The following is a 230107-nucleotide window of genomic DNA, read 5'->3' as shown; positions in this document are numbered from 1 at the left end:
GATGGGACCCTCCCAGGTGATGGAGACTGCCCCATTAATAGGGACCCTCCCAGGTGATGAGGACCCCCCTGGGTGTAAATGGGGACCCCCCCTGGGTGTAAATGGGGGACCCCCCTGGCTGATGGGGACCCCCCTGGGTGACGGGGAGCCACTGGCCCCGCCCCCCCCGGTGATGGGGACCCCCCAGTAATGGGGACCCTCCCCGGGTGATGGACAACCCCCGGCCCCGCACCCCCCGGCTGATGGGGCCCCCCTGGGTTGACGGGGATCCCACCAGTACTGGGCCACCCCCCAATCCCCGCCCCCCCCGGCTGACAGGGACCCTCTGAGTGATGGAGAGTGTCCCTCGGGCGATGGGGACCCCCCGAGTAATGGGGACCCCCCCAGGCGATGGGGACCCCCCGGGCAGTGGGGAGCCCCGGGTGCCAGGCACCCGCCCCCGCGATGGGGACCCCCCGGTGCTGGGACCCCCCCGGTGACGGGGGTTCCCCTGTCCCACCCCCGGGGTGATTGCGACCCCCCCCACACTGACGGGGACCCCCTGACCCGGCCCTCCCCGGTGTTTGGGGTTCCCCCGGCTGATGGAGCACCCCCTGGATTCTGCCCTCCCCCCCCCGAGTGACAGGGACCCTCCCGGGTGAGGGGCACCGCCCTGTGTGCTGAGGATCCCCCCTGTCCTGGCGACACCCCTGGTGCTGGGGAGCCCCCCCGGGCGCTGGGGAGCCCCCCCGGGCGCTGGGTTCCCCCTCGCTGACGATCCCCCCGTCCCGCAGCCACGACTTCATCGGGGAGTTCCGCACGAGCCTGCGGGAGCTGGCGCGGGGCCGGAGCCCCCCCAACATCTACGAGGTGAGAGGGGATCCCGGGGGTGTCACTGCCCCCCCCTCCGCCCCCGGGGTGTCACACCCCCCCAGGGTCTCCCTCTGCCCCCCCCGGGGGTGTCACACCCCCCCCCGCGCTGTTCCCCAGGGGCTTCTGTGTCCCCCGAGCTGTGACACCCCTCAGGGTGCCCCCCCTTTTCTCTCGGGATGTGACACCCCCCAGGGCGCCCCGTCCCGTCCCTCAGGGTATCCTGTGCCCACCCCATCCCTCAGGGGTGTGACACCCCCCCAGGGTGCCCCCCCTGCTGCCCCCCGAGGTGTGACACCCCCCCACGCTGCCCCCGGGGTGTCCCGTGCCCCCCCATCCCCCGGGATGTGACCCCTCCCCAGGGTCCCCCCCGCGCCGCGGGGTCCCCGGAGTGGGTGGTCGCAGCCCCCCCGTGCCCCCCCCCAGGTCGTGAACCCCCGCAAGAAGCTGAAGAAGAAAAAATACCTGAACTCGGGCACGGTGGGCACGGGGGGATCGGGGGGTTTGGGGGGATCGGGGGGCACGGGGGGATTAGAGGGGATTGGGGGGTACGGGGGGATCGGGGGGTTTTGGGGGATCGGGGGGGCACGGGGGGATTGGAGGGGATCGGGGGGTTTGGGGGGGATCGGGGGGGCACGGGGGGATTGGAGGGGATCGGGGGGTACGGGGGGATCGGGGGCTTTGGGGGGATCGGGGGGGCACGGGGGGATTGGAGGGGATTGGGGGGGCACGGGGGGATTGGAGGGGATCGGGGGGGCACGGGGGGATCGGGGGGTTTGGGGGGATCAGGGGGGCACGGGGGGATCGGGGGGTTTGGGGGGATCGGGGGGGCACGGGGAGATTGGGGGGTTTGGGGGGATCGGGGGGGCACGGGGAGATTGGAGGGGATCAGGGGGGCATGGTGAGCACGGGGGGGCTCAGGGAGATCAGAGGGGATTGGAAGGGACTGGGGGGCTTGGGGGGCTCGGGGGGGATTGGGGAGCTGACGGGGGCTCGAGGGGATCAGAGTGCTCAGGAGGGGGATCGGGGGGATCGGAAGAGATCAGGGGGCTTGGGGGTATCGGGAGGGCTCAGGGGGGGCTCAGAGGGGGCTCGGGGGAATCAGGGAGCTGGGGAGGGGCCCAGGGGGTGGGGGACACATGGGAGGTGTGGGTGTGACCCCCCTCCGAGCCCCCCGTGCCCCCCCCAGGTGACACTGCTGTCCTTCGCCGTGGAGGCCGAGCCCACCTTCCTCGACTACATCAGGGGCGGGTGAGGGGGGGTCCCAGCACCCCCAACTGCTCCTTTGAGGGTCCCAACACCCCCAGCTGCTCCTTTGGGGGTCCCAACACCCCCAGCTGCTCCTCTGGGGGTCCCTATTACCCGCTGCTGGTCCTTGGGGGTCCCCAACACCACAGATCGTCCTTGGGGGTCCTTTCAGTGTTGGTCCATTGGTCCTTTAGGGGTCCCCACCCCCCCAGCTCCTCCAGCTGTCCCCTGGAGGGTGGGGGGTCCCTGGCACCCTGGGCCCTCCCTTGGGGGCCCCTGGCACTCCCAACTCCTCCTTTGGGGTCCCCACCCCCCAGCCCCCTCAGGTACCACCTCACCACAGGGGGTCTGAATTGGGGAAGGGGGGAAGGGACCCATCCTGTGACACCCCCAAGGAGGGGGTGGTGGCCCCAAACCCCTGTGCCCCCCAAACACCGTCATGTGCCCCCCAAACCCCACCTGTGTCCCCGTGCCCCCCCGTGCCCCCGAAACCCCACCTGTGTCCCCTGTGCCCCTCTGTGCCCCCCAAACCCCACCTGTGTCCCCTGTGCCCCCCCCGTGCCCCCCAAACCCCACCTGTGTCCCCTGTGCCCCCCCGTGCCCCCCAAACCCCACCTGTGTCCCCTGTGCCCCTCTGTGCCCCCCAAACCCCACCTGTGTCCCCTGTGCCCCCCCGTGCCCCCCAAACCCCACCTGTGTCCCCTGTGCCCCCCCGTGCCCCCCAGGACGCAGCTGAACTTCACGGTGGCCATCGACTTCACGGCGTCCAACGGTGGGACCCCAAAACGGGTCTGGGGGGTTGGGGGCACATGGGGGGGTTGGGGACACACACAGGGTGACGGGGGGATACAGGGGGTTTGGGGGGGCACAGTGGTTGTTTTGGGGTGACACGAGGAGGTTTGGGGGAACGGGGGGGTTGGGGGCACACGGGGGGGTTTGAAGTGACACAGCAGGGGGGTTGTTTTGGGGCACACTGCGGGATTTGGGGGCACACGGGAGGGTTTGGGGGCACAGAGGTTGTTTTGAGGGCACACAGCGGGGTTTGAGGTGACACAGCGGGTTTTGGGAGCACACGGGGGGGGTTTGGTGACACAGATTGTTTTGGGGGCACACAGGGGTTGTTCTGGGGGCACAGAGGAAGATTTGGGGGCACGGGGGGGTCCAGGGGGCACAGGGGGGTCCTGACGCCCCCCCCGCAGGGAACCCCTCTCAGCCCACGTCGCTGCACTACCTGAGCCCGTTCCAGCCCAACGCGTACTCGCTGGCCCTGCGCGCCGTCGGGGACATCCTGCAGGACTACGACAGCGACAAACTCGTGCCCGCCCTCGGCTTCGGCGCCAAGGTCCCCCCGGACGGGCGCGTGTCCCACGAGTTCCCGCTGGTGAGGGGACAAAGGGGACAAAGGGGCGGGGGCGCGGGGAGGGGTTGGGGGGGGGCAGTGGGGGTGTCACCTTTGTCATTGGGGGTGGGGATGGGGGGGTGTCACCCTGGTCACTGGGGGGATGGGGGGTGTCACCTTTGTCATTGGGGTGGGGATGGGGGGGTGTCACCCTGGTCACCAGGTTGGGGATGGGGGTGTCACCTTTGTCACTGGGGGGGATGGGGGGTGCACCGTTGTCATTGTGGTGGGGGGGTCACCCTGGTCACTGGGGGGGATGGGGGGTGTCACCGTTGTCATTGGGGTGGGGGGGGTCACCTTTGTCACTGGGGGGGATGGGGGGTGTCACCGTTGTCATTGGGGTGGGGGTGTCACCCTGGTCACCAGGTTGGGGCCATGCTGGTGTCACCCTGGTCACTGGGTTGGGGGCGAAGTGGGAGTGTCTTGTCACCAGGTTGGGGATGGGGTGGTGGCCTTGTCACTGGGGTGGAGATGGGGGCTGTCACCTTTGTCACTGGGGTGGGGCCATGGCGGTGTCACCCTGGCCACTGGGGGCGATGTGGGGGTGTCGCCTTTGTCACTGGGGTGGGAGGGGTGGTGACCTTGTCACCAGTCTGGGGACATGGCAGTGCCATCCTTGTCACCGGGGTGGGGACAGGTTGGTGTCAGCTTTTTCGCCGGGTCGGGGATGTGGTGGCATCATCCCTGTCACTGCTCTGGGGGCTGTGGCAGTGTCACCCTTGTCACTGGGGTTCCCTGGTGTCCCCCCGTCCCCGGGTGAGGGCTGTGGTGTCACCTTGTCCCCCACTGGACTCCGTGGTGTCTCTGTGACCCCAGGTGGGGGTCCATGGTGTCCCACTTGTCCCTGGGTGGGCTCCGTGGTGTCCCCCCGTGCCCGGGTGGGTTCCCTGGTGTCACCGCGGTGTCCCCGTGTCCCGGTGGCAGAACGGGGACGCCGCCAACCCGGCGTGCCAGGGCATTTCGGGGGTGCTGGAGGCGTACCAGCGCAGCCTGCGCCGGGTGCAGCTCTACGGCCCCACCAACTTCGCCCCCGTCGTCAACCACGTGGCCCGGTAAGGGGGGGGGGCCCTGCGCGCCCCCCGTGTCATACAGAGCACCCCCCCAGCTCGGCGGCCCCACCCATCACCCCAGAGCGCCCCCAGGGACCCCAGACCCCCTCCAGCACCCAGGGGTCCCAGACACCCCCCCAAAATCCCAGCCCCCCTCCCCAGGGGTCCCAAACCCCCCCTGGAATCCCAGTCCCCCTCCCCAGGGGTCCCAAACCCCCCCTGGAATCCCAGTCCCCCTCCCCAGGGGTCCCAACTTCCCCCTGGAATCCCAGCCCCCCTCCCCAGGGGTCCCAAACCCTCCCCGGAATCCCAGCCCCCCTCCCCACGGGTCCCAGACACCCCTCGGAATCCCAACCCCCCTCCCCAGGGGTCCCAGACACCCCCCCCAGAATCCCAGCCCCCCTCCCCAGGGGTCCCACTCCACTTCCCCAGGGCTCCCAGACCCTCCCAGCCCCCAGAACATCCCCCAGCACCCGGCGGTCCCCATGCCCCGGGGGGGTCCCAATGGCCCGGGGAGGTCCCAGTGGCCGGGGGGGATCCCAGTGGCCGGGGGGGGTGTCCCTGCGCCCCCCCCCCCGTGTGACGAGACCCCCCCAGGGCGGCGGCGGGCGGTGCTGGACGGGTCTCAGTACTTCGTGCTCCTCATCATCACCGACGGCGTCATCTCCGACATGGCCCAGACCAAGGAGGCCATCGTGAACGTGAGACCCCCGGGGGGGCACGGGGGGCATCGTGAACGTGAGACCCCGGGGGGGCACGGGGGGCATCGTGAGACCCCCGGGGGGGCACGGGGGGCATCGTGAACGTGAGACCCCCGGGGGGGCACGGGGGGTATCGTGAACGTGAGACCCCCGGGGGGGCACGGGGGGCATCGTGAACGTGAGACCCCGGGGGGGCACGGGGGGTATCGTGAACGTGAGACCCCGGGGGGGCACGGGAGGGTATCGTGAACGTGAGACCCCCGGGGGGGCACGGGAAGGTATCGTGAACGTGAGACCCCCGGGGGGGCACGGGGGGGCATCGTGAACGTGAGACCCCCGGGGGGGCACGGGGGGCATCGTGAGACCCCCGGGGGGGCACGGGGGGCTATCATGAACGTGAGACCCCCGGGGGGGCACAGCGGGGCGGGGACCCTGAAGGTGGGAGGGGGAGGGTGGATTGGGACCCCTGGGGGGGGTCTGGGACCCCTGGGTGCTGGGGAGGGGGAAGGGGGACTCATTTAGTGCCCCCCCCCCATTTCCCCCCCCGACCCCCCCAGGCTGCCAAGCTGCCCATGTCCATCATCATCGTGGGGGTCGGCCAGGCTGAGTTCGACGGTGAGATTGGGGGTCCTGGGGGGGTCCGAGGGGGTTTGAGGGGCCCGGGGGGGTCTGGGGGGGGGATGGGGGAGCCCCCCCAGCTCCCGGGAACTGTGAGTTGAGCGTGTCAGGGCTCAGCTTTGCCTTGGGGGGGCTGGGAGGGTTTAGGGGTGTAACGGGGTTCCACCCTGGTGGGGAGGGGGCACTTGGGGGGGTGGTTTCTGAGCCCCCCCCGCGCCCCCCCAGCCATGGTGGAGCTGGACGGGGACGACATCAGGATCTCGTCCGCGGGAAGGGTGGCCGAGAGGGACATCGTGCAGGTACCGACCCCCGGGGGGAGCGGGACCCCCGGGATCCCCCTGGGAGGGGGCTGGGGGGGGGCTGGGACATAAAGGAGGGGGCACTGGGGATATTGGGAGGGCACCGGGATTTGGGGGAGCACTGGGACATTGGGGGGACAGTGGAATATGGGGAGCACTGGGATTAGGGGGAGGGGACACACGGGGGCCGGGAGGAGACACAGTGGGACGGGGGGGGCATAAATGGGGCCGGGGGGGGACAAACGGGGCCAGGGAGGGACACAGAGGGACGGGAGGGGACACTGAGGGACGGGGGGACACAAATGGGGCCGGGGGGGGACAAACGGGGCCAGGGAGGGGACACTGAGGGACGGGGGGACACAAATGGGGCCGGGGGGGGACAAACGGGGCCGGGGGGGTGGTTTCCCAGCCTCGGGCACCCCCCCAACCCCTTTGCCCCCCCCGCGCCCCCCCAGTTCGTGCCGTTCCGGGACTTCATGTCGGGGGGTCCCGGCGCGGGGCTGAGCATGGCGGGGCTGGCGCGGGAGGTCCTGGCCGAGATCCCGGACCAGCTCCTGTCCTACATGAAGGCGCGGGGCATCAAACCCCCCCCCGGCCCCCCCCCGACCCTCCCCAGGACCCCCCCGAGACCCCCCCGCCCTGACCGGCCCCGCCCACCATCCCCCGTGTCCCCCCCCGGGACTCTCTGTCCAGGCAGACCCGGGACCATCCTGACCCCCCCCCCCAATAGAGTCCCCAACACCCCCCGGCCCCCCCGAAATCCCCCCCCCGGACCCTCGAGACCCCCCCGCCCTCCCCAAACCCCCATCCCTCCTCCCACCCCGGGACCCTCTGCCCAGGTCGAACCGGGACTGGGGGGGTCCGTGTCCCCCCCCCCGCAACCTGGAGGGTCCCCCCCAACCCAGGGGTCCCCCCCCCAACCCCTGTTCCCCCCCATCCCCCATAAACGACCCCCTGGGGTTCCCAGGGAGGTTGGGATGACCCCCCCTCAATATCCATTTGGGACCAAACCCCCTCCCCCAAAAGGGTTCCCGACGTCCCCCCGAGCCCCCCGGACCCCCCCCCCCGCGCTCACCGCGCCCCCCACAAACCCCTGTGCCCCCCACCCCCGCCCCGGGACTCCCTGACGGGTCCCCCCACTCTGAGGGTGCCCCCCAACCCTTGTTTCCCCCCCATAAATCACCTTTTGGGGGTCCCGGGGGGGTTGGGATGGACCCCCCCCCGAGCATCCCCGGCCGTGACCCCCCCGGACTATCCATTTGGGACCATCCTGCCCCCTCCTCTCCAAAAAGGGGGTCCCCAGCCCCCCTCAGGGTGAACAGACACCCCCCGCCCAGTGACCGACACCCCCCCGGGTGCCCGTGCCCCCCCCGGGGGTCCCGCGGTGTCTTTGTGCCCCCCCCGTGTCGTGTCCGTGGGTTTGTATCGAGTTGCCTTAAACTGCAATAAATTATCGTGGGTTCAGCGCGACCCCCCCGGACCCCCCCGGGACCCCCCGGCATCGACCCCGAACGGGGGAGGAACCCCCCAGTTCTGTGTGACCCCCCCAGCTCTGTGTGACCCCCCCTCACTGTTACCCCCCAACTGTGTGTGACCCCCCCCATGACTCCCCCAAGACTGTGTGACCTCCCCCAGCTCTGTGTGACCCCCCCCAAACTGTGTGACCCCCCCCGTGTGACCCCCCCAGCTCTGACTCCCCTCTGTGCCCCCCAATTGTGTGCCCCCCCCACTGTGTGTGACCCCCCAGATGTGACTCCCCCAACACTCGGGGACCCCCTCCATGTTTGTGACCCCCCTCATCTGCTCCCCCCCCAGTGTGTGATCCCCCCACGGTGTCTGACCCCCCCCCGTACCCCCCAGTTGTGTGACCCCCCTCATCTGACCCCCCCCCACTGTGTGTGATCCCCCCGTGTGACCCCCCCCCGTGCCCCCCATGTTTGTGACCCCCCATCCCTGCCCCCCCGCCCCCCCCCCCGGCCGCTCCGTCTCCCTTTTCCTTTTATTTATTTATTTCTACGAACCCCAAAAATCCCAAATATACACAAACCGCGGGGGGGGCGGGGGGGGGGCCTTATTTACAGGACCCTCCCCCCCCTCAGCCCCCCCCGCACCCCAAACCCCCCGGGGGGGCCGGGGGGTGTCCTGGGCTATGGCTTTTCCTTTGGGGGTCCCACATGCAAGGGGGGGCTCGGCCGCGGCCCCCCCGCTTTGGGGGCGGGGCTTTGTCGTGACAGCGGGACGATATCGCGATAGCGGTGGGGGAGGGGAGCACGGGGGGCCTGCAGCAACGCCCCCCCCGTCTTGTTGAAACCCCCCCCGCTGTTGCAGCTGGGGGAGGGACAGAGACCCCACACCCCAATTTGGGGGGATCATAAAGACCCCACACCCCAAAATGGGGGGTCACAAAGACCCCAAATGGGGGGGGTGTGTCATAAAACCTCTGAACCCCAATTTGAGGGGGTCATGAAGACCCCAAAACCCCCTGGGGGGGCACAGAGACCCCACCCCCCAAAATGGGGGGGTCATAAATCCTCTGAACCCCAATGGGGGGGGCACAGAGACCCCAAATGGGGGGGGGGGGGTGTCATAAAACCTCTGCACCCCAATTTGGGGGGGTCATAAAGACCCCACACCCCCAATTGGGGGGGTCATAAAGACCCCAAAACCCACTGGGGGGCTCATAAAGACACCCCCCCCAGGCGGGGGGGTATTTTGGGGTACAACACCCCCCCCATAAAAGGGTCTTTCCAGTGTACGGAGACTGAACCAGTGCCGGGACCAACCCTGGGGGGGGCACACACCCCAAACTGGGGGGGCTGCTCCTCTCCCCCCCTCCTTCCTGCCCCCCCCTCCCCGGCCCCCCCAAATGGCTTCTGTGTCCTTATTGCTGCGAGTCCCTCGGCCGGGGGGGCACAGAGACCCCCGGGGGGGCACAGAGACCTCGGGGGGGGCACAGACCCCCCCACCCCCTCAAGCATGGGGGTCCCTGTTGTTTGTTGGGGGGTCTCTGTTTATTTGGGGAGGTCCCTTTTTTTATAGGGGGGGTCCCAGTTTGTTTTGGGGCTTCCCCATTTTTTTGAGGGTACCTGTTTATTTTGGGGGTCCCCATTTTTTGGGGGGGATCCCCATTTGTTCAGGGGGCCCCTGTTTGTTTGGGGGGGGATTATTTGGGGGGTCCCCATTTATTTGGGGGGTCCCCGTTTGTTCAGGGGGTCCCCGTTTTTTTTTGAGGGTCCCCATTTGTTAGGGGGGTCCCCATTTATCTGGGGGGTCCCCACTTATTTGGGGGTTCCCCTTTTTTTTTTTGGGGTCCCCATTTATTTGGGGGCTCCCCATTCATTCAGGGGGTCCCTGCTCGTTTTGGGGGGGTCCTGCCGGTTCGGGGGGGCCCCTGCTGGTTGGGGGGGGTTCCCTGCCTGTTTCTGGGGGGGTCCCTCCCTGCCTGGGGGGGCCCCTCGCCGGGGGGGTCCAGCGTGGGAACTCTCAGCTACTCCAGGAGATCCTGTGGAAAGACAGGAGTGTCACCCCGGGGACCCTCCCAGGATGGGGTTTGGGGGCTTGGGGGGGGATGGGGGGGCCGGGGGGTGTCCCCCCCCCACTGACCTCGTCGGAGTCGTCGTGGAAGCCCCCCTTGGTGGGGGCAGGGGGGGCCTCCAGCCCCTCGATGCCGTCGGCTCCGGAGGCCTCGGCGTGTTGGCGGAGCACGGAATAGCGATGGACCAGGAACCTGGGGGTCGGGGGGTCAGGGGGGCACGGGGGGGTCAGGGGGGTCAGGGGGGCACGGGGGACACGGGGGGGCATGGGGTCAGGGGGGTGTCGGGGTGATCGGGGGATTGAGGGGTATGGGGGGGTCAGGATGTCAACGGGAGGGTCAGGAGGTCAGTGGGGCAGTCGAGGGGGTCAGGGGTTTTGGGGGGGCTCAGGGGGTCAATGGGGGCATCAGGGAGGGATGGAGGGGAGATGAGGGGGACAGGAGGTCAATGGGGGGGGTCAGAGGGTCAGGGGGGCAATTTGGGGGCACAGGGGTGTTTGGGAGTCGGGATGAGTTTGGGGGGTCAGGGGGTTCAGGGAGGGTTTGGGGGTTCAGGGGGGGATTGAGGTGGTCAGGGGGTCAATTGGGGGGTCAGGGTGGGATTGGGGGGGTCAGGGAGGGGTTTGGGGGATCAGGGTGGGATTGGGATGGGAAGTGGGATATGGGATGGGGTGGGATGGGATGGTTTTGGATGGGGTGGATGGGATGGTTTGGGATGGGATGGGGTGAACGGGATGCTTTGGGATGCTTTGGGATGGGGTGGATGGGATCTGTGCCCTCACCTGCCCCCACAGACGTATCTCTTGACCAGCATAGCCCCGGCCACGGCCGCCACCACGAGCGCGGCCACCACGGCCAGGGCCACGGGCACAGAGCTGCCTGAGGATCCCTGCTGGAAAACCGGGACAGCACGGAGCTGGGGGGGCAGGGACACCCCAAAACACTCCTTTCCCCCCCCCCAGACACCCCAAACCCCCCCCAAACACCCCCATCCCCCCAAACACAGCTGCCCTCCCGCCGACTGGGGATTTAACGGCCGCCACAGCTGGCACCACTGGGATGGAGCTGCTGGAAAACCAGGAAAACCCAGAGCTGGGGGGGCAGGGACACCCCAAACACCCCCATCCCCCCAAACACCCCCCTCCTCCTGCCAATCCCGGGGATGAGCAGCCCCAGATACGGGATTGGGGCGGGTTTGGGGAGGGTTATCCCACCCATCCCAGAATTCCCAGCTCCCTGGGGACACCCGGAGCTGTGCCAGCACCACCCAGAGCTGTCCCAGCACCCCCCGGAGCTGTCCCAGCACCCACCAGCTGCCCGGGGCTGAGCAGGTCGCTGGTGCATTTCTTCTTCATGTCCGTCTCCTCCCGGCTCGGGCTCTCCCCTCCGGAACATTTGTCCCCCGGGATTTTCCGGTACCTGGGAGCGGGGAGGGGACGCCCGGTGACCCCGCGGCTCCCAGCACCCTTCCCGGGGATCCCACAGGACTGGGGGCAGCGAGGGGGCAGCGAGGGGGCTCCTGGTACCCGCTGGTGCGGAGCAGCTCCCGGCGGCCGTACAGGCAGAACTCCAGGTCGTGGCCCTTCAGCTCCGGCTGCTCCACACACTCGGACTGGTTCTCCGGGCGGTAGTACCCGAAATCACTGTGGGAACAGGGAATGGGATGGGATCCCGTGGGATGGGATGGGAATGGGGATTGGTTCTCCGGGCAGTAGTACCCGAAATCACTGTGGGAACAGGGAATGGGATGGGATCCATCCTGTGGGAACAGGGAATGGGATGGGATCCCGTGGGATGGGAAGGGAGTTCTCCGGGCGGTAGTACCCGAAATCACTGTGGGAACAGGGAATGGGATGGGATCAATCACTGTGGGAACAGGGAATGGGATGGGATCCATCCTGTGGGAACAGGGAATGGGATGGGATCCCGTGGGATGGGAAGGGAATGGGGATTGGTTCTCCGGGCGGTAGTACCCGAAATCACTGTGGGAACAGGGAATGGGATGGAATCCCATGGGATGGGAAGGGAATGGGGATTGGTTCTCTGGGTGGCAGTACCCGAAATCACTGTGGGAACAGGGAATGGGATGGGATCCATCCTGTGGGAACAGGGAATGGGATGGGATCCCGTGGGATGGGAAGGGAATGGGGATTGGTTCACTGGGTGGTAGTACCTGAAATCACTGTGGGAACAGGGAATGGGATGGAATCCCATGGGATGGGAAGGGAATGGGGATTGGTTCTCTGGGTGGCAGTACCCGAAATCACTGTGGGAACAGGGAATGGGATGGGATCCATCCTGTGGGAACAGGGAATGGGATGGGATCCCGTGGGATGGGAAGGGAATGGGGATTGGTTCTCTGGGCGGTAGTACCCGAAATCACCGGGAACAGGGAACATGCGGCATCCTGTGGGAATGGGAAGGGCATGGGATGGGATAGGAACAGGAATGGGATGGGAATGGGGACTGGTTCTCAGGGTGGTAATACCAAAAACTACTGGGAATAGGGAATGGGAGATGGGATCCCATGGGGTGGGATGGGAATGGGGATTGGTTCTTCAGGCTGTAGTAGCTGAAATCACTGGGAACACAGAATGGGATGGAACCCAATGGGAATGGGATGGGAATGGGGATATGATGGGAATGAGGATGGGATGCGAAAGAGAATGGGATGGGAATGGGAATGGGAATGGGGATAGGATGGGAATGGGGATTGGTTCTCTAGGAGGTCGCACCCAAAATCACTGCAGGAACAAGGAATGGGATGGGATCCCATGGGAATGGGGATGGAATTGGATGGGAATGGGGATTGGTTCTCTGGGTGGTAGTACCTGAAATCACTGGGAACATGGAATGGGATGGAATCCCATGGGAATGGGATTAGGACTGAGAATAGAATGGGAATGGGGATGAGACTGAGAATGGGATGGGAATGGGGATGGGAATGGGGATGGGATGGTTTGGGATGGTTTGGGATCAGTACCACAGGAAGTCCTGCAGGGTGCAGGGGCACATGGAGCACTGGGAGGGGATGGTTTGGGATGGTTTGGGATGGGATCAGTACCACAGGAAGTCCTGCAGGGTGCAGGGGCACACGGAGCGCTGGGAGGGGATGGTTTGGGATGGTTTGGGATGGGATCAGTACCACAGGAAGTCCTGCAGGGTGCAGGGGCACACGGAGCGCTGGGGGCTGGCGCTGAAGCCGCGCCCGTTGCGGCAGAGCGAGGCCTTGCGCAGGCGCCGGAACTGCTCCTTGTAGCCCAGCACGCAGCCGTCACTGGGAGCACTGGGGTCGCTGGAGTGAGCCAGCCAGATGGTGTAGTCCTTGTCCTCGCCTGCTCGGGCACGGGGACACCATGGAGGGGACACGGACACAGACACGGCCCAGCCTGGGCTGCAGAGCCACCACTGTCCCTGTGTCCCCAGCCCGGGTTATCCCAACTCCAGCCTGTCCCCGTGTCCCCAGCCCAGGTTATCCCAACTCCAGCCTGTCCTCAGTCCGGGTTATCCCAACTCCAGCCTGTCCCCAGCCCAGGTTATCCCAACTCCAGCCTGTCCTCAGTCCGGGTTATCCCAACTCCAGCCTGTCCCCAGCCCGGGTTATCCCAACTCCAGCCTGTCCTCAGTCCGGGTTATCCCAACTCCAGCCTGTCCCCAGTCCAGATTATCCCAACTCCAGCCTGTCCCCAGCCCGGGTTATCCCAACTCCAGCCTGTCCCCGTGTCCCCAGCTCAGCTCCCAGTCTGTCCCCATCCCAGTTTATCCCCATCCCAGCTGTCCCCATCCTTGGTTGTTCCCTGCTGTCCCTCTCCATCCCCCCCATCCCCTCCATCCCTCCATCCCCTCATTCCCTCCATCCCCCATATCCTTCCATCCCTGCATCCCCCCCATCCCTCCATCCCCTCCCTGTCCCTGCCCCTCTCACAGGTCCTGCTGAGCAGCTCCCCAAAATCCACGGTATAGGACACCCAGTGCCGGGCGGGGAAGGCCCCCCGGAACCCCCACACGCTGACGGTGCTGGAGCGAGCCCCCGGCTCCGAGGCCAGGCCCGTGAAGAAGAGCGGCTCGGGGGAGAAGGTGTGGCTGTACCAGCACTGCCCCTCGTCTGGGGAGAACCTGGGGGGCACAGGGGACAGTCAGGGACCCCCAGGGACAACCTGGGGCTGTGCCAGCACTGCCCCTCGTCCGGGGAGAACCTGGGGACACAGAGACCACGGGGGTGAGACCACCGGGGTGAACCTGGGGTGTCCCAGCACTGCCCCTCGTCCGGGGAGAACCTGGGGGCAGGGGGGGCACAGTCAGGGACCACCAGGGAGGGGGATGCCATAAAAACAGGGACCACCAGGGAGGGGGACAGCCCAGAAGCAGGGACCACCTTGGAGAACCTGGGGGGCACAGCCAGGGACCCCGGGGAGAACCTGGAGTGTCCCAGCACTGCCTGTCAGCAGGGGAGAACCTGGGGGGCCCCACAGCTCAGGGACCCCCAGGGACAACCTCGGGCTGTACCAGCACTGCCCCTCGGCCAGGGAGAACCTGGGGACACGGGGGGCACAGCCAGGGACCACCAGGGACAACCTGGGGGCACAGGGGGCACAGCCAAGGACCACCAGGGTAAACCTGGGGGGACACAGGAGGCACAGCAAGGGACCACCAGGGACAACCTGGGGGCACAGGGGGCACAGCCAGGGACCACCAGGGTAAACCTGGGGGGCACAGGCAGGGACCACCGGGGAAGGGGCATCTGGGAATGGGGGTACCCCAAAGCCAGGGAGCCCAGAGTCAGGGACCCCCGAGACAGGGACACCCCAAAACCAGGGATAACCCAGAGCCAGGGACCCCGGAGATGAGAGTACCCCAAACCCAAGGATAACCCAGAGCCAGGGGCAGCCCAAAGCCATGGATCCTACAGAGCCAGGGACCCTGGACAGAAGAACACCCCAAACCTGAAGGATGCCCCAAACACAGGAAGTCCCCAAACCCAGGGACACCCCAAACCCCCAGGACCACCCAGACTCACAGGAGGGTGCTGAAGGGCTGGCTGGTGTGCTGGATAGTGTTGAGGACCTCCCCAGACCCCCAGGACTGCTCAGGACCCCCTCAAGACTCACAGCAGGGTGCTGAGGGGCTGGATGGCCACAAGCAGCCCCCTCAGACCTCGAGGACCCCCAGAGCCCCCCCATACTCACAGGAGGGTGTTGAGGGGCTGGCTGGTGTGCTGGATGGTGTTGAGGACCCCCCCAGACCCCCAGGGTCCCCCCAGGCCCCCCATACTCACAGGAGGGTGTTGAGGGGCTGGCTGGTGTGCTGGATGGTGTTGAGGACCCCCCCAGACCCCCAGGGCCCCCCCAGGCCCCCCATACTCACAGGAGGGTGTTGAGGGGCTGGCTGGTGTTGAGGACCCCCCCAGACCCCCAGGGCCCCCCCAGGCCCCCCATACTCACAGGAGGGTGTTGAGGGGCTGGCTGGTGTTGAGGACCCCCCCAGACCCCCAGGGACCCCCAGGCCCCCCATACTCACAGGAGGGTGTTGAGGGGCTGGCTGGTGTGCTGGATGGCCACGAGCAGCCCCCCCGAGTCGAGGATGCCGTAGTGGTGGGGGCCGCGCAGGGTCCGGGCCCAGCTGTAGCCGCCGTCGTCGGACACGAACACGTCGGGGCTCATCACGGACATGGCCCCCCCGACGCTCCCTGGGGGGGCTCACGTCAGTCCGGGGGGCACCGGGGGGGTCCCCGCAGCCCCCCGGCCCCCCCGTACCGTGGGCGAGGACGATGCCCACGGCGTTGGGCTCCGACAGCGGCGCCATGGGCACGTTGAGCTTCTGCGAGATGCTGTACAGGGCGTGGATGTGCAGGCTGCACTGCAGGGGGGGCACTGTCAGCACCCCCGGGGGGGACACGGGACCCCAACGGGGCTCACGGGACCCCAGCAGGGCTCACGGGACACCCACGGGGCACATGGGACACCCACGGGGCATGCAGGACACCCAGGGGGGACATGGGACCCCAACAGGGCTCACGGGACACCCACGGGGCACGTGGGACACCCAGGGGGGACATGGGACCCCCACCAGGCACATGGTAGCCCCACGGCAGCCCCACAGGGCACACGGGACCCCCATGGGGCACACAGGACCCCCATGGTATCCATGGACCCCCACAGGCCTCACGGTACCCCCACGGCATCCATGAACCTACCACAGCACCCACAGGACCCCTGGGGACCCCCATGGCACCCATGGACCCCCCAACCCCACATGGCACCCACAGAACCCCCATGGGACCCACAGGACCCCCAGGGGACCCCCCATGGCACCCACGGACCTCCCATGGCACCCATGGGACCCCCACGGGACCCCCAGGATCCCCATGGACCCCCTATGGCACCCCCTGCAGACCCCTCAGACTCAGGGAGCCCCCAAACTTCCCCCCAGTCCCCCATGAGGGTCCCACCCGGGGGTCCCACCCACACCCCCCTTCCCAGCCCCCAATCTGAGGGTCTCCCCCACCCCTCCCTCACCTCACGAGTTTGGGGGTCCCCTCTGGGGGTCCCACCCCCCTCCTCCCCTCCCCAGCCCCTCAGTCTGGGGGTTCCACCCAGGAGTGGAACCCACCTTCCCCCCAGTTTGGGGGTCCCCACCCAGGGGTGCCACCCCCCTCCTCCCCTCCCCAGCCCCCTGCTCTGGGGGTCCCACCCCCCTCCTCCCCCTTCGGCCCACAGGTTGGGGGTGTTGTCCCCCCCCTCAGTCTGGGGGTCACCGAGGGGGTCCCACCCCCCCATTGGGGGTCTCCCTCCCCCTTTGGAGGTCTCCCCCCTCCTTTGAGGGTCCTGCCTCCCTTTGGGGTCCCCCTGTTGCTGCCTCCCCCTTTGAGGTCTCCCTCCCCCTTTGGGGGTCTCCCCCTCCGTAGGATCTCCCCCCACACTTTGGGGATCTCCCCCTCCCTTTGGGGTTGCCCCCTTTGGTGTCTCCCTCCCCCTTTGGTGTCTCCCTCCCCCTTTGGTGTCTCCCTCCCCCTTTGGGGTCTCCCTCCCCCTTTAGGATCTCTCCCCTGCCTCTGGGGGGTCTCCTCTCCACTTTAGGTTCCCCCCCACTTTGGGGTCTCCCCCGTTGGGAGACCCTCCCCTTTTGGGGGTCTCCCCCTCCCTTTGGGGTTGCCCCCTGTGGTGTCTCCCCCCCCTTTGGGGTCCCTGTGGCCCCACCTGGTCCCCGCTGGGGGCGGTGCCGTCGCAGGGGCTGTTGTGGGGTCTGCGCAGGGGCTCCCACTGCCCCCCCCGGTCGAAGGTGATCACGGAGCGGATGGAATTGTCTGGGATGGGCACAGGGAATGTCCGGGAATGACAGGGAATGGGGGGGGGGGCTCAGCACAGCCCCCGACCCCCCAGCACCCCCAGATCCCACAGCCCCCAGTCCTGGGAAGGAGTTTGGGGGCAGGGTCACACCCCCCTCCCTCCCACCAGGGTCCCATCCCAGGGGAGGATTTGTGGGGTGGGACCCCCTTCCCTCCATCCCCCCAGATCCAAGAGCCCAGATACAAGATCCCAGGGGGGGACTTTTGGGATGGGATCCCTCCTCCCTCCATCTCCCCAGATCCCAAATCCCATCCCTCTGGAAGATTTTTGGGGTGGGATCACCCTCCCCTCCATCCCCCCATCCCAGATCCCAGACCCCAAATCCCATGCCAGGGGAGGATTTAGGGGATGGGATCACCTTCTCCTCCATCCCCCCCATCCCAGATCCCAAGAGAGGATTTGTGGGGTGGGATCCCTCTCCCCTCCATCCCCCCAGATCAGATCCCAGACCCCAAATCTTACCCCTGTGGAAGATTTTTGAGGTGGGATCCCCCTTCCCTCCTCCATCCCCCCAGATCCCAGAGCCCAGATCCCAGGGCAGGATTTCTGGGATGGGATTACTCTCCTCTCCATCCCCGCAGATCCCTGAACCCTGAAGAGGATTTTTGGGATGGGATCACCCTCTTCTCCATCCCCCTTAACCCAGATCCCAGGAGTGGATCCCAGTGGTGGATCCCAAGTATGGATCCCAGGCCCCAGGGATGGATCCTACAGGCAGATCCCAGATCCCAGGGTAGATTCCAGAGGCAGGTCCCAGATCCCAGGGTGGATCCTAGCCGGTGGGAGGGTGTGGATCCCAGGTCCCGGATCCCAGGGTGGATCCCAGAGGTTGATCCCAGATCCCAGGGGTGGGTCTCCGCCCCCATTAATGGATCCCAAGGGTGGGTCCCAGGGGTGGATCCTAGGCCCCAGGGATGGATCCCAGATCCCACAGGCAGATCCCAGATCCCAGGGGTGTATTCCAGATCTCAGGGATTGATCCCAGATCCCTGAATGGATCCCGGGGTGGATCCCAGGGCAGATCCTGGGTGGATCCCGGGGCAGATCCTGGGTGGATCCCGGGGCAGATCCCGGGTGGGTCCCAGGGGTAGATCCCAGGTGGATCCTGGAGCAGATCCCAGGTGGATCCCGGGGCAGATCCCGGGTGGGTTCCAGGGGTGGATCCCGGGTGGGTCCCGGGGCAGATCCTGGTTGGATCCGGGGGCAGATCCCGGGTGGATCCCGGGGCAGATCCCAGGTGGATCCCGGGGCAGATCCCAGGTGGATCCTGGAGCAGATCCCAGGTGGATCCTGGAGCAGATCCCAGGTGGATCCCAGGGGCAGATCCCGGGTGGATCCCGGGGCAGATCCCGGGTGGGTCCCAGGGCAGATCCCAGGTGGATCCCAGGGTAGATCCCGGGTGGGTCCCGGGGCAGATCCCGGGTGGGTCCCAGCGCACCCTCGGCCAGCACGCTGGTGATGAAGGTGCCGCGCAGGGAGGTGACGTTGGTGAAGTCGGTCTCCCCGCCCGTGGTGGTGTACAGGTGCCTCTCCAGGGACTTGGAGTAGAGGATCCCGCGCTCGTCCGACGTGTAGATGGTCCCGAATCCCGTGTCTGCAGCGGGGGGGGGCGGGAAGCACCAAATCCCCGGAAAACACAGCGGGCGGGGGGACGGTCAGCAGAGTCCCACGGGGAAACCCCCCCGTGCTCCTCCCAGAGCTTCCCAGGGCTGTCCCACCATCCCTGCCCATCTCTCAGGGCTGTCCCACCATCCCTGCCCATCTCCCAGAGCTGTCCCACCATCCCATCTCCCAGGGTTGTCCCACCATCCCTGCCCATCTCTCAGGGCTGTCCCACCATCCCTGCCCGTCTCCTGGAGCTGTCCCACCATCTCTTCCCATCTCCCAGGGGTATCCTGCCATCCCTGCCCATCTCCCGGCGCTCCTGATCCCGCTCCCGGATCCCGCTCTCACTCCCAGATCTCGCTCCCACATCCCACTCCTGGATCCCACTCCCAATCCTGCTCCAGATCCCAATCCCAATCCCAATCCTGCTCCCAGATCTGGCTCTCGCTCCCGCTCCTGGATCCTGTTCCCAATCCCGCTTCTGTATCCCGCTCTTGCTCTCGCTCCTGATCCTGGATCCCACTCCTGATCTCACTCACGCTCCCACTCCTGATCCCAATCCTGATCTCAATCCCGCTCCTGATTCTGCTCCCACTCCCAATCTCAATCCCAATCCCAATCCCAGATATCACTCCCGGATCCCGCTCTTAGTCTCACTCCCACTCCCGGATCCCACTCCCGATCCCGCTCCTGATCCCGCTCCTGCTCCCGGATCCTGTTCCCGCTCCCAATCCCACTCCCACTCCCATTCCCCCTCCTGCTCACCCCCGGGCTCGTCCACGTGCATGAACACCAGGTCGTCGTTGGCGGCCAGGATGGAGTAGAACTGCTCGTGTCCCACCGAGGGCAGCTGGGCCATGTTCCAGGAATCCCCCTGGTCCAGGGACACGTGGATGCGCCTCATGGTGCCCTGTGGGAGCAGCAGCGCCGGGATAACCCGGGGGATGGCACGGGGGGACCACGGGACAGCGGGAAAAGCGGGATCGGCACCTGCTCCGTCATGACGGAGGCGAAGAGGAAGCGGCCGCCCATCCCGAAGGAATAGATCCGGGAGCCGATGGTCCGGAAGGATCGTCCCAGGTCGGGGGTTTTCTTCAGCTCCAGGAATCCCAGATCAGCTTCTTAACGCACGGGAGGGGGGGTCAGGGGGCTCCGGAGGGGTTTGGGATGCTCCCAACCCCCCCATCCCGCGGGACTCACTGCAGGAATTGTTCAGGAACGTGGTGAAGAAGATGGTGTCATTCTCGCCCCTGAGGGAAGAGGGAATTTGGGAATTCAGCCCCAGGAAAAGGGCTGGGATGTAATTTGGGGAGGGGAGGAGGGGGGGGTGATTCCCGAAATGCCGTCCCCCTCCCCATTCCAAAATCCAGCAGGGACTCACCACTTGGCCAAGCACACGGATTTGTGGATCTCCCGCCAGTGCTCCCCGAAATCCGTGGAGATCCAGAGCCCGCTCTGGGACAGGGGGGATCGGGATCAGGATGGGCTCCCCCAACAACCCCACCCCGTGTGCCCCCAGCCCGGGGCCCCACCAGTGTCTCCAGCACCCCAAAAGTGTCCCCAAACACCCCAAAAGTGTCCCCAGACACCCCAAAAGTGTCCCCAGGCCACCCCCCAAGGATCCCAGTCACCCCACAGGTGTCCCCAGGTGCCCCACAACTGTGCCCAGACACCCAAAAAGTGTCCCCACCCTCCCTACGTGTATCCCAGTTGCCCCCACAGTGTCCTCAGTTGCCCCCCCAGTGTCCCCAGCTGCCCTTGAATGCCCCCAGCTGCCCCACAAGTGTCCCAAATTACCCAAAAGTATTCCCTGGTCCCCCACCAGTGCCCCCAGTTGCCACTCCCGTGCCCCCAGTGCCCCCAGTTTCCCCCCAAGTTGCCCTCAGTGTCCCCAGTTGCCCTCCCAGTCCCCCCAGTCCCCCCAGTACCTCGGTGCTCAGTGCCAGCAGGCACTCTGCCCCAGTTCCCCCCAGTGTCCCCAGTTGCCCTCCCAGCCCCCCCCATCCCCCCAGTTCCCCCCAGTGTCCCCAGTTGCCCCCCCCCAGTTCCTCCAATGTCCCCAGTACCTCAGTGCTCAGTGCCAGCAGGCACTCTGCCCCAGTTCCCCCCAGTGTCCCCAGTTCCCCCGTGTCCCCAGTTCCCCCCAGTTGCCCCCCCAGTTCCTCCAGTTCCCCCCAGTGTCCCCAGTTGCCCCCCCAGTGTCTCCAGTCCCCCCAGTACCTCGGTGCTCAGTGCCAGCAGGCGCCCTGCCCCAGTTCCCCCCAGTGTCCCCAGCTGCCCCCCCAGTGTCCCCAGTGTCCCCAGTTGCCCCCCCAGTGTCCCCAGTCCCCCCAGTACCTCGGTGCCCCCAGTGCCAGCAGGCGCCCTGCCCCAGTTCCCCCCAGTGTCCCCAGTTGCCCGCCCAGTCCCCCCAGTGTCCCCAGTACCTCGGTGCTCAGTGCCAGCAGGCGCTCTGCCCCAGTTCCCCCCAGTGTCCCCAGTTCCCCCGTGTCCCCAGTTCCCCCCAGTTGCCCCCCCAGTTCCTCCAGTTCCCCCCAGTGTCCCCAGTTGCCCCCCCAGTGTCTCCAGTCCCCCCAGTACCTCGGTGCTCAGTGCCAGCAGGCGCCCTGCCCCAGTTCCCCCCAGTGTCCCCAGCTGCCCCCCCAGTGTCCCCAGTGTCCCCAGTTGCCCCCCCAGTGTCCCCAGTCCCCCCAGTACCTCGGTGCCCCCAGTGCCAGCAGGCGCCCTGCCCCAGTTCCCCCCAGTGTCCCCAGTTGCCCGCCCAGTCCCCCCAGTGTCCCCAGTACCTCGGTGCTCAGTGCCAGCAGGCGCTCTGCTCCAGTTCCCCCCAGTGTCCCCAGTTCCCCCGTGTCCCCAGTTCCCCCCAGTTGCCCCCCCAGTTCCTCCAGTTCCCCCCAGTGTCCCCAGTTGCCCCCCCAGTGCCCCCAGTCCCCCCAGTACCTCGGTGCTCAGTGCCAGCAGGCGCTCTGCCCCAGTTCCCCCCAGTGTCCCCAGTGTCCCCAGCTGCCCCCCCAGTGTCCCCAGTGTCCCCAGTTGCCCCCCCAGTGTCCCCAGTGTCCCCAGTACCTCGGTGCTCAGTGCCAGCAGGCGCTCTGCCCCAGTTCCCCCCAGTTGCCCCCCCAGTCCCCCCAGTGTCCCCAGTTGCCCCCCCAGTCTCCCCAGTTCCCCCTAGTGTCCCCAGTCTCCCCAGTGTCCCCAGTCCCCCCAGTACCTCGGTGCCCCCAGTGCCAGCAGGCGCCCTGCCCCAGTTCCCCCCAGTGTCCCCAGCTGCCCCCCCAGTCCCCCCAGTGTCCCCAGTTGCCCCCCCAGTCTCCCCAGTTCCCCCCAGTGTCCCCAGCTGCCCCCCCAGTCTCCCCAGTGTCCCCAGTACCTCGGTGCTCAGTGCCAGCAGGCGCTCTGCCCGCTGGGGGCTGTAGGAGATCTGGGCCAGGGGGTGGAAGGGCAGCTCCGTGGGCACGAAATTCCGGGCGAAGTCCCAGGAGCGGAAAATCCGCCCGCCACGCCCGCCCCCAGACACGTCCCCCGTCAGGATCACCTGCATTTGGGGGGTGCCAGGGGATCTTGGTGGAACTTCAAGGGATTTGGGAAAGATTTGGGGGGATTTGGGGGGATTTTAGGGGGATTTCAGGGGACTTTGGTAGAATTTCAAATTATCTGGGAAAGACTTTGGGGGATTTGGGGGGATTTTAGGAGGATTTCAGGGGATTTTGGTGGAATTTTGGGGGATTTGGGGAAGATTTGGGGGGGATTTTGGGGATTGTGATGCAGTTTCACCCCATGCAAAACACAAAACACAAAACACCCCACGAGGGAAAGCTGGGGAAATTTGGGGGGGTTCCCAAATTCCCAGATCCCTCCCCTCGTTCCCAGCTCCCTGCCCACCTTCCCGGAGTTCTCGGGCCCGATGGCCATCCCGAATTCCGTGCGGATGAAGGTGTTGTTGATGAGCCCCGTGATGTCCTGGAAGGTTTTCCCGTAATCCTCGCTGGAATTCCAGAGGGGTTAAGGGGGCGGGGTTAAGGGGGGGCAGGGTCAGGAGGGGCGGGGTTAAGGGGCAGGGTTGGGGGAGGGGTTGGGGGTGGGGTTAAAGGGGGAGGGTTAAGAAAGGTGGGGTTAAGGGGGTGGGGTTAAGTGGGGTGTGGTTAAGGAGTGGGGTTAAGGCAGGTGGGGTTAAGGGGTGGGATTAAGGAGGGAGGGGTTAGGGGTGGGGTTAAGGGGGCAGGGTTAAGGGAGGAGGGGTTAAGGGGTGGGGTTAAGGAGGGAGGGGTTAGGGGTGGGGTTAAGGGGGCGGGGTTAAGGGGGCGGGGTTAAGGGGCGGGGTTAAGGGGGCGGGGTTAAGGGAGGTGAGGTTAAGGGGTGGGGTTAAGGGGGTGGGGTTAAGGGGGCAGGGTTAAGGGAGGAGGGGTTAAGGGGGGAGGGGCTAAGGGGCAAGGGGGTCCCATTTTGAGGGGGCCAGGGGGGTCACCTGCGGTAGAGCTTGGACTGCCCGAAGCTCATGATCACCAGGGGCACGTGGAATGTTGTCAGCACCAGGATCACCTGGGAAAGGGGCACCGGGGGGTCACATGGGGGTCCCTGGACATCCCACAGAGGGGGGGGTCCTCCCTGCACCCCCTGCCCTCCAGCATCTCGGGGGTGGGGGGGACAGGGGGGCACAGGGGGACCCCCAACCCCACAGGGCATGGGGGGACAGAGACCTCAGCCCCACAGGACATGAAGGGGACACAGGGACCCCCAACCCACAGGACATGGGGGGACACAGGGACCCCCAACCCACAGGGACATGGGGGGACAGAGAGACCCTCAGCCCCACAGGTCATGGAGGGGACAGAGGGACCCCCAGTCCCACAAGAGATAGCGGGACCAAGGGACCTCCAACCCCACAGCCCCTCAGGGACATGGAGGGGACAAAGGGACCCCAAAAGTCACAGGGACATGGGGACAAGGAGGGGACTGAAAGACCCCCAATCTCACAGCCCCGCAAGGACACTGGAGGGACAAAGGGACCCCCAACGCCACAGGTCACAGGGGGGACCGAGGGACCCCCAACCCCACAGCCCCTCAGGGACAGGGGGGTTCACAGCCCCTCGGGGGGGACACAGGAACCCCGCTGTGCCCCCCCAGTGCTCACCCCGGTGCTGTCGCCCACCCAGGACAGGGACACGGAGCCACTCAGGTCATCAAAGACACACTGCAGGGGGAGAGACATCACAGGGACCCCCAGAGCTGAGGCGGACAGCAGGGGACCCCCCACAGCGACAGAGCCCCCCCACCCCTATAGCAACAGACCCCCCCAAAGGGACAGACCCCCCCTATAGCAACAGACCCTCCCCCACAGGGACAGACCCCTCCACATCAACAGACCCCCCCCGCAGGGACAGACCCCCCCCCACAGGGACAGAGCCCCCTCCACAGGGACAGACCTCCCCACAGGGACAGAACCCCCCCACAAGGACTGAGCCCCCCCCCCCATAGGGACAGACCCCCACACACAGGGACAGAGCCCTTCCCCCCCCCCCCATAGGGACAGGCCCCCACACATAGGGACAGAACCCCCCATAGGGACAGACCCCCCCACAGCACCAGACCCCCCAGGGCAGGGCTGTCCCCTGCCACCCCCCCAGGACAGTGACACCACCCTCTCCCTCCCTCAGCCCCCCCGGGAGGGAGGGGTCCCACCCACGGCCACCCCCGCCAGCCAGGGACCCCCGGGGACACGGGGGGGACTGGAGGGGCTGCGGGGGGGCAGCTGGGGACACTCATGGGGGCCTGTCTGTCTGTCTGTCTGTCTGTCCATCCCAGGTGGCGCAGTGGGGGATGTCTGTCTGTCTGTCTGTCCATCCCAGAGGGTGCAGTGTCTATCTGTCTGTCTGTCCATCCCAAGGGGTGCAGGGGGGGATGTCTATCTGTCTGTCTGTCCGTCTCACCCCCACCTGCCATCACATGCGGGGGGTCGGGCTCTACCAGGGCAGTCTGACTATCTGTCTGTCGGTCTGTCGGTCCACCTATCTGTCTGTTTGTCGGTCTGTCCGTCCGCCTGCCTGTCTATCGGTCTGTCCGTCTGTCACTCTATCGCTCTATCAGTCCGTCTATCGCTCTGTCCCTCTGTTGCTCCGCCTATCGCTCTGTCCGTCTGCGCCTCTGTCTATCGCTTTATCAGTCCGTCTATCGCTCTGTCTTTCCGTCTATCGCTCTGTCCGTCTCTCCGTCTCTCTATCAGTCCGTCTGTCTCTCTGTCTTTCCGTCTACCGCTCTGTCCGTCTGCCCCTCTATCCCTCTGTCAGTCCGCCTGTCCCTCTGTCTCTCCGTCTATCTCCCTGTCCGTCTGTCCGTCTATCCCTCTGTCAGTCCGCCTGTCCCTCTGTCTCTCCGTCTCTCTCCCTGTCCGTCGGTCCGTCCGCCCGTCCCGCAGGGCGGGGGCGGGGCTGGGGGGCGGGAGGTGCGTGTCCCGGCCGGAGGGCGGAGTGTCCCCGCGGTGTCCCCGCCGTCCCCGCGGTGTCCCCGCTCCCCGCACAGCCCCCTCCCCTCTGCCCGTCCGTCCGTCCGTCCGTCCGTCCGCGCTCACCTGGTGCGTGTTGTTGCCGAGCGCGGCCGCCGCCCCGCGCAGGTCGGTGCAGGCCTCGCCGCCGCCGCGGGGGTCCCGGTGCGGCCCGCGGTGCCTCAGCCCCAGCGCGGCCCCCGCGGTCACGGCCAGGCCGAGTCCGAGCGCCAGACCCAGCGCCGGGCCCGGCCCCGCGCCCGCCCCGCGCCGCGGCCCCATCGCGACTCCCGGCCCGGCACAGCCGCGCCCGCCGCGGCCCGCCCCACAGCTCCCATTGGCTGCCGCGCCGCACCCCCGCGCTCTGATTGGCTGTGCGAGGTGTCGCTCAAGGCGCGGCCACGCCTTCTCCTTGCCGTCATCGCTCACCCTGCTCTGATTGGTTTGGTTGTTTGTCAATCATCATCGCCTCCTGTCGTGATTGGTCGGTGGCGCTTGCACGATGGGGACGAGCCCGCCCCCTGCCCGCTGACACCCCCGCGCTAATCTACCTAGCGACAGCGCTCTCATTGGCGGGCGGCGCCGCGGAGATTTTTCTGATTGGTCGGAGGCACAGGTGGCGGGGGGCGCGCCGGGCCCACCTGGCCCGGTCAGAAAGTGAAGGAGCCCACGTGCGCGGGGACCCTCGGGGGGCAGGGGGGTCCCAGAGAGGGGACGGAGGGCCCAGGGTGGGGACAAGGGGTCCCAGGGTGGGGACAAGGGGTCCCAGGGGATCCCGGGCTGGGGACAAGAGGACAAGGGGTGGGGACAGGGGGGCCTGGAGCGGTCCCGGGGCGGGTACAGGGGGGTCTCAGGCTGGGGAGCGGCGAGGGGGGCACATAGGGGTCTGGCGTGGGGACAGAGGGGTCCCAGGGCCAAGAGGGTGGTCCCGGCGTGGGGACAGGGGGTACACGGCCTGGGGGTGGTCAGGGCACGGCAGCGGGACACCCCCCAACCCCCCGCGACCGGCTCCTCCCTCGGTGTCCCGGGAATTTTGGGGCCCCTTCCCGTTGCACAATCGCCCTGAGCAGTTGGTGCCATTCCTGATGCAACGACACCACCCCCCATCCCCACAAAACGGGGGGGCTGCACATGGAAAACCCCCTCGGGATCAGGGACCGGGAGATCCTGGAATTCCCTGCCCGGCAGAGGTGGGACTGACCCTCGTGCTCATTGTCCTGACCCTCATCCTGCATTAAAAAAAAAAAAAAAAAAAAAAAAGGGAATTTTCATTGTGCTGAGGGGAAAATTTCATCTTCCTGCCTCTTTTATTCCCTTTTCCCAGAAAACAGGGAGCAGGGAAAGGGCTCTGGGATGGATCCCACACGGAGCACAAGGGCCCCGGTCCCAGAGGAGCCAAGAATTTGGGGCAACATTTCTGAGGTAAAAAGATGCAGATTTTGGGGTCTGGAGTAGATTTTGGGGTGAAAAAGGCAGATTTTTGGGGGGGGGGGGTAGTGGTGAGGGAGTCCTGAAGGAAAAGGAGCCGATTTTGGGCCCCTCAAAAATTCTGATTTGGGGCTCTGGGGCAGATTTTCAGGTTGAAGAGAAGATTTTGGGGGGTGAGAGGAAATCCTGAGGGAAAGTCAAGTTTTGAGGCAAAATCAAACAAACAAACCAACAAACAAACCAGATTTTGGTGTGGAAAAGGCAGATTTTGATGTGGAAAAGGCAGATTTTGAGGGGGGAAAATGGGAGATTTGAGGGTGATGAGACAAATATTGGGAGTGGGAACATTCCTGAGGTAAAAAAAAAAAAAAAAATGAAGATTTTGGGCTCTGGGGCAGATTTGGGGCTTGAAGAGGCAGATTTTGAGGGGTGGGAGGAAATCCTGAGGGAAAAGAAGCAGGTTTTGAGGCCAGGAAAAAAAAGAGATTTTGGGGTCTGGATCAGATTTAGAGGTAAAAAAAAAAAAGGTAGATTTGGGGGTGATGAGGCAAATATTGGGGGGTGGGGACATTTCTGAGGTAAAAAATTCTGATTTGGGAGGTCTGGGGTAGATTTTGAGGTGGAAGAAGCAGATTTGGGGGGCAGGAGGAAATCCTGAAGGAAAAGCAGTTTTTGAGGCAAAAAAATTACAGATTTTGGGCTCCGGGGCTGATTTTGGGGAGCAAAAGGCAGATTTCAGGGGGTGGGAGGAAATCCTGAGGGAAAAGGAGCAGATTTTGAGGGGGAATATGCAGATTTGGGGGTGATAAGACAAATATTGGGGGGTGGAGACATTCCTGAGGTAAAAAAGTTCTGATTTTGGGCTCTGGAGCAGATTTGGGGTTGAAGAGGCAGATTTTGGGAGGTGGGAGGAAATCCTGAGGGAAAAGAAGCAGGTTTTGAGGCCAGGAAAAAAAAGTAGATTTTGGGGTCTGGATAAGGTTTAGAGGTAAAAAAAAAAAAGGTAGATTTGGGGGTGATGAGGCAAATATTGGGGGGTGGGGACATTTCTGAGGTAAAAAATTCTGATTTGGGGGTCTGGGGTAGATTTTGAATTGGAAGAGGTGAATTTTGGGGTGGAAAGGGCAGGTTCTGGCGTGGAAAAAGCAGATTTTGGGGTGGAAAAGGTAGATTTTGGGCGGTGGGAGGAAATCCTGAGGGGAAAATGTGTGGATTTGGGGGAACAAAAGGTCCCCTGGCAATGCCACCCCAGCCTGGTGACAGGACGGGGCACAAAGGGCCATTTCTGTCCCAAAGGGCCATTTCTGTCCCGGTGGGAACAAAGGGTTTTTGTGTCCCTGGGACACAAACAAATCCAGCTGGAACAGCCCCCAGGACAGCCCTGGGCCTCATTCCCAGAGGGAAGCTGAGCTCTGGGATGATAAAGTGGGATAAAGGGTGAGGGCTCTGCTCCTGCTCCTCTGGATATTCCGGATGGAGCAGCTCCTGTCCCACAGCCCTGCCCCACTTTGGGCTGGGGGGAGGAGTGGCCCAGCATTCCAGAATCCAGATGAATTCCCCACATTCCAGGCTCCAGGGAATGTCTTCCCAAAGGGAAAAAGCCATTAATGGATTCATGCAGGGACAGGGGTTGGATCCAAGCCCACCACAGGGGAGCCAAGGTGTTCCCTTCAGACTCCTCTGGGAGAGGAGAATTCCCAAGAGGAGGGTTCTGGGTTAGGCCTGTTTTTCCAGACCTGGCTTCCCTTCCTGAATCCAGCTGGGAATGGCAAGAGAGGGGAAAATCAACAGGATGGGCATTTTCCTGTCTGGAAAAGGCAGAAGTGGTTTTTGGTGGAAAAGGAAAGGGGGAAAATGGCAAAAAGGGAAAAAGGGAAAAACAAGGGGGGTGGAAGGAGAAGAAGGAAAAGGGGAAAGAAAAGGGGGGAGAAAGGAGGGGGGAAAGGCGGTTTGGAATTTAAACTTGCAATTTCTCCTGGAACTGGGATTTAAAATTGCAATTTATTCAGGAATTGGAATTTAAAATTGTAATTTGCCTTGGAACTGGAAACTGGAATTTCTCCTGGAATTGGAATTTAGAATTGCAATTTATCCTGAAATTGCAATTTAAAATTGTAGTTTCTCCTGGAATTGGGATTTGAAATTGCAATTTAATCAGGAATTGGAATTTAAAATTGGAATTTCTCCTGGAATTTAATTCCCAGGCCTCTCCCCTTCCCAGGCAGAGCTGGTTTTCCACACAACCACGATTGTACAGGAAAATACTCTCATAATCTCAGTTTATTCCCTTATCAGACTGATCCTTGATTCCCAGACTCTTTTTGGAGGACAGGGATAGAGATTCTCACTGGAGAATGAGAAACTAAGGGAAGAAAATTGGGATAAGCAGGAATTGTTTGGTCAAAAATGGGGTTAAACCCATAAAATCCGATGGTACCTGCAGGATTTTAGAGGTTTGGAGGATTTTTATCCATAATAAAATCCTCTATCCATGTTCCTGCTTGGTGGGCTCTGTTTTATGACTTTTTAGGGATTTTTCCAAGCTTTTCTGGAAGGAAACCCGAGGTTATAGGAAGGAGTCAGAGCTCCTGGGACATTTGTGGATAAAAACCACCAGAAAAGGGAGTGGGGGGAATGCACCAAAGAGGTCCAAAAAGCCCTAATTTTTTAAAGAGAACTGTGGGATTCCACCTGGAATTCCCCATGGATTCACCACGAGAGGGAGACTCTGCCCCAGCAGAGCCCCCTGGCCCCGCTCCCGTCCTGCTCCACCCCCAATCCCTGCTCCAAACCCCCTCTTCCCACCTTCTCCCCCCTCTCCCAGGGCCCCAAAGGGAATAACAAAATCATTTATTTCATTCCCTCCTCGGTTCTGTCCACAAAGAGTAAAAAACACCTCCGGATCTGGCGGGATAAAGGAGGGGAAATCCCAGGAACTGGGTGCACCGGGAGAGTTCCTTCGATCGGGAGTGGGAAATTGGAGCTTCTGGGGGGGGTTTCCTTGTTTTTCAGATATCCTTGATAACCTCTTCCAGCTCCTCCTTGGTGTACATGTGGAATTTCATCCCGGGCTCCACCGTGGCCAGCTGGAAAACAAGGAACAAGGGGTTAAGGGGCTGAGGAAAGCAGGGAGCAGCTGTTCCCCGAGCTGCCAGCCCTCATTCCCTAAAATAGCTGCTGGCTGCACAAATAGCTTTGGATTGACTCAGGCTCCTCCGGGAGCAGGGAACTGCAGTGGGAGCAGGAAGGTGGGGGGGAGGAAAGGCATCAAAAAAACCCAGGAATAAGGGAATTCCTGCCTCTTCTCCTCCAAGAGGATAAATCCCAGCCTGTCTGGGAGCTGGGGGAGGGCCAAACACCACATGAGGCCAGGCCTAAGTGCATCCTGCAGGGAGATCTCCAAGGAAAAGCCCGAGGGACGAGGCTGGGGACAGCACAGGGCCAGGGCAGGCAGCCCAGGCATTCCAGAGGCAGGACAAGGGACACTGGGATGGAGGAGGAATGTGAGCGGGATGACGGGTCACACCTGGCTCAGGGATGAGCCCAACACAGGGAAAGCTGGGCCAGAGGGACAGCCAAGGCTCCAGGAGAGAGCTGGGATGGGCTGGAGGGAGATGGGATGGGGCTGGAGAGAGCTGGGATGGGGCTGGAGAGAGCTGGGATGGGGCTGGAGAGAGCTGGGATGGGGCTGGAGAGAGCTGGGATGGGGCTGGAGAGAGCTGGGATGGGGCTGGAGAGAGCTGGGATGGGGCTGGAGAGAGCTGGGATGGGGCTGGAGAGAGCTGGGATGGGGCTGGAGAGAGCTGGGATGGGGCTGGAGAGAGCTGGGATGGGGCTGGAGAGAGCTGGGATGGGGCTGGAGAGAGCTGGGATGGGGCTGGAGAGAGCTGGGATGGGCTGGAGAGAGATGGGATGGGCTGGAGAGAGATGGGATGGGGCTGGAGAGAGCTGGGATGGGGCAGGAATGGCCTGGGATGGGGCAGGAATGGCCTAGGATGGGGCTGGAGGGAGCTGGGATGGGGCTGGAGGGAGCTGGGATGCTCCTGAACTGGGAACACAGTTTGACTCCTTAGGGATCAGATTATCTGGGATGCACTCAAGGAAAGCTGTGGAGCATCCCAGCGAATCCCAGAGCTCTCCCGAGGTGACTCTGCTCCCAGAATCCCCCCTGGAGCAGCACAAGGGGAGGGGCAGGATTTGGGGGAAGGGAGGGAGCCCAGGAGGTGTTTCCCACGAGCAACATCCCAACACTCAGCCTGGGAGCTCAGGGTTTACCTGGAATTCTGAGACACCTGGAGATGCCCCTTAGACCCTTTAAATCCTGGAATGGTTTGGGTGGGAAGGGCCCTTAAATCCCATCCAATCCCACCCCTGCCAGGGGCACCTTCTGCTATCCCAGGCTGCTCCGAGCTCTGGCCAACCTCACCTTGAGCACTTCCAGGGATGGAGCATCCAGAGCTTCTCTGGGCACCAAACCTGGATTGATCCTGGACCCAACCAGCCAGAAACACCCCAAACCATCCCTAAATTCCCCAAAAACGTGCACAAACAGCCAAACTCAGCCCTCGGAGACACCGATCCCGTCGCTTTTCCAGCTCTCCTCAAACCTTCTCCCTGCAAACCTTCACTCCCCCATTCCCAAGCAGCTTTGACAGGGAAGTCATTCATCTGAAAATCCATAAAAACCCTTCCAGGCTCCCAGACTTTGCCACCAACGGATTTAACTCTTCCACAGCCTCGCTTTTGTTCCTGGATGGAAAACCCCCAGGATCCATGGGAGCAGCACCTCCTTCCAGGAAGCAAAGGGCCCTGGGGGTGAGTGGAGTTGAGGGGAACCTTTGGATCCCTCAGCACATTCCTGCCCCCCTGGCACCATTCCCATTCCTCCCCACTCCAGGGCCATGCCAGGCACAGTTAAGCCCCTGTTAAATTGGGATATGACATCAGGATACTGTACACATTCCAGGGCCCTCACTGTACCCGGGATGGGAGAGCACCTGGGAAGGAGATTCCAGCTGGGTGGCACCGCTTTGGGACACGAGGATCCAAGTTTTCACATGCTCTTGGCTTCCCCCTCCCAAAGGAAGCTGGTTAATCCCACTGGGAATCCCACCAGCAGGAATGCTGAAGGTAAAAATGGGGTGCAATGGGGAAAGGGCTCCCAGCAGCCAGAGGGAAGGGATGGGAGGAGAGAGGGGCTGGAATGCCGTGGTTTGGAAAGGTCTGGTGTCTCATAACCTGCCAGAAATAGAAGCAAACCCTATCCAGGGGCCTGGCTCCTCATCTCCCACTGATCCCACCCAATCCAGAGGGGGCTCCTGCCTTTCCCACCCTAAAAGGAGCCCACAAGGAGCAGGTTTGGGGGGCCAGGCACCCCCAGGCCCTGGGTTCTCCCGGGGTTCCAGGGGCACAGCCATTCCTGCAGGATCCTGCTCTGTCCCTCCAGGGCATTCCTGGCACTGCCCCAGGCCTGATTTAGCAGCCCAGGAGCTGGAGAATTTCCATTCCTTCTAATGTTACCGGGAATGGCTGAATCCAGGGGGACAGCGAGCCACCCAGGGGGGCAACCCAGGTCCCTGCTGACTCGGGAAGGACAGAGAACACCTTCCAAACCATGGATTAGCTGGGAAAACACACCAGGAAGGCTCCTCTGGAAGGCAAAACACTCCAGCTTCCCATGCTGGAAGGGGCAGGAACATCAGCTGTTGGCTTGGGAAGCCTTGAGCTGCTCCATCACTTCATTCCCAGCTCCAGGAAGCTTTGAGCTGCTCATTCCCAGCTCCAGGAAGCCTTGAGCTGCTCATTCCCAGCTCCAGGAAGCCTTGAGCTGCTCATTCCCAGCTCCAGGAAGCCTTGAGCTGCTCATTCCCAGCTCCAGGAAGCCTTGAGCTGCTCATTCCCAGCTCCAGGATGCCCTGGACTGCTTTATTCCCTGCTCCGGGAAACCCTGGGCTGCTCATTCCCAGCTCCAGGAAGCCCTGGGCTGCTCATTCCTGGCTCCAGGAAGCCCTGGGCTGCTCATTCCTGGCTCCAGGAAGCCCTGGGCTGCTCATTCCTGGCTCCAGGAAGCCCTGGGCTGCTCATTCCCGGCTCCAGGCAGCCCTGGGCTGCTCATTCCCAGCTGCAGGCAGCCCTGGGCTGCTCATTCCCAGCTGCAGGAAGCCCTGGGCTGCTCATTCCCGGCTCCAGGAAGCCCTGGGCTGCTCATTCCAGGCTCCAGGAAGCCCTGGGCTGCTCATTCCCAGCTCCAGGAAGCCCTGGGCTGCTCATTCCCAGCTCCAGGAAGCCCTGGGCTGCTCATTCCCGGTTCCAGGCAGCCCTGGGCTGCTCATTCCCAGCTCCAGGAAGCCCTGGGCTGCTCATTCCGGGCTCCAGGAAGCCCTGGGCTGCTCATTCCCGGCTCCAGGCAGCCCTGGGCTGCTCATTCCCGGCTCCAGGCAGCCCTGGGCTGCTCCCTTCCCAGCTCCAGGCACATTCCCATTTCCAGGAGGACTCACCTCGATGTTGGTGGCGTTGAGTTTCTCCTCCATGACCTGTTTCAGGATCACCAGGGAGGATTTGATGGCTTCCTTCAGCGTCATGGACTGGAAAACACACAGCTCCTGGATCCCTCGGCCCGGGATGGGGCCCCTCTCCCCCCTCCCCTTCCCCAAATCCCGTCAGCCGGGATGGAGCAGCTTATCCAGGGATCTGCAGCAGGGCAGGGACATCCCCAGGGATGGTGAAATCCTGCTTTTTTTTGGCTTAAAAACTGGCACTTTGGGCACAGAAATCCCACTGGTGGGACTGGGACACGAGGGGCTGGGGTTTGGCACCCACTTCCCACAAAAAAAGCCAAATTCCCTCTTGGAAGAAGCCTCTGTGTTTAATCCCACAAATCCCTGCAGGAAGCCCCAGAGCCAGAACTGGGATAATGCCAGTGGATAAATGACTCTTCCCAGCCATCTCCACAGGGAAGAGGGGTGGGAATCAAGGGAATCCAGAATCAGGAGAATTCCAGGGGATAAATGGCTCTTCCCAGCCATCAAAACTTGGAAAAGGGTTGGGAATGAAGGGAGCCCAGAATTGGGATAATTCCAGTGGAGAAGTGAGTTTTCCCAGCTGTCACCACATGGAAAAGGGTTGGGAATCAGGGAATCCAGAACTGGGACAATTCTTGTGGAAAAATGACTCTTCCCACCCATCACTCACCACTTGGAAAAGGGCTGATAATCCAAGGCATCAAGAATTAGGATAATTCTAGGGGATAAATGAGTTTTCCCAGCCTTTTGCACTTGGAAAAGGGTTGGCAACCCTGGGAATGCAGGACTGGGATAATCCTAGCAGACAAATCGCTCTTCCCACTAATTGTGCTTTTCATTAAGGTTTGGATTCCCACCTCCCTCCCTGTCGTGGAGGGGCAGGAAGTTCCTGTTGAATACCCCAAACGAGCAGGAATTCCAGCAGAAGATTCCCTGGTTTCCCAAGCCTGGCCCCCCGGGGAGCCTGATGCCAATGGCAGTGCTCAGAGCTCAGGGTTATTTATAAGGAACTTCCTGCCAAGGCTTGGATTATCCCATAGGCACAGCAGGTGCTGGAAGCAGCTCTGCTCCGGGCTGTAAAGATCCTCAGGATCCACAGGATCCTCACGGGATGCCCTGCCAAGGGATGACCTGCCCCGAGCGGCTCTGGCACCTCCTCCTCCTCACCCCACTCCTAAATCCTCCCTGGGAAGGGAATTCAGGGATGCCAGGAGGTGCTGGGGTTCCCCAAATCCCTGGGATGCGCTTCCCAATCCCAGAGCCTTCCTTACCTTGTGATAAACCTCCTGCAGGGAGCTCTGGGCGCCCTCGGAGGCCGAGCCGATGGCTCTGGCGTCGCACTGCACGAACGTTCCCGAGGGATCCATGTGGAACCTGCAGGCACAGCGGGGCCAGCTGCATCCCAGGGACCCTCCCACCACCCCCCTGGAGCTCCCGGAGCACCTGCAGTTGGGATTCATCCCCAGGGACCCTCCTACCACCCCCCCGGAGCTCCCGGAGTGCCTGCACTTGGGATTCATCCCAGGGACCCTCCCACCACCACCCCGGAGTGCCTGCAGTTGGGATTCATCCCCAGGGAATCCCAGGGGTTTATATCCCAAGGAGGTACCCCCTGGGAGGTTGGGAAGCTGTGCTCTGGGAGGAGCCCTCCCTGAGAGGGGCAGGAAAACTGGGAATGGGGGGCCCTGCAGCCACCTGGGACCCCCCCCAGGGGCTGGATTTGGGATGGTCCTGGACACAGAGAACAGGGATTGTCACAGAACACGTCCCATTCCAGGCTGGGAGCCTCTGCAACCCCAGTGGTGCTCCAGGAGCCCCTGGAATTCTGGAATCCCACATCCCATTCCAGGCTGGGAGCCTCTGGAATCTCAAATGGTGCCCCAGGGGCCCCTGGAATTTTGGAATCCCACATCCCCAGGTGCCACATCCAGGTGTTTTCTGGACAGTTCCAGGGATGGAGGCTCCAAACCCCCCTGGGCACTCCAACACTGCCTTTGTTGCCTGGGGAACAATTTCCCTTTGGATTTTCCCCCTTTCTCCACATTTTTTTGAGTAAATCCAGCTGGTTTTTCCTGCTGGGAGCTGAGCCTTGCTGGGCTGGCTCTGCCGAGCCCTTCCCACCTCCAGCAGGGCCCTTTGAATCCCGGAGTTCAGGTTACAGCCACCACCCCAAGGAATGTCCCAGGGATTGGGTTACCGGCCTCCTTTAGGGAAAGGGAGGAATAAACTCAGCCCAGGGAGAGCTGGAACGCTTCCCCCTTTCCCAGGAAAGCACGGCTTTAACCCAGAAAACAAGGATTTGGGGGAGATCAGGGGGTGTTTCCCATGGGAACAGGCAGGGAGGGCTCAGGGAAGGGATCCATAACGGGACAGACACACAGCGGGATGAACCCTTCGGGAAAATCCCTGAATGCGCCCGGCGGGGAGTTCCCAGGGGAGGTTTGGATCTTCCCAAAGGATTGCAGGAGCAGCACTCACAGCTGGGGGCCCTTCTCATCCACTCCTCCGAAGAGCAGCGCGACGCCAAAGGGGCGGGACTGCGGGAGACAGGAGGGGACAGTGGGACACGGAGCGGGACAGGGGGGATCAACCCCCCCGGAGCCCCCCGGCATTCCCAAATCCCTGCTGGCGCCCACCATGGCTCTGGGATTGGCGTCCTCCTGATCAACCCCCCCCAGAGCCCCCCCAGCATTCCCAAATCCCTGTCAGTGCCCACCATGGCTCCGGGATCGGCGTCCTCCTGATCAATCCCCCCGGAGCCCCCCAGCATTCCCAAATCCCTGCCAGCACCCACCATGGCTCCAAGATCAGCATCCTCCTGATCAACCCCCCCCGGAGCCCCCCCGGCATTCCCAAATCCCTGCCGGCGCCCACCATGGCTCCGGGATCAGCGTCCTCCTGATCAACCCCCCCCGGAGCCCCCCCGGCATTCCCAAATCCCTGCCAGTGCCCACCATGGCTCCGGGATCAGCGTCCTCCTGATCAACCCCCCCCGGAGCCCCCCCAGCATTCCCAAATCCCTGCCAGTGCCCACCATGGCTCCGGGATCGGCGTCCTCCTCCCCGAACTGCAGGGCCAGGTTGGACACGGCCTGGGTGACGCTCTCCACCGTCATCGTCTCGTTGTAGGTGAACCAGTGGTTCTGCAGGGAAAGGGGGACAAACATTCCTGCTGTCCCTGTGCTCCCGGGAAACACGGCATTCCCGGGGGGCTGCTGGGGCGGGGAGGAGCGTCAATCCCACAGGGATTATCTCCCTGGGGGACTCAGTGCTCCCGTGGAAGAGCCGGGAAGGGCAGAAATCCCCAGAAAGCCTCGGGATAACCGAAACTTGGGATAACAGCAGGGAAAGACAAGGCTGGAATGCCTTATCCCAGCATCTGTTCTGGAAGCAATGGGTTATCCAGCTCTCCAGAGCTGGGGAATATGTAGGAAATATGTAGGATAATATGTAAGGAAAAGCCTCGGGAAAAGCCTTTACTCCAGCAGGGATTTGCCCCTGGGACCTTGGAGCATCCAGGAAATTTAGGGGGATAAAAACACATCCAATATATCCAGTGTTTTGCCAAAACAGAGGCAGGCACAGCCCTTGTGCTCCCAGCAAACCTCCCACTCCACACCTTTCCCATTCCAGCTCCTTTACTGGAATGATCTTCCCTTTCCCCGGACTCCCAAGGCATTCCCGGGATTTGTGGGATCTCACCTGAGTCTCCACTCGGGCCTTGTCAATCAAAGTCTTGGCATCAGCGATTAGGCCACTCATGGCACAGCCTGGAATGGGAGAGGAGTCATTCCACACTTTCCTCGGGATGAGTTTTCCCCCCAAACTGCCCCAAAACCCACGTGAGACACAAAGTTTCCCAAGCGGGAATGTGGGAACAGGAGAGGGTGGGATTTGCCCCCCCTGTGCTGGGCACTGGAATTCCACACCTGGAATTCTGGGGGCAGCTTTGGGTCCCTCGGGACAAGAAGGACATTGAGGCATCCAGGGATGGAAGGGGCTGGAAAACCAGGAGCTCATCCTGAAAAAAAGAAGGCTCAGGGGGGACCTTCTCCCTCTCCAGAATTCCCAGACAGGAGGGGGAGCTGGGGGGGGTCGGGCTCTGCTGCCAGGGAACAAGGGACAGGAGGAGAGGGAACGGCCTCAGGCTGGGCCAGGGAGGGTCAGGTTGGATACTGGGGAAATTCCTGCCTGGAAAGGGCTGTAAAGCACGGGAAGGGGCTGCCTGGGGGGGTTGGAATCCCCATCCCTGGGAGCGTCCAAAAGACACCCGGATGTGGCCCTTGGGAATGGCTGCACTCCATGACCCCAGAGGGCTTTTCCAACTTTGAGGATTCCATGGAAACGACCTGCTGGGAAGGGGCCCTGCCTGGCTGACCCACAGCAGGAGCCCCTGGAACAGCCCCTAGGGAGAGGGAATGGATCTCCTGGAGCTCTTCCCATGCCCCCAGAGCAGGAATATGGGAATCTGGGAGCTCTCCTGCCCTCCAGGAGGCCATGAGGGGCCCTCAGGGCGGAGGTGGCTCCGGTTCTTCCAGAAAAACTGGCCTGGAGTCAAATCCCTGCAATTCCCTGCCCTTCCAGAGCTAAATTTGGGATGAGGGAGGTCACTGAAGCAGGGGCAACGCTTCAGCTGCCTCTTCCTGGCTCCTGGAGCTGGCCTGGAGCCTGGAAAACCAGTGCCCAGGGGCACCGGGAGGGCCCATCCCAAAGCACAGCTTCCCAAACTCCTGGGGGAGAGCCTTGGGATATAAACTCCTGGGATTCCAGAGGTGCTCCCAGGGCTGTTCCCAGAGGGAGGTCTGGCCCTGGGAGGGGCTGCCCAGAGGGGTTTGGAGCCTCCATCCCTGGAGCTGTCCAGAAAACACCTGGATGTGGCACCTGGGGACATGGGATTCCAGAATTCCAGGGGTCCCCGGGCACCATTTAGGATTCCAGAGGCTCCCAGCCTGGAATGGGATGTGTTCTGTGACACTCCCTGTTCCCTGTGTCCAGGAACACTCCAAATCCAACCCCTGGGGGGTCCCAGGTGGCTGCAGGGCCCCCCATTCCCAGTTTTCCTGCCCCTCTCAGGGAGGGCTCCTCCCAAAGCACAGCTTCCCAACCTCCCAGGGGGTGGTCCCCTGGGATATAAACCCCCAGGATTGCAGGGGTGCTCCCAGGGCTGTGTCCCTGTTCCCAGGCTGTTCCCAGGGCTGTATCCCAGGGCTGTATCCCAGGGCTGTATCCCAGGGCTGTATCCCAGGGCTGTATCCCAGGGCTGTATCCCAGGCTGTTCCCAGGGCTGTATCCCTGTTCCCAGCCTGTTCCCAGGTTGTTCCCAGGGCTGTATCGCTGTTCCCAGGCTGTTCCCAGGCTGTTCCCAGGCTGTTCCCAGGCTGTTCCCAGGCTGTTCCCAGGCTGTTCCCAGGGCTGTATCCCTGTTCCCAGGGCTGTTCCCATGGCTGTATCCCCGTTCCCAGGCTGTTCCCAGGGCTGCTCCCAGGGCTGTATCCCAGATTCTCACCGATGTGGGAGTCGATCTCCACGATCTTCTCGATGCTGCTGGGCTCCATGAGGGGGGAGGTGATCCTCTTCTCCACGGCCAGGCACACTCCCTCCGACGTCTGGATCCCAATGGCCGTGGAGCCCAACTGGAAAACACACCCCAGGCTCCAAAGCTCCAACAGAAACTCCCAAATCTGCCTTATTTGGGGCTGGGATTTCCTGGGATTCATCCTGTCACACACCCCCTCCCCGGACAAACCCGCTCGGGGTTTCCAAGGTTATTCCCTGAACTGGGAAGTGGGGAAGGTGGAATCCACGGCATTCCCAGCTGGCTGGGCCAGCAGATCCCTCACCTCCCGGGCAACAGCAGCTGGAGAGGCCTGAGGAGTGGGAAAGGCCCTGGGAATCCCCCTCTGCCAGAGGGAAGGAAGTTTAAAGGGAGAGAGGATTTCCCAGATGGGCCCAAATCCCAAATCCCAAATCCCAGCCCGAAACCTGGGCACTTTGCTTTCCAAGAGTTCCTGCTCTGCCCAGTGTCCCGGGAGCTCCAGGACACCCCAGGGTCACTGCGGTGTCCCCACAGGCACAGGGAACATCCCAGGAGCTCCTGGAAACCTCTGCTTGGATCCCATCAGCCCCTGCCTTGATCCCACCTTGATCCCACCAATCCCTGCCTGGATCCGACTTGATCCTACCTTGATCCTAATAATCCTTCCCTTGATCTCACCAACCCCTACCTTGATCTCACCTTGGTCCCACCAGCCCCTACTTTAAAGCCCACCCTGATTCCACCTTAATCCCACCAGTCCCTGCCTGGATCCAACCTGGATCCCACCAACTCTAACCTTGAGCCCATCAATCCTCATCTTGATCCCACCCTGATCCTACCAAGGCTTACCTGGATCCCACCAGCCCCTGACCTTGATCCCATCAGTGCCTGCCTTGATCCCACCTATCCCTGTCTTGATCCCATACTGATCCCATGTTGATCCCAAGAATCCTTACTTTGATCCCATATTGATCCCACCACTCCTTACCTTGATCCCATATTGATCCCACCACTCCTTACCTTGATCCCATATTGATCCCACCAATCCTTACCTTGATCCCATATTGATCCCACCAATCCTTACCTTGATCCCATGTTGATCCCACCAATCCTTACCTTGATCCCACCAATCCTTACCTTGATCCCACCAATCCTTACCTTGATCCCACCAATCCTTACCTTGATCCCACCAATCCTTACCTTGATCCCATGTTGATCCCACCAGCCCCTTTGTTGATCCCCCCTCGATCCCATGAACAACCTCCCTGATCCCCCATCCCAGGAGCTTTAATTCCCAATTCCTTGCAGATTTTATCACTTCCATCACCTTTCCCCCCCCTTTTTTCCCCCATTATCCCTTTATCACTCATTTTAGTGCTCGCAGGAACTGAAGGCAGGACCCTCCTCTTCCCCAACCCAAACCCCCCAGGGCTCCTTCCCTTCATCCCTCAACCAGTTTATCCCAAATTTAACCTTATTCCCAATCCTATAAATACCACATAATAAACAGGAACATTTTCCAATTAAGGACATTTAACCCCAAAAGGCCCCTTGGGGCTTCCTGCTCTTAAATCTAAGCTTTTAGGGCTGATCTAAGGAGAAACATCTTGGGACTGGGGTTGGTTTGGGGACATGGGAAGGGACCATCCCCCTGAACTGGGGGGAAAACGCTGGGATTTGGTCCTTTGTGACCCTCAGGAGAGCAGAGGGTGGGAAGTTTGGGAGGGAACAGCCCCGGGATTTGTCCCAACCAACCCAGTTTGGGGTTTGGAGGAGCCCCAGGAGCCCCAAAAGCTTGGAAAGGGGGTGGAGGTGACAGTACCTTTATGGCCTCGATGGCATATTCCACCTGGAAGAGCCTCCCCTCGGGAGAGAAGGTGTTCACACCCCTGCAGGGACAACAGGGACACTCAGAGGGGCAGGAAAACCAGGAATGGGGGCCCTGGAGCCACCTGGGACCCTCCTGGGGACTGGACTTGGGATAGTCCTGGACACAGGGAACAGGGAGCGTCACAGAACACGTCCCATTCCAGGCTGGGAGCCTCTGGAATCCCAGTGGTGCCCTGGGAGCCCCTGGAATTCTGGAGTCCCACGTCCCCAGGTGCCACATCCAGGTGTTTTCTGGACAGCTCCAGGGATGGAGGCTCCAAACCCCCCTGGGCATCCCCTCCCAGAGCCAGACCACCTTTTCCACGCAGGAATTCCCCCAGTATCCAACCTGACCCTGCCAGGAGAGGTTTGTTTTCCCCTGAGAAATCCTTGAGGCTGGAAAAGCCCTCTGGGATCATCGAGTCCAACCACCCCAAGCCCTGCCAAGGCCACCCCTGCCCATGTCCCCAGGGGCCACATCCACGGGTTTTGAGGACACCTCCAGGGATGGGGGCTCCAGACCCCCCTGGGCAGCCCCTTCCCGTGCTTTACAACCCTTTCCGGGCAGGAATTTCCCCAGTATCCAACCTGACCATCCCTGGCTCAGCCTGAGGCCATTCCCTCTCCTCCTGTCCCTTGTTCCCTGGGAGCAGAGCCCGACCCCCCCCGGCTCCCCCCTCCTGTCAGGGAGTTACAGAGCCAGAAGGTCCCCCCTGAGCCTCCTTTTCTCCAGGCTGAGCCCCCCCAGCTCCCTCACTTCTCCTGCTGCTCCAGCCCCTTCCCCAGCTCCCTCAGTTCTCCCGGTGCTCCCGCCCCTTCCCCAGACCCCCCCATCCCACCCTCACACTCCCCGTCGGGGCTCCCGCCACCCGCGGTGCGACCCCGGCCCGGGAGGCCCCGCTCGGCGCACGGGCCCCGTGACTCAGCGGGGGCGGCCGCACACTCACCGGTCATACTCGGAGCGCGTGAGGAACATTGCGGCGGCGCGGGGCTGGGACTCGGGGGGCTCCGGGGACTTTTCGGGGCTCCCGGGGGGTCTCCGGGGGGTCTCGCGGGCTCCGCTCGGTCTCGACCCTCACCCGGCGCTCCGGCGCCGCTTCCGGTCCTCCCAGCGCCGCTTCCGCCCGCGCCGCGCGCTCATTGGGCAGCGCCGCGCCCCGGCGGCCAATGCGAAGGTGGGGGAGGGATTAGCGGAGGGGGCGGGTCTACGGAGCGCGTGGGAGACATGGCTGAGGGGGCGTGGTCATAGGACCGGGGGCGGGGCCAGGATTCCGTCGATACTCAGGTATAGGAGGCGAGGTGGGGGCGTGGTCTTGAGGGTGGGGCGGGGCCACACTGGGGGCGGGGCCACAGCGCGATGGGACATTTTATTGGGGCGTGGTTAATGGGGCGTGGTTATAGGAGCAGGGGCGGGGTTAGATGAGCAGGGGCGGGGTTAGATGAGCAGGGGCGGAGTTAGAGGAGCAGGGGGCGGGGTTAGAGGGAGAGCACGGCGCGGTACCGGGACGGGGTCCCTGGGACGGGGGTACCGGGGAGGGGGCACCGGGAAGGGGCATTGAGGGGGGTACTGGGGAGGGGATACCGAGACAGGGCACTGGGGAGGGGCACAAGGAAGGGGGTCCCGGGAGGAGGTACCGGGAAAGGGCGTACCGGGGAGGGAGCTGGGGAGGGTGTCCCGGGGAGTGGGACAGGGAAAGGGCTACGGGAGGGGGCCACGGGTGCCAGGGCAGAGCCGCCAGGGTGTCCCCAGGCCGTACCGGGACCCCAAAGCCCGGCACCCCGTGCGGCCCCGGCGGGACCCTCGTGCCGTCCCAGCGTCCCTGACTGACGGGGGCTCGGAGGAGCCGATGGACGGACAGACGGACACACGGACTCCCCTGCACTGGGCGGGGGGTACAGGGGCGGCCCGGGGTGGGGGCTGGCCCGGGGGAGGGGTGTGAGCCGGGGGGGCTGCTCCGGGGGGCGGCCCGGGGGGGCGAGGGGGCGGGGCCGCCCGGCCCGGGGGCGGGGGGTGCCCGGCGGCGGCTCCGGCAGCGGAGCGGTCCCAGCGGGCGGCGGAGGCAGCACCGACCGCCCCCGGCCCGGCCATGGCCGAGCCCGGAGCCCCCGCGGCCGGTGACAAAGCGACCCGGCTCCAGGTAGGGCTCCGGGGCCACCGGGCGGTCTCCCGGCGCGGCCCCTCGATGGCAGCGCACAGACCCCCAGGGCAACCCCCAGTGTCCCCCCAGGGGCCGGTACCAACCCCCGGAGAAGCCCCACAGTGTCCCGGTGCAGCCGCCCCGGGCGAGCCCCGGTGCAGCCCCCGGTCCCCCGGAGCAGCTCCAGCCCGGGGCAATCCCACTGCAGCCCCCCGGTCCCTCGGGACACCCCCGGGGGCGTCCCCCCAACCCCCTGAGCAGCCCCCCCGGTCCCCCGGTGTGGTACCCTCAATTCCCCTGGCCGGGACAATCCCGTTGCAGCCCCCCCGGTCCCCCCGAGCAGCCTCTCGGTCCCTCGGGGCGCTCCCCCCGCTCCCTCGGAGCAGTCCCCAGCCCACCGAGGTACCCCCAGCCCAGGGCCGGCCCCGCTGCCGCCCCCTCGGTCCCGCCTTGCAGCTCCCCCTGCCCCCCGTTCCAGCCTCCCGGGGCACCCCCCGGCCCGTTGGCCCCCCGGTGCGGTCCTCACGGTTCCCCGGCGAGGCCCCCCAGCCCCTCCGTTACAGCCCCCCGGTGCAGCCCCCCTGCCCCTGGAGCTGCCCCCCGGTGCCCCGCTGTGACCCCTCCTCCCGGAGCAGCTCCCGGTCGCTGCCCCCCCTGCCCGGGGCCATCCCGTGGTGGCCCCGCCGGTTCCTCGGGAGCAGCTTCCCAGCCCCCCGGAGCAGCCCCCGCTGCAGCCCCCCCGTCACCCGGGTCTCCCTCCGCTCCCCCGGGGGTGCAGCCCCCCCTGTTCCCTGGAGCGCTTCCCGGTCCCCCAGGGCACCTCGCGGTGCCGTCCCGGTGTTCCCGATGTTCCCTGTATTCCCGGTCCCCCGGTGTTCCCAGTGCTCCCGGTGTCCAAGGCGTTCCCTGTATTCCCAGTGCTCCCTGTGTTCCCGGTGATCCCTCTTTTCCCTGTATTCCCCGTGTTCTCTGTATTCCCGGTGCTCCCGGTGATCCCTCTAATCTCCGTGCTCCCAGTGTTCCCTGTATTCTCGATGATCCCTGTAGTATTCCCAGTGACCCCTCTATTCCCTGTATTCCCGGTGTTCCCGGTGATCCTTGTATTCCCTGCATTCCCGATGATCCCTGTATTCCCTGTATCCCCCGTATTCCCGGTGTTCCTGGTGATCCCTATATCCCCTGTATTCCCAGTATTCCCGGTGACCCCTTTATTCCCCGTATCCCCTATACCCTGTGTTCCCGGTGATCCCTGTGTTCCCGGTGAGCCCTGTATCCCCTGTCTCCCCGGTGTTCGTGGTGATCCCGGTGTTCCCGGTGATCCCTGTATTCCCCATATTCCCTGTATTCCCGGTGATCCCTGTCTCCCCTGTATTCCCTGTCTCCCCGGTGTTCCCGGCTCTCTCCCCCCGCAGGACCGTGTCCTGGCTGGGCTGCGCTGGGGCCGCCTGCAGGAGCCGCTGGGCTTCATCAAGGTGCTCGAGTGGGTGAGTGACCCCCGCCCCCTCCCCTGGAGCCCCCCCGGCACGAGGGGACCCCGGAGCCCCCCCCGCCCCTCCGGAGCCCCCCCCGGCCCCGTTCGGGGGTTGGGGTGCAGGGCCTCGTGTGTCCCCCCCCGGTGACCTTGAGCGAGTGGCCGTGCCCGGCCGGGCCGGGGGGGCCGGGGACACGGGGGGTTTACCGGGGACACGGGGGGCGGGTCCCCCCATGGGCTCGGGAGGCGCTGGGTGGGGTGAGGAGGGGTCCGGGGGTCGGCGGGGCCTGGACTGGGGAACCTCGGGGGGGCTGAGCCGAGTGCCCGCGGGCCCGGCCCGGCCGTGCCAGGGCAGATCCGGCGGGATTGGGTTTCAGGGCGGCATTTCCGCACCTCGGCCTCGCCAGGGCCGGGGGCTCCCGGGGGAAACTGAGGCACGGGGGCGGCTTCCAGCCCGATTTGGGCATCTCCCACCCGCAGCAACCCGACTGGGGGCTTTGCCCCCGACCCCACGGCTCTATGGGTTGGATAATCCCACCCAGGGAGGCCCCCGGGTGTGCGAAGAGACCCCGAAAGCAAAACCGAGAGGGAAAAATCCCAGGAGGAGCCACCGGAATTCCCGGCTTCGCCCCTCGGTGCCGCACGTGGGGCTGCCCACGCCCGGGCCGGGAGGCTCGGAATCCCCACTTGGTGGGAAGGCGGGAGCTCGACTGGGGAGAGCTGCGGGAAAACACTCCGGGAATGGGGTTTTCCCGGCGCCCCCATCCCGGAGATAAGGGCGGTGCGGCACCGAGGGTCGGGACGACCCCGGGGGTCCCATCACGGCCAACTGGAAACCCCCCAGGCACTCGGCTGCCGCCGAAAATTAAGGGAGGAGGGGAGTGGGCTCGGCCTTGGTGCCCCCCCGAACATCACCCCCGTCCTCGAATCCCGGTGCCAGCGGAATCCCGGTGCCAGCAGCTGCCACCCGGGGCCGACAGCTGCGGGGTGGCACTTTGCCCGGGACTGAGTCCCGGGGAGTGCAAACCCCCTCTGGGATGAGGGGGGGTCCCCGCGGGGTCTCCCCCCGACCCGTCCCCTGTCCCGCAGCTCTTTGCCATCTTCGCCTTCGGCTCCTGCGGCTCCTTCAGCGGCGAGACGGGGGCCACGGTGCGCTGTGAGAGCGGGGCCATGACGGCCATCTCCGTCCAGTTCGGCTACCCCTTCAGGTGAGGGGGGGCTGAGCCCCGGAACCCCCCCGGGGTCCCTCCCCGAGGGGGCTGCGCTGGGGTGAGACACCCCCCCCCCATTGCCAGGACCCCCCTGGGACACGGGCGTGGCCCTGAGGCTGTGTCCTGATGGGGACCCATCACACCCCGACACCATGGGGACATCATGGGACATCCCGGGGGGCACGGGGCATCCCAGGGGTCATGGGACATCCCAGGGGTCATGGGACATCCCTGGGATCAATGGACATTCCTGGGATAAAAGGGCATCCCTGGGGTCATGGGATGTCCCTGGGGTCACAGGGGATCCCTGTGGCTCCAGCTCCCACCACCATCCGGCGGGATTGTCGTTCATCAGGGAACACCGGGGGAATCCCGGTTTATCTGGGAATGTGCTGATGGAGCCAGGCCAGCCCTGAGCCACCGGCTCTGCCCCCTCCCTGTGCCACCGGCCCTGTGCCAGGGCACTGCACCCTGGAAAAGCATCCAGGCTCGGGCCTGGCAGCAGATCCGTGCCCTCCTCCCGGGGTACCACCCCAGCCTGGTCATTCCCTCTATCCCCATCCTTCCCCTATTCCCGGGAGACCACTCCAGCCTGGTTATTCCTTCCATCCCCATCCCTCACCCCAGCCTGGTTATTCCAGCCCTTTCCATTATTCCCTCCATCCCAGGAGACCACCCCAGCCTGGTTATTCCCTCCATCCCCATTATCCTCCACCCCAGCCCAGTTATTCCCTCCATCCCCACTCCCAAGGAACCACCCCAGCCTGGTTATTCCAACCCTTTCCATTATTCCCTCCATCCCAGGGAACCCCCCCAGCCCGGTTGTTCCCCCCCCCATCCCCTGACGCTCCCTCCCTCCCTCCCAGGTTGTACCAGATTCCCTTTGGGATGCCAGACTGCCAGGACGAGTCCGAGGCCCGCATCCTGTACCTGGTGGGCGACTTCTCGGCCCCCGCCGAGTTCTTCGTGACCCTGGGGGTCTTCTGCTTCCTGTACTCCATGGCAGCCCTGGGGATCTACCTCCGCTTCCATTCCCTCTACTCCCAGAACACCAAGCTCCCCTTCGGGGTAAGATGGGAACGACCCCCCGGCACCCCCCGATCCAGCGGGGGGGTCCTGGGCCGTGGGGGAGGGGGGGGGTGTGCGTGGGAATATTCGTGTTGAAGGAGGGATGAGTTTTCCGGGGAAAAGCGTCAACCCCGGCAGTTCCCGCAGGGACGAGCTCGTGTCTCCCACCCAGGGAGCGGTGCCAGGGTGGCCGTGCCACCCCTGGGGGGTTCGATGGGCTCTGCTGGTTCCATCCATCCCTATTCCCAGGGGACCACCCCAGCCTGGCTATTCCAGCCATTTCCATTACTCCTTCCATTCCAGGGGATCACCCCACCCTGGCTATTCCCTCCATCCCCATCATCCCTCACCCCAGCCTGGTTATTCCAGCAATTTCCATTATTCCCTCCAGTCCCAAGGAGCCACCTCAGCCTGATTATTTCCATTATTCCCTGAATCCCAGGGGATCACCCCAGCCCAGTTATTCCATCCATCCCCATTCCCAAGGAACCACCCCAGCCTGGTTATTCCAGCAATTTCCATTATTCCCTCCATTCCCAAAGAGACCATCCCAGCCTGGTTATTCCATCCGTCCTCCCCATTCCCAAGGACCTACCCCCGCCTGGTTATTCCCTGCATCCCAGGGGACCGGAATCATTGATAATCCCAGAACAGAATCATGGGATCATCAACGCTGGGAGAGACCTTTAAGCTCTTTGGGTCCAACCCCCGCCCCAGCAGTGCCGGCACCCCACGAGCCCCCAAATCCTGTCCCCTGGACCCCTTCCCACCCCCCACCCCCTGGGCAGCCCCTCCCGGTGCCTGACCCCCCTTCCATGTCCAGGGAAGGGCAACGAGGCTGGAGAAGGGTCTGGAGCACAGTTCCCATGAGGAGAGGCTGAGGGAGCTGGGGGGGCTCAGCCTGGAGAAGAGGAGGCTCAGGGGAGACCTCCTCACTCTCTGCAACTCCCTGACAGGAGGGGGGAGCCAGGGGGAATTCGGGCTCTGCTCCCAGGAACCAGCAGTAGGACAAGAGGGCCTTGAGCTGTGCCGGGGGAGGGTTAGGTTGGATATTGGGAAGAGGTTCTTTCCCGAGAGAGTGATCAGCCCTTGGAATGGGCTGCCCAGGGTCTTTCCCAACCTGGCTGATTCTGTGACTCTCTGATTCCATGACCTCCAAGATCATCCACTCCAACCCTTGCTCCAGCCCCACCATGGTTCCCAGCCCATGGCACTGATGCCACATCCAGTCTGTCCTTAAACACCTCCAGGGATGGAGAATCCACCCCCTCCCTGGGCAGCCCATTCCAAGGGCTGAGCACCCTCTCGGGAAAGAACCTCTTCCCAATATCCAACCTAAACCTCCCCTGGCACAGCTCAAGTTTTGGCTTTCCCAGCCCAGCTGAGTCTTTCGTTCTCTGATTCCATGACTCCGTGATTCCATGACTCCGTGATTCCACGCTCCCGCTCCCGCAGGATTTCTGTGTCACCGTGTGCTTCGCCTTCTTCTGGCTGGTGGCGGCGGCGGCCTGGGGGAAGGGGCTGAGCGACGTGAAGGCGGCCACGCGCCCCAGGGCCCTGCTGGGCGCCATGGCCGTGTGCCAGGACGAGGGCGTGCGCTGCAGCCCCGGCACCACGCCCGCCATGGGGCTGGCCAACATCTCCGTGGTGAGTGAGGATGGGGTCTGGGGGGTTTATGGGGTTTGTTCTGGCCAACATCTCCGTGGTGAGTGAGAATGGGGTCTGGGGGGTTTATGGGGTTTGTTCTGGCCAGCATCTCCTTGGTGAGTGAGGATGGGGTCTGGGGGGTTTATGGGGTTTGTTCTGGCCAACATCTCTGTGGTGAGTGAGGATGGGGTCTGGGGGGTTTGTGGGGTTTGTTCTGGCCAACATCTCCATGGTGAGCGTCTGGGGGGTTTATGGGGTTTGTGGGGTTTGTTCTGGCCAACATCTCCATGGTGAGCGTCTGGGGGGTTTATGGGGTTTATGGCCAACATCTTCGTGGTGAGTGAGAGCGGGGTTATGGCCAACATCACCGTGGTGAGGGTTTGTGGGCTTTATGGGGTTTATGGCCAACATCTCCATGGTGAGTATGGGGCTTTATGGGGTTTCTGGCCAACATCTCCATGGTGAGTGAGTATGGGGTTTCTGGGGTTTCTGACCAACATCTCCATGGTGAGTATGGGGTTTCTGGGGTTTGTGGCCGACATCTCCATGGTGAGTATGGGGGTTATGGGGTTTATGGCCAATATCTCCACAGTGAGTTTGGGGGTTTATGGGATTTATGGGGTTCCCGACCAACGTTTCCATGGTGAGTATGGGGTTTATGGGGTTTATGGGACTTCTGGCCAACATCTCCAGGATGAGTATTTATGGGGTTTATGGGACTTCTGGCCAACATCTCCAGGGTATTTATGGGGTTTATGGGGTTTATGGCCAGCATCTCCAGGGTGAGTATTTATGGGGTTTATGGGACTTCTGGCCAACATCTCCAGGGTGAGTATTTATGGGGTTTATGGGACTTCTGGCCAACATCTCCAGGGTGAGTATTTATGGGGTTTATGGAATTTCTGGCCAACATCTCCAGGGTGAGTATTTATGGGGTTTATGGGACTTCTGGCCAGCATCTCCAGGGTGAGGCATGGCCGGTGGCATCGGTGTGGGCATGGGGGGGGTGGTCACTTGAAGAAGTGGGTTCAGGGGGGTTTGAGTGGAGCTGAGTGACCCCTGGGCCTTGTGGGGCACACATGGGCACAAGGGTGTGATTGTGCCCTTGGGGATGGGGTTTTGGGGCTTTGAGTGGAACTGAGTGCTCCCCACCCCTTACGGGGTACACGTGGGCATATGTGGGCACATGGGTGTCATTGTGCCCTTGGGGAGGGGGCTTGTGGGGTTTCAGGCAGAGCTGGGCATTGCTGGGTTCCCAAGCTTGGCCAGGAGAGGGCAGTGGGAATGGGGGAACACACATGGGAACAGGGAACACATGAGGGAATGGGGTGGCAACACACATGGGAATGGAGGAACATTTGGGAATAGGTGGGAACACAGGTGGGAATGGGGTAGAAACACATGTGGGAATGGGGTGGGAACACACGTGGGAATGGGGGAACATGTGGGAATGGGATGGGAACACAGGTGGAAATGGGGTGGGAACCCCCCACGGCCACAACGTCCACCCCCCTCCCCAAGGCCCCATGGGCTGTGGGACCCACCCTGCACCCCCAGGAAACCCCCCCAGCCATGGGGGACCCTTGGGGTGGGTGTTTGGGGTCCAGGGGGTGTATGGGGTGTATGGATGTATGGGATATAGGGGGTGTATGGGATTTGGGGATGTATGGGATGTGCGGGATTTGGGGATATGTGGAATCTATAAGGTGTGTGGGATTTGAGGATGTATGGGGTGTGTGGGATTTTGGGGATGTGTGGGGTGCATAGGATATGTGGGATGTAGGGGATGTATGGGGTGTGCGGGGTGTATAGGATATATGGGGTGTGTGGGGTGTATAGGATATATGGGATGTAGGGGATGTATGGGGTGTGCGGGGTGTATAGGATATATGGGGTGTGTGGGGTGTATAGGATATATGGGATGTAGGGGATGTATGGGGTGTGGGGGGTGTATAGGATATGTGGGATGTAGGGGATGTATGGGGTGTGTGGGGTCCATGGGGTGCCCAGGGCACACGGGACACACACGGTGCTCGAAGCTCACGGGGTGTGTGGGGTGCCGGGTGCTGTTCTCACCCGTGGGTGCCCCATGCAACCCTCTTCCTTCTCCCTCTCCCTTCTCCACTCTCCTGTCCCCTCTCTCTGTCCCCTATCCCTGTCCCCTCTCCCTCTACCCCTCCCCTCTCCCCATCCCCGTTCCCTCTCCCCTTTCCCTCCCCTCTCCCCATCCCCTCTCCCCATCCCCATCCCCTCTCCCCGTCCCCCGTTCCCGCAGCTTTTCGGGTTCCTGAATTTCCTGCTCTGGGCCGGGAATTGCTGGTTCGTGCTGCGGGAGACGCCGTGGCTGCGGCCCCCCCCGGCGCGGGACAGCGATGCCGAGCAGGGCGCCATCGACAAGCAGTGACCCCCCCCCGGGACCCCCCGGGACCCTCCGGGACCCCCCGGGACCCCCCCGGCCCCGGGTCCTCGCGCCGGCCGCCAGCCTGGGGAGGGGGCGTCGCTGGGTTGGAGCCGCGGAGGGGGGGGGTCGGATGCTCCAGGAGGGGGGGCCGGGCAATGCCGGGGGTCCCGCTCGGGGTCGGGGGGTCTGTGTGTCACCCGGGGGGGGTCTGTGTGTCACCCGGGGGGGGTCCGCGGCTGTGCGGGGGCGCATAAAGTCCTGGGTACCAGCTCTGGGTTGGGGGTCCTGCTGTCTGCCTCGGTGTGGGGGTGCGGCCCCCTTGGGTGGGCTACAGACCCCCTCAGTGGGCTACACACAGCCCTGGGTGGGTGCAAACCCCCCTGGGTGGGCTACAGACCCCTCTAATGGGGTGCACACCCCCCTAATGGGGTACAGAACCCCCTAATGGGGTACACACACCCTTGGGTGGGCTACACCTTCCCCGAGGTGGGGTACACACACCTGGGGGGGGTACAGACCTCCCTAATGAGGGACACATCACCCCGGTGGGCCACACACAGCCCTGGTGGGCTACAGCCCCCCCAGTGGGGTACGCACTCCTTGGGTGGGCTACACACAGCCCTGGGGGGGTACACACACCTGGGGGGGTACACATCCCCCTAATGGGGTACACACCCCTGGTGGGGTACACACACCCCTAATGGGGTACACACCCCCGGGCGGGGTACAGCCCCCCCCCAATGGGGTACACACCCCCAATGGGGGACACCCCCCCAGATAAGGTACAGACACCCCCACTGGGGTGCACCCCCCCCGGGTGCTGGGTCAGAGGAGTGCTGAGGAGGACAGTAGGGTGCTGGGGGGGTCATTGGGGTGCTGGGGGGCAGTGGGATGGGGGTGAACACGGGGCTGGCCTGGGGGGCTGCCCTGAGCCCCCCTCCCAGCACAGCCCCAGGGGTCAGCGGGGCCCTGGGGGCACTGGGGAGTGACCGGGGTGACCCCCCACCGTCCTGTCCCCCCCTTTGCTCCCCTCCCATCCCCCCCGACGGCAGCAGAGCCCCCCCCGACTCTCTCCCCCGGGGGGTCCCCCGGCGCTGTCACTGTGTCCTTGTCCCCCCCCCGCCAAAGGGACCCCCCTTGGAGCCCCCCCAAACCCGGCCGAGGGCAGCACAGACACGGGGGGGGGAGAACAGGTTTATTTTGGCCAAGGCATCAGCGCGGGGGGGGGGCACGGCCGGGGGGGCGAGGGGGGCACACAGGGCACCCTTTGGAGGGCTGGGACCCCCGAGGTCCCCCCCTGCGTGCGGGGGGTGCTCTCCTCGCGCGGGGGTTGCAGGGGGGCTCAGGAGGGTGTTGGGGGGTTTCGGGGTGGGGGCACACCCCTGGTGCCCCCTTCCCAGGGGGGCTCGGGCTCCCCGGGGGGGTCATGCTGGGGGCTCACATGCCGGGGGTGGGGGGCAGTGAAGATTGGGGGGGCTGGGGCTGCGGGGGGGGCACTGCCCTTGCACAGGGAGGCTGCTGCTTCTGGGGGGCCCTGGGGGGGTCCCGGTGCTGTCACTGTCACCAGTGGGGCCCCCCCTGCTCTGCGGTACCCACACTGTCCCCACAGTGCCCTGGGGGGGTCCTGGGGAGGCGATGGGGTGACCCCCAAGCTGGGGACACAGTGTGGGGGGGTCTGGCCACACCTCCGTTCTGGGGACTGTCACAGCAGTGGGGGGGACAGGGGGTGTCCCTGGGGGGTCCTTCTGGTGTCCCCCCACACCCTTGTCCCTCGCGGTCCTACAGTGACCTGGGGCGGTCCTGGGGGGCGATGCTCAGTCCTGGGGGGCGATGGGGTGACCCCCAAGCTGGGGACACAGTGCTGGGGGTCCGGTCACCCCTCTGCCAGGGACAGTCCCAGCAGCAGTGAGGACACACGGGGTGCCTGGGACTGTCCCCACCGTGTCCCCTTACATCCTTGTCCCTCACGGTCCCACGGTGACCTCGGGGGTTTCCCGGGGTGATCTCGGTCCTGGGGGGCGATGCCATGACCCCCCAAGCTGGGGAAACGGTGCTGGGGGTCCGGCCACCCCTCCTGCCTGGGGACTGTCACGGCAGCAGTGGGGACATGGGGTGTTCCTGGGACTGTCCCCATGGTGTCCTGCCGGTGTCCTCGCACAGCCTCGTCCCTGCAGTGCCCTCGGCAGGTCCTGGGGGGCAGTGGGGTCACCCCCAAGCTGGGGACACGGTGGTGCGGATCCGGCCCCCCCTCCTGCCTGGGGACCGTCCCCACCGTGTCCCCTCACACGCTCGTCCCTCGTGGTCCCGCAGTGACAGTGACCTCGGCAGAGGGGGGACGGCGGCAACGCTCAGTCCTGGGGGGCAACGGGGTGACCCCCAAGCCGGGTACGCGGCAGTGGGGTCCGGCCACCCCTCCTTCCCGGGGACAGCTCACGGGACATCCCGGGGCCCGTCCCCGGCGCCGCTCACACCACGATGGGGGTGTCGGAGAACACCGAACTCACCGAGTCAGGGTCAGACACCTTCCTCTGCCCCTTGGGGCCCCGGGGGGCGGCCGGCGGGGGGGTCCCCCCCCCTCCCTTGAACCTGCCGTTCTGCCCGGGGCCGCCCCCCGGGGCGGGCCGGGGCTCGCCGTGCCCCCCGTGCCCCCCGTCGTGGTTGGGGGTGGTGCTGAGCACCGAGGAGTTGATGCTGTCGTCGCGCGGCGCCGGCGCCTTCTCGGCGGCGCGGCAGCAGCAGCAGCGGCACGGGGTCAGGTACAGGTAGATGAGCACCAGCACCACGCTCAGGATGCAGCCCACCAGCGTGGTGTAGGCCGTGTTCAGGGTGTCGTGGGGGCCGTGCAGGGTGAAGTTGTGCACCAGCAGCTCCACGTAGACGGTCTCGTTGAGCAGCGGCCCCGCCACCCAGCACGCGTAGGTGCCCGCGTCCTCGGCCCGCAGCGCCCGCAGCTCCAGGCTGCCGTTGGCCAGCAGGGCCACCGTGCCGTTGCCGCCGCCGTCCCCCGGCATCACCCTGTCCCCCGCCGGCGTCACCCAGTGGCGGCTGCCGTCCTGCCAGCGGCTGTCGCAGCCCAGGGTGACGCTGTCGCCGAGGTGAGCCTCCAGCACGGCCTCGCGCGCCTCGCTGCAGTTGAGGGGCTGCCGCCCCGCCAGCTCCAGGATGGCCACGGAGGCGTGCGGGGAGCCGGGCAGGTGGCACGTCAGCTCCTCCTGGAAGTCCAGCACGGCGCTGAGGCGGCGGCGGCGGCCGCGGGCGAGCAGCTGGAACAGGGCGCAGTCGCAGCCCAGCGGGTTGTCGTGCAGGTAGAGGCGGTCACGCAGCCAGGCGGGCAGCGCCTGCAGCTCCCCGGCGGGCACGGCGCGCAGCCGGTTGGCCGACAGGTCGAGCAGCGCCAGGCGCGGCAGCCGCGAGCCCTCGCGCAGCAGCTCCAGCGGGAAGCGGGCGATGCGGTTGCGGCCCAGGTAGAGCTTGCGCAGCCGGCCCAGGTTCTCGAAGGCCGTGCGGTCCACGCTGGAGATCTCGTTGTTGTAGAGCAGCAGCACCTCCAGCTCGCCCAGGTCGCTGAACAGGTTCTCGTCGAGCGCGCGCAGGCGGTTGTTGGACAGGTCGAGGTGGCGCAGGCGGGGCACGGCCGCGAAGGCCTCGGTGGACACGAAGGCCAGCCCGTTGTGGCTCAGCAGCAGCGTGTGCAGGTGCGGGAGCCGCGCCGGGCTCCAGTCCCCGCGCAGCCGCGACACGTTGTTGTGGCTCAGGTCCAGCACGGAGGCGAAGCGCGGCAGCGGCGACGGCACCAGGCTCAGGTTGGCCTGCGAGCAGCTCAGCAGGTTGGAGGCGCAGATGCAGTGAGCGGGGCAGGACCCGCCCGCCGAGCCCCCCGGGCACAGCAGGGCCAGGGCCAGCAGCAGGGACAGCGGGGACGGCGGGGACGGGGCACCCCCGGGCGTGCCCATGGCTGCGCGAGGGCACGGGGCAGCTGGGGGGACACCCGGGGTGGGGGACGGGGCAGGTTCAGTCCCGTCCCAGGTGGGGTTGGTTGGTCACCCCGTGTCCCCAGGAGGGGTGGGTCAGTCACCCAGAGTCACAGTCCAGGGTGGGTCAGTCACCCAGAGTCACAGTCCAGGGTGGGTTGGTCACCCAGAGTCACAGTCCGGGGTGGGTTGGTCACCCAGAGTCACAGTCTGGGGTGGGTCAGTCACCCAGAGTCACAGTCCAGGGTGGGTCAGTCACCCAGACTCACAGTCCGGGGTGGGTTGGTCACCCAGAGTCACAGTCCGGGGTGGGTTGGTCACCCCGTGTCCCCGGGTGGGGCGAGTTGGTCACCCGGTGGCACAGCACAGGGTGGGTTGGTCACAGCATGTGCCAGGCTGGCTGGTCACCCGGTGTCACGGTCCAGGGTGGCTCGGTCACACGGTGTCACAGCACGTGCTGGGGCCGGGGCTCACCCAGTGTCACCAGCCAGGGGGGTCACCTGGTGCTGCAGAGTGGGGTGGTTGGGTCACCCAGAGTCACGGTCCAGGGTGGCTTCAGTCACCCAGTGTCACAGCCCGGGGTGACTGTCACTGACCAGTCACCGGTCCCCCAGTGGTGCAGGCTGCGGTGGCTGTCACCAGTGTCACACTCTGTGCTCCGGGGTGGCTTCAGTCACCCGCTGTCACAGCCCGGCCGGGCTCAGGGCTCACCCGGTGTCACCGTGCTGGGTGGCTTTGCCACTTGGTGTCACAGTCTGGGGTGGCTCTGTCACTCAGTGTCACGGTGCTGGGTGGCCGTGGTCCCTCAGTGTCACTGAGGGGGTGGCTTTGTCCCCCGGTGTCACGGCATGGAGAGGCTGAGGTCCCCTGGTGTCACACCGTGCAGTGTCTCTGTCCCTCGGTGGTCCCTCAGTGTCACGACATGCGGTGTCTCTGTCCCCGGTGTCACACCATGCAGTGGTTCTGTCCGTCAGTGTCACACCGTGCAGTGTCTCTGTCCCCGGTGGTCCCTCAGTGTCACAGTGGGGGGGAGGGGTCGGTCCCCTTTGTCACGGGTGCCGCGGGGTCACTTCCCACGCGGGTCACAGTGCGGGCTGGCCCTGTCCCCGCTGTCACGACATGTCCCCGCGGTCACGACATGTCCCCGCTGTCACGACATGTCCCCGCTGTCACGGTCCGCCCGGTTCCCCCGCCTCGTCCCTCCCCGGTTCCCCTCCCCCAGTCCCGGGGCCGGAGGAGGATGCTCAGCCCCCCCAACCCCCCCCCGGGCGTTACCACCGGGGCCGGGCCGGGCCTAGAGCGGGGCCGGGCCGGGCTGGTCCGAGCCGGGCCGGTCCGAGCCGAGCGGGGCCGGGCGGGGCCCAAGGAGGCCGAACCGAACCGAGCCGAACGGAGCCGAGCGGAGCCGAACCGGGCCAAGAGGAGCCGAACGGAGCCGAGCGGGGCCGAACCGATACGGGCGGAGCCGAGCGGGCCGGGCCGAACCGGGCCGAGAGCGGCCGAACCGCCCCGATCCTTCCCGATCCTTCCCGAGCGCAGCCGAACCGACCCGAACGGGCCCGGCCCGGCCCGAGCGGTTCCGATGGTCCCCGAGCGGTTCCGATGGTCCCCGAGCGGTTCCGATGGTCCCCGAGCGGTTCCGAGCGGTTCCGATTCTCTCCGATCTTTCCCGACCGTCCCCGAGCGGCGCTGCCCGGACGGCTCTGGGGGCGGGGCCGGCGCGCACGGCGCGTCCCCATTGGCTGCCCCGCGCCGCGCTCGGCCAATGGCGGCAGCGCTCGGGGTTAACCCGCGGAGAGCCGGGACCACCCGGGACCACCCGGGATCACCGGGACCCACCGGGACCACCCGGGACCACCCGGGACCACCCGGACCCACCGGGACCACCCGGGACCCATCGGACCCGGATCTGGCCCCCTCTCCATCCTCAGCCCCGTCTCCATCCTCATCCTTGTCCCTGTCCCATTCCATCCTGACCCCTCTCTCCATCCCCATCCTTATCGACATCTGGCCCCGTCCCCATCCCCATCATCCCCATCCCATCCCTGTCCCTGTCCTCATCCTCATCCCCAACGCTATCCCACATCCCCACCCCCATCATCCCCATCCCATCCCTGTCCTCATCCTCATCCCCATCCCATCCATCTCATCCTTGCCCTCATCCCTGTCCCCATCCCTCTCCCAGTCCTCATCTCCATCCCTGTCACCCATCGCAATCCCCGTTCTTATCCCTGTCCCCATTCCCATCATCCCCATCCTCATCCTAATCCCCATCCCCCTCTTCATCCCCATTCCCCCCCATCCCCTCCAATCCCATCCCTGCCCTGTCCCCCATCCCCATTCCCTCCCATCCTCATTCTCATCCCTGTCCTCTGTTCCCATTTCCATCCCATCTCGTCCCCATTCCATCCAATCCCACCCTGGTTCTCATGCCCATCCCTGTTCCCATCCTCATCCCCATCCCTGTCTCCATCCCCAATCCTCCATCCCATCCCGTTGCATCCTGGCCTTCATCCCCATCCCATCCCATCCCATCCCATCCCATCCCATCCCATCCCATCCCATCCCAGCCCCAGCCCCACAGCCCCCATTCCACCCCAAATCCCCCCTCCCGACCCCATCCCAACCCCCTGGGATGGAGGCCCCCCCCGTTCCCCCCTCGGGTGCCCCCCCGCCCTCCCGGTGCCCCTCCCCCCCCGGCTCTGCCTCCCGGGAGTATTTTTAGCTCCAAACATTTGTGCCGGATTTTGGGTCCAAAATTAGAGGGAAAAGAGCCGGAACAAACCGTGCTGGGATGAGGCAGCTTTTTATGGGAAAGGGGGGGTGGGAATTCCAGGGGACCCCCGGGACACGGGACAGGGGGTCCCCCCTCGCCCTGTTCCCCACACCCCAAACCCCCCGGGCCGGGGGTCCCACAGAACCACCCGGGGAATTCTGTCCTTGGATCGTCCCCGTGTTCCCACTTTAATCCGGGATTAATCCCTGCCCGACCCCTCCGGCCCTGGGCACGGGGGCACCTTGGGGGGCGCGGGGGGGGCCGGGCTGGAGGGGGCACACGCGTGTGGCAGCAGCACCCGCACACGTGTGAGCTCCACGGGACACGTGTGTGCCCCCAAACACGGGTGTGTGCCCTTCTACATGGGTGTGTGTGCCCCCCAACATGGGTGTGTGCCCCCCCAAACACGGGTGTGTGCCCCCCTACATGGGTGTGTGCCCCCCAACATGTGTGTGTGCCCCCCCAACATGGGTGTGTGTGCCCCCCCAACATGGGTGTGTGCCCCCCAAACACGGGTGTGTGCCCCCAACATGGGTGTGTGCCCCCCCAAACACGGGTGTGTGCCCCCGTACATGGGTGTGTGCCCCCCCAACATGGGTGTGTGCCCCCCCAAACACGGGTGTGTGCCCCCCTACATGGGTGTGTGCCCCCCCAACACGGGTGTGTGTGCCCCCCAACACGGGTGTGTGTGCCCCCCAACATAGGTGTGTGCTCCCCCTACACGGGTGTGTGCCCCCAAACGTGTGTGCACACCCCGGGACACGTGTGTGCCCCTAAACATGTGTGTGCCCCCAAACACATGTGTGTGCACCACGGGACACGTGCGTGCCCCCTACACGGGTGTGCACACCCCATGACACGTATGTGCCCACACATGTGTGCCCCCAAACACGTGTGTGCACACCTCAGGACATGCATGTGCCCCCCTTACATGGGGATGCCCCCCCCCATGTGTGTGCCCCCAAACGGGTGTGTGCCCCCACACAGGGGTATCCCGGGGCACTGGGTGCTGGGATAGGGTATCCCGGGGTACAGGGTGCTGGCACAGAGGTATCCCGGGGTGCTGGGTGCTGGGATAGGGTATCCCGGGGTACAGGGTGCTGGGATAGGGGTATCCCGGGGCACTGGGTGCTGGGATAGGGGTATCCCGGGGTACAGGGTGCTGGGATGGGGTATCCCGGGGCACTGGGTGCTGGGTGCTGGCACAGAGGTATCCCGGGGTACAGGGTGCTGGGATAGGGGTATCCCGGGGTGCTGGGTGCTGGGATAGGGGTATCCCGGGGTACAGGGTGCTGGGATAGGGGTATCCCGGGGCACTGGGTGCTGGGTGCTGGGATGGGGTATCCCGGGGCACTGGGTGCTGGGTGTCAGGGTGCTGCAGTCCTGGAGTATCGGGGTGCTGGGGTTCTGGGCTGCCAAGATAATGGGCACTGGGGTACCTGGACACTGGGTACTGGGGCACTGAGTGCCAGGGTGCTGAGTTACTGAGGTACTGGGGTGCTGAGGTATTGGGGTGCCAAGGCACTGGGCCCTGGGGTGCCAGCAGTGCCAGCGTGTGGGGCACTGGGTGCCGGGGTGCTGAGGTTTTGAGGTGCTGGGGCACTGGGGTGTCCTGATATTGGGGTGCCGACAGTTTCAGGGTGGTGGGGTGCTGAGGTACTGGGGTGCCAGGGTGTGCCACCCTTGGGGGCAGGGTGCTGGGGTGCCAGGACACTGAGGTACTGGGGTGCTGGGACAGAGGGGTGCCAAGATGATGGGTGCTGGGGTGCTGGGGTGTTGGTGCCTTGAGACTGGGGGGCAACGGGGTGCCAGGACATTGAGGTACCAGGGTGCTGGGACACTGAGGTGCCCAGATTTTGGGTACTGGGGTGTTGGGATAGAGGGGTGCCCAGATTTTGGGTACTGGGGTGTTGGGATAGAGGGGTGCCCAGATTTTGGGTACTGGGGTGTTGGGATAGAGGGGTGCTTGGGAGCTGGGATCCCGGGGTGTCAGGGTGCTGAGGTCCTGGGGTGCCCAGATTTTGGGCACTGGGGGGGGGGAGGGGGCAGGTTTTGGGGTTCCGTCGGTGCCAAGCTCGGGGGGTACCCTCGGGGTGCCCCCCCCCCAGGGCGGGGTGTCCTCAGGGATTCGCTCCCACACGAATTCCCACCCCGGGGGTGGGGTGGGGGGGTCTCTCCGTGGATCATCCCGAGCAGGATGGATCCCCTTCGACCCCCGCGCCCCTCCGTTCCAACCGTTTATTCCCGCCGTTCCCCGGGGGGGGGGGGGGGGCCTGGAATTTTCCCGGGTTCAGCCGAGGTGCCCCCGCGGGGGTTTTTATTTTTGGGGTGGGGTTATTTTTGGGCGACCCCGTCACGCCGGACCACGAGACGCGCGCGGGGGGGGGGGTGGTGGGCATCGCGTCACCCACACCCCCACCCCAAAAAGGGACCCTCCTCACGAGGGACCCCCCACCCTTTTTGGGGACACAGAGGCGAGCGCGGCAGCCCCGGGGGGGGGGACCCCAATGTGCGCCCCCAGAGCGGGGGGGGGCGTTCGCCCCCCCCGCTCTGGGGGCGCACATTGGGGTCCCCCCCCCCCGGGGCTGCTTGGGGGGGCGGCCGTGAACGAGGGGGGGGTTGTAGGGCGGGCGAACGGGCGGCGCTAGGACCCTGCGGGCGGGCGGAGCGGAGCAGCCCCCGCCGCTGCCGCCGCCGCTGCCGCGGCCCCCGAGCAGCCCCCGCCGCCCCGGGGACCCCCCCTGCACCCCCCCGGCCCCGGGGACACCCCCCCCGCCCTCGGGAAGCCCCCCTCCCCCGGGTAAGTGCGGGGAGGGGGTCGAGCGGGCGATGCCCGGCGAGGGGGAAAAGGGGGGGGGAGTGCGGGGAGGGGGCGATGGGACACCCCCCCTCCCGGGGGTGGGAGGGGGTTTCCGACCCCTCCCCGGGGGTGATGGGGAGGAAGGGGGAGGGGGGGACCCGCGGCTGCGCCCCCCCATTCCATCACCGCCCCCCCATTCCATCACCGCCCCCCATTCCCTCCCCTCGCGGCCCCCGCCCCGCTGGGAACACCCGGGAAAGGGGGGGGTGGTGTGTCTGGGGTGGCCCCCAAATCCCCCCCGCAGTGGTCCCCCCCGTTCCCCGCGCGGGGCTCGGCGTGGGGGGGTCATACAAGGCCCGGGAAGCAGCGAGGGGTGAACCCGCTTGTGGGGGGGGACTGGGGACCCCCCCCCCCATTCTTAGGGTCTCCCCCGTGGGGGGCCCCGCTGGGGTGGTTTGGGTTGAAACGTCGGAATTTGGGGGGTTTACCCCGGAATTGCTCGTTTTTGGGGGGAACGAGGCTTTTGGGTGGGGGAGGGGGCTGGGGGGGGTCGTGTAGAGGGCCTGGGGGTGATGGGGGCTGGGGGGGTTCACGGCTGAGCTGAGACCCCCCCAGGGCTCTCAGGGGTCCCCCAAAGGTACCCCCCTCTGATGGCTCCCCCTCCCCCCCGGGGCCCGGGGCTGTGGGTGGGGGGGTCACAACTGAGCTGAGCCCCCCCCACGGCTCTCAGGGGGCGGCTGTGACCCCCCCCGCGGGTTTTCAGGGGTCCCCCCAGGACCTCCATCCCCCCCCCAACAGCTCCACCTGGGGGCTGCACTTGGGGGTCTCCCCAGAGCTGTGTGTGTCCCCCCCCCCCCCCCAGCTCCACCTCCCCCCAGCTCAGCTGTGACCCCCCCCGGGTTCTCAGGGTGGGCTGAACTCCCCTCGGCACTCGGGGCCCCCCCAGGGTCTCCACCAGCCCCCCTGACAGCCCCAGGTCCTCAGGGGCTGCAGATGGGGGTCCAGCTCAGCTCTTGGGGGTCCCCCCCAGGGTTGTGTCACCCCTCTGTGAGACCCGTCTCTCTCTCACCCCCTCCGAGGGCTCCCCCTCCCCCCAGGTCCCCGGGGCTGTGGGTGGGGGGATCACAGCTGAGCTGAGACCCCCCCCCCGTAGCTCTCAGGGGTCCCCCAGGGTCTCCCCCCCGCCCCCTGACAGCTCCACCTTCCCCCAGCTCAGCTGTGACCCCCCATAGATCTCAAGGGTCCCCCAAAGCTCCCCCCCATGCCTGGAGCTGTGGGTGGGGGTTCACAACTGAGCTGAGCCCCCCCCATGGCTCTAAGGGGTGGGCTGTGACCCCCCAGGCTGTCAGGGGTCCCACCAGGGTTGTGTCCCCACCCAGACACCTCCACCTCCCCCAGGTACCCGGGGGCTGCAGCTGGGGGGTCTCAGCTCAGCTCTCAGGGGTCCCCCAGGGTCTCCCTCAGTCCCCCCCCCCGACAGCTCCACCTTCCCCCCAGCCCAGCTGGGCCCCTCCCATGGCTCTCAGGGGTCCCCCCCGGGTCCCCAAAGGCCCCCGGGGGCTGTAGTTGGGGGGTCTCAGCTCAGCTCTCAGGGGCCCCCCCGGGCTCTCCCCCCTCCTCTGACCGCTCCCCCTCCCCCCAGGTCCCCCCCCTGCGAGGACTCCCCAGATGGCCGTGACCGGGGGGCACCTTTGGGTGCTCTGAGCACCCCCCCCAGCGATGTGAGCCCCCCGTGCGATGCCCAGCGCAGGATGGAGCCCTCCCTGCCCTCCCCGTGGGGCTGGAACGGCTCCCGAGGAGGGGGGGCCCGGCCCCCCAACAACGGCAGCGCCGAGGGCAAGGCCAAGGACGGCGGGGGGGCGGCGCGGGCCGTGGGGCTGCTCTTCATGGTGCTGCTCGACCTGACGGCGCTGGTGGGCAACGCGGCCGTGGTGGGGGTCATCGCCCGCACCCCCGCGCTGCGCAAGTTCGTCTTCGTGCTCCACCTGTGCCTCGTGGACCTGGTGGCCGCGCTGACGCTGATGCCGCTGGAGATGCTGGTGGGCTCGGCGCTGGGGGGCTCGCCGGGGCTGTGCCGCGTCTACCTGTTCCTGCTGGTGTGCCTGAGCTCCGTGTGCATCCTCTCCATCTCCACGCTCAGCCTGGAGCGCTACTACTCGGTGGTGCACCCGCTGCGCTACGAGGCGCACATGACGCCCACGCTGGTGGCCGGGGTGCTGGCGGCCGTGTGGCTCAAGGCCGTGGCCACCTCGGTGGTGCCGGTGCTGGGCTGGCTGTCCCCCCCCGAGCGTCCCCCCGCGCCGGGCTGCTCGCTGCAGTGGAGCCCCGGCGCGCCCTGCCTGGTGTTCGTGGCCTTCCTCGCCGCCTTCTACTTCGCGCTGCCGCTGCTCGTCATCGTGCTCACCTACTGCGCCATGTTCCGCGTGGCCCGCGTGGCCGCCGCCCAGCGCGGCCCCCTCCCCACCTGGCTGGAGACCCCCCCCCCCGGCCCGCCGGCGCTCGGCCTCGCTCAGCAGCCGCTCGCCGATGGTGACCCCCCCGTGCCCGGGGGCAGCCCCCCGCAGCACCCCGCACAGGACGCCGGGCGCGGGGGGGGGCAAGGCGGCCGCGGTGCCGCTGGCCGTGGGGGGCCAGTTCCTGCTCTGCTGGTTGCCCTTCTTCTCCTTCCAGCTCTACGCGGCGCTGGGGGGGGCGCGGGGGGGGCGGCGCGGCCGAGACCGTGGTGACCTGGCTGGGGTTCTGCTGCTTCACCTCCAACCCGTTCTTCTACGGCTGCCTCAACCGGCAGATCCGCGCCGAGCTGGGCCGGCTCGTGGCCACCCTCCTCAAGCAGCCCCCCGAGGAGGGGCTGCGCCTGCCCAGCCGCGAGGGCTCCATCCAGGAGAACTTCCTGCAGTTCCTGCAGAGCACGGGCAGACCCCCCGAGCCCCCCCCGGGCACCCCCAGACGGGACCTGCCCCCGCCGGGAACCCCCAAAACGGGACCCGGTCCCCACCCCAGACGGCCCCAAACGGGACCTGCCCCCCATCCCGGGCACCCCAAAACGGGACCCTGCCCCCCCCGTCCCTGTCACCCCTCTGGGGGGTCGGGGGTCCCAAACGGGACATGCCCCCCCCGTCCCTGTCACCCCTCTGGGGGGGCGGCGGTCCCTCGGCCGTCCCCAAACGGGACGCGCCCCCCCCCTTTCCCCCCCGTGGATTTTCGCATCCCGGGGCAGGTGGGGGAGGACGGGGGGGGAAGGGGGGGAGTGGGGAGGGGGCGATGGCGGGTGGGTGAATCCCCCCGGGGGGTCGGGCAGGGCGGGGCTGTAGCGTTTTTGGGGGGTTTGTCGCGGGTAAATGTGGCTGTGAGGGGAGAGGTGGTCCCGGTCACTCGCTGGGGGGGGGCGGCGCTGACACGAGGGGGGGACACAGAGATCGCGGGGTGGGGGAGGGTCCTCATGGCTGGGGGGGTTGGGGGTCCCACGATGGTCACTGGGGTGGAGGGTCCTCGGTGCTGTGAAGGATTGGGGGGGGTCCCACCGTGCTCCTTGGGGGGTCGTCACGGCTGGGGGTGTTGGGGGATGCCGCGATGCCCCCTGGGGTGGGGGGGTTGTCTTTGTCACCCTGCAGGGCGTTGGGGGGGGTCCCCTGGCACTCACGGGATGGGGGTGCGGGGTCCTCACCCCCACTGGGGGTCCCACAGCGCTCCCTGAGGGGGGGCGGGGTCCTTATCGCTGCCGCCACGGGGGTCTGGGAGAGGGTCTGAGGGGTCTGGGGGGCTCTGAGGGAACTGGGGGAGGGTCTGGGGGGTTCTGAGGGGTCTGGGGGAGGCTCTGAGGGGTCTGGGGCTGCCATGGGCTACCCCGCGCCCCGCGGGGACTACAACTCCCGGCAAGCCTCGGGCACCAGGGCGGAAATGCCCCGTTTCCCATCATGCCCCGCGGTACCGAGGCGGAAGTACCTGTGCCTCCCGTCCCCAGGAACTACATTTCCCGTCGTGCCCCGCGCACGACACCGGAAATCCAGAGCCGCCCGCGCCAAGGCAGCTCCCGCCCCGGTCCTTGATCCCAAATCCCGATCCCTGATCCCGATCCCAGAAGTGGAGCCTTCGTTTCCCCCACGGACCCAGGAGGAAGTGTCTCTCCTTCTCATGCGTGGAACTACGTTTCCCATCATGCCCCGCGCCCGGGACAGGAAATCCGTCATGGCCTCCGGAGCTGCCCGGGCCGAGGCCGCTCCGGCCCCGCCCCCGATCGCGCTCTTGATCGCGATCCCTTTTCCCGATCCCAATCCTTGATCCCAATCCCCGAAGCAAAGCCCTCGTTTTCCCGCGGGACCGAGGCGGGAGTGCCTCTCCCTGCCATCCCGGGAACTCCATTTCCCATCACACCCCGCGGTGCCGCGGCTCGGAACTCCATTTCCCGTCGTGCCCCGCGCCCGGCACAGGAAATCCGGCGCCGCCTGAGGAGCCGCCCGGGCCCTCATCCCAAACCCCGCTCCCCAATCCCCAAATCCCAAATCCCGGCCCCGCTCCCGGCCCGGTGGCCCCGCCGCCGCCATGGGGTGCACGCTGAGCGCCGAGGACAAGGCGGCGGTGGAGCGGAGCAAAATGATCGACAGGAACCTCCGCGAGGACGGCGAGAAAGCGGCCAAGGAGGTGAAACTGCTGCTGCTCGGTGAGCACGGGGGGGGAATGGGGGGTCTGGGGGGGCAGTGGGGGTCTCCAGCCTGAGGAGGGGGTTTGGGGAGGGAGAAACTCGGGTCTCGTGGCCTCAGGAGGGGATTTGGGGGAGAATGGGGGGATTTGGGGGGGAATGGGGAGGTCAGGGAGGGATTTGAGGGGGCATTGGGGGTCTCTGGGGGGGCACTGGGCGTCTTCTGCTCTTAGGGGGGAGTTTTTGGGGGGCACTGGGGGTCTCAAGGTGTTTTTTTGAGGGGGTCTTCTGCTCTTAGGGGGATCCCAAGGGATCCTGGAAGGGCTCAGAAGGGTCCTGAGGGATCCCTGGGATGTTCCAAGGGATTCTGGGAGTTGAGGAGGATCCCGAGGGATCCCTGGTCCCCTTTTCCTGAGATTCTCCTCCCAGGGGGGCTCTGAGTGTCCCGGGATGCCTCTCCTTGGCTTTTCCCCCTGGAACATCCTCCCTGTTCCACGAGATGTTCCCGGTGCTCCTGACCCCATTTCTGCCTGGAAATCTCTCCCAGATCTTTTTCTTGGGTTTCAAGACCAGGGTGGGGATTCCTGGGAATGCCAAGGAGTGCTGGAATCTGGTTGGATCCAGTGGGTTCTTCCCACCTTTCCCGCCTGGCTCAGCCGTGCTGGGAGCAGCTGGAGCAGCACTTTGGGGAGGGATAAATCCACCAGGCACCTCTGGAATTCGGGAATTCCAAGGTTGTCCAGCGGGTGAACTCCTGGCGGCCGGGGAGGACGCGCTGGGAGCTCTTCCAGCGGCAATTCCCGAGGAATCTCCTCCTCCAACCCCCCCCAACCCCACATCCTGCCTTCCCTTGGAATTCCCTGTGTCCAGCGAGATGTTCCTTGTGCTTTCCAGGCGCTGGCGAGTCTGGGAAGAGCACCATCGTGAAGCAGATGAAGTGAGTGATTCCCGGGATTCGGGGGGACGGCGGGATGGGCGGGAATGGCAGTGCTGTGGCTGCAGGATCCTCCCCGAGGACGGATATTCCCAGGAGGATGGAGGGGATGGGCGGGATGGGAGCGGGAATGATGCCCTGTGGTTCCAGGATCATCCACGAGGACGGATATTCCGAGGAGGATGGAGGGGATGGGCGGGATGGGAACGGGAATGATGCCCTGTGGTTCCAGGATCATCCACGAGGACGGATATTCCGAGGAGGAATGCCGGCAGTACCGGGGGGTCGTCTACAGCAACACCATCCAGTCCATCGTGGCCATCGTCCGGGCCATGGGCCGGCTCCGCATTCCCTTCGGGAATCCTGCCAGGGCTGTGAGTGCCCGGGATGCAGGAGCCACCTGGGAATGGGCTCGGGACAGGGGAGCCACTGGGAGTGGGGTTGGGAGCTGGGATCCACCTGGGAATGGGGTTGGGAAAAGGGACTCTCTCAGGGCCGTGAGTGTCCTGGGATTCCACTGGGAATGGGGTTGGGAGCCGGGATCCACCTGGGAATGGGCTCGGGACAAGGAACTAGCCAGGGATCCCTCAGGGCTGAGAGTGTCCAGGATCCTGCTGGGCATGGGTTTGGGAGCCAGGAGCCACCTGGGAATGGGTTTGGGAGCCAGGAGCCACCTGGGAATGGGCTCGGGATGAGAGAGGATCCAGGGATCCCTTGGGATGGGGCACTCAGCCCGGGTTCTCACTCTGGGAATGGGTTTGGGACAGGAGAGGATCCAGGGATCCCTCAGGGCTGGGAGTGTCCCAGGATCCACCTGGGAATGGACTTGGGACAAGAGACTCTCTCAGGGCTGGGAGGGTCCAGGATCCCGCTGGGAATGGGCTCGGGATGAGAGAGGATCCAGGGATTCCTCAGGGCCCTGAGTTCCTGGGATCCCACTGGGAATGAACTCGGGACAAGGGACTAGCCAGGGATCCCTCAGGGCCAGGAGTGGCCAGGATCTGGGATCCACCTGGGAATGGGCTTGGGACAAGAGAGGATCCAGGGATCCCTCAGAGCTGGGAGTATCCAGGGATCCCTCAGGACAGCAGGATTCATCCCAGGATTCTGTTCTGGGAATGGGTTTGGGACAAGAAAAGATCCAGGGATCCCTCAGGGCTGGGAGTGTCCCAGGATCCCTCGGGATGGGGCCCTCAGCCCTGGATTCCCCTCAGCAGCCCCTGGACACTGGGAGCAGGGAGGATTCCCGCTGCTCCCGGGGCTCTCTGGGGCCGTCACTCCCGGTTCACTCCCGGTCCATTCCCGGTTCATTCCCAGTTCATTCCCAGTTCACTCCCGGTTCATTCCCGGTTCCTTCCCGGTTCACTCCCGGTCCATTCCCGGTCCATTCCCGGTCCATTCCCGGTCCATTCCCGGTCCATTCCCGGTTCATTCCCAGTTCATTCCCAGTTCACTCCCGGTTCATTCCCGGTTCCTTCCCGGTTCCTTCCCGGTTCACTCCCGGTTCATTCCCAGTTCTTTCCCGGTCCATTCCCGGTTCACTCCCGGTCCATTCCCGGTCCATTCCCGGTCCATTCCCGGTTCATTCCCGGTCCATTCCCGGTTCATTCCCAGTTCACTCCCGGTCCATTCCCGGTCCATTCCCGGTTCACTCCCGGTCCATTCCCGGTCCATTCCCGGTTCACTCCCGGTCCATTCCCGGTTCATTCCCAGTTCATTCCCGGTCCATTCCCTGTCCATTCCCGGTTCACTCCCAGTTCACTCCCGGTTCATTCCCGGTCCATTCCCGGTTTCCCAGGACGACGCCCGGCAGCTGTTCGTGCTGGCGGGCAGTGCCGAGGAGGGGACGCTGACGGCCGAGCTCTCCGCGCTCATCCAGCGCCTCTGGAGCGATCCCGGCGTGCAGGCCTGCTTCGGCAGATCCCGGGAATACCAGCTCAACGACTCCGCCGCATAGTGAGGGGACGGAGCATTCCCGGGGTTGGGAAGGGCTGGGGCTGGGGCAGAGGGGCCCGGGGGATACCCGGGAGGGGCTGGGCTGCCTGCAGGGAGCACGGGGGAAAGCCTGGGATGGCTGGGAATTTCAGCCTGGAATGGTTTGAGATTTCAGCCTGGAATGGTCTGGAATTTAAGTCTGGAATGGCTTGGAATTTCATCCTGGAATGGCTTGGAATTTAAGCCTGGAATGGCATGGAATTTAAACCTGGAATGGTGTGGAATTTCATCCTGGAATGGTTTGGAATTTCATCCTGGAATGGTTTGGAATTTCATCCTGGAATGGTTTGGAATTTAAGCCTGGAATGGTGTGGAATTTCAGCCTGGAATGGCTTGGGTGGGAAGAGCAATTCCAGATCCATTTCCAGAGATGCCTTCCACTATCCCAGGTTGCTCCAAGTTTATCCAGCTTGTCCTTGGGCACTTCCAGGGATGGGGCATCCCTTGGGAAATCCATTCCCAGATCATGGAATGATCCACAGCAGGCTGGGATTGGGTGGGAGGCACAGGGATCCCAGCCTGGCACAGCTCCACATCCCTCCCCCCAGCTCAGCTCCCCTCCAGATCCATTCCAAATCCTGGCATTCCCAAATCCCAGCGTTCCCAAATCCCGGCATTCCCCCTGGCTGTGTGGGAGGAGGGGCTGGAGCAGCTCCCGTGCAGTTGATCCCAGATTCCCAGCACTGAAACTGATCCCGATCCCAGATTCCCGGCGCTGATGCCGATCCTGATCCCAGATTCCCAGCACTAAATCCCATCCCGATCCCAGATTCCCAGCACTGAAACTGATCCCAATCCCAGATTCCCAGCACTGAGGCCGATCCCAGATTCCCAGCACTGAATCCCCTCCCAATCCCAGATTCCCAGCACTGAATCCCCTCCCAATCCCAGATTCCCAGCACTGAAGCTGATCCCAGATTCCCAGCACTGAATCCCATCCCAATCCCAGATTCCCAGCACTAAATCTCATCCCAATCCCAGATTCCCAGCACTGAAGCTGATCCCAGATTCCCAGCACTAAATCCCATCCCAATCCCAGATTCCCAGCACTGAAGCTGATCCCAGATTCCCGGCACTGAATCCCCTCCCAATCCCAGATTCCCGGCACTGAGCCCATCCCTGTTTTCCCATCCCAGTTACCTGAACGACCTGGAGCGCATCTCCCAGCACAGCTACATCCCCACCCAGCAGGACGTGCTCCGGACCAGGGTGAAAACCACGGGAATCGTGGAGACTCACTTCACCTTCAAGGACCTGTACTTCAAGTGAGTGGCATTCCTTGGATCCCAGAGGGCTGGGAAATCCTGGGAAAATCCCTGATCCTGGTTTAATGTCCTTCCCTGGGCTGAAATCCACGGGAACTGGAGCTGGATTTCCAGGGGGTGACAGTTCCAGCCATTCCCAAAGACAGTCCCGGCCCTTCCCTGTGTCCCAGAGGGCTGGGAAATCCCTGGATAGTCCCTGATCCTGGTTGAACTGTCTTTCCCTGGGGAGAAAACCACGGGAATTGCGGAGACTCGTTTCACCTTCAAGGACCTGGATTTCCAGTGAGAGACAATCCCAGCCCAGCGTGGTGGGAGATCCCTGGATAGTCCCTGATCCTGGTTTCATGTCCTTCCCCGGGGGGAAAACCACGGGAATTGGAGCTGTACTTCCAGGGAGTGACACTCCCAGCCCATCCCTGTGTTCCAGAGGGCCGGGAAATCCCTGGATGGTCCCTGATCCCAGTTCCACTGTCCTTCCCTGGGAAGGGTTGGATTTGATTTCCCTTCTTCTGTTCTTTCCAGCTGCTTTTCTCTCGGGATCACACCCACACAGGTACCTGACTGCTCCTTTTCCAGGCCCCAATCCCAAAAAATCGCACTCAGAGGGCGCTGAGTGTGTCCCCTCCCGTGGTGTGTTCTCTGGGAATTCCAGCCTGGATGGGACTCTCCTGTCCCCTCTTCCTGACCCAGATCCAGGCTCGGGATCCCTCCTGCTCCTTCCTGTGGCGCTAATTCCTTCTAAACCCCGGAGCTGAGGCTCAATCCCTCTTTCCCACTTTCCTGCTGCTTAGGAATTCCTTGCTTGGGATCCTGGGGGATCCTGTGGGAATTCCCATGGTGTTTGTGGATGTAGGACAGCCCAGTTTTCCCTGTTTGTGCCAACAGTTTGGAGCCTTTCCTGCTCACATCCCTAAAAATGTGTCTGGTGGCTTCTGTAGAGCTTGTGTTTGGAAGAGTTGGGTGGAAAATCCCAGGGTTTTCATGGAATTCCAGGCTGGTTTGGGGTGGGAAGGACCTTAAAGCCCATCCAGTGCCGTGGGCAGGGACACCTCCCACTGTCCCAGGTTGCTCCAAGTTTATCCAGCCTGGGCTTGGACACTTCCAGGGATGGGACATCCTCTGGGAATTCCATCCCAGCCCCCTCCCAGGGAGGAGTTCCCTCCCAATATCCCATCCATCCCTCCCTCTGGCAGTGGGAAGCCATTCCCTGTGTCCTGTCCCTCCATCCCTTGTCCCCAACCCCTCTCCAGCTCTCCTGGAGCCCCCTTGGCCCTGGGAGGGGCTCCAAGGTCTCCCTGGAGCCTTCCCTTCTCCAGGGGAACATTCCCAGCTCCAGTGCTTGGATCCCCTGGAGCAGGGACCTTCCATGCAGTTTCCTGGGAGAACAGCAGCGTTTTGCCTTCGGAGTTTCACCCAGAGATGCCCAAACCCTTCCCATCTCCGGGGAGTCTCTGCAGCTCCTGGATTCCATCCAGGGAATCCCGTGGGGATGGATCAGCAGGAGCGTCTCCAGCTGCCACTCCCGGTGCTTCCAAACCCCGCGGGGCTGGAGGCTCCTCCTGCCCTCCTTCGGAAGGGAGGGAAGAGGCTCCTTCCCAATCCCACCCTGGATCACGTGCAGGGCCCCAGGCACGTCCCAGAGGGAGTGTTTTCTGTGGGAAACCCTGGAACTCTGCTTGACATTCCATGAATGAGGGAGCCCAGGGGCTGGAATTCGGATGGGCCGAGTTCTCCTCCGTCACGGATCCTGGAGAATCCCCTGGAATCTCCAAGATTCCCACCTTCCCTCTGGCCCGGGGGGTTTGTGGGACAGGGAAGGTGGGACCTGCCTTGGCATCCTGGGATCCCACCCTGGGCAGCTCCCTATGGAACAAATCCATCGTCAGGACTCCGTAACAACGCTTTCACCTGGATTAATTAATTCCCATTCCAACCTGGGCTCTCCTCAGAATATCTGGGAGAGCAGGGGGTTGGAATCTCCCAGGACACTCATCTTTTAATGAGGAATTAACTCCATTTCTGCCAGAATTCCCGGGGCAGCTCCAGCCTGGAAAGCTCCAGTTGGATTTCCGGGCATGAGCCACTTCTTTAATCCTGGGAATCCCGCCCCAGCTCCCGGCAGGAGCTCCCAGGGACCACATTCCCACTCATTCCAATCCCTGGGAGGAGCTTTGGGGATCCCGGACAAACCAAGGGGTTGTTGCCAAGGAAACAGGAGAGGGAACAAAATCCACGTTCCCTGGGGGATCAGGAGCTCCGGGGGGTGATTCCAGCTTGGAACTGCTCCAGAGGATCTGGGAATGGTTTGGGTGGAAGAGGAATTAAAGCCCATTCAGTGCTGTGGGCAGGGGCACCTCCCACTGTCCCAGGGCACTCCAAGGTTATCCAGCCTGGCCTTGGACACTTCCAGAGATGGGACATCCTCTGGGAATTCCATCCCAGCCCCTCCCCTCCCTCCCAGTGAAGGATTCCTTCCCAATATCCCAATATCCCATCCAACCCTCCGGCAGCGGGAAGCCATTCCCTGCGTCCTGTGGAACAAAACAGGAATTCTGCTTCCACGTCCCCTGTGCTGCAAAGGGAATTTCCCCTCCCCTCTCCCGAGGGAAGCCGGGCCTCGTTGTCCCCGAATTCCCCCCAGGAATGCCCCGGGGGCGGGGGGGCTGAGCTGGTTCTCCCGCCTTTCCCAGGATGTTCGACGTGGGCGGGCAGAGGTCGGAGCGGAAGAAGTGGATCCACTGCTTCGAGGGCGTCACGGCCATCATCTTCTGCGTGGCCCTCAGCGACTACGACCTGGTGCTGGCCGAGGACGAGGAGATGGTACGGGATTGTGGGAGCGTGGGATTGTGGGAGCGTGGGATTGTGGGACTGTGGGAGCACAGGATCGGGGGAGTTGAGAGCACCTGGAATGACCCGCGGCAACTGCTCCGGTTTGGCCCCTTTTCCCATGGGTCAGTCCCTCAGGAACTGCTCCAGGTCCTTCCATGGGATCAGTCCCTCAGGAACTGCTCCAACCTGGATCCCTTTTCATGGGATCAATCCAGGTTCCTTTCCATGGGTCAGTCCTTCAGGAACTGCTCCAGCTCCTTCCATGGGCTCAATCCAGGTCCCTTTCCATGGGGTCAGTCCCTTGGGAGCTGCTCCAAGTCTTTCCATGGTTCAGTCCCTCAGGAACTGCTCCAACCTGGATCCCTTTCCATGGGATCAGTCCCTCAGGAACTGCTCCAGCTCCTTCCATGGGCTCAATCCAGGTTCCTTTCCATGGGTCAGTCCCTCTGGAGTTGCCCCACTGTGGCTCCCTTTCCCTGGGCTCCGCCTTGGCCGGTGGCAGATCCATCCTGGAGCCGCTGCCCTTGGCTCTGCTGGGCATGGAAAACCCTCTGGAGTTTCCCGCAGGAGCCACCCCATGACCCCCCCTGGATTGGGGCCAATTCCTCCCTGGATCCACCTGGGAGTGACAAACATTCCCGGGCCTGGGGGTGTCCCCACAGCCCCTTCCTTGGCCTGGGCTCCTTCCGGGGGGACGGGGCTCCTGGGAAGGAGGTGACACTCCAGTGTCCCTTCCCTGATCCCTCCCGTGTCCGTCCCGCTCCAGAACCGGATGCACGAGAGCATGAAGCTCTTCGACAGCATCTGCAACAACAAGTGGTTCACGGACACCTCCATCATCCTCTTCCTCAACAAGAAGGATCTGTTCGAGGAGAAGATCCGCCGCAGCCCCCTCACCATCTGCTACCCCGAGTATCCAGGTACCGGCATCCCCGGAGCCGGGATGGGCTCTCCCAGCCTTTCCCCCGGTTCCTTCCCTCCGGCTCCCGGAATGCAGGAGGGTTCCCTTGGGAGAGCTTTGGGAGCAGCCTTTGTCCATCCCAGAGATCCCAACCCCAAGGGTTGCCCTCCAGCAGATCGAGGTTGCTCCTCGTTTCCCACATCTTGCTAGGATGGGAATTCCATTGAAATTCCAGTTTAGAGCCTGGGAGACTGATCCGTGTCCTGCTCTGGGCCCTTCTGACCCAAACCATTCCATGATTGTCCCTCTGTTGCTTTAATCCACGATTGCATAATTTGTCCCTCTTTTCCCTTAAGATCCTTCCAACCCAAACCATTCCATGATTGTCCCTCTTTTCCTTTAAGATCCTTCCAACCCAAACCATTCCATGATTGTCCCTCTTTTCCTTTAAGATTCTTCCAACCCAAACCATTCCATGATTCCATGATTTAAAGTCCTTCCAACCCAAACCATTCCAAGATTTGTCCCTCTTTTGCTCAATCCATGATTCCAAGCTTCTTCCCTCTTTTCTTTTAAGATCCTTCCCAACCCAAACCGTGATTCCAAGGTTCTTCCATCTTTTCCCTTAAGATCCTTCCAACCCAAACCATTCCATGATTGTCCCTCTTTTCCTTTAAGATCCTTCCAACCCAAACCATTCCATGATTGTCCCTCTTTTCCTTTGAGATCCTTCCAACCCAAACCGTTCCATGATTCCATGATTTGTCCTTGTTTTCCTTTAAGATCCTTCCAGCCCAAACCATTCCATGATTCCGTGATTTATAAAGTCCTTCCAACCCAAACCATTCCAAGATTTGTCCCTCTTTTCCTTTAAGATCCTCCCAACCCAAACCATTCCACGATTCCATGATTTTAAGGTCCCTTCCCACCCACCCCTCCATCCCACCCTTCATCCCCCCTTCCCTTTCCGTCCCTCCCCACCCCCCGGGCTCTGCCCACCCCCTCCTCCCCTGGCCGTGCCCAAATCCCGGGATTTGTGCCTCGTTCCCAGGCTCCCAGACGTACGAGGAGGCGGCTGCCTACATCCAGAGCCAGTTCGAGGAGCTGAACCGGCGGCGGGACACGAAGGAGATCTACACCCACTTCACCTGCGCCACCGACACGCGCAACGTGCAGTTCGTGTTCGACGCCGTCACCGACGTCATCATCAAGAACAACCTCAAGGAGTGCGGCCTCTACTGAGGGACCCCCGGGAACGCCCCGGGAATGTGCCGGGAATGCGCCGGGAATGTGCTGGGAACGGCCGCGGAGCCGCAGGAACGCCGGGAGGCTCCGGCACAACAACCTTCCTTCCTGGGGACCTCGTGTTGGAGGGGACGTGGATTTGGGGAATGGGGGGTTTGGGAGTGGGGGTGGAGATCAGGGAATGGGGGTGGAGCCTCCCGGCGTCGCTGGATGGAGAGATCTCCGTGGATTCCAGCGGGATTCCAGTGGGATTCCAAGCGGATTGCAGCCCAATTCCAGCCTGATTCCACTGAGATTCCAGCCCTGGGATTCCAGTGGGATACCAGCCTGATTCCAGTGGGAGTCCAGCCAGACTCCAGCCTGATTCCAGCCCTTGGATTCCAGCCTGATTCCAGTGGGATTCCAGTGAGATACCAGCCTGATTCCAGTGGGATTCCAGCCAGACTCCAGCCTGATTCCAGCCCTTGGATTCCAGCTGGATTCCAGCCCAATTCCAGCCTGATTCCAGTGGGATTCCAGTGAGATACCAGCCTGATTCCAGTGGGATTCCAGCCAGACTCCAGCCTGATTCCAGCCCTTGGATTCCAGCTGGATTCCAGCCCAATTCCAGCCTGATTCCAGTGGAATTCCAGCCTGATTCCAGCAGGATTCCAGTGGGATACCAGCCTGATTCCAGTGGGATTCCAGCCAGCTTCCAGCCCTTGGATTCCAGCAGGATTCCAGTAAGATTCCAAGCAGATTGCAGCCTGATTCTGACCAGATTCCACATAGATTCCAGCCCTTGGATTCCAGGTGGATTCCATCCTGATTCCAGTGGGATTCCAACCAGATTCCAGCCCTTGGATTCCAATGGGATTCCAGCCCAATTCCAACCTGATTCCAGCGGGATTCCAGTGGGATTCCAGCCTGATTCTAGTGGGATTCCAACCATCCCAACCATTCCCAACCAATCCAGCCCTTGGATTCCAGCTGGATTGCAGCCCAATTCCAAGCAGATTGCAGCCCAATTCCAGTCTTATTCCAGCTGAATTCCAGCCTCATTCCAGCCCTTGGCTCTGTAGCTCCCTCTTCCTTCGTTACCAGCCCCTGTTATTCCATTTTTAAGGTTATTTTGGGTGTTTTTATTCCAGGCAGGAAACTGTCCCTTCCCTCCCCTTTGTTCCTCTCAGCCTCGGGTTCAAAATAATTAAAATAATAAAAAAAAAAAAAGAGAATAATAAAAACCACACAACTCTCACTCAACTGTGCACGTGGAGATCCTGCGTCCCTCCCGGCAGGAATTCCAGGAGTTCCTGTTCCTGCAGCTCCTGAAGGATCCCGGGAGCTTTTCCCCGTGTGACTCATTCCCGTCCCGCTCCCCCGGGCTGGGAGAGGCTCCTGGGGCAGGAGGAGGAGGGTTGGGCTCCAGGGGGGGGTGGTTATTCCCGGTGTTATGCCCAGCTTGGGGCAGGAGGAGGAGGGTTGGGCTCCGGGGGGAGGTTTATTCCCGGTGTTATGCCCAGCCTGGCATTCCCAGCCGGAGCCGAGGGGGGAACTGCGGCTCCCGAGCTCCCGAGCCATGGATTCCCGGGCGTTTTTGGGGATGGGGAGGGGGGATGGTCCCGTCCTGCCTTTCCCAAGGCCCTCCCAGCCCCGGTTTTCCTGAGCCTGCCTTTCCTTTGTCCGGGTGGTGCCAAATCCCACATTTCCCCGCCCGCCGATCCCTGTCTGCATCCAGCCCCTCTTCCCGGTCCTGTCCGTGTCCAGTCGGATCCCTTGGATTTGTTGGCAGTCATTAAAATGGTGAGTGAAGCCTTTGCTCCGGTTTCTTCTTCCTTTTTCCAGGAGCTCTCCCAGTTTTTGGTGCTTTGCCGGAGAAGGGAGGGAAGAGCTTGGGTGGGAATCGTTGGGATGGGGAGATTCCTTGTGCTCTTCCATGGGAATGAGGTGGAATTCTCGGCACAGGGAGGTTCCCTGTGCTCCATCCCCCCCCACTGCTGGGGTTGTGCTGCTGCCAAAGACTTGGGCTGTGCTGCAGCATTCCAGGAATCCCGTTGTCCGTGGGATTCTTGGCAGGAGGATTTACCTGTTGACAGCCCAAATCTGGCTGCTGGGATCCTGGTGGGAATCCTGCCCTGGATGCTGCTGTGGGATGGAGGCGGCACCTTTCTGGGGACGCTTCCTTAGAATTCCAGGATAAATTCCTTGTGGGAGCTCTCAGCAGCTCCAGGGAGTGTTTCCCTCCTCTGGAATTCTTCCCAAGCTCCCTGGAGCTCTGCCTGCCCCTAAATTCCCTTTGGAATTTTTCCCAAGCTCCCTGGAGCTCTGCCTGCCCCCAGATTCCCTTCCTGGAGCCTTCCCTCCATGGGATAACTCCTCCTTCCTCATTCAACCCTTTCCAGGTGCTCCGACCAGGAATGTTTTGGGTTTGGGACCCCCTTCCCCCCCCATCCAGGAGCACAGCTCCCAACCCCAGGGTGATCCAGGTGGGATCCAGAGATCCAGGTGATCCAGAGAGCCGGGAATGGGTGCAAAGGATGGGAAGCGGCCCTGGATCCAAGCTCTGGGAAGCGGGGAAGGAAGGACACTCCGGCCATGCACATTCCTTTATTGTGTTTTCCTACCAAAGTGAAGCTGGAAGGGGAGATCTGTGCAGGGAGCAGGGAAAGGAGGATCCAGGGATTTCCAGGGATCACCTACGGATTATTTACAAACAGAGAGAGCGAACGCGGCTCTAAAGTAGCAGAACGAAAATGTTTCGAGCAACCATTTCCTCTTTATCCAGCCCATTCCCATTCCCATTCCCGGGCTGGAGTTGGGGTTCCCTCCCCCAGCCCTTCCTGCCCGAGGAATTCCCACCATTCAGGGCCCCAGAGAACTCCAGGAATCCCTGATTTCTCCTGCCAAAGGGTCGATTCCCAGGAAGGGCTGGGGTGGGTTCCCAGGAGCCACTCGGAGGTAACTCAGCTTCCTCCTCCCCCAGAAATTCCAGCTTGGATGAATCCAGCCTCGATCCAAGGGCAGGAAGGGGCTGTGGAGGGATGGCCAGGGGGGAATTCCCGTCCCTGCCTCCCAAATTCCCTCAATATTCCTATTCCTGGCTGTGTCTTGGTGTCAAACCTCCCGTGGAATGCTGAGAACGGGGAGTTCTCCTCGGAAAAAAACAAAAAAAAAAAAAAAAAAGAGGAAATGGCCACGAAAGGGAGCAGGACGTTGAGTTCAGCCCCTTCCTAGTTTGGGGTGAAAAGAGGCAGATTTGGGGCGGTCATAGAAAAAGTGGGAGCGGTGACGTGTGGAGGGGGTGGTTCTTCCTTTGGCTCTGCTCAGCAGAACGGAGAGACGGGAATGTTTCCTGGGAAAGGGAGAGAGAACAGGGAGTTAAACACCCCCAGGGCAGGGACACCTTGGCCTTCATCCCCGTGGGGATGAGGATGGGGAATCCCACATCCCACCCTTTGCCTTGGCCTTCATCCCTGGGATGAGGATGAGGATGGAGCATCTCCCACCCTTTGCCTTGGCCTTCATCCCTGGGATGATGAGGATGGGCCGAATCCAAGGGGATGAGGTCCCACCACTCCACATTCCAGGTCCTGCCCTTTGGCCACAACAACCCCCTGGAGCTCCAGGGGTGGGGACAGAGGGAGGGGACAGGAAGGGACCTGGGGGTTGGATGTGAGTCCAGGGGGTCCTTCTTGGCATCCTGGCATTCCTGGATCAGGAATGATGTGGCAGCAGGACCAGGGCAGGGATTGGGCACTGGGGAGGGGCACCTGCAGGGCTGGGCCCGGGTCTGGACCCCCAGGACAGGAAGGACATGGAGGGGCTGGAGCGTGTCCAGGGAAGGGAACAGAGCTGGGAAGGGTCTGGAGCAGCAGGAGAACTCAGGGAGCTGGGGGGGCTCATCCTGGAGAAAAGGAGGCTCAGGGGGAACCTTCTGGCTCTGCAACCCCCTGACAGGAGGGGGGAGCCAGGGGGGGTCGGGCTCTGCTCCCAGGGAACAAGGGACAGGAGGAGAGGGAACAGCCTCAGGCTGTGCCAGGGGAGGGTCAGGTTGGACAACAGGAGGAATTTCTTCCTGGAAAGGGTGGTCAGACCGTGACAGGGGCTGCCCATGAAGGGGCTGCCCAGGGAGGTTTGGAGTCCCCACCCCTGGAGGTGTCCAGGGAAGGCCTGGCCATGGCCCTCAGTGCTCTGGGCTGGGGGACAAGGGGGGGGACAGGTTCAGGGTGCACTCAGTGGTCTCAGAGGTCTTTTCCACCCTAAACAAGTCCGTGATCCTGTGGGATCCTGTTCATCCTCCTCCTCATCCCTCTCCTCCCTTCCCCAGCCCTTTTTTGGGATGATCCCCCTCATCCCCAGCCCTTTCTCTGGGATCAAGCTGGCTCTGCTCATCCTCATCCTCTTCCCCAATCCCTTTATGGGCTCGAGCCTCCTCTGCTCATCGCCCTCCCCTTCCCTCCCTTTCCCTGGGATTCCTTGCATTCCTGGCATCCCCATTCCCAGTTTTCCAGCCCCACTCCCCCTGTACCTTCCCGGGCTCAGAAGAGGCCGCAGTCCTTGAGGTTCTCTTTGATGATCACGTCCGTGACGGCGTCGAAGACGAACTTGACGTTCTGGGTGTCTGTGGCACAGGTCATGTGGCTGTAGATCTCCTTCACGTCCTTCCTCATGTTCAGGTCCAGGAACTGGGTCTTGATGTAATTCCCGGCGTCCTCGAACGTGTTGGGGCCTGTGCAGGGAGGGAGGGAACATTCTGGAGCCACTCCCGTGGGGAGGAGCTCTGGAGAAGGGCTGGGGGTGACCACGCCCGGGGAAACCTTGACAAACGTGGATTTATCCGGTGTCCAGCCTTCCAAACACCCTCCCGAGGGCACAGCGCTCCCCTGCTCTGCTCCAGCCTCCAGGGAGGGGGATGGAGATGGTTCTGCTCATCCTCATCCTCCCCCTCATCCTCCTCCCCTTCCTCAGCCCTTCTCAGGATGGAACCAACTCTGATCGTCCGTCTGATCCCTTCCCCAGCCCTAATTTTTGGGATGGAACCAGCTCTGCTCATCCTCATCCCCTTCTCCTTCCCTGGCCCCTTTTTGGGGATGGAACCAGCTCTGATCATCCGATCCCTTCCCCAGCCCTAATTTTTGGGATGGAACTGACTCTGCTTATTCCCCTCCCCTTCCCCATCCCATCCCATCCCATCCCATCCCATCCCATCCCATCCCATCCCATCCCATCCCATCCCATCCCATCCCTTCCTCATCCCATCCCATCCCATCCCATCCCACCCCCTCCCCTCCAGGCCCACGTGACCCCCCCTCCCCTGCTCCGGGGGGTCTCCAGGGGGGTGGGAATGCCGGGATTGCTCCGGACTCACCGTCGTACTCCGGGAAGCAGATGCTGAGATGGACCTTCTTGATCTTCTCCTCGAAAAGGTCCTTCTTGTTGAGGAAGAGGATGATGGAGGTGGCTGCGAAGAACTTGTGGTTGCATATACTGTTGAAGAGGTGCAGGGACTCGTGCATCCGGTTCTGCAGGGAATGGTCAGGGATTCACACCCCCTCCGAGCCCCCCATTCCCCAAAAAACCAGCCTTGCCCTGTTTCCCGCGGCAGTGGGTGGTGCTGCTGCCACCCCACTCCCTCCTGCCCACCCGCAATCCCAGATGGATCCTCGGGGGAGGACAATGCCCTGATCCCCCCTGGGATCGTCAGAAAGGAGGGATGGTGGTGGGAATGTGATCCATGGAAACCTCATGGCCTGCAGGGAAAGGGCTCATTCCCTTCAGCCCCGTTCCCCTCATCCAAGGGATGCTCCCGCTGGGCTGTGGCTCCCAAGGCTTTGGGAAGGAGCTGGGAAAAGGAAAAGCTGCAGTCTGGGTGTGGGTGTGACAATCCCGGGGCATCCCGCGGGGATGGGGATCCAGAGCCAAGTCCGACCAGGGGCTTTTCCTGCTGGAAAGGGGGATCCTCGGCCTCGGGGGTTCTCTGGGGCTCACAGGGATGGTTTTCCCTCCTCCAGCTCCCCAGGGCAGCAGCTTTTCCATGCGCAGAGCCCAGACCCTGCCCCGTCCTCCTTGGGAAAGCTCCCAGGGCTCCTGTGGGAAGGATCCTCCCTCCTCCTGTGCGTGGCTGAGCTCCCACCCGGCCGTGGGAGCAGATCCCGACCCTGCCCCAGCTCCCAGAGGTGTTTGGATCCCAGGGAATGCCCAGGGAAGCCGGAGGAGCTGGAGCAGCTCCCGCTCTCCTCATCTGCACCCTCAGCTCCTGTTTCCCCCCGGGAATGCCCCGTTCCAGGGGTTCCACACTCCTGCTCTCCGGATCTCTGCCCTTTGCCGGGGCTCTGCCGGTGAATCCCAGGCGGACACCCCTGGATAATGTCCCTGTGCCACCATTCCCAGCCCTGCCCCTTGTCCCCTCTCTGCTCCCCCGGGGGGCACAGGGAGGCCCCTCCCGGCTGGATTTTCCTCCATCCCACCCATTCCTGGCTCTTCCTGCCCTTCCCTGCTCTGGTGTTTTGGTTCTCCGACGGCTCTTGGGAGCAGGGAACACCAGGAGCTGCTTGGGAGCTTCCCAAGGGGTTTCCTCATGGACAAACCCTGGGATCTGGGATCCAGAGGGAGCCCCAACACCTGCCCTGGGAACAACCCGGCGGGAACCGGCACTTCCCGCACTTCCCGCACTTCCCAGCCTTCCATGGGAGAGGGGACAGGGAGCGGGGTCAGGGAGGGGATCAAGGAGTGGGATCATGGAGGGGAGTTGTGGAAAGAGATCAATGGTGGGGATCAATGGTGGGGATCAGGGAGGGGGATCAATGAGGGGATCAATGGCAGGGATCAGGGAGGGGCGTTGTGGAGGGGGATCAGGGAGGGGGATCAGGGAGGGGGATCAATGGGAAGGATCAATGAGGGGGATCAGGGAGGGGGATCAATGATGGGCTCACAAGGGGGGCTGTGGAAGGGGGCTGACGATCCCACGGGACAGGGGGCTGTTCCCACCCCTCAGAGCCTCCTCGGAGCCCCCCCATCCTGCCCCCCCAGGGCACCCCCACCCACCACTTCGTCGTCCTCCACCAGCACCATGTCGTAGGCGCTCAGGGCCCCGCAGAAGATGATGCAGGTGACGCCCTCGAAGCAGTGGATCCACTTCTTGCGCTCCGAGCGCTGCCCCCCCACGTCGAACATCCTGGGGGGGCACGGGGGTGTCACACGGGGGTGTCACACGGGGGTGTCACACAGGGGTGTCACACACGGGGGTGTCACACAGGGGTGTCACACAGGGGTGTCACACACCCCCCACCCACCCCGGCGTGGTCCCAGGGCCTCGGAACGTGGGATGGGGGGGGCAGGGCCTGGGCACCCCAAAATCCAGTCCTGATGGTGGGGAAACGTGGGGGGGGGCAGGGAGGGGATGATGGGGGGGTCCTGGAGGGGGATCACAGAGGGGGATCCCACGGTGGGGTCTGGGGGTGTTCATGGGGGGGGCACACAGAAGAGGGATCAGGGAGGGGATGATGGGGGGGATGACTGAGGGTGTCCTGGAGGGAGGTCCTGGGGGGGCAGGGCCTTCTCCCCCCACCTGAAGTTGAGGTCCTTGACGGAGAACTTGGTCTCGATGATGCCCGTGGTCTTGACCCGGGAGCGCAGCACGTCCTGCTCGTTGGGGAGGTAGTTGGGGGCTGTGATCCTGTCCAGCTGGTTCAGGTAACTGTGGGCACGGGGGGGCTGTGACCTGGCACCAAGGGGCTGCCCCCGGACCCCCAGCCCCCCCGCTCCCATGATCCCCCTGTCCCCTGTCCCCTCCATGCCCCCTGTCCCCCATGCCCCCCGTGCCCCCCGTGCCCACTCACTATGCGGCCGAGTCGTTGAGCTGGTACTCGGCGGCGCGGTCGAAGCAGGCCTGGACCCCCCCGTCCTTCCAGAGCTTCTTGATGCAGGACACGAGCTCGGGGGGCATCGTGCCCTCCTCGATGGAGTCGGCCAGGTTGAACAGGATCCGGCCCTCGTCCTGGGGGGGACCGTCATCACCCTCCCACCCCCGGGACCCACCCCGGAGCACCCTCAGCCCCCCCGGAGCACACCCGGTGCCCCTTGTCACCCTCCCACCCACAGACAGCCCACAGAGCACCCTCAGCCCCCCTCGCCACCCCCCCACCCACGGGATTCCCCCCAAAGCACCCTCAGCCCTCTCAAAGTGCCCTCAGCCCCCCAAAGCACCCTCACCCCCCCCAAAGCACCCATAACCCATGGGGTGCCCCCTGAAGCACCCTCAGCCCCCTCAAAGTGCTCTCAGCCCCCTGAAAGCACCCTTAGCCCATGGGGTGCCCCCTGAAAGCACCCTTAACCCCCCCAAAGCACCCTTAACCCCCCAAATCAACCTCAGCCCCCCAGGAGCCCTCAGCCCCTCCAGAGTATCCTCAGCCCCCCCTGTCACCCCACCCACCCACAGGATGCCCCCTGGAGCCCCCTCACCCCCCAAAGCACCCTGAGGCCGGGGGGCAGCCCTGCCCCTGCCCCCGGGGGGGGTCGGGGGGTCCCGGGGGGTCCCTGGGGGGTCCCTGGGGGGGCTCGGGGGGCACTGACCGCGCAGGAGGACTCGGCGTAGTCGATGCCCAGCGTGGACATGGCGCGCACGATGGCCAGGATGGACTGCAGGATGTTGCCGTAGATGATGGCCTTGAACTCCATGCACTCCTCCTCCGTGTACCCGTCCTGGTGGATGATCCTGGGGGGCACCGCGGCCTCAGCACCCCCCGGGGGGCACCCCCTGCCCTGCAGGGCACCCCCTGCCCTCCCCGCACCGACAGTCACCGGGTGCCACCGAGGGGGGTGATGGGGGTCCTGCCACCCCGTGCCCGTGGGCTGGGGGGGTCCCCTCTCCCCATCCCACACTCACTTCATCTGCTTCACGATGGTGCTCTTCCCGGACTCTCCGGCCCCTGGAACAGGGTGGGAACGGGCACCTCAGCAGGGCCGCGATGGGCACCCCGAGGGGACCAGAGCCACTGTCCCCCCCCCGCCCGGACTCCTGCCATTGTCCCCGCGCTCCTGTCCCCCCGTGCACTGTGGGACCGCGGCGGGGGGCGGTGGGGACCCCCCTGGAGGGGGTCCCTGGGGTCCCACCCGTCCCACCCACCCCCGGGCAGCGCCGGCGGTGCCTCGTAAGCGGCTTAGGGTGGCCCAGGAAGCCGCTTAGAATTAGGGTGGTAATCGCCTTGACCCCCGGCCCCCCCACCTGGATAAGGCCCCACCGCCGCCCCTGACACGGGGGGTCACCCCCCTGGCCTGTGGGCTCGCCCCTGTACCCCAGGGGGTCACCCCCTTGCCCTGCAGGGTCACTGCTTTGCCCCTTGGGGTCACCCCCTGTCCTGTGGGGTCACCCCCATATGCTGGGGGGGACGCTGGGGGGGTCACCCCTCTGCCCCACGGGGTCAACCCCTGCCTCTTGGGGTGCAGAGGGACCCCCAGGGGATCCCCCAGGGTTTGGGGGTCCTGGTGGCAGGATGTCCCCCGGCTCTCTCTGACCTCTGGGATGTGCCACAGCCCCGCTGTCCCCATCCCCTCCCTGTCCCCTCCCTCTGTCCCTGCCACCCCAAGAGCCGATGGCACCTCCAGCTCTTCCCAGGGACGGCCTTGGGGACACCCAGGGGTGGGACAACCTCTCCTGGCCGGTGGCAGCTCCGAGGGGGAACAGGAGCAGCCAGGGGGTCCCAACCCCCATCCCTCCAGGCCTCCTTGGGGTGGGGACATCAGGACAACCCTTGGGGACATCGGGACAACCCCTGGGGACATCAGAACAACTCTTGGGGATACCCAGGGGTGGGACAAGCTCTGCTGGCTGGTGGAGAGGGGGATCAGGGATGGGGCAGGAGGAGTCCCAATCCCCATCCTCACATCCCCCAACCTCCAACCGGGTGGGGACATCGGGACAACTCTTGGGGACATCCCCCCAGGCTCCGGGGGGTGGGGACATTGGGACAACCCCAAGGACACCCGGTTGGTGGGACAACCTCTCCTGGCTGGTGGCAGCTCCGAGGGGGAACAGGAGGAGCCCAGGGGGTCCCAATCCCACCAATAGTGTGGGGACATTGGGACAACCCTCGGGGACATTGAGACAACCCTTGGGGACACCCCAACCTCCACCAGGGTGGGGACATCAGGACACCCCTCGGGGACCCCCCCAGCCCTCACCAAGCAGCAGCAGCTTGACAGTCTTGGCCTCCTTATCCGCGTCCTCCTGGAGCTTCTTCTCCAGCTCCTTGGACCTCTTGGCCATCTCCTTGTCCTCGGCGCTGGCCCCGCTCCCCATGGCTTCGTCCTCCTCCTCCAGCAACGCCACAACCTCCTCTAGGTCCCCCGGCTTTTCCAGCTCTCCGGGGGCGAGTCAACGCGCACCCCGGGGGCGAGGTGGGCGCTGGGGGGTTGAACCGAGAAACCAGGGAGCCCAAAGGAGGCCCCGAGCGTGGATTTTGGGGTGCCCCAGGCAGAGCCGCTCGGTGGGTGCTCCTGCTCGGCTGCCCCCCGCTCTGGCCCTTAATTCCCCATGGATAACCTGATTTTTTTTGACAGTGGGATTTGGGGACTTTTTATCTCGCCATGTGACCCAGGAAATCCAATTAGCCCAAGATGGCAAAGATTAGGGCTCGGGGGTGGGACACAGGGAGCATCGCGGGGAGGTGGCTTTACATAAGGGGGGTGGCAGGTGACACCCCCCGGCCGTGGGGATGTGGCCCCCCCGTGTCCCCGGGGGGTGACTCGGGCGGGGGGGCCGTTCTGGGGCTGCGACCCCGCGTTTGGGGGGCGCTGGGTGTGTCCCCCAGCCCGGGGCGCTGCAGGTGACAGGGCAGTGGCAGGGACGGGGTGGTGACAGAGGGACAGGGGGTGGTGGCAGGGGGGTGGTGGCACTGGGGGATTCCTCCCGCAGGGAAAAGGGAGCTAATTACGGGGGGGGGTGGGGGGGGAGGATAACGAGCCCCCCTAATCCCGCCCCGCCCGGGGCCGCCCCTCGCCCTCCCGCTGCCTTAAGCTCTTTAATGGGATCGTGGCTCAGCCTTCATCCTCCTCATCCTCCTCCTCCTCATCTTCCTCTTCCTCATCCTCCTCCCCCCCATCAGCCCATCCCCCAGCCCGGTAGGACCGCGGGGCCCCCCCAAAGCCCGGGGCTGGGTGGGTGGCCCCCCCTTTCCTCTTGTGGGGCTGGGTTTGGATGGGCGCTGCAGGGGGGACCCCCCACCCTGGGGGTCGGGTTGGGGCCCCCAAAGGTCCTGCAGGTCCCCCGTGGGGTGTGGGGACCCCTCCAAGGGTCCTGCAGGTCCCCAAGGAGATGTGGGGTCCCACAAATGTCCTGCAGATCCCCGGTGGGGTTTGGGGTCCCCTAAATGTCCTGCAGATCCCCAATGGGATTTGGGGTCCCTTAAATGTCCTGCAGGTCTCCAGTGAGGGTTGGGGCCCCCAAATGTCCTACAAGCCCCGGGGTGGGGTTTGGGGTCCCCCAAATGTCCTGCAGGTGGATTTAAGGTCCCCTAAAGCCCCGCAGCCCCGAGGGGCCCGGGAGGGGGTGTCCGTGTCCCCGCCCTGGTGTCCCCATGTCGCACCTGGCGCGCGGCCCTGCCTTGGGGACACTCTGTCCCCGCTGTCCCCGCTGTCCCCGCGCGCACAAAGCCCCTTCTGAGCCTCTAATGAACCCGGCGTTAATGAGGGGTGTCCAATTAAAATACCAGACCCCCCCGGGCAGCGCCGGGCAGGGGAGCGCAGCCCGGGGGTCCCCAGTGTGCGGTGCCCTCCCCGCCTGGCACGGCGCTGGCCCCGCTGTCCCCTCGCTGTCCCCTCGCTGTCCCCTCGCCGAAGAGTGGGGGGCACCGGGCGGGGGGGGGGGGGGTGACATTCCCGGCGGCCAAAAATCCCCCCCCGCGCCGGGGCGGCTCCGGGGACGCGCGGAGGGGACACGGCCCGACACCCACCCGGAGCCACCGCGACCCCCGCCCAGGTAGGGACCCGCGGGGAGGGGGGGACACACAAAGGGACCCCCCCCGGCCCCCCCAAACCGGGCTCTGCTCCTGGAGGGGTGAGCTGGGGGGTTTAGGGGGGCAGGACCCCATGGGGGGGTGGGGTCCCTCCTTTTGGGGAGTGTCCGTCTGAGGGGGGGTGCTCATGGTGGAGGAGGCGATGCCCCTTTTTGGGGGTACCCGGGAGTTTTGGGGGGTTCTTGGTGGTTTGAGGGCACTCAGTGTTTTGGGTGGTACTAGTTTTGGGGTGTATTCGGTGGTTTTGGGGGGCATTTGGTGGTTGTGGGGTACTCGGTGGTTTTGGGGGATATTCGGTGTTTTGGGGGTACTGGGTGGTTTTTGGGGGTGCTCTGTTTATGGGCAGTACTCGGTGGGTTTGGGGTTCTGGGTGTTTGGGGGGAACTCGGTGTTTTGGGGTTACCCGGTGTTTTTTTGGGGTGCTCGGTGGTTTGGGGGTTAGCCGGTGGTTTTTTGGGGTTACCCAGTGGTTTTTTGGGTGCTCGCTGTTTTTTGGGGGTCCTCTGCTCCCGGGGAGCACTCGGCGTGACGGTGCCTGGCCGGGGGGGCAGTGCCCGTACGGGGGGGGGCACAATGCCCCCCTCGGGGATCTCGGGGGGGGTTACCCTGTCATTGGAGGGGTCACTGTCATTTTGGGGGGGTCCGATATGTCCATAAGGGGGAGGGCAATGCCTGACTGGGGGGGAGGGACACGGCTGTACAGGGGGGGCCACAACTGTCCCCGGGGGGGTACAGGGCTGTCTGGGGGGGTCACGGCTGTTTCGGGGGTTCACGTCTGTCCCTATGGGGGTACACGACTGTCCCCCGGGGGGGCCACAACTGTCCCTCGGGGGGGTCACGACTGTCCCACAGGGATGTCACGGCTGTCTGGGGGGGGGTCACAACTGGCCCCATGGAAGTACACGACTGTCCCCTGGGGGACGGGGGTCACAGTTGTCCCCATGGGGGTGTCACGGCTGTCTGGGGGGGTCACAGTTGTCCCCGCGGGGGTGTCACGGCTGTCTGGGGGGGTCACGTCTGTCCCCATGAGGACACACGCCTGTCCCCCGGGGGGGGGTCGCGCTGTCCGGGGGGGCTCAGCCCCCCACCCCGATATCTCACAGCCCCGTCCGGCTCTCGTCCCCCCCTCTCGCAGCTCCGCAGCCGCAGCCACCTCCTTCCTCCTCCTCCTCCTCCTCCCGCCCCATCCTCCTCCCGCCCCATCCTCTTCCTCGCGCGGGTTTCCGGCCGGGCCCCGCGGGGACTTTGCTCCATCCCCGCTCCCCCATCAATCATCAACCAGCGCCGGCCGCGGCCGCGGACCCCCCGCGCCCCCTCCATCCCCCCATCCTCATCCTCATCCTCCCCCTCCTCCCCCTGCCCCCCCGGCCCGCCATGTCCTCCGCCCCCCCGGCCAAGTGTCCCTTCAAGAAGCGGGGCAGCCTCCAGACCCCCCTCCCCGCAGGTGAGACCCCCCCAGATCACCCCCCAACCTTCCCCCCGACCCCCCTGACCCCCCCGGGGAGGCCGCGGCGGGGGGGACACGGCGCTGCCGGGGGGTTTTTGGGGCGTGGGGGGCAGTTTATTTTTTTGGGAGAAGGAGCGGGGTTGGTGATTTTTTTTTGGGGGGGGGGGTGTCCCTCGCCGCGCGGTCTGGTGGGTTTGGGGGGGTCGCAGCGGCGTTGGGGGGTCCCTGTGTGCCCCCCCCCCCCGGCAGCGCTGCTGTGGCGCAGTGAGAGGGGAGGGGGAGGAGGAGGAGGAGGAGGAGGAAGGGGGGGACCCGAAGGGGGGCGGGGGGATGGGCTGGGGGGGGGGGGGGGGCGGCTTCAGGGGCACCCCCGAGGTGGGCTCGGGGGGGTGATGGCGCTTTGGGGGTGCTCGGGGGTCGCCGCGGCCACCGAGGGTGGCACCCGCGGGCCCGGGTACGTGGCACGGGAGGGGGGAGGTGGCACTTCGGGGGTCTCGGGGTCCCGGCGGGGGGTGACCCGGGGGGGTGGCACGGGGGGGTGAGGGGGCCCCGGGGGTTGTTACTCAGCTATCACCGGTGCCGGGGGGGCTCAGGGGTGACCCACACGTGTCCCGGGGGGTGGCACAGGTGGCACTGCGGGGTTGTCACCGAGCTGGCTCTGCGGCGGGGGGGGGGTCTCAGGTGCCAGCAGGGCCGTCCCCGGCCACATGCCACCCCGCACGTGGGTGGCACGGGGCGTGCCCGGTGGCACGGGGCACCCCGGCTGTCACCTGCGCCCCAGGTGACACCGGGGCCACCCCTGCCCGGGGGGAGGGACAGCAGTGCCATCCCCGGGTGGCACAAACCCCACACTGGGTGACACCGGGGGGAGTCTCCCCAGCCCCCCTCCCGTGGGGGTGATGCCAGGACCCAAACGGGGGGGGCTCATTGGGGGATCCCCCCAGAATGCACTGGGGGGGGCTCCTTTGGTGGCCCCAGTTTAACCAGTAGGGCCTGATTTCCAGTGCCCACCGGGAGGGGGCTGGGGTGGGTTTGAGGGGTGCACAGGGGGGTGTTGGCACACGGGGGGTGGTCCCTGGGCACCCCCCCAGCCCGGTGGGAGCAGGGGGTGCTGGGGGGGGTTGGGGGTGCCCAAAGCAGTTTGGGGGTGCCCCCCCATAGTGGGAAGGGTGGGGAAGGTGAAGGGGGGGGAGGGGGGCAATGGGAGTACCCCAGGGTAGTGCCCCCCCCTCCCGGGGGGCTCCTGCCCCCCAGCCCAAGCCCCTCCCTCACTGCTGCTCCTTCCCACCCCGCAGGGCTCCAGCAGCCCCCCAGTGCCCGGGGAGGGGGGGGCAGAGTGGGGGTCCCTCCTGCCCTGGAACTCCATTTCCCCCGGGGGTTCTCGGGGGGTCCCTCCTGCCCTGGAGCTCCGTTTCCCCTGGGGGGGTCTCAGGGGGGTCCCTCCTGTCCTGGAGCTCCGTTTCCCCCTCCCCTCCTTGGGAAGCACATCCCTGTTCCATGCCGGGGGGGAGGGGCCGAGGAGCCCCCCCAGCCCGGAGGGGGGGTCCTGCCCCCCGGCTGAGCCCCCCCGGCTGAGCCCCCCCTCTCTGCAGAGCTGCGGGGGGGGTCGGCAGCACGGCCCCTGCAGTCGGCCCGGTCCCTGCCCGGGACCCCCCACCTCCTGAAGCACTTCCCGGTGGATCTGAGGACTTCCATGGACGGCAAATACAAGGAGATCGCCGAGGTGGGTCCTGGCGCTGCCCCCCACGGCACGGGGGGTCTCCCCTCCGTCCTTCCCCCTCCCACCCTGCCCCCACCCCTCCCCCCACACCTCCCCCACCCTTCCTGCCTCCCCCTTTCCAGGGAACCTTCCCAGCCTGGCTCTGGGCGCTGAGACTGGACACAACTCATGGCAGGGACGGGCCTGGCAGGGCTGAGACTGGGCACAGGTCATGGCAGGGATGGGCCTGGCAGGGCTGAGACCGGGCACAGCTCATGGCAGGGATGGGCCTGGCACAGCTCATGGCAGGGCTGAGACTGGGCACAGCTCATGGCAGGGACGGGCCTGGCACAGCTCATGGCAGGGGTGTCCCCAGGAGCTGTGCTGGCACTGGCACAGCTCGTGGCAGGGATGGCAGTGACAGCTGGTGACAGGGCTGTCCCCTGGAGCCGTGCTGGCCTTGGCAGGGCTGTCCCTGTCCCCCTTGGTGACAGGGCTGTCCCCAGGAGCTGTTCTGGCCCTGGCAGTGCCCCTAGCCAGGCTGTCCGAGCCCCTGGGTGACATTGGTGTCCCCAAGAGCTCTTCTGGCCCTGGTAGGGCTGTCCCTGTCCCCCTGGTGACAGTGCTGTCCCCAGGAGCTGTGGTGGCCCTGGTGTCCCTGTTGTGTCCCCCTGGTGACAGTGCTGTCCCCAGGGGCTGTGGTGTCCCTGTCCCTGTCCCCGCGGTGACAGTGCCGTCCCCAGGAGCTGTGGTGTCCCTGTCCCTGTGCCCCTGGTGACAGTGCCGTCCCCAGGAGCTGTGGTGGCCCTGGTGTCCCTGTTGTGTCCCCCTGGTGACAGTGCTGTCCCCAGGGGCTGTGGTGTCCCTGTCCCTGTCCCCGCGGTGACAGTGCTGTCCCCAGGAGCTGTGGTGGCCCTGGTGTCCCTGTCCCTGTCCCCGCGGTGACAGTGCCGTCCCCAGGAGCTGTTCTGCCGCTCGCTGGCCGAGAACGAGATGCGGACGGCGCCGTACGAGTTCCCCGAGGAGAGCCCGATCGAGCAGCTGGAGGAGCGGCGGCAGCGCCTGGAGCGCCAGATCAGCCAGGACGTCAAGTGAGCGGGGGGGGGGGGTCCTGCCGGGGGCCGGGGTGATGTCCCGCGGGGTGGGTGCTCCGCTGTGTCCCCTCCCCGTGGGTGTGTCGCTGGTGTCCCCTCCCTCCCCGTGAGCTCCTGGCCGGGTTCCGTGTGTGCTCTCGGGGGGTTTGTGGCATTAACGGGGTGTTTTCTCTCCCCGGCCCCCCCCCCGTCTCTGTGTCCCCCTCCCCTCCCCCGCCAGACTTGAGCCCGACATTTTGCTCAGAGCCAAACAGGACTTCCTGAAAATTGACAGTGCCGCCGACCTACAGTGAGTGTGCGGCCCGGGGACACCCCGGGGACACCCCGGGGACACCCCGGGGACATGGGGGGCTCTGGGGACCCCCCGGCCCCGCCCCTGCCCCGCCCCCCTGCCCAGAGCCCAGGGGTCCGTGTCCCCCCCCCCTTGCTGGCACCGAGGGACCCCCACCCCGGGGAGGGGTCAGGGGGAGCTGGGGCAGCCCCGGCCCCCCGCGCTGGCCTGTCCCCCCCCGGGTCCAGCTGTGTGTCCCCTCCCTCCTGTCTCCGCTTTGGGGTCGCGTCTGTCACGAGTTGGTTTGTCCTCTGTCCCTCTGTCCCCCCCCACTGCTCGTTGTGCTCGGCGGGGCTGGGGGGGGACACGGGGGGACATGGGGGGGGGACAGATGTGGCACTGGACATGGGGACATGGGGTGGGGACAGATGTGGCACTGGACATGGGGACATGGGAAGGGGACACGTGTCACTGGACACAGGGATACTGGGACGGGGACAGATGTGGCACTGGACATGGGGACATCAGGATGGGGACACACGTGTCACTGGACACCAGGACACCAAGATGGGGACACATGTGTGACTGGACATGTGGCCATGGGATGGGGACGTGTGTGACTGGACATGTGGCCATGGGATGGGGACAAACCTGTCACTGGACGTGGGGACATCGGGGTGGGGTCAGACCCTGTCACTGAATACTGGGAGCACTGGGATGGGGACAGACCTGTCACTGGACATTGGGATGGGGACAGACATGTCCCTGGACATTGGGATGGGGACAGATGTGTCACTGGACATGGGATGGGGACAGATGTGTCACTGGACATTGGGTTGGGATAGACCTGTCACTGGACACGGGGACATCGGGATGGGGACACGTGTGTGCCTGGACGTGGGGACAAGGGATGGGGACACGTGTGTCACTGGGCATGGGGACACTGGGGTGAGGACAGATGTGGCACTGGGATGGGGTCAGACCCTGTCACTGGACACTGGGACACTGGGCTGGGGCCAGGCCTGTCCCTGTCCCACGCTGGGGCCAGAGCCATCAGTGTCCCTGCCCCGCAGGCTGTTCCAGGAGCAGGGCTCTGACCTACTGGATCACGTCCCCAAGGAGCGCGAGGCGCTGCTGGAGCGGGAATTCCAGCGGGTCACCATCTCCGGGGAGGAGAAGTGCGGGGTGAGCACCTCCCAGTGACCCCAAACCCCAAACCCAGCCAGGGGGGTCTGTGGGGTGAGCCCCTCCCAGTGACCCCAAACCCAGCCAGGGGGTCTCTGTGGGGTGAGCACCTCCCAGTGACCCCAAACCCCAAAACCAACCAGGGGGGGTCTGTGGGGTGAACCCCTCCCAGTGACCCCAAACCCACCCCAGGGGGATCTGTGGGCTGAGCCCCTCCCAGTGACCCCAAACCCCAAACCCACCTGGGGGGGGGTCTGCGGGGTGAGCCCCTCCCCGTGACCCCAAACCCACCCGAGGGGGGGGCTGTGGGGTGAGCCCCTCCCTGTGACCCCAAACCCCAAACCCACCCCAAGGGGGTCTGTGGGGTGAGCCCCTGTCCCCATGACCCCAAACCCACCCCAAGGGGGTCTGTGGGGTGAGCCCCTCCCTGTGACCCCAAACCCACCCCAAGGGGGTCTGTGGGGTGAGCCCCTGTCCCCATGACCCCAAACCCACCCCAAGGGGGTCTGTGGGGTGAGCCCCTCCCAGTGACCCCAAACCCACCCCAAGGGGATCTGTGGGGTGAGCCCCTGTCCCCGTGACCCCAAACCCACCCGGGGGGGTCTGTGGGGCCACCATCCCAGCCCGGGGTGTGCCCCCTCGCTGTCCCCTCCCAGGTGCCCTTCACGGACCTGCTGGACGCTGCCAAGAGCGTGGTGAAGGCGCTGCTGCTGCGCCAGAAGTACATGGGGCTGTCCCTGCAGAGCTTCTGCCGCACCACGGCCCGGTTCCTGCGGGACTTCTCCGGGAAAAACCCCGACAGCCGCGCCCACGACGACCCCCCTGACACCCCCGTGGCTGCCGGTGAGGGCAGGGAGGGGGGCCTGGGGCTGGCGGGGGGGGCTGGATGAGTTTGGGGGGGTTTGGAGGAGTTTTTGAGGGGTTTGGAGGAATTTTGGGGTTTTGGAGGCGGTTTTGGGGTGCTCTGGGGTGATGTGGAGCTCTCCAAGACCCGCGGCTGTGAGGAGGTACCTGAGACCCCCGTGGCTGCTGCTGAGGGCAGGCAGGGGGTCTTGGGGCTGGGATGGGGGGCTGGACGAGTTCGGGGGGGGTTGGAGGAGTTTTGGGGGTTTTGGAGGAGTTTGGGGGGTTTTGGAGGAGTTTTTGGGGTTTTGAAGAGGTTTTGGGGGTTTGGAGGAGTTTTGGGGGTTTTGGAGGAGTTTTTGAGAGGTTTGGAGGAGTTTGGGGAGTTTGGGAGGAGTTTTTGGGGTTTTGGGGTCTGGAGGAGGTTTTGGGGTGCTCTGGGGTGATGTGGAGCTCCCTGAGAAGCCCCTCGACACCCCCATGGCTGCAGGGAGGGGGTCTTGGTGCTGGGATGGGGGGCTAGAGGAGTTTGTGGGCTTTGGGAGTTTCTGGAGGAGTTTTGGGAGTGTTTGGAGGGGGTTTTGGGAGTGTTTGGAGGAGGTTTTGGGGTTTTGGAGCAGGTTTTGGGGTGCCCTGGGGGGATGTGGGGTGGCTCCTGGCTTTGCCTGTAGGTACCCCCTGGTTTTGTGGGTCCACCTGTTCTTATGAGGGGGCTGTGAGGGTCCCTTGGCTCTCATAGGGGGGGCTTTGGGGGTCCTCCTGCTCTTTTGGGGGGCCATGGGGGTCCCTCTGCCCTTTTGAGGGGGCTGGGAGGGTCCCCTTGATCTTTCTGGGGGATGTTGGGGGGTCTCTGGGTGCAGATGCCTCCGTGCACTGGGGGTCCACCTGGTCATGCAGGGGGGTTGTGGGGGGTCTTTGGGGTTCCTTCTGCTCTTTTAGGGGGGCTCTGAGGGTCCCCTTGGCCTTTTTGGGGTGCTGGGGGGATCCCCCTGCTCTCTGTGTGGTGCTGGCAGGGAGCTGTGGGGTGCCCCTGTGTTTTGGGGTGCTATGGGATGACAGGGGGGTCTGTGGGGTGCCCCTGTGTTTTGGGGTGCTGTGGGATGACAGGGGGGTCTGTGGTGTGCCCTCATGTTTTGGGGTACTATGGGATGACAGGGGGGTCTGTGGGGTGCCCCCGTGTTTTGGGGTGCTGTGGGGGAGCTTTGGGGTGACAGGGGGGGTCTGTGGGGTGCCCCCATGTTTTGGGGTGCTGTGGGATGGTAGGGGGGTCTCTGGTGTGCCCTCATGTTTTGGAGTGCTGTGGGGGAACTGTGGGGTGACGGGGAGGGTCTGTGGGGTGCCCTCATGTTTTGGGGTGCTGTGGGGTGACGGGGGGGTCTGTGGTGTGCCCCCATGTTTTGGGGTGCTGTGGGGTGAGGGGGGGGGTCTGTGGGGTGCCCCCATGTTTTGGGGTGCTGTGGGGTGACGGGGGGGGTCTGTGGGGTGCCCCCATGTTTTGGGGTGCTGTGGGGTGACGGGGGGGGGGGTCTGTGGCCGCAGATGCCCCCGTGCACCCCCCCTTTGCTGAGCGACACCCCTACGAGACGTGGGACCCCCGGGAGATGCCCGAGGACCTGGGCTACGGGCTGCGCATGGTGGACGGGGTCGTGCACGTCTACACCAGCCAGGACCCCACGGACAAGTGAGGCCGGGGGGTTTGGGGGTCCCGCTCGGCCCGGGGGGGGGTCAGGGCTGTGGGACCCCCAGCTGTGTGTGTGTCACCCCCCAGGAGCACCGAGCTGGACCTGCCCTACCCCGACCTGCAGGAGTTCATCGCTGACATGAACTTCCTCATGGCCCTCATCATCAACGGGCCCATGTGAGGGCAGAGGGGGGGCACGGGGGGCAAAGGGGGGCACGGGGGGCATAAATGGGGACAGCAGGGGGGAATAAATGGGGACACCGGGGGGTCAGAGGTGGGACACCAGTGGGGTTGTAAATGGGGACAACAGGGGGACACCAGGGGGGTGTAAATGGGGGCACCAGGGGGTCATAAATGGGGACACCAGGGGGTCACCAGGGGAGCATAAATTGGAACATCGGGGGAGCATAAATGGGGACACCAGGGGGGCATAAAGGGGAACATTAGGGGAGCATAAATGGGGACACAAGGGGGGTGTAAATGGGGACACCAGGGGGGTGTAAATGGGGACACCAGGGGGTCACCAGGGAGGCATAAATGGGAACATTGGGGGAGCATAAATAGGGACACAACGGGGGTGTAAATGGGGACACCAGGGGGGTGTAAATGGGGACACCAGGGGGGTGTAAATGGGGACACCAGGGGGGTATAAATGGGAACAACAGGGGGTCATAAATGGGAACATCGGGAGGTCTGGGCTGGGGACAGGGACGGCAGGGCTTTGGGCATGGGGATACCAGGGTGTTGGGGACGGGGACAGAGAGAGGGACAGAGCCTTGAGTGGGGACAGAACCTCAGGAACAGCCCCGAGGACAGGGGGTGGCCGGTCCATCCCCCACACCCACCCCGGGCACCGTGTCCCCTCACCCCGGTGGGCACCGGCCTTTCTCCCTCCCCATGCCCCAAACTGACCCCTCCCTCCCCTCCCCAAATTAAACCCGGGCAGCAAATCCTTCTGCTACCGGCGGCTGCAGTACCTGAGCAGCAAGTTCCAGATGCACGTGCTGCTCAACGAGATGAAGGAGCTGGCGGCCCAGAAGAAGGTTCCCCACCGCGACTTCTACAACATCCGCAAGGTACCCGTGGGGGGGGGGTTGTTTGGGGTTGGTTTCTTGTCAAGTTTCCCTAGATTACAGCAAAATAGAAATTGAAAGACTTGAAATCAACTGAGTTATAACGAAATATATATATTTACATATATCGCAGTTATATAGGGTTATAATATTGTGTATATACAGAGGAGAATCTTAAATAACCCCTCCCAAAGGGGGAGGGAAAGGAAAAAGGGGCAAAAACGCAAAAGAAATTCGAAGTAGGTGTGTATAATCAATAAAGAATTAGCAAAAGAAAATCTTATTATTCCCCTTGAGACAGTAGAGTTGTGTTAGGTACCCTCGGTACTTTTTGCTTTTTAAGGTTTTCGAGGCCTCACTTCTTCACACGAGCAGGGTTGGCAGTGGAGAACTTGTGTTTTCAGATTCACCAGAGGAGAAGGAGGCAGAGCCTTCTCTTTCCTTCTTATTTGTACCTCTGCTTACGTAGAGAACAGCACGGAATACTGGGAACACAGGGCACTTCCCTGGTTACAGCCTGGTCTCCAGGAAGGCCTAGACTGAAAGTGTCACACTGCAGGGGGGGTCCTGGTTTGTCCCGGGGATCCAGGGGGGCTCCAGGCTGATGATTCCGAACAATCCGGTGTAAAGGACTGCTCAGAGACTTTGGGATCTGTGAGCAGCAAAGGTGTTTGTTGTCAGCACTGGGAGCAGGCTGGGTCACACCACAGAGAACCTGCTCAAAGGGTTCCCACAAGCTCAGGGGGTTCCTACACTCCTCTCACAGGTGATGAAATGCAGAGGTCAATAACTGCCACGAGCCCGGTTTGGGGGCAGGAACTGGAATGGTTTATTGGATTCACAGCTTCATCTATAAGGGGTTCATGGTTTACGTGTTCAACAGGGGGCTTGCATATTCATGGTATGAAAATTGGGGGGTTTCACAGAGATGAGGTGAGGGGAAAACCCAGGTTAACACATCTGGGGTTCTTAGGAATCACCTGGTGGGAAAAACCCCACTTTGGGGGATTTACAGGGGGAACAGGTAACACAGAGGGAGAGATAAAACACCAAGGGGTTTCTGCACAGGTTTGATGAGATCAGGGCATGGTTTCTCCAGGCTTGGGCAGGACGTTCTGAGCTCATGACATCCATGGATCCTTGTCTGGACTTTGGATTGAGGTTTTTCCCCGGTCTCTGTCAGCCCGAGGCTTTGTTTAAACTTAGCAGTTTTTCTCATCTCCAATTTTTGGAATCCAACAATTAAATACATGTTCACGTGATTACAACAGACATCTTTACACATCAATAACAGGAGGAGTGGAGGTGGAGCTTGGGGCAGTGCTTCTCTTTGGCACTCAGTTCTGGGGGTACCTCCTGTCCTTCATCACGGCTCTGGGGTCTCTCCTCTTCATCACCGTGACCCTTTTACCTCTCCTTTGTCCTTAACCAGCTTGGAGAAAGCCCTGGCTCCAGGCCTATTCCTCCTGTTCCAGTGTCCACCTTATCTTCCTGTGTCCTCATTTATCACCCCCAGGCCTGCTGGCAATCCCCTCTAACACTCTTCTAAGTTTTGGTCCAACAAGCAGAACAGAACAAACCCCGTAGATGTCGAGGGGCTCTCTGCAGACCCCAGGCTCTCTCAGTGAACTCTCTGGGGTCTCACTGGGGTGGACACCCCCAGCCACGGCCGCGCCTCGCCCGCAGGTGGACACCCACATCCACGCCTCGTCCTGCATGAACCAGAAGCACCTCCTGCGCTTCATCAAGAGGGCCATGAAGAGGCACCTGGACGAGATCGTGCACGTGGAGCAGGGCAAGGAGCAGACGCTCAAGGAGGTCTTCGAGACCATGAACCTCACGGCCTACGACCTCAGCGTGGACACCCTGGACGTGCACGCGGTACGGGGGCACCCACCGGGGGGAGCGGGGAGGGGGCTTGGCCGGGGGGCTCTGGGGGAGCCCTGCTCTGGGTGGGGGGTTGGGAGGTGGCCTCAGCTCCCACCTCGCACCCGTGTGACCCTTCCAGGACTGGGGGATCTCCAGGGGTGCTGGGGGGCTCTGGGTGTGGTGGGTGGTCTCAGCTCCCACCCCACACCCGTGTGCTCCTTCCAGGACCGGGGGGATCTCCGGGGGTGCTGAGGGGGGGGCTCTGGAGGAGCCCCACTCTGGGTGGGGGGGTAGGGGGTGGTCTCAGCTCCCACCCCACACCCGTGTGCCCCTTCCAGGACTGGGGGGATCTCCAGGGGTGCTGAGGGGGAGATCCCCATTCTGGGTGGGGAGTGGTGGGTGGTCTCAGCTCCCACCCCACACCTGTGTGCCCCTTCCAGGACCAGGGGGATCTTCTCCAAGGGTGTTGAGAGGCTCTGGATGTGGTGGGTGGTCTCAGATCCCACCTCACACCTGTGTGCCCCTTCCAGGACCGGGGGGATCTCCAGGGGTGCTGTGGGGGCTCTGGGTGTGGTGGGTGGTCTCAGATCCCACCCCACACCCGTGTGCCCCTTCCAGGACCGGGGGGATCTCCAGGGGTGCTGAGGGGGCTCTGTGGAAGCCCCGCTGTGGGGGGACGGGGGGTGGTCTCAGCTGTGGGTGGGGGGGTGGGGGGTGGTCTCAGCTGCTCCCCGTGTCCCCCCCACCCCCAGGACCGCAACACCTTCCACCGGTTCGACAAGTTCAACGCCAAGTACAACCCGATCGGGGAGTCCATCCTGCGCGAGATCTTCATCAAGACCGACAACCGCGTGGCCGGGAAGTACTTCGCCCACATCATCAAGGTGACACTGCCACCCTGCCCCTGTGCCGGGCAATGCCACCCGTCCCCTCCCCTGGGCCAAGGGTGACGGTGGCCACGTGTCCCCCCCTGGCAGTGCCACCCGTGTCCCCTCCCTGGTGGCCCAGGGGTGATGGTGGCCCCGTGTCCCCCCTGTGTCCCCTCCCTGGTGGCCCAGGGGTGATGGTGGCCCCGTGTCCCCCCTGTGTCCCCTCTCTGGTGGCCCAGGGGTGATGGTGGCTGTGTCTCCCCTCGGGCAGTGCCACCCATGTCCCCTCCCTGGTGGCTGGGCAGTGACAGTGGCCACATGTGTCCCCCCCTGGCAGTGCCACCCGTGTTCCCTCCTTGGTGGCTGAGGGGTGACAGTGGCCACGTGTCCCCCCCAGCAATGCCACGTGTCCCTGTCCCAGTGGCCAAGGGGTGATGGTGGCCCCGTGTCCCCCCTGTGTCCCCTCTCTGGTGGCTGAGGGGGGACAGTGGACACATTTCCCCCCCAACAACACCACCCATGTCCCTGTCCTGGTGGCTCGGGGGGTGACAGTGCCCATGTCCCTGCCATGTCCTCCCCATGGCCAGGAGGTGACAGTGCCCTTGTCCCCACCATGTCCGGGGTGACAGTGCCCTTGTCCCCACCATGTCCGGGGTGACAGTGCCCGTGTCCTCCAGTGTCCCCACTATGGCCAGGAGGTGACATTACCCTTGTCCCTGCCATGTCTGGGGGTGACAGTGCCCATGTCCCCACCATGCCGTGGGTTAAGGTGCCCGTGTCCCCGATGTCCCCTGCGTGGCCAGGGGGTGACAGTGCCCGTGTCCCGCAGGAGGTGATGGCAGACCTGGAGGAGAGCAAGTACCAGAACGCCGAGCTGCGCCTCTCCATCTACGGGCGCTCTCGGGACGAGTGGGCCAAGCTGGCGCGCTGGGCGGTGCAGCACCGCGTGCACTCCAACAACGTGCGCTGGCTCGTGCAGGTGCCGCGCCTCTTGTGAGTGGGGGGACCCCCGGGGACGGGCACTGCCCCATTCCTGCCCCACTGCCCTGCTCCTGCCCCCCACCCTGCCCCACTGCCCTGCTCCTGCCCCCCACTCTGCCCCAGTCCTGCCCCCCCACTCTGCCCCACTGCCCTACTCCTGCCCCCCACCCTGCCCCACTGCCCCATTCCTGCCCCCCCTACCCCACTGCCCCATTCCTGCCCCACTGCCCTGCTCCTGCCCCCCACCCTGCCCCACTGCCCTGCTCCTGCCTCCCACCCTGCCCCACTGCCCCATTCCTGCCCACTGCCCCATTCCTGCCCCCCATCCTGCCCCCCTGCCCTGCTCCTGCCTCCCACCCTGCCCCACTGCCCCATTCCTGCCCCACTGCCCTGCTCCTGCCCCCCACCCTGCCCCATTCCTGCCCCCCACCCTGCCCCACTGCCCCATTCCTGCCCCACTGCCCCATTCCTGCCCCTCACCCTGCCCCACTGCCCCATTCCTGCCCCACTGCCCTGCTCCTGCCCCACTGCCCCATTCCTGCCCTCCCACCCTGCCCCCTCTGCCCGTTCCCACCCCTGGTTCCCGCCCTCCCGTTCCCTGCTCACCTGATCCCATCCCCAATTCCCATTCAGCCCCATTTGCCCGTTCCAGTCCCCAATTCTCCAGTTCCCCCACCCCCAATTCCCTCCCCAGTTCCCCCATTCCTCCAATCCCATCCCCAATTCCCATATCCCGCCCCATTTACCCGTTCCCATCCCCAGTTCCCTTGTTCCCATTCCCTACTTACCCATTCCCATTCCCTACTTGCCCATTCCCATCCTAAATTCCCACTCTGCCCCCATGTGCTCATTCCCGTCCCCAGTACCCCCAGCCCCAATTCCCTCCCCAGTTCCCCCATTCCTCCAATCCCATCTCCAATTCCCATTCAGCCCCATTTGCCTATTCCAATCCCCACATCCCTCATTCCCATTCCCTACTTGTCTGTTCCCATCCTAAATTCCCACTCTGCCCCCATTTGCTCATTCCCATCCCCAATTCCCCAGTTCCCCCAGCCCCAATTCCCTCCCCAGTTCCCCCATTCCTCCAGTCCCATTCCCAATTCCCTTTCAGCCCATTTGCCCGCTCCCATCCCCTATTTCCCCATTCCCAGCCCCTGTTCCCCCATCCCATCCCAAATCCCTGGCTGGGCCGTGGCCGGGGGTGGTCCCAGCCGTTCCCGTTCCCGTTCCCCCAGTGACGTGTACCGCACCAAGGGGCAGTTGGCCAACTTCCAGGAGATGCTGGAGAACATCTTCCTGCCCCTCTACGAGGCCACGCTGCACCCGGCCCAGCACCCGGAGCTGCACCTCTTCCTGGAGCACGTGAGTCCTGCCCGGGGGGCCAGGGACCCCCAGCCCGGGAGGAGGGAGGGTCACCCCCAGCCCCAGGGGAGGGAGGGTCACCCCAGCCCCAGGGAAGGGTCACCCCAGCCCCAGGGGAGGGAGGGTCACCCCAGCCCCAGGGGAGGGTGTCACCCCCAGCCCCAGGGAAGGGAGGGTCACCCCAGCCCCAGGGAAGGGAGGGTCTCCCCCAGCCCCAGGGGAGGGTGTTACCCCCAGCCCCAGGGGAGGGTCCCCCCCAGCCCCAGGGAAGGGAGGGTCACCCCAGCCCCAGGGGAGGGTGTAACCCCCAGCCCCAGGGGAGGGAGGGTGTCACCCCCAGCCCCAGGGGAGGGTCCCCCCCAGCCCCAGGGAAGGGAGGGTCACCCCAGCCCCAGGGGAGGGTGTCACCCCCAGCCCCAGGGGAGGTGCCCCCCAGCCCCAGGGGAGGTGCCCCCATGCTGGTGCTCGGTGCCCGCAGGTGGACGGGTTCGACAGCGTGGACGACGAGTCCAAGCCGGAGCATCACATCTTCAACCTGGACAGCCCCCTGCCCGGGCAGTGGGTGGAGGAGGACAACCCCCCCTACTCCTACTACCTGTACTACATGTACGCCAACATGACCGTGCTCAACCACCTGCGCAGGTGAGGCACCCCGGGGGGCACCCACTGACACCTGGGGGGCATCCACTGACACCCACTGACACCCACTGACACCTGGGGGGCATCCACTGACACCCACTGACACCCACTGACACCCACCCACTGACACCCACCCACCCACTGACACCTGGGGGGCATCCACTGACACCCACCTACCCACTGACACCTGGGGGGCATCCACTGACACCCACCTACCCACTGACACCCACTGACACCTGGGGGGCATCCACTGACACCCACCTACCCACTGACACCCACTGACACCCACTGACACCTGGGGGGCATCCACTGACACCCACTGACACCCCAGGGGCACCCACTGACACCCACTGACACCCACCCACCCACTGACACCCAGGGGGCACCCACTGACACCCACTGACACCCCAGGGGCACCCACTGACACCCACTGACACCTACCCACCCACTGACACCCACCCACTGACACCCACTGACACCCACTGACACCCACCCACCCACTGACACCCACCCACTGACACCACAGGGGCACCCACTGACACCCACTGACACCCACTGACACCCACTGACATCCACTGACACCCACTGACACCCCAGGGGCACCCACAGACCCCCTGGGGGCACCCCTCAGCACTGACAGACACCCCACAGGCACCCCCGACACCCCATGGACACCCCTCGGCGCCCACATACACCCCACAGACACCCCTCATACCCCACAGACACCCTTCACACTCCACAGACACCCCTCATACCCCACAAACACCCCTCATGTCCCACAGACACCCTTCACACTCCACAGACACCTCTCATGTCCCACAGACACCCCTCATGTCCCACAGACACCCTTCACACTCCACAGACACCCCTCATGTCCCACAAACACCCCTCATGTCCCACAGACACCCCTCAGCACCCACAGACACCCTTCATATCCCACAAACACTGCTCATGTCCCACAGACACCCTTCATATCCCACAAACACTGCTCATGTCCCACAGACACCCTTCACACTCCACAGACACCTCTCATGTCCCACAGACACCCCTCATGTCCCACAAACACTCCTTGGCTCCCCTCCACAGACCCCCTGTTATGGTTTGGGGATCCCTCCATTCCTCCCCCCTCCCCTGCTGTTTTGGGGTCCCTTCATTGCCCCCCCATGGACCTCCCACTGTTTTGGGGTCCCTTCATTCCTCCCATGGCCACCCCACTGTTTTGGGGTCCCTTCATTCCCTGCCTCATCCCTGTTGTTTTGGGGTCCCTTCATTCCCCCACCCCACTGTTTTGGGGTCCCTTCATTCCCTGCCTCATCCCCGTTGCTTTGGGGTCCCTTCATTCCCCCACCCCACTGTTCTGGGGTCCCTTCATTCCCCCCCCGTCCCCTCCTGCTTTGGGGATCCCTTCATTCCCCCCCCGTCCCCTCCTGCTTTGGGGATCCCTTCATTCCCCCCCACTGTTTTGGGGTCCCTCCATTCCCCCCCACTGTTTTGGGGTCCCTCCATTCCCCCCGCTGTTTTGGGGTCCCTTCATTCCCCCCTGCTGCTTTGGAGTCCCTTCATTCCCCCACCCCACTGTTTTGGGGTCCCTTCATTCCCCCCCCGTCCCCTCCTGCTTTGGGGGTCCCTTCATTCCCCCTTGCTGTTTTGGGGTCCCTTCATTCCCCCCCACTGTTTTGGGGTCCCTCCATTCCCCCCCACTGTTTTGGGGTCCCTCCATTCCCCCTGCTGTTCTGGGGTCCCTCCATTCCCCCCCACTGTTCTGGGATCCCTCCATTCCCCCTGCTGTTTTGGGGTCCCTCCATTCCCCCTGCTGTTTTGGGGTCCCTCCATTCCCCCCGCTGTTCTGGGGTCCCTCCATTACCCCCACTGTTCTGGGGTCCCTTCATTCTCCCCGCTGTTTTGGGGTCCCTTCATTCCCCCCGCTGTTTTGGGGTCCCTCCATTCCCTGCATCATCCCCTGCTGTTTTGGCGTCCCTCCATTCCCCCTGCTGTTCTGGGGTCCCTCCATTCCCCCCGCTGTTCTGGGGTGCCGCTGACGCTCCCCCTGTCTCAGGAAGAGGGGTTTCCACACGTTCGTGCTGCGGCCGCACTGCGGCGAGGCCGGGCCCGTCCACCACCTGGTGTCGGGGTTCATGGTGTCCGAGAACATCTCCCACGGGCTCCTGCTGCGCAAGGTGAGCAGGGGGGCACAGGGGTATGGGGGGCACGGGGGGCACGGGGGGCATGGGGGGCACGGGGGGCATGGGGGGCACGGGGGCTTGGAGCTCTGTGTGGGGTTTGATGGAGCTGTGTCATCCCAGAGTGGTGGGGATGGAGCTGCATCCCGAGGGGATCCCGTCACTGGGGGTGTCCCCAGGGATCAGTGTGGGCCCAGTCCTGTTCAATGTCTTTATTGATGATCTGGATGAGGGGATCGAGTGAACCATCAGCACATTGGCAGGTGACACCAAGCTGGGGGCCTGTTGATGTGCTGGAAGGCAGGAGGGCTCTGCAGAGGGACCTGGCCAGGCTGGATCCATGGGCTGATTCCAAGGGGATGAGGTTCAAGCAGGCCAAGGGCCGGGTCCTGCCCTTTGGCCACAAGAAGCCCCGGCAGCCCCCCGGGCTGGGGCCAGAGTGTCTGGAGAGCAGCCAGGCAGGAAGGGAGCTGGGAGTGGGGATGGACAGGGAGCTGAACAGGAGCCAGAGTGTGCCCAGGGGGACAAGAGGGCCAGTGGATCCTGGCCTGGCTCAGGAACAGGGTGGCCAACAGGACCAGGGAAGTGATTGTTGGCCTGGACTCAGCGCTGGTGAGGCCACCCCTGGAGTGCTGTGTCCAGTTCTGGGCCCTCAGCTCAGGAAGGACATGGAGGGGCTGGAGCAGGTCCAGAGAAGAGCAACAAGGCTGGGGAAGGGACTGGAGCACAAGTGCTGTGAGGAGAGGCTGAGGGAGCTGGGGGGGCTCAGCCTGGAGAAGAGGAGGCTCAGGGGAGACCTCCTCACTCTCTGCAACTCCCTGACAGGAGGGGGGAGCCGGGGGGGGGGTTGGTCTCTTCTGCCAGGAAGCAGCAGTAGGACAAGAGGGCTGGGTCTGGAGCTGTGCCAGGGGAGGTTTAGGTTGGATATTGGGAAGAGGTTCTTTCCCGAGAGGGTGCTCAGCCATTGGAATGGGCTGCCCAGGGAAGGGGTGGATTCTCCATCCCTGGAGGTGTTTAAGGTGAACTGGATGTGGCATCAGTGCCATGGGCTGGGAACCACAGCGGGGTTGGAGCAAGGGTTGGAGTGGATGATCTCAGAGGTCTTTCCTGACCCGGCTGGTTCTCTGATTCCCTGATTTTCTTTCCCATCACACAGTTACCTTTCACACTTTGTGTTCCTGGGTTTCGGTTTCTCTGTCTCTCCAGGGCAGGAGGTTTCAGCAGGGCTGTCCCGCCTGGGACGTGCACCTGGACCCGAATAATGGGATATATTGGAGTTAAAACAAGAGAGAGGGCCCAGAACCCCTGGGAAGGCTCCACTGGGGCAGTTCTGAGGGTGGTACCGGGGGCAAGAGTAGTTTTTGGGTTGGATGTACCCACTGGATACGGAAATCAGTCAAAGACATAAAAGTGGGCGAGTTCCGTGTGTGGGTTTGAGCCTTTGTGCCCCTGCACCTGAAAGCTTTCCTTGAAGAGCTGCTCTCTCCCTGTCTGGACTAACACCCTCTGGGGAGTTTTTTCTCCCGTTTTGGGCGTCCCCCTGACCCCTGTGTGCCCCCCAGGCCCCCGTGCTGCAGTACCTGTACTACCTGGCCCAGATTGGCATCGCCATGTCCCCCCTGAGCAACAACAGCCTGTTCCTGAGCTACCACCGCAACCCCCTGCCCGAGTACCTGTCCCGGGGCCTCATGGTGTCCCTGTCCACCGACGACCCCCTGCAGTTCCACTTCACCAAGGTGGGCCTTTGGGGAGGGGGGCACCGGCCACAGACACCCCCGGGGGGGGCACGGGGAGGGGCAGCCCCAGGGGGCTGGGGGGGCCGGGGGGGAGGAGGTGGGACCCCCCATCCGGGGGGGTGGGAGGGAGTTGAGGGGGGTCTGTGGGTGGGATCTGGGGGTTGTCTGGGGGATGTCCATGGGTGGGTGGAGCTGAGGGGTGTCTGTGAGGTGTCCCTGGGTGGTCTCTGAAGGGTCCCTGTTGCAGGAGCCCCTGATGGAGGAGCACAGCATCGCCACCCAGGTGTGGAAGCTCAGCTCCTGTGGGGTGTCAGGGGTCCCTGGGGGGTCCCTGGGTGGTCTCTCAGGGTCTCTGGGGTGTCCCTGGGTGGTCTCTCAGGGTCCCTGAGGTGTCCCTGGGTGGTCCCTGGGTGGTCTCTGAGGGTCCCTGTTGCAGGAGCCCCTGATGGAGGAGTACAGCATCGCCACCCAGGTGTGGAAGCTCAGCTCCTGTGACATGTGTGAGCTGGCCCGGAACAGCGTCCTCATGAGCGGCTTCTCCCACAAGGTGAGGCCCTTTCCCGCGTCCCCCTTCCCAAGTCCCACATTCCCATCCTCCATCCCTCCATCCTCATCCCCTCCCCATGCCCCCATTCCCCCTCCCGTGGTGCCAGGCCCCCCCCCTGACCCCGTGGGTGCCCCCCTCAGGTGAAGAGTTACTGGCTGGGCCCCCAACTACCAGCGGGAGGGCCCGGAGGGGAACGACATCCGCCGGACCAACGTGCCCGACATCCGCGTGGGGTATCGCTTCGAGACGCTGTGCCAGGAGCTCACCCTGCTCACCCAGGCGCTGCAGGGGGCCGAGCTGGAGCCCATCCAGGAGGAGGGGGGCATCACCATCGCCCTGGGCACGCACTGAGACCCCCCAGAGACCCCCAGGACCCCGCGGGACCGCCCGACACCCCCAATAGCCCCCAGGGCTCTGCCGCCGTCCCCGACCCGCGGGCACTGCAGGGGGCAGAGCTGGAGCCCACCCAGGGGGAGGGGGGCATCACCACCACCCTGGAACACGCTGAGACCTCCAGAGACCCCCCAGGGCCCCCCGACATCCCTGATGCCCCCAGGGCTCTGCCAGTGTCCCCCCACCCTCAGGTGCTGAGCTGGAGCCCCCCCGGGGGAGGGGGCATCACCATCACCCTGGGTACCCCCTGAGACCCCCAGAGACCCCCATGGACCCCCCCCACGAGACCACCAATCCCCCCAGGGCTCCACTGCCATCCCCCCCACCCGCTCCCACCGCTGTCCCGGTGCCGCCGAGGGGGACACGGTTTGTTGGGTCCTCGTCATTTCTGTCTGTTTTGGGGCATTTTTTTGGGTCTTGTTTTGTCATTTTGGGGGGCTTTTTTGGGTCTTTTTCTGTTTTTTTTAACTGGTGTTTCTTTGCTGGGTTGGGCCCTGCCAGGTTTGGTGGCACCAGGTTTGGTGGCACCAGGAGGTGACATGGGGACAGGGTTTGTTGGGTCCTCTCCATTCTGACTCGTTTTGCTCATTTTGGAGGGCTTTTGTTGGATCTTTTTTTTTTTGTCTTTTCTTGCCTTTTACAACCAGTGTCCCCTCCCTGGGTTCGGTGGCACCAGGAGGTGACACAGGGACAGAGTTTGCTGAGTCTTCTCCATTTCGTCTGGTTTTGCTCATTTTTGGGGTCTTTTTTTGGTCTTATTCTGGTTTTTAACAGGTGTTTCCTCACTGGGTTGGGTTGGGCCCTGCCAGGTTTGGTGGCACCAGGGGACACAGTTTGTTGGGTCCTCTTTGTTTCGTCTCATTTTGGCCTTTTTTTGATCCTTCTTTGGCCTTTTCCTGCCTTTTTTAACCGGTATCTCCTCACTGGGTTGGGCCTTGGTGGCACCAGCAGGTGACACGGGGGGGGTCCTGCCTTCACCCCCCATGGTGGGGACACAGTGACAGGTCAGGGGTCCCTGCTGGGGGTGTGGGGGCAGCGTGGGGGTCCCAGCCCACCCCCCCCAGCTCCTGATGCTCCCTGACCCCCCCACCCCCTCTCCGTCCACTCCCCCCCCAGGGGACGTGGGGACAAGCCCAGGGGGCTCCTCGGGGACCCCAACACGGGATCTCTGCCCCTTCCCACGGGGGGACACGTCAGGGGGGACATGGGGGGTGGTGCTGGGGGGGGATCTCTCCTCACCCTCCCGGGGCTGAAGGCAAAGGGGACACGGTGACCCGTCCCTGGGCCCCCTTTTCCCAGGATTTGTGGCCCAGATGAGGCTTCTCCCATCCCTGGGGTGGCATCACCCCCCCCATCCCTGCGACCCCCAGTCCGGCCCTGCTCCCCCCCCCGCAGCCGCAGCTGCTCCCGGGAAAACCTGAAAACCCACCAAAAACGGTTCAACCCAAAAAAACCCGTTCAGCCCAACCCCCGCCCCGCCCCCAGCATGGAAAATAAAGTATTTAAGTACAACGCTGGAATTTCACTGGGGGGGGGGGGCAGGAACTGGGCGAGGGGCTGAGGGACGGGGGCGCGGGGGGGGCTGTGCCCCCTCGGGGGGGGCTGTGGCCCCTCGGGGGTGGGTTTGGGGGTCCCCGAGGCCGGGGGGGGGTCAGGGAGGGGTGTGGGGCCGGGTCAGGGCGGGGGGGCGGTGCCAGCGCGGGCGGGGCGACCTGGCACTGGGGAGGGGAGGGGCAGGGGGAGGGCCCGGGGGGGTTCGGCCCCCCGTCCCCGTGCCCAGTCCGTCCCCGTGCCCAGTCCGTCCCGCTCCGTGCCAGGGCCGGGCTTGGGGGGCACCATGGTGGTGACACTGGGGTACTGGGACATCCGAGGGGTGAGTGGGGCCGGGGGGGGGTGACACTGGGGTACTGGGACATCCGGGGGGTGAGTGGGGCCGGGGGGACACGGGGAGGGGGGTTTCGGGGGTCTCAGGGGGGCTGGTGGGAGGTCCGGGGGTCCCAGAGGGGGTGCTGGTGGTGTGGGAGCGCCGAGGATCCCGGGGGAGGTATTCGGGGGTTCTGGGGAGCATAGAGGGGGGGGTTGAGGGGTCCTGGGGGCCCCAGAGTGGTCTGGTGGTGCCGGGGGTCCCAGAGGGGGTGTTGGGGGGTTCTGGGGGTCCCAGGGTTGGTCGTGTGGGAGTGCTGGAGGTCCCAGGCGGGTGCTGGGGGTCCTGGGGTGGGTGTTGAGGGGTTCTGGGGGTTTCAGGATGGGTGCTGGGGGGGTGCTGGGTGTCCCGGGGGGGGTGGTTCTGGGGGTCCCAGCAAGGTGTGGGAGTGCCGGGGGTCCCGGGGGGCGTTGGTGGTGCTTAAGGTCCCCGGGGGGTTTTGGGGGTCCTGGGGGGCACAGGGGGGTTGTGGGGGTGCCGAAGGTGGGCGCTGTGTGTGTGTCCCCCCCCAGCTGGCCCACGCCATCCGCCTGTTGCTGGAGTACACGGAGACCCCCTACCAGGAGCGCCAGTACCGCGCTGGCCCAGGTGGGGGGGGCTGGGACCCCCCCAAACCCCTCCAACCCCCCGGGACCCCTCCCCCTGCTTTGTGCCGTGCCCAAAACCCGCTGGGAGGGGGAAGGGACGCCCCGTTTCCAGCCTGTCCCTCTTCCTCCCCCCTCCTCACCCCATCCCGCAGCTCGGGGGGGGCACCCCCACCTCCTCCCTCCCCCAAATCGGCCTTTGACCCCTCTCGGGGGCAACGTCCTCCCCGATCGGCCCGGGGCGTGCCGGGGTCGGGGGGGGCACACGCAGCTCCTGGGGCAGAGCGGGACCCCCCAATGGGCAAGGGGGGGGGGTCTGGGGGAGCCCCCTCCCCCTAATTGCTCTGCCCTCTCCCCCCCCAGCCCCCGATTTCGACCCGAGCGATTGGACCAACGAGAAGGAGAAACTGGGGCTCGACTTCCCCAACGTAGGTGATGGGGGGGGCGCGGGGGGCGCGGGGGGGGGTCACCGGGGCTGACCCCCCCTCCGGGCCCCCCCAGCTGCCGTACCTCATCGACGGCCCCACCAAGCTGACCCAGAGCAACGCCATCCTGCGCTACCTCGCCCGCAAGCACGGCCTGTGTGAGTGGGGGGCCGGGGGGGTCCCCGGGGGGCTCTTTTTGGGGGGAGGGGGGTGTGTGACACCTCCCGGTGCCGCAGGCGGGCAGACGGAGCAGGAGAAGCAGCGCGTGGATCTGATGGAAAACCAGCTCATGGATTTCAGGATGGGCTTCGTCCAGCTCTGCTACAGCCCCGACTTCGTGAGTACCCCCGGGGGGGCGCGGGGGGATGAACCCCCCCAAACGCCAGGACTGTCCCCCCACGTGGGACAAGGGACTGAGCCACTACCGGCGTGGGGGGGTCTGTTGAGGTGCCCCCTTTGCCCCCATTCCCTCCTTCTCATCCCCCCACTCCCTCATTCCCATTCCCAACTCCCCCATTCTCATCCCCCATCCTCCCATTCCCCCCCATCTCCCGTTCCCCAGTTCCCCTGTTCTCATCCCCCTTCCCTTTCCCATTCCCAATTCCCCCATTCCCACTCCCAATTCCCACATTCTTATCCCCCATTCCCATATTCCCTCCCATTTGCCCATTCCCATTCTCAGTTTCCCTGTTCTCATCCCCAATTCCCATCCCCGTTCCCCCATTCCCACTCCCCCCTCTCTGCCCGAGGATGTTGCCCATGTTCTGGGGGATCTGGGGGTGTTCTGGGGGGTCTGGGGTGTGTTGCAGCCCCCCCAAGCCTCCCCCCCTGCAGGAGAAGCTGAAGCCGGGGTACCTGGAGCAGCTTCCCAAGAAGCTCCAGGAGTTCTCGCGCTTCCTGGGCTCCCGGCCCTGGTTCGCGGGGGACAAGGTGAGTTGAGGGGGCTCTAGGGGGGTGTTTTGGGGGTCCCTGTGGGGTCTGACCCCCTCTGCCCCCCCCAGCTGACCTTCGTGGACTTCCTGGCCTACGATGTGCTGGACCAGCACCGCATGTTTGTGCCCGACAGCCCCGAATTCCAGGGAAACCTGGGCCGCTTCCTGCAGCGCTTCGAGGTGAGGGGGGACAGGGGACAGCCCGGGGACAGCCTGGGGCACCCCAGTGTCCCCAGTGCCCCCATCCCAGGCACCCCAGTGTCCCCAGTGCCCCCATCCCAGACAACCCAGTGTCCCCAGTGCCCCCATCCCAGACAGCCTGCTGTCCCTACCCCATCGCTGACACCCCTTGGTGCCCCCATCCCAGGCACCCCAGTGTCCCCACCACTGACCCTCTGGTGTCCCCAACCCCCAGTGTCCCCATCCCTGACCCTGTGGTGACCCTGTCCCTATTCCTGACACCCCTGTGTCCCCATCCCCATCCCCTACACTGTGGTGTCCCTGTCCCCATCTGTCCCTATCCCCATTCCTGACCCCCCCCGTGTCCCCACCACTGACACCCCAGTGGTCCCACTCCTGTCCCCACCTGTCCCTGTGCTCTTTGTCCCCATCCCTGTCCCCTTTGTCCCCACCATGTCCCCTTTGTCCCCATCCCTCTCCCCACGTGTCCCTGGTGCCCCATCGCTTTCCCCACGTATCCCTGTCCCCCCCCAGTCCCTGCTGTCCCCAGTGTCCCTCCCCAGTCCCTGCTGTCCTCAGTGTCCCCCCGTGTCCCCCCAGGCCCTGCCCAAGGTCTCCTCCTACATGAGCTCCAGTCGCTTCATGAAGACGCCCATTTTCTGGCGCACGGCCAAGTGGTGCAGCACCAAGGACTGAGGGGGGACCCCCCGTGCCCCCCAGCTCACCCCCCTGCCCCCCAGCTCACCCCCGTGCCCCCCAACTCACCCCCGTGCCCCCCAGCTCACCCCCCCAGTAAACCGTGGGGGCCTCCCCCTTGTCTGGCTGATTTGTGGGTTCACTGTAGGACTGTGGGGACCCCCCGTTTGTGGGGTAACCCCTGTGGTTACCCCGTGGGGGGTGGGGGGCTGTTGGACCCTCCTGGAGCCTGGGATGGGGGGGCATTCTCTCTGCACCCCCAGGATAAGGGGGACCCCTTATTTGTGCCCTCCCAGCATAATGAGACCCCTCCTCAGGGAGTTGAAAGGGGGACCCCCACAGCTTGAGGGGGGGGCACAGAGGGATTCATGGCCCTCCCATGGAGTTTGGGGGTCCCAGAGCCGCCAGGACAAGGGGGTCTCGTGGGGATGGGGGGGTTGCAGAGCCCCCCAGATAAAGGGGACCTCCATGGGGAAGGGGGGTCACACAGCCCCCTGTTAAGAGGGATCCCGTGGAATCTGGCAGGGGGGGTCGCAGAGCCCAGGACAAGGGGGGCCCATGGGGATGGTTGAATCCCAGAGCCCGCTGCTAGGGGGGTCTCCATGGAATTCAGGGGGTCCCGTGGGGATGGGGAATCCCAGAGCCCGCTGCTAAGGGGTCTCCATGGAATTCAGGGGGTCCCATAGGGATGGGGAGTCCCAGAGCCCGCTGCTAAGGGGGGTCTCCATGGAATTCAGGGGGTCCCGTGGGGATGGGCGGTCACAGAGCCCCCTGTTCAGGGGGACCCCGTTGGGGGGGGTGGTCGCAATGCCCCCCCGGACAAAGGGGGGGTCCCGCTGGACCCGAGTCCCTCCCGCGCGTCCCCCTCAAGCCCAGCAAGCCCCGCCCCCGCAGGGGCGTGGCCGCGGCTCTGTCACGTGCCGGGGCGTGGCCTCGACTCTGTCACGTGCCGGGGCGGGGCCGCGGTCACGTGTGGGGGCCATGGCGGTGTTGGGGTACTGGGACATCCGCGGGGTGAGCGGGGGGTCCCGGGGGGACCCCGGCACGGGGAGGGGGCTCAGGGACCCCCCGGGGGCCCCTTGGTCTCGTGGGGGGGCCCTTTGGTCTCGTGGGGGGGCTGCCGGGGGTCTTCGGGCGTCCCCTCTGTCTTTTGGGGGTACTTCGGGGGTCCCTCTGGTCTTCTAGGGGGGGCTGAGGGGGTCCCCTGCTATTTTGGGGGGGTTGCGGGGTTCCCTTTGATCTCGGTGGGGGCTGCGAGGGGTTTTCGGGCCCCCCCCCGGGTCTTTCGGGGGGGCTGCGGGCGTCCTCCTGTTCTTTCGGGGGGCTTCGGGGGGTCTTCAGGGATTCTCTTGGTCCTTTGGGAGGCCACGGAAGGTCTTCGGGGGTCCCCCTCATCTACTGGGGGGGCTGTGGGTGTCCCTCTGCCTTTGGGGGCGTTTTGGGGGCTCCCTCTGCTCTTTTGGGGGGGCTCTTGGGCTCCCCCTGCTCTTTCGGGGGTGGTCTGGGCTGTCATCTGGGGGGTCTCCGGGGGTCCTGCTGCCCTTAGAGGGTGGGGGGGAGTTACTTTTGGGGTCCCCCCGTGTGTTGTGTGGTCCCCCCGCGCCGGGGGCTCCCCGGGGATGCTGGGGGGGGTGGTTTGCCCACGGGGGGGGTGATTTTGGGGGTCTCACTGCCCCCCCCAGCTGGCCCACGCCATCCGCCTGCTCTTGGAGTACACGGAGACCCCCTACGAGGACAAGCTCTACAGCTGCGGGGAAGGTGAGGGGGGCCTGGGGGGGTCTGGGGGGTCCCCGCCCCGCCCTCGAGCTCTGGGGGCTTTGGGAGGTGGGACAGGACGTGACCCACCCCCCTTTGTCCCCCCCAGCCCCCGACTACGACAAGAGCCAGTGGATCAACGAGAAGGAGAAGCTGGGGCTGGACTTTCCCAATGTATGGGGGGGCCTGGGGGCTTGTGTCCTGTGTCCTGGGGTCCCTGGGTCCCCATGTCCTGTGTCCTGGGGTCCCTGTGTACCCGTGTCCCCATGTCCTGTGGTCCCTGTGTACCCATGTCCCCATGTCTTGGGGTCCCTGTGGCCCTGGGGTCCCGGGCTCCTGGGTCCCCGTATCCCTGGGGTCCCTGTGGCCCCATGTGCTGGGCTCCCCACACCAGTGTCCTCTGCCAGTGTCCCCATGCCCTGGTGTCCCCATATCCCCTCACCCCAGTGTCCCCTGGTGTCCCCACACCGTGTCCCTGACCCCACTGTCCCCATGTCCCTGACCCTGCTGTCCCCCTGTCCCCGACCCCGCTGTCCCCGTGTCCCCATGTCCCTGACCCCGCTGTCCCCCTGTCCCTGACCCCGCTGTCCCCCTGTCCCTGACCCCGCTGTCCCCGTGTCCCTGACCCCGCTGTCCCCATGTCCCTGACCCTGCTGTCCCCCTGTCCCCGACCCCGCTGTCCCCGTGTCCCCGTGTCCCTGACCCCGCTGTCCCCGTGTCCCTGACCCCGCTGTCCCCGTGTCCCTGACCCCGTGTCCCCATGTCCCTGACCCCGCTGTCCCCCTGTCCCTGACCCCGCTGTCCCCATGTCCCTGACCCCGCTGTCCCCACACCCCTGACCCCACTGTCCCCTGTCCCTCACCCCACTGTCCCCTGTCCCTGACCCCGCTGTCCCCCGTCCCTCACCCTCCTGTCCCCTGTCCCTGACCCCGCTGTCCCCCGTCCCTCACCCTCCTGTCCCCTGTCCCCAGCTGCCCTATTTCCTCGATGGCCCCGTGCGGCTGACGCAGAGCAACGCGATCCTGCGGCACATCGCCCGCCGGCACCGCCTCTGTCAGTGCCAGGGGGAATGGGGCTGGGCTGGGGCAGGATTGGGGCTGGGGTGGGATTGGGCTTCACTTGGGGTTGGAATTGGATTGGGGCTGGGATTGGATTGGGCTTCACTTGGGGTTGGAATTGGATTGGGGCTGGAATTGGATTGGGCTTCACTTGGGGTTGGAATTGGGGTTGTGGTTGGAGTAGGGTTAGGGTGAGGTGGGTTGGTTGGTGGGTTAGAGCAGGGTTGGGGTTGGTTTGGGGTCAGAAGAAGGCTGAGGTTGGTTTGGGGTCAGAGCAGGGTTGGTTGGAGTTGGTTTGGGGTTTAGGGCAGGGTTGGGGTTGGTTTGGGGTTTAGGGCAGGGTTGGGGTTGGTATGGGGTCATAGCAGGGTGGGTTGGGGTTGGTTTGGGGGTTTGGGCAGGGTTGAGGTTGGTTTGGGGTCAGAGCAGGGTGGGTTGGGGTTGGTTTGGGGTCAGAGCAGGGTGGGTTGGGGTTGGTTTGGGGTCAGAGCAGGGTTGGTTGGAGTTGGTTTGGGGTCAGAACAGGGTTGGTTGGAGTTGGTTTGGGGTTTAGGGCAGGGTTGGGGTTGGTTTGGGGTTTAGGGCAGGGTTGGGGTTGGTTTGGGGTTTAGGGCAGGGTTGGGGTTGGTTTGGGGTTTGGGGCAGGGTTGGGGTTGGTTTGGGGTTTGGGGCAGGGTTGGGGTTGGTTTGGGGTTTGGGGCAGGGTTGGGGTTGGTTTGGGGTCAGAGCAGGGTGGGTTGGGGCTGGTTTGGGGGTTTGGGCAGGGTTGGGGTTGGTTTGGGGTCAGAGCAGGGTGGGTTGGGGCTGGTTTGGGGGTTTGGGCAGGGTTGGGGTTGGTTTGGGGTCAGAGCAGGGTGGGTTGGGGTTGGTTTGGGGTCAGAGCAGGGTGGGTTGGGGTTGGTTTGGGGTCAGAGCAGGGTGGGTTGGAGTTGGTTTGGGGTTTAGGGCAGGGTTGGGGCTGGTTTGGGGTCAGAGCAGGGTGGTTGGGGCTGGTTTGGGGTCAGAGCAGGGTGGTTGGGGCTGGTTTGGGGGTTGCCCCCCAGCCCTGCCTGCCCCCCAGGCGGTGAGTCGGAGGAGGAGATCCGCAGGGTGGACGTGCTGGAGAACCAGGTCATGGATTTCCGCATGAGCCTCGTCATGGTTTGCTACAGCCCCGACTTCGTGAGTGTCCCACGGGCTGGGGGACCCCCGGCGGGGACAGGACCCCCGGGGTGGGGTCTGGGGGGCCCCCCCTCACCCCTTCCTCCCGCAGGAGAAGCTGAAGCCGGGGTACCTGGAGCAGCTCCCGGGGAAGCTGAAGCTCTTCTCCAACTTCCTGGGGGACAGAAAGTGGTTTGCGGGGGACAAGGTACGGCCGGGCCCCCCTGGGGGTGGGGGGGGCTGGGGAGGGGCTTTGGCCTCACCGTGTCCCCCCCTGTCCCCAGCTGACCTTCGTGGACTTCCTGATGTTTGATGTGCTGGATCAGAACAGGATCTTCGAGCCCAAGTGCCTGGAGCCCTTCCAGAACCTCCGGGACTTCATGGAGCGCTTCGGGGTGAGGGGGGGTCACGGGGGACCTCACGGGGGTTGGGGGGTCACAGAGCCCCCTGTTATGGGGGACCCTGTGGAGGTTGGGGGGGTTGCAGAGTCCCCAAAATAAGGGGGACCCCGTGGGAACTGGGGTGTCACGGAGCCCCCAGTGCAGTGTTTGGGGGTCTGCACCCCGAGGGCACCCCTGGGTGGGGGTGGTGCTGCGGTGGGGGGGTCCCTGATGGCCCCCGTGCCCCCCCAGGCCCTGGAGAAGGTGGCTGCCTACATGAAGTCCCCCAAGTTCCAGAAGATGCCCATCAACAACAAGATGGCCAAGTGGGGCAACAAGAAGCTGTAGGGGCCAGGAGAGTGGGGGGGTCCTGTCCTGGCCCCCCCAGACCCTCCATCCTGGGGGGGGATCGGCCCCGCCGGCATGAAGCCCCCCAAGATAATAAAGAGCTGTAGAAGTGGCAGCTGAGCCCCCCCCGTGTGATGGCACTGGGGGCACCGGGGTGGGAGGAGGGGGTGTGGGGTGAGGGGGTCTCTGCCCCGGGGTGTCACCCCCCCTCCCCCGGCTGGTTTGGGGGGCCCGGGCTGAGCCCTGTGCTGCCCCAGGGCCCCCCGGAAAGGGGCCCCGCCCGCCTCATTAGCGCATTGCTAATGAGCGCTAATGAGGCCTCGCTCACAAAGGCTGGGGGGGGTGTTGGGACTCTGCCACCCCCGCAGGGCGCTGACCGGGTGGGCTGGGGGCACGGGGACAGCGGGGTGGGCTGGGGACACGGGGACAGCGGGGTGGGCTGGGGGCATGGGCTGGGGGCATGGGGACAGCGGGGTGGGCTGGGGACACGGGGACAGCGGGGTGGGCTGGGGGCATGGGCTGGGGACACGGGGACAGCGGGGTGGGCTGGGGACATGGGGACAGCGCTGTCCCCTGGGGCCCCTCGTGCCACCGCCCCCTCCCTTCCCCATGCGGGGGGGGACACGGGGGTCCCTCGGGTGCTGCTGGGGGGGAAGGGCCTTGTCCCCTCCCTGCCCTGTCCCCCCCATCCCTGTCCTTTCCCTGTCCCCCTCCCTTCCCTGTCCTTGTCCCCTATCCCTGTCCCCCTCCCCCTTGCTGCCCTGTCCCCCCCTTTGCCCTGTCCTTGTCCCCCTCCCTTCCCTCGTCCCCCCTGCTCCGTTCTTGTCCCCCTGGCCTTGTCCCCCCCCCGTTCCCCTCCCCTCCCTGTCCCCCCACACTCGGGGTCCCCCCGCACAGCCCATTTCTGTCGCTCTTTATTTCCCACACATTTTGGGGGTGCACAATCATTCTGCAGCCTCTGCACCCCCCGAAGGGGGGGTCCTGCCCTCCACTTCCCTTGGGGGGGTGTCCCCAGGAGCCCCCCGAGGGGTCCCAGCAGCCGTTGGTGGCTCTGGGGGGGTCGCGTGTCCTCTGCCATCAAGGAGCGTTTCTCTGTCTCGGGGGGGGGTGTGAGGGGCGTCCCGGGGGGCTCCGTCCCGGGAGGGGCGTGGTGGGGACAGGGCGGGGACATCGGAGCGGCCTCGGTGGCTCAAACCTGCGGAGAGAGGGTGGGAGAGGTGGGGGGGTCGTGGGGGGAGCTCCGGGGTGGGGAGGGGGAGCGGGATGGGGGTCCCTGACCCTCAAAGCCAGCTCCGGGATGGGGAGGGGGTGCGGGGTGGGGGTCCCACATCCCCAGTGCCAGCCCGGGAGTGGGGGGAGGGCGCAGAGGGGGCGTCTCGCCCTCAGGGACAGTCTCGGGAGCCCCTCACCCCAAGGACAGGCCTGAAGTGGGGAGGGGCCGGGGGGCCGGGTTAGGGAGGGCTTTTGGGGGTCCCGCCCCCCCAGGGACAGCCCCGGGCGGCGGGGGAGGTGCCGGGGGCGGGGGGTGTCCCCTCAACCGCAGGAACAGCCCCGAGGTGGGGAGGGGTGCGAGGGGAGAGGTCCCTCACCCCCAGGGCCAGCCCGTGCTGGGGAGGGGGCTCAGGGCAGGGGGTCCCCCACCTCCAGCGATGTCCTGGCGGCCGACAGCTTGAAGAGGACCCTCCGCCACTCCTCGGGACAGACCGCCCGCAGCTCCTCGGGGCTCATCTGCAGCAGCTCCTGCCCCCGCAGCACCCCCAGGCTCCGCACCGTGCTGGGGGGGCACAGGGGTGAGCCGGGCTCGTCCCCCCCTCCCAGACGGACCCACAGGAACTCGGGGGGGCTCAAGGGACCACCTACATCCGCGAGAAGCCCTTGTCCGCCAGCCAGGCCGTCACCTCCGCCGGGGTGGAGTCGGGGCGCAGGGCGGGGGGGCTGTCCTGGGAGGGGACACGGGAGGGGACAACGGGATGTGCCCCGGCCACCCCCTCCTGATGGGGGGCTCGGGGAGGGCAGGGGAGGGGGGGGACGCCCACCTGGCCGGCGCTGGGCCCCCCCCCCGCGCCCCGGCTCCGGGAGGGGCTCCAGGATGTTGCCCGGGACGTGCCCCCGGTCCCCGCGCTCGTCCTGCACCAGCCACCACTTCTTCTGCTGGCTCAGGACCTGGGGGGGCACAGGGGGGCCATGGTGGGGGGCCGGGAGGCCGGGGGTCCCCACTCCGTTCCCCCCACCCATAGCGGGGACCACCCCCACTGTACCTGCAGCGTGTCCCCCTTCCTGACGCTCAACTCCTGGGAATTCCGAGCCTGGAAGTCGTAGAGGGCTCGGAACAGCCCCTGGGCAGGGCCGAGGGGGCTGCAAATTGGGGAGGGGGCGGGTCACCACCGGGGGGGACACACCCTGCCCCCACCCTCAGCACCCCTCGGGGACGGGGGGCACTTACCTGGGGGGCGGGTCCTGGGCGGGGGGGCGCGGACAGGGGCGAGGGGCCCGGGCGAGCTGAGGCACCTGAGGCGGGGGGCGGAGGGTCCTGGAGCCCCCCGGGCCGCTCCTGCTCCCTCGGGGGGGGCAGCCACCCGTCCGAGAACACCGGCACGTACCCGGGCACCTGGGCGCCGTTGGGGTACTCGACCCTACAACCATCGGGGGGGACACACACCGGAGTGGGTGCTGTGATCCCTCCCCCCATCCAGACCCCCTTCCTCGGTGCCGGGGGGACCTGGAGCACACCTGGCCCTGTTCCAAGCGGTGCCGAGGCTCTTCCAGGTGCCGTAATCGTCATCTCCCAGGCTCTGCTCCAGCAGTTCCAGCGCCTCCGGCAGCAGCAGCGGGGTCTCCACGGCGGGGGCCAGGCCGGGGCTGGGGCAGCGGGACAGCACCTGGGGGGGGGGGGATGGAGCGGCACCCCCAAAACCGCTCCCCCAAAACAGCCCCCCCGGCTGGGGGCGAGGGGCGGACCCCGCCCTGCGCACACGTTTTGGGGGGTAGTCCCGGTTGGGGGGGGTTGGGGGTGGAACCGGGTTTTGGGGGTGGGCGTGGTTTTGGGAGTGAGGCCGGTTTTGGGGGGTGGGAGCGGTTTTGGGGGTGGCAGCGTTTTTGGGGGTGGGAGCGCGTTTGGGGGATGGGCTGGTTTTGGGGTGGTGGACCCAGTTTTGGGGGTGATCTCAGTTTTTGAGGGGGTCCCGATTTTGGGGTGGTGGACCCGGTTTTGGGGGTGATCCCAGTTTTTGAGGGGGTCCCGATTTTGGGGTGGTGGACCCGGTTTGGGGGGGGGGGGTCGCGGTTTTGGGGGCACTCACGAAGGTCAGGGCCGAGAAGATGAGCCGCAGCAGCTCGGCGGGGTCGGGGTCCTGCACGTGCCGGTGGGTCCGGCCCTGCAGGGGGGAAGGGGTGTCCCCACGGAGCCCCCGTTTTCCTCACACAGCCCCTATCACTGCAGCTCCCCCATTCCCACATCCCCCCAACCCCACACAGCCCCCCATCCCCACAGGGCCCCTCATCCTCACATCCCCCCATCCCCACACATCCCCCCATCCCTCCCTCATACGGTCCCCCCAGGCCACCCACATCCCCCCATCCCCGCACATCCCCCCAACCCCACACAGCCCCCCATCCCCACACAGCCCCCCATCCCCACAGGGCCCCTCATCCCCACATCCCCCCAACCCCACACAGCCCTCCATCCCTGTCTCATACTGTCCCCCCAGGCCACCCACATGCCCCCATCCCCACAGCCCCCCTATCCCTACACAGCCCCCCATCCTCACATCCCCCCATTCCCACACAGCCCCCCGTCCCCACAGCCCCCATCCTCACATCCCCCCATTCCCACACATGCCCCCATCCCCTCACATCCCCCCAGCCCCCCTGGGGGTCCCCCCCAGCCCCCCCGGACCTACCAGCAGGTTCAGGGCGTATTTCACCTTCTGGAAGAAATGCTCGAAGTCCTCCTTTGGGGGCAGCTCTGGGGGGGCACACACGGGGCGCTGGCACCGGGACGCCCCCCCCCGGACCCCCCCGGGCCTCCCAGCCCGCCGGGGCCGCTCCCCTCCCCTCCTACCCGGGTTCTTCTGCTTCTTCTTCTTCTTCTTCTTGTGGCTGAGGGAGCCCGGGGCCGCCTTCAGCTGCGCCACGAAGAGCTCCAGGTCCCGCAGGACGTGGTTCAGAACCTCCTGTGGGCGCGGGGGGGGCCCGGTGGGTGCTGGGGGGGGGGACCGGGGGGAGTCCAGTCCCATCCACGGAGGGAGGGGTGGGTATGGGGGGGCTACTTACAACATCTCGGTCCACCTCGGCCGTGAGCTGGGCTGGGGGGTTGGCCCGGGGCACCGGGGGGGGGTCCGGGGCACCTGGGGACACCGGGGGGGCTCCAGTGTCACACCAGGGTCACCCTCTGCTCGGGGGGACACCGGGGCACGAGGACCACCCCCGCCCCACCCCGCGGGACTCACTGTAGCTCGGGGGGGGCGGCCCACGCTGGGGGGGCGGCCCGCGCGGGGGGGGGCACCTGGAAGTCGGGCTCGGGGGGCTCCGGGGCCCCGTACGGGGGGGTCGCGCTCGGCGGCACGTCCGGGCTGCTCCTGGGACAGAGGGGGGGCGGTGAGGGGGGGGCTGGGCCCGGGGGGAATGCGGGGTGCAGGGGGAGGGGGTGGGAAGGGGGATGAGCCCAAGGGGGTGCGGGGGGGGGTATCTGAGGGCTCTGTGCCCGTGGGGATGGCAAGGGGGTGTAGGACGGGGGGGCTGAGCCCTTGGATGGGATGGGGGGGGTGTATCCCTGGAAATGGGGTGGGAGGGGGTCTCTGCCCATGGAGAATGGGTGGGTGGGATGGGGGGGCTGAGCCCGTGGGGGGGGTCTCAGCCCATAAGGGGGAGTAGGATAGGGGGCTGGACCAGGCCCTGGGGTAGTGGACAAAAGGAGCCCCCCCAGGGAGGGACTCTTTGGGGGACACCGGGTCATCATCTCCCGCAGGGAGATCCCCTCAGACCCAGAAATTTTGGGGGGCCACACTTCGGGCGGGGGCGAAGAGCCACGACCCTCCCTCACCTGTAGCCGTGGTGGCCCCTCTGCTCCTCCCTGCGCTGCTGCAGCACCTTCTCCAGGCTGGTCCTCAGCACCTCTGCCTGGCACAGACCCCCGTGAGCCCCCCAGCACGGGGGCTGCCCCCCCTGCCCCCATCACCCCCCAGCACGGGGGGCTGCCCCCCATCAACCCCCCAGCACGGGGGCTGCCCCCCATCTGCCCCCATCACCCCCCAGCACGGGGGCTGCCCCCCCTGCCCCCATCACCCCCAGCACGGGGGCTGCCCCCCTGCCCCCATCACCCCCCAGACCGGGGGGCTGCCCCCCATCACCCCCCAGCACGGGGGCTGCCCCTCCCGCCCCCATCACCCCCAGACTGAGGGGCTGCCCCCCTCTGCCCCCATCACCCCCCAGCACGGGGGGGCTGCCCCTCCCTGCCCCCATCACCCCCCAGCCCGGGGGACTGCCCCCATCACCCCCAGACTGGGGGGCTTCCCCCCTCTGCCCCCATCACCCCCCAGCACGGGGGGCTGCCCCTCCCGCCCCCATCACCCCCCAGACCGGGGGGCTGCCCCCCATCTGCCCCCTCTCAGGCTCACCCCCCACGCTGCTCCCCCGTCCCGGGGGGTTCCCCCCGACCCTGCCCCCCCCGCGCTCACCCCCGGCCGCTCGCACTGGAAGAGCAGCACGGTGGTCCCGGGGGGGCTCCACTCCTGGACGCTCACGGCCAGCACCGTGTTGTCCAGCCCGGCCGTGCAGCCCTGGACACTTCCCAGCGGGAATGACTCCAGCTCCTCCTGGGGGGGGGCACGAGGGGCTCAGAGCCCCCCGGGAATGGCCGGGAAAGGGATGAGGGGGTGCGGGGGGGCACTGAGGGGAGCGGGAATGGGGGGGGGCGGGTGTAAAGGGTTACGGGGGGTGCTGGGGGGGGGCATAGACGGGGGATGGAGGGTTTAGGGGGACGGCTGGTGGGGTTGTGGGGGCCCAGACTGGGGGTACCAGGGTTATAGGGGTGCCAGGGCTGGGGTATTTGGGTTATAGGGGTGCCAGGATTGGGGTATTTGGGTTATAGGGGTGTCAGGGCTGGGGTATTGGGGTTATAGGGGTGCCAGGATTGGGGTATTTGGGTTATAGGGGTGCCAGGGTTGGGGTATTTAGATTATAAGGGTGTCAGGGCTGGGGTATTGGGGTTATAGGGGTGCCAAGGCTGGGTATTTGGGTTATAGGGGTGCCAGGATTGGGGCATTGGGGTTATAGGGATACCAGGATAGGGGTATTGGGGTTAGAGGGGTGCCAGGATAGGGGTATTGGGGTTACAGGAGTGTCATGGCTGGGGTATTGGGGTTATAGGAGTGCCAGCTTGTAAGGGTGCCAGGGTTGGAGGGTGGCAGGGACATAGGGGCTTACAGTGTTATCCGGGTAGTGGGGTTGCAGGGCGTGCCATGGCCAGGGGGTACCAGGCTTTGCGGGATACCTGGGCCAGGGGGGTACCAGGGATTGGAGGTGCCCTGGCCGGGGGGTACCCGGTTTTCGGGGGTGCCATGGCCGGGGAGTACCAGACTTTGGGGGGGGTCCCATAGTCGGGAGGTCCCGTAGCCTGAGGGTACCAGGCTTTGGGGATGCCCTGCCAGGGCGTACCAGGCTTTAGGGGGTCCCATAGCCAGTGGGTCCCAGACTTTTTTGGGGGTCCCATAGCCGGGAGATCCCATAGCCGGGGGGTCCCGGGCTTTGGGGGTGCCCTGGCCGGGGGGTACCTTGCTCTCCACATCACTCAGCACCAGCTCCTGGTCCTTGACCTGCAGGGTCACATCCTGCCCCCAAATCCTTCCCTGCGCCTCCAGCGCCTTCAGCCGCCCCAGACAGTCCTCGGGGCTGCGCAAATCCCGCTCCAGGCGCAGCGACAGCAGGTGCTGGGGGGACACGGGGGGGACACGGTGACATGGGGGGGACACGGTGACACGGGGGGGACATGGTGACACGGGGGGACACGGAGACATGGGGGGACACGGGGACGGGGGGGGGGACATGGTGACACGGGGGGACACGGAGACATGGGGGGACACGGGGACGGGGGGGACACGGTGACACGGGGGGGACACGGTGACACGGGGGGGACACGGTGACACGGGGGGCAGAGTGTCGAGGGGGACACGGTGACATGGGGGGGACATGGTGACACGGGGGGACACGGGGACGGGGGGGACACGGTGACACGGGGGGGACATGGTGACACGGTGACATAGGGGGGACACGGTGACACGGGGGGCAGAGTGTCGAGGGGGACATGGTGACACGGGGGTGACACGGTGACACGAGGGGGACGCGGTGACATGGGGGGGACATGGTGACATGGGGAGGACATGGTGACACGGGGGAGGACACGGTGATGGGGGGACACGGTGACACGGGGGGCAGAGTGTCGAGGGGGACACGGTGACACGGGGGGACACGGTTACACACGGGGGGGACACGGGGACACGGGGGGACACGGTGACATGGGGGGGACACGGGGACACGGAGGGGACACGGTGACACAGGGGGGACACGGGGACACCCCGGAAAGGCCGGGGGGGCTCGGGGCGCTTTGGGGGGCTCGGGGTGCTTTGGGGTCTCCCACCTCCACGTGGTGCTGGAACTCTTGCTGGGCCCGGAGCAGGGTCTGCCCGTAGTCCTTGCGCTGCTCTGTGGGGACACGCGGGGTGAGGGGACAGGGACGGGACGGGGACGGAGCGGGGGGGTTGGGGGGGTTTAGGGCACAGCCCCCACTCACGGTAGATGCTTTTCCCGCTGGGGCGGGCAAAGGTGTTGGGGGGTCGGAACGAGGACCTGTCGTCGTGGTCGCTCCTGGACGGACAGAAGGACCTTTGTACCCCCCGTGCCACCCCCTCCCCCTCGCTGGGGACCCCCCCCTCGCTGGCACTCACCGGCTCGAGGAGCTGCTCCAGCGGCCCAGGGGGTCTCCCATCTTGCCGGGGACAGCGAGGGGGGCTCGATCCTGTGACGGGATCCTGGGTGGGCACCTGTGTCAGCCCCGCTGTGTCCTCAGCTGAACGGGCGACACCCCACGCACTCCCTCGGACGGTGCCACGGCCCCGGTGGCCACCGGGACCCCCTTGTCCCCCCACCCGCAGCCCCCCTGCCCCCATCCGAGCCCCGCGGGGGTCTCGCAGGGGTCGGAGCCGCCCCCCACCCTGTCCCTGTCCGGGGTCCCTGTCCGGGGGTGTCCCCGCTCACCCCGAGCCCGGCGCCGCTGCTCCTGCCCCGGGCTGTGGGTGCGGAGGGTGACACGGGCGGGGGACAGGGATTGTCGCCGGCACCGCACCCACCTGCTCTTTGCCCTCGCGTCACCGCGGGGGGGGACGCGGCGGGTTCGGAGCCATCTGGCACGGCCACCACCCCTCCCGTGAGCCCGGACCCCGCCCGGGGCGGGGCGGCCTCGGGGGTTCCCAGGGAGGGCCGGGGACCCCCCGCCCGATGTCCCCCAGCCCGGGGCGGGGTCCCGGTGACGTCCCGCAGGGCCACACCCAACCCTGTTCCCCGCAGGACTCTGTGCCCTCGCCCCGGGGCAACCCCGGGCTCGCCCAAAACCTGGCACTGCCGGGAAAGTCCTCCCAGGAAGGGGCCGAATCCGGGGTGAGGGGCCGGGATTTAGGGGGGGGATGGCGGCAAGGGGGTCACCGTCCCCCGGAGCCGCGGGGTCACCCTGGCTGGGGGGCACTGGGTGGCCGGGGGTCGTGTCCGTGGCATCAGGGTGACCCCCTGGTCCCCCTGTGCCAGCACGGCGAGGTGGGTTTGGGTTCATTTTGAGCCTTTTGGCGTCTCCCGTGCAGCCGGGGGGGCGATGGCTGGGCTGGGCCGTGTCCCCCGTGTCCCCGAGGGTCCCATCCGTGCCCCCCCACCCCACGGGCTGTCACTTCCAGGCTGACCCTCTCTCTCCATTCCTTTTCCCGGTTTTTGGGCCAAACTGAGGCCCCGTGGAGGGACCCCCCATCCCGCCCCCCCCGTGTCCCACGGAGCAGGTTCGGGGACCGTCGGTGAACGAGTAGGAGCAGAAGCGAGCGGAGGAGGTTCTGGGGGGCTGTGAGTGCCCCCCGAGGAGCGCGGGGGGGGCGGGGTTGGGGTCGTGCCTCAGTTTCCCCGCTCGGGGAGGGGCGGCTGCAGTTCCCACCTGCGGCCACGAGGGGGCACAACGGCCCCGCCCCAGGTGTGCCACCCCCAGATGTGCCACCCCCAGATGTGCGACCCCAGATGTGTGACCCCCAGATGTGCGACCACAGATGTGCGACCACAGATGTAACACCCCCCACAGATGGGCGAGCCCTGGATGTGCCACCCCCCCATGTGTGAATCCCCCAGATGTGACTCTCAGATGTGCCACCCCCAGATGTGAACCCCCAGATGTGTGACCTCCAGTTGTGTGACACCCCCAGCTGTGCCGCCTCCCCAGATGTGTCACCCCCAGATGTGCAGTCCCCCAGATGTGCAGCCCCCCATTATGTGGAGCCCCAGATGTGCAGGGTCCCGGGTCCCTCTGGTGCCTCCGACCCCCTCAGGAGGCCTGGGGACATTGGGGTGACACTTCTCCAGGGAGGGGGTCACGAGGGGCTGTTTGTGGCCCCGTGGGAGATTTGGGGTTGCCAGAGCTCAGCCCCCCCCCCCCATGACGGCTGTGGGAGGGGACTGGGGGGAGGTTGTTCCCCTCACAGGCCTCCCCTGTCCCCTCTTCCCTCCTCGGGACCCCCTGGCTGGGGGCGGGGGGCTGGGGGAGACCTTTGTGGAACAAAGGGGGGGGGTCTTTTGGGATATGGGCCGATATCCCCTCACCCTCCCACCCCAAGACCCCTCGAGGGCCCGGCCCTGCTCCAAAGGGGGTTGAAAGGGCATTTGGGATCCATTTGGGATCCATTTGGGATCCATTAAGGATCCATTTAGGGTGGGGGGTGCTGGCCAGGCGGGGGATGCTCGTCCCGGGGCTGCTCCTCAGTTCCCCCAGTGTCACCCAGTGGCGTGCGGGGCCACCCCAGCACCCCGGGGCACCCGGGCCCACTGACTGGGAGCCACGGGGGCGGGGAACGGGGGGGGGCCACAGCATTCCCAGCTCGGCCTCCTCCCTGCATCCCTCCCGCTGAGGGTCCCGAGCCCCCCGGGGTGAGTGGGCTGGTTCCCCCCCGCGGCACCCACGGCTCGGGGGGGGACCGTGGTCCCACCATCGCCACCCCGGCAGGGACCGGGTGCTCGCCCCGCCCCTCCCAGCTCCTCCCAGTCACCCCACTGGGCGCGCTGGGAGTGGCGCCGGCTGCAGAAATCCTGCAGGACCCCCATTTTCGTTGTTTTTCCCCTCAATCCCCAGGCAGTGGCGACACCTCCCCGCGGCCCCCCGGCCCCGCTGTGCCCCGCTCGCCCTTCCCCAGGCTCAGGAAGTCCCCAGGAGCTACACATTCCCTTGGGAAGAGCCGGGAACGGGCTTGGAGTGCCACGGAGATTCCAAAACCTCTTCCCATTTCAGGTTTTGAACCCGGCGGCATCAAAACGGGCAGAACTGACCCCAAAGCGCCGCTGTTCCGGGCAGGGAAGGGGCCTCATCCTGCACTCCCTTTTCTGCTCCTGGGGGGTCCCCGCTCGGATCTGGGGACAGCGCTGGGGGCGCCGGGTCGGCTCCAAGCCCGGGGGCACCGCGAGGCCGGGGCGGATTTGGGGGTCCCCGGGCGGGGCGGGGCCGCCGGTCCCTGGAATTCCCGGTGACACATCGCTCCAGGTGCCCCCGGGGCCGGGAATTGCTGCGGCTCCGAAGCCACAAACCGCCGGGATCCGTCCCCACGTCACCGCGGTGAGCCCGGACCTGCCACCGCGGAGTGGGGACAGCGGCTCCCCCCGCTCTGGGGACAGCTGGGGACGTTTAACCCCTCGGGGGCAGGGAAGCGGCGCTGGATCGTTGTCCCCGGGTCCCGGGAACGGCAGGATGTGGCAGTGTCGCGACGTGGCACGACCTGGGGGTGGGATGTCCCTCCTGGGGACAGTTCTGCCCCCCGCGGGGTCTCCTCGGTGTGACAGTGACAAGGTGATGTCCCCGCTGTCACAGCCACCGGGCTCGGCTGTTTTGGGGTGACACAGGGAAAGAGACGGGGGGTGCTCGGGGACACCCCCCTGTCACCCTGCCTGTCATCCCACTGGGGCTGCCCCTGCTCCAAGGTCCCCCAGGACTGTCCCCAGCCACGGGACCTGCTGGTCTCTGTCACCCTCTCCCTGTCACCCTCTCCCTGTCACCCTACTCACCTCTGTCACCCTACTCATTCCTGTCACTTGCTGGTCCCTGTCACCCTTTTGGATCCTCAGCACCCTGCTTGTCCCTGTCATCTGCTGGGGCACTGTCACCCTACTTGTCCCTGTTGCACTTTTGGGTCCTTGTCACCCCGCGGGGTCCATGTCGCCTGCTGTGTCCCTGTCACTCTCCTGGTCTCCATTACCCTCCTGTCCCCCATCACCCTTTTGGGTCCTCATCACCCTGCTGGCTCCTGCCACCCTGCTGGGTCCTCATTACCCCACTGGTCCCTGTCACCCTGCTGTGTCCTTCACCCTGCTGTGTCCTTCACCCTGCTGTGTCCTGTCACCCTGCTGTGTCCTTCACCCTGCTGTGTCCTTCACCCTGCTGTGTCCTGTCACCCTGCTGTGTCCTTCACCCTGCTGTGTCCTTCACCCTGCTGTGTCCTGTCACCCTGCTGTGTCCTTCACCCTGCTGTGTCCTTCACCCTGCTGGTCCCTCTGGGGAGGGTGTCACTGGGGTGTCACTCCTCTGCCACCCCTGCGGGTCCTGTCTCAGCTCTGCCCCCAAACCCCTCCCTGCCCTGAGAATGTCCTTGGGGCTCCCCCCTTGGGGTCCCAGCCCCCGGTGCCACCAGCTCAGTGCCCGTGGGGTGTCCTGGCCCACGTTGCTCCGGCTGATCCCGGTTTTCCCAGCGCGTCACTGATCCCATCCCTTCAGAGGAACAGGATGAAGTCCCTGGGGCTTTCCTGGCTCGTTGGCTTCCCAAAATCCCCCTGGAAACCTCCCTGGGGGCTGATTTTTTTTCCCCTCTCCCGTTTCTGGAGGGTGATGGAGAAGGTGGGCAGTGGGTGACCCCCGGGGTGACAGGTGACCACGTCCAGCTCAGCCAGGGATTCCCATGGCTGGGAATCCCTCCCGGATGGAGCCCAGTGACCCCCCCACCAGCAGCTTTTTTCCCTTGAAGAGCTTGAAATGGGGTTTTTCCCCATTTCACCGAGGGAGCTGCACTCGGTGGCCCCATCCCTTGTGTCCCCCCAAATCCCGAGCCATGATCCTGGGCCGGGGCTGGGCCGGGAGTGACACGACCCCACAAAAAGCTGGATTTCCTCCACGGCCCCGTGGCTTTGGCCACAAACCTGCAAGAATTTTTAGGGTGAGGAGGGAAAACCAACGTCCCCAAGGCCACCCATGTGTGTGGGACCCGTCCTGTTTGCTTCCCACCCTCCCCGATCCTGGCAGCACATCCCGGGGATTTCCAGGGCGGGGGGGGCTCCGAGGGCACCACAAGGGTTTAATTAGGGGTGATAAGGACATGCAAATGAGCAGGTTACAGCCCTGGGCTGGGGGTGGCAGAGCTCCTGAGAATCCCCGGAGGGTCTGGAGGTGCTTCCCAATGTTTCCCACATTCCGGGTGCTGGGGAAAGGCTGGATGTGGTGGCTGGGGTGGGAGAGGGCGGGGAGGTGGGACCTCCAAAGTTATCCCAGGTCCTTCTCCGGGATGGGGAATGGGTTCCTGGAGTGCTGGGAAGCCCCTCAGGGCCCCCAGGGAGCCCTTGGAAATGGGTTTATTCTGCTCCAGTTTTGGCATTTGGGATGAATTCCCCCATGGAAGAGCTGTCTCCATCCTGCTTCCCATCCCTTCCTCTTCCTCGTCGCTTCCCAAACCAGGGAGTGAACCCAATCAAAAAGCTTCCCAAAAGGTCCTGCCAGAGCAGCTCCTCTCCAGGGCCAGGATCTGACCCTTGAGATGTTCCTCCACCCCCAAATCCCCACAAATTTAGGGGTGAGCAGAGCTCAGCCAGCAAATCCCCCACCCCGGGATCCGAGGGACCCGATGGGATCTCAGCAAAGCCCAGGAATCCCAACTCTGTCCTGGAAGAAAGTGAGGGGATTTTCTGGCCTGGATGGAGCATCCAGAGCTGGCTGGAGACCCCAAAGCCCCCCCCCCCCCCGTGGATGCCCCCTGGAATATGGAGCACGTGGGCACCAGGGTGGGGAGAATGGGGTCAACCTGCTGGTTTTTCCAGGGAAAACCAACTTCCGCTGGCATCTTTCCAGGGAGGATGAGGCAGATGGGGCTGAGGCACATGAGGCTGAGCTGGTCGGGGTGGGGAGGGAGAGGCCGTGGGGGGGTCCCTTCCCGAGGGAATGTGTTCCCAGAGCCCCCGTGGGTGGCAGGATGGGGTGGGAGGTTCCCGGGGAGGGGGATGGACACGGAACGCCCAGCGCGGGTTTGGGGCGTTGCCCTCGATGGAGAAGCTCCGGAGGAAGTTGGGAAAGGGGGAGGGGGTTCCTCGGGGTGGGGGGGGAGGACACCCAACCCACGGCAGGAGGTTCCCAGGGAAGCAGGAGGGGGGAGGTTCCTCCTCCCACGTCACTGGAACTGTCCCGGGGGTCCGGGGGTCCTTCCTCCCCCGGGGCAGAGCTGGGCAGGGCGGGGGGCAGAGGGACACAGGACTCCCAGGAGGGGGTTTGGAGCAGGATCAGGAGCTCCGTGAGGCCTTTGAACCCCAAATTCCAGCCGCTGCTCCTGCCACCAGGTGCCATTTCCCACATTTGCCCTTGGAGATCCCATGGAGGACACGGGACAGGAGTCCAGGTGCCCCAACCTGCCCCGAGCTGCTCCCAGGGCAGCACGTCTGGGCTCAGCGGGACACAAACTGCTGCTTTTCCCCCAAAAAGCAACTGTTTCCTGCCAGAAAACATCATTCCGTGGAGAAATGTTTGGGATGGAGGATGTTGGACCTTCCCTGTCGTCTGGCTCCGGTGGGAAGCTGAGCAGGGAGGAGGAACTGGCCCCATCCCACCCAGTGGAGCCCCGGGCAGGACGATCCCTCGGGATCAGGGACACCTCGGACCTTTTCCATCCAGCAAGGGGGGGCAGGTCCTGGAATCGCTCCCTGGGAGTTTTGGGGAAGGAACACCCAACTCTCTGGAGTCATGGACAGTCTATCCAGGTGTGTCCATGCTCTGCCAGCCCCAGGCAGCATCTCCAGCCTGATTCCCACCCAAATCCAACCCCAAACCAGCGCAAATCCAAATCCAACCCCAATCCCACTGAAATCCAACCCCAAACCAACCCAAACGAACCCAAATGGCTCCCAAATCCAGCCCAAACCAACCCAAATCCAACCCAAATCCCACTGAAATCCAACCCCAAACCCAACCCAAATCCAACCCAAATCCAACCCCAAACCAACGCAAATCAAACCAAAATCCCACCCAAGTCTCACCCAAATCCCACCCAAATTCAACCCAAATCCAACCCAAATCCCACCCAAATCCAACACAAATCCCACCCAAATCCCACCCAAACCCAAATCCCACCCAAATCCAACTCAGATCCAAACCGAATCCAACTCAAACCCAAATCCAACACAAATCCAACACAAATCCAAACTCAAATCCAACCCAAATCCAAACCCAACCCAAATCCAACTCAAATTCCACCCAAATCCAACCCAAAACCAACCCAAATCCAAACCCAACCCAAATCCAACTCAAATTCCACCAAAATCCAAACTCAAATCCAACCCAAATCCAAACCCAACCCAAATCCAACTCAAATTCCACCCAAATCCAACCCAAAACCAACCCAAATCCAAATCCCATCCAAATCCAACCCCTAACCAGTGGTTTGGGAAATACTGGGCCCCTGAGCCATCCCGGGGCTGGAATTGGGGTGGGAGTGAGGAGGGGGATCAGGAGTTGGGGTTCAGAGGCCACAGGGAGGGGCTGAGGGGGCTCAGAGATCCCAGCCTATAAAAAAAAAGAATTAAAAGGGGATTTTGGGATCTAGAGGCTGGAATTGGGCAATTATTGCTCTTTAAATAACACAAGAGAAAATAAAATAAATGGAATGAGATAAAATAAGAGAAAACGAAATAAAATAAAACAAATGTGATGCAATGCAATTTAATAAATAAAGCAAAATAAATGAAATAAAGTGAAGTAAAATAAAATAAAGCGGAGTGAAATAAAACAAAATGAAATCAACAACAAAATTAAATAAAGGAAAAATATGAAGGGAAATAAAACGAAATAAAATCAACAGCAAGGTTAAATAAAGGAAAAATAGGAAGTGAAATAAAATAAAATGAAGTAAAATAAAATGAAGTAAAATAAAATAAAGAGGAAAACAAGAATAAAATAAAATAAAATAAAATAATAAAATAAAATAAAATAAAATGAAGTAAAGTAAAATAAAATAAAATAAAATAAAATGAAGTAAAGTAAAATAAAATAAAATAAAGTAAAGTAAAGTAAAGTAAAGTAAAATAAAATAAAATAAAATAAAATAAAATAAAATAAAATAAAATAAAATAAAATAAAATAAAATAAAATAAAATAAAAAGCAAGCTTTTTCCGATTTCCAAGGGGGTGGAACTGCAAAGAGCCGGGTCCGCGGGGCAGGGGGAGGAGATTCCTGTTCCACGACATCCCGATCCCATCCCACATGGATGCTCCGTGCGGCACCGTTCTCATCCCCGTACACCTTTTTTTGCGCGCTATTTTCCTTATTTACAACTTTTCCCTTCCGTTTTTCATGCCCAAGCAGCTCCGGGCGGGACCGGGGTATTCCCGGCACCGCAAAACGGGAATCGCCCGTCCCGGGGGTGCCCAGGACCCCCCCCCGGCACCCCCGGGGGGCTCCGCGCCCCGGGAAAAGCCTTCGGGAAGCAGGACTGCATCGCGATCCCTCCGGCCGGAGGGCGAAGGCTCCACCCCGGGAAGAGCCGGCGCGATTCCAGCCGGAGGAAGCGGCTGCTCCTGCCAAAATCCAGTGGGAATGTTGGGGCTGTAAACAGAGCTCCGGGCCGGGCCGCAGCCGGGAGGTGTTTTAATGAACTCCTTAATTAGGGGCTGGAAAAGGCGCTGCCCAGATGTTGGATCCAGCTGTGGGGGCACAGGGAGGGGTTGTGGTCGTGGCGAGGAGGAGGAGGAGGAGGAGGAGCGCCGGGCAGAGCGTCTGGCCAAGCCACGCCGGTCATTCCCAGATCCCTGCCCCAGATTTTGGAGGCGCGGGAGGGTCCGGTTTGCGCTGGATTAAGGGGGACGTTGGTGGCACCTCGGGGTGGGCACGGCCGGGGGGCACGGAGGGGTTCAGTCCCCTCGGCTGCCCCCGGGAAGGGCCGGCTCTTCCCAGCCCGAGCAACCCTGCCAAAATCCTGCTCCAGGGTCCCAAAATCCTGCTCCGGGGTCCCAAAATCCCGCTGCAGGGCACAAAATGCTGCTCCAGGATTTCAACTCCTGCTCCAGGGGACATGGAGGAGTTAAATCTCCTCCCCTGCTCCCGGGAAGGGCCGGCTCCTTCCCAGCCTTGAGTAAGCCCAGAACTCTGCCAAAATCCCCCTCCAGGATCCAAAATGCTGCTCCAGGATCCAAAATTCTGGATTAGTAACCGTAACATCCAGGATTATTAACCACAAAATGCAGGATTATTGACCATATTCCAGGCAGGCTCACTCTGCCCGGGGAGCGACGCTCCGTGCCCGACCCCCGGAGCAGGGAACGCATCCCAGCACGCCCTGGCGTCAAGCCAGCATCCCAAAATCCCGCAGGATCCATCCCGGGACATCAGCCCGCTCGCGGGGTGCCTGCGCTGGCTCCACGCGGCAGCTCCCGCGTTATTTCCCAGAGGGGGAGGAGGAGGAGTTTCGCCTTCGCTTCCCTTTATTTGTCAATGTATTTATCTTTATTTTGGATTTCTGACTCATCTCCACCCGTTGCCGGGAGGAAACCGGAGTCCAAAGTGCCCCAGATATCGTTTGTATCAAATCCTCCCCCAGACATCCAGGGAGGAAAGGCCGGGACCTGGAGCAGCTTCTCCTTCCCCCGGTCTCGTTCCTACGAAGGAGAAAACCTCAGTTTTCCCTCTTTATTTTTTTTTCCCAAACCGCGGCCGGTTTCCGGCTCTGCAGGAGCGGGGCCGGGCCTGGAGCCGCTCGGGGAACGGGGGGCAGGGGAGCCGTGGGTGCCCCCCACCCCCTGCCCGCCCTAGCTGCCTTTAGGGTGCCCACCCCCATTCCCATGGGATGCTCCCTGGGGATGCAGCACCCGCGGGGATGCTCGGGAAGGGGTGGGGGAGCTGAAGGGGGCCACAGAATGGGGGTGCCCCACTAATGGGGGTGCCCCAGAAATGGGGGTGCCCCAGAAATGGGGGTGCCCCATCAGTGAGGGTGACCTGGAGATAAAGGGGCACCCCAAAGGTGACGGCCTCCCATTAACGAGGCTGCCCCATTAATAAGGGTGACCTGGACATGAGGGTGGCCCATTAATGAGGGGGTACCCTTCGTTATGAATGAGGGGCCCTGGAGATGGGGGTTCCCCAGTAATGAGGGTGTCCCATTAATGAGGGGACCCTGGAGATGAAGGTACTCCATTAATGAGGGTACTCCATTAATGAGGGGCCCTGGAGATAGGGGTTCCCCAGTAATGAGGGTGTCCCATTAATGAGGGGGCCCTGGAGATGAAGGTACCCCATTAATGAGGGTGTCCCATTAAGGAGGGGGCCCTGGAGATGAGGGGGCACCCCAAAGGTGAGGGTCCCTCATTAATGAGGCTACCCCCTTAATAAGGATGCCCTGAGCTGGGGGTACCCCATTAACGAGGGTGTCCCATTAATGAGGATGTCCTGTTAATGAGGGTGTCCTGTTAATGAGGGTGTCCCATTAATGAGGATGTCCCGTTAACGAGGTGCCCGGGGGTTGGGGTGCCCAGTGTTGCCCCTCCCGGGGGGTCAGGTGGCTGGAAGGTCCCTTGTCCCCTGGCAGGTCCCTCCTCCAGTCCGGGCTGACTCAGCCTCCGGTCCCGGCTGGAATGTGTGAGGATCCTGGGAAAGCAGCCCAAAAGCGGCACCCTGGGGGGACGGGGGGAGGTGAGCTGGACCTTTGGCACGTGAAGCATCTTCCCGGACACCCCCAAACCCAGCCCCCTCCGGGGCAGGCCAAGCTCATCCCCTTGGATCCGCTTTTCCCTTCCCAAGGGGAGAAGCGCCCGGTGCTGACGGCGGAGTTTGGGCACATCCCTGTTCCTGCTGATCCCTGGGAGCTGAGAGGAGCTGCCAGGGGGTGCTCCTGGTGCCAGGCAGCAGAAAGTTGCCTCCCTCAGGCAGGAATGTTTTGGGGGCGTGGAGGGAGGTTGTTGGGTTCTTATCCCAAATCTAATCCCAATCCTAATCCATCTCTCGGTGAGCACAGGTCCTGCTCGCTCCCTGTGCCAGGAGCTGCAAATGGAGAATCCATCGGCTCATTTCCATCCTCCTGGGTGATGATTCCTTCTTAAATCCATGTCCAGGGGGTGATCCTGCTGCTGGTGTCTCCTGCTTTCCTGGGGTTCCATTCTTTTTCCCTGACCCTGAAACAAAGGTGCTGCTTTGGGGTCAGGGACCTCCATGGACACAGAGCCAGGGAAGGGCTGACCTGGAGCCAAAGCCCTCCAGGATGTCCCAGCTGGGAGAGCTGGCACTGGGCAGGAGGAATCAGCGGCTCAGAGAGGTCTGGGCTTTTCCAGGGAGTTGATCCCAGCTCCTGTCCTTTTCTGCAGTGTTTTCAGCCACTCAAGGGCTCCGTGGCCACTTGGTTCCCACTCTAAATCCCATCCTGGTCTCTGCTGCAGCCAGGGAGGATTTTGGCATCCCCAGGGATGGAGGTGGGATCCATTCCTGAGGATGGAGATGGGACAATCCCTGAGGATGGAGGTGGGCTGCACCCCTGGGGACAGAGGTGGGTTCCATCCCAGCACTGTGCCACTCTCACCAGGAGGAATTCATATTTTCCTTCTTTTTCATGGGCATTTCCCTTCCTGCATCCTGGGTGTTCCAGTCCTGGGGCGGGATTGGGATCCAGCTCTGCCCTCCCTGAGCCAAGCCCTTGGGACAGCACCCGGGGCTGGGAGATGGAGATGGAGGATGTCACCAGGGCTGGCAGAAGGAAGGAGGATGTCACCCCGAGGAAACCACAAACGGTTTTGATGTGTTTATGACCCTCAGCACAACTTCCCCTTCCCTTGTTTCCCAGCCGAGCTCCCCTCGGGCACCCAGGACGTGCAGGGTGGGGTGGGCAGTGCCCAGGGGGTCACAGTGACGGCCCCGTGGGTGACAAGGGTGGGACAAGGCAGAGGGGGGGTCCTGGGGGCGGACACGACTCCGTCACATCCGTCCCTCATCCCGGCCGCGCGTGGGCCGGAGGCTCCGCCGTCCCCCCGGGGTGGTGCTGCCGTGGAAAGGGTGAGTGGTCTCACCCCCTGCCCCCCCGGGAGAGCTCAGGCAGAGGTCATTCTTAAAAATAAAAGAGATAAATTTCCTCTTTCCTTCCCCCTCGGAGCACGTGGGGGTGAGGTCATGGAGCGCCGCAGGACATGCCTCTGGCTCTGGGTAATCCCGCCGGGCCACGGCCGGCTCTGGCCGGTGGCGGGGGAGCTCTGGGGGCCCCTTCCCATCCCCCAAGCCCCACTTTCCTCCTGGTCAAGCCACCACATCCTGAGCCAGCCCTCGGGCTCCTGCCCTCGCTCCCGCCGGGTTTCCCGGCACGGTTTCCCCATCCCAGAGGCCGATGTGGCTTTGCTCGGAAAATCAGCCCCAGATGTGGCCGAGGCACTGCTGGATCCGAGGTGGGGCCTGGGGGCACGAGCACAGCACGAGGGACCCTTTGGGTGTCAGAGGCAGGAGCTCCAGGGGGGTTTATCCCACCCACCGAGTGACCAGGTGCTCCCCGGGATGTTGATCCCAGCTCGTGTCCTGCTTTTCCACAGCATTGAAGGGACACCCAGGGGCTCCCCAGTCCCTGGGGACAGTCACAGGGCCATGGAGCGGGGCCACCAGCCCTGGGATTTGGTGCAGCTTGGCTTGGAAGGACACAGGGCAGCTCCCCTGGGATCCCGAGTCCCCTCGGGGCTGTTTTCTGGGAAGCAGGATCGCTTGTGCCTGTGCCACCTCCAGGGGCTGGGCTGTCCCCAGGGGGCACGGCTGAGCCAGGGGGCATCAGGAATTTCAACAGCCCAGGGGACCCCTGGGGACATGGTGTCCTGGCTGAGCCTGGGGCTGCTGGGGCGGGAACCACACACTAATCCAGAGAGGATGGAAAACTCTTGTGGTTCCTTGGAAATGCAGCACGACCCGCAGATGCGACAGCAGCGGCCACTGGACAAAATTCCAAGGGATTATCCTTAATTAGGAGCACTGGAGGGGTGGTAGCAGCAGACTGGCCCCGTGGCATTGCCCTTCCCCAGGGCTTTGGGGCTGGATCAGCCCCAGCTCCTCTCTCCGGGCTGGGCTGGCACTGGCCTGGCTCATCTCGGCTCCTAAATCTGAATCTTTCCAAATCCTTGGATCCCTACATTCCTCTGGGTGTGAGGAATCATGCTGGGAGCTGCTGAGTCTCTCCATGACCTGGAGACACTCAGCATCCCAACCCCAGTCCTGCCTCCCAACCCCAATCCTTCATCCCAACCCCAATCCTGCATCCCTGGCTCCAATCCTGCATCCCTGGCCCCAATCCTGCATCCCCGGCCCCAGTCCTGCATCCCTGGCCCCAATCCTGCATCCCCGGCCCCAGTCCTGCATCCCAGCTCCAATCCTGCATCCCAACCCCAGTCCTGCATCCCAGCTCCAATCCTGCATCCCATCCCCAGTCCTGCCTCCCAACCCCAGTCCTGCCTCCCAACCCCAATCCTTCATCCCAACCCCAATCCTGCATCCCTGGCCCCAATCCTGCATCCCCGGCCCCAGTCCTGCATCCCTGGCTCCAATCCTGCATCCCTGGCCCCAATCCTGCATCCCCGGCCCCAGTCCTGCATCCCAACCCCAGTCCTGCATCCCAACTCCAATCCTGCATCCCACCCCCAGTCCTGCATCCCATCCCCAGTCCTGCATCCCACCCCCAGTCCTGCATCCCATCCCCAGTCCTGCATCCCATCCCCAGTCCTGCATCCCAACCCCAGCCCTGCATCCCATCCCCAGTCCTGCCTCCTCCCCCTGCAAGCACATGGAAAATGACCCCCACTGGGGGTCCCCTGAGCATCCCCCCCTCTCTGGGGCCATAAGTCCCCTGGCAGGGCTTTTATTGGGTTTTTTGTGCTCTCCAGCCTCTCCAGGCGCCATTCCCACCCTCCCTGCAGGATTCCAGGGGGGCTGAGGAGCCGCTTCCCGGCGCTCCCGGGGGCTCCGGGCGGGACTCTGGGCGGAGGTGCAGCAGCTCATGCCAAGATGCATCAGCCTCTGTTTTTCTGGTGGTGGCTGGAGGTTGTTTGTGCTGTCCCGGGGATGATCCAATGCTCTTGGCGTGGTGATCCCACTTATCCCAAAACATCTCCTGCCCTGAGCGCCACAGACCCCAAAGCCCCCACGGGACCCCATTACTGACCTGCTCTGCATGAGCAAAACTTCCCACCCATCCTCACCCCCCCGGCAACGGTCCCCCCTGCAGGATGGGGTGTTTGCTCCCTGGATGAGCAGGGTCACATCCCACCTGCTGCAAGGACCATCAGCTTTCCTGGGAAAAGCAGCAAAGGCACCGAAATTGGAGTGTCCCCCTCCGGGTCCCCCCCCAGACAAACAGCGGGGGGGGGGTTGTCCCATCGCTCTCAGATGAGAAGGAATCACGAGGGGTGGGGGGGAAGAGGATGGGGAAGGTCCCTCTGGGATGGAGGCAGGAGCATCTCGTCCAGCTGCGAGGGAGATGGGAAAGGCCGGATTTAGCCCTGGGAGCGTGGGAGCAGCGGGAATGGGACGCGGCGGAGTTTTGCCGGGAGATGCCGGCACGCTCCTGGCCCTGCTCCATCCCTGGCCCTTCCCCTGGTGCCAGAGCTGGGGCTGCCTGGAAGGGGGGGTCGGACTCAGTGTTTGGGTCACATTTATTTTGTTTTCCAGAGCCCCAGAGATGCTTTCAATAAATGGGAGTGGATTCCAGGCCCTTCCCAAAGGCAGGGTTTGGATGGAGAAATGTAAGGGTGGGGGTGCTTTGGGACACTCCCAAACTCCTCGGCACCCCCTGGTCTCCCCCCTCCCCCCATGAACCTTTGTGACACTTCCAAATCTCCTGTTTTCAGCCCAAAATGAACCCCCAGGCCCAGCCAGGGCTGCCAGTACAGCCGGGGGGGGCAGCACGTGTGTCCTGGGGCACCACCATCCCCCAAACAGCCACCTGAGCCGCCTCCCTGTGTTGGGAGAGGGATGGATTCAGGTCTGGAGCCCCAAACAGCTCCCTCAGCATCACCACCTCTCGAAAAAACTGCCTGAAGTTCACCCCTGCCACGGGAAAGGGCTGGATCCAGGTCTGGAGCCACCCCCAGCTTCTCCAGCCCCACCATCCCTCCAAGAAACTGCCTGAACTTCATCCCTGTGTTGGAAAAGGGATGGATCCAGGTGTGGAGCCACTGGGAGCTCCCACGGCACCACCATGCCTCCAAAAGCTGCCTGAAGTTCACCGCTGTCACGGGGCAGGGCTGGATCCAGGTGTGGAGCCACCAGCAGCTCCCTCAGAACGAGCATTCCTCTAAGAAACTGCTCGGGAGTCATTCCTGCCACGGAAAAGGGCCGGATCCAGGTGTGGAGCCAAGGCTTGTTAGGGATAAACCACTCCTGGCAGGGCTGGGGCTCTCTGAGGAATCCCAGTTTCCAGGTAAGGTTCCAGCTCTCCAAGTCCCTCCCAGAGCCGGGGGCAGGAGGGAGGAGGCGGCTCCGCGGTGCTAAAATCTCCTCCCGCTAATGAAAAACAGGCTCGGAGCGGCCAAACAGCTGATCCACGGCCGGGAGCTGAGTAATGCCTCGAATTCCTGGCAGGAGCCGCTTCCTTCTGGGAGGAGAGGGCTCCTTCCCCGGCCCCGCGTGTCCCCCCCACTCCCCGCTGGCCCCCGGGGGAGCCGGGGATGAAGAGCTGGGGGTACCCACTGCGGGGGGGTCTGTCCGGCCCCCCGTCCGTCTGTCTGTCCACCCTCAGCCCCCGGTGAGGAAGGCGAGGGGGGTCCCAGCGCGGGGACCAGCCCGCGTCCCCCTTGGCCTGGCAGGGCCGCCCCTCGGGACTGGGGCTCTCCCCGATCCCCAGGATGGACGGGAGCGGGGAGAGGAGCTCAGCATCCCTCCCGGGACGGGCCGTGACTCAGCCCCCGGCCCCCCCTCCTGCCCGGGGACCCCGGGGCCCCCGGGGGTGTCCGCGCTGCGCGGGGCCAGGGCTGATGTCACGGCCCGGGCTGCGGATAAACAACCGCTCCCGGCGGGAGCACAAACGGCTCCTCTGTTCCGCCTCCCCGGCCCGGGATCGGCGGCTCCGAACACCCCCAGCCCCGCGCTGGGGGGGCACAGGGGGGTCACCTCCCCCAGCCCCTCTGGGGGGGCGCATTCCCAGTTTGGGGGGTGCACATTCCCAATTTGGAGGTTCACATTCCCACTTTGAGAGGTGCATATTCCCATTTTGGGGGGGTGCACATTCCCAGTTTGGAGGGTGCACATTCCCACTTTGAGGGGTTCACATTCCCACTTTGAGGGGTGCATATTCCCAGTTTGAGGGGTGCACATTCCCAATTTGGGGGGTGCATATTCCCAGTTTGAGGGGTGCACATTCCCAGTTTGGAGGGTGCATATTCCCAGTTTGAGGGGTGCACATTCCCAGTTTGGAGGGTGCATATTCCCAATTTGGAGGTTCACATTCCCACTTTGAGAGGTGTATATTCCCATTTGGGGAGGAGGGTGCACATTCCCAGTTTGGGGGGAGGGTGCACATTCCCAATTTGAGGGGTGCACATTCCCACTTTGGGGGGTGCACATTCCCAGTTTGGGGGTGCACATTCCCAATTTGGGGGGTGCACATTCCCAGTTTGGGGGTGTACATTCCCACTTTGGGGGGTGCACATTCCCAGTTTGGGGATGCACATTCCCACTTTCAGGGGGTGAAGGTGAGGTTGAGCCCCCAGCCACGTGCCGAGCTCAGGGATGGTGCCAACTCCATCCATCCCACAGTCCAAGGGCATCCTGGCAAGGTTTGCAGTGTTTGGATGTTCCTGGCCCCGCTGGCAGCCGGGCACCCCCCGGGTGGGTGCTGTCAGTCCCCCCTGTGGCGCCCAGGCCTGGTTTCCATGGAGCATTCCCAAGGCCTTTTCCATCCTCCCCCTGGCCCTGGCACAGATCCTGCCCCCCCCCGTGTGCCCAGCTGCTCCCAGCACAGCCCCCAGACCCCCCCAAGGGTCAAGACCCGCTTGGCTCCAGCCGGGCTGAGCCAGAGGGTGCCAGGGCTGCATCTGGGTGGCACCAAGTGATGCCAAGCAGGGGGTGGGACACACGGGGGGCTTTGGCCCACCCAGTGCCCTCATTTAGGGTATCCTGGGGTGCTGGGGAGCACCCCAAGGTCCTGCTGCCACCCCAAAACCGCTGCTGGTGCACCTCTTGCCCTGCCCATGCCCCTCCAGACTCGGCGGGTGCCGGTGGCAGCTGCCCGAGAAGGATTTTGGCTCCAACTGCGGCTCCGGCCACATTCCCGGCGGAGGGAGGATGGAACTGGAGCCTGACATGACTCAGCCCCGGCCCCGAGGGCTGGGGACACTCTGGTGACCCACATGGGGCCACAACCCGTCCTTGCCCCCCTCCCCGCCTGGCACCCACCCCTGGCAACCCCTCCCCGAACCCAGGGCTGGGCTTTACCCTCGCCCAGTGTCCCCCCAGGGACTCCCCGGGGCTGGGGGCAGGTCCCCCGGGACCCCTCGTGGCCAGGGACAGCCGGACCCCGCGCGGGGACAGCTCTAAAAAGGGACCTCGGCAGGCGCGGACACAGCCTGACCCTGCGGGTCCCTCGGTCCCAGCCTGGCCCAGCTCCCTGGGTCCGGCCAGAGCTCGACTCCCGTGGGTGCTGAGCCCGTGAGGAGGGGGCTGAGCTCGTTGGGAGGGGGCTGAGCTCGTGGGGAGGGGGCTGAGCCCGTGGGGAGGGGGCTGAGCCCGTGGGAAGAGTGCTGAGCTCGTTGGGAGGGGGCTGAGCCCGTGGGGAGGGGGCTGAGCTCGTTGGGAGGGGGTTGAGCTCGTGGGGAGGGGGCTGAGCCCGTGGGGAGGCGGCTGACCTCGTTGGGAGGGGGCTGCAGCCCAAGGAACCCGAGGATGGGGTTGGTCCGGGCTGGATGGGATATTCCAGGGGGTCCCGGTGCAGAGCAGGCAGCACGGGAGGGATGGAAGGGAGGAACTGGGGGGGTTTGCCGCGGGACGAAGGCTCCAACCACACGGACACATCCCGATCCCACGGCTGGCAGCGGGCTGAGGAGAGCGCCTGCCACCCGCATTCCTCCGCTCCCGAAGGAACCGGCTGGGGACCTTTCCATGGGGATTTCCAGCCTGGCCACACACCACTCCATCGCGGATCGTGTCGGGGGGGCGATCCTGGCTCCGCTGAGTGCCCGGGAGACTCGTCCATCGGCATCCCAGCCCCGTGAATCACCGCCGGGAAGGAACAGATTAGGATCTCGCAACACTTCCCTGCTGGAAATAACTTTCTCCGCAGACGCGCTGCCAGATCCAGGCTCGGCTTTGGACGCAGCCGGGGGGGATCGGATATGCTGCAGGTTTTATCCCTGATCTGGGGCTCGCTGGTGGGCGAAAGGCCTCCCAAAATGAGATGCTGGTTTGGGATGTGCTCCTGCTCCCATGGGGGAAGAGCTGGAATCATGGAAGCAGCAGGACTGAGGTGCAGGGATGCTCTAAACTCAGACACGGTGGAGATGTGGCTGCACAGGGGTGGTGCTGGTGTCTGCTCCAGGTCCTTCGGAGCCAGGAACACCCTATATCCCTGCTCCTGCACCCCTGTATCCCCCCTCCTGCATCCCTGCATCCCCCTCCTCCATCTCTGCACCCCCTGTGCCGGGTGCCAGCAGACTTGGGGACCCTCAGGATTCCCAGGACCCCCAGAGCCTCACCCCACTTTTCCCCTCTGGGTGGGCACAGCAGCCCCCACACCGGTGCAGTGTCAGTGGGTGGTGAGACTGCCACTGGTCCCAGTTTGCAACTGGGAGAGGGAACAACCAGCCCGAGTTTTTCGTCCCCCGTTTTTTCCAGCCTTGTTGAGGGCACGGGTGTTGCTGCCACCGCTGTCACCTCCCAATGGCTCCATTTCTGCCCCATGACTCAGGGATTTCAGCAGGTTTGGGAGGGGAGGAGGGGCAAAAAACCACTTCCCTGCCAAAAAGAAAGAGGCGGCTGCTGGTCTCGCCCTTCGTCACGCAGGAGGTGGATTAATATTAACCCGTCCCTCTGTGCTGCGTCCCTGCACCCCGCTGTCCCCCCGTCCCACTGCCCCACTACTCGTCCCATGACTGGGATGTGACACTTTTCCGGCCACTTTGAGGGGGAGGGGGGTGAGTGAGCTGGGGAGAAGCAGCAGAGTGGCCTCAGCTGGTGTGAAAGGGCCCCGCGTGCTGGCACGGGGTCCCCGTGAGTCACCCCCGGTGCTGTGTCACCCACCGGGTCCCCGGTGCCCACCCCGGTGTCCTCCCACCCCGGGGCTGCTGAGGCTCCCAGGGCAGCTCGTGGTGAAGGACGAAGACCAACCCCTTGGTGTTTTGGGGAGAAAGGGGTTATTTTGTGAAGTCGGCTGGTTTCTAACCCCCATCCTCCCCCCCCAGATGTTTATCTGTGGCTGTTGCTCAGGGACACCCGTGGCTGATCAGACCTGGGTGATAACACACGTGTGACACAACATGTGACCCCCACGTGCCCATGCAGGTCTGATGCCATCCCGGGGCTGTCCCTGCTGTCCTCAACTCCAGACAGATCCCAGCTCCTCCCCAGCTGCCCATTGCTCCTCTGCAGGTCCCTGATCCCAGCGCTCCACTTGCTCGGGATCCTCTGAGCTCTGAGGAAACCCCTCAGCAGCAGCTCCTGCAGCCCCAGCAGCGTTTCCGGCCCGGGGAGCAGATCCTGCTGGGTCAGAGCTCGGATGTGGTGGCTGTCACCCACAAGTGGCCCCACTGCCACCTCCCCTGTCACAGCCAGACCCCGCTGTGTTTGTGGAGAGCTTGGCTTTCTGTCTCGCTGGGCGGGTGAGGAGCCCTTGGCACGGCACTGGATCACCTCGTGCTCACTGATTGCTTCCAGTGCCTGCAAAACAAACAGGAAGCCAAGGGGAAAATCCCAGAGTTGGGAATGGGGCTGCTGCTGCACTGCCCTGGATCTGGTCCCACAGGGATCTGTCTGTGCTTCCCTGTACATGGATCCAGCCCATGGAGATCTGTCTGTGCTTCCCTGCACATGGATCCATCCCACGGGGATCTGTGTGTGCTTCCCTGTACATGGATCCATCCCACAGGGATCTGTCTGTGCTTCCCTGCACATGGATCCATCCCACGGGGATCTGTGTGTGCTTCCCTGTACATGGATCCATCCCACAGGGATCTGTCTGTGCTTCCCTGCACATGGATCCATCCCACAGGGATCTGTCTGTGCTTCCCTGCACATGGATCCATCCCGCTGGGATCTGTGTGGCTTCCCTGCACGTGGATCCATCCATGCACTCATGGATCCCTGCTACACACCTGGGAAAATGGGTCTGCACAAACACACGGACCATCTGTGCACGTGTGGATCCATCCATGCCCACGGATCTGTCCAGGCCTGTGTGGATCCATCCATGCACATGGAACTGTCCCTGTCTGTGTGGATCTATCCATACACGTGTGTGCACACAGGTGTCCATGCTCATCCATGCAAATGGATCCATCCATGCACACGTGTGTGTCCAGGCCCACGTGTGCACACAGGTGTCCATGCTCATCCATGCAAATGGATCCATCCATGCACACGTGTGCACACAGGTGTCCATGCTCATCCATGCAAATGCGCTGCTCGTGCACATGTGGATCCATCCAAGCACATGGATCTGTCCATGCACACGTGGGTCCATCCATGCACGTGGATACATCCATGCCCATGTGGATACATCCGTGCACATGGATCCATCCATGCACATATGGATCCATCACGTACACAGATCTGTCCATGCCCATGTGGATCCATCCATGCACATGGATCCATCCATGCACATGTGGATCCATCCATGCACATGTGGATCCATCCATGCACATGGATCCATCCATGCACATGTGGATCCATCCATGCACATGTGGATCCATCCATGCCCATGAGGATACATCCATGCACATGGATCCATCCACACATGTATGGATCCATCACGTGCACAGATCCGTCCATGCCCATGAGGATCCATCCCGTGCACAGATCCGTCCATGCCCATGAGGATCCATCCGTGCCCACGGCTCTGTCCGTGCCCACCCGTGCCCACGGATCCATCCCTGCCCCCTGGGACCCGCTCCTGCCCTCTCCCCAGCTCTGCTCACACACCTCCGTGTCAGAAAAGCACCGGTGGGGTGGGAATCAGCCCTGCAGGAACATCCGGGCCCTCTGCTGTTCCCTGGTCCCTGCCGGCTCCATCCCAACCCCCGGATTCCCCCGGGAGACTCCCTGGGCATTGCTGGCTGTGCACACGTGTGTCTGTGCGTGGGTCTGGGGCACACACGTGTGTCTGTGTGTGGGTCTGGGGCACACACGTGTGTCTGTGCGTGGGTCTGGGGCACACACATGTGTCTGTGTGGGTCTGGGGCACACACACACGTGTGTCTGTGTGTGGGTCTGGGGCACACGTGTGTCTGTGCGTGGGTCTGGGGCACACACGTGTGTCTGTGTGGGTCTGGGGCACACACGTGTGTCTGTGCGTGGGTCTGGGGCACACGTGTGTCTGTGCGTGGGTCTGGGGCACACACGTGTGTCTGTGTGGGTCTGGGGCACACACGTGTGTCTGTGTGTGGGTCTGGGGCACACACATGTGTCTGTGTGGGTGGGTCTGGGGCACACACGTGTTGGGGGGTGTGTGGTTTGGGCACAGATATGAACATGTGGCCCTGTGTGTGTGTGCACAGCTGCGTGTTACACGTGTGTGCAAGCGTGTGGGTGTAGCAGTTTGTACATGTGTGTGCATGGGGGTGGGTGTGCACACACATGTGGGTTTGCACATGTGTCTGGGCATCATGCGTGGGGTCTGGGCATGTGTGTGGATGTGGTGTCGAGGGGTGAGCATGGACACAATGTGTGTGTGTGCCCAGGGGTGAGCACGGACACACACGTGTGTGCAAGGCCCAGGGCCCTCTGTGTGTGTGTGTGTGTGTGTGTGTGCACATGTACGTGTTCTGAGGGATGTCTGCACACATGTGGAGCGTCCGTTCCTGGTGTGTGCACATGAGTGCACACATATGTGTGCGCATGTGTGTGCTATGGGATGATCATGCACATACACACATGTGAAAAGCCCAGGGCTGTGTGTGTGTGTGAGCACATAGAGACGTTCCCAGGGGTGTTCATGCCCTTGGGAGGGGGGTCTGTCCCAGCTGTGTGTGCACATGTGTGCACGTATGTGCATAAATGTGTGCACGTATGTGCATAAATGTGTGCCCGTGCCCACGCACATACACGCGTGTTCAGGGCCCGGTGCTGGGCACGTGTGTGTGCACACGGACGTGTTCCGAGGGGTGTCCGTGCACACGAGGGATGTCCGTGTGTGCACACCTGTGTGTGTGTGCCCGTGCCGAGCACACACGTGTGTTCATGGCATGGGCCGGGGGGTCACGCACGTGGTGGGTGCCCCGAGCCGAGCGGTTCCGATCCGCCCCGAACAGACCCGAGCGGTTCCGATCCGCCCCGAGCCTGTCCGAGCGGATCCGAGCGGTGCCGAACCGAACGTATCGAGCGGCCCGAGCAATGCCGAGCGGTTCCGAGGGTCCCCGAGCGGTTCCGAGGGTCCCCGAGCGGTTCCGAGGGTCCCCGAGCGGTTCCGACGGGCCCCGAGCGGTTCCGACGGGCCCCGAGCGGTTCCGAGCGGCCGCGGTGGCCCCCCCGGCCCCGGCGGTGGCCACGCCGTGCCCGCCCGGTGCCGCTCGGTGCCGGCCCGGCCCGTCCGGTCCCGGCGCGGGGCCCTGGCCGCCCGCCAGCCCCTTTCTCATAAACCACATGCTGCCGCGGCGCTATAAAGGGGAGCGCGGCCGCGGCGGCGGCTCAGCCCGGCCCCGCTCGGCCCCGCCGCTGCCGCCGCCGCCTCGCCCGCTCCGCCCGGCCCCGGCCCCACGGCAGCCCCCCCATGCCCCGCCTCGGAGCCAAGGTACGGCGGCCCCTCCCCGAGCCCCCGCGCCCGCTGCCACCTGCGCGGGGTCCCCGGTTCTCCCCGTGCCCCCAGGCCGGTCCCCTCCTCGGGGGGTCCCGGCTGCCGGTGGGGCGATGCTCCAGCCCCTGCTCGGTTCGCGGTTCCAGCCCCGGATCCGCGGGATGCGGCTCCGGCTCCAGCCCCATTTCCCGGCTCCAACCCCGTCCCGATTCCCATTCCCGGCGCACGGAGGCCCCGGCTCCGGTCCCGACCGGTCCCCGGCCCCGGCGGAGTGATGCTTCAGCCCCGGCTCCATTCCCGGACCCGCGGGATGAGGCTCCAGCCCCGTCCCGGTCCTCGGTTCTAGCCCCGGACTCGCGCGGTGAAGCCCCGTTCCCGCCCCGGTTCCGGGTTCCAGCCCCATCCCGGTCCCCGTTCCCGGCGGGGGGAGGTCCCGGCTCCAGCCCCGTTCCCGGCTCCGTTCCCGGCTCCAGCCCGTCCCTGGCGGGGTGAGGCTCCGTTCAGCCGTGGCCGCATCTCGGCGGTGGCCGGGGAGGCATCTTGGAGTTTCACAAGAGGGGAGGATTCCTGGACACCCTCCAAGGGAAATTCCCCCCCACCCATCACCCAGGCACCCTGTCCCTGCCGGTGCCCCGGCAGAGGGGTGCACCCCCCACCCCAGGGGTCCCCTCCATCCCCATCCCGGGAGTCTTGGCTCTGGGACAAGCCCCCGTTGCCCACCGGGGTCCCGCCACGGTCCGGGGCCTCCCCGTTCCTTTGCAGGGGGACTGGGAGGGGAATTTGGGACGAGGCCAGCGCTGCTGCATGGAAAGAGCCCGGCGGGTGCAGCTGGGGGGGTCCGGAGGGTGGGAAGAGGATTTTTGGGGCTGGGTGGGTCAGTGTGTCAGACGGCTCCGGAGAGCCGGGGCGGAGGAGGAGATTTGCAGGAGAGACGGAGAAATGGTGTGGGAGAGGGGAGAGGGGCTGGATGGGGAACGTGGAGGTGACCAAGAGCCACATCCAGGCTTGTGTCACCGGGCCCTGGGAAATTCCCTGCTGACCTGGTGCTCCTAAAAATAGGATGGGGACGGGCGCGGGGTTGGAGGACCGCAGCGGGATTATCTTGCTGGCCCGTGGCCAAGCCTTGTCCACCACAGAGGTGGGGGGTGGTGGGGAAGGGCAGGGGGCTCGGTGTGGGGTTATCCCTGCTCCAAGCTTCTCCTGTGCCGTGCTCAGGTGTCCCTGCTCCGCTGCACCCTCCTGTCGTCTCTCCTCCTCCTCCTGGTCTGCAGCATCCATGAGACGGAGCAGAACAGCTACTGCCAGCAGATCATCACCGAGAGGCACCTGGCCGAGCTGCAGGAGCTGGTGAGTGCCCTCCCGGGGCTGTGCCGGGGGATGGGGGATCGCTCGGGGCTGGGCGGGCACGAATCAACCGTTATTTAGGGCCGAAATAAGGGAATCAGGTGGTTTTCAGCTCCCTCAGCGAAGGGATGGTACCCGGGAGCTGAGCATCCGTGGGCACCGCAGACAAGTGGGCACCGAGGGGTGACAGTTGTGCCTTTATTAAGGTGGCTGTGGAAAAGTGCCAGCAGGAGGGATGGGAGAAGAGGGAAACAGGAGTGTGGCCGGGGAGGGGACAGGCGCGGGGCCGGGTGGGCGCAGGGGCGCTGAGGGAGCGGTGGAGAGGCCGGCGCTGCGGGCTGGGGTGTTTTCCGGGCGGTTCCGCAGGGGTTAAGCGGAGGAATCCGGCTGCATTCCTGAGTCCAGCTGCTTGCCTGGAAGCTGGGCTGGCAGTGGGGCTGTGGGTGGGTGGCAGGCAGCGAGGGAGGCCGCTGGCCAGGCCGGGTGGGCGATGGAGCCGGCAGGGCTGGGGCGGTGGGTGCCGGCGTCCCGCGGGCAGCTCCGGGGGCTGGCACCCCCCCGCACCCCCGGAGCCGCTGCCGGGGCCGTGTCTCCCTCTCCGTGGCCCTTGGCTCACCTCCGAGCGGGGAATCACGCGGATGTTCAGGGCAGAAGCGGGAATCGGGGGCACGCAGGGATTTGCAGGGTTGTCGCAGATTAAATTCCGCCGGGAGTGCGGGAGAGAGGCGGGAGAGAGGCGGGAGCGGCGCCTCCGGATCCGCGGCTGCTTTTGCTCCGAGCTCCGTGTAACCGCTGTGTCCGGGCTCCTTCACCTCTTCCTCTTCAACCACCACTTTAACCAGAAGCTGCTCAGCTTCCTCTGCCCGAGCCCCCTCTGCACCCCCAGCCCTGGAGCCTTTGCTCTGCACCCCTGGGCTTTAAAACTGGGTGCTGGTTGTGGGGGAAGAAAGGATCCCCCAGCCCTGGAGCCTTTGCTCTGCACCCCCGGGGGTTCAAACTGGGTGCTGGTTGTGGGGGAAAAGGGGATCCCCCGTCCCTGGAGCCTTTGCTCTGCACCCCCGGGGGTTCCAGCCGGGTGCGTGGCCGTGGGATGGAGCAGGTTTGAATGGAAGCCGCGCTTTTCCTGCTGGGGATTGCAGCCCTGTCCTCGCAGATGGAGGAGCTCCAGCGCCTGCAGGATAATGGAGCAATTGTTTCCGGGCCGGCATCCCAGGCTGGGAGGAGAATCGCCGGCCGGCAATTCTGGCAGCCCTGGCTCCCCCAGCCTGGGATGCCGGCCCGGAGGGAGGGGGTTTGCTCGGGGTGGGTTTTTACTCCGATTGGAAAAGGTCTCGTGGCACGGGGGGCCGGCGGCGCCGCGGGGGCGACCCCGGCGCTTTGTTATGCCGGGGGATGCGTGACCTCGGTGTCACGGCCACCTCCTGCACGCCGGGCTGCTCCTTTGCAGCCTGGGTCTGGCGGAGGGAGCGGGGAGAGCTCGGCGGGGCTGGGCTTTGCCGTGGCGCCGGCAGGAAGAGGAGCAGGAGGAGGAAGGCAGGTGGGGCGGGAGCAGACAGGGAGAGGCAGCCAGGGGAGTGCAACATCCTGGTGGGAGCAGGAATCCTGGGCTCGCCCCTGCCAGAGCACTGGCCTCGGGGATGTGGCTGTGTGAGGGGGAGGAGGAGGAGGATGATGTGGGATGAAGCAGGGCTGGGAGATTCAGGGGACTTGGTCGCCCCTTGGTTCCCAGGGCATGGCACTCCTGGGGCTGCTCAGCTCCAACCCCTCAGAGCCCCTGCCCTGTCCCCTGGGAATGTGGGTGACCCCTGCCCTGCTCTGTCCTTCCAGGCTGACACCCAGATGCAGCACCCGGGCAGGGTCTCCTTCAAGTTCATCGACAAGATGCAGTTGGTGAGTGGCGCCTTGCTGGGGACAGAAGAGGACAAGGACATGCACCGGGACTGGTGCATGGTGGGGGGTTCCCAGATCCCAAATCTCCAGGACTGGTGCATGGTGGGGGGTTCCCAGATCCCAGATCTCCCCTCTCCTGTCTCCCTTTGTGGGAGGCAGCCCAGGAAGGACCAATCCTGCTCGGCCAGGTGGCTTCCAGGTCCCAGTTTGGGCATCCTGTGGGATCGTAGAAGGGTTTCCCCCAGGCAAGTGCCCACCCAGTAACCACTCACTCTCCCTTTTTTGGGGGGATCCGTGTCCTCAGAACGACTCCATCTGCTATGTGAAAGCCGCCTTTCCTCTGCTGGGCAAGATTTTGGAGCGAACAGAGTTCAAGGAGAACTCTTCCAACGCCAGGAAGATGCAGACGGTGCGCAGGATGTACCACAGCATCGACGAGAACGTCGACCCCTGCATCAGGGAGGAGGATGATGAGGAGAGGATGGTACAGTGTCCTTGGCTCTGGGTCCTCATCTTGGGGTGAAACGGGGTGTCCAGACCATCCTGGGGCGGGTGCACGGGCAGAACCATGATGTGGAGCAGAGTTGGGGTGTCCATGGACACGAGGAGCCACCAAACCTTGCCCTGGGAGCTCTGTGATGGGGACCCTGGGTGTGTCACAGGGCTGATGCTGAGCCTGGCACTTCCTCCAGCTGTCCCAGATGTGCTTCAAGGAGTTCACCACCTCCCCCTATGAGATGCTGGTCCTGGTGAAGGATTTCTTCCAGGACATCAACCAGCTACTGCAGAACCAGGAGACCTTCGAGAAGGATTGCAGCCACGTCTACCACAGGGCCTGCCCGGGGCCCAGGGGGGCTGAATCTCCACCAGGTGAGATACCAAGGCTTTGCTCTGCCCAGTTAAACCCGTGCCAGGCTGGGGGGGCTTGGGCTGACCTGCATGGAGCAGCTTGAGAGCCACGTGTCCCTGTCTGTGGGCACACGTGGGCACCTCGGTCCTTGTCACGGGGGGTGGTTGTGGTGCTGTGTCAGCGAGCTCTGCATCAGTGTCAGGGGGAGAAGGGGCTGGCTGCCCTTTGGAGGTGGGATGTGCTGGAAGCAAGGCCAGGGAGGGGTGCTGAGGGGGGGCAGGGAGGCATCTCCAAGGGCTGGCTGGAGGCATCAGGCTCGGCTCCGACTCAAAGCCCCAGAGGAGAAATGGAGGTGCTGGGACTGCTGTGCCACCAATGTCTGCATGCCCTGGGCTGTGTCACTGCAGCTGCCTCAGTGTGCCCTGGCCAAGCTGTCAGGGAGAGTGATGTTGCCCCCCGTGCTGTGTTTGCATGGCCCTGGAGGAGCTGTCTCCTGTCACCCTGTGGGAGCTGTGCCGTGTCCCTGTGCCCTGGGGGATGTTGAACGTGGCTGTCTGGCTCCTGCAAGTCCTGGATAACCCACTGCCATCGGCTCAGGGGACCCGGTGACACGGGTTTGCTTCGTCCCACCTGCTGCTTGTCACCTCCCTGCCCTGCCTGCTCCTGCCTGCTCCTGCCTGTCCCCTGCCTCTCCCGTTTTTTGGGGGCTGTTTGACCCACTTGCCCTGGGGAAGGGCCAGGGGGTGCTCCCCCCGCCCTCGGATCTGCTGGCTGTGCCCCCCTCTTGGAGGCTGGTGACCCCACGGCCGTTTCTTCTCTCTGCTTCTTTCAGGTGTGGGGACAGATCCTGACTGCAATTGCCTGTCCCCTGCCCTCCCTCCTGCCACCCAGCCCTCCCTCTCTGCTGCCACCCGTTCGGGCAGGGACGGGACCCCCGTTAGCAGCCAGCTCCCCCCCAGCCCCCTCCGTGCCACCCTCGCTGACTTAGAGGCCCCACCCCAGGCCCCCAGTGTCATGGACGGGGGCTCGGGCACCGAGGAGCTCCCGGGGGCCGCCATGGGTGACACGGCGTCGGTGCCACCCCCCGGGATGCCGCAGATCCCGCAGGATCCCGCCGACAGCGCCGAGGCCCCGCCGGACACAGCCGGGATGCTGAGCCTGGCGGCGGAGGAGGACGAGAGCCCCGGGGATGGAGAGCTGGGGCAGCCGGGCACGGAGCCAGCCCAGCCGCGGGGAGCCCCCGCTGTCCCGGACCGCCCCGGCGGGCTCAGGACCACCCCGGCAGCGCAGCCCGGCCCCGGCCCCGCGGGCAGAGCCCGGATCCGCCCGGCCCCGCCGGCCGAGCCCGTCACGCAGCTCCGCTTCTCCAGGATGGCCCCGGAGCTGCGGGGGGGGCCCCGGGAGCGGGCCGAGGGCGCGGGGCTGGGGGCTCGGCAGGATGAGGGGCCCCGAGGACGGCGCGGGAGCCGGGCCCAGCTCTGACTCGGGGTTTGTTCCGGGCACAGAGCAGCGCAGGAAGGAGCCGCCCGGCCGGGAGGGCCTCCAGGAGCCCCTGGTGTTCGTCGTGGTGCCCGGCGTGGTGGCCGTGCTGCTGGCGGTGGGGGGGCTGCTCTTCTACAAGTATAAGTGCAGGGTAAGACCCCCCTCCCCGCACCGACAGCCTCTCCCCCCTCAGTTTCCCCGCGTGGCCAGTGGGGGTCGAGCCTCGTTTTCCCAATCATTTTGAGATGGAGGGACAAGTGGAGGAGCTGAGTGGGGTGGGAGGGTGTTACTGGGGAGATCTTCCCCTTCCCCTGGGCTCATTCCCTGTTTCCCTCTCTCCACACAGGTCCTGGAGCAGCCACTGGAAGATGGAGACTGCGACCCCGAGGAGCCAGAGAGGAGGTGGGTGTGATATCATCCTGCCTGTGGGGGCTTTGGGAACCCCCACCCCGGCGACCCTGCCCTAAACCACCCCCCTTTCCCTCCCAGGGCGCTGCAGGGAGTGAGGGAATGTCCAGAGCTGGAGACTCAGGACCTCTGAGGTGAGCAGGGGTTGGATGGGACCTCACAGGGCTCCTGTCCAAGCCAATGTTGACTCCCTGGACTGTCCCCTTGGACCACAGGCAGGGAAATTCTGGGTGGGAAGGTGCTGGAGAGGAGCAGGTCTGGGCCCCAGCGCTGCCAGCGTGCGGTTTCTCAGCTCGTTAATCCATTACCGGCGCTTTCTTAATACTCCGAGTATTTTTTCCTGTGGTTTCCATGCGTTTCTCCCCCTCCCTGGCAGATCCTCAGCTCCCCATCACGTTTCTCCTGCTTTTCCCAGGGCCCCAGGCGGGATGTGAAGCTGGTGGGGGACGGATCCGGGTGGAAGGATCCCGACGCTCCCTCTTCCCTCGGCCAGAGACTGCAACCCCTCCCTGGCAGGGACAAAGGGATGGGGGGCTGTGCCCCCAGTGGGACCCCCAGCACCGGGAAGCGACGGGCTGGAAGGCGTTGGACTGTCACGGGATGGTGGCAGTGGCTGAGGTGACGCCGTGGTGCTGAGCTGGAGATGCTGGATTTGGAATGGTGGATCCTGCTTGGACGTGGCTGAAGATGGAGAGGTCCAGCTCCTCAATCCTCTGGCTCTTCTGGTTTGGAGCAGCACCCGTTGCCTCCCTCCACCCTGCCTTTCCCGAGGCTTCAACTGGAGCATCCTGGATGCTGTGGGGGGCCCCCCCAGCCCTGATTTGCAACTCAAACCCTCACACTGTGAATATTTAAAGCCCCCCCCCCGTGCCCATGTGGGGCTGGGTTTGGGGGTGACCCTTGACACCGTCCCCATTCCCATCCTCCTGCCGCTCCGTGTCCGAGCTGGCCTCGGCCTCGCCCTCCTCGGGGGCTGTTTTTAATAGAGCTGATGAGAGTCTTTATCCTGCACAAGTATTTTGGAGGGGCCCCTTTGCCCCTCGCGGGGTCCTTGCCACGAGCTGGACTCGCTGGGATCCCGTTCCTGCGTTTTGGAGAAGGGAATGGGGCCGGGAAGGACGGGATCCACATGGACCTGAGAGATGGAGCAGCCCCAGCCACGCCTCTGGGGGCTTTTAGGCTCAGCTGGATTTGGGAAGATGCTACAGCTCCGGAGACCCCCTAAAATCCAGCGGCTCCGTCCAACCCCGGGTGAAGCATGGCCTGAGCTGCTCTGGGGGTTTGAAGTGTTATTTTTCTAGGAAGGATGAAAATATGGACAAACCAAACTGCTTTTAAGGAAAGCATCGCTATTAATTTGGGGTTTTTATATATATATGTGTATTTATGACTGTCAGAGAGAGGGGGTTCCTGTGTGAGGGACTGGTGTAAAGCAGGAGGAAAGCCCTAATGCAGCAGGAAGGCTGGGGCCAAACTCCTGCTGTGGTGTAAGTTTACACCATGGAGGAGCTGATCCTGGGGGGGAAAACTTGCCTTTACCCCTGTTGGATTGAATTTGCCTTTTTTTTTGTTTGTTTGGGTTTTTTGTTGGTTTGTGGTTTTTTTTGTTGTTTGTTTTTGTTTTTTTTTATACAATGAAATGTTGAAATATTTTATACAAAGGCATTTAAAAATCTATTTAAAGAAAATAATGGAAAACAACTTGTATATTTAATATTATTAATAAACAGAGAGGTGTAGCTTGGTGTAAGTGAGGGGGGGCTGGAGCCTGTGACCCCCCCGTGCCAGCCCTGGGGTCCCTGAGGGGCAAAGTCCTGGCTTGTGTCACCCTGCCCCGATTCCCTGTGGATGCACGTGGGAGTTCATGGCCACTGGAATGAGAGCAGAGGGATGGGATGGATCCATCCTTCCTGCCCCCGCCACTGGGAGCTCCAGGCGCCGGATCCGCCGCTGAGGCCCCCCCAAAATCTGTGTGAAGCAGCTGCTTAAAGCAAACACACTTGAGGCAGAGCTTCCTGGAGCCGCTTTGCTTGGAGAGACAGCGCGGGAAGAGGCATTTCCTTCCTCTCCCTCAGCCCCCTTGGCTCCATTTCCCTCTTTCCAGGAGCGGGGGAGCCCCATGTCCCACCCCCCCTGCAGGGATCCGGCATTTCTGGGGGGATACTGGGGGGCTTCCACACCATCCTGAGCCCCTCCCAGCTGCGGGGGGTGCAGGGTGACCCTCCCCCTGCTCATCCCGGCCGTTGGGAAGGGCGGGATGGGATCCAGGAGCGTTTGTGGCCGGTCGTTTGCTGACAAACAGGATTCCTCGAGAGGAGCTGAGTCAGCCCAGCTCTTCCTCTCCTCAGCAGCAGCCGGGGGTTTCCCAGGTCCACATCCCCTTCCCAGGGAAGTGGGACCTATAAATATCCTATAAATATCCCACTGGATCCGGGCCACAATCCTTATGGTCGGATTTGGGGGGTATTTGAGGTCGGAGGCTGCTCTTAAGGATGGGCAGAGTGCCCAGATTTGGGGGTACTGGGGGCAAAGAGCCCCTTCCCTGCTCCTGGATGCTCCAGGCAGCTCCAGGTGGATGTTGGCTGCCCAGGAGAGGGTGTTCACTCTGGAGCTGAATGATGGCAGCTTAAAGCTTTGGGAGAGCTCAGGATTTACACCCCAAAATCCCTCAGCCCCAGCTTTTTCTGGCTGCTCCGAGCAGCCCGAACCTGTAGAAGCACGTGGAAAATGCAGGAAAAAAGTGAAAGCCTTTCTCCTCATCCCGAGGTTCAGGCCGGGAGGGTCCTTCTGCTTCTCATGTCCCCAGCTGGTGGCCTTTCCCCACCCTACCACCGACCCCAGTGGGAGCAGAGAGGAGATTCTGTGCCCTGAGCAGCTCCCCAACCCCAGGCCCCTGCAATTTGGGAGGGCAAAACCTTCTCTAACCCCCCACGTTGGGGATCCCACAGCTGGGGGGGACATGGAGTTGTATCCCTGTCCCTCCAGGCTTGTAGGGGAGGGGGGAAAAGAACCCCCCTCCCCAGAGTTGAATGACACAGGGGGTGGTGGCACCCCGGGGGTCCCAAATGGGTGTTTGTGCCTTAAAAAGCTGCTTTGATGGGATGAGAAAACCGGATTTGGGGGAAAAGGTGGATGTTGGGAGGGAAAGGCATCAGCAAGTGGCTCCTGGGACCTGGAGCAAGGGCTGGCACAGGATGGGACAGGGCAGGACAGATCGGGGTCACCCCACCCCACCACCCACCCCGGGGGTCCTGGGGGTCCCCAACATCCCTGGTGGTTGTGGCATTGGCAGGGCTGGGACCTCCCAGCTCATCCGCTGCCCCCAACCCCCCAAGCACTCTGAGACCACCCCAAGAGCCCCCCAAGTGCCTCGAGACCCCCCCAAATGCCCGGCGCGGGCTCTGCCCGCCCTGGGAACCCTCCCCGGCGTGGCCACGGGCACCGCAGAGCTGCTGACGGGGCAGAAGTGCCGGAAAGGCCCCGAGGCTGCGGCTCCGGGGGCACGGCGGGGCCGGGACAGGGGTTTGGCCCGGGAGCCGCTGCAGGATTTTGGTGGCCAGGGACCGTTTTGTGGCCAGACAGAGCGATTTTGGTTAAAGGCCCTTATCTGTACTTCCCCCCGGGGTTTTAACCCGAGTGCTGATGTTTGCCCAGGCTGTACTTTCAGGGAATGCCCCTGGGAAAGCAGGGCTCGGACCCCCCCGGTGTCTGTGGGGTCGGGGTCAGGGTGCCCCGGGGGCAGGGGGGGCACAGGGGGGGCCTGTCCCGGGACAGGGCACGGGCCGGTCCCCAGAGCCCCTTGGGGACCCAGAGCCGGGCACCACTGCCCAAGGGGCAGGACGGGCCCCTCGGTGCCCCCGGGGACGGGCCGGGGGCGTCCCTTCTCCCTGGAATAAAGGGGTCAGAGGAGACCCCCCCGCAGGGAGACCCCCGGGAGGAGGAGGAGGACGAGGGAGGAAGGTCCTGCCCGGGCCAAGCACCTGCAGAGGGGGCTCAGCACCCCCGGCCCGGGATTTAACTAATAATCGAACTGAAGCAATTAATCTGATTTATTTAATTAAAATATTTGTATCTAAACATATATAATGTGTGCGCAATGTACGCATAATGACATAACGTTTATGTAATTAATCTATTAAGTTAATAAATTAAATTATATTATTTAATAAAATATTATTTAAACGAAATATTGTTTAATAAATATTATGCAATAAAATTAAATAATAGATTAATTAATATTACTAGCATATATATATAGATCTAATTTATATAAAATTATATAATTAATTTATATAATTTTTATATTTGATATACAACTTATAAACATGTGTAACTATTTATTTTAATTTACACAATTACTATATATTACTATATATATAATTATTATATAATTTATTTAATTATATGCAATTCATCTTTAATAAATAAAATTTATTTATTTTATGAATCTACATATACGTACATATTTAATTTATATATTTATATTTAATTTAATTCATGTAATAATTTATTTAAAGTGTCATTTAATTCATATATTAATCATTATGTATTAATAAATGATACTTAAATGTAATTTCTTTTAAATGTATATTATCATTTTATTTAATTTATATAATTTAATAACGATATGTATGTTATGCATATAATTGTATTATACATAACTATATTATACATTATATATAGCACATAATTACATTACTTCTATTATATACTCTATACAGCATGTATATACCAACATGTAATATATATTATATATTATTATATATAATATATATATGATTTTATATATAATATATATTTTGTGTTGCATATATAATATATGTATTATATAATGTATAATATAGTATATAATATATTAATTATATATAATAATATAATTATATTATATATAATATAACAAATATATAAAAATACACTAATATAATATATATTTTATAAATATATGTTAAATATACAAATGTATATATAAAGTTTAATTGTATAATATATATAAATTTAATTCATATAAGAATTTTATTTAATTGGCATTCGGCCCGCGATTGTTTTCCTGACCACGCCCATCATTTGGCCACGCCCTCAGCTCTCACCACGCCCCACTTCTGACCATGCTCCGACCTCTGACCACGCCCCCACCTCTGACCACGCCCCTCTCTGGCCACGCCCCCGCCTCTGACCGCAGCCCCGTCCCCTCCGCGCCCTCTCGTCCCCGCTCCGCCAGGGGGCGCCACGCCCCCCGCCCGCTCCTCCCTCTGGCGTCGCGCGGCCTCACCTGCCCGGCGGGTGCGCGGTGACGTCAGCGCGCGGTGACGTCAGGCGGCTCCGCCCCCGGCGCGGCGGCCGCAGTCCCGCCGCAGCCCCCGGAGCGGAGCGACCGTGAGGGACCGGAGGGGCCGTGAGGAGCCTGGCGGGACCCGAGGGACCGGGAGGGGACGTGAGGGGTCTGAGGGGACCCGAGGGACCGGGAGAGGCCTGAGGGGACCCGAGGGGACCTGAGGAACCGCGAGGGACCCGAGGGACTCGCCGGCACACACCGCCTGCAGCCCGCCCCCGCTCTCCCACGGCCCCGCCGCAGCACCATGTCGGTGCCGGAGCCCGCCGGCGGCGAGGAGAAGCAGGCCAAGGAGGTGGAGGACGCCGAGAAGTATTCCTTCATGGCCACCGTCACCAAGGCGCCCAAGAAGGTAGCGGGGGCGGGGGGGACGGACAGGGGAAGGGGACAGACCCCGGGTGGGGGGGAGCAGCCCCCGGTTATGGGGTGGGAACAGGGCCCGTTTTGGGGAGAGCGGACCCCCGGTGATCGGGGAGAAGCCCCTGGTCCGGGGGGAGCAGCCCCCGGTGGTGGGAGGGCAGGGCAGGGGGGAGCAGGCCCTGGTTGGCGCGGGGGGTCCTGACCCGGCTCTGGAGGAGCAGCCCCGGGGGGGGGGGGGCTGGGAGAGCCAGAAATGGTCCAGTCTGGGGTAACTGGGAAGGGCAGGCCGTGCCCGTTCAGGGGAGAGGATGGGGACTGGTACCGGTGAGAGGGGAATTGGTACCAGTGAGGGGGGAATTGGTACCGGTGAGGGGGGAATTGGTACCGGTGAGGGGGGAATTGGTACCAGTAAGGGGGGAATTGGTACCGGTGAGGGGGGCACTGGTACTAGTAAGGGGGGAATTGGTACCGGTGAGGGGGGCACTGGTACCAGTAAGGGGGGAATTGGTACCGGTGAGGGGGGCACTGGTACTAGTAAAGGGGGGAATTGGTACCGGTGAGGGGGGAATTGGTACTGGTGAGGGGGGCAGGGGTACCAGTGAGGGGGGCTGGCCCGGTCTGGGGGCAGCAGGAATGAGCTGGGGCAGGGGGCAGAGGTGCCCAGCAGGGCTGCTGGCCCCGCTTGGGGTGGGAGGGGAGGGGTTGGGTACTGGGGAGAGAGGGGTCTGTGCCGGGGGTGAGGGGAGGGATGGTTTGTGGGGGCTGCAGGCAGACTGGGTCCGGCTCTGGGGGGCACGGGGGAGGCTCAGCTGTGCCACGGGGGTGTGTGGGGACAGGGTGACCACGGGAAGAGTCGAGGGTCCCTGTGGGGTGACAGGGACAGAGCAGGGGAGCCATTAAATGGGACGAGCCAGCAGCGCCCTGGGATCTGGCTGTGGGTCACTGGGAAGGGCAGCCCGGGGAATTCGGGGGCTTGGACTTATTTTGGGACAGGAGATGTGTTGGGGGAGTAGGTGGGAGCATGTTTGGGCTTGGGAAGAGGCTGCTGGTGCTGAGCTCTCCCGAGTCACCTCTGAACCCTTCCATCCTTGAAGGCCTCGCAGGAGCTCTGGGATCCTCAGCCCGTTCCTCCCCAAACCTCCCCAGTCCCAGTGCTGCTCCTGTGGCATGCATGGGTGGCACTGAGGGTGGGCAGGACGCCCACTAACCCGGGTAACTCCCTCTTAGGAGGGTGAGCACTCCCAGCCCTGTGCTCTGGGCTCGGTGCTGAATTCCCGGTGTTCTGGGGGGCAGCTCCGTGTTGGGATCCGTGTTGGGATCCGTGGTGGGATCCGTGTTGGGATCCATGTTGGGATCCGTGTTGGGATCCGTGTTGGGATCCATGTTGGGATCCGTGGTGGGATCCGTGTTGGGATCCATGTTGGGATCCACGGTGGGATCCGTGTTGGGATCCACGTTGGGATCCGCGTTGGGATCCACGGTGGGATCCGCGTTGGGATCTGCGTTGGGATCCATGTTGGGATCCACGGTGGGATCCGTGTTGGGATCCGTGTTGGGATCCGTGCTGGGATCCACGCTGGGATCCACGTTGGGATCCACGCTGGGATCCACGCTGGGATCCACGTTGGGATCCACGCTGGGATCCACATTGGGATCCACGTTGGGATCCATGCTGGGATCTGTGTTGGGATCCACGCTGGGATCCACGTTGGGATCCTCGCAGCCGCAGGTCCCCGCCGTGCTGAACATCGTGTTCCCCTCGGGGCTGCAATGACCTACCAGTGGTGGAAGAGAAGGCAGGGCAGCGGCAGGGAATGGGAACACCCTCGTTCTCTGGGGGAGTCTCTCCTGCCTGCTCCAGGTGGGATCAGGGAGCTCCGACCCTTGGGGAAGGTCAACTGGGTTGGAGGCACCTCCTCACCCAGGGAGTTGGAGACTCCTGTTTATCTGGGCTGTGGACATAGCCTGGAGGAAGGAGCAGAGGAATGTGGAGCTGGGATCTGTCTCTTCCAGCTCAGAGATTGTTTTTACCTTTTCATAACCATCATCTTTGTCAGAGTGAGGGGACAGCAAACTGCTCATCCCAGAGTATCCATGGGGCCAAAAGAGGTGAAAAGGAATCGATCCAGCATCCTCAGAGGCAAAGTCTGTGTGTCTCAGGGGTGTCTCAGGGGTGGGAGGTGCTGTATCCCCCCAGATTGGCAGCTGGTTGTTCAGGGTGAGGAGCTTTTCCTGGCCGGGTGAGGATGTTGGAGGTGCCCAGAGCGACACCCGACATTTGAGCTGATAACATCAGCAGGCAGAGAGGGCTGAGCTTGGCCACAAATCGCTCGGGGCCACTGTTTTCCTTGCCTGGCTAATTCCTGCAAAGAGCAGAGCTGGGGAACAGCAGAGGCGTTGGCAGGAGGATGAAAGGCCGGGGCAGGAGAATTGCCCTCCTGAGATAAGCTGAGTGCCCCCAGCTCTGCTCCTGGAACAGCAGCGCAATTAAACCATTAAAGCTCCTTTCTGATTCCACCAAAAGTGACTTTTGTGCTGCCCTGGAGCTCCTGGCGTGGTCAGAGGCTGGTGGAGATGGTGGGGAGAGACGATTCCCAGCATGGGGATCACTCTGTGCTGCTGGAGCAGCTCCCGCCCGGGTGTTTGGGCTCCCTGAGCTTTGCCAGTGTGCTCTGCGGGAGGTGTTTGGACACGGGGAGGGTGGGAATGTGGCCAAGCTTGGGGCAGGCTCCCTCTCTCCCTGTGAATGGCTTTTCAGAGGAGCTTTAACTTGTGCTGGAGCTCAGGGGAAGTGCCAGTTTGGGCACTGAGAGCTGGGGAGGCACCTTGGATGCAGCTGGAAGCAGTGGGTGCTGTGGAGAAGTCAGTGTCTCCTTGTTGGGGAACCTGGAGCTGGGATCCAGCCCCAGGGATCGCTGGCATTTCCCCTTGTCAGGGACTCGTTTGAGGTGGAAAAGTGAACCGACAGGAGGTAAGAGATCAAATGTGATCATCTCCAGGTTGAAGCAGGAGCCAGCGCAGTGCAGGGGAAGGGAGGGATGGGGGGGATTTCCCCCAAAAGCTGGGATTGCCTGGCTCTGCCAGAGCTCCCTTTCCCCTGCAGTTCCTGGGAGTTGGGCTGTCACAGTTTACTGTGAGTGAGGTGGTTCTTTGTGGTCTGCAGGCAGAGGGGAGCGATGCTGAGCTTCCCACCTTGTCCAGCCTTGGTGCTGCTGGGAAAGGCTGGGAATGCTGAGGCTGGGGGCTGGCTGGGGCTCGGGGAGCTCAAGGGCAGGCCCTGCTCCTCCCCATCCCCATCCCCCCGTACCATCCCTGCTGCGGCTGGGCATCTGCTCCTCTGCCTCCCTGGAGACTGCAGGTGCCCTTGGCAGCACTTGCTTTCCCAGTCCGTGCCAGTGGAGCCTTAAATGCCTGGCCAAGGCGAGCTGTGGGTGCCCTGGGGTGGGAAGGACACAGTTGTGGCAGGGCAGGGGGCACTTGGTGCTGTCCCTGTCACCTCCCCCTGCTGTGTCCTCTTCCCGGTGGGATCACCCCCGGGCTCCCCCACCCTGGGGAATCCTGCAGCATTCCTTGGCCGTGGAACAGGCTCTGGTGTGGCTCTGGGCAGGTGAGCGGGGTGGTCTCTGTGCCCGGGGGATTTGGGGGTGTGCTGTCCCTGCGGGCGCCGGCGCTGCTCCAGCTCCAGAGGGATCCCCCGGAGCTGTGGCAGGGAATGCTAATGCTCGGTGCTGCAGCTCTGCGGTGCCAGCCGGGCACTGCCTGCGTGGGGGTGGCTGGGATGGAGCAGGGAAAGGCTGGGCAGAGGAGATGGAGCCCCTGGGCAGGGCTGGGTGTCCTCTCTGGAGCCTCCTTCCCAGAAGCGCTGACCTCACTGCGTCCCAGCCCCTTCCAAAGACCCGTTTCTGCCCCATTTTGCTCCGTCCTGACTCGTCTCAGGTCCTGCAGCTCTGCCAGGCTGGGGGATAATAAACCACCTTCCCCCTGGGCCTGTCAGGGGGACGGGGCTGTCCTTGTTTGTCCTGACAGAGCTCCCAGAGCCACTCGTTTTTCTTCTCCCTTTAGTTCCATTCCTTAGTCCGGGTGTCCATAAATCCTTTGTGCCTTTGTGAGCCTGTCTGGGGTCGTGGCCACCCCCTCCTGTCCTGGCTGCTCCACAGGCTCCACACACCCAGCTCTCCTTGATCCCTGCCCAAATCCTCACTTCTTTGGCTCTTTTGCTCCGTCACTGCAGTTTTTCCTTCTCAGGATGAGGTGCTGGGGTTGGGATGAGTTGGACAGCTCATCCTCCTTCGTCTGGATAACCTGGGGTGGGTCTGGCCTTCCCTGGGGTGCAGGAAAACCCTAAAGAATGAACCTGTTGCTGTGTTAGAAGGTGCCAGGGTTGTACCCTGACCCAGAGCAGAGCACGGGGGTGTTTGGAGTGGAGGGGATTTCCTGGGGCTGGGAGCAGCCAGTTCCCCCCAGGGCTGTGGGACATGGCAGAACACTCTGTTTTTCTCCTCCAAGTTGTTCTTGGGTCCTTCCTATGGCTTTGGTGCTTTGGGGGTCTCCTGGCTGTCCAGAGGGGAGGCTTGTCCCAGTGACCAGCACTGCTGCAGGGCCAGAAGGTGCTTCACTGAGCTGTTGAGAGCAGGACACAAGGAGATTTTGGGGGTCTGATGGGCACAAACCATCTTCAAAATGTTCCAGGGCCTGTAGCTTCCTGAATCCCTGAGGGAGGCTGGGTTCCCACTCCACATCTGCCCTTTGGAGAAGGGACAGCAGCTGGATATTTGTCCTCCCCAGCCTTGTCACCTTTGGGTGGTGTGGGTGTGGAGACCACCCATCCTGGGAGGCCCCTTCCCACGGGAACAGCGAGGTCTGGAGCGTGGGAATCACGCTGCTGGCAGGAGCCTGGTGTTTTCCTTACCCTGGCATTTTGGGAAAGGTCTGTCTGTGCTGGGGACCAGCCCTCCACAACAATTTCTTTGGGACCTGAAGAGTTTCCAGCCCGTGCAAATTTTGGAGTGAGTTGCTGTGCTCCGTTTTAGAGGTTGAAACTGGATTTTTTGCTCTGGAAAACAGGTTCTCAAGGTCAGTTTGGAGCTGCTCCTTTGCAGGTGAGGACTGTGTCCATGTTGCTCCTCTGAGGGGTCGGTGGGTGCCTCATCCCAGCTGCTGGAGCAGGGGAGGGCTGGGATTTCAGCACTCACACGCAGGGATTCGCTGTGGTTCGGTCGCCTTTGCAAAGGGCTCCTTGTGTTTCCTGCTGAGCCCTTTGATCAGAGCTGCTTATCTGGAGCCTCTGGCTCACCTTCACCCAGCATGGGGTGGTGACATTCCAGGTGAATGTCCCACGACCTGCTGGTGGCCTCAGGGGCCTGTTGTGTGGAGGAACCTGTGCCAAAACTTCTCCCTCAGTGGAGCCATGGGGTGGATCGAGGAGGGGCTGGGAGGAGGGTCAGGGAGTGCCACCAAGGAGGAGCATCATGGTGACATCTCAGCAGGGTCTGTGGAGCCTCTTCTCAGGGCACTTGACAGTTCCAGGGCTTGGTCCCCCTTGGCAGTGCTGGAATCTGCTCTGCACTGTCCCCCTCTGCCCACATCATCTCCATGGGCTTCCCTGGCATGGCAGACCTTGGGAATGGGTGCTCTGGAGCTTCCAAGGAGAAAGCTGCCATGGTTTGGGAATGCTTTGGGTTGAAGGGACCTGAAAGCTCATCCAATCCCACCCCCTGCCATGGGCAGGGACACCTTCCACCAGCCCAGGTTGCTCCAAGCCCCGTCCTACCTGGCCTTGGACACTTCCAGGGATCCAGGGGCAGCCACAGCTTCTCTGGGCAACCTGTGCCAGGGCCTCCCCACCCTCCGAGGGCAGAAGTTGGGGTGTTTTCTGGGCTCTGGGCCCCTGGGAAAGCAGGCTGAGGAGGCTGTTCCTGCTTTGGGAAGCTGCCCCTGTGGAGTTGGGCTGCCTGGGCTGTGACTGTTCCTGTCACTCCGGGATCAATACGGTGGCCTTGGTAACGAGCTCATTGCTGCTGCAGAATCTGTTTGCTCCAGGTTGGTGACAGCCAAGGCACGGAGGTGGCCGAGGACATGATGTTCCAGCTCCTCCAGCAGCCTCCACTGTCCCGGGGGGAGCCCTTGGAGGTGGGAGCAGCTTCCCCTTGGCTGCCCCCACACCCCAGGGCTGGCTGGAAGCACCCATTCCTGCCTGGATTCAGGGGCTGGCATTTGGGTGGGGGGCTCTGGAAGCCTGGATTTGGGAACTGGCATTTGGGTGGGGGCTCTGGGAGCCTGGTTTATCTCCAAGGTGTGGGTGGAGGGAATGGCTCCTCCCAACCTGGAAAAGGAGGGTCCTGGGGCTCTGCCTTCCCGAAATTCATGTTTTGGTTTCCTCCTTCCAGCTGGCCCGGGCTGAGGTTCAACCTGTGTCTGCTGTTTTCTGTCCCTCCTCCTTTCCCCTCCCAGCAGGGAGTCCTGGATTTCACACATTCCTGCTCTGTGGGGAGAGTTTTGCATCCAACCTGGGCATGTTCTGGAGCGGGAACATCTGGCTGCTCCTTGTTGACCTTGGATCCATCAGCTCTGACAGGCAGCACAGCTCCTGCTGCATTAACCAGCCCCTTCTCCAAGTATTCTCCGAGCTCACCATCCCCAGGGAGAGAATTCTGTGTCATTTCAAAGGAAGGGGCTCCATGGAATCAGCCCTGTCTGCAGGAAGGGGTTGGCTTTGCTCCCAGGGTCCAGGAGGGTGATGTTTGTCCATCCTGGTGGTGATTCCTCACACTCCTGAGGAGGGAACAGCCTGAGGTTTCTCCTGCTTTGCCTCCAACCAGATGCATCAAAATCCAAGTCATTTCCAGGGCTGAAAACAGTGTGTTGATAAAGAGGAATGGGCAGCTCTGGTGGAAACACCACTGTGAGGGGCCTTTGGGGATGGGGGCAGGAGCAGGATGGATTCCCACTTTTCCAAACCAGGCTATTCCTGTTTCCATGCTGATCCCACTGGGTGTTTTCCCCTTTAATGGAGCATCTGCTGAGGGAAGCTGGGAGTAGCTGGACCCTCTCCCGGGTGGGATTTGCTGTTTTGGTCTCTGGAAAGACCCAAAGACGTCTCGGAATGCTGGGATTTGAGAGGCAGTTTGCGGGGAGGGAAGGAGGCAGGTGGGATGCAGGGAGAACAATTCCTGCCCCAAAGCACGGGGGCTGCTTTAGGATTGTGGAGGAGGGGGTTGGGGTTTGCAATTTGGGTTTTTCCGTGGCCAAGCCTCCCTTCAGACCACGTGGAGCTGCTGCAGGAGCCCTCTGACAGCACTTCCCAGCGTTCCTGTGGTCTCCCACAGCTGTGCTGGAAGAGGAGTTTTCTAATTAGTTTAAAACTCGATGCTAATTAGAGCTCATTCCCTCTCAGCTCTGACACACAAACACATTTCCATGGGATTCCAGCTCCACTGCTGCCAGTCCTTGGATTGCCCCACAAGCTGCTGGAAGTGATTTAACCCACAGTCATGGAATAATGGAATAGTTTGGGTTGAAAGGGACCTTAAATCCCATCCAGTTCCACCCCTGCCATGGGCTGGGACACCTTCCACTGGGCCAAGTTGCTCCAAGCCCTGTCCAATGTGGCCTTGGGCACTTCTAGGGATGGGGCATTCTCTGGGAAATCCATTCCAGGGCCTCCCCACCCTCAAAGGGAGGAATTTCTTCCCAATATCGCATCTGACCCTGCTCCCTGGCAGTGGGAAGCCATTCCCTGTGTCCTGTCCATGCAGCACTCCCAGCGTGGTAACTCCAGTTAACACCAGTTATCCCACTGCCCAAACCCTCACTGGCCCTGGGGATGAATCCAGAGGGGAGAAATCTGGGAGGTCCTTAAACCAGTGGCTGTTTGGGCATCCCTGGAGTTCCTGGGGTTAACTGGGGAGGATCTCAGGGATTGGACTTCTGCTCTTCCTGCCAGGAAGGAGCTCTCCCTGTGTGTCCAGATCTCCCTATATATTTCAGGAGCTCTCCCTCTGTGTCCCAGGAGTTCTCCCTGTGTCCCAGGGTTTATCCCTCTCCATTAAAGCCTTTGCCTCCATTCCTGCAGTCCAAGGACTGGATCCCTTATCTGCTGGTGGGGATCTTTCCCTCTGCTCCTGCTGGATCCCACCTTTGACCTCCAGGTGTTCACAGGGCAGGAGTTGTTCCCTGGAGTTATTCCCAGTTACTGTTTAACACTCAAGATCTCATCTCTTTCATTGAATCCCTCTTCTGTTTATTTTTCCTTTTCCTGGCATTTACAGGGATTCCCACCATGACTGAAGTCTTGGTGTGATTTCCAGCCTGTTAACCCTCGGAATGGATCCATTTCTTTCCAGGTGTTTCTTCTCCTCTGCTGAGTTTTGGGATTTGTGTCTTTAATTCTCCTCTTGGACTCACAGAAACTTGTTTTGGTTTGGTTTTGTTTTTTCCCTGACCAGCCCTTCCCTGGCCCTGGAGGATGAAGGTTGGGATCAGGGCTTGGCCAGTTTGCCTTGCCAGGACCTCAGTGTCCTTTTATTTCCTTGTTGGGAGCAGTGGAGAGGTTTCCAGGTGGAGCTTTGGCTGCGATTCCTGCTCAGGGAGTGTGCCAGGCAGGGAGAACAACCTGCCCTGGGAACCCTCTGGAGGGAGAGCTGCAGATCCAGGAGCACTGAATTCCACACTGGTCGTGCTTCCCTTCCCAGAGCAGCCCCTTCCCTGTGTTGTCCAGACAAAGCCCTCGAGGTTTCCTCTCCCAGCTGGGAGAACCACCAGGAGAAAGTTCTCCTGTTGCCAAGGCCACGCCTGGAGCAGAAGCAGGTCCTGTTCCTGGGGATGGTGCCACTTCCAGCTCTGCCCAGATCCCGAGTGCCCAGGCTGTGGAGGGCCAGGAGGCACCTGCTGAGCGCCCATCCTGCTCCCCCTGCATCCCTGTGCAATGCTGGGGCTGGAGGGGTGGGCACTGCCCTGGCCCTGGGCTCTACCTGGGAATCCTTTGCTGCTGTGAACTGGGAATGTGGTGGTTCTTCCATGGCTGGGCCGCAGCCCCCTGGGAATTCCTGCAGCCCTTTGCCATGCCAGGTGTGTTCTGGCTCACTTGGAAGTGGGAAGAGGGGATAGTTTGAGTCCCGTGGCCAAATCCCCCTCAAACCCCTCCCCTTGGCAGTGGTTTGGGGTGGGGGTGAGCTGGAACCTTATTGATCCTGATCCCCCATCCCTCCACTCTGAGTACCTGGCTTGTCCTTCCCTTCCATCCTTAAGGGATGCCGTGATCCAGGAATACCCCTCCAGGCTGGGTAAGCCCTCAGGAGAGGAACCCTAAAAGCATCTCTGTCTTCCTTGCTGCTTCCCACCCCAAAATCCATGTCCTGTGGGGTCAGGGAGCAGGAGCTGTGTCCTTCCGTGTGTCCCCTGTTCCCAGCCCCATCCTGTGGGAACAGGGGCTGGCTCTTCCAGCCTGGAAATGGGACAGAGGGGGCCTGAGGGGACAGGGCAGCCAAATCCTCTAAACAAACGCGGTGCCCTGGCACGGCCCCGGCGGGAGCAGTGCCAACCCCGGGGCCAGCACAGGGAACACGCCCTGGGAGCTGGGATGGCCTCAGCCCCTCATCCAAGGGGGAAATGGGGCAGGGTGTCCTCAGGAATGGCTCTTTCCTTCTGGTTGGGAAGCGTGGGTGACTGTGGCAGAAGCATCCTGGAAGGGGCTGTGCCCTCCTGGAGGAGGTGGCACGAGGGAACCGGCTCCACTCCTCTGTCTGACCTGGAAAGGAGGAAAATCCTGATTATCTGGGGTTTTTTTCTCTGCTGAGGGGACTGAAGAGCCCCTGGGGTGCCTCCTTTCTGCAAATAAGTGGATTAAAACAACTTGTCCTTTAGAGACCCAGCTCCTTCTTGGGAAAACCACAGCATTCCCAGGAGGAAAAGGTCCTTCTGCAGATGAGAAATCCTTGGAACCTGAAACCCGGAGGTGCCCAGGAGTGCAAAACCCAGCCCTGATCTGAGTGCTGCTCCCACCTCATGTGGGAGTGGGGCTGGGGAGGAGGAGGAGGATGCTCATTGGAGCTGTAGAACATTCCTAATCTGGCTGAATTCCCAGGAATGACAAAGAAATTATGGGCTTAAAAGACAGGTCACGTCAGGGAGCGTTGGGCACCCGGCAGTGCCCCCCCAGCTCTGCCAGGGGGGGTGGGTTTGGGAGGACAGGTTAAATAAGGGGAACTGGCTGCTCTGAATAGTCCTGAGCCGAAGGAGAAGTCCCAGGACTCTGGATCCTTCCAGGAGGGCAGCAGTGGGTTGGAGTCTCCCTGCCTTTCCAGGTGGTTCCGGGGCTGCTCCCAGTTTGCTGTTTGTCCCTGGGCGGCTGTGCCGTGTCCTCACGTCCCTGGATGTGAAACTCCAGAGTGTGGAGGGGTTTAGGGGGGTCCTGCTGACCTTGGGTGACGTGTGGAGCCTGCTCCTGTCCCCCCTTCCCATTATCCAGGACAGCAGGGGCTGGGAGGGCACTTTCCCCCCCGCTCCGGATGTGCCGACGCTCACATTGTCCCCGGGAAAAAGTAACAATAATTAAAAATGGGGGTTGCTGAGGCAAACCTGGGGATGGTGGGATGGAGCCTGGAGCTGCTCCTGGCACGTGTCCTTTCTCTCTGGAGCCTGTGCCTGGCTGAGCTGGGTCAGCTGGGAGCTGGTGGATGCTTTCCAAACCCTCCTTCCGCAACCTGCTGTCCCCCGGGGCTGCCTGGGATGGAATCAGGGATGTGGAGCACAGCAGAGGAGCTCAATAGCCTCTCTGGAGCTGCTCTGGGAATGGAAGGAGTGTTAAAATCAGTTTTAAAATGAAAGTGGGGCTGTTCCCGTGTGAGAGGGACACACCGAGACCGTCTGTAAATCCAGCTGCGTTCACAAATCCCTCTGGAGCTCAGAGCCAGAGGGTGGAACTTTCCTTACTCTGTCAGCTCCAAAAGCTGCTCTCTGGGCTGACTTGCTGGGAAAGTCCTTGGGATCCTGGACTTTTGGGATCTTGGTGTCTGGGCTTGGGAAAGTGCTGTGGAGAATGGCACACCCAGCCGAGGGTGCCAGTTCCCCCCTGGAATCTCTTTGCCCTCCCTGTGCCATAATCATTAACCAGCCAAGGCCAGGTGTGCTGGGGACACTCTGCTGCTGCTCTGGGGCTCTGTTCCCACGGAATTCATCCTTAGAACCCTGGCAGAAGCCTGTTGCAGCTCCTTGTTCAGCTTCCTGGAGGTTTGAAGTGCTCTGGACAGTGCAGCCGGACAAGGGGATTGGTGTTGGGAGCATCCAGGGGTCCCTGGTGCCTCATTTGGGCCCTTTTTGGGATGTGGGGCTGTACCAGCAGGGCCGATGCTCCCTCAGCTCCAGCTCTGGAAGGGGTGGATTGAGCTGAAAACGAGCATCTGTTGCTGGGAAGTGCCAGATCCATGTGGGAATGACACGGTGGCTCCAGCTTCTCCAAGGGATGAGAGTATCCTCCTAGCTTGGAGGTGTGACTGGGAGCAGCGGTGCCCTGTGAGAACTTGGCGGGAGACGGTGGATCCTGGTGTTTTCCTACAGGACACCTCCCCAAATCCCTGCTGTTCCAAGGCTGTTTGGCTCCCCCAGCCCCTTATCCACATCTCCTCCTTTTCCGGGATAGCGACCCTGGAAACCCCTCGGCTCCAGTCCTGTGCAGGGAAGTGGCTCCTGCCTTGTTTTCCCTCCTTGGCCACGAATTCCTGGGACAAAAAAATATTTTCCTTGCTCTCAACCCCTCGTGCTCCACCCGCTTGGAGAAGCCGCTTCCAGCAGGATGAGGCTGGGGATGCGACTCCCAGAGCGCACGGAGCCGCAGCCTCCAGCCGGGAATGCCAGTTCCGGTGCCGGTGAGGTTGGGGATGTGATTCCCAGAGCGCAGGGAGCCGCAGCTTCCAGCCGGGAATGCCAGTTCCGGTGCCGGTGACAGCCCAGGGATTAGGAGATTTGCTCTGCCTCCTTAATGCAGCTGCAGCACGTGGGGGGCTCCGGTCACGCACTCTGCTCCGGAGCCTTTCCCGGCCTCCCTGCCGGCCCTGCGGGAACGTCCCGGTCTCCCAGGGCTTGGATGTGCCCGTGGCTGCTCGGGCTCGGGAGCTGCCCGAGGTGTTGGAGGATAATTTTAGCCAGGGCAGATTTCGCTAAGCTGGGGAGTTGGGCTGAGCCTGGTAAAGCCCCGGCCGGGATTACCGGGGGTGATTCAGCACTCGGGTGTTTTGCTTTCCCCTTGGATTCCATCCCGCCGTTCCCGTGTTCCCCCAAGGGCTGTTCCTCCTGCAGGGGGGCTGTGCCTTGGAGCTGGCTCAGCACCCACGGCCGGTGCTCTGAGGGGGTGAGGGAAGATCGTCCTGTGGATGTTGTGGGATCAGGGAGCACAACAGCCCTCCATCCCCATCCTCTCCTTCCCAACACATCCCAAACTTTGCTCCATGAGAGCATCCAGGCAGCATATTTCCCTGCCGGGAAGTGCCCTATCCCAGGATTCCCACATCCAGGACAGACAGACCTGCACCCTGGGCTGGAGCGCCCTGGGCTGTCTGTGCCTTGTCTCATTTTTCCCTCCTGGATTCACCTCTTCCTGAGAAGGAGGGAATTCCCCAGCTGACACTCGAGGCTGTTCCAATGCCAGCACCTGGTTTATGGGTGGAGGTTTTATTCCCTCTGGTTTGATGAGCTGCCAGAGGAAGAGCTTGGTGTGAAGGGATGGGAATCTTGTCCTGGAATTGCTGAGATTTTTCCCTCCCTGGAAATGCCCGCCAGGAATATGCTGGCACAGAGGTGGCACAACCCCTTCCCAGAGTGTCCAGGAAGGATTGATCCAAGAAATATAATTCCTTGTTGGGAAATGTGGAGACACTGCTGGTACTTGTCTGGAAGTGCTTCTGCCCCTCTTATCCCACCAGCTCTCCCATGGGAATGGGGGTTGTGGTGTCCTCTGGATCCTCCTTCTACTCTACATGGGAATGGGAGTTGTGAGACCCTCTGGATCCTCTCTCTGCTTTCCTGTGGGAATGGGAGTTGTAGTGCCCTCTGGATCCTCCCATTGCTCTCCCATGGGAATGGGGGTTGTGATTCCTTCTGGATCCTCCCTCTGCACCAAACTACCTCAAACAGTTGGGAAATGAAACCTCCAAACTCCATTTAGCATTCCCATTCCTTCCACTGATACAAGTTCAAGCAAGTAGTGTCAGAATCCAACTGGAATGTGCTGGGAGGTCCGGTCTGGGAAGCAGATCCATGTCCAGGATGGAGGAGCTGGCTGGAAACCTTTCAGCAGGAGCACCCCCAGGAATGCCTGGGATACTTGTCTGGTGATGGATCTGATCCGTGCTGGGCTGTTCCTGGAGTCCCACATCATCCCACTTGTCCTGTGTCCCCTCCTGAGGGAATCCCACACTGCTTTTGGCCCATCCTCTGGGATTCTGCAGGATCCATAGCTCCATTTTCCACCCCAAAAAGCCATGCTGGTGCTGCACCTCCCCTGCTCAGATTCCTCCTTTCTGGAATGGATCATCCCAACTAAATCCTTCCATTCCTCTCCTCTCCAAGGCTGTTTCCCACATCAAAGCTTTCAGGGAGTTTTGGGGATGGCTGTGGCCTGGGAAACCCCTCCTGGAGGCCCTGGTGGGCTGTCTCTTCCCCTCCTCTTGGTTTATCCGGGATCCCCTCGAGGTCTCCTGGGGGTGCTTTGTGAATCCCACTCCTGCCACAATGTCTCATCCCTGGGAAGTGGCAGAATTAAATCCTGGAGAGACACAATCCAAGGGTTCTCTGTTGGGGTCTCTCCTGCATTGCAGCATTCCAAGGAGGGGGCTCCAGGGTGGATTCCCTGCTGCCTTCCCTAATTCCCTTTCCCTTCCGTTGTCTTTCCCTGGCAGGAGCAGCAGTGAGTCCCTTTGCACCTCACACCGGGCGAGTGCAGCAGTTTTGGGTTATTTCCCCCTCTTTTAATGAGTTACATTTGCTGATCCAGCGGAAGTGCTGGAGCCCGGAGTTGCCTCTGGCCCAGAAAGGAAGGAGGGGTGGCTCTTTTGGGGGATCCTCTTCCAATGGAAACATTTCCTGCCGAGGAGGGTGGAAGCCAATGCAATGTCAACTTCTCTTTGTTGAAATGTTCTCTCCTGCCCAGGTTTCAGTGTCAGTTTTGGAGGGATGTGCCGTGTTTTTAACCTGGGGGATGCTCTGCTCCTGGGGAGGAACCTGGAAGCACCAGGGATCTGCTGGGACTGTCCCAGCTTTCTTGCTGCTGAAGTTTTTGGGCAGAAATCTGGCAGAATTGGGGCATGGATTTGGGTTGGACAAGTGTGACCCTTAAAGGAGTCTCCTGGAGCTGGGAATGGGTTAAAGGGGAGGTTCCTGGATGCTCTTTTTACCTTCAGGTGTTGTGTCAGACCTGCTTTAACTTTCGAGTTGGATCAGGCAGAGGGTCCAAATCGAGGGGTTGGATTTTGGGATCTGCAGCCTTGTTGTGTTTGGTGACGTTATTTTTTGTGACTGGGGCAGCCCAGGTGGACTGAAGGGATCCATGGGCAGCCACGGAAGGTGTCATGCCCTGAGGGTCACCCCCTGATCCAGCACTTCTTCCCTTTGCTCCCAGCAAATCCAGTTTGCAGATGACATGCAGGAGTTCACCAAATTCCCGACCAAGACGGGCCGGCGCTCCCTGTCCCGCTCCATCTCCCAGTCTTCCACAGACAGCTACAGCTCTGGTAGGTGCCAGGTCCTTGCCCCTGTATGTCCCATATCCCAAATCCGGCCCTGGTGCCACTGGGAATGTGCTGCTCACACCCCGTGGTGGGATTGGTGCCGCTCTTTGCACTTGGACACGGAGGGGATGGTTCCCGAGGCTCAGGCATTGATTACTTTTTGATAACTCTGCTGTTGTAGAGAACAGGAGTGCAAAATTCCTTCAGGATGTTGGCCTTCCTTAGGAGATTGGTAGTTTGAGCCATGAGTGAAAGCTGGGAAGGGAAACAGAGCAGAAACCTGAGGGATGGGAGGTCCCTGCGTTCATAAGACCTGGATTCAGAAGATATTCCCCCCTTCCTTTTAGCCAGAGGGTTTCTTTGGCATTCCCAGCTGTCCTGAGCAGGGGCAGATCCTTCATCCCACACTCCCCCCACCAGCACAGGGAGCTCAGGGCTCTTGCAGCAGCATGTGGAACTCCATCCCTCTCCTCACTGGAAAAGTGGAGTGCAGCTCTCCAGGCCAGCACCCCACAGCAAGCCCTGCCCCGACTGCTCAGTCCCGATCGGAGCTGGAGGTGCTGCTGGACACAAAACACCTCAGAGAGCCCCTCCCTGACCGCCCAGCTCCCACCAGGGTCTGTCCCCTGCCAGGGAGGGCACCCTGGGATCCATCCCACACCCAAAGGGGGAAGCAGTGAGGGTGGACAGGCTGGGAGACCGGGGGTGTTCAGCTTGGAGGAGAGAAAACTCCAGGGAGATCTTCAAACCCCTTCCAGTGCCTGAAGGGGCTCCAGGAGAGCTGGAGAGGACAAGGGATGGACAGACAGGACAAGGGGGAATGGCTTCCCACTGCTAGGGTTAGATGGGATACTGGGGAGAAATCCTTCCTGTGAGTGTGGTGCGGGGCTGGGATGGGATTCCCAGAGAAGCTGTGGCTGCCCCATCCCTGGAAGTGTCCAAGGCCAGGTTGGACGGGGCTTGGAGCGACCTGGGCGGGTGGGAGTTGTCCCTGCCCGTGGCAGGGGTGGGACGGGCTGAGCTCTGAGGTCTCTCCCCTCTGGGGTAGCTGCATCCTACACAGACAGCTCCGATGACGAGGTGTCCCCCCGGGAGAAGCAACAAACCAACTCCAAGGGCAGCAGCAACTTCTGCGTGAAGAACATCAAACAGGCCGAGTTCGGGCGCCGGGAGATCGAGATCGCGGAGCAAGGTACGGCTGGAATGTTGGCATTATGGGATCTGGGGCAGCCCTGGGCCCTCTGCAGACCAGGAGCTGAGCCCTGGGGATTCCCACTCCTGCTCCAGCCTTGGAGAGCCTGTTTTCCCCCTCAGATCAGTCAGGGAAGAGCTGGATGTGCCAGCAGACGTTGGTGCCCTGTCACAGCCATTTTCGAGCCCTTGTGGGGCTGAATGTTGGTGGCTTTGGGTGGACAAGGATCTTGGAACATTTATGGAAACCGGGAGCCCCAAGCCCTTCCCACGAGGCTCGTGGGAAGCCGAGTTCCCATTTCCAGTGGGGTGATTGAATGACACTGCTCTCCCGTTAGAAGGGGGAGGTGATCCAGGCCCGTTTGGAGCAGCTCCTGAGGTGTGGCAGCTCCGGGGTCACCCCTGGGTGCTCCGAGGGCTGTGGCTGTCCCCGGTGCCTCCCGGGGCAGAGCCAGGCCCACCCCTCTCTCCTGGCGTGGCCAAGTGACAAATGACCCCGTGGTTGGTCCCGTTTGGCACAGCCCAGGCACGGGGAGTTTGCTCCCGGGCCGTGGAACAGCTCCAGCACAGGTGGTGGGGCCGGAGGGACCCTGGGAGAGCCCAAAAGTGGGAGAGGAGCTCCAGCAGCTCCGGACAGAGCCGGCATTAACCCCTCTCTTCCTTTTGCAGACATGTCTGCTCTGATTTCACTCAGGAAAAGAGCCCAGGGGGAGAAGCCTTTGGCTGGAGCCAAGATCGTGGGCTGCACCCACATCACGGCCCAGACCGCGGTGAGTCCCGGGGAGAGCCCCCCTGTTCCCTGGGGAACACAATCCCAGCCTTGGGAAAGGCACCTTCAGAACTCCAGGAACACTTTGGGAAGGTTCTGTTGCAGCCTTTCCCCAGGAGCTGATCTGGGATTGGTTCCTGTGCCTGTCACTGCTGCCCCAGGCCTTCCATGATCCTGGGGTGTCCCTGATCCCAGGGTATCCCTGATTCCAGGGTATCCCTGATCCCTGGGGTATCCTGATCCCTGGGTATCCTCTATCCCTGGGGTATCCCTGATCCCTGGATATCTCTGATCCCAGGATATCCCTGATCCCTGGGATATCCCTGATCCCTGTGGTATCCCTGATCCCTGGGATATCCCTGATCCCTGCCCCTGTTCCCAGGTGCTGATTGAGATGCTCTGTGCCCTGGGTGTCTCTGTATCCCTGTATCCCTGTATTCCTGATCCCTGATCCCTGTATCCCTGATCCCTGATCCCTGATCCCTGATCCTTGTATCCCTCTCCAGGTGCTCATCGAGACGCTCTGTGCCCTGGGTGTCCCTGATCCCTGTATCCCTGTATCCCTGTATCCCTGATCCCTGTATCCCTGTCCCAGGTGCTCATCAAGACACTCTGTGCCCTGGGTGTCCCTGATCCCTGTATCCCTGTATCCCTGTTCCAGGTGCTGATAGAGACGCTCTGTGCCCTGGGTGCCCCTGTATCCCTGATCCCTGTATCCCTGTGTCCTTGTATCCCTGTATCCCTGTATCCCTGATCCCTGTATCCCTGTATCCCTGTATCCCTGTATTCCTGATCCCTGATCCCTGTATCCCTGTTTCCCTGATCCCTGTATCCCTGTTTCCCTGATCCCTGTTTCCCTCTCCAGGTGCTCATTGAGACGCTCTGTGCCCTGGGTGTCCCTGATCCCTGTTTCCCTGATCCCTGATCCCTGTTTCCCTCCCCAGGTGCTCATAGAGACGCTCTGTGCCCTGGGTGCCCCTGTATATCCCTGTATCCCTGATCCCTGATCCCTGTATCCCTGTTTCCCTGATCCCTGTTTCCCTCCCCAGGTGCTGATAGAGACCCTCTGTGCCCTGGGTGTCCCTGTATATCCCTGTATCCCTGATCCCTGATCCCTGTTTCCCTCCCCAGGTGCTCATCGAGACACTCTGTGCCCTGGGTGCCCCTGTATCCCTGGATCCCTGTATCCCTGTATCCCTGTATCCCTGATCCCTGTTTCCCTCCCCAGGTGCTCATCGAGACCCTCTGTGCCCTGGGTGCCCAGTGCCGCTGGGCCGCCTGTAACATTTACTCCACACAGAACGAGGTGGCTGCTGCCCTGGCAGAGGCTGGTGAGTGATGGGAGCTGCTTTAGGGGATCATTTTTAGGGAGTTTCCTATTTATGATTTTTAATTTTATATTTATTTCTCTAATTTATTTTGGGCTTTCTATTTTTATTTATGCCTAGCTTATTTTTATTTATGCCTAGCTTATTTTATTTTTTATTGTATTTTTTATAAAATATTTTATTTTTATTATTTGTCTTAATTGTGTGTATTTTATTTATTTGTTTAAATTAATTTTTATTTATTTTAATCTTATTTTAGCTATTTACTTATCATTATTTATTAATAATTTATTTTAATTTTTATTAATAGTTTACTTATTATTTTAATAGTTATTTTATTAATATTTTCTTTTATATTTATCTATTTTAATAGTATTTTATTTATTGTTATTTTAATAGTATTTTATTTATTATTATTGTAATGAAAATTTATTTTATTTTTATTTAATTATTGTCTATCATTTATTTTAATTTTTATTTGTTAATTTTAATACTATTTTATTTATTTATTTTTACTCAATTTATGTTTATCCTAATAATTATTTTTTAACAGTATTTTTTCGTTTTATGCATTTATTCTCATTTTTTTAATATTATTTTTTATTTATTTATTCTTTATTCTTTATTTATTTTAATCTCGTTTATTTTATAATTTTTTTTTTCTCATTTCATATTTATCTTTTAGGGAATTACTATTTTCAGGGAGTATCTTTTCGGGAGGGATGGGCAGGTGTACCCCTGTCCTGGGCTGTGCTGTGACCCTGGCACGGCCCTTGCCCCTGTGTCCGTGTTTTCCCGGAGCTGGCGGAGCAGGACAGGGCTCTGCCAGGCCCAGGAGGTGCCAGGGATGCTCCTGTTCTTCCAGGGGTGGCCGTGTTCGCCTGGAAAGGGGAGTCGGAGGATGATTTCTGGTGGTGCATCGACCGCTGTGTCAACGTGGACGGCTGGCAGCCCAACATGGTGAGGGCTCCTCCTGCTCCTGCTCCTGCTCCTGCTCCTGCTCCTGCCATTCCCGCGCTCCTGGGGCTGTCCTGCCATCCCGGGGGGCTTCCAGTCAGGGGCCTGGAGAACCACACCTGGAGCTGGGTTGGGAGCGGCCATGGGAGCATTGGGAGCTGCCAAGGCAGTGTTCAGGCTTGGGAACAGCTCCTGGTGGAGCTGCAGGGACAACGTCCTGGGCTGGGAACAGCTCCTGGTGGAGCTGCAGGAACAATGTCCTGGGCTGGGAACAGCTCCTGGTGGAGCTGCAGGGACAGCGTCCTGGGCTGGCACATCTCAAAGGTACAGGATCAGCTCCTGATGGAGCTGCAGAGACATTGGCACATCCCAATGACATGGGAACAGCTCCTGATGGAGCTGCAGGGATGATTCCCTGGGCTGGCACATCCCAATGACATGGGAACAGCTCCTAATGGAGCTGCAGAGACATTGGCACATCCCAGTGACATGGGAACAGCTCCTGATGGAGCTGCTGTGAGCCAAGGAACACGGGACAGCCAAGGAACACGGGACCTCTTTCCCGCTGTGGGAGCTCTCCCAGCTGCTCAGATCCCACCCCTCTCTCCCAGAGTTGGGATGTCTCCCTTGCTGGGCCGATGTCCCCCCCGGTCAGGGGCCGTGGTCCCCAGGCCATGTCCGTGTCCGTGCAGCTCCCGCAGCCTCTCCTCTCCCGTTTGCTTCCAGGGTGGATGTTGTGCCGTGCTGAGCTCAGCCGGGTTAGTTAGTGCTGCCTGTGCTCACATGTCCAGGCTGCAGAGCAGTAGGAGAGGCAGGAAATCCCGTTGGGATCCCGCAGCTCCTCGCAGGGGTAAGGAACCCTCCGTGCTGGGAGGAGACCCCGAGTTGCAGGCAGGAGTCCTGGCCCTCCGGCAGTGCCTCAAGACGTTCTCCACCTCTTTTCCCCCATCCTGTCCCCAGCCAGTGCTTTTCCCTGTGGGAGGCCTGACTGCTCTGTGTTTTTCCCAGATCCTGGACGATGGTGGGGACCTGACCCACTGGGTTTATAAGAAATATCCCAGCGTGTTCAAGAAGATCCGAGGGATCGTGGAGGAGAGCGTGACTGGCGTGCACAGGTGGGGAATTTGGGAATGCTGATCCTTAGGGACATCCCTCAGGGATTGCTGCCGCCTGCCCTGACCTGCCTGTGCCCTCTGCCAGGCTGTACCAGCTCTCCAAGGCTGGGAAGTTGTGTGTCCCAGCCATGAACGTGAACGACTCCGTCACCAAGCAGAAGTTCGACAACCTGTACTGCTGCCGGGAATCCATCCTGGATGGGTGAGTCCTGCTGCCCCTCCTGGCACTTCCCACGGGTGGGTTTGGCTCTGGCTCCTCCTGAGCGGGGCTCAGACTCTGCTGTGCCCTGCAGGGCCTGGTTCTGGGGGGTGGCTCCTCCCAACACGGGTCTCTCTCTGTCCCCCAGCCTGAAGAGGACGACGGATGTGATGTTTGGAGGGAAGCAGGTGGTGGTTTGTGGTTATGGGGAGGTGAGTTCCGTGAGCTGTGCTGGCCTCCCCTGAGCCCAGCACCCGCCACTTCCCTCTGCCAAGAGCCCTTGTCCCTGCCAGAAGGAGCGGATCCGACCTGGGGAGTGATTACCAGGGAAATCTCACAGAGATCAGGGCTCAGGTTTCCCAGTTTGCTGCAGATTAGCTGGGCTGCACAGCTGACACTGCTGGGAACACTGGGCTGAGCCACAGCTCCCCACGGGGCTCCATCTGCTGTCCCTGGCCCCAGTTCAGCTCCAGCCTGGCTCTCACCAAGCAGGGACAGGCTGCAGCTTCCTGGGAGTAATGTTCTGGCAGAGGGGGATCATCTCACAGGCTTGTCACTGATTCTGCCCTGGAACTGCAGGGAGCTGCCACCTTCCCTCCATCTGTGCATGTCTGTGTGGGTGTTTGTCCTCCCACACTGAGCGGGGCCTGGCAGGAGCTGCAAAGGCTCTTCCCAGCAGGAATTCGCTCCCTGATTTATTCAGGCACCAGTGGAGCCCAGCTCTGCCCCACCAAGGCTCTCATCCAGGGCTCTGGGCCGGCCTCTGGGAGTTGTGCTGGGAGTCGTTGTCTCCAGGGCCTGTCCTGAGTTTTACTGGACTTCTTCAAAGCAGGGGAGTCGTAGAACCATGGAATCCTGGAATGGTTTGGGTTGGAAGGGACCTTAAAGCTCACCTCGTGAGCCACAGGCAGGGACAGCTTCCACTATCCCAGATTGCTCCAAGCCCTGTCCAACCTGGCCTTGGACACTTCCAGGGATGGGGCAGCCACAGCTTCTCTGGGAATTCCATCCCAGCCCTGCACCACCCTCACAGGGAAGAATTCCTTCCCAATATCCCATCTAACCCTCCCTTTGGCAGTGTGAAGCCATTCCCTGTGTCCTGTCCCTCCATCCCTTGTCCCCAGTCCCTTTCCAGCTCTCCTGGAGCCCCTTTAGGCACTGGAAGGGGCTTCAAGGTGTTCCTGGAGCCTTCTTTTCTCCAGGGGAACATTCCCAGCTCTCCCAGCCTGAGTCCAGAGCAGAGGGGCTCCAGAGTCATGGAATCCCAGGACTGTTTGGGTGGGAAGGGACCTTAAAGCTCATCCACTTCTACCCCCTGCCCTGGGCAGGGACACCTTCCACTATCCCAGGTTTCTCCAAGCCCCATCCAACCTGGCCTTGGACACTTACAGGGATGGGGCATCTTCTGGAAAACCCATCCCAGCCCCTCCCAGGGAGGAATTCCCTGCTGATATCCCATCTAACCCTGCCCTCTGGCAGTGGGAAGCTGGGAGCCTTGAAGGGGGGAGCTGGGCTTGTGTCAGCTGTGCCACTCTCCAGGTACCTCCTGAGCTGCCCCTGGCACCAGGCAGATGGTTGGGATGAGGATGTCCCAGCCTGGGATGGGTCAGGAAGGGGTTGTGGCCCTGCTGTGGCCGTGCCCCCCTCACGCTGCTCTCTGCAGGTGGGGAAGGGCTGCTGTGCTGCCCTCAAGGCCCTGGGGGCCATCGTGTACGTCACCGAGATCGACCCCATCTGCGCCCTCCAGGCCTGGTAAGGTGCTCCCTGCTGCCTGGCAGCATCTCTCCATCTGCTCTTCAGCCCCTTCCAAACCCTTCCCAGAGGCTGGAACAGAGCCAGGATGACCTGGGGGTCATTTTGGGGAATAAACCCTTTGTGGGGGTGTGACGGGGTGGATTTCAGGGCGTGGGTCCCACACAGAAGGTGTTCCCTGGCTGGCCTGGGGAGGCTGCTCCTTTGGAAATAAAAGGTATTTCCAGCGTATAAAACACTGGAATCAAGAGTGGGAAATATTTCCATAGTTGGTTGTTTTGGTAGAAGCTGTTGAGGGGTGTGAGGTGTGTGGAGGAGGTTGGACAGCCATTGCACAGCCCTTCCTCAGCATCCACTGCCCTGGGGGGGTGGAGGATTCCCTGGCTGGGCAGGAGCAGTTTGGAGCTGCTGGGTTCCCTCCTGGCCTGGGGTGGGGAGGGAACAGGCTTCTCCTGCTCGTTGTGATCCCTCTCTCCCTGTTTGTTCCAGCATGGATGGGTTTCGGGTGGTGAAGCTGAGCGAAGTGATCCGTCAGGTGGATGTGGTCATCACCTGCACAGGTAGGGCTGGAGGAGGCTGGAGCAGTCATTCCCAAGGCAACTCCCAAGGACACTTTGCTGCTGTGTGCTCCTTATTTTCCAGGAGCAGTAGCTGGACTTTGGAAAGAGCTTTTCCTCCTCCTCCCCCCTCTGATATTTGGCCACAGTCCCATGTCCCGGGGCGGAGGGACATCCCAGTGTCCTGAGGGGATTTGGGGGTCTCCTGGTTAATTCACGGGACAAAAGATCAAAGATTTGGGGTCTGCAGCTCCAATCTCTGCTCTGTGTGAGCAGGGACAGGACCCCAGGGAACAGCTGGAGCTGTGTCAGGGCAGGCTCAGGTTGGATCTCAGGGAAAGGTTCTTCCCCCAGAGGCTGGTTGGGCACTGCCCAGGCTCCCCAGGGCAGTGGGCACAGCACCAAGGCTGCCAGAGCTCCAGGAGGGTTTGGACAACGCTCTCAGGGACAGGGTGGGATTTTGGGGTGTCCTGGGCAGGGCCAGAGGTTGCTGATCCTTGCGGGTCCCTTCCAGCTCAGGACATCCCATGACAGCACTTGTCCCACATGTTTCTCCGCTGTCCCGACCAGGAGGAGCCTCGTCCTGGTGGGAAGTTCATCAGATGTTGCCCCAAGCTGAGCTTCTCCAGCTGGAGTTCAGGGAATGAGAACCCAGGGGGTTTGGTTTTGCTGTTCCTGCAGGGAACAAGAACGTGGTGACGCGGGAGCACCTGGACCGGATGAAGAACAGCTGCATCGTCTGCAACATGGGCCACTCCAACACCGAGATCGACGTGGTGAGTTCAGCCCCGCGGGCTGGCCCACCCTGCTCCTCCTCCCGTGGCTCCAGCTCTCCCTCCTCCTCTTGCAGACCAGCCTGAGGACCCCCGAGCTGACGTGGGAGCGGGTGCGTTCCCAGGTGGATCACGTCATCTGGCCCGATGGGAAGCGGGTGGTGCTGCTGGCTGAGGTGTGTGGGGAGCTGGGCCACAGTTCCTGGTGGGAAACCATGGGTTTATCCAGGTGGAAAAGCACTGGGAGGAGTTTCAGGGCTCAGAAAAGGGTTTATTATTGTATTTATTATTTTTTATTTATTATTTTTTCTGTCCTTTTCTTGAGGCAGGGGTGTGTGTCCTGTCCCACACGCACCCACAGCTGGGTCTGTCAGACCCCTCAGCCAAACCCACCTGCTCCAGCTGTGCCAGGGATTCCCAGGCAGGAATCTGGCTCCTCTTCTTCCCACTGGAGCTGCTCTGGCAGGAGGGAGGGACTGGCTTTTCCAGGGACCACAACACTCCCCAGCCTTGAAGCTCAGGGCTGGGGTGGGAGCTGGGACACAGTTGGGATGCTCTGGGCACAAAAGTGGCTCTCGGGAGGGGGTGGAGGTGAATCCCACCTGGAATGTCGACTGGGTTTGGATTTGGGGTGACTCCTGCTCTCCCCCAGGGCCGGCTGCTCAACCTGAGCTGCTCCACAGTTCCCACCTTTGTCCTCTCCATCACAGCCACCACTCAGGTCTGTACCCAGGAGGGGCCTCGGGGGTGAAGATGCTTTGGGAACACCCTGGGGTGGGGCCTTGGAATACCACAGGAACCCCCTCTTCCCTGGGGTGGATTAATGGTGGTGGGAACTTGGTGTTTTGGGTGCAGGAAGTTTTGGGTGAGCTTTGAAATGGCGCAGATTTCGAATGACACAGATCTCCTGCTGGGCTGGGAGATGGGCTTGAGCCCCTCAAGCACAAGTTTAGGCCCCCCAGCACGGGTTTCAGCCCCCTGAACTCAGGTTTCAAGCCCCCAAAGCACAGGTTAAGCCCCCCAGCACAGATTCCAATCCCCACAGCACAGATTTAAGCTCCCCAGCAGAGGTTTAAACTCCCCCAGCTGAGGTTTAAGCCCCCTAGGACAGGTTTAGGGCTTACCTCAAAGCAAGGCTGGTGGGACTGGGAACATGGAGGGGACTGGTGGGACTGGAGGACACTGGTAGGACGGGGATCATGGGGAGACTGGTGGGGTTGGGAACAGGGAGGGGATTGGTAGGACTGGGAACAAGGGGGAGATTGATGGGGTTGGGAACTTGGACACTGGTGGGGCTGGGAACATGCAGGGACTGGCAATCCCCCCCTTCCCTCGTGGCACAGCAGCTCTCAGAGGTTTAAGAGAGGCAGAGCTGCTCCATTGTCCTCCATCCTCATGTTTTTCCATGGGGTTTTTCCCAGCTGCTACAAACAGCTCGTCATCCCCTCATCCCTGACCCTGACCCCCTTCCCAGAGGGATTCTGGACATGCCCTGAGCTGGGAGCCTTTCCCTCAGGGCACCTTGGAAATGGTTGTGCCCTCCCTGTGGCTCCCAAGTCCTTGTCACTGTCCCTGTGCTGCCGTGGCTGGTGGCCATCCCTGGGTGTTCCTGGGCTGTCCCTGAGCATTCCCAAATTTTATCCCTGTGCTCTCCACAGGCTCTGGCTCTGATTGAGCTCTACAATGCTCCCGAGGGCCGCTACAAGCAGGACGTTTACCTGCTGCCCAAGAAGATGGGTGAGTGAAGAATTCCTTAGGAATTCTGTGCGCCAGCTGTGTGAGATGTCAGGAAAAAACTCACCCCAGGGCTGGGAAACACTTCCAGAGGGAGAAGGAGTTCAGGGAAACCAGCAGAGGCAGCAACTTGGAAACGAGTGGGGGTGGTTTGATTTATTTCCCTTGGTATCCCGCAGCGTGGGAGGCATCCCCTCTCCTTATGCTCCCTTCCCCAGGGTTTCTCCAGGGTTTTCCATGCCATCCTGGTGCCTTTGGGGGCACATCCAGCCCAGGCTTGGGCTCAGCTCTGCTCCAGCCGTTGGGTTGTGGTGACTCCGGGGGGGTGATGGTGATGGTGGCGATGGTGACCCCCCCCTCAGCTCCCTGGGGTGTGAGGGGGGTGTGGGTCCCCCTGATCCCATTTTCCCTGCCCCATTCCCAGATGAGTACGTGGCCAGCCTGCACCTGCCCTCGTTCGACGCCCACCTGACGGAGCTCACGGACGACCAGGCCAAGTACCTGGGGCTCAACAAGAACGGGCCCTTCAAACCCAACTACTACAGGTGAGGGCTGGGAGCACCTCCAGATCCACGGGGACAGGGCTTTGGAAAGTGCCTCCAGCAGCAGAAGGATGTGGAGCTGCTGGAGTGAATCCAGATGCTCCGAGGGCTGGAGAGCCTTTGATTTGGAGGCTGGGAGAGCTGGGAATGCTCAGCCTGGAGAAGGGAAGGCTCCAGGGAGACCTGAGAGCCCCTTGCAGGGCCTAAAGGGGCTCCAGGAGAGCTGGAGAGGGACTGGGGACAAGGGATGGAGGGACAGGACACAGGGAATGGCTTCCCACTGAATACTGGGGAGGAATTCTTCCCTGTGAGGGTGGTGCGGGGCTGGGATGGAATTCCCAGAGAAGCTGTGGCTGCCCCAAGCCTGGAAGTGTCCAAGGCCACGCTGGAGCAACCTGGGATAGTGGAAGGTGTCCCTACCCATGGCAGGGGTGGGATGGGATGTGCTTTAAGGTCCCTCCCCACCCAAACCAGTCTGGAATTCCATGATTTGGGATCCCCTGGCGCTGGCACAGCCTCTACTCCCAGGATCTGTGTTCCAGCCCTCACTGTGCCCCTTCTCTCCTAGATACTGATGGACCATTCCCAGAAGGACCAGACCACACAAGGCAACATTCGAGAGATTATTTTTAAAAATCATTTTTATTTTGGTTTACCTTTTTTTTTATTGTTCCTTCCCCCCCCCTCCCCGAAGCCATTTTTCCTGTTTTTACATTTCTCTGTGGTTTCAAGGCCAGGATTTCTTTTCCTCCCCCTTTCCCACCATCACATCTCAGTCTGACCTGACCAGACAAACCTGGCATTTGCTTCTTGCTTCCATGTGCTGAAGCCTGTGATTCCCAGCCCTGGCTTTGGGAGAGGTTTTCCCTTTCCTGCTGTTCCCAGGGCACTTCATTCCCGCAGCAATGGGTTTGTTTTGCTTTCCTTTGGTGTTTTTTCCCGCCCTGGTCTCCCTGCGGATCCGGAGATGCTCCGTTCTCCTTCTCTTCTCTTTTCTTTCTTTGTGTGGAATTTCTGCAACTTCTAAATTGCCTTAAAGAGCCCAGTTTTAGCTGCTAGATCCCTGCTCCGGGCGCTTCCCGGGAGCAGAGCGGAGCCTGCAGGACGCCTGGAATGGGGTGGGGGGTCCCCAGGCCCCTGTGCCGACGTGGCCCGGCTTTGGTGGCCACTGACCCGGCTTTAGTGGCCACCTGGGCCCGGGGGGGAGTTTTTTCAGGGTGCTAATCTTGAATCCGGATGGGGGTCGCTTTTCCCAGCATTATCCTCATCTCTCCCAGGTTTTTTTTTTTGGGTTTTTTTTAGCCAAACTGCACCTTAATTGAGTTTTAAACCATTTTTTTCTTCGTTTAGTTGGTTTTTTTCTTCCTCTTTTCCTTCTCAGTCCTTCCAGAGCTGTTTTCAAGAGTGGGGATGTTCCAAGGGGATGTCTAAGGGATGTTTCCCAGGATGTGGCTGCTTTCCTGTCTCCCGATGGGAAGCACCGGGCGGGGGGGGGGGGTTGTTCAGGGGGCCTGGGGTTTTTTTGGGGGGTATTTCCCTAATTTTTTTTCCAGCTGGATGCAGAGATGAGCCTTCCCCACACCCTGGGCCCTCTGCTCCCTGTCCCGGCCCTCCCAGCTCTCCCCTAGCTGTTCTCCAGCCTCTTTCCCAAGTGTTTTCCAGTCCCTTTCCCGTGTGTTTTCCAGCCCCTTCCTCACCCCACCTCTGCTGACATTTCCCTTCCCCATTCCCGCAGCTTTTCCTGGGGGTGGGAGACGCTCCTTCCAAGCCCGGGAGGTTTCTCTTGGCTCTTTTTCCCCTCCCCAAACCGCCTCTGTCCTTGCCCCAGCGCCGGGGAGGGCGGGAACAGCCCCAATTCCGGCATCTCCCGGTACAGGGGTCATGGAGATGCTGCGGAACCCGGGATTGGAGCTGCTCCTTCCCCCGTCCCCGGGATCCCCCTGGGAATTTGCGGGGCTGTGGGGGACAGGAGGGGGGTGGGAGAGGTGCTGGTGGATCACCCCCCTCTCATCCCCTTCCCACCCTGCCTGGTTTCCTCCTGGAATGTTGCTGGGTTGCTCCACAGATTTTGGGGATCACCCGCCTCGCCTTCCCTGTAGATTTTGGGGATCACATTCCCCTCCACCACCCCCCAAACCTCACTGGGAGGGCTCAGCGAGCTGGGAGGGCGCCTGTGATGATGGACTGGGAGCAGGAGCATCCCCCCTTTCCCAGGAGCCAGGATTCTCCCTCATTTGGGAATCCTGGCCCCCCCTTTTCCCACCCTTTTGGGGCGCAAGGGCTCCGTGTCTGGACAAGCCATGGCAGGGGGGGCCTGGGGGCAGCAGCAGGGAGAGGTTTATTTTGTATATGAATGATTTTTAATGAATGCAATATTAATCCTCGCAGATGAGCAATAAATCATTAAATCTAATTAAACTATTAGGAAAAGCCGAGCACTCGTGGTTCCGGAAGGTTTATTTGGTGTCGTGGGGGGACCCTGAGCTGTGTCTGAGTAGGGAATGAGACCCGCATTTGGCCACCTCCAGATGGATTTTGGGTCCCAACAGAATTCCCTGAGCGTCCTTAGAACTGTGGAATTTTGGGGTCTCACCCCCTCTGGGCACTTTCATTTGGGCTTTAGACACCATCCGGGTCCCTTCTGAGCACTGCCAGGCGCCCCCTCTTTGGGGTCTGAGCCCCCCAAGCTCTTTGATTTGAGAATTCCCTCGTTCCAGGCCCGTAAATTTGGGATCTGTCCCCCCGCCCCTCCCAACATGGCGGCCTCCAGTGGCCGGGGGCACGTGGGGCGGAAGTGCCGCTCCCAACATGGCGGCGCCCAGTGCCGCGCCACGCTCAGTATGGTGGCGCGGGGGCGGAGCCCCGTTTGCCCCGGTCGCCGCGCCGCCCGCGGCCAGCAGGGGCGGGCAGGGCCAGGCTGTGACGCGGCGGCCTCGGCGGGGCGGCGAGAGCGGCGGCGGAGCCCCATCGCACCCACCGGACACACCGAGCGCCCCGCGGCGCCACTCCCAACATGGCGGCGGCGCTGCCCCGGCTGTCGCTGCCGCTCCCGCGAGAGGAGGGGGTGAGTCCTCGCGAGAGCTGGCGGCGGAGCGGCCGCCATGGAGGCGGGCGGCGGCCCCGGGCCCGGCCCGGCAGCGGCACCGGGCAACAACAACAACAGGGGCCGCGGCGGGGCGGCCGCGCCCGCCAGGGGCCGGGACATGGCCCGGCCGCCCAGGAAGGACTCCGAGGTCAGCGGGGAGGCACTGCCCGGGCGGGGCGGGCCGCGCCGGGGCTCGGCGGGGCCTGCCTGGCCGTGCCGGTGGCTGAGGGGGTGTCGGTGCCCGGGGTGCCGGTGTGTCCGTGCCCGGGGTGCCGGTGTGTCCGTGCCCGCGGTGCCGGTGTGTCCGTGCCCGGGGTGCCCGGTGTGTCCGTGCCCGGGGTGCCCGGTGTCTGGCGGTGCCGGCTGTCGGTGTGTCCGGTGCCTGGCGGTGCCGGCTGTCGGTGGGTGCCGGTGCCCGTGCCCGGGCGGTGTTTCCAGCCCCGCCTTCCTCCGGGTCAGCCCCGGACCGGCCGTTGTCCCGAACCAGCTCCGGTACCGATTCCCAGGGGCGGTCCCGGTTTCCCCGAGCCGCGGTGGCAGCGGAGCCGGAGCCCGGGGTCGGTGCCGGGGCTCGCTCGGTGCCGGTTCCCGTCCTTTCCGTCCATCCCTCCCTCCCCCAGCCCCGGGCCGGTGTGACCGGGGTGGAGCCCGGGGCTGGCTCGGCCCCAGCACCCCAGTCGGGGCTCTCCCGGCCCGTCCCGGGGCTCTCCCGGTGTTCCCGTCCCGGAGGGCTGTGGGGTCCCGTTTCCATGCTCGGAGCAGAAGTGGATCCGGGAAGAGGGACCCGACCCCCCAAGGGCACGGCGGGGTCCCGGGGTGTGCCCCCTGAGCCGGGGGGGCAGGGGGTGTGTGGAGCCGAGGGGGCTTTTCGCGAGTGTTTCATCCCTGTGATGGCCCCAGAGCCACCTGCTCCCAGGGATGGGGGATGGCAGCCCTGGAATGGACTGGGGGGAGCTCCCAGTGCAGAGCCAGCCCCTCTCGCAGGGGCCCAGGATTTGGGAGGGGGCTGGGGTGGGTCTGGGTGCCCCCCAGATTTGGGAGGGATCTGCTCTGGGTCTGCCCCTCGTTCAGAGTGGGTGCCCCAAAATCCTGCTGTGGATCTGTTTCCCCCTCAGGGGTGGATGCCCCAAAATTCAGGAGGTTTTGCTGTGGGTCTGCCCCCTCCCTCAGGATTGGGTGCCCCGAAATTTGGGAGGGTTTTGCTGTGGGTCTGGGTTCCCCAAAATTCGGGAGACTTTGGCCCCACTCAGGGGTGGATTCCCTGAAATTCCGTGGGTCCCTCCCTAAAGGGAGCTGATATTCTGTGTCTAAAGCTTCTCCTGGGTGGTTTTCCCGCCTCTCCGAAGTGTTTGGAACAGTTCCATCCTCACCAATCCTGCTGACACCTCCTCCCCGCGATGGCACGGGGGGGGGGGGGGGGGGGAGGGAGGGCGGGGATAGCCCAAATTTTTCCAATTCTGTGTGAAATGTGGGAGCTCTGAGAGCCCCCTAATCCCACAGAATTTCCTCCCCATCTCCTGCCGTGTTTGCTGTGCTGTGGGGGCTCCCCCAGTGTTTTGGGGGTGCTGGAGGGTGTTCTGGGGGTGCTGCAGTGGCTCCAGCCGGGCAGTCCCTGCGGCACATCCCGGATGGAGCCGCAGGAGGTGGGTTGGAGTTGCCTCGGTAACGTTCGTGCTGCCGCAGGGACATTCCTGGTCCCTAAACCAGGAAAAACAGCCCTGGCTCTGCAGGAGGACGAGGTGAATTGTGGCTGTTGCAGGGATTTGGGGGTTTCCTGGGATGTGCTGGAATTGAACTGATTTTTCCTGGGTTTTTTTCAGGGCTATTCGGAGTCTCCAGACCTGGAGTTTGAATATGCAGACACGGATAAATGGGCAGCAGAGCTGTCAGGTGAGGAATTCTTGGGAGGCATCAATTAACCAGTGACTTCCTCTGCTGGGACAATTAAAGGAGCTCTCTCAGCTCCATCATTATCCTTAAAAACCAGATGGATGTTAAAAGGGAAGGGATCCATTTAATGAATGTTGTCAGCCTTATGCTGGGTGGGGTTTTTTGGGGAATTTTGAGTTTTTAGGCTAAAAGTGCAGTTGCCAAGTTGCAGCTCTGCAGGTTTTTGGAGCTTCCCCTCTCTTGGCAGAGCTTTACAGCTACACAGAGGGGCCAGAATTCCTGCTCAACCGAAAGTGCTTCGAGGAGGACTTCAGGATCCACAGTAAGAGCTTTTCCATGGATCTGTCACCCCCTGGGGAGGGACAGGGATCTCTCTTCCTGGAGAAGAGGAGCCTGAGGGCAGAGCTCATTGGGATCTGCAGCTTCCTGGGATGGGCAGCTCCGATTCTGCTCTGGGTGAGCAGGGACAGGACCCAGGGAATGGCTGGAGCTGTGTCAGGGCAGGCTCAGGTTGGATCTCAGGACAAGGTTCTTCTCCCAGAGGGTGGTTGGCACTGCCCAGGCTCCCCAGGGCAGTGGGCACGGCCCCAAGGCTGCCAGAGCTCCAGGAGGGTTTGGACAACACTCTCAGGGACAGGGTGGGATTGTTGGGGCATCCTGGGCAGTTGGACTGATGATCCCTGTGGATATTCCCGGAGTCTGTGACTCATGTGGGAGGTGGGAGAATCCCTCTGTCCATCACATCCCTGGGTGTCCATTGCTCCCAGCAGCACCGTGTTCCCTGTGGTGCTGGATCCCTGGAGCATGTCCCATTCCCTCATCCCACTGTTGTGCTTTCCCACCGTGCTGGATCCCTTGGGCATGTCCATGAGTGTGTCTCATCCTCTCATCCCATTGTTGTGCTTTCCCATGGTGCTGGATCCCTTGGGTGTGTCCATGGGTGTGTCCCATCCTCTCATCCCACTGTTGTGCTTTCCCATGGTGCTGGATCCCTTGGGTGTGTCCATGGGTGTGTCCCATCCTCTCATCCCATTGTTGTGCTTTCCCATGGTGCTGGATCCCTTGGGCGTGTCCATGAGTGTCCATGAGTGTCCATGAGTGTGTGCCATTCCCTCATCCCACTGTTGCGGTTTTCCTGTGGTGCTGGATCCCTTGGGTGTGTCCCATCCTCTCATCCCACTGTTGTGGTTTCCCACGGAGCTGGATCCCCTTCCCTACTGGGGATGCCGGCTGTGGTTCTGGGGATGTCCTGGTTTTCCCGTGGTGCTGGATCCCATTCCCTGCTCAGATGCCGGCTGTGGTTCTGGGGATGTCGTGGTTTTCCCACGGTGCCGGAGCCCCGGGCCGTGCCCCTGACCCCGTTCCCGCAGTGCCGGAGCCCCGGGCCGTGCCCCTGACCCCATTCCCCTGTCCTGTGGTGCTGGAGCCCCGGGCCGTGCCCCTGACCCCGTTCCCTGTCCCGCGGTGCCAGAGCCCCGGGCCATGCCCCTGACCCCATTCCCTATCCCATGGTGCCGGAGCCCCGGGCCGTGCCCCTGACCCCATTCCCATGGTGCCGGAGCCCCGGGCCGTGCCCCTGACCCTGTCCCCTGTCCCGCAGTGCCGGAGCCCCGGGCCGTGTCCCTGACCCTGTTCCCGAGGTGCCGGAGCCCCGGGCCGTGTCCCTGACCCCGTTCCCTATCCCATGGTGCCAGGGCCCCGGGCCGTGCCCCTGACCCCATTCCCATGGTGCCGGAGCCCCGGGCCGTGCCCCTGACCCTGTCCCCTGTCCCGCAGTGCCGGAGCCCCGGGCCGTGTCCCTGACCCTGTTCCCGAGGTGCCGGAGCCCCGGTCGTGTCCCTGACCCCATTCCCTATCCCATGGTGCCGGAGCCCCGGGCCGTGTCCCTGACCCTGTTCCCGCAGTGCCGGAGCCCCGGTCGTGTCCCTGACCCCATTCCCTATCCCATGGTGCCGGAGCCCCGGCCGTGCCCCTGACCCCGTTCCCTATCCCGTGGTGCCGGAGCCCCGGCCGTGCCCCTGACCCCGTCCCCTGTCCCGCAGTGCCGGAGCGGCGCTGGCCGGAGCTGGAGCGGGCCCAGCACCGCACCCACGCCATGCGGCTGCTGGACGGGCTGGAGGTGACGGCGCGGGAGCGGCGGCTGCGCGTGGCGCGGGCCATCCTCTACGTGGCACAAGGTGACACGGGCTGGGGGGCGGGAGGGGAGCTCTGGGGGGGCATTAGGGGTGGGTTTGGAACATACACCTGTGGGACTGGTCCTGGAGTTCGGGTAAAATGTGTTAGATAGATAAAATATAGGAGTAGTTTGTTTGTGTGAGCTGCGTATTTATATAACATATAATATATATAATACAGAGATGTAATATTTTATATAACATATAATATATAATATAGAGATGTGATATTTTATATAACATATATATAATATGGAGATGTAATATTTTATATAACATATAGTATATTACATATAATATGGAGATGTAATATTTTATGTATCATATGTTATATATAATATAGAGATGTAATATTTTATATAACATATAATATATTACATATACTATAGAGATGTAATATGGATTATATTATGTGTTATGTAATAAATTATGCATGTTGTATATTATATATAGTATATAATAGATATTGTTACTATATATATATTACATAAATTATATAATATTATACAATTATATAATGAAATATATAATAGATATAATTTATACATATATGTAATTAATATAAGCTATATATTCATATAATATGTTACATATAATATATAGCATATATAATATAGATTATATTGTATAATTATATATAACTATTATATATACCATATATCTAATATATATTATAATATATTAGATATGTTTTATTATATAATATATATTATATTGTATATATATAATATATATTATGTAATTATATATAGTATATCATATATCATGTATATCATATATTATACATTATATATTATATATATTATGTATATTATATATTATATATAGTATACAATATATAATATATATAATATAATATATAACATATATAATATAATTATTATATAACATACATAATATATTATACAATTATATATAAAATAGATATTATATAATATATATAATATATTATATATAATATAGATTATATTATATATTATTTAATAAATAATATATGTTGTGTATTACATATATTATATAATAAATGTTAGTACTATATATAGCTTGTGCAATCTAATTATATAATAAATTATATAATATATTATATATATACTACTTATACTATTTTGTGTTATATAGATATAACACATATATATGCATATACATATATGTAATTTTATAAGCTATATATTCATATAACATATATTACATATAGTAATATAATATACAACATATATATAATATAGATTATGTTATGTATTATTTAATAAATTAAATAGTGTATGTTATTTATATAGTATATGATATATATTATATATTATTACTATATGTGTTATGTAATATGTATATATAAAAAAATTATAGAATATGTAGATGTATATATATATAAATTACATTAATTATGTGTACTTTATATGTAGTATATATTATGTGCTCTTATATACATTATATATGGATAAATATAATATATATATTCTGACAGTATATATTTATATAATCTATATATAATATATAACATATTATAAAATATATAATATATGATATATAATTTGTAGAATTTATGTATTTATATAATATATGTTTTATGTAATATAGTATATGTTATAATATATAATATTATATATTACATCTTATATATTATATAACATATCAGTATGTAGTACAATTAATGTACAATATTAATTTAGTGTAACAATTAATAATCATTCTAATATCCCATATTTTAAGTCATTTCCATTCCCTGTGGGTTTCATTCCCCGGGATATCTGGACGAGCTGATCCTCACAGGCCCAGCCCCTTTGGAGCAGTTTGTGCCAGACCTGCCCCATGTCCCTGTGGGCTGTTCCCTTGGGGCAGTTCCATCCCGTGCTTCCCACCTTCCCTCCACTGTTCCCATGGGGCAGTTCCATCCTGTGCTCCCACCTTTCCTCCATCCTGTGCTTCCCACCTTCCCTCCACTGTTCCCTTGGGGCAGTTCCATGCTGTGCTTCCACCTGTTCCCTTGGGGCAGTTCCATGCTGTGCTTCCCACCTTTCCTCCACTGTTCCCATGGGGCAGTTCCATCCCGTGCTTCCCACCTTCCCTCCACTGTTCCCATGGGGCAGTTCCATCCCGTGCTTCCCACCTTCCCTCCACTGTTCCCATGGGGCAGTTCCATCCCGTGCTTCCCACCTTTCCTTCATCCTGTGCTTCCCACCTTCCCTCCACTGTTCCCATGGGGCAGTTCCATCCTGTGCTTCCCACCTTTCCTCCATCCCGTGCTTCCCACCTTCCCTCCACTGTTCCCATGGGGCAGTTCCATCCCGTGCTTCCCACCTTTCCTCCATCCCGTGCTTCCCACCTTCCCTCCACTGTTCCCGTGGGGCAGTTCCATCCCGTGCTTCCCACCTTCCCTCCACCTGTTCCCTTGGGGGCAGTTCCATCCCGTGCTTCCCACCTTCCCTCCCCCCCGGCTCTGGGCTCAGCGGGTTCTCCTCGCAGGGACCTTCGGGGAGTGCAGCTCCGAGGCCGAGGTGCAGGCCTGGATGAGGTACAACATCTTCCTGCTGCTGGAGGTGGGGACCTTCAACGCCCTGGTGGAGCTGCTCAACATGGAGATCGAGTGAGTGCCGCGGGAAAGCACCCTGGGAATGGCTCGGGAGCAACCTGGCAGGGCCCTCAACTGGGCCCTGCATCCACCAGAGCAATTCCCAGCCTTCTGGGTGGGTGTGGAATGTAGGATTAGACCTGATAAATCCAGTATTTTTATTGGATTTATATTATTATATAAGCATTTATATTATATTTATATAATATAAATATATAATATATAGTATATATTATATATTTATATATAATATATATTTTTATCTATTATATATATTATATATATAATATATATTTTATATATAAAATATATATTATACATATTTTATATATAAAATATATATTATATAATATATTATATATATTATATATAATATATATAATTATATATAATATATATAATTATATATATAATTATATATAATATTTATATGTCATATATAATATATATTATATACAAATGTAATATATTTGTATAATAAAATAATATATAACATATATAATGTAATACTTTATATTTATATAAATATATTTATATGTATTTTATATATAAAACATATATGAAATATATATTTTGTATATAAAATATATGCATATTTTATATATAAATATATTTTTTATATTATAGATATATAATATTTTTATATTATATATATAATATTTTTAATGTAACAGTAATATATATTACATAAATATAATTTATGTTGTGTTTCTATAATAATAATAATAATTGGTTAAGTCCCGAAGTCCCTCCTCCTGTAAGCAGGGAATTCCTGGCAGTGGTGTCTCTCCCAGAGTTGCCTCTGGCACGTGGGCTGCCCGTGGCAGAGTCTGGACTCTCCCAGATTCCCCCAAAGTCCCCCAGATTCCCACTGGGCTGTTCTCCCTCCGCAGCAACAGCGCGGCGTGTTCCAGTGCCGTGAGGAAACCGGCCATTTCCCTGGCTGACAGCACGGACCTGAGGTATGGAGTGGGAACTGTGGGGCTGGGGGGGGGCCAGGCTTTTCCAGGACTTTTGGGGAGCTGGGACAGGCCCTGGGGGGCCAGAGCTCCGTGAGCATCCATGGGTGTCCCTCGTGCTCAGCACAGCAGGAACGGGGCAGGGCGGGGATGTGAGAGCAGGAAAATTTGGGAACGGAGATTTTTTCCGGCTTGGACTTGGAGAGACCTTTTCCCTGAGCACTGGCATGGAATCTGGATCTGGTGTGGGCTGAAAATGCTGGAAAAAATCAGTTCAATTCCAGCATATTCCAGGAGGAGCAAAATCCTTGCAAACATCCACCATCCACCTCGTCCTCCTGCAAATCCAGGGCTATTTTTCCTGGTTTAGAGCCCAAAACTCCCTGAAAATATTCACAGTTCACCTCATCCTGCCAATCCAGGGCTGTTTTCCCTGCTTTAGAGACCAGAAATGTACCTGCAGGAGCACAAACGTTACCAAGGCAGCTCCAGCCCACCTCCTGCATCTCCATCCCGGGATGCTGGGTGCCAGCAGTGCTTCCCAAGCTCATCCCAGCTCATCCCAAGCCGTGTTTTCCAGGGTGCTGCTGAACATCATGTACCTGATCGTGGAGACCGTGCGCCAGGAGGCCGAGGGGGACAAGCCCGAGTGGAGGAGCATGAGGCAAACCTTCCGAGCGGAGCTGGGTGAGGATCCGGAGCTCGGCGGGAGCTGCCAGGCCTGGGGAGGGACAGCGGGGGGGATTTGCCTCCAGGCCTTGGTTAACAGGGACTGGCAGCACTGGGTTGGTTTCTGCTCAGCTTGGAAGGGTGAGCAGGAGGAGCCATCCAGCCTTTCCTGCTGCTGGGTGCTCTCTTCCCAGGAAAAACATGGGTCGTTGTTTCCTCTGAACACAGAGGTGAGAAGTGATGGAGGGTCTGAGGCCCTGGAGAGGAGAGGGAGCTGTCTGGGGTGGGATGGGGGTCTCTGAGCTGGTGGGGATGAGAACAGGGATGAGGAGTTCCTGGATAATCCTGCTGTGTGGTTGCAGGAGCCCCCCTGTACAACAACGAGCCCTTCTCCGTGATGCTCTTTGGGATGGTGACCAAGTTCTGCAGCGGCCATGCTCCGCACTTCCCCATGAAGAAGGTGCTGCTCCTGCTCTGGAAGACTGTGCTGGTGAGGAGAGGCCATGGGATATGGGATGTGTGCTTTGATGCTTGGCACGGGAGGGAATTCTGCCCGTGGATCTGGCTGTAATTGCTCCATCCTCTTCTGGTGTTCAGTTTGCACCTTATTAAACCCAATCCCAGGCTTTCCCCCATAGGGAAGTGTTGGATGTTGGAATCTGGAGCTGGGTATCGAGGATGGACCCAAAGTGAGATTCCTGATGGGATCCAGGAAGGGAAAGCTCTGGACACTCCAGTTGTGGATTCCTGGACGTACTCCTGTTCCTCCTGCCTGTCACAAGGACAAGGGGGGCACAGGGACAGACAGCTCCTGTTTTACACCCTGGAAAAGGATTTAGGCCTCCCAGGACAAGGAGGACATGGAGGGGCTGGAGCGTGTCCAGGGAAGGGAACAGAGCTGGGGAAGGGTCTGGAGCAGGAGGAGAACTGAGGGAGCTGGGGGGGCTTAGCCTGGAGAAAAGGAGGCTCAGAGGGGACCTTCTGGCTCTGCAACCCCCTGACAGGAGGGGGGAGTGGGGGGGGGTCGGGCTCTGCTCCCAGGGAACAAGGGACAGGAGGAGAGGGAACAGCCTCAGGCTGAGCCAGGGGAGGGTCAGGTTGGACATCAGGAGGAATTTCTTCCTGGAAAGGGTGGTCAGGCCTTGGCAGGGGCTGCCCAGGGAGTGGTGGAGTCCCCACCCCTGGAGGTGTCCAAGGAAGGGCTGGCCATGGCCCTCAGTGCTCTGGGCTGGGGGACAAGGGGGTTATGGTCACAGGTTGGACTTGGTGACCTTGGAGGGCTTCCAGGATTCCATGACTGATTGTGGAGAGCAGTTTTGGGAAGGGTGGGGGGAGCTGCCCTGGGAACCCCCACGCTCAGCTCCGGGGGTCCCTTGCAGTGCACCCTGGGGGGCTTTGAGGAGCTGCAGAGCATGAAGGCGGAGAAGAGGGAGATCCTGGGGCTGCCCCCGCTCCCGGAGGACAGTATCCAGGTGATCCGGAACATGAGGGCGGCATCGCCCCCGGCCTCCGCCTCCGACCTCATCGAGCAGCAGCAGAAACGCGGCCGCAGGGAGCACAAGGTGGGGACGGGGACAGCGGGGGGGACAGCAACGGGGACAGGGACAGCAACGGGGACAGGGACAGCAACGGGGGATGGGACAGCAACGGGGGACAGGGACAGCAGTGGGGGACAGCAACAGGGGACAGGGACAGCAACAGGGGACAGGGACAGTGGGGGGGTGGCAGCAACGGGGGACAGGGACAGCAACGGGGGACAGGGACAGCAACGGGGGATGGGACAGCAACGGGGGACAGGGACAGCAACGGGGGACAGGGACAGCAGTGGGGGACAGCAACAGGGGACAGGGACAGTGGGGGGGTGGCAGCAATGGGGGCAGGGACAGCAACGGGGGACAGGGACAGCAGGGAGGGCATGGTGACATCAATGAGGAGACAGTGACAGCAATGAGGGGGTGGTGACATCAAGGGCATGGTGACACCAACGAGGGTACGGCGACAGCAACGAGGGGACAGTGACATCAGTGAGGACGTGGTTACATCAACGAGGGGACAGTGACAGCAATGGGGGTACGGTAACATCAGTCAGGGTGTGGTGACATCAGGGAGGCATGGTGACATCATCAAGGGGATAGTGACATCAATGAGGTAATGGTGACATCATCGAGGGCATGGTGACATTAATGAGGGCATGGTGACATCATTGAGGGGATAGTGACATTATCAGGGGGTTGGTGACATTAGTGAGTGCATGGTGACATCAGTGAGGACATGGTGACATCACTGAGGGCATGGTGACATCACCGAGGGCATGGTGACATCAGTGAGGACACAGTGACATTGAGGGGATGGTGACATCACCGAGGGCATGATGACATCACTGAGGGGATGGTGACATCACCGAGGGCATGATGACATCACTGAGGACATGGTGACATCAGTGAGGGCATGGTGATGTCATCGAGGGGATGGTGACATCACCGAGGGCATGGTGGTGTCATCGAGGGGATGGTGACATCAATGAGGGCATGGTGACATCAGTGAGGGCATGGTGACGTCATCGAGGGCATGGTGATGTCATCAAGGGGATGGTGACATCACCGAGGGCATGGTGATGTCATCGAGGGGACGGTGACATGAGCGAGGTCTCCTCCAGGGGCTGGGCACTACCCTTGGAGCAGGCCCATTCCCTGGATGCTCTGCCCCCCCGCAGGCCCTCATCAAGCAGGACAACCTGGACGCCTTCAACGAGCGCGATCCCTACAAAGCCGACGACTCGCGGGAGGAGGAGGAGGAGAACGACGACGACAACAGCCTGGAGGGGGAGACCTTCCCCCTGGAGCGGGATGAAGTGATGCCCCCCCCCACCCAGCACCCCCCCAGCGAGCGCATCACCTGCCCCAAGGGGCTGCCCTGGGCCCCCAAGGTCCGGTGAGTCCGGGGGGAGCCGGGCAGGGCTGGGACGGGGGCGGGAAAAGGGGCTGGATGTTGGGAATCTCAGCAGGGATGGAGGAAGGGGTTGGGGCGGGGTGGTCACTTGAGTGGCTGTTTTTTGGGGGGTGGGCTGGGCATCATCCCTTTGTCAGGCTTTTCCCTGGGGCTGGAGCTGTGACATTCCAAGAGGGATGGGAAGATGTGACTCTTCCCTTCCCCCTTGGCTGCAGGGAGAAGGACATTGAGATGTTCCTGGAGTCCAGCAGGAGCAAATTCATCGGATACACCTTGGGCAGGTGGGGCCAGGGCCAGCCGGGGGGGGTCAGTTTGAGGGGCTTGGGGAGAGGCCAGTTTGGGGGGGCTGGGGGAGAGGTCAGTTCTGGGGCTGCTCTTGCCTTCATGTAGTGGCAGAAAAGTCCTGGGGTCGCTGGCTCATGGTCCCTTCCCCACCCCTGGGGGTCCCTGTCCCACCCCTGGGGGTCCCTGTCCCACCCCTGGGGGTCCCTGTCCCACCCCTGGGGGTCCCTGTTCCACCCCTGGGGGTCCCTTCCCCACCCCTGGGGGTTCCTGTCCCACCCCTGGGGGTCCCTTCCCCACCCCTGGGGGTCCCTGCCCCTGGGGGTCCCTTCCCCACCCCTGGGGGTCCCTGCCCCTGGGGGTCCCTTCCCCTGCCCCGGGTGCCCAGCTCTGCTCCCAGCCTGGCTCTGTCCCTCCCGCAGTGACACCAACACGGTGGTGGGTCTGCCCCGGCCCATCCACGAGAGCATCCGCACCCTGAAGCTGGTGAGTCCATCCAGGAATCCCTGCAGTCCCTTCCCCAGCCCCTACCCCCAGCACAGCTCAGGAGAGGGTTTTCCTGAGCCACCTCCCCCTTCCTCAGCCCTGTGGTGGGAGCAACCTGAAGTTCTCATCCCATCCCTGCTCTCCCAGGCTGTCCAAGCCCCTTCCTTAGGGGGCTGCATCCCTTTCTTCTTCCCATCCAGCGGGGCTTCATCCCTTCCTTAGGGGGCTTCTTCACTTCCATAGGGGCTTTATCCCTTCCTTAGGGGCTTCATCCCTTCCTTAAGGGGCTTCATCCCTTCCTTAAGGGGCTTCATCCCTTCCTTAGGGGGCTTCATCCCTTCCTTGGGGAGCTTTATCCCTTTCTGAGGGGTTTTATCCCTTTCTTAGGGGCTTTATCCCTTCTTGTCTTCCTTTGCTCCTGGGATTGTCCATGGCTGAGTCCAGCAGCTCCCACCCTGCCCATGAACATGGGCCACCCTTGGGACAGGGATCCAGGAGGGGTATTATGGGATGGTGGGAGCTGGGGGGGCTTGCTGACCCCCCTGTCCCCCTGCAGCACAAGTACACGTCCATTGCTGAGGTCCAGGTGCACATGGAAGAGGAATTCCTGCGCTCCCCACTGTCTGGAGTGAGTGTGGGATGGGATGTTTGCTCTACCAGGGAGGGGTTTCTCTGGGCTGAGGGTCTCCAGCCCTTGGGATCATATCCCAGGGCCAGGGCACTGGTGGAGGTTTTCTGGTCTCTTCTGGCCTCAGGGGGAAGAGGAAGTGGAGCAAGTCCCTGCTGAGATCCTGTACCAGGGCCTGCTGCCCAGCCTGCCCCAGTACATGGTGAGCTGGGAGTACTGGGATCCTCTGGGATCCTCCCTTTCCAGTGGTGCCTCCCAGGTTTATATCCCTGTTCCTGCCCCCTGCCCCCATCCCCTCTCCATCTCTCCCTGCTCCCCAGATTGCTCTCCTGAAGATCCTCCTGGCTGCAGCCCCCACCTCCAAAGCCAAGACAGACTCCATCAACATCCTGGCAGACGTGCTGCCGGAGGAGATGCCGTGAGTGCCCCGGAGCAGAGGGCTGGCATGGGGTGGGAAGGGAAGGGAGAGGGGGACAGGAGGAACCAGGAAGGGTTTGGGTTGGGACTCCCTGGGTGATGTGACCCTGCCCTGCTGCAGGAGCATGGAATCATGGAATGGTTTGGGTGGGAAGGGACCTTAAAGCCCATTCCACCCCACAGGCAGGGCCACCTTCCACTATCCCAGGCTGCTTCAAGCCCCATCCAACCTGGCCTTGGATACTTCCAGGGACGGGGCAGCCACAGCTTCTCAGGGAATTCCCCCCCAGCCCCTCCTCCCCTCCCAAGAAGCAGTTCCTGCAGTGCCCCCCCTGTGCCCCCAGGACCACGGTGCTGCAGAGCATGAAGCTGGGCGTGGACGTCAACCGGCACAAGGAGATCATCGTCAAGGCCATCTCTGCCGTGCTGCTGCTCCTGCTCAAGCACTTCAAGCTCAACCACATCTACCAGGTGAGGTGGTCTGGGGTCCTCCCACCCCCCGGGGGGGATTTGGGCACGGGCAGGACCCCCCTGGTCCCCATTCACCTGCTTTTCCCCTCCCCAGTTCGAGTACATGGCCCAGCACCTGGTCTTTGCCAACTGCATCCCGCTCATCCTTAAGTTCTTCAACCAGAACATCATGTCCTACATCACTGCCAAGAACAGGTGGGGGGAGCTGCTCCCCTGCATCCCTGTGGGCTGTGGGGAGGGGGCCCTGCTTCCTCTCCCCTCTGGAGCCCCTCCCTGGGCACAGGCACGGTGGGAAGTGCCCACCACGGACAGTCTCCAGTGGGTGGGAGGTGGGGTCTGCATTGCCCCCCAGGCCAGGGGGGTGTGGGAGGGATCAGTGGGGGCTGTGGGGGATCAGCACGACCCCCCTGTCCTTCCTGCAGCATCTCTGTGCTGGACTATCCCTACTGTGTGGTGCACGAGCTGCCGGAGCTGACGGCCGAGAGCCTGGTGAGTCCGGCTGTGCCAGTCCTGGGGAGCTCCCCGGGGGAAATGGGGCTCCCCCACCCAGCCCTGGCACCCTCTCCATGCTCCTGGGGCTTCTGGGGAGTACAGCACATCTCTGCTGGGGTCACTTCTGGGCCCCTCAGGACAAGAACGATATTGAGGGGCTGGAGCATGTCCAGGGAATGGAACAGAGCTGGGGAAGGGTCTGGAGCAGCAGGAGAACTGAGGGAGCTGGGGAAGGGTCTGGAGCAGCAGGAGAAGTGAGGGAGCTGGGGGGGCTCATCCTGGAGAAAAGGAGGCTCAGGGGGGACCTTCTGGCTCTGCAACTCCCTGACAGGAGGGGGGAGCTGAGAGGGGGGTCAGGCTCTGCTCCCAGGGAACAAGGGTGATCAGGCCTTGGAAGGGGCTGCCCAGGTGGAGTCCCCATTCCTGGAGGTGTCCAAAAATCTGTGGATGTGGCACTTGGGGACATGGTCAGTGGTGGCCTTGGCAGTGTTGAGGGATGGTTGGACTTGGTGATCTGGGAGGGCTTTTCCAACCTTACCAATTCCATGACTGGGTGATTCCATGCCTGCATACTCTTTGGACAAGCCCAGCCCAGCCTCTCCCCATCCCTGCTCCCTTCCCTTGCCTGACCCTGCCCATCCTCCCCACAGGAGGCCGGAGACAACAACCAGTTCTGCTGGAGGAACCTCTTCTCCTGCATCAACCTGCTGCGCATCCTGAACAAACTGACCAAGTGGAAGCATTCCCGCACCATGGTGAGGGCTGGGAACGTTCTGGAGCTCAGCCTGGCTGGACTGGGATCTCCCTGAGGGCCTGGGCTGTGGGAACACCCTGTGGCAACCCAGCCCTCGGTGGGGAGGGAGAATGAGTGAGGGGGGAGGGGGTTGACACAGGACCCCATCCTATCCCATGCCATCCCATCTTACCCCATCCCTGTTCCACCCCATCCCTGTCCCATCCCACCCCACCCCATCCCTGTCCCACCCATCCTACCCCATCCCTGTCCCACTGCACCCCTGTCCCACCCACCCCATCCCACCCTACCCTACCCTACCCTACCCCACCCCTGTCCCACCCATCCTGCCCCATCTCTGTCCCACCCACCCCATCCCACCCTACCCCACCCCTCCCTGTCCCACCCACTCCACCCCATCCCTGTCCCACCCCACCCCTATCCCCCCCGTCCCTGTCCCACCCGACCCCATCCCACCCCATCCCTGTCCCCCCATCCCTGTCCCACCCCACCCTCGTCCCACCCATCCCTATATCCCCTGTCCCACCCATCCCCATCCCACCCTGTCCCTGTCCCCCCATCCCTGTCCCATCCCACCCCTGTCCCACCCCGTCCCTGTCCCCCCCATCCCTGTCCCACCCCGTCCCTGTCCCCCCATCCCTGTCCCCCCCATCCCTGTCCCACCCCGTCCCTGTCCCCCCATCCCTGTCCCACCCCGTCCCTGTCCCACCCCGTCCCTGTCCCCCCCATCCCTGTCCCCCCCATCCCTGTCCCATCCCATCCCTGTCCCACCCGTCCCTGTCCCACCCCACCCTTGTCCCACCCATCCCCATTCCACCCCACCCTGTCTCCCCCCATCCCTGTCCCCCCACCCCTGTCCCCCCGTGTCCCCCCCAGATGCTGGTGGTGTTCAAGTCGGCGCCGATCCTGAAGCGGGCCCTGAAGGTGAAGCAGGCCATGCTGCAGCTCTACGTGCTCAAGCTGCTCAAGGTGCAGACCAAGTACCTGGGGCGCCAGTGGAGGAAGAGCAACATGAAGACCATGTCGGCCATCTACCAGAAGGTTCGGCACCGCCTCAACGACGACTGGGCCTACGGCAACGGTACCTCCCGCCCGCCCGCGGCGTTCCTGCGGCGTTCCCATGGCATTCCCATGGCGTTCCCATGGCATTCCCATGGCATTCCCGTGGCATTCCTGCAGCATTCCCATGGCATTCCCATGGCATTCCCACGGCGTTCCCACGGCATTCCCACGGCATTCCCGTGGCATTCCCGTGGCATTCCCGTGGCATTCCTGCAGCATTCCCACGGCATTCCCACGGCATTCCCACGGCATTCCCACTTCAGGGGCTGTTCCGGGGGTCGTGTGCATGGGGTGGGGTGACCTTGACCAGTTGACCTTGACCAGTTGACCTTGACTGGGTGCCCACAAAGCTGCTCTTCCCAGCCTTTCCCAGTTCTTCCCGGCCCTTCCCAGCTCTTTCCCAGCTCTTTCCCAGCCCTTCCTAGCCCTTCCCAGCTCAGTCAGGCCCATTCCAGCTGAGCCAGACCCAATCCAGCTCAGCCAGGCCCAATCCAGAGGTCTGGGATGCAGGGGGGATTCCAGGTGGAGGCTTTGCAGGGCTCAGGGCTGTGCCAGATCTTGGGGCTCCCTTTGGCTGAACAGCTTGGGTTTTGCCCTAAATCAGGCTGGAACAGCAGGTTCAGTGCCCCCCCCATCAGGGTTTAGGAGCTGGGCTGAAGTGACATCCCATTTTTTTGGGACTGTTTTTGGCCCGAGGGGTCCAAACCAGCAGCGTCTCGTGTTGTTGATGTGGAGCTGCCGTGTCTGCCCTGGTGGGGACCCACAGCCCCCTTTCCTTTCCCGGGGGGCTTTGGGCTCCTCCCTGAGCTCTTTTCTCTCCCCTGCCAGACCTGGATGCCCGTCCCTGGGACTTCCAGGCGGAGGAGTGTGCCCTCCGTGCCAGCATCGAGCGCTTCAACGCGCGGCGCTACGACCGCGCCCACGGCAACCCCGAGTTCGTGCCCGTGGACAACTGCCTGCAGAGCGTGCTGGGGCAGCGCGTGGACCTGCCCGAGGACTTCCAGGTCAACTACGACCTGTGGCTCGAGAGGGAGGTCTTCTCCAGGCCCATCTCCTGGGAGGAGCTGCTGCAGTGACGGGGACACGGACACGGGGCGGGGAGCGGGGCTGGGGGGCCTGGGGGTGTGTCTGGAGACCTGGGGGGGTTGGGAACAGGGTGGGGCTGGGGGGTCCTTGCCGAGGTGCCATCCTGCCCCTCTGCCCCGTTCCAGGCTCGTCCCACAGCTGAGGGTGGGGGGCTCTGGTGCCCCCGGGGGTTCCCGTCGGGTGAGGGGGTCTGTGCCCACCCTGGGGTAGATCCCCCCACCCCAAAGGCAGTGCCCCCCCCCGGGATCTGCCCATCCCTGGGCAGGGATGTGCCCCCCCCGGGCAGACTGACCCCCCTGGGGCTGTGCCCACCCCTGAGGTTGCTTTCTGGGCCGCCTCCCTCCCGGTGCCCTCTGCAGCCCAAACAGGGGGGGCAGTGTGGGAGGGGGTCCCTTGTGTGGGGTGAGAGGCTGGCCCTGCCCAGCCCGTCCTGGGGGGCTCTGGGGGGGCAGGGGGGATGAGCTGTATATAAATTATATATATTTGGTGATATCTCTGCCCTGAGTGTGCCCAGGCTCTGTCTGTGTCCCCACCCCAAGCTGGAGGGGGGTCCTCATCTGCCCTTGTCCCCGTCACCCCTCACGTCCCACGGGGGTCCTGACCTGTCCCCAGAAGGTTTAATGTTCCCCTTGCCCCCCCTCTGTTGGTTTGGGGGGTTGGTGGCCTCGAGGGTGGCAGGTCCCCCCCTGTCCCATTCCCTGAGCCCTCCCCAGCTCTGGCCTGGGATTTCTGGCACCATCCTGGTGTTCCCACTGGGATTGTCTCTGCTCCCAGACACCAAACCCAGTCTCCCCAAAGCCTGGCCTTGCCAGAGCTCAGCCTTGCACCTTGCTGGGCCTCAGTTTCCCTGGCACAGGGGCATCTCCCAGGGATGGAATCCTGAGGGATTCACCCTGGTTTGAGGGAGGGAAGCTGGGACAGCCCCAATTCCCACCCCATCCCTGTGGGACAGCTCAGGGCTGAGCCTGTGGAGCTCCAGGAGTGAATCCAGCCCCAATGGAGGCAGCAAACCCCATTCCCAGAGCCGACCCACGATCCAGGTGGGAATCTCCCCCCTCACCCCCCCCCGACTCTACAGCAGTGCCAGAGCCAGAAATAACTTATTACAAATGTGTTTTAGTGCTCAGAAATGAAGACCCGGATCCCCCCTGCCAGGAGGGGGGTGAGATGGCCCAGGGGGAGGGGGTCACCCATGGGGGGCACCAGGCTGTGCCAGGGGTGCCAGGTTTGGGCTGAAACCCTGGGGGTTTGGCCCAGGTTGGGCTGGAGCAGCAGGTTTGGTGCCTCCCCAAGAGAGGGTCCAGGTGCTGCCTCTCCAGGGTTTCCCCCCCCCAGTCAGGATGGGGCAGGGTGGCATCCCAGTTTTGGGGGCATTTTTGGCACTTGGGGTGACTCCCCCCAGGACCCCCAGAGAAGATGAAAGAAGTTGGATGCAATGAGGTGGCCCCCCTCCGCCCCCCCAGGACTGGCCATACAGGTACCCCCACTAAGAGCCCCCCCAAAATGGGGAACATCCCCCAAATGACCAGTTGTGCCCCCAACACCCCTCTTGGAGCACTTGGGGGGTCCCACCTGGGGGATTAAAGCACCTCCCCAGCTCTTCCATCCAAGGGGTAACAGGTGACCCCCTGCCCAGGGAAAAAGGCTTCAATTTGGGAATCTTTACCCTCCCAGCCCCCCCCCCCATGGATTTACTGCCCATCCCGGGGGGCTCCCCCTGCTCCAGGAACTGGGGCTGTGCCAGGGCTTACCCCCAAAAGGGGAGCAGAAAGGGCTGTGGTGGTCGGAGGGGGGCTTTGGGGGCTCCTTGAACACAGCTCTGCCCCCAGGAACCCCCCCGAGCACCAGGAACTGTCCCAGTCCAGGGGCCCTTCCCAGTATGGGACTGGGAGTGGAAGAGCCCAATTTCTGCCATTGCTGGTTGCATTGGGAGGGGGGTGAGCAGCCAAACTCCAGCTGGGGAGGGGAGAGGAACCCCCAAAACACCCTGTGTCCCCTGCCAGGGGGGGTATCTTGCCCCCCCTCCCGTCACAGTCCCCCTACCCAGGGCTGGCCCCCCCCCAGCCTGGGACACAGATTTGATGGGAGGGGAGGGGGCTGCAAACCCGCGGGAATCTCCATCAAACCCCCTTCACTGAAGGTGCCTGGGGGGGCTCAGGGAGCCACTTTTGGGGGCCTGAGCTGCCAGTGCCAGCCCGCGGGTGGGGATGATCCTCTTCCCTCCCCACAGCCCCCCTTTCTCTCCCCCGGTGCTGCAGCATCGCGCTGGATTCAGGAAAACTCCCGGAGATCGGGGTGTGCAGGGAGGGGGGAAGGTGATCCCACCACCCTGCTCCCAAATCCTGGCGCTGGGGGGTGCGGGGGGCCCGTGTCCCTCCCCCCGGGGATCAAGTGGCCCAGCCCAGCAGGTTCCCGGGCCCCTCTTTGCTCTTCATCCTCAGCGGCATCAGCGCGGGCGCCTTGTAGTCGTGCTGGGGGGGGGGCTCGAAGGGGCGGGGGGCCAGGGCCGGGGGGGGCAGCCCGTGCAGGGAATAGAGGCCGTTGATGGCGGGGGGGGCGCCCGGGGAGGCGGGAAGGGCCACGAAGGTGTTGCTGTGGGCGGGGGGGGGATACGGGGCCAGGCAGGGGGACGGGAGGGGCTCGGCGGGCAGGAGCCCCGGGGGGCTCGCAGGGCTCGGCCACAGGTTGTTCTGCAGCTGAAAGAACCAGAAACAAGCCCAAAGTGAAATGGGGAGGGGGGGTGACATCCCCTCAGATCCCCCTCATCCCACCCTGTATCCCCCTGAGCTCTCCTTCACACCCCACTCACTCCCTCTTACCCCCCCTCAGATCCCTCTCAACCCTCTTTGGATCCCCCTAATCTGCCCTTGGATCCCTCTTACCCCACCCCGGGCCTCCCTCATTCCCATTTCAGACCCCCATCAGATCCTCCTCATCCCTCCTTGCCCCCCCATCCCCCTTCAGATCCCCCTCAATTCCCCCTCCTCATTCCCACCCCTTCATCCCTCCCTCAGTCCCCCTCATCCCTCCTTGGATCCCCCTGGGATCCCCCCACCCCCCTGGGATCCCACTCACCTCCCATTGGATCCCCCTCGGATCCCCCCCAGCCCCCCTCGCCTTTTCCCTGTTTTAGGGCCCAGGGGGGGTCGGACCTGGTTGAAATGTTCCCCCCGGGACAGTTTGGCCTCAGGGATGTGGGTGAAGCTGAATTTTCAATTATTTTTACACTTTTCAATACTGGGGGGAGGGAAGGGCAGTTCTGTAGAAAAGGGGGGGCAGGAAGCACTGATGGGTGGGAGAGGCTCTTAAGGGGGGGACACCACACCCCAAAACGTGCCCCACAGGGCACAATCCCACGGGAGATGGAGTGGGAAACAGCAGCATCTTCCTGCGTGTGGAAAAATGTCCTTTTCCCTCTTTTCCATGTACGGCCACCCTTTTTCCGAGGGTGGAGGGAACCGCAAGGCCCGTGGGGGATGGGGAGGGGGAAGGGCAGGAACGGGCGATGTGGGACACCCCCGGTTCGGTGGGACGAGCCCCCTCCCCTGGGAACGGGGGACGCGGGGCCGGGACTTCTCTCACCTCCTGGATTTTCCCGTAACGTTCCCGTTTCCGCCACTTGGCCCGACGGTTCTGGAACCAGACCTGGGGATGGAGGAGGGGGCTGAGGGGTGGGGACCCTCCCCCTGCTCCCCGCAGCCCGTCTGCCGCCATCCACGCTCCTTCCCGCCGGGAAAACGCCTGGACACGGAGCCGCCTCGTCCCGGGGAACCGGAGCGAGCGCGGGGACCCTCCCCGTGCTCGGTGTTCGAGCCCAGCGGCCTTTTCCTCTGCGAACAGCGGGAATCGCTCTTATCCCGCAGGGGAAATCATCAGTCCCGCTCGGTGAGTGGTCCTTTTCCCTCCCTGGCGCTTCGGAGCCTCGTTTATCCCAGATTTTGCTGCGGAACGAGGTGGTTTTGGGGTCCCGATGTCCCTCTGTGCTGGGGCGGGGACTGGAGCTCACTGGGGGGGGTCTCTGGAGCTCACTGGGGGGGGTCTCTGGAGCTCACTGGGGGGGTCTCTGGAGCTCACTGGGGGGGGTCTCTGGAGCTCACTGGGGGGGTCTCTGGAGCTCACTGGGGGGGTCTCTGGAGCTCACTGGGGCAGGAGCGGCTCCAGCGGCGTCTCCCGGGGAGGAGGAAGGAGGAGATCGGGATCCTTGGCTCGGGGCTCACGTGGTTACAGGTGATTTCATCCAAATCCACCCCAAATCCAGGCCCCGGTGGGCGCGGGGTGGGTTCGGGCTCCGCGGGCACATCCCGTGCCTTGTCCCCGCTCCTGCCCCCGGGAAGGGCAGTTCCCAGCTCCCGGTGGGAGCTCCCTGCCTTCACCCCCTCCCTTCTGGGTGCCTCCTCCAGACTCCTCTTCCCACCTGGAGCCCCAAACCCCCCGCGGAGACACTTCTGGAAGCAGCTCCCGGCGAGTGCGATGCCAGCGGAGCCCGGGATAAGGGTCGGGCTCATCCTGCCCCATATCCCAGGATGTGCCACCCCCAGCCCCATCCGTGCCGAGCTCCCAGGATCCCTCCTGGGCTGGAGGAGCTGAGCTGGGGAGGGGGCTGGGAATAATGGATTCGGGCAGGGGGGATGGTCCGGGGGCAGGTTGGCAGTGACCTCCCAGATTTTGGCTCTTCCCACCCCTGGGGTGCTGGAGAGGGGGGAGAAGGGACCAGCGCCCCCATCCCAGCGGTGGGTGATGGGCACACGGAGCAGGATTTCCCGTCTGGGATTTAGCATAATCCCGGGAAAAACAGCTTCTACCTCAGCATGGAGGAGGGAAAACCACCTTCCAGCTCTGCCTGGCAGCACCCGGGCTGTCCATTCCCAGCCCCCTGGAGCCAGGGCTCCGTTCCCGTACCTGCACCCGGGCCTCTGTCAGGTCTGTCCGCAGCGCCAGCTGCTCCCGGGCGTAGACATCGGGATAATGTGTCTTCTGGAAAACCTTCTCCAGCTCCTCCAGCTGGAACGTGCTGAAGGTCGTCCTGTTCCTCCGCTTCTTGCTCTTGCTCTTGCCCAGGGGCTCGGGGAGCTCGGGGGCCCCGTGGTCCCGCAGGGCACCCAGAGGTGCTGCCAGCGGGCACCCCAAATCCCCCGGGGCTTTGGGGGGGGCCCGACAGGCTCCGGGAAGCATCTGGAACCCACCTTTGCAGCCCTTCTCACCTGGGGGGAGGCACAGGGGGAGGGGGTGTCAGTGGGGACAAGGAAGCCAAGTGCTCTCCGTGCCACAGCCCCATCCCATCCCTTATCCCGAGGGACTGGGATACAGCTCCCAGAGAAAGGGGCTCGGTAGGGACATGCAGCAGGGCAAATCCATCACTGGGGAGGGCAAAATCCTGCTCGAGGTGGGAGAGGAGGGCAGGAAAAGCCCCCCGAGGGTGTGGGAAGCCTGCACGGAGCAGCGGGGGCTCAGGGCCCCGCCGGGATGTTGGGGTGGGCAGGGGGCAGAGGAGGTGGGCACGGGGTTGTCTCGCAGACAGGGCTGAACTCGCCCTGTTCCTCTCCTGGTTCCTCCTCATCCCTCTCCTCCTGCTCCCTTTCCGCCCAGGGCAGAGCCAAAGGGCCCCCAGCTCTGGGGGGATCCAGCCCCCCACCCTCGAGCTCGGTTCAGGGGGAGTGGCTGTGCCCCCGGGTCGGCACTTCCCTGGAGCTGCAACTCCCGGGAAAACTCTCGGAAAGGGGTAAAAATTACCCCCTCGCCTTTTTGCTGGAGAAGAACTCCCCTCCCCCGGGGATGAGGGCAGGAAATTTGGGGGTTCTCCCCTTCCCCTCTGTGCTGCTGCACCTCTGGGCTGGTTGATGGAAAGGGATCAAGGTTCGGGGTCACCCTTGTCCCCCCGGGGGGGGGTGTCTGTCCCCATGTGGGGACACACAGAACTTGGCGGCTCTGGGGGCTGTGGGGATCCCGAGGAGCTGAGCTGGGAAAGGGAGAGCTGAGGGGGAATCAGGGCATGGGGGGAATGGTTTGGGGTCCCCCAGCAGCCGAGGCGACACAGGGAAGGAGACAACCTGAAAATGCCGGGTTTGCCCTGATCCCACCCCAATCCCCGGCTCCAGGGATTTGAGATTCCTGGGGGAGTGGATCGCTGGCCCCCTCGGAGGGGCAGGATCAGGAAAATGCCGCCTTTGGAACGGATCCTCCTTCCCAGCCCTTTAACCAACATCCCGAAGGAGCGGGAGAACGGGGTCCCCATCCCTGCGGACCCCACGGGGGCTCTGCACCCCAAAACCAGCCCCCGCACCCCCAAAACCAGCCCTCGCACCCCTAAAACCAGCCCTCGCACCCCTAGACCAGCCCCCGCACCCCTAGACCAGCCCCCGCACCCCTAAACCAGCCCCCGCCGCGGCCTTTTCCGGCCTTTCGGTTTTGATTTTTGGTTGTTTCCTAATTAAGGCAATTTGGGGGTTACGGTGCAGCCGAGCCCGGGTCCAGCTGCTTTGAATTAATGGGTAAATGGAATCTGGGGGGGGGGGTTGGTGGGGCGATCGCTCCCCGTCCCTCTCGGTACCGACCTGTCCCTGTGCCTGGTCATGGATAACGGGGAAGGGACGAGGCCAAATTCCCGTCTCCTCCCCGCTTTGGCCTTCAAAGGGCTCAGCCGGAGGGTTTTAATGATAAAAAACAAGTCCCACCAAAGAGCAGAGCAAAGGCAAACCCCCTCCGCTATCACCAAAATTAGGGGAAAATACGACCAAAATTAAATCCCGCTGCACAAAGCATCGAGTTCGGGTTATTTTTTCCCCCTTTCCAAAGGCAACGTGGAGCATTTCCGAGCGGGTTTTGGCATCAGAGACAAATAAATAAATACCCAGAAAGAAGGAAAAGGCAGGAAGGAGCAGGATCCAGGCACGCAGCTAAATGAACACCGTGGCACAGGGGGACAAAAGATGGGAAAAAGAGAAGACAGAGATATTCCCCCCCCCCCCATCTCCTTCCTCATCTGACACCCCCGGAAAGATTCGGAGGCGCTGGGGAAGGGGCAGCTGGGGAACAGCTGCACAATTCCTGGGATAACGGGAGGGGAAAGGAGAGCTCAAAGGGATCATCAGCGAAGGGATGGGGGCGCGGAAAGGGCTCCGGGAACGGCAGCAGGTAAGCGCTGCGGCAGCGGGGGATCGTCCCGCTGTTCCCGGCATTCGCGGTATCCCGCTATCCCCGGTGTTCCCGGGGTGTTTTCTACCTGTTCCCCGCGGCGGGGGGGCTTTACTGGGCCCCACCTGGTTCCCATTTCCCCCGCGCCGCTGCCTTTTGCTTCTTATATTAAAGCGAAACGGGGGATAAAAGGACCGGGGGGTCCCGGAGGAGCCCCCGACGGGCCCGGCCGGGACAGCGCGGGGAGAGCCTCGGGGATGAGCCCGGTCCTGCCCGAGCCTGGAGAGGCGAGCGGAGCTCCAGGACCCCCGAGCCGAGGGGAAGTGGGAGCTCTGGAGCTCCAGAGCCGGGGACCGGGGAGCCCCGAGACACTCGGGCACCGGGGAACTGGGAATGCTGGAGCCCCGGAGTCCCGGGGAACCGGCTGCTCTGGAGCACCCGAGCAACGGGGAACCGGGAGCGTTGGAGTCCCGGGCCCGGGGGACTCCCGTGCGCTGCCAGCCCCGTGGTCCGGCCCCCCCCGATCCCGGAGCCCCCCCGGTCGCTGCCGCCGGTCCTGCCTGTGGGTCCCGCGGACGGGAAGGGGCGGCCGGGCGCGACTTTCCAGCCTCCTGCGGGGAACGGGGCCGTTCTCTGTCCCCGGGAACCGGCACCGACCCCGGGAACGGGCTCTGTCCCCGCCGCTCCCCGCCCGGGCCGGTCCTGCCGTCGCAGCAGCGGGGCCGAGTCTGTCCCGCCGCTTCTTCCCCCCTCGTTTCTGGGGAACAGGAACCATCCCGGCCCCCCCCGCTCCCTGTCGCGACACAGTCCCGGCCGCCGACACTCGGCAGCCCCGGCCCGGCCTTTACCGGCTCCGTCGGGGGACGCTCCGGCGGTCCCCGACGGGGCCATATCGCGACAGCGGCCGCGCCGCTGAAGCCGCGGGGGATCGTGTCGGCGATGGGACCCCCGGGGTGGGCGGTCAGGGCGGGGGTCCCGGCAGAGCCCGCGGGCGGGGGCAGAGAGGGGCGAAGAGAAGCAGAAGGGCCGGGAGGGGCTCGGCGGCCGCGCCGCCCCCCCACCCGCCGCTCCCCCGGTACCTGCGGCCCCGGGCGGGTACGGGGGCTTCCCATGGACGGCCACGGCGGGGGGGCCCGCGCTGGAGACCCCCGGGTAGCGGGGCTGTGCCCGGGCCGGCGGGCAGCGGGCGGGGCGGGGGCTGAGCGGCGGCGGCCGCCGGGGGGGGCCCAGGGCGAAGGCGGTGGGAGGCCGCGGGACCCCCGGAGGACCCCCGGGCCGGCGAGGCGGGGGGAAGGCCGGGCAGCCCGGAGCCTCCATGGCGCAGGTTGGAGGGGACGGGGACGGGCGGCGGGAGCGGATTTTGTGCGAGGGACCGGGAGGAGGGGGACGTGGGGGGTGATGGGGAGGGAGGGATCGCCCAGCAGCCCCCCCGGCCCGGACACCCCCACCCACCCCCCACTCCACAGCCAGTCACGTGCGTCCCAACCGCGGCGTTAACCCTCTAATCCCAACCCCCCCCACCCCGGGGTCTCTTTCCCAGGTGGGTCAGACCCTCCATCCCCAGCGCAGGGGCCGCAGGAGGAGCTCTGCCCCCCCTTCCCAGTGCTCCCAGTGTCTCCAAGCTACAGGAAACGTCCAGGGCCCTTCCTTGCTTTAAAACTCCATCCCTGGCTGCTGAGAGCTGCAAGAAATCCCAGCACGGGCAGAAACTTCCATTTTTCCGACATTCTCTGGATTATTTTCCCCTTCCCAAGGTCTACTGAACCCATTTACATCCTTTCCCTCCCCAGAGCCGGGGCTGAGGACTGGGACGAGTTGGTTCAGGGATGATTGTAAACCTGGGACATGGAATCCAGATCTGGAATACGGGATTCAGGGATGGTGGTGACCCTGGGACGTGGGATCCAGAGACAGTTGTGACCCTGGGACAAGGAATTCAGGCAAAATCATGACCCTGGGATACAGAATCCAGGGATGATGGTGACCCTGGGATACAGGATCCAGGGATGATGGTGACCCTGGGACATGGGATCCAGGGATGATGGTGACCCCGGGACTTGGGATCCAGGATCCCCCAGTGCCCTTGGAGCAGGAGCTGGGCTCTGCTGGGCTGGGGGCTGGTTGCTCCCAGCACCAAGGAGGTCCCATCCTGCTTCCCAAATGTCCCTGTCGTTGTTCCCATGCCCCAGGATTCAGATCCCCTCATCCCAGGATCCTGACTTTGCCTTTGGCAGTGGGCACTGGGCTGGAACAGAGCAGATCAGAGCTCACCAGGACTTCTTTCCCCCCTTTCCTGCCCCGTTTTGCTCCTCTGCTCCCCAGGACTGGATGTTTGGCCGTTTGGGGTGAGGGGACACAGTTCTGGGGGGTTGTGCACAAAACAAGGGGCAGATTTGGCATTCAAAGCCTCGGAGAGGGCATTAAATGAAGGGCCTGGAGAACTGAGCAGAAATCCTGGCTGAGGGGAGAAGTTTTACCCTCCATTTGCTGTTTTTCCCTGGGCACAATTTTAGCTCGTCCCTGGGCATCATTCCTCGCTCCAGCTCCAGGGAAAATGACCCTGCAGGTTTGGGGGCTGCAGGGCAGGGGAGGAACCGGGTGGCAGCAGCGAAAAGAGGTGGAGGAGGAGCCAGCAGATCCCCGAGGTGTGATGGTAACAGCAGAACAACGGGACAAAGCCGACCATAAATAACATTATCACTTCTATTGGCGCTGCCGGGCAGGGCTTTTATCCTGGCACCGGGAACACCTGGAATTACGAGACAATCTCATTTCAAAGAGTTCACGATAGAAATATAATGTCAGGGGCTGAGGGTCATGTGATGTTGGAGTGTTGGAAAAATTGGTGGAATCCCAGGAGTGGTGGATTTGGGGTGTAAATCACAGCTGCATTTTCCAGCCTCTGCTCAGGGAAGGAAAAATCCTGGCTGGTTGCCCAAAATTATTCTTTTGGAGTCCTTTGAGGGACTGGTTCTGCACAGGGGGGTCTGAGAGGGCAGTGCCCCCTCCTCACCCACCCGGGGCATCCCATGGCATTCCCTGACTGTGGAAATCCCCTAACTGGAGCTGCTGGGATTTTTCCTGTTTTCCACTGCCCACAGCTCCCTGTGTGCTGTAAACTGCAGTTAATTGGGACTGGGAGGCCTCTGGCCCAGCACAGATCATTAAACATCAATAAACATAACTCCTGGAAAGGCTGATTAGTTTTAACTCCTGGTTTTTTCCTGGCATTTAAGGGGATTTCGGAGCAGGATGAGTCCCTCCACACCTGGCAGTGCTGTGGAGCGGGACAGGCTTTGGGAAGGGCCGGTTTTCCAGGGGGGAGGGATCCCTGGGACCCTCCTGGGCAGGTGGAGAGGTCTCAGGCAGGTGGGGTTTGGGGTTTTGGAGCTGAAGTCAGCACAGGGTTCGTGAGGTTTTGGGGAGCTGGTGTCAGTTCCTGGAGCTGCCGAGGAATTTGGTCCCTTCCCTGGGCGGGAGGAGCACCAGGATTCCAGGGATCTCCTCGGAACCTGCCACCAACCCTCTGCTCTGGGTGAGGCCAGGGGGGCTCATCCTCCTGGATTTGGGGATGGATATGCTGGGTGCTTTGGGACAAGGCTGGAAGGTGGGGTCAGGATGGGACTGAGCAGGGCAGGGCAGGTTCCTTTGCCCTGGACCAGCTTATCTGAGGGCAGAGGATGATCCCCCCCATTCCTGGGCTCAAAAGCTTCCAGAGGAACTTTTTACATCCTGGTGTCCAGCTCCGACATCTCCATGAGGGAAGAGCTGCTGGGGCAGCTCTTGGATTGAAATGACCTTTTGTGGCCCAATTTTAATTGGATTTACCACCAAATCCAATTAAAAGTGGTGTCACCAGAGCCACCAAGTGCAGCAGGAGGACTCCAGAGGGATCCTCGGAGGGAAAACGCTTCCTGCTTTCGGTTTCTCTCTTGCTCCTGGACAGGAGGAATTTTTTTACTCTCTTTGCATCCCACTGGTTTTCCCGACCGTCCCCAAGGATCCCAGGGAGCTGCATCTCCTCCCCTGGGCTCGCGGGGTGCCCTGGAGCTCTGCAGGAGGCCGGGAGGGCTGGCAGAGCTCTGTGGTTTGTAGGAACATCCCTGCACAGCCGAGATTTCCCTGCGCCACCCGGAGCCTCGGGAATGCTGGAGAGGGACTGGAGCAGTGCCTGGCCCAGGGAATGGGCTTCTCCTTCCCCAGGGACACTTTTCCCTCCCAGCCCGAGTGTTGGGAAATGTAGATGAGGACCAGCATCGTCATCCAGGTCCAATTCCACCCCCCGGGCTTTTCCTCCAGGAGGGTGGGGTTTTTTATTATTATTATTATTATTATTATTATTTTAAAAATGATTTTTAGCAGTTTTGGGAAGAAATCCCGTCCCTGGAAGTCTGTGGGGGAAAAGCTGTGGGTTCCTCTGGAGAACAGGGAGGCAGCTGAGCCCCACGTGAGCTGCGGGGGCCAGGGACAGTCAGGGGACAACTGTCCTGGTGGCACTTGGGCTCCCAGGGTCCCTCCCTCCCGCGGCATTCCCGGGGTTGGGAATCCCAGCCGAGGGGTTGGGATGTTCTCCAGCTCTGCTGCTCCTCTCAGTCCCAGGGGAAAAAATTCCTGGTTCTTCTCAGCCTGGTGAAAGACAAAAGGGGCCGGGACAGCGCACAAAGGCCCTTCCGTGCCCCTGAAAGGAGGAACGTTCGGGGGATGCCCGGGAGGTTCTTCCCGGCTCGTCCTCAGCCTTTGTCCGTCTGCACATCCCAAATATCCCAGGAAATCCTCCAGTTCCCGAGGTCCAACTCATCCCAAGCTGCAGCTTGATGTTGCTCAGGAATGTGCTTCTGGATGGCAGGAAAAATGACTTGAAATAATAAATATTTTGGTAATGAGGGGAAATAATAAAGTCATTTTTATACGGATTTATTTGTATAAAATATATATTTATATAAAATATGTATTTATACGTTTGTTATATTTAGATAAAATATACTTTTAGATACAAACGTAGACATTTGTATAAAATTTATATAAAATATACATTTCTATAAAATATACGCTTTCTATAAAATTATACATTTTTATATATAATTTATATATTTTTTTTCGGTTGGTCACAACCCTGGGTTGTGCCAGGGAGCGGGAAATGGAGCTGGAAACCCATCGGGATCACGGAGCTGGGGCTGGATTTGGTATTTCATGGAATGACCCCGATTCCAAATCCCACAAAAGCAAAAGTACAAGCACAAATATCCCCCCGGGTGGTTTCACGATGCCCCCGGACACACACGTGTCTTACACACATAAATCTACGTGTGTAGATTTAAAGCTGTCATTTAGACACAATTTAAATATTAATATTTTATTACTGAATACATTAATACAATATATTAATATTTTATGGATTTTATATATATCTTTTTATATAATGCAATATATATTTTATATATATATCTACACAGATTACGTATTATTAAATGTACTATATTGTATTTGGTATATTCTACATACTGGATTGCACTATGTTAATTAGATAATATTAATTACATTCTATTTTTATGTTATATTATATTATTTTCTAACATCTGTTTATCCCTGGGAACATTCAAGGCCAGGTTGGAGCAACCTGGGATAGTGGAAAGTCGAAATGGGAAGAGCTTTAAAGTCCCTTCCAACCCAAACCATTCCAGGGCTCCATAATTCCATAATTCCATAGACACACATTTTCATATATAAACATACGCTTAATCATTATTTTATATTGAAATATTAGTTCGTATTTATATAAATGCATCTATTTATAGCCGTACTGATAATTTAATCCCACGCAAATGCACATCATAATTTTGCCCACAAACACTCTATTCCCACAATACTTCAAGTTTTCAGCACAGGGGACACCAAAACCCTGGAATTTTGTGCCTGGATCACATGCAAACCATCGCACAAACCCCCCCATTAGTATAAATATATTATATTTGCGGAGTTTCCACGTCCAGAGGCACCGAGGGCGGACCCCCCAGCGCTGCAAACGGGGGGGATTTTTCCCGGGAAACGGCGAAAATTCCTTACAGATCCTATTTTTAGCAATTTTTTTTTTTTTTTGTGGCTGCTTTTCGCGCTGTGGAAACCTCGACGTTCCCGTTTTCACCCCGGCTCGGTGTCAAACGGGGGCCGCAAATTAACGATGGGAAGAACGAGCGAGGGCTCAAACGCCGGGAAAAGGAGCGGCGGGGCCGGGATTTGTCCCGGCGGGAACCCCGAGCCTCGGCGCTTTTGTTTCCCGCTGCGTTCCGAGGAGTTTTCCTTTGAATTTCGAGGACTTTCCTTTGCATTTCAAGGAGGAAATTCCGATAAAAATCAACATTATTTCATTATTTTGGCTCGACTCAAAGCCACGCGAAAACTACTTTTTTTTTTATTTTTTTTTTTTATTTTATTTTTATTTTGGTGGCCGCTGGATAAAAATTCCAAGCTTTCCCAAATAAACGTAGTGGCCTTTTGAGGAGCTGCGGGAATAAATCGGTTTAATCCCCTCGGGCTGCTTTAAAGGAGGATCCGGCTCCGTCCTCGCACTCGGCGGGTAATTTGGGCTCATAAACTCGGTTTTACGCCGCGATTCCTCCATGGATCCCTTCTCCCATCGCCGTCCTGGAATGCCGGGATGGATTTTTTTGCTTTAAAAAAAAGAAAGATTTGTGCTTGAGCCGTGCGGGGGAATTTCAGGCTGCTTTGGGCAGTGCTTCAGGATGCCAAATTCGGGCTTGTTTTCCTTCCAGCTGCTCCAAAAACACGTATTATAGAGAAAAAAAAAGGGTGGAAATTAAGCCTGGAAGCTGCAGCGAGTTGGGATTTGAGAGACGTGCGGGGCTGGATGTGGTTTTATGCCATTAATCCCAGTAAAAGTTGTGTAACGGGGAGCAAAACGGGTCTTTTGACTCCTAAAATATGTGATAGCACTTGGAAAAATCGTGCAGAAATGGAGGGATTAAATGGAATTTATCCCATCTATGATTAAAAGGAATTTACTCCAGTATTTGCTTTGCTGGGAAGTGGCAGGATTCGAATCGATTCGAGTTTTTAATTTTAGAGTAGCACTGAAGGGTTGTAAATCTCAAATGTTGACATTAAAAAAATGGGATCACTTCGGACTTAAGATCAACATAACCAGGAGCAGGATCCGGCCCTGGGCTAACACAGCAGTTGGAAAAAATGGGTGTAAATCGGATTAATTTGGGTTTTATTGCGGATTTATGCTTCCCATGGGATGTACAACAGCCCGGCTGGGGGGAATTCATTCCCGGGGGGATGTGTGGAAATTTATTCCCTCGGGGGGAATTAATTATTCCCTTCACTGGTGCAGGGCTGGGCTGAGCGTCCTTTGGATCCAGGTTTCCATGGGGTGACCCCGGGCAGGGTTCGGGTTTTATCTGGAGAATGGTGGGAATGGGGGGAGAGAAGCGCCCGGGAGGTGCTGGCTCGGGAGGGGCGGCGGGGGGGTCGCTCCGGGCCGTGCAGGAAGGGCCGAAACACTCCCCGAGCCCGGGAGGGACCGGGACTGAACCCGAGCCTTCCCAGGAATCAGCTTCGCGGGAGCGAACCCGAGCGGCTCCCCCGGATTGCTGGGATGGAGGAGCGGCTCTGCACCCCGGTCCCAAGGGGCAGGAGGACCCTGCCCGTGCCTGGGGACAGCCCCGGGTGTTCCCCCCGCCCCGGGGGCTCATTCCACCCCCGGCCCCCCCGGATCCCGAGCGGGGCGATCCCGGCGATCCCGAATCCCCGCGCTGAGGCCCCGAGCCCGGTCCCGCTGCCACCGAGGAATTCCCTCGCAGATTTGCGAGCGGAGCCGGACAAAGCCCTTCCCCTCCCCGAGGGATTGATGGGTTTATTCGTCCCATCCCCTAATGAGCCACTTCCAGATCCCAGTAAATCATACGCACCGGGAAGGGCGAAATCGTGCTCCATAAATCAGATCTGAGGCTGACGAGGACTCCCCGCATCATTATCCCGGCGAGTTTCGGAGATCCCAGGTACCGCCGCCTCCTTTGCAAACCCCAATAAATCTGGGAGTAATCATTCCCGACAGCGAGGCAGCAAAAGCACCGGAAAACATTTTCTTCCCTTAAAATGTAAATGGAAAATTTATTGCGGGGAAAGAAAAAGTTTTCTCCGGAGAGTCCGTAACCAGCAGCGGTGGGAGCCACTCCCCGGGGGATGGCATCGCCTCGGGATTTCTGGGAGAAATTCCTTGCAGCCCCTAAAAATTTTAGGGAAGATCTTTCCTTTTCCTTGGGGCGAAACACGAGGAAAAAAAAGTGAAGCCAAGTGTCTCCAGTGTGTCCTGAAAGGACAGCGGAGCCAACGCGCCGGAGTCTGCTGCCTTCTGGTTTGTGTTTAGTCTTCGGAAAAAAAAAGAATTCCCCCCCCCCGCACACCTCCTTTTGCCTTAAGGGGAGATTGATTTTATTAACTGGCCGACACCTGAAAGTAATCGGCATTTTTTTGGTGGCTGGTGGCGGGAAAAGGAGCCGTCCCTGGGTTTTCTCACTGCTCTTGCTCCTGATGGATGTGGAGCGGCCACGGATGATCCAGATGCTCCAGTGGGGTGGTGGGTGCTGGATGTGCCCTTACCCCCGTGGTCCCATCAAGGGGACACCCCCAGCACTTCCCTTTCCCACGGGGAAACTGAGGCACGTGGCCCTGGCACAGGTTACAAATCCCCCCCCCCCCCCAGCCCTTCCGTGGCTCGTTCGTGGGTGGATTGGGAATGTTTGGCTGGAGGGAGGCAGGAGAAGGGAGGTCGGCCCCGAGAAACCCCCTTCGTGCATTCCAGGGGGTTTCTCCCCCTCCCCATGTGCTTCCCACCCCTCCCAGCCTTGCAGGGAGATTTGCTTTCCCAAGGAAAGGAGGAGCGGGAGCTCTTGTTTTCCCATAACAGGATTGTCCCTGCCAGGATTTCAAGGGGTCTGGGGATGTTTGGACCTGCCAGGATGAACGAGAGGTGGGGGAGCCGTGTGGAAACCAGAGGGATTGTCAGGGATTCTTCCTTCCCACCGACTGGTTCCAGCCGCCCCTGCTCCCAGCGTGGATGGGAGGGATCAGCCGGGGGTGTGAGGAGCAGGGAATCCCGGGAAGGAGCAGGGGAAGGGGAGATTGGAGCGTCCAACAGCTCAGAGCAGTGGTTGGACAGGCATTCTGGAGGGATGGATGGTGCAAAGAGGGGGATGAAGACTGAGAATAAGGCAGGAGCTGATCCCAGAAGTGTTTCAGCCTGGATATGGTTGGGAGACGCTTCTGCTCCGAGTGGTTTGGGTTGCAGGGCGAGGTGATCCCATGGGACACACGTGGCTGGGGGGACCCTGGCCCTCAGGGGCTGCTCGGGCTCAGGACACCTCGGTCCTGCAAAGCAAACTCTGCTTTTGGCCTTCCCTGAGGGGTTTTGTCCCTTCTGCAGAGCCCTGGAGGGGTCCCCAAATCCAACGGGAATCTTCATCCGTGGCAATGGATGAGCCAGAAGGAACCAAACCCAGCGGTGCCAGCAGGACGTGGGACAGTTCCTGGGAGCTGAGAGGGGACAACCCCGTGGCTGCAGTGGCCAAATCCACGCTGGACAGTGGGATCCCCCAAGCCATTGTGTCCCACTGTCCCCACAGTGAGGGGGGAGGGCAGAGCAGCCCTGCTGCAGGGAGAGGGTCAGAATTCCTGGCTGCTGCAGGGAGAGGGTCAGAATTCCTGGCTGCTGCAGGGAGAGGGTCAGAATTCCTGGCTGCAGGGTTCCTCCCCACCTCTTGCCCCCTGCTCAGGCCCCTCCTGTGACCTCGGGAGGTTTCCTTGAGCTCGGCCAAGGCTGATAAGGGGAACCAGAAACAGCTTTGACCTTTCAACTGCAAATCTCCCTGGAGGAGCCTCAGGCAGTTCCGTGGCTAAAAGGCCCCTTGATAGGAAACAAAACCTGTGCCATTGAACTTTGAAGGAATTCCACCCCCAAAAAAACCTCTCTGGGGCCCAAAGAAAGCGCCCCTGAGGGGCACCAGGTGGGTTTAATGCTGGTGAGGAGCGGTGAGGAGGGGGCCAGCACATGGGAGGTGTGGCAGAGGTGCTGGGCACTGACCATCTGCACTGTGGGTCTTCTGCTCCCATCCTTTTTCCTTATCTCTCGTTCCCATTTGGCTGCTCCTCTCACCCCGGGGGACCCACTGCTGGAGTGTAAAGATTTTGGGAAAACTGGGCACCTCCTTTGCTCTTCTCTGAGAGTGAGAGACCCTGATTATGATGAGACTTTACCTCTGCCAGCTGCAGGGCTGGGGAGGGACAGACCCCCTGCCCAAGGCATGGACCCAGACGATCTTTAATGTCCCTTCCAGCCCAAAGCATTCTGTAATTCCATAATTTCCACGGATACACGGCATGCCTATGGAAGCAAAGCTCCATCTGTGCTCTCTTTCCCACCCCAAAGCAGTCCCTGGTGAAGGTGTCCAAGCAGTTGTGCCACAGGGACAATCCCTGCTCCAGGCTCACACCCTCTGGCTCGTGGCTGCACTGGGAAGGTGATGGCTGGAGCTGTTGGAGCTCATTAATTTCTTTGAGCGAGTTAATTGGAAAAAACACAACAGCAGGAGATGTGGCAGCTCTGGGAGGGGAACGTGCTCCACTCCGAGGGGATGGGGCAGAGGTCCTGCTTCCCAGTGGATGTTTGGATCCTTGTAAGTGGATTAAGGATCCTGGGATCACATTCCTATCACTGGAGGGCTGTGTGTGAGCCCCCAGGGTGGAGGAGAACAGTGATACATTCCCCAAATACCTCCTCTTTTGGTTTCCACTGGAGCTTTCCCGTGCCTGGGGTGTTTATCAACAACAGCTCCACGGAGCTGTGGCAGGTGATGGAGAGCCTGGATCCCGCAGGATCAGGCCCTAAACACCAGCAGGTTCCCCATATTGCCTCCCTCACCAACCCTGTGTTTTCCCTGCTGTTGCTCAACCCCATTAAGGGGATCTGAGCCAGTTCAAAGCCTCGGGAGCAGCGGGGGGGAAAACCCGGAGCAATAAGTGGAGGCGACCTCTGCCAAATTGGAGAAGGAGGTGCCTTCCTCTCGCTGCCCAAACAACCCACAGCATTTTCCCATTAAACCTCGGTGCCCAGACCAGTGGGAGAGAAGGAAAGAACCAGGATCAGCCCTTCCTGCATGGAGACAAAGGTGAAAAGCTCCTGGAGCTGGGATTGCGGAGTCCGCAGCCGACCCTGGAGGGATGACCCAGAGAACTGAGATCCCAGGATGTGAAGCCTCTGGGAAAGTCATCAAATTCAGGTAATTTGGGGGAAAGTGAGTGTTTGAAGGTGTTGGTTCTGTGAAAAAGTGATGCTGGGGGCTGGATACCACATTCCTAGTGGGAAATGGGCTGTTCTGGGGGGAAAGTTGATTTGGGATTGTGTCTTTTGATGCTGCTGCTTCTGAGCATCTTCAAAGGTGGTTCCCCATCCCAGCAGAGCCCAAAGGCTGGAGGGAGGAGCTGGAACAGGAACCCACATTGAGGAGTGAGCTGGGGATGGACCCCCCTGGAATGGGCACTTGGGGGGGACATGGACCTCTGGGTTTGGGGCCTGGGGGGACCCTGTGCTGTGGGAGGCTCTGTACGAGGTGTTTTCACTGGGGCACAGCTTCAGAGATGCTCAATTTTAGCAGCTTAAGCACATTTGGGTGCGAAGCTGTTAATTTGGGTGATGCAGATCCTGCACATCCACTGGGATGGAACTGCCCCTTGGGCAGGATCTGACCTGCACCAGCAACTCCCCTTCCCTCCCAGCAGCCTCTCTGCCCGTCCCTCCACCCTCCCCTGCTCTGGGGGTTTTCTCCCAGCCCCCTTTTTGGGAGGATGTTGCTCGGATGAGAGGAAATGCCCCCTGCCCCCCCCAGGGACACGTGTGACCCGTGGGATGGGGTTTAATAGGTCCCAGGCACAACATTCCAGTGGCAGCTCCTTCCCTTCAGGTCCTGGGGGGAATAAATCCAATAACCTCACCCAGGGCACGAGCTCAGGGAGGCTTTCCCTGGAATTAACCCCCCTTCCTCCGCTGCACGAGGAGTCACTGCTGTTATCCCAAATCCGGAGGTGCTGGGGGGGAGGCAGAACGACCCTCTCTGTGCCTCCTATCCCCAGGGGCTGGGAAAGGGTTATCCCATCCTCTCAACTCAGCTGGAGCCAGGCCTGGGGACTGGGAAGGTCGATGTGCAGCGGGGAGGGACGAGGTGGGTGCAGCAGCTTTTCTTTGCTCTCCGTCCCCCCGGCACTGCAGGAGGGCAGGGCACCAGGAGGGGATGCCCAGGGCAGGATTCCAGCCCCCCCCCTGGATTCCATGGTCCCTGAGAAGGTTTTTGGCAAAGGAAGGCCCAGAGGCTGCCCTGTGTCCCTCCAACTGGCAGTAATTTAATTACCTCCCTTAGCTCAGACCCAGCGTGGGGCTGGCTGGCCCTGGGGAGGCTGGATGGTCCTCCAGGCTGAGCCCCATCCTTGGATTCCAGCAGGGCCGGCTCCCAGCCCAGCCAATTCCCTGCATTCATCCCCCTCTACTCTTACCCATTCACACAGCCACTCCTGGGTTTGTCCAGGGAAGGAGTGAGGGTTGTATCCACCCCAGGAGAGGCTGAAAGGGCAGCAGAAATGCCCTCCCTGGGTGGAAACAAAGAGCATTTCCTGCAGGAAAGAAAATCCCTCTGGAATCAGGTGCAGGATCCATCACCCCACCCCATTTTGCTTCTTGCTGGGACACCCCCACCTCGATGGGACCCCGTGTGCTGCAAAGCTCCCTTCCCATGGAGAGCTCCCTTCCCATGGAGAGCTCCCTTCCCATGGGGCAGCTCAGTGGGACACAACGAGCTTTGGGAGCAGGTTTTATTCCAAGGATTCTGCCAGCCCTGCAGGAATGTGAGAGGGCACCTGGAGCCAGAGCCTCTGTGTTGCAATAAACAGGGAGCAGGTGGATGTGTTGGGAAGATCCTGATGGAGGGGCTCAGCCCCATCCTGAGCTGCTGCAATCCCTGGGATGGGTGACTCCTGGGAAAGAGCTGCTCCTCCTGTTTGGTTCTGGGTTTAGGGCACAGGCTGAGGGATAACAGGATGGGAGGCTCCCTACAAACACCTTTCCTCCTCTCTCCTGTCACAGCAGCTGGCAGAAGAGGAGGAGGAGGGTGACAGAGCCCAGCACAGGCTTGTGTTCTCCCCACGATCCATCCTCTTCCACTCATCCACCCCAGGACCTGTGTGGTGATTCCAGAAGGCAGGAGGTGAGTGCTGTGCCCTCCCCAGCCAAGCAACCCCCAGGGATACCCCCCAAAATTCCGCCCTGGGACACACCCCAGTATGTTCTACCCAAGCAGGGTTGGTGACCCCAAAGGGACCTGAGCTCTGTGCTGTCCTGGCAGCTGCTGATCCAAAGGCATCAACCTCCCAACCCCATCCTGGCTCCCAGGGCCTCCCATCAGCCCCAATTTCCTCCAGCCCTGGTGATAAGAGGCTGTTCCTCAGCCCTGGAAATCTGATGCCCTGCTGTCAGGGAACACAGGTCCTGGGGGACGGGGGAAATGTGGCTGAGAATGAGCAGATCTTGCTTCTTTCCCTCCTTCCCACTGCCAAAAAATCCCTTTGGAGGATGAGTGTGGCCTGAGTGCTGCTCACTGGGATCCCCCTGGGCTGCATCCCCCTGATCTGAGCTGGATTCTGCGGGTTAAAAGCTTCCACCTGCACCACTGAACACCCCAAAACCAACTGGGTCCTCATCACGTTTTGATGCCCACCTGTTTTTTCAGGCTTTGTTCCTGTTGCTGAATCCCAGGGACTCGTGGATCCCACCCGAGTCAGGGATGTTCCCACCCTCTCACCCCCTCGTTTGGGGCCTGGCCTGGCCATGCCCAAAATTAGGGAGTAAAATCTCTCTTCCAAGCTGGTCTGGGAGCACATCCAGGGGGCTGTGGGTTTGCCTGATTAAGGGGCCGGTGGGATACTGGTTTTACTGGCCTGGGAGGGGGTGTCTCATAACACCCCAGCCCTGCAGGTCGTGGACCTGAGGAGCTGAGTCCTTCCACTTTATTTATTCCCATCTTTCGTCCCCCTGGGTGTCCCCTGCCCGTGCTGTGACATCCCTCTGCTCTTCTGGCCCTCAGGGCTTTCTCCCCCCAGCTGCTCTTGGGTTTGGGGTGAATTTTCCCCCCGATTTTCAGGTATCCCTGTGCACTCTGACCAGGTGTTTCAGCCTGGGGGGCTGCACATCCCAGACCTGACCACAACGGAATGAAACCATCTCCAGTTTCTGCTGGAATTTATCCAGCTCTGGCACTGCTGGTCCTGGGGGGCAGAGGGAAGCTGCTGAGGCAGGAAAATCAGACACCTCCCAAAATCCACTCTGCTGTAGACAGTGCCCTGCTTGGAGGTCTGTGAATCCAGAGCTGGTCCATGCCCAGAAATCACACTAATTTAATTTCTAGATCGGTTCATCCCTGTGCCAAGCACTGCAGCGATTGAACTAAACTGATTTTCTCGAGGAATTCCTTGTTTGGGAGTGCTGGAGTCCTCGGCTCTGCTGCCAGTCCCCCTGGGCAGTTTGATTCCTCGAGGCTGGTTGTTCCCATGGGATTGTGCCGGGGTTAAAGAGCCAGATTTCACCCCGAAGGAGGGGAGCCCGGAGTAGGTTTGTCTTGCCTCCCCTTGTCAGATGTGCTTGGCCCTGTCCCCATTCCAAAGGCTCTGTGCAAGGGCTGGGGGGTTATTTGCAGCCCCGGGACTGAGAGGGGAGTTTGGGATCTGTGTCACCCTCGTGTTTGTGCCGACAGAGCCCAGACAGGCACGTCAGCCCAGGACGAGCCCACTGCGGGAGAAATCCTGGCTGAGCAGCCAAGACCTTAATTTTTTCCACCCAAATAAAGTCTCAGCCAGAAAACGGGCTGTCTCCAGGGCAACGGCGATGCCTCGGAGCGCGGGAGCGCCGGGATCCCACCTGGGATCCCTCCGGACCAGCCCCGGGGTGAAATGACTGCGGCGCTGACTGCGGGCTCTGCCTGGAGGGGGTGGCAGAGGGGGTGGCAGAGGGGGTGGCAGAGGGGGTGGCAGAGGGGGTGGTAGAGGCTTGGGGGGGTCTCCCGAGGCTCACGGGGATGCTCTACTGCCGCACTGCCATCTAGTGACAACGGGACCCGGGATAGGGACGGGCCGTGGCACCGGCCCCGGGCGGGCCCCTCTGGATCCTCTCCGCTCCTCCCGGGGCTGGAGGCGGGAGCAGAACCGTCTTCTCGCGGGAAAATGGGTTTCTCTGTCGCGATCAATTCCTTTCCTCCAAGGACAGAGCGTTTCCCTCATGTCCTTCCCACAGAACCCATTGCAGGCACCTGCCTGGGTCAGGTTGGCATCGCTGGAGGGGACGTGGCTTCTCCAGCCCTGAGTGTGCAAACACCACCTCGACATCTCCACCTTAAAAACTCCCCTTTTCTAAAGGACCTGACGGGGCCGAGGTGCCTGTGCAGCTCTGGCTGCAGGTACCCAATTCCCTCCGACACCTCGGGCATGCCAGAACATCCCAGAGCATCCTCCTCCCCCTCCCTCATCACCGCAGTGAAATTAGTTAATGCCTTTAACATAATTAACACTAAACTGCCCAGCCCTGCAATTTCTCCTTCCAGCTGCCCATTAATGTCTCCCTCTGGGCGATTAGAAAGCAGGAAAAGGCCACAAATCCCAGCCCTGTGGTGGAGGAAAAGGAAGGAGCAGGACAGAGGATCCGTGGGCCTTAATGTCATTATCCCACCGCAATCTCGGATCTGCTTGGCAGCTCCCGGATTCTTAATTCAGCCTTCCACAGAGCTGGTAACGCGCGTTGCCCCGTCCCCTGATTTTTGGAGGCGATTTCCTTCCTTAACCTCGTTCCTCAGTTTGCCACTGAAATCGCGGGAGGAGGATCCGCCTCCGATCTGTAATTGCCTTTGCTTATGCTAATTGTGTGACTGGGGGAGGCAATTACCTGGGGAAATGAGGTGGGAAGAGGGGCTGGCTCCCTCTGCCAGCTCAGCTGCTCCCGGGATCCCTCCCTGGCCCTGGGGTACATCGGGACAAGGGTCCCTGCTCAAGGCACTCCTTTCCCATCGCCCTTTCGCCCCTTTTCAGCGCTCGAACTCCCGGTCCGTGGGGTTTATCCCAGCAGCGGTGGCTCCCCCGGGATCATCAGTCTCCATTTCCAGCCCCACGTGTGCCCGCTGCCCCCTCGCTGGCAGAATCCCCTGTGCCAGAGTCAGAAACCTCTCCCGCGGGCTCGCGTGTCCGCGGATGGATGTTCCCAGCGCTGGGCTCGTCCCCATCCCGACCCTGCTCCCTACATGGATAAAAGGGTTATCCATACGGATAAACCCTCCTGGGATGCTGGAAAAAGGAGGGTGAAGCCCCGGGGGATGGACGGGGCAGGGAGGGGAGGGCTCAGAGTAGTATTTGGTCCAAGGTGAGGGATCCAACTTTCCTCGGTGCTCTCAGCCGACTGCATTGAGCTGCCTGGGGAGTGATCCCTTGGGATGGATTTTCCCAGTTCTGCCTGTCCCGTTTGTTTGGGTTTTTGTTTGACCTGCTGGACCCCCCCAAACCCAGGGCACTGATTCACCTCCCAGATCCCCTCCACTGCCCTTGGCCTCTCACCTCCACCAACGCCCCCAGGTCTATCCCAATCTTTTGGCTTTATTGGGATAATTTCACCCACTGGGATTGACAAGAGATTGCTCAGAGACGGAGCAGAGGCCTGACCAGCTCATCACACCTGACACCCAGCACTTGGATGCTGTAGTCTTGGATTTCGACATCAAACTTTCCCAAGGAAGGAATTTAAACCCCAGGAAAGGCACATTTGACATGCTGGGGGCACTAATCCTGCTCAGAAACACTCTGGGGAGGGATGCACAGCTCCAGGGCTTATCCCAGGCCCTCGGCTTCCCAACCAGACCCCCTGAGCCCTCCTGTCCCGTCGCCTCTGACACAGGAATAGGAGCTGCCTTTTCCCCCCTGAATCCCAAGCCCAGCAGTTCCCAAGGATACAAGGTGGTCCCTGGGATGGGACAGCACAGAGAGCTCAGCCTTCCCAGTGCTCCCAGTATGGAGCACTGGAATCCCCCCCAGGACTGCCCTGTAAAGCCTCGTGGTGCCAGGATTGGGGATCCACAGCTCCTGCTGCTTTTTCTGGGTGTGCACGGAGACACGGGGCATTATCCCTGCACTGTCCTCCCGGGACTGTCCCTGCTGTGCACAAACAATTAACAGGCTCTGATTAATGGGATCCACGATGTTGGTGGGCAGAGCCAGTGGGGGGGGGGGGGGAGCCTTGGGGAGCCAAAGGGCAGCTGGTGCCTTTTTGCATCAGTGATGAAAGAATAATTAACTGCTGGGGTTTCCCTCCCCTGTGACCATCCCAAACGTGGGATAGAAGCAATGTGGGGGACACGGTGGCTTATTGTTGTTGGTGTTATGGTAGGGCTGCCACAAACACCTCGTGGGCTGCAGCCCTTGTGACAGTGAGGACCCCCAAACTCACCCAGATTTGGGTGGCAGGGAATGGTGCTGATCCTCCAGTGACAGATCCCACGCTGAGGAAGGCAGGCCATGCCCAGATTTTTATTTTATTCTATTATTTTGATTTTTATTCCTGCCTCTGCCCATTGGCATTGGTGATTTTGGGGGGTGGGGAGTTTAGGGGATCACAGGCAGGAGGGCAGAGATGGGGAGGAGAGGGAAGGTGTTGGGGGTGCAGAAGAAGGAGCTGCTCCAGCAGAAGAAGCTGCTGTCGGAGAAGGGGGATAATTATAGCCCGGAGCAGAGCTCAGCAGCCCCAGGTGCACGTCAAGCACTCGAACTGAGGCATCTTTAAAAATCTGTGGGGGATTGGGAATCTGTCTGGTTGTGTGAAGCATCTGTGGCTCCTCCAAGCAGCTTTTCCCTCGCCTGCTCTGCGAGGCTCTGCCGGAGCTCCCCGGCCCGGGGGCGCTTTGGGGCCGGTCCCGTCCTTGGCAGGGGCCGCTGTCCCAGCTCGGCCCGGCAAAACCCGGCTCTCCCCAACCCCCCGGGCTGCTCAGGCGGGGTCGGGGCTCGTCCTTCCCGCCCCATTCCTGAGTGCTCCCGGTGGCCCGGGAGCTGAAGGGTTGCTAATCCTTCCGGGCCCATTTTTTTATATCAGGATAAGTCGGTTGAGTGGGATGCAATGTTTTGGCCATTGCTCAAGAGTCTGGCAGTGCTAAGGTGGTGTATGAGGGGGTTAAAGTATCCCAGAGTGCTGGAGAAGTTTATGGCCACATCTTGTTTAGGTTTGGTGAAGGTGTGTGTGAGTTTTGACAATTCTAATGCCAGAATAACGCCTGATGCTGTGATGAGGATGGCTGTGGGTTTTGTGACCAGTGGTGTGGTTACAGGAGGAGTTTTCGTAGGGGGGATGGAAGAGGTGATTAGTAATCCAGCCATAACACTTCCAAGAGCAGGACGGGTGATTGGGTTGGTGACTGCCGGGTGGTTTTCATTGCTGGGGGCTGGTGCCCGACACCGGTTCCCATCTCTGGCAGCTCCTGCAGCAGAGCCGAGGCAGCGGAGCCGAAACGAGCCCGAGCAATTAAAAGCGCCGGCGGCAGATGGTCGCTGCCGTCTGTCTCCGCCGCCTCCTCGCTCTTCCCTTTCCTCATCCTCCCTCCCGGCTCCTCTTATTCCTGTTTTTCGCTGACTTATCCCCCACCTCGAGGGCTTCCCAACCCTTCCCCTGCGCCCCCATCTCCATTTTCTCCCCGGATTTAGGTGCACGGTGCAAACCCAAAGCCTCAGGTGTTGAGGGGAGGAAACGCCTCCGTACGGAGGGAAACTGAGGCACGAAGGGGGCTGGGAGCTGCTGCTTCCATCCGACCTTCCCACTCCAGCTGCAGGGATGGAGCCACGTGTTTTGTGTCCTTGGCTCCGGCTCCGAGCATCTTTTTTTGACGGAGCTGTAAATTCTGGGTGAGACAAACGAAGGTTAAAATGTCCACAAAATCAGCCTGATTGAATAGTTTCTATTTTATCCAGGCTCCCTCTACACTCCCAAACTCCCCCCGTGACTCACAGCCCCCTTTCCCACCCCAAACTCCCCCCTCGATCCACAGCCCCCTCCCCAACTCGTGGGTCGTGCTCAGCCCCGGGGGGGGTTAAATTTCCAGGTGGGGCAGCCAAAAGGGAGCCCAGACTCTCTGAAAAGGCCACGGGCTTTGCAGTCCCGTCTCCCGAACACGAACCTCCCCCGCGTGCCCCCCTCCGCGGGGACCCCCGCGCGGCCGCATTCCTCGGCGGTCCCTTTCTCAGACCAAGCCCCGGAGCGGGGACGGTCCCGGCTTTATCCCGGGCTCAGAAAGCCGCATTGTTCCTTCGGAGGGGTTGGTTTCTCGGGTTGTTTTGTCTCTTTGGCGCTGCCAGTTCTGTTGGGCGCCCGGAGCTCCTCCCGGGTGTCCGGATAATCCCGCCCCGGACAATGGAACGTGCTGCTGTCCTGGCAGCGGCCCCCGGTGCCGACAGCCGTGGGGATACTGGGAGGGACGGGACGGGACAGGGAACGACAGGCGGTTGCTGTTTGGATGGTTTCCCACCTAAAGGCTGAGCTGGGTGGGCGTTTCCAATGGAAGATGCTCCAGGAGGTCACTGAAGGGCCGGTTTTGGGGTGTGTGGGGGTGTCCCAGGTGGATCCCGAAGCTCTGAGCACTGTTGGACAGGGAGGAAAGTCCTGTTTGCTGAGGTCTGAGTAAATCCTGCCCTGATCCCATCAAGTGTGGCTTGATCCCAGCACTGGATCTGGCTTCTCTTGGCTCCAGGCAGTGCTGGGGCTGCACTGGAAGGGATGGGGCACAAGAGGGGAACCCCCATTTTGCAACCAGAATAGAAGGGTCTTGGAACTGAGGAAAGGGGGAGAATCCAGAAACACGGGAGGATGGAGCAGGTACAAAGACAGACCCCAATGCACAGCCAGCCCCCCTCTGGATGGGATCACCTCCCATCACATCTCCCCTCAGCACAGCCACCTCCTGCTGTCACCCCTGCCCAGGGAAGCAGTCTCGGGGATGAAAATCCCCCTTTCCCAGCTCCTTGCAGAGCTGCAGCACATCTTGCCTTGCCTGAAAAATCCTCCTCTCCTGACATCTTGCAAAGCTGCCTCAGGGATGCTCAAGGCATGACCCCTCATCCTGGTGTGAGTGGGACAGGGCAGTGTGGGACACACGAGCTCATCCCAGGAGATG

General features: G+C 62.1%; 16 protein-coding genes and 4 long non-coding RNA genes across 30 annotated transcripts; 11 read left to right on the top strand and 9 right to left on the bottom strand.

The window, feature by feature from the left end:
• Positions 1-773: 773 nt before the first annotated feature.
• On the top strand, positions 774-6762 carry LOC127462794 (copine-5-like; the record flags this gene model as incomplete). Its single annotated transcript, XM_051771704.1, has 10 exons — positions 774-849; positions 1276-1329; positions 2039-2100; positions 2823-2869; positions 3297-3478; positions 4421-4550; positions 5146-5246; positions 5804-5861; positions 6090-6163; positions 6619-6762. Coding segments are annotated over 10 exons (928 nt in total), but the record flags the coding sequence as incomplete, so codon positions are not given.
• A 2390-nt stretch (positions 6763-9152) lies between these two features.
• SORT1 (sortilin 1) lies at positions 9153-25395 on the bottom strand. Of its 4 annotated transcripts, none has more exons than XM_051771630.1 (20): positions 25212-25395; positions 23778-23837; positions 23112-23185; positions 22529-22631; positions 22017-22181; positions 20028-20101; positions 19847-19896; positions 19637-19767; positions 19412-19556; positions 18480-18635; positions 16892-16998; positions 15449-15551; positions 15213-15381; positions 13621-13811; positions 12841-13030; positions 11222-11338; positions 11006-11114; positions 10478-10587; positions 9767-9890; positions 9153-9665 (listed from the first exon to the last, which is right to left on the bottom strand). In XM_051771630.1, exons 3-20 carry the CDS (start codon positions 23141-23143, stop codon positions 9651-9653), a joined length of 2091 nt encoding a protein of 696 aa, XP_051627590.1. In that variant the 5' UTR covers positions 23144-23185; positions 23778-23837; positions 25212-25395; the 3' UTR covers positions 9153-9650. The 4 variants fall into 4 exon arrangements, with proteins under 4 accessions (XP_051627590.1, XP_051627591.1, XP_051627592.1 ...); XM_051771631.1 differs by having other exon boundaries at positions 10478-10584; XM_051771632.1 differs by having other exon boundaries at positions 19637-19764.
• On the top strand, positions 13018-13410 carry LOC127462753 (uncharacterized). The gene is made up of 3 exons (XR_007900549.1): positions 13018-13126; positions 13167-13294; positions 13359-13410. It is a non-coding gene; the product is annotated as an uncharacterized LOC127462753 (long non-coding RNA).
• A 365-nt stretch (positions 25396-25760) lies between the features above and the next one.
• LOC127462755 (uncharacterized) lies at positions 25761-31674 on the top strand. Of its 2 annotated transcripts, XR_007900551.1 has the most exons (4): positions 25761-25795; positions 26449-26546; positions 31288-31367; positions 31519-31626. It is a non-coding gene; the product is annotated as an uncharacterized LOC127462755 (long non-coding RNA). The 2 variants fall into 2 exon arrangements; XR_007900550.1 differs by lacking the exon at positions 25761-25795 and having other exon boundaries at positions 26394-26546; positions 31519-31674.
• On the bottom strand, positions 29387-41607 carry PSMA5 (proteasome 20S subunit alpha 5). The gene is made up of 9 exons (XM_051771635.1): positions 41425-41607; positions 40431-40497; positions 38579-38705; positions 36775-36842; positions 36108-36215; positions 35552-35610; positions 34345-34447; positions 33050-33136; positions 29387-29638 (listed from the first exon to the last, which is right to left on the bottom strand). Exons 1-9 carry the CDS (start codon positions 41451-41453, stop codon positions 29561-29563), a joined length of 726 nt encoding a protein of 241 aa, XP_051627595.1. The 5' UTR covers positions 41454-41607; the 3' UTR covers positions 29387-29560.
• Positions 41608-42479: 872 nt separating this feature from the next.
• SYPL2 (synaptophysin like 2) lies at positions 42480-50524 on the top strand. 2 transcript variants are annotated; one of them, XM_051771724.1, is made up of 6 exons: positions 42480-42615; positions 44028-44099; positions 45176-45294; positions 46164-46365; positions 47821-48012; positions 50288-50511. In XM_051771724.1, the coding sequence occupies exons 1-6, from the start codon at positions 42565-42567 to the stop codon at positions 50414-50416; spliced, it is 765 nt and encodes a 254-aa protein (XP_051627684.1). In that variant the 5' UTR covers positions 42480-42564; the 3' UTR covers positions 50417-50511. The 2 variants fall into 2 exon arrangements, with proteins under 2 accessions (XP_051627684.1, XP_051627683.1); XM_051771723.1 differs by lacking the exon at positions 42480-42615 and having other exon boundaries at positions 43407-44099; positions 50288-50524.
• Positions 50525-51691: 1167 nt separating this feature from the next.
• AMIGO1 (adhesion molecule with Ig like domain 1) lies at positions 51692-55261 on the bottom strand. The gene has a single exon (XM_051771721.1). The coding sequence runs from the start codon at positions 54364-54366 to the stop codon at positions 52879-52881; it is 1488 nt and encodes a 495-aa protein (XP_051627681.1). The 5' UTR covers positions 54367-55261; the 3' UTR covers positions 51692-52878.
• Positions 55262-61617: 6356 nt separating this feature from the next.
• On the top strand, positions 61618-63271 carry GPR61 (G protein-coupled receptor 61). The gene is given in 4 exon segments (XM_051771720.1): positions 61618-62449; positions 62451-62656; positions 62658-63189; positions 63191-63271. Coding segments are annotated over 4 exon segments (1557 nt in total). The 5' UTR covers positions 61618-61711.
• A 1120-nt stretch (positions 63272-64391) lies between these two features.
• On the top strand, positions 64392-75179 carry GNAI3 (G protein subunit alpha i3). The gene is made up of 8 exons (XM_051771725.1): positions 64392-64617; positions 65491-65533; positions 65763-65904; positions 67329-67486; positions 68662-68790; positions 71481-71610; positions 72386-72539; positions 73572-75179. Exons 1-8 carry the CDS (start codon positions 64500-64502, stop codon positions 73760-73762), a joined length of 1065 nt encoding a protein of 354 aa, XP_051627685.1. The 5' UTR covers positions 64392-64499; the 3' UTR covers positions 73763-75179.
• A 1220-nt stretch (positions 75180-76399) lies between these two features.
• GNAT2 (G protein subunit alpha transducin 2) lies at positions 76400-84102 on the bottom strand. Its single transcript, XM_051771731.1, has 9 exons — positions 83924-84102; positions 82629-82671; positions 82316-82457; positions 81583-81740; positions 81312-81440; positions 80789-80918; positions 79113-79266; positions 78273-78473; positions 76400-77096 (listed from the first exon to the last, which is right to left on the bottom strand). Exons 1-8 carry the CDS (start codon positions 84039-84041, stop codon positions 78283-78285), a joined length of 1065 nt encoding a protein of 354 aa, XP_051627691.1. The 5' UTR covers positions 84042-84102; the 3' UTR covers positions 76400-77096; positions 78273-78282.
• Positions 84103-87012: 2910 nt separating this feature from the next.
• On the top strand, positions 87013-105715 carry AMPD2 (adenosine monophosphate deaminase 2). The gene is given in 19 exon segments (XM_051771719.1): positions 87013-87199; positions 88795-88925; positions 89862-89992; positions 90216-90284; positions 91340-91451; positions 92108-92294; positions 93834-93975; positions 94063-94152; positions 94922-95051; positions 96735-96929; positions 97670-97801; positions 98616-98779; positions 100003-100129; positions 100608-100771; positions 102825-102945; positions 104511-104684; positions 105121-105231; positions 105372-105392; positions 105394-105715. Coding segments are annotated over 19 exon segments (2460 nt in total). The 5' UTR covers positions 87013-87129; the 3' UTR covers positions 105583-105715.
• On the bottom strand, positions 100781-101173 carry LOC127462818 (uncharacterized). The gene is made up of 3 exons (XR_007900564.1): positions 101130-101173; positions 100989-101063; positions 100781-100941 (listed from the first exon to the last, which is right to left on the bottom strand). It is a non-coding gene; the product is annotated as an uncharacterized LOC127462818 (long non-coding RNA).
• Positions 105716-107388: 1673 nt separating the features above from the next.
• LOC127462811 (glutathione S-transferase 2-like) lies at positions 107389-110495 on the top strand. The gene is made up of 8 exons (XM_051771728.1): positions 107389-107497; positions 108061-108136; positions 108496-108560; positions 108634-108715; positions 108794-108894; positions 109392-109487; positions 109559-109669; positions 110270-110495. Exons 1-8 carry the CDS (start codon positions 107462-107464, stop codon positions 110363-110365), a joined length of 663 nt encoding a protein of 220 aa, XP_051627688.1. The 5' UTR covers positions 107389-107461; the 3' UTR covers positions 110366-110495.
• Positions 110496-111157: 662 nt separating this feature from the next.
• LOC127462810 (glutathione S-transferase Mu 1-like) lies at positions 111158-115161 on the top strand. The gene is made up of 8 exons (XM_051771727.1): positions 111158-111379; positions 112048-112123; positions 112230-112294; positions 113092-113173; positions 114239-114339; positions 114431-114526; positions 114603-114713; positions 114951-115161. Exons 1-8 carry the CDS (start codon positions 111173-111175, stop codon positions 115044-115046), a joined length of 834 nt encoding a protein of 277 aa, XP_051627687.1. The 5' UTR covers positions 111158-111172; the 3' UTR covers positions 115047-115161.
• Positions 115162-116102: 941 nt separating this feature from the next.
• On the bottom strand, positions 116103-123592 carry EPS8L3 (EPS8 like 3). The gene is given in 21 exon segments (XM_051771730.1): positions 116103-116241; positions 116688-116820; positions 116907-116981; positions 117088-117209; positions 117305-117401; positions 117490-117536; positions 117538-117679; positions 117777-117925; positions 118346-118420; positions 118946-119010; positions 119107-119218; positions 119319-119392; positions 119495-119557; positions 119559-119623; positions 120088-120164; positions 120722-120859; positions 121817-121972; positions 122680-122744; positions 122833-122924; positions 122987-123070; positions 123297-123592. Coding segments are annotated over 20 exon segments (1794 nt in total). The 5' UTR covers positions 123028-123070; positions 123297-123592; the 3' UTR covers positions 116103-116235.
• Positions 123593-145200: 21608 nt separating this feature from the next.
• On the top strand, positions 145201-153143 carry CSF1 (colony stimulating factor 1). The gene is given in 10 exon segments (XM_051771722.1): positions 145201-145457; positions 146676-146807; positions 148632-148694; positions 148999-149178; positions 149387-149564; positions 150377-150932; positions 150934-151177; positions 151373-151428; positions 151516-151568; positions 151850-153143. Coding segments are annotated over 9 exon segments (1482 nt in total). The 5' UTR covers positions 145201-145436; the 3' UTR covers position 151568; positions 151850-153143.
• A 3628-nt stretch (positions 153144-156771) lies between these two features.
• STRIP1 (striatin interacting protein 1) lies at positions 156772-203214 on the top strand. The gene is made up of 40 exons (XM_051771703.1): positions 156772-157115; positions 171732-171843; positions 172889-173032; positions 173701-173801; positions 175029-175131; positions 175994-176088; positions 177094-177200; positions 177286-177402; positions 177548-177611; positions 179063-179151; positions 179641-179711; positions 180390-180484; positions 180559-180657; positions 181134-181202; positions 182140-182218; positions 182640-182760; positions 184586-184733; positions 185475-185595; positions 185748-186334; positions 187327-187581; positions 187663-187732; positions 187980-188054; positions 189775-189909; positions 192367-192487; positions 193366-193434; positions 194012-194118; positions 194463-194590; positions 195480-195662; positions 196814-197031; positions 197265-197330; positions 197754-197817; positions 198374-198445; positions 198573-198647; positions 198766-198863; positions 199207-199333; positions 199428-199528; positions 199756-199822; positions 200476-200580; positions 201456-201660; positions 202470-203214. Exons 1-40 carry the CDS (start codon positions 157011-157013, stop codon positions 202715-202717), a joined length of 5016 nt encoding a protein of 1671 aa, XP_051627663.1. The 5' UTR covers positions 156772-157010; the 3' UTR covers positions 202718-203214.
• On the bottom strand, positions 157954-159293 carry LOC127462812 (circumsporozoite protein-like). The gene has a single exon (XM_051771729.1). The coding sequence runs from the start codon at positions 158870-158872 to the stop codon at positions 158327-158329; it is 546 nt and encodes a 181-aa protein (XP_051627689.1). The 5' UTR covers positions 158873-159293; the 3' UTR covers positions 157954-158326.
• Positions 191677-192358, bottom strand: LOC127462816 (uncharacterized). 6 transcript variants are annotated; one of them, XR_007900562.1, is made up of 4 exons: positions 192227-192358; positions 191880-192154; positions 191809-191843; positions 191677-191762 (listed from the first exon to the last, which is right to left on the bottom strand). It is a non-coding gene; the product is annotated as an uncharacterized LOC127462816 (long non-coding RNA). The 6 variants fall into 6 exon arrangements; XR_007900561.1 differs by having other exon boundaries at positions 191699-191843; positions 191880-192010; positions 192058-192154; XR_007900563.1 differs by having other exon boundaries at positions 191699-191843; positions 191880-192010; positions 192058-192129.
• A 1849-nt stretch (positions 203215-205063) lies between the features above and the next one.
• Positions 205064-211175, bottom strand: ALX3 (ALX homeobox 3). The gene is made up of 4 exons (XM_051771693.1): positions 210920-211175; positions 207627-207928; positions 206310-206372; positions 205064-205423 (listed from the first exon to the last, which is right to left on the bottom strand). The coding sequence occupies exons 1-4, from the start codon at positions 211173-211175 to the stop codon at positions 205115-205117; spliced, it is 930 nt and encodes a 309-aa protein (XP_051627653.1). The 3' UTR covers positions 205064-205114.
• Positions 211176-230107: the final 18932 nt, after the last annotated feature.

Source organism: Manacus candei, unplaced genomic scaffold, assembly GCF_025592945.1.
Source record: "Manacus candei isolate 608988 ecotype Guabito, Panama unplaced genomic scaffold, ASM2559294v1 h1tg000139l, whole genome shotgun sequence".
Lineage (NCBI taxonomy): Eukaryota > Metazoa > Chordata > Aves > Passeriformes > Pipridae > Manacus > Manacus candei.
This window is presented reverse-complemented; position numbering and strand designations above follow the sequence as displayed.

Excerpts from the sequence above, each read along its gene's own strand:
- SORT1 (XM_051771630.1), bottom strand. The coding sequence starts at position 23,143 with ATGAGCTTCGGGCAGTCCAAGCTCTACCGCAG. Across the intron at positions 19,768-19,846 it reads GTTCCTGAACAATTCCTGCA|AAGCTGATCTGGGATTCCTG; the intron begins GTGAGTCCCGCG and ends CCGTGCGTTAAG. Across the intron at positions 9,891-10,477 it reads AGATACGTCTGTGGGGGCAG|GTTCCTGGTCCATCGCTATT; the intron begins GTGAGGGCACAG and ends CCCGACCCCCAG.
- PSMA5 (XM_051771635.1), bottom strand. The coding sequence starts at position 41,453 with ATGTTCCTCACGCGCTCCGAGTATGACCG. Across the intron at positions 38,706-40,430 it reads ATGCCATCGAGGCCATAAAG|TTGGGCTCCACGGCCATTGG; the intron begins GTACTGTCACCT and ends TGTGTTTTCCAG. Across the intron at positions 29,639-33,049 it reads TCAACGCCACCAACATCGAG|CTGGCCACGGTGGAGCCCGG; the intron begins GTGAGTCCTCCT and ends CTTGTTTTCCAG.
- SYPL2 (XM_051771723.1), top strand. The coding sequence starts at position 43,650 with ATGATCCCTGTAGTATTCCCAGTGACCCCTCTATTCCCTGTATTCCCG. Across the intron at positions 46,366-47,820 it reads ACACCAAGCTCCCCTTCGGG|GATTTCTGTGTCACCGTGTG; the intron begins GTAAGATGGGAA and ends CCGCTCCCGCAG. Across the intron at positions 48,013-50,287 it reads GGCTGGCCAACATCTCCGTG|CTTTTCGGGTTCCTGAATTT; the intron begins GTGAGTGAGGAT and ends CCGTTCCCGCAG.
- AMIGO1 (XM_051771721.1), bottom strand. The coding sequence starts at position 54,366 with ATGGGCACGCCCGGGGGTGCCCCGTCCCCGCCGTCCCCGCTGTCCCTG.
- GNAI3 (XM_051771725.1), top strand. The coding sequence starts at position 64,500 with ATGGGGTGCACGCTGAGCGCCGAGGACAAGGCGGCGGTGGAGCGGAGC. Across the intron at positions 68,791-71,480 it reads TTCAAGGACCTGTACTTCAA|GATGTTCGACGTGGGCGGGC; the intron begins GTGAGTGGCATT and ends CGCCTTTCCCAG. Across the intron at positions 72,540-73,571 it reads CTGCTACCCCGAGTATCCAG|GCTCCCAGACGTACGAGGAG; the intron begins GTACCGGCATCC and ends CCTCGTTCCCAG.
- GNAT2 (XM_051771731.1), bottom strand. The coding sequence starts at position 84,041 with ATGGGGAGCGGGGCCAGCGCCGAGGACAAGGAGATGGCCAAGAGGTCC. Across the intron at positions 82,672-83,923 it reads TGTCAAGCTGCTGCTGCTTG|GGGCCGGAGAGTCCGGGAAG; the intron begins GTGAGGGCTGGG and ends ACCCTGTTCCAG. Across the intron at positions 78,474-79,112 it reads CTGCTTCCCGGAGTACGACG|GCCCCAACACGTTCGAGGAC; the intron begins GTGAGTCCGGAG and ends CTCCCTGCACAG.
- LOC127462811 (XM_051771728.1), top strand. The coding sequence starts at position 107,462 with ATGGTGGTGACACTGGGGTACTGGGACATCCGAGGG. Across the intron at positions 108,895-109,391 it reads TCTGCTACAGCCCCGACTTC|GAGAAGCTGAAGCCGGGGTA; the intron begins GTGAGTACCCCC and ends CCCCCCCTGCAG. Across the intron at positions 109,488-109,558 it reads CCTGGTTCGCGGGGGACAAG|CTGACCTTCGTGGACTTCCT; the intron begins GTGAGTTGAGGG and ends TGCCCCCCCCAG.
- LOC127462810 (XM_051771727.1), top strand. The coding sequence starts at position 111,173 with ATGCCCCCCCGGACAAAGGGGGGGTCCCGCTGGACCCGAGTCCCTCCC. Across the intron at positions 114,527-114,602 it reads AGTGGTTTGCGGGGGACAAG|CTGACCTTCGTGGACTTCCT; the intron begins GTACGGCCGGGC and ends CCCTGTCCCCAG. Across the intron at positions 114,714-114,950 it reads ACTTCATGGAGCGCTTCGGG|GCCCTGGAGAAGGTGGCTGC; the intron begins GTGAGGGGGGGT and ends GTGCCCCCCCAG.
- STRIP1 (XM_051771703.1), top strand. The coding sequence starts at position 157,011 with ATGTCGGTGCCGGAGCCCGCCGGCGGCGAGGAGAAGCAGGCCAAGGAG. Across the intron at positions 199,823-200,475 it reads AGCTGACGGCCGAGAGCCTG|GAGGCCGGAGACAACAACCA; the intron begins GTGAGTCCGGCT and ends TCCTCCCCACAG. Across the intron at positions 201,661-202,469 it reads CGACTGGGCCTACGGCAACG|ACCTGGATGCCCGTCCCTGG; the intron begins GTACCTCCCGCC and ends CTCCCCTGCCAG.
- LOC127462812 (XM_051771729.1), bottom strand. The coding sequence starts at position 158,872 with ATGTTCAGCACGGCGGGGACCTGCGGCTGCGAGGATCCCAACGTGGAT.
- ALX3 (XM_051771693.1), bottom strand. The coding sequence starts at position 211,175 with ATGGAGGCTCCGGGCTGCCCGGCCTTCCCCCCGCCTCGCCGGCCCGGG. Across the intron at positions 206,373-207,626 it reads TGACAGAGGCCCGGGTGCAG|GTCTGGTTCCAGAACCGTCG; the intron begins GTACGGGAACGG and ends CTCCATCCCCAG. Across the intron at positions 205,424-206,309 it reads GTTACGGGAAAATCCAGGAG|CTGCAGAACAACCTGTGGCC; the intron begins GTGAGAGAAGTC and ends TGGTTCTTTCAG.